This window comes from Triturus cristatus, chromosome 3_2 (assembly GCF_964204655.1).
Source record: "Triturus cristatus chromosome 3_2, aTriCri1.1, whole genome shotgun sequence".
Classification (NCBI taxonomy): Eukaryota; Metazoa; Chordata; class Amphibia; order Caudata; family Salamandridae; genus Triturus; species Triturus cristatus.
In genome coordinates, this window is record NC_140584.1 from 240,636,064 (window position 1) to 240,924,421 (window position 288,358).

Genomic DNA, 288,358 nt, shown 5'->3' on the forward strand with positions numbered 1-288,358 from the left:
CCACCAGCATGTCTCAACCTCCAGCATTTTTATCAGACAAGGGGGAACCGCTTCTTCCTTGGAAAAGATGGAGAAATCTATTTGACTCTTATTTAGTAGCCATTGGGGGAGAGAAATTTTCTGCTGTACGGAAGCAAGCAATACTATTACATAATTTGGGTGTTGAAGGCAGAAACACTTATGACAGCATGGATCCTCTAACTATTGGTAGTGGGGATGGAGAACCATGGGATGTTTATGAAATGTCTATGACAATGTTAGAACAATATTTTGGACCACGTATTAATGTAGTTTTGGAACGTCATAGGTTCTTCACAAGGGTTCAGGGTCCTAATGAAAAAGTTGGAACGTATGTTGCTTCTTTAAAGACATTAGCACGCACATGTGACTTTGGGGAGTTGTCGGATTCCTTGGTAAGGGATCAACTCGTCAGATGCACCAATAGTTCAAGGGTACAAGGGAAGTTGTTGTCCAAAAATCCCTCACTAGCGGAAGCAATCGCAATTGTGGAAAGGGTTGAAAATACGTCCTCATGGGTAAAGGAGATCAGGAAAGACAAGGAGGATATTGACCAAACGCATAGTGAGAATGCGAAGAGAGCTCAAGGAAGTGTACACTCCATGTCGGGGTGTGATGATGAGAGTGATTTTTCGGAAAGCATTGCCAAAGTGTCATTGGGATCAAAGAATAAAGGTGCCTTCAGGAACACTCATACACATGCCGCAAGTAATAAGGAAAAGGATACTCAAGTGAGGAATGAACGTGATCCTCGTCAACAGCGTGTCTTTGATAGGGAGGCAAAAAATAGCACTGATGTTAAGAGAGTACGCTGTTACAGATGTGGAAGTTTCTCCCATTCTTCAAATTTTCCTAACTGTTATGCCAGAGACTCTGTTTGTTTAAATTGTGGGGTTAAGGGACATTATGCTAGGGTTTGTAAATCCTCAAGGAAAAGTCACAATGTTGAAAATTCTTCAGATGTGATTCGTACCCTAGTCATATCTAATATTTCAGTGGGGGAAGACAAAGTGGATTCTGGGAAGGTAGCTATGCCTTTTTGTGACATTTTGGTTGATGATAACAATTTCACTGTCATGGCTGACTCTGGCTCTCCATTCACACTGATTGGAAACAAAATTTGGGATGAGGTAGTTGGGTTGGAAAGTGTAATGTTACAGCCTCCGGATATTGCTCCTTTTAGTTATGGAGGTTCAAGAGTGGACATTGTAGGATATACAACTGCCAAGATCACTTTTAAACAGAGAGAAATAACAGGAAAAGTGTATGTTGCTGTGAGGGGAGATAATTTACTTGGGTGGAGGCATCAACATGATCTGGGAATAATTTTAAATCCCAATGCTGCCAATCCAAGGGACCAAGTCATGCTGATGGATGAGATGTGTGGGTGTTCATGTGGGAAAATTTCATCGATTGATGGTGGGGATGTCAGTAAGGAGTTGATCAAGGATTTTCCGGATGTGTTTTCGGATGCCTTAGGTTGTTTGAGTGGTTTTGAACACCGCATTATTTTGAAGAATGAGGCTAAACCTTGTGTGCATAAGGTGCGCAGAGTACCGAACCTGATGATGGAACCATTAAAGTTGGAACTGAAGGGATTACTGGATTTGGGAGTGATTGAAGAGATTGAGGCATCGGAGTGGTTGTCTCCGGTAGTTTTGGCACCCAAGGATGGTGGATCTGCTGTGAGGATGTATGTGGACTTGCGTGGGTTAAATGAATGGATCTGGGTGGATAGGCAACCATTGCCAAACATTTCTGAGTGCATTAGTTTGTTGAAGGGGGCAAAGATTTTTAGTGTGTTGGACTTGTCGTCTGCGTACCATCAAGTCAAACTTCACGAAGGTTCAAGACACCTAACCTCTTTTGTTACCCCTTTGGGGGCTTATCGGTTTCTGCAGATGCCTTTTGGGCTAGCTTCAGCAGCGGCCTGTTTTCAGAGGATTATGAAGATGGTTTTAGGAGATCTTCCCAATGTCTTGTTCTGTCAAGACGATATTTTGGTCTATGGGAAATGTGAAAGTGAGCATGAGAAAGTGTTGAGGTTGGTGTTGTGTAAGCTGAGAGAAAGAGGTCTTACCCTCAAAAAGGATAAATGTAGGGTAGGATTGAAATCTGTGACATATTTAGGCCATGTTATTTCTGGTGATGGGATACAACCGAAGTTGAAGTTGGCTGAGAGTATTATGAAAGCTCCTGCTCCAGAGAACAAGGAGCAGGTCAGATCTTTTCTTGGTATGGCGGAGTTTTACTCTAAGTTTGTGAAGGGGTTTGCCTCTGTAGTGGAGCCGATCAGAGTTTTGTTAAAGAAGGGAGCGCATTTTGTTTGGTCGCCAGAGTGTGACAAGTCTTTTGAGTTGGTTAAGTCAGAGATTGGAGCCATGCCGACTTTAGGGCATTTTGATGCAAGATTAAAAACCATTCTTACGACTGATGCCAGTCTTAAGGGTTTGGGAGCGGTGCTTTCGCAGGTGGAAAATGGGGAGGAGAAGGTTGTGGCATTTGCTTCCAGGGCCCTTAGGGATGTGGAGGCTAACTATTCGTGTATTGAAAGGGAGGCGTTGAGTGTATATTGGGCAATACACCATTTCAAGTTTTATTTGTGGGGGATTCCGTTTGAGGTGAAGTGTGATCATCGTCCTCTTGTTCAGATATACTCTAGTCATCACAGTGATCATTTGACTCCTAGACTTAAGAGGTGGAGTGAAGGGTTACAGGAATTCAATTTTCGTGTTCATTATATTCCGGGTTTGAACAACAAGTCAGCTGATTGTTTGTCTAGGTTACCGGTAGGTGAGGAAGAGATTTGGGAGGAGCCAGTATGTGTGAATTGGGTGGTGGAGGAGACGATTTCGGAGGAAGAGTGGTTGTCAGGTGCTGCCCAAGATGAAGTATTTGTGCTTTTGAGAGGGATTGTAGCTAAGGGTTGGCCTAATTTTCAAGATCTTGATGCTGAATTGAAACCGTTTTGGTGTGTAAGGGATGATTTGACTTTTTGTGGAGGCAAGTTATTGAGGGGTGATAGGTTGGTTCCGCCTGTTACACTCAGAGATAAAGTAATCAATTTGGCTCATGAAGGGCATCTTGGTAGGAGTCTCACGAAAGCAAGGGTCAGAGAAAGGTACTGGTGGCCAGGGATGAATAGGATGGTGGAGTCAGTGGTGAAGGATTGTCACTTATGTGCTATCAATGACAAGTCTCATGTGACCAATCAAGTTCCCCTGTCGCCAGTGGAAGTTCCAGATGCAGTTTGGACTAAGTTGGGGTTAGATATTATGGGCCCTTTGGAGTTGATGCCATTCCAGGAAAGGTTTGTGGTATTGTTGGTGGACTATACCTCTAAGTGGGTGGTCACTAGGTGCATGGGTACAGTAAACTCTAAGACGGTGATCGAGTTTTTGAAGGATGTTTTTGTTTCAGAAGGAGTACCCAAGTTCCTGGTGACTGATAATGGGGTACAATTTGTCTCCCAGGAGATGCAAGATTTTCTTGAGGGTTTAGGTACAGTACATCAGAAGACTGCGTTGTATTCTCCGCAAGCCAATGGTCTCACGGAGAGGATGAATAGGGTCGTCAAAAGTTGTGTTCAGAGAGCTTTGGATACTAAGGTTTCTTTGGGAGAGGTGTTAAGGGAGACCTGGTGGGCACATCGTACGGCTCCCAATGTGATTTCTCAAAAGTCTCCTTTTGAGGCGTTGAGAGGAAGATTGGCGAGTTCTAAATTAAACCCTGTTTGGCTTCCAAGGTGGGTGAGCAAAGGTGTGAGTGCGGAAGAAAAGAAGACTAAGCTTGTTGAGTATCAAAGAAGATACAAAGTACGTTATGATGAAAAAAGGTCTGTGAAGGAAAAGGTGTGGAATGTGGGTGATAGGGTTTGGGTGAAGAAAGTGAAACATTGCCATAAGGGGTTGACCAATTTTTCTGGTCCTTTTGTCATCACAAAGATAAGGAAAAATGTTGTAACTTTGGATAATGGTTGTACTTGGAGCATGTCTAGGTTGGTTAAGTTCGATGGTGTGAAACCGGGTGCAGCCAATGTTCCTAATTATGTTCCAGAGGGAAGGGGTGGTGTTGCAAAGTCATGTAGACAGAGGTTCATACCTTCAAAGTTTGAGGATTATGTCTTGTATTGACATTAATTACCTTTGGTTTCTAAAGTGTTAGGAATGTGTGGGAAAATGGGTATGTTGTTTTTTTTTTTATAGTTGTAACATTTGCGCTAGGTATGCTGCAAGTTTTTGTTTTGTTGTAAAGGGGATGTGTTGTAATTTGCTTGTTGTTTAATATGCTTTGTCTTAGAACTTTGTAGTTGTCCTGGTGACAGAATGTGGATCTCATGGTTCTGTATGAGATCGGCATTCTGGCTAAGGAGACTCTGGAGAGATGACCTGTTAAGGAGCCTGTCGGTGGTTATATACATTAAAGCTTCCTGAGAAATATCACCTCTACTTGGATTTATTACCGACCCACACAAGTGAGGTACCATTTTTCTCGGAAAACTTTGGGGAACGCGGGGTGGGTGGAAATTTGTGGATCCACGCAGATTCCAGAACTTTCCACCACAGAAATGTGGGGAAAATGTGTATTTTTTGGCAATTTTTTCGGTTTGCAAGGGATTCTGGGTAACAGAACCTGGTGGGAGGCAGTCAAGTCACCCCATCTTAGATTCCCCTGGGTGTCTAGTTTTCAAAAATGTATAGGCTTGCTAGGTTTCCCTAGGGGCCGGCAGAGCTATGGTTAAAAAACTACAGCTAGGCACTTTGCCAAAAAAGGGTCATTTTTCGCTACAAATTTGAGGTGTGTCCACATTACGTTTTGCGCCGTTTCCTGTCGCGGGCACTAGGCTGACCCACACAAGTGAGGTACCATTTTTCTTGGAAGACTTTGGGGAACGCGGGGTGGGTGGAAATTTGTGGATCCACGCAAATTCCAGAACTTTCCACCAGAGAAATGTAGGGAAAATGCGTTTTTTTTGGCAATTTTTTAGGTTTGCAAGGGATTCTGGGTAACAGAACCTGGTGGGAGGCAGTCAAGTCACCCCATCCTGGATTCCCCTGGGTGTCTAGTTTTCAAAAATGTATATGTTTGCTAGGTTTCCCTAGGTGCCTTCAGAGCTATGGTTCAAAAACTACAGCTAGGCACTTTGCCAAAAAAGGGTCATTTTTCGCAGCGAAATTGAGGTGTGTCCATGTTGCGTTTTGCGCCGTTTCCTGTCGCGGGCACTAGGCCGACCCACACAAGTGAGGTACCATTTTTCTCGGAAGACTTTGGGGAACGCGGGGTGGGTGGAAATTTGTGGATCCACGTAGATTCCAGAACTTTCCACTAGATAATTGTGGGGGAAAAGTGTTTTTTTGGCAATTTTTTAGGTTTGCAAGGGATTCTGGGTAACAGAACCTGGTGGGAGGCAGTCAAATCACCCCATCCTGGGTTCCTCTGGGTGTCTAGTTTTCAGAAATGTATAGGTTTGTTAGGTTTCCCTAGGTGCTGGCAGAGCTAGGGTTAAAAAACTACAGCTAGGCACTTCGCTAAAAAAGGGTAATTTTGCATTGTGAAAATGTGGTGTGTTCACGTTCGGTTTTGAGCCATTTCCTGTCATGGGCACTATGCCTACCCCTACTAGTGAGGTACAGTTTTTATCGGGAGACTTAGGGTGATTCAGATTTGTAAAGGAACTGTTATTACCTATTGACTTTCGATGCATTTCTGCCTTCCAAATGAAAGACAAAAAGAAGTCATTCTAAAAAAATGACTGATAATTCTCATGCTAGTATGAGTATTCCCAATTTCGGAAATGTGCAAATATCTACTGTTTCTAAACTCTATATTTTGTTCCCATTTCAGAAATACATAGGTGTCTTTCATACCGATTTTTCCATGTGCACATTTTTACAGAATAATTACTATATACCCGGTACATAACAAAAAACCATTGCAAGTTGCTGCTCAGTTTTTGGCTCTGGGTTCGTTGGGTTCTTGGTGAACCTACAAGTCCTATATATCCCCACAACCAGTAATGTCCAGCGGATGTAACGGTATATTGCTTTCAAAGAGCTGTCATAATTAGAAGAAGTTACAGGTGAAAACGCTGACACAAAAGGCTTTTTTATTCAACAAATTTTCAATTTATCCTATATTTAACTGTTAGTTTCTATAAAAAAACCTTGATGGATCTACACAAATGACCCCTTGCTGAATTCAGAATTTTGTCTACTTCTCTAAAATGTATAGCTTTCCAGGATCCATTATTGCTTTTGTACCCATTTCTACCATTAACTGGAAGGAGGTCGAAAGCACAAAAAATAGCAAAAATAGGCTATGTCCCAGAAAAATGCCAAAACTGTGTAAAAAATGTTGGGTTTCTGACAAACGTCTGGTATCCCCTAAAAGCTGGGAAAATGGTGATTTCAGCCCCACAAACCCTTTTTTGATAACACTTGCAGGAAAAAACCCAGAAGCTTTCATTTGCAGCCCGTTTTTCCCATTTTCCCCCAAAAAACCTACATTTTGCTGTATTTTGGCTCATTTCTGTGACCCATCCAGGGGAATCCACAAACCCTGAGTACCTTCAGAAGCCCCATGATGTTGGAAGAAAAGGACGCAAATTTGGCATGGATACCTTATGTGGTCAAAAAGGTACAGGGGCCTCAGCGCGCACTACCCCACATAGCCAAAAAAGGGCGTGGCACAGGAGGGGGAAAAGGCCTGGCAGCGAAGGGGTTAAGGAAATACACTACCACATGGTCTGTAGAAGCCTGGAGAGGAAACAGCAAATAAGCTCTGGAGTAAACCACCTCAGTCAACTAGAATGTACATAAATAATGCCAAGCCAGTGAGGGGTAAGGGAAACAGAGAACACATTTCAGTGAGAGATATATTAAAACCCTTGCTGGGGTATGTGTCACTCATACTAATAAATATTTTGGCAACACATCAATGATTGTGCCACAATCACAGAAGGCAAATATCTGACTCAGCATTGAGTAAAGGATTAACACAGTTGGAGTGACACATTCCGTACTAGCAAAACTCCCCAAAACATAACATAATCCCTTTACATCTCATAGTACTGCTCATTGATTCAGTGATGGATCAAAAGGAAGGGGCCTTGACACATCTCAGGAAGGGAGATGGGGCTCACAAGAGAATCATAAAGAGTAGGACTGGTGGTCTGGGATTAACACCTTGATGCACATACTACTGTGGCTGACATCCAAGTCTAAGTTCTGTTCATCCCAAAACTAGAATTTCCACTTCAAAAAAAGTAGAACAGTAATATAAAACTTCAAAGACCAAGACCCTAAATTACATTTGGTGTTTGTAAAATGACTGTAAGAAGGTGAGGTTGAGTTCCCAAAGATTTGTCACTTGCCAAGCAGCCAGATGGGCTGTGTGGGAAGGTGAAGCTTTGCAAGACTTCCACCTGGGGGCCAAGGCCTGCTTGTCTCGCTGCTCGGTGAGGGGACATCGCCCAGCAAACCAAGACCACCGGCCCTAGAGCCTAGAGCCCCAGCACCTGTCGTACACTGGGGCATGTGTTAAGTGCTGCGTGGGTCTTTCTACACCAGTGTCTGCACTCTGTGATCACCCCGTATGCCAGAGGGGGCCACCGCTAAAGTAACATTTCCAAGAGTGCTAAGACGTATGACTGTCTAGGTCAGGGTGCTGAGGGAGGAAGAGCCAGAGCCTGTATCGTCACATACCATGGCAGCCTCATATGCCAAGAGCAGCTGCCGGTGGTACCAACATTGTCAAAGGATTTGCGCCAACTCCCAAAGGAGAGACTGAGGCTACGACATTTGGGTTGGACCCGTGCTGTAAGACAATGGCCTGAAACTCACTCTGCCAGGACTCCCAGAGATTAAGGGTGGGTGGCAAACTACACTCCGCCAGCAGAGTTTGTGGAGTTTTGCCAACTCCGCACTCCGCTGGCAATGTGGAGTTCGGGTCAGAACTTCGATTCCACGGTGTGACGGAGTTTGACCCTGCCGACCACCCTGTGGAGAGAGTTAAGGGGCGAGGAAGACCAGCACTTACCTGCTTCTGGCCTTCCCTGCTGTGCCCGGGCTGCCCTACTCCTGTCCTGGTCTCCTCGCTGTCCTCCTCAGTGCAAAAGTAACCCCCCTATGCTGTATCTCTTAGGAGGACTGCACATGTGTCCGGGGGAAAGACTGCCACCTGTGACAATATCCAAGATCCCATCGGGGCAGCGGTCGGAATCCTATCCCTACAATGGAGGCAGTGGCTGCGTAGGCACCGCCATAGGGATTAGTATGTCCCGTTCTGACTGCCTTTTAATGGTGGTCCGAACGCCATGAAAAGGCAGATGGAAACGGACTTTGGGGGCCCCAAGCTGGGCCCCGGTGGGCCACTGCTAAGTGGCCTGGGGGGCACATGCAGTGCCCCCCCACACATCCATACACCGTGTGCCAGGCATCCCTCATGGTGCCGGCACACAGTGGAGGGATGTGCACATAGTGGTTTTTTCCACTGCAGCTTGTACCGCGGCCCTTTTCCTGGGCTGCAGGACATACTACAGTAGTAAAAAGCACTTTCTGACTGCCGTGCTGGAGGTCTCATCATAATTGGGCAGGTGGGACCGCTGACTCATTGTCAGACGTGCTCCTGCCCGATACAATGGCAGTCGGCGGTCTGACCGACCACCATCATAGTAAGGCCCTAAGTTCCTAAAACGTCAGAAAGGAGAACTCTTGAGTACGGCCTAATACACTGCATTCCCTGATGTAGCCACCAGTGAATGGGGAATAACCCTGAGCATGTTACATGAAGGAGGGTGTGTCAGTGATTTGTTTGACAACTACTAGAGCCCCGACCTCAAGTGGATTGTGCTGTTAAATTTGAATGTCTCATTTCTTTGCATGTACAGAGTTAGATATAAAATACAACTTTTTCTTATAAAAGCAAGTGTTTGGCTGGAGATTGAATTATTGTTCATACTGTTTGCGCTTTGAGTTATGAGTCATGCTCACTGATCTGTATCTACATCTCCCCCGAGGGATCCTTGATTGCTCAACCACAGCTAATAGAAAGTCAAGTGCAGTAGGGGTACTTGGCCCAGATGAGCAGGATCCATATTATTTAACAAATCTTTTTTATTAGCATGTAAAATAGGCACAGCAACAAGTGTATAACACATTTACTCAGGTTGGACAATATGGGCAGGAATGAGGCATCCAATATGATTATACTCAACGATTTAAGTATCGACCTTGTTCACAGTTCCTGTTCATTGTCTAATGGGACAAAAACTCAGGACAGGGCCATTGGAGGTGCACATATATTACCCCTGAAGAGGTTCCATTTACCCCAAATCTGTGTCCATTTCTTAGGACAGCCTCTGCTTTCATAGATTGTCTTCTCGGCGGTCATACTCCAGTCCATGTTCTGTTCCCAGGCTTGAAGTGTTGGCACGTCCGAGGCCCCCCATGACCTCACAATGTTACGCTTGGCTATCATCCAGCCAAAAGTAGCCCAGGCTCTCTCTTTGTTATTCAGGTCTGTTGCACGCCATATATTTAAAAGACATTGTTTCTGCTCCGGTTCTATTGTGTTCTCTAGTATCTCCCCCATAGTGAGTGTCACCTGGTCCCAGTATATCTTAATGTGTGGGCAACCCCAAATAATGTGGTAGAAGGTACTCTCTTGTCCACAGTGTCTTCTACATGTAGAGTCTACCCCGGAAGTAAACTTGGCCAATATATGTCCCAAGTTGTACAGTCAGTGTAGTATCTTAAGCTGAACCAATCTGAGTTGTGCAGGTATTGCTACTTCAGGGGCAAGGACGTGGCCTCCTGACATTCCTTATCAGCCAAAAATCCCCAAAATGGATAGACCTACACAAAGCAGAGTAAACCTGTGAATGAATCAGTGTTGGGAAATTACTAGCAAATGACCTAGGATGTTTAAAAACAAAGCTATAATTCATGCAATTAGGTACCAAAAAAAGGAGATATACTTACCTCAGCCCAAAACATTCTCAAAAACCTCCAAGCTTTTTACCAGTGTTTCTGTAACTCAAATCAGGCCATTACACATACAGATTGTATTCATTATTTAAATAATATCCCTTTACCCACTATAGATCAAGATGAGGGCCCCTATCTGAACAAACCAAATGATATAAAACAAATAACTAGAGCCACTCATAGTGTAAAATTAGAGAAAACCTGAATTCTTGGATAGTTTCTCTGGGTAATTTTATAAAACTTTCACTGATGAGCTTGCAGAACCAATGGAAGCCCTATTCCACCATGTTGCAAAGACAGGAATTATATTGGGTACCACAACCAATGCAACTATAGAGGTCAGCTAAAAAGATGGGACAGCTCTACCATTATGCTCCAACTCATACAATTTGACTAAGTACAATCTATTGTTTGTTGATACATAATGTTGTAACCTTATGTCTTGTTTTAGGCTCTGTATCATTCCTTTTAAAACTAATAAATCTATTTGAAGTAAAAAAAACATGCATGGTCAGTGTAAAACAAAGCTTATCAGTTCCTTTCACCACAAACAGTCCATCACACTGAGGAAAATAGACAGAAGGGAAGGGACATGATGAGATGGAGTACACTACCAGGGCAGCAAATTGTTCTACTCCCATGTACTGTTGCCCAAGCTGATGTACAACCATGAATACAAGAAACAGCACCAGGCAGTAGGGAGGGCAAAGCAGTGTATACAGAGATCCTTCCTTAAGGAGAGTACACACATAAGGCCGGATGCCCCCACTGTAAATACAGGAGAGGGAGAAGTCCCAACATTATCTTGTCGGTCTACCATCTATCTGCAAGTGAAAAACTTGAGAGAGGCATAAGATAGAAAGAGTGCATTGGAGAAACCATAATGAAACAGCCGGTGTAAGGTCAGAGGCTGTTAGTACTCCTTGATGTGTGCTGCAGGAGGCTCCCTTCATTTAAAGCCACAGGCAATAGCATTTCCTTGCATGCTTGTATATAATTGGTAGGTCTGTAAACCAGTTTTCTAATGCAACTGCAATACTTTCCAGGCAAACAGTTAATCTGCGAATCGATATGAGCAACTATAGTGTCGATGTTGCGTGGGCTTGGTGCAGGTATCATGATACAGGAGTAGCTCCAGACCCCATATATGGTAGTAGGGAGTAAGGGCCTACATTTTAGAGGGAGAAGGCATGTAGTATCAGATGCCTGTCAAATCTGGAGGCATAATAAAAGTCCTGGTGGGGAAGGTATTGAGCCTGGGGCTGGTGCAGGAGCATCACGAGAGAAAACTGGTGGAGGTTGAGAGAGAAGGCATTAATAAACACAATATAAAGATTGGTACTGAGGCTGTTAGGAACTCGTATGTGTGTTATATATACATCCTGAATTGTGTAAATCACCAGGTATGTGCAACAACTGACAAATGTAATCAGTTTTGTTGTATCCTTGAAGATGAAAAAGTAAAGTTCATTAGGAGAAAGTTTGTGTTCATATACGGTAAATTATAACCACTGTGCACAGTCCTTAGCTCCGAAATGATTCACTGTTCTGTCTGTCCACCATACCAACCCTTAAGCAGACCTAGCGGAATTCTGTTCTTGAGGTGTTGGAGGTGAGTTCATGGTTTTAGCTTAATTAATTTAATACTTTATGCTTCCAGTCTTCCCTGACTTACAACATTAGAAGAAAGTTAAAAGAGAGTAAGAGAAAATATGCAAGGCACAAAACTTTAATGATACATAATGGGAGGTAGCTGCTCCGGCCTGTGTTGGGATTGCAAACGTCTGGAAAGAGTAAACGTTTCTTTGATAGACTCATCATATGGAGTCTGGGGGCTGTCTAGTTCTTGAAATGCTGTTTTCAGCAGCGATTTGGTTTGTTTTCCCAGAAGTTGGTGGTGATCAGGAAATTGGCCTATTTTGAGGCCTGGTAGGGTCTATTAAGCAGGAGCTTGATGCAAGGGCTTCCCTCCGAGAGCTGTCTAGAAAGTAGTTGGCATGCTCAACTTTCATTTGACATCATATTGAAGTGGTTTGGTTGTAGCTCTTGCGTCAACGGATGCTTAACTTAGGTCTGTTTTCAAAGTGACACCACTTGTTGATTGTGGTGCACTTTTTTTCATACTATTTTCTCCAATCGGCACATGCCAGATAGGTAGATAGAAGTACCCCATAATTCAGTGATGTTGCTTAGGATACCACCTACTTTGATGTGCAATACTGTTACTAGACATTTTGGTTCCATACTGCCATACTTTTTAGGAGAATAAGACAGGACTCCATATTATTTTCGCATACCTAGAGGTATACTTACCCACTTTCTGTTCGACACTAACACCTACATCTTCTTTGTTTGTTGAAGCTTTTGCCTGCTATATCTGATCAGATTTGGGCTGTAGTGGTCATGCACACTTTTGGGATCCAGTCCATTGTATACTGGGTAATTCTGTTGACCACCACCTGTTGACTTTTCCAAAGGCTTAGGTTCCTGACGCCCTTAGAGGAGTTGATTAGCATCATGCCCTTTCTAGGTATGACCATGCATGCTTATAACAGATTTCACCACACATACTCCTTTATCCCGGCTGTGAACTAAGACTCCTGACATTGTGATTTATTTAGAATGATTAGTATTATTCATGGTCATCGACTTCGGGTACGGATGAAGGTGGGTGGTTGATCTGTTGTAACCAACATGCGTCAATGTTTTCATCGTCCATAGTGACTTGCCTTTACGAGAAGTGAATTTCTGTTTGACTGTCTCCTGTCTCAGCCAGGAGGACTGTGTTTTTATTCTCGGGACTATTTCATTGATTTTCTCTTCAAGATCTTTTTTCCGATGGGGCTTCTTGTATTTAATTTCTTGATGAATTTGTTTGAATTATAAAAAAAAAAATTAGATTTTGAACGCTGTATATATGATTTGTTGATATATGATATGTTATCCATGTCATCTGAGTTGACTAGATTTCATTTATATGAGTTTTGATATTTATTGTTTTTATTACTTATAGATCGACGAAACCACTAGAGGCTCTGAAGGTTACTTTGATTGTTTTCAGGTAAAAAGTTTCTGTATTTTGACTTATGTTAGATAGGCAGTCTGTCACTGCATTAGTATTTCCCTGCTGTACGTGGTTTATTTATGTTTTTTTGGAGATGCTCATTATATATTCAACTCTGCCCTTGCTAGGGTGTTGCACAAATGGTTTCCCGATGTAAGTTTGTTGGATATTATCAGGCTAAGGTATTTGAAATTGTTTGTTTCTTTGATGGGTTGATTCCATATAAATAGCAATTTTGCCAAATGGTTTCTTTTTTTGGGCTTCCTTTTTCATGACCTTAGATTTTGAAGGGTTGATTTCCAGTTGCTCTTTGACACAATAAGTTTTCATTATGGGCAGATGGATTTGTAAAGTATACTGAGGGGTATATTTATGAGGAGTATTGCGTCGCGTTTGCACCACGCAACGTCGTACATGCGCAATACAAACCTTGAGTAAAATTTGAGAAACCATGCAAAGCCACTTTGCGTGGCCCTGAGTGGCTTCATGAATCTGTAGTTACGCAACGCAGTGCAAATCCCTGCATTGCATTACTCTGCCCTGGGACAGTGTTCAATGGACGTTGCATGAGTGTTCCCACACAACTCCCATGGTTTTTCACACATTCCCAGATTTACCAGAACTGGTAAACCTGTGAATATGTCAAAAAGTTACTCCTTCCCAGGAGAGGCGTATTCTGCAGCACACATCGAAAGAGGAATATGCATCCCAGGATTGTTTTTGTGCAGGAAGGTGGCCCTTCCTACACAAAAACAATCCTACAATCAACAGAGGCATCCTTGCACCATGGTGCAAGAGTGTCTGGATTGGCGCTTGGTTACCAAAAGGGCTCCAGTGCATGGCAAAAGATAGGAATGAGCCGTATTGCCTTAAATACAGCGGATTCATGTCCTTTCCTTGTCATGCAATGCAGTTCAGCAAGGTGACTTGCTGTGTTGCACTGCATGACTTTCTCATAAATGGGCCCCTGAGTGCATGTAAAAATATTGTAATCGTCACCGTAGATGATCAGTGGGAACTCCATATAGTTAATTCTCGGCACGGCTGTGGAAGCTTCCAGAATTGCTGTGTGCTCATAGGGCCCTATTTACAAGCTGGTTTGCATCACTCTTGCACCGCTCAACATGGTGCAAGAGCAACGAAAACCTTAAGTCACATTTATAAAGCCATGCAAGGCCACTTTGCTTGGCCATGAGTGGCTCCATAAATCTGGAGTAAGGCAACGCAGATCACTGCATTTCCTTACTCTGCCCTGGGAATGCATTCCATGGGCACTGCATGGGTGTTGCCACGCAAGTCCAATGGTTTTTGATGCATTCCCAGATTTACCAGAATTGGTAAACCTGGGTATGCGCCAAAAAGATATACCTTCACAGGAGAGGCATAACAAGGAGAAATATCATTATATCTCCTTGTTACTTCTTTCAGGTAGTGCTACATTCTGCAGCACACATAGAGGAATATGCTTCTCAGGATCAATTTTTGTGCAGGAATGTGTCTCTTCCTGCACAAAAACAATCCTACATGCAAAGCAGTCACCCTTGCACCATAGTGCAAGAGTGCCTGCGTTGGCGCTAGGCTGCCACAAGGGCGCCAGCACAGAGAAAGAGGCAGGAATGTGCTGTATTGCCTTAAATAGTGCACTCCTGCCCTTTCCCTTTCACGCAGTGGAACCTTAGTACAGCAAGGTGATTGGCTGCAGTACACTGCATCACTTTTTCTGAAATAGGCCCACATTTCATAAGGTTGAACAGAAGTGGAGCCAGTCTGCTTCTTGTTCCATTAAATCATACCCTGACTTTGGAGTCTGCCTAAAGGCCTATTAATATTCTTAGCAGGGCCGGAGGAATGTTCATCTTTTCTATTCTAAATCAGATTAGTTGTCTGTCTAGCAGAGCGAAGATCTTTGAAAAATCAAGAAAAGTAGCAAACAGAGAATCTTTTTTTTATTAAGAATTTGTGAATGATGAGCTTGTGTTTGAAGATTTGGTTTATGGTTGAAGCATTGTCCCTGAATCCACCCAGTCTGGCGTTTTCTTCAGCCTTTGCGTTCCAGTGTACAAAGATGATTTAGGTGAATATTGTTTTTTCAATATCTATTAGAAACATTGATCTATATGCGTCATGAGCCATCATATCTCTGCTGGAAGTAAAGCTGTTCAAGGACAATATATACAGGGAAGTTTCTGTTGATGTTCACCTGTGAGAAACTTGTGACATTAACAACCAGGCTTCAGAAGGTTTTTGGCCTTTTTTGTGGTCGCTTCTTTGAGTAGGAACCACTGTCTCTTACTGCGGTCCATTTTATTGAGTTGGATTAGGTTTTGTAACCCTCTCTTAGTGATTTCATGCTTCCTGAGCTGTTATCTCTTAAGGCGAGGAGCAGCTAAGTTATTTTTTTTTTTAGCATTTCTCGTCAAACCAAGAATTCAGCTCTTGTTTGCTGTTTTCACTTGCAAGTACTTGAGGAGGCTTTGAGGACCACCCACAATGCATTGCTCTTCAGGAGTTCCTCAGAGGTTCTGATGAGTTTTCTCAGCCACTGTGAGCACCACCTACCTTATGGAGACATTGGAAGTATCCAGTAAGGAGCCCAAAGTGTAACCCACAACAGAGTATGTTCACTTGTGCGCAATGTGGTATGTCTGTTTACCTGGGAAGGTAGGATTAAGGTACAGAGAGTATCTAGAGAAGGAGGACAAAGGCATTGTCTCCTACAACATTTAAAAATATTAAAATGTACACGTAACACATATACATGAATGCATGCAATGGATTTAAATTGGTAAAACGGTGCAGATAGGGTAGGGGCAATATAAATACTTAGGATCAATTCTACTGCAAGGTAAATTGACACCTAGCTCCAACTTAATCTTGCAGTCATATGAACGATGGGGAGGAAGCTTCTCTGCTTCAACTTTATTGAACACATTCAAAAATTCTTCATACTCCTCTGAAATTTCTTTGGAGTATATTACCCACACTGACGCACTGCAATCATATAACATAGTGGCAAGATGGACCTCCCTGAGTTGAGAACATTTGTGAAAACAATTCTCTTTGCAATAATTTGAGTTCATTACAATGGATCTTCTTCCACAATCCATTGTTGGATTATGTTCAGTCAACCAAAGCAACCCTGAAATAATCTGGAACTGCGGAGCGTCTGTCAGATTCAACAGAATAATCTTTTGATGACCTTCCTGGGACACATGTTAACAAAATGCCCACTTGCTCCCCAATATAAGCATAGATTATTTTGCCTACATTTCTCTTTTTCTTCTTTGGAACATTGACCTTGTACCACACTGTTTTGAATGGGTTCTAACCTTTGACCATTTTCAGGGACCTTGGAATTCTCTGTCCTCATTCAATCAAACCTAGTTACATTTGGAGTAAAATCTCTCTTCTTTTCTCCTCTCCTCTTAGTTGGTCTGTAGCCTGTTTCTAATACCAGATCTATTAGTGCTGATACTTCTGTGGGTCTGTTTGGCATCTGAGACAGGTAGTCTTTCAGTTCATCCTTCAGACCCCGATCAAACAATGATGCTCTCTTATTTTCTGGCCACTCTGTTTCTACGATTAATTTATTGAACTGAGTGAGGTAGGCAACAAGATGTCAATTGCCTTGTTTCAGTTCCAGCGATTAATTATCTGTTGCCTGGGCCACTTCTCTCCTGTCAAATAATGCAAGAAATTCCTTGTTGAAATCTTCAAAATTGTATAAAATTGGGACTTCTCTGGACTCCAATGGCAGGCCAAGAAGCTGCATCTCCACTGCGATAGGACAGGAACAAGGCACCTCAAAATTGTGCATCAGGGAAAAACAAAGGACAGCACATAAAATGAAGAACAAATTGTTAAGAAAATGTAGTCCTTTCGTGGATCATCACTAAAATGCTCAGGGGGAGCCTAAGGAATTACTGGTGACAATGAATGGTCCACCTGAGTGGGTATTCTGGGGTTTGGAATTGATTTTGAACTTGAGGCCTGACTCTCTTGGGATGGTGGAGCAAATTTAACTCCTGATAGGCACCCATCCATTATAGTTGCTAACTTTTACGTCTCCCTTCTAAAAGCTACTATGTCTTGTCTTACTCTTTTGTTTTCTTCTCTAACTGACACTAATTCCTTTTGAACTACCAAATTTTATAAATCAAAACTTTCAGCCATTCTGCTCAGGTGAATAAAATAATGTGGGCACTTCACTCTTTCAGAATACATGCAAATGTAGTTCCCCGTCTTCCGGGGAGCAGAATGATGCCTGAATCCCAATCTCTCATATTGAGGAAGCTGCCGCTCGAGCAGAACATCTTGCTCGAGCAGCAGAAAAAAGATCCGCCCTATTGCACTGTACGTGATGTAGTTTGCACTGATTTTGCAGTGCAGGACAAACTCCCAGTGCTAAAAATCGGCTCGAGCTGCGTTACTTACCGCACTCTGCTGCTTTCTGAATTCCACAGAGCGTGGATGATTTTTTTGGGCACTTCGTGGAATTCCTTGTAGAAGGAATTCACAAACTCTGCCCAGGCCTAATATGGACATGGTGGTGGATGGAAGAACAATTTGGGGTATTTTGTTGAAACCTAAGTCCGATCACCCTCCCAATGCTTACTTAAGCACACTAACTATAGCAATTCTGAAAGTCTAGGATGAGGTTACCTGGCTGCATCACCTGATGACGTTTCCCTCACCGTACACCCTTATACATTATATCCACCTGCTTTAACCGAGGCCCTTCGTGGTTTGGCAAAATGGGGGGTTGCCTAACCATTTCCAACCTCTTCCATGGGTGGGAGAACCTTACTTTTGACAATTGTCGCCATGATTTGAACCTGACAGCCACAAAGCTTTACCACTGTAACTAGCTGAAACACTGGGTGATGTAGCCAGACGTGCTTTAGGCAGCCACTAGGGATCTACTACCCATGGAGAAATGTGTGCGCTCCAGGATGGTCCTGGGCTGTATTTCCTTCCTTTATTAGATCAGGGCCTTCTCTGTCAGCACTCCTACTCCTAGACACATACCTCTCTGGGGCGAGATTTTAGGTACACCAGTTGCCCTTTAACAATCAAAGAAACTCTGGAATGATATCCCCTGATTTAACAGATCAATATGTTTGATCGCTCAATATAAGGTGTTTTGGGATTGGTACCTACTTCCAGCAAAACTTCATAAAATATTCACAGGGACATCGATAGATGTTGGAGGGTATGTGGGCTCTTGGGAGACTTTCAAGACATTTGGTAGGATTGCCTAGTGATATGCCCTTATTGGATGGAGATCTTATCACAGATGAGGGAGATTTTAGGCTACCCTCTGCCTCACACACCAGAGTTTGTTCTTTCGGGGTTGCGTGTCTCGCTCCTTAAACATCAAACGGCAGCAGACAACTCTATTTCATGACTGTGCTTGGGTGCGGCTAAGATGGCACTGGCGGCTGCTTGGAAGAAACCTGAAGCACACTCACTCTCTCAGTGACATGCCCGCCTCTGGCAGGGCCTCACAATGGAGCAGATGACTGACATTCTCACAGATTTTCAAAAAAGCTTTGAGTATATATGGGCCCCTTGGTGAAATTTCTTTCCATCTGCCTCCCTCTCTTTTCTCATCCCAGGTGTATGAGAGCACTCCATCTCTTTCAGCTATAAGCATCCACACTTTCTGAGGGGGCCCTGACCTTGAACGCTGCTATGCCTCCAGTGCTCCTTCTAATACTCTCACTTCCACTTACCACACACAAGCTTTACTTATAGCTATCCCACATATGCATTAATTTTGCTAATTGTTCCCATCATTGTGGGAGGTTGAGGGTAGGGGTTATATTGGGCATTGTTCTGATTGATTAAGACATGCTAAATGACGATGGTGTAAACATGTATCTTCTCAAATTATTCGCACACCAGTGGACCTGTATGTATGACACTGTTCTGAACTTTGGCATTTATTTTGCAATTGTGATCTCATATCCTGACATCCTCTAATCTATACTTTCTATGCCTGGAAAAAGTTTGAGAAAAAAAATAAAAGGGTGGCATTTGTGAGCCCTAAAATGTTCTATGCCTCACAAAATGAGAGCACTTCAGCAGAATGCAAAATGGGCACACAGCACAGTAGAAATAGCAATAGATCTTCAGATTCACCTTTAGCATCTGGTGGTTACACCAACCGATAAATACTGTAATGAAACAACTTTATTCTGTTTATTGTATTACTCGTCAGCACTTGATACCAAAAGGAAGTTCAGCCACCCTTCATGAACATGAAACATGAACATTTAACCAGCACTGTTGGGTTGTGCAAATTTGTGCTCCCCATCCTGACTGGAATTGCTCTCCTTTGCCCATTTATTCTTAATGCACGACAAGTCTCTAGCTCAAAAAATGCAGTTTTCCATCTTCTCTCTGTGCAACAAATAGAAGGTGCTCATAAGTCACTGGTTAATGAGCCTGGTATTATGGAGCATTATTTTAATGCACGGTCTTTTTGATGAAGCTTGGCCTTGCCTGCCAGAGATTGGAATGTTCTATAACAATAGGGTAAACCTGTGATCACTAGGACCTGTGTTTCAATCAAGTACAAAAAACAGTGGCCCCTAAGAATTTTTTTTTTATCATGTACTCCAAATAATGGTTCTTCACATTTAATCAAATATCATAACATTCAATACATTTCAAACAATAAAGAAGAGCAGTGAAGTGAACAAGTGTGTTTGGTGCGCAAGCAGGATGTGATACAGACATGAAATGTACAGAAATATATGTGTATCATAATTTCCAAAATGTTGCTGCCAAAATAGTACAAATTGATGATATTAAAGCGGGACCGCCTTAATTGTCGGCAGCATTTAGATCCTTTGAAATAATAGGATCTTCATCAGGACTCTAACGAAGCAAGAGCCCAAGGTATATACTACATAGGAGTGCGGGAATGGGGGGTGGGTGAACAAAAACTAAAAGGGGAATCATAAGTATGAACTGCATTATGCACATATTCATTATATGCAGTATGTTACAATACCATTCTGTCACTTCCTTCAGAGGATGGCAATTGGGCTACTGTACGAGGAGACACCAATATGAGGTCCGTTGACTCTCTGAAATCAAAGTATAGCTCGTGTGAATATGCATGTCCCAAAATCATTTAACTCCACTGTTTAGAGAATAGATTTTTTGACTGTATTCCTGGTCTAATCACTCAGACGTCCAATCTGCTCTGCAGCCGCGAGCATCAAACCATGTATAATTCAGTCCTCTGAAGCTGTATCTTTGCCTGTTCATTCTTTCAGATTGGGCTTGCACCTTCTTGATCATGGCCTTCGACTGTGTGTATGACACAAGGCCTAAACTGAAGCATCTTCTATGGAGTCAGTTTACAGAAATGTACACACGTCTAGCACAAGCATTCAAAAAATATTGGGGCATATCATCAAGACAGGCGATAAAATTATCGCCGCTTTTGCAGCAGAAAACTGCCGCTAAAACGGCGATAATCGGCTTGATAATATGCTCTATGGAATTCCAATTGAAGCCCATGTTAGATGTCCTTCACATCTAACATGGGCTTCAATTGGAATTGTCTTACATCGATCAGGTAAAAAAGGAGATTTTATGGGCGCGAAAATGCTTTTGTGAAGGATCAACAGAAATTTGCAGCTTGACACTCCAAATAAAATGTATATATTTTAAAAAGGAAGCACTGGGATATGGGGCAACTGAGTAGCAGAAAGGGAGAAACAATGGAGAGTGGCCGGGGAGAATTTTAAATTAAAAATTAAGCCAGGAGCAGGGGAAATGCATCACATGAGAAAGATAGCAACACAAGGGGCAGGGGAAAAGCAAAGGTAAGACAGAGCAACATAGAGCATGGCAAGAAGCTGTTTTGGCAGGAGAAAAGCACATGACTAAGGGCAGCAGCAACGAGTACAAGGTAGGGACAGAGTTTAGTGAGGGGAAAAAGGCAGGAGGCACAGATCTAAAAAACACATGCACCCCAAACAAAAATTTAAAAAATGAATTTCCTAAAGGTGAACAGTGGACAAATACAAGTTAGTCTAGCAAAAGTATGGTAAAGAGGCTATGCTCCAGGGGGGGTAAAAACACAAGATGGTCAAGGAAAGCCATTGGATAAGATGCAAGCAGATGAGAGAAACAAGAAAGCCAACCAACTGTAAACAATGCTTAGGCTAAAAGCCCACTGTATGTTTTTTTCATTACGCTCACAGTAATTATTTTCCAACTAGGCAGTTTGTACTGTCTGGCCGACAAAACCTAAAAAAAAGCATGAACCGTGATAAGCAAAAAATTATGTCGTATGGCCGTTCTTATCCTGGGATGTGAAATTCACATGTACACATGAGCAAGAAAAAATGGCAAAAGATCATTATCATATCACAATTCACACTGTAAAGTTCCCCAATATATGTTGTAGTACAAGCATAAATAGATGTGTCATATATGCTTCATTTACGAGATTTAATTTCACGCAATGTTAGATTTCCAAGACTAAAGACGCACTGGTCATGTCAGGCTGTTCTTGTTAAGATCTATTTAAAATGCCCTAAAATCTCTGATGGATTGCTGGTGTTTACACAACTAGCAAGACAAATAAACCGATTCCCTAAACAACATCAACATTCAGTTTATTTTGTGTGTACTCTTCTTGTGTAAAGAGCATTGCCATGTCAACATCCCTTCACTATTCAGCCAATCCCTCCTCTTACTCAGTAAGGTCAAATTCAGTTCCACAACATTGCAGGCCTTCGAATGAGCCCAGCAGAGACCTAACACACTCAAAAGCTATTGTATACAACATGAAAATCGTCAGGTTTTGTTTACTCGACTACCATGCTTAATCCACAGCAACCCGTGGTAAACATCACAGCCAGCGGCTTCACAACCATGCATGCGCTGCCAAAATCACGCTCTGCAACAAGCGTCAGTCATGCCCTGTTATAGCTGTTCTGATCCCACCGAAAGGGATTTATTTTCAGTTGTCTTCATGTTTTTTGTCTGAAAAATCTTTAACTTTATCATATGCCCCAACGACAACATAGATTGGGATCTGCTTTACACGCTCACCTCTGTGTTAAACATAATTGCTTCTGGCTTGTATGACTGCATTGGCACCATGCCTGCATGTATTCGCATTTAAATAATAGGGGACATGTGTGTGTCTCAGAGGATGTCCAAACCATCTCCACAGAATCTGGAGCTTCGCTCTTTATTTCTCGTTCTGTGGATTCATGCCAAGGAGAGCTAAGGCATGGCTTGGATTTTGAATGATTAGCAGTACCCTTGTGTATGGAATGCACTTTTTAAAATGTACACTGCGACAAGACTTCTTTTAATAAGGTTCAAATAAAAATTCACATGTAATATATGGCTTGTGAAGTGAGTTCCATCTGTATTGGAAATGAGGTATGGACAGAACCTTGCAAAGTTCTGAATTGGATGCATACAGATAATTTCGGATAGGAATGCAAATGTTGTGAGATATTAAACTAGTGAAATCAACAATTCCTATAGTGTGCACATAAAAAAAGACTAATGCATGTCTACTGTATATGATTTTCGAGGCGAATTCTTTGTTGCCATGCTATTTCCGATGTGAATTTCAGTGGCGTTCAATGGCCTGATTGACTCAGTCATCTAAACATTCAAACATATCAAGACACTATTTCATCCCGTCCTGACGTCATCATATTATCAATTCCTTTATCAGTTTATATTGTAGGCCATAAGTGGTGCACGGATTATTGGGAGCTCTCTATATTTATTTATGTATGAATGGCGCAGATAGTCCAAAACTGAAATGAGCAGATTTACAAGCCTTTTGCCCCACTTTTGCGTCACTTTTCCCATGTTAAAAATGACTCAAAAGTGGCGCAAGGGCCTTGTAAATCTGCCCCAGAATGTGTAAACCTAATACTCAGGTGAGACTTCCCTGATAAGACACTGGGGGATATTCTCAAGACCGTGTGATAACCATTGCAAAAGTAACTTAACGCAACCTTCAACATCGCAGTCTATCGCGGGAAATTTACGCCGTGTTAACCAAGTTTTCACAACATGGCGGTACCATGCGATAGTCTCCAGATAACACGTCAACTGACCGCGTTAAAATCAATGCCATGCCACAAAAATGCCAAACACGAACGCAAAAACAGCTGCGATGAGGCCAATTGCGATACAAAAATCAGCGAAAACCGGCTAAAGGCCTGCAATTCACACGCGTCAGGCAGGAACAATCACCATAAAAGTAGAAAAAACCGACAAACAAATGCCAAACAACAGTGAAGCACAATGGACGTTGCCGTAGCAAATATGGAGGAGAAACAGAACCCCACAAGCCCCCCGGAGGACCAGCCTGGGACCTCGAGGTCAGGGAAGGGCAAGGAGAAGAAGAGTAGGAAGAAAAGGTTTAGTCCGCAGGAAAACAGGATCCTGATAACGAAGGTGAAATAACACCATGAACAACTGTTCATCAACTCCACTGTGTCATTGGCAACAAAAAATGGACTCTGGCAGTCCATTGTGGACAAGGTGAATGCAGTCGAAGTGCTGAAGAGGACAATGGAAGAGGTCAAGAGGCGCTGGAATGATGTCAAACGCAAAACCAAGCTGAAACACGCCAACAAGCGGAAGGCAGCAATGCAGAATGGAGGTGGGAGCCCAGCGCCACAGGAGGAGCTGTACGAGATGGAGGAAATGGTGGCCCCAGTCATCAGTGGGGAGACGGTGGCAGGAGTTGGGGGCCCGGACACTGCTCAACAGGACTGGACACAACAGCAACAGGGTGAGTAAGGACCAGGGCCAGGGGAGACGGGGAAGATGGGCACAATGGCACGCGTGCACAATTAAGTAGAGCACATCTGTGGGCAAAGCATGCCCCAGACCACCAACTCCCACCAAGAGACCAATGTACCCAAGTACTCAAAATGTCAGCACTGTACAAGCACAGAAGTCAAAGGCACACCACATGAAAGGGATAAGGGGCAGCAAAATGAGAGCTGCAGGGGCGACGCCCCCGAAATGCAGCACACACACATCACATGCAGAGCACATCAACATTGACAACGATATGGCCCAATCCGCAAAACACCTACAACAGAACACATGACACAACTGGTGCAGCTTGGGTGCATACACTGGCCAATCACATTTGGCATTGCAGGGAAATGTGAGTTGAAAATGTACAAGTACAAACACACACATGTCTGTTGTCGAAATGTCCACTGTCCCCCATCAAATAGGCAGCTCCTCCCAAACAGCCACAATGTACCCAGTCATGCTGTCTGTATGAAAACATGTACAATGCGACAACATACATGTGGACACATTGTTAAACTGCATCTCCCCTTCACATTCCAGAGGGAGAATCAACACCTCCTGCAGAGCAGCCCAACCCTCTCTTCTCTGATGACAAAGAGGACCACCACATCTTCGACTCCGACACCCTCCAACTGCTCATGGAGAGCCTACGCAGCCTGTTAGACCTGGTACCTTGGCGTGGGTCTCCCTTCCATTTTTTTGCTGTTGCCTCATGTGTTTTTGCTGGTGTTAGATGCTTTGGGCACTGTGCCACTGCTGTCCATTGCCACAGTGCAAGTGCTCCCTGTTGTAAATTGATGTGTGAATTAGTGATTTCATGATTGGTTGGTTTGGTTTACCTGTCAGACCCTAGTACAGTGCACTGAGAGTGCCCAGGGATTGTAAAGCAAATACTGCTGGTGGGCTTGCAGCACTGGTTGTGCCACCCACAGAAGCAGCCTGTAAAAAAGTGTGTCTAAGGTCTGCCATTGCAGAGCCTGCATGCAGGTTGGTACTGTCTTGCTGACTGGGCAAGTGCACCCACTTGCCAGTCCCTAAACCTTCCCTTTTATTCATATCAGACACCCCTATGGTAGGCCCAAGGGCAGGGTGCATTGTAAGTATAAGGTAGGACATGCCCTGGTGTGTGTGGCATGTTCTAATAGTGAAGTACAGCCATTTTCGTTTTTCACTATTGCAAGGCTGCTGTTCTCCATAGGCCAGAATGGGCAGTTTGATTATTACATGTTATAATCATAACTGACTCAGGGAACATGGTAGAAATTCGAATTTAGTATGCCTGAACTCAGGATGATAAAATACATCTTTTAGTGAAGTTGGTTTTAACATTCTGTGTTTGAAAATACCACTTTTAGAAAGTAGGTATTTTCTTGTCTAACCATTCAAACCTGCCTCTGCTAGGCTGTGTATTCCTTGTCTGGAGTTTGAGTGACAGGGCTGGGGAATTCCAGGAGACAAGGTGAGGCAGCCCAGTGGTGAATAGAGAGATCTGCATCTAGATGGGAGGGAGCAGTTGCACCTGGGACCTGAATAGGGCTGTGTATTCCCTCCACAATGCTGGCTCCACCTCCTGTGGTGCATCTGATGTCTCTGCCCTGCACTCTGAAAGGAAAGAAGGAGTCATGTAAACAAAGTGCTCCAGGACTGACCAGAACTGGTTTGGACTAGGCAAAGGCCTCTCTGCCTTCAGAGAACAAAGGAGAACTTTAGATCACTTTGGGAACAAGAAGAAACCTTTGCTGAGGAGTGGAACCAGAAGAAACTGAGGAGAGACTATCCCTAAGCTGAAGTGCTGCTTGGGGGATTGGCCTGCAGTGGTTGCCTGACTGCCAAAGAAAGGAGAAAGGACTTTGTGTGCATTTTCATTCAACTTGTGTAAGGATCTCCAAGGGCTTGGAAAAGAGCTTGCCTCCTGCTGAAGTCTCAGGGACAACAGACTTCAAACCCCAGCTCCCCAGAGTTCTTTGGAAGTGCCTGCTGCTGTTTTGGGCCTTCTGAGTAACTGCGTGTCGCAAGGAGCTGGAAGTGCGACTACCGGAGAAGAAGCGTGTCGCCGTCGCAGCTGCTGCCGTCGCATCACTGAACAAGGGTGTCGCCGCTGTAGCTGTCGCATTGCACCGCATCACAAGTAGCGACCCCCGCAACACCGAAGAAGCATGTCGCCGTCGCAGCCGCTGCCGTCACACCTCTGAACAAGGGTATCGCCGCTGGACCTGTCGCATTGCACCGCATCACGAAAAGAGTCTCGCAACGAAGAAGAAGCATGTCGCCGTCGCAGCCGCTGCCGTCACACCTCTGAACAAGGATGTCACCGCTGTAGCTGTCGCATTGCACCGCATCAAGAAAAGCGCCTCGCATCCACGGAGAAGCGTGCCGCAGTCGGAGCTGCTGCCGTCGCATCACTGAACAAGGGTGTCGCCGCTGCAGCTGTCACATCGAGCGGAAGCGTCTCGCATTGTCGGAGAAGAGTGTCGCCGCCAAAGGCCCTGTCGTCGCATCACTGGACAAGGGTGCCGCCGCTGCAGCTGACGCATCGAGTCGAGTCTTCTCGCAACATCGGAGAAGCGTGCCACCTCAGGAAGATCTTGACGTCTTTATTTCTTTGCACCAACATCTTCAACACATCACCGTCCTTGCAACACTTTTGATGCCCTGCGTGTCGCATCTAAAGGTACATTGAACTAAGAGTGTCGCATTTTAAGAACTAAAGAGAACTAAGCTAAAACTACCATTGTTAAGTAACAGTATTGTGGATTTTTGTTGTTTATGGTCTTGTGTTAAATCTATATAAAGAATACTTATTTTTGATATAAGACCTGTGTGGTGTCCATCTGTAGTGTTGTCACTTGATTACTGTATGTGTTCACAAATGCTTTACACACTGCCTCTGAGATAAGCCTGTCTGCTCGTGCCAAGCTACCAAGGGGGTGAGCAGGGGTTATTTTAGGAGTGTACCCCCTTACCCTGACTAGAGGCAAGGGTCCCTCTTTGTCACAAGTGCATACCTGTGCCATCTAGAGACCCCCAAATCTAACACAGCCCAATTCCATGAGCTGGGCAGCCCAGCTGCTACGAGGAGACCCCACCATCTGCACAGACCACACAGCAGGCAGCACCCACCACCACGGCTGCCTCCCAGGAACCCCATGAAGAACACATGACCTTCCAACTCCTTGTGTTGGGGTGCCAGGAGAATCTGGCCGAACAAGTGCAGGTGGGCTTCAACCGCATGGCAGACACACTAGATGCCATATGTGGGTTTCTAAGTCCCATCAGGGACCACTCACGGTCCCTAACGGACACCCACAGTCCACTCCATGCTCTCCAATGGACCATGGCTGACATTGCTGGAGCCCTAACTCAGAGGATAGAACAACTGTCCAGTCAGAGTGGATGTCACACAGGAGTTGGGAAACATGCGGAGGTTAATGGAGCAGGCGAATGTGGAAAGAGCTGATGCATGCTGCTGCTACCACTCCATCCACATCTCCGCCCCCTGAAGTGTCAGTGCCACACAGTGCAGCAGACCTTCCACCTCCTGCCACTGATGTGTCACTGCCACTCAGTGCTGGAAACAGAACACCACCACTCACACATGAGGCACATGAAACAGCAGAGGACGAAGATGCGGATGATTCTGCCCTCGTGGTAAGAAGGATGCAGTAGCATGCATCTCCGCCATAGGTCCAGATTCAGCTTGGTTCTGCCCTCTGCATCAACACCTTCCACTGTCCCCCGATGCACTCTGCGACACTCACTTTGGACCTCGACATGGACTGCCATATGCTGTTTGATCGCCAATGACACAGCAATCAGACTGTGGACTGAACTCTTCCTCTTCCTTTGGACTTGTCATTCCCTGAAGGACTCTGGCTGCCCCTCCATGGGCCTACATCTTGTGGGGTTTGCATGGCCCTCTACTGCTCCAAATGCAACACTCCACTGAATGTGCATTAAACATTCATATTCACACAGATGTGTCATGTCTATGGTCTTTCAAGTTTGGAAGTATGAATGAATGTAGGCTCACTGGACTCCTCTTACGTCCATGTGGCTCATGTCATAGAACAGGGGTCACAGGGTGGCACATTGCCGAATGCGGACCGGGTGGCGCTGACACAACAATAGGGACACACGCATGAGTTACTTCCTTCCCCAGCCCAATACGGAACCATGCCCAGGGCACTAGGGTCATTTTCAAACCCTTACGCTGGACTGGCATAAAACAGGCCAGCCCACTCAGCTTCGCTCACAGGGGGGGACGGAAACGAATCATGTCCCAGGTCTTCCCTGTAGTGATCTGTTGCTCACAGGTCTAGTTGTCAGCATGCCACAGCCACTACCTCATGGCTGGTTTACACCCACAACACACCCATCCAGCACACGGGTCACAGGACATGTGACCCTGGCAATAAAAAGGGCCGGGCGCACGTGCTCGATGCCATTTCCACTCTCTATCTGGGTGCATCCGTGTGGTGTTAATGTAGGCATGAGGGCCTCAGACCCTGCAACATCACAGTCCCCAGGACCAGAGGTGACATGATGGCGTCTGCAACACGATACCCAATCATACAGGGTCCATGACTTTGGGGCACAGACTTGGTGGCACCGGATACATTGCGGCCGGCACAGGCACACTGCCACGGGACGGTGACTTTGAGTGCACTGAGGTAGGGGCACCTTAAGTGCTGAGTGGGTGTGCAGCTGCGATGATGACCCGTCCCGGCGGTCTGGACTGCTCAGGATTTGTGTGCCCTGCTGGACCTCAGTGTAGGCCAGAGCCAGCAGGCAGCGCGGGCCTACCACCACGTGGCTTCGTTTCCCGGACACAGAGTTAGTGGCACCTCAAGGGCTGAGCGGATGTGCAGCCTGCGATGATGCCGGGTGCACTGGTATGTCCTCTGCCATGGCGAAATCAAGACCCAGAATCAAATGTGAGACCTGGTGGCCTGCGGAGAGGGACTGCATGATGTGGAGGGTGCCATGTCCATGGGCCCCGGGCATGTGGCTTGCAGCTGCATGCACAGCTGGGTGGTGGGAGGGGCTGGTGTGCATCCGCCTGGATGTGCAGGGGTGGGCATGCACGGCTGGGTAGCAGGAGGAGCTGGGGTGCATTTGCTTGGGTGCGCAGGGGCAGGCATGCACTGCTGGGTGGTAGGAGGGGCTGGGGGCATCTGCCTGGGTGCGCAAAGTCGGGCATGCACCGCTGGGTGGCGGGTGCGGCTGGGGTCTATGTGCCTGGGTGCGCAGGGGCGGTCAGGCGATGATGCCTTGTGCAATTGTATGTATTTTGCCATTCATGTATCTGGACTCTGTTTCAGATGAGGGATCTGTTTCAGATGTGTGAGCTGGTGAACTGCACTACATACCGGCACGTGGTTGGAGACACACCAGTGGCAGCAGGTGAGCAGTGTGGCCTGGGTGCGCATTGTCGGCGCTCTCTCTCCCTGTCCATCTCTTCTGTTATCTGTGTCTCTCTCCACCTCTCTGTCCGTCTTTCTCTTGCTCCCCCTCTCTGTCCATCTTTCTCTCGCTCCCCCTCTCTGTCTGTCTTTCTCTTGCTCCCCCTCTCTGTCCGTGTTTTTCTCGCTCCCTTTCTTTCTCTCTCTCTCTCCTTTGCTCTCTCTCTGTCCTTTGATGTGCACAAGACACACCTTCTCATCATGATTTTTGTCTTGCAGGCTGTGACCTACGGATTGTCCCGAGGGGAGCCGCCATGTGTCTTCATTTCTGTTCTGCGTTTCTTTGAATACATTTTCATTTGTTACATCTAAGGTGAATGTGTGATGCTCATTTTTGTGACGACTTATGCATGTCCCCAAATGTGATTGTGCGACATCAGGCAGATTATTTGATACATTATTCCGTGTAGTTGATGTGGCATGTCTTTGGCCGGGGTGGGTGCCCGGGGAGGGGGGGTCCTGGGGGTGGTGGCAGTGGGTATTGTGGCCCTGTTGGGGCTGTGAGCTGCATGATCAGTGGCTCCATGGCATCTGTTCCCTTCAGATGTGGCTCTAGACTGGGCTCCCTTTTCTGGTGCAGGCCGTGGTCTGACTTTGCACCAGGTCAGAGCAGGTGTTAATTTCCTGCAGCTAACGCGGCTTATCGCCTGTTTTGTGATCTTATCACCGATTTGGCTGGTCAATGAGAATGTTGCGGAGTGGTGTTTTTGCTGCTTTTTGCACGGGAATGCCTACTCTGCATCTCATTAGCGATAGTTGCGGGGGTCATCAGTGGCGATGTTTTTTGCGGCTGCTATTGCAGGTAAACTGGTGCTATGGGCTGTTACCACCAGCTTGTGAATGGGGTGATACATTTATCGCGACTTTAGCTGCGATAAAGTGCCGATAACTCAGAGATGACTCCTTGAGAATATGCCCCATTGTCTTAAATAAGCAAATAATGAGATGAGATGACCTCGTGCATCAGCACCCAGATAATTTCGCAGAAACGTGTTGGTTTATAGAGTATTGGTTTAGAGAGTATTTGAACTTAAACTAGTCATTCAGCAGCCAAAAGAAGGGAGCTCGTTTCAGTTACCAGTGGTAGTTTGTCCAGATCTGGTTAGATTGTGCTAATGATTCATGCAAGCATTATCAGTTCTGGTTTGTTCAGAAAAGGTCTCTCAGAATATCATGTCTCTTTGTTTAGTTTTGTCAGAAAAGGAAGAAATTAATATATTGTATGAAGTGACATTTACTAGTCAACTTACTTCTTAGAAACATAAAATTCATGGCACTGCCAAATTTTACTTTTGCATTCTGGGCTGCTTTCCTGTCCATATCTGCACTTCAGCAGAGATGTTGAATCACTTTTGCCCCATGCCTGTTGCCTAAAGATACTGCCAGCATACCATCAGCCTCAGGGGAGAGTCACCGCGGTATTTCACTGCCGCCTCTGGGGTCTACCAAGACAATAATCATCCTGGGCTACAAACCTGAATCTGATCCCTGACATCATAAAAGGGGATTTGCCGTCCTGTTAGACGGGAGCTGCTTTTCTGTCCATATCTGCACTTCAGCAGAGGAGCTGAATCTCTTTAGCCCCATGCCCATTGCCCAAGGATACTGTCAGAGTACCATCAGCCTCAGGGGAGAGCCACCGCAGTGTTTCACTACCCTTGGTGGGGACTACCAAGACCATAATCTCCCTCGGCTACACACCTGCATCTGATCCCTGACATTATAAAAGGGGCATTGGAGTGTTGCTGCATGGGACGTGCGTGGGTTGCACCCAGGCCGTGCCCGGGCCATGCCCAGGACAAGGGCAGGCCCGCCAGCAACCTAAGGAGGCCAGGCTGAGCAATCTCTTATAGTCTTGGCATAGATTTTAACTTGGGCAGCTGAGAGGGCTTAAAGCAATGGGCAAAAGGAAGATTGGAAAAAACTCAGCAGTGGGTGATTCAATTGCTACTGTTAACTCCTTCCTAGTTAAGGCGACAGGAGTCCTTACAAAGGAAATTGAACTTACTGAAAGGAGACTGTCCATGGAAGCGGTAAGGGGGTTTTGTCACTCATTAGCACAAGTGGAGATCATGGGGGGTTTAACAACAGCACAGAGCGTCATAGCTGTCCTATTTGCACTGAGGACACAGACTCTGTTAATGAGGGTGAAAATGACTATGCTGATAAATCTTTACCAATTGAGCCCCAAGGGAAGAAAAAGAGGGGAGACGCGGCAAAGAAAAAGATTTTTCGCCCGGTGGAGAAAGGGGCTAATGCTGATGCTATCATTACCCACGATAAACTCTTACCCGATTAAATTTGCAGTTGGGTTGAAACTATGTTAAAAATACTCTTAAACCCATTGTACACCTTCATGGAGGCAATTAAGGCCAGTTTGGCTAGGCTGTCTAAATGCTATAAGGCAGCCCGCCCCTAGAAGCACCTCTGGGAGCATGGTTTTGGCGCCGATCAACGATGGCAGGACTGCGCTGACCTCTGATGGACCGGGGAGCCTTTCCGCTGCTGGAGGTCAATCTAGTGCTCGCCGAGGGAAGAGACTTCATGGCATATCTCCCTCATCCTTTCTGGACATAACAGCCCAGGGGATTTCTCCTCATGAATAAGGTCACACCCACCATTTTGAATGGTGAGTGTGTTCCTTTTCTTTATGAGGCGGCTTAATTATACCGAGCTCATGTTTTTACAGGCAGTTTAAAAAGTACTATGCATCAAGCCTCATGTCTACATATTTTTAAACTTCTTTTTTGTACTTTTTGACATGACCCAGCGCAAAAGAAGCATTATTCTTTGTGTTTTGGTAACATTTCCTTCTCAATAACTGTATCTGTGGAGTATTTTTCTTCAGCGTATGACTGATATGTCAATGGCATCCAATATATAGATTCCAGACACCATTTGTGAACCCTCATTTTTACTCTTTCAGAGGTGTGGTTATTACTCCTCATTGCGTGACTGAAACTGCCTTGCATCATTGAAGTTTCTATTTTTGCTTTGAAACGTATGTAGCACTCTACATAACCTCCTTTTCTCTTGTATGGGAAGATTAAAGAATCTTACGCTTTCAGTTTCCTCCAAACAAACTACACACTCAGACTCTATTCAAAACGACATGGAGGACAACTGCCCTCACAAATCTGAATCTTTACCAGGTACCATTCCAAAAGTGCAGCTCTCAAGCAAGATGCTTGTGGGATCCACTAAACGGTCAAAAAAAGATCCCCGTCTCCCGTGCACTCTTCTTCAGCTTCCATGGATATGATTCTTGAGGAAAATCGTGCAGTAAACCCTTCATGGAGTAAACTGATAAGACATTGCAATACCTTGATGACAAATGGTCTTCATATGGAATCACCCTATCTCATTGAGGAACAAAAAACGCAATCTCTTCAGTCAGTCTGCATGCTCTCTTATTTTTTTTTCTGGAATCAGAAATAACTCTTCTCAAGAAGCACACTAAAGACTTGGAAAATCAAAAATGCAAGAATAACCTCCGCATTTACAGACTTCCTGAAAACACTGAGGTTTCTAACCAGACAGTTTATGTTCAAACTTTTTTGCCTAAGCTTCTGGATATGTCTGCTACTGCCCCAGTTAACATACAACAGACTCACAGACTTGTTCCCAGAGTTTCAACAAAACCAAGTGGTGTCATCTTGTTTTTCTTTGCAATATACTGACCTACTGCAAGTCATATCGGCTGTCAAATCCAAATACCAAATCTATTGGGAGGGTCATTGATTGTTCTTTTCTCAGGATGTAGTTAAGGCCACTGCAGATCTCCGGAAACAATTCCTTGATCTCCGTCCTCAACTAAGATCTATAAATGCCAGATGCGGCCTAATTCACCCTTGCCTTTTTAAGGTTACTTACAAAGAGTTAACAATCACATATGAGGAGCCAGCTGCATTATAGGATTTTCTTCAACAACATGGAGGAGATGTCATGGATACTTCGAAGTCTACTTGATTATTGTTTTGTTATTGTCTGGCTGCTTTCCTTTCTGTATAATTCACTGAATGTTTGTTTCACTCTTGTTTAATTTTTAAGTTGCTTTTTCTCTTGTCTTTTTTTTCTTTTAAAGTCATTTATATTGTCTCTCTTTTTCTAATGCAGGTGTATTTCTCGCTTCCCATTTCCCATATAATCTCCTCTGTATGTTGATGTCCTTATTCAATTCAAGGCTGCCCTGAAGTTCGGTGGAGCTCGAGTACTGTCGTTGTCATTGTCGTCTTCTGGTATCGCCACCCCCCTTTCGTCTTTGTGTTTTGTAGGTATGTTCTTCAGTCATCATTTGTATGACTTGTATTGTCTTTTTTACTTCCCTCTTTTTTTGCCGTTTCCTTATATGGTTCTTTTCTACCATTTTTTCCTTCCTATTATCTATTTTACCACTCCTTTTTTCCTTCTTCCTCTTGTTAAAGAAAAGCTTTGTTATTTTCATGTTACATTCCGGGTTACTACTAGGAATACTAAAGTTTTAGGTAAAAACTGATATTGCATTGCTTTAGGAATCACATCTTTCTGTGCCTGAGGCTTCTCACCTGAAGAAATGTTGGGTAGGAAATGTGTTTACTTCTTCTGCTTTAGGAGAGAAAAACAAGGCCCTTATTGACGGCCATAAAAAATTGCATGTTTCAGTTGTTCATCAGGAATCTGACTCTAAAGTTTGTTAGGTCATTGTTAAACTCCTTATTGATAATATACCTACCGTTGTTTTTAAATGTGTATGGTTCTGTCTCTGCTAATAAGGTCTTCTGGACAAAAATCTCTGATAAACTGCTTTTATATGATGATGATTACATTATATTTGGTGGTGACTGCAATCAAATTCATGATCCCATATTAGACAGACACTCAACAGTTAAGTTTGTTTATACTAAAATGTACTTACAATTTGCTTCCATAATACGGCATAAATTGTTAATTGATATTTGGTGTCTCTGACACCCAGACCTCTGGGAGTATAGTTTTTAATCAGCTCCTCAACACTCACAATCCCGTATCGACTACCTTTTTCTGAGTAAATCCTCAGCTCAACACGTTCTTCAGTCTGAAATAGGATCAATTTTAATATCAGATCACTTTCCAGTCCATGTTGATCTTGACCTTATACCCTTCTCACGACACGCAGGTAGAAGGCACTTTAATAATTACTTACTCTTAGACCCTACATTTACCAACCAATTAAGTTCCTTTGCATCTACATTTTTTGCTATCAACTCAACCCCGAACTCCTCTTTTGCAATGATTTGGGACTCCTCTAAGGAAGCCACTGGGGGTTTTATAATAAATTTTGTTTTGCAAAAGAAAAAATCTATAGATGCCCAATCTACTCAACTAGTTAATAAAATTAAACAGCTAGAATATACTTACTATCACTCCAATAATGAGTCTTCCTTGAAAACTCTTATTGACGGAAACTCACTTTTAACAGATTATCTACGGATGCTGCTTCCTCTTATTCTCTGAAATGTAGTACTCGCTATCATGGGGGTCAAAATAAAATAGGGAAATTGTTAGCTAATTATTTAAAAGTAGGAAGGTGCAGAACTATGATAAACTCCTTACAAGGTCACGCAGGGATTCCTCCTTTTAAAGACAATGATATTTTAAATGAGTTTGTTTCTTTTTATAAAATTTATATTCTCCAGAAATACAGCTAGTGCAGTTAGATTTATCCACTTATTTCCAATCCATGGTTTCTCCCCCCTCCCAACATATTGATTTTGACTCATTGGGAACCGATATTTCCTTAGTGGAAATCACTCATGCAGTTTCGGTGTTACGGCCAAGTAAGGCTCCTGATGGTTTTACTGTCGAATTTTATGACCATTTTGCAAACCTTCACTTTCCCAATCTTTTACTTTTATTTAATTATTTTACTATTAAAGGTGCATCTCAGGGCACTTTCCAAGAAGCCATGATATGCTTAATTCCAAAAGATAATAAGGATCTTTACCTGTGTAAGAATTACCATTCCATCTCCTTAGTCAATACTGACTACAAGATCTTTGCCAAGATTTTGGCGTTACGCATTGACCCCCGTCTTGCCTGATCTTATAGGCCCTGAACAATCCACCTTTGTTAAGGGACGAATAGCCTCTAACTACTCTCGAGTCTTTTTTAATGTCCTCAGCAAGGCCTCATCTTTAGATCATCCTGCTATTGCTTTGGATGCAGAAAATGTTTTTGATAGGATTGGATGGGATTTTATGTTTCATGCATTAAGATGGGTTGGTTTTCCACCTAAATTGATTGCTTTAATTTCCCTATCATATTCAGGTCCCAAAGCCTCAATTTTTGTTAATGGTAAAATCCCAAATAATTTTCCTTGGCTTAGAGGGGTGCGGCAAGGGTATCCTTTATCGCCTCTATTGTTTGTCATTGCATTGGAACCCTTTTTTAACTAAAAATCAGACAGGATGCTCGTATTTCAAGTTTCCAATTTGGTCCTCATCAGGTTAAAATGTTCGTATACACTGATGACATTCTCTTATATTGTTCTAACCCTGTAACCTCTCTCCCTCCTTTCCTTCAACAAGTTGCTACATTTTCTCAGTTATCAGGATATCAGCTTAATACCGATAAATGTGAAGTTTTGACATTAAGGTGCCAATTACGATCCGGTAAAAAAATTCCCCGTGCGACTCGTATCCGGTCTTTTTACCGTACGAATCGTACAAGTGCCGTACGAACTGGCAATCACGATTCGCATGGTAAAAAGTCCATACGAACCGCATCGGGAATGATTCCCCACACGTCCTCGGGTCGGAAAATATGTCCGACACGTCCTCGGACGATTTACCGTACAAATGTGAAAGGTGAAGTCTGACCGAGGAATCACTATCCATCCCGTGCGTCCGATCTTACAACCGTATGGAAAAAACACCGTCCGCACCGAACTCCCATAGCAACCATGGAGACATGTGCCCGCATATGCGCCCAACACTCCCCCAGCCCCCGTACGTCCGAGACGTACCCCCGTGTATGTACACCCCCACCCATGTATGTACACCCCAGTACGTTCGAGTCGAACCCCCACCCCTGTACGTGTCGTACCACCGTCTATGTACACCCCAGTACGTTCGAGTCGAACCCCCATCCCTGTACGTGTCGTACCACCGTCTATGTACACCCCAGTACGTTTGAGTTGAACCCCCACCCCTGTACGTGTCGTACCACCGTCTATGTACACCCCAGTACGTTCGAGTCATACCCCCACCCCTGTACGTGTCGTACCACCGTCTATGTACACCCAGTACGTTCGAGTCGAACCCCCACCCCTGTACGTGTCGTACCACCGTCAATGTACACCCCAGTACGTTCCAGTCGTACCCCCACCCCTGTACGTGTCCGACCCCCATGTATGTACACCCCAGTACGTTCGATTCGTACCCCCACCCCTGTACGTGTCCTACCACCGTCCATGTACACCCCAGTACGTTCGAGTCGAACCCCCACCCCTGTACGTGTCGTACCACCGTCTATGTACACCCCAGTACGTTCGAGTCAAACCCCCACCCATGTACGTGTTGTACCACCGTCCATGTACACCCCAGTACGTTCGAGTCGTACCCCCACCCCTGTACGTGTCGTACCACCGTCAATGTACACCCCAATACGTTCCAGTCGTACCCCCACCCCTGTACGTGTCCGACCCCCATGTATGTACACCCCAGTACGTTCGATTCGTACCCCCACCCCTGTACGTGTCCTACCACCGTCCATGTACACCCCAGTACGTTCGAGTCGAACCCCCACCCCTGTACGTGTCGTACCACCGTCTATGTACACCCCAGTACGTTCGAGTCAAACCCCCACCCCTGTACGTGTTGTACCACCGTCCATGTACACCCCAGTACGTTCGAGTCGTACCCCCACCCCTGTACGTGTCGTACCACCGTCAATGTACACCCCAATACGCTCCAGTCGTACCCCCACCCCTGTACGTGTCGTACCACCGTCAATGTACACCCCAGTACGTTCCAGTCGTACCCCCACCCCTGTACGTGTCCGACCCCCATGTATGTATACCCCAGTACGTTCGATTCGTACCCCCACCCCTGTACGTGTCCTACCACCATCTATGTACACCCCAGTACGTTCGAGTCGAACCCCCACCCCTGTACGTGTTGTACCACCGTCTATGTACACCCCAGTACGTTCGAGTCGTACCCCCACCCCTGTACGTGTCGTACCACCGTCTATGTACACCCCAGTACGTTCGAGTCGAACCCCCACCCCTGTACGTGTCGTACCACCGTCTATGTACACCCCAGTACGTTCGAGTCGTACCCCCACCCCTGTACGTGTCGTACCACCGTCTATGTACACCCCAGTACGTTCGAGTCGAACCCCCACCCCTGTACGTGTCGTACCACCGTCCATGTACACCCCAGTACGTTCGATTCGTACCCCCACCCCTGGACGTGTCCTACCACCGTCTATGTACACCCCAGTACGTTCGAGTCGAACCCCCACCCCTGTACGTGTCGTACCACCGTCTATGTACACCCCAGTACGTTCGAGTCGAACCCCCACCCCTGTACGTGTCGTACCACCGTCTATGTACACCCCAGTACATTTGAGTCGTACCCCCACCCCTGTACGTGTCGTACCACCGTCAATGTACACCCCAGTACGTTCCAGTCGTACCCCCACCCTGTACGTGTCCGACCCCCATGTATGTACACCACAGTACGTTCCTGTCGCATCCCCAACACAACCTCCTAAGTACGGAGCGCACCCCAGGCCCCAACATCACAACCGCATGTACGAGTCGTACCAAGCCACACACAAGGACAGCACCGTACAACCAAATGGCCCATGTACACACCGTACACACGCTCAAAACGCACGTACACAACCAGGACAAAACAAAACAACACAAGAATACACCATTCGAATGGCACAAAGCCACTAAACATGGCCAACAAACACCAAAAAACACACATTCACTGACCTGCAACTGCCAAAAACAAACAGAGGCCCAAAACACCACCACTCCTTATAACACACCCACCCAAACTTCAAACACAGCCACACCCACCCATGGACCAATAAAAAGGGCCCACACACACAAACCATGAGCCTTTGCAACAGACTCACTGCTGCCAGACACCACAGAACCATACTACAAGCCTCACCACACCTTACACTTGCACACCTTCAATCAACCACCTCCACAAACACCCCCTCATCACATTCACACACACACACCTGCACAACCACACACACACACCTACAACCATCCACACACCCCCCCCCACCATCCACACCCACACCCCTCACCATGCACACTAACAAGAATCCAAAGTTCAGTAACCGAGAGTTGGAGGTCCTTGTTGATGAAATCCTCAGAGTCGAGCCACAGCTCTTTGGAACATTGGTCAGACAGACCAGCATTGCAGCAAAAACAGCCATGTGGCAGACCATCGTCGATGCTGTGAATGCTGTTGCGGACACCAGAAGGACCAGGCAGGAATGCCAAGCCAGGTGGTACGATCTGCGGAGGAGGGTCAGAGCCAAGATGCTGGAGGAACACAACCAGGCCAACGCCACTGGAGGAGGGCCCTCCCGCAGACCCGTACACTACCAGCCCTGGGAGGAGAGGGTGATGGCAATACAGCCGGTGGAGGCAGTCGAAGGATTAGGAGGACTCCGAGACCCGGGTGAGTACACAAACAACGCACCTCACATGGGGGGGACCTCATCCACAACCAAAATCACTAACAGGCACGCAACCACCCCAACCTATCGCATGACTCAACCACACTCCATGAACACGCACATGCCACTGCCGCCACCATGCCCCATGCACCCAGCTGGACAATGTCAAGTCACAGGCCACAGAAGACACCAACACATGACACGGTAACCCGGATGGCGGGAGGGTGGGCCCCAAAAATCACATAGTGCAACTCAGAAGCAGACAACAATGCCCTCTGCCCATATGGCCCAGGTCACAGCCAGACAAACAGTGTGTCCCCACACAGGAAAGACTCGCCAGCAAATGGCGGACGCCTTGCATCAACACATGGGGGTGAAGGCACTTTTTGCACATGACAGCAGCTAATGAACAGCCAACACTGTGAAAGAGTGGCAGCACACACAACCACAGCAGCAGCGCACACACAGACACTACACCCAATGGGTGCCTGGAGATCAGAAACAAACTCACAGCAACAAGCCAAGGGCCATTCAAAGGACTGGAAAAAGTGTGTGTCTAGGAAGCTGGGCTGAGGTGATAGAGGGTGACACACAGAGGGAGGGAGAGGGGGACAGAGAGGGAGGGAGAGGGGGACAGAGAGGGAGGGAGAGGGGGACAGAGAGGGAGGGAGAGGGGGACAGAGAGGGAGGGAGACACAGGGACACGGACAGAGGGAGGAGGCTGACACACGGAGGGAGGGAGAGGGGGACAGAGAGGGTGGGACACACAGGGAGAGCAAATCAGCCGTGTGGTGTGTGGGAATGTCTGCTCGTCAGCAGGTAGACTGTGTGCATGTAGCCAAGTGTGGCCAGTGCCAGAACCCCCCCTCTCCTCCATGGCAAAACACAGGGCCATGTCACAACCTGTTCACGAGCACAACGACAGCCTCCTGCATCATATAAGTGTGTGGATCCACTCCATGTGCACATGTACAGTGCTACACGGAAGGCGCCAATGCATGGCTCGCCACACCTGCCCACTCCACTGCTGACTGCAGTCACACTTGATGCAGCACGTAAGACTGTGCCACACATAGTTAAAGGGGCCAAAGTGGTGCCCAAGGGACACACCCATGCACAGGTGCACTGTGAGTGGAATGCAAGACAGATCCTAATTCCAAGAGGAAAAGTGCCAACTTTGAAACTGATGAAACATGGATGTTGCATGGACCTAAATTAACATTGTCTCTCTCACACACAGGTCAACGTCGTGGTTCACCCCCCAACACTGGGGGGGAAGACTCACAGGACCCGGATCTGCGGGAGCCCGATCCCACCGGCAGCGACGACTCTCACCACTCTGTGGACGACCCCGACCCACCTGGCCCCTCTGGTGTCCAACCACCTGCAGCACCTGCGTCAGGTACAACTGTGCCAACCACCACCCCCACTCCTGCCACATCCCAGGAGACACCCAGGATCCCTGCCCCACCACCACAATGCAGCCAGGCTGGCCAGGAGGGACACGGTGTCCCGGGCACCCAGGAGGAGGCAGGCGACAACGCCAATGCCACCCCTCAGGGGTCCCGGAGACCCGATGTACCCACAAGGGCAGGCCAGGTGCAAGTGGGCAGGGGTGGTGGGAGTGGAGGACGGCGGAGGCGCGAGCCTGACCAGTTGGCTGGGGAACCAGTATTTGCCCATGTCCGTAACATCATGGACACATACCGGCAGGACACCACGGGCATGGCCCAGGTTGTGTCCATCCTCGAGGGGATCAAGACCCAGCAGGCCCAGCAACATGCGGAGCAACATGCCTGTCTACTACAACACCAACGGAGGATGGAGGACAGACAGGCTGAGCAACTGACAGTGTTCCAGGGGATTCACGATACACTCCGTCGGATGGCCGACAACATGGGCAACCCTCCCTGTGCCAGACGGCGTAGAACATCACCACCCACAGGGAGGGATCAGGAGGAGGAGGAGACATCCGACGGAGCATCCCAAACATCGTCACGGCCTGCTGCTGAGGGTCCCCGCAGGAGGCCGGGTCGTCCACGGAAAGGACCGTGAGGGTCGGCGCTACATCACCATCTCCCAGGACACCTGGCCTGGCACCTGGCCCACTGGAGCAACAGCATCACAGCATCAAGAGACATTCTCTGCCACATGGCCCTGCTGGTCACTGTCTGACCAATGTTGACAAAGACTGTGGCATGGACTATGAGGATTTCCAATGGCAAGGACACCAACTCCCCTACTGAACTTTGGATTCCAAACTCCCGGAAAGCCCCTCACTTCATCCCCCCCCCCCCAATAAAAATTCACACCATGAAGAGAAGATGCCTGCTGGTTGCATTATTACCTTACATGTGTGTTGTAAAGTCTAAACATGCCTGAGCTCTCTTTTGACTCCAACCATCCACACCCTGGGGCCTGATTCTGGCACAGGACACACGGGTCACAGTGTATTAGGCAAGACAGACATGGAGCACCATACACACCCGTGATGGGCCCAACCAGCTGAGGGGGTGGCCGCACAACCGTGCTGACAGACACATTGAGTACAGCAACAGTCATGCGCAGAGGTCAGGGATCATGTCCAGTGTCCTGGGGGGCACCCAGGTATGTGTAGACAGGTGGCAGAACCATGTCCTGCAAGCTTGAGTCCGGTGGATGCAGAGAATGGGGGCCTGGCCAACGTTGGATGCATGGGGATGGCACATGTCACAATACCCACACAGTCATGGACATCATGCCCAATACACAGTCTCAGCCCACACACACAGCTTGCATCTTGCTACTCGACACATCGACACATAGCCACTATCAGGGAAAACCATGCGAGACATGCTGGATGCACCGTGGCAACACACCAGCATTGACTGAGAAGAGGCACCTTGGAGGCATAGGGACACCTTTATTAGTCATGTTTTCGGGATTGCAGAGGCAACTTGAAGTACACATGGACACATCTTGTGGAGTAACATGTGGGTCCAACACTGGCACCCCCCTTCTGCAGCACAAATGCGTGTTTGCCATGGAACTGGCACACAATTGTCGGCTAACAGCTAAACACCCACAGCTGCTCACGGAGAGACTGCCATACACCATTGATCCGCTGATGTGGAAGTCCCACACCATGTCAAGCCAATGCTAACCGTATGTGTCCGAGGGCAGTGTCACACACATTGATGCCATCATCACAATCCACTATCCCATCACTGATGACTGTCAACCAGGCAGACCATCTATTCAGGTGTACACAGCTGCATGTCGTGTCCCATGGTGATGCTACATGACTGCAGAGGAACCAAACATCGACAGGGGCAGTGTGCATACATCGTGAACAACTGCCACACCCAATACACCCCTGATGCATCCCTTACCCTATGGAGACTTCCAAACGTGTCCGTGCCTGTAACGCTGAGTCAGCCCACGATGACGTGTCCATGAGGAATAGCAGTGCCACAACAATGCAACCAGCAGACGGCATGCGCAAGTACCTGGGGAAGAGAGACACACAAGAAGTCAGCCACAAAAAGCACAGCCACTTGCATGTGCATTTACTCGACACATGTATGGATGACAACATGCTAGGTCACAATTATGACTGAGGAAATGCAACCATCACTGCCACCATCACTCCAGTGACACACCCACACACACCTCTGACTCACGTGCCATACAAGCAGGTGGAGACACACATCACAACACATGCCACACGGGGACCAATGCGTGCACACTCAGACACTGGTACTCACCGCTAAGCAAAGAAGTCGCGTATGAGCCGAGTCCGGATGTCCTCTTGCGGCTCCACATCCTCCACATCACTAGCCCCATTGCCAAGCCCTTCGTCCTCCACGGGTGGATGGTCCTTGTCATCTTGATCCAGGATGAGTGGCACAGCTTTCTCAACTGCCATGTTGTGCAGCATGCAGCAGACCATGAAGATTTTGCAGACCTTCGCAGGGGCATATGGGAGCGCGCCGCCGGTCTTGTGGAGGCACCGAAATCGGCTCTTCAGCAGGCCAAACGTCCTCTCTATCACTCGCCTTGTCCGGCCATGGGCGGTGTTGTAGCGGAGCTGGGCCGGCGTGATGGGGTTGCGGAGAGGTGTGAGCAGCCATGGCATGTTGGGATAGCCTGCGTCCTCTACATGGGAAGCACATGGACATCGTTAGAAGTGGTGAAGCGGTCGTGCTACTAGGCTATGCAAAATACAGGACAGACAGACTGTACCCACCAACAACACATGCTCTTTCGTTGCGCAGCTGCATCATCATTTCAGGCATCCTGCTACGCCTCATGATGTAGGCATCATGTGCTGATCCTGGAAAACGAGCACATACATGTGAAATCACCATGTTGGACTGACACACCACAAGGGCATTGATGGAGTGGTAGTGCTTCCGATTGCGGTACGCCACCTCCCGTGCGTGTGGTGGTACCAAAGCTACATGTGTCCCATCTATGGACCCAATGACATGGGGCATCCCTCCCAGGGCATAGAATCCACGCTTGACCGCAGTCAACTGTTCAGGGCTTGGGAACTTGATGAAGTCATCCAGGTGAATCAACATGGCCTCTAAGAAATCATGCAGCACACGGCAGAACATGCTCTGGGACATGCCACCAACATGAGCTATGGTATATTGAAAGGTACCCGTGGCAAGAAAATGTAGGGCAGCCATTACCTTCAGCTGGGGTGTCAGTGCCGTAGGATACCTGTGCTGCGGTTGCAGGTGTGGTGCCAGTCTCGCCGTCAACTCCAGAATCAACGGTTGGGGGAAGCGGTAGCACCTGATGCTGTCATTCTCCCCCATGGCAGCCAAGTCCGGAATTGTTCGGGCAAGAGGCGGCGCTCTGCAGTAATTTGGAAGTGACAAGGAAGAGTGAGTGCACTACGACAACAAGTCATATGTACTGAGCACATGTTAATCTGTCAATACACATATGCTACATAGGGAGTCAGGTATGTGCTACATGCCCAGGACACGTATGGATGCAAGGTGACACTTCTACCAAGACCCAGCTACACACGGAGATTGAGAACCTCCCCATGCCATGCCATGGGAATAGCTGTGTCCCAGTGCAAGTGAACAGCCAGACGCAAGACAGGAGTGACATACGCCCACACATCAGCAGAAGTAGGATGCCGATTGCAGAGACTGGTAGCGGAACACTAGAGCCACAGGTCACATGACATTACACTAGGACAGCCCACACACCTTGCCATGAAGGTGCACATGTCATGACTCACCACACATTCATTGTGAGGATGCAGACATGTCCTTGTCATGCTACTCCATGTCCCATGCATACATGTGCACCTCACATCCGATACCACATGTGGCATGGTGTGCGGAACAGTGTGCGATGTCAATCTACACACAGACACATGTTGGTTGCTGCAACAGCTGCAGCTTTTGAGGGTGCTCCAACATCAACCTGATGGGAAGCCCCCACACATACATGACATAGTCACATTGTGCACCGTGGGCAGTGACAAGTCAGGTGTGGTAACCCCTGTACCGGGCATCAGGGGACACTTCCGTGTGTTGGTGTCCGTGCCATGCCAGTGACGCTCACCCCAAGTGTGCAGTACGACATGCACACATGTCAAAGGAGTCAAGGGCATGCCTGGCACACATTGCACCGTCACACAGTACATCTGTACACATCTCATCATACATCTGGTGCCTTCTCGGCCCAGGAGTAATGTTCCACATCACAGCCCGTCACACCTGTGCCCCACACATGTAGTAATGCACAGACGATGCCTTGATGTCCATTCATGGACAAGTATGTCCATTCATGGACAAGTATGTCCATCCATGGACAAGTATGTCCATCCATAGACAAGTTTGTCCATCCATGGACAAGTATGTCCACCCTATCCCTACCTGTGTGCCGCCTGTCACCACTGTGATGTGTGAAAACCGCCGTACTGCTGCTAAGAGGGCCTGTGTACGTTCACATATCACTATGGTACTGCTGCCGTATGTGTACCCATCGTGATGGCGAGCGTACAGGCATGTGTACGGCCCGTACCACTACGAGTACGCATACGCGAGGACACCCATAGTGATAGGGAGCGTACAGGCATGTGTACGGCCCGTACCACTACGAGTACGCATACGCGAGGACACCCATAGTGATAGTGAGCGTACAGGCATGTGTACGGCCCGTACCACTACGAGTACGCATACGCAAGAACACCCATAGTGGTAGGGCCGTACACACGCCTGTACGCTCCCTATCACTATGGGTGTCCTCGCGTATGCGTACTCGTAGTGGTACGGCCCGTACACACGCCTGTACGCTCACTATCACTACGTGTAGGCATACGCAAGAACACCCATAGTGGTAGGGCCGTACACACGCCTGTACGCTCCCTATCACTATGGGTGTCCTCTCGTATGTGTACTCGTAGTGGTACGGGCCGTACACACGCCTGTACGCTCACTATCACTACGTGTACGCATACGCGAGGACACCCATAGTGATAGTGAACTTAGGCACGCGTGTACGGGCCGTTGCAATGCATTTGGGGTGCCCTAGGGCCCCGGAACGCACCGTACCTGTGTGTGAAGCTCCAAATTACATAGGGGACACATGAGGGACAAGTATTACGGCCTACATGCATGCTGGTTGTCATGGAGACCAAGTTCAAATTTTGCATTTGTTCTGGAAGGTGCACAGCAGAAGTCAGTTGGAATGAATCTACTTTGTTGCAATGTGTTTGGGGGGCTGACATCATGCAGGAGAATGAAACCGATAGAGAACCCACAGACTGCTAGGTTTGAAGGGATTGGAGGAAACATAGGATGCAAATGTGAGTGACTAATCACTCTGTACTCCTGTGCATGAGATGGGCCAGCAAGGCAGATATAAGGCAGCCAGGTCCCATGAGGGAGCACTTGCCAGCACATCTCTGTATTCCACGACCCAGCTGCTGCTACTGATTCCCTGGAACCATGTCAAGGGCTGTGGAGAGGTCACAGCCATTCACCCTGGAGGAGAACATGGCTTTGGTGGATGTGATCCTCCCACGGTACCCCATGCTGTATGGGCGACCAGGTTATCAGGTGAGTGCAGTGTCCACTGGCACAGACTGTGTCCCTTTTTTGTGACTGTGACTTCTGCCATTGTGTCCAGGTGTGACACACATGCTATGTACTGTAGGGTGGGTCCCAGGGGGGGGAATGCCTGATGTCTCCCAGCAGTGCCCTGAGACAGTAGGGGTGGGTGCCTATCACTCCCAGCAGTGCCCTGAGACAGGAGGGGTGGGGGCCTATCACTCCCAGCAGTGCCCTGAGACAGGAGGGGTGGGGGCCTATCACTCCCAGCAGTGCCCTGAGACAGGAGGGGTGGGGGCCTATCACTCCCAGCAGTGCCCTGAGACAGGAGGGGTGGGTGCAGAGTCCTCCCAGCAGTGCCCTGAGACAGGCGGGGTGGGTGCAGAGTCCTCCCGGCAGTGCCCTGAGACAGGAGGGGTGGGGGCCTATCACTCCCAGCAGTGCCCTGAGACAGGAGGGGTGGGCGCAGAGTCCTCCCAGCAGTGCCCTGAGACAGGAGGGGTGGGTGTGATGCACAGTGTGAGCCTGGCTCATTGATTGTGTAGTTGCCCTCATTCCACCTGTGTCCTTTCAATGGCACGTACTGCTTTTGGCCTTCCCCCAGAGGATCATGTCCCTATGACAAAGTTGCAATGCGTTGGATGCACACTATGCCTTGTTGTAAACAGCAAATGTGTTCTAATCTGTGTCCCCGTGACATGTGCCAGGTGTATTGATGTAGTGTCACTTGTTCATCCTCACAGGTAGACGCCTCTGCCAAGGAGCAGATATGGCTGGACGCCGTCAGCGCCGTGAGGAGTGCGGATGTTCGGAGGCGGCACCTGTCCCAGGTGAGGAAACGCTGGCAGGATATCCGGTGCTGGACGCGGAGGATCGCACGGCTCCTGCTGGGGGACTCACCTGAGAGCCACAAGAACCGCGGGCGCCGCCGTCTCTCCCACATCCAGAAACGTGTGCTGGCGGTGGTCTTTCCTGACTTGGACAGGCATCTACAGGACATGCAGCAGCCGGAAGGGGGTAGGTACATGTGTGTGTTTGTTGTGTTTCACCAGCATTTGTAAGTGCACTGTTCCATGGATACACTTCCAGGGTTTATGGTGCTGTGCAGATCCTGTTCCCCACAATATTGCAGTGCTCTCCTGCCTCACTTCCCCTCATTGCAATGTGTTTCCTGGTCTGTGTGTAGTCACTCCATCACAAGGTTATGTAGCCTGACACCTTCTCCAAGTGTACAATGCCTGCAGCATCATGTGTGGGGGTGGTGTGTAACAGGTTTTGTGACCTTGCCTGTGCCCTGTCCAGTTCTGGACTTGTGGGTTCCATGTCAGTTGGCACTAATGCTGAGTCCAGACATGGGAGTTAATCTCTCGAGTGCCAGGCCTTCCAGCAGGCATGTCCCATGTGGTGGCCTGTGACATGATGTGCATGAGTGTGCGTTAGGCATAGTGCAGGGATGTTAGCGTGTGTTGCAGTCATTCCCATTCAGGAGCATGGAGTTGTGTGGCCACTACTGTCCCCAGGGGCATATTTTCCTAGGTATTATGTGTGTAATCCGAGTATGTAGACAATCTCTGTGTCTACAGCATAGGTTGTGCTCTGTGCCATTGTCCCCTGGCACCATGTTCCTTGACGTGAGATGTATTACAAGTGTCCACTGTCCAGCCTGACCTGATTTTCAAAGTACATACTTACGGTGGCCATTTCCTGTGTGTCTTGTTGCAATCATCTGATGATGCCCATTTGTAGATTATTATTAGGACAGGCGCACCTTGGGTATTTGGTGTGCAATCTTGAACTGTTGCTGCCCATGTGTATTTCACCCAGACTAAGAGATGTAAGTGCTTCCTGTGTCTCCGCAGATTTGTCTCATGTAGGGGGTGGGTGGGGCGGGCATGGCCTACATGTCAAGAACTGTCATCACCTTGCTCGGACTGTCCAGTGTGTGATGTTTGTCTGGACATACACTCAAGGTGCAGCGTGCCAGTCAGGGTGGGCATGTTCTCAGTATTACCTATGCTGCATGTGCCTCTAGTTCCTGGCTTTGGTCCCTGCTCATCCCAATTTCCTGCCACGCTGTGTGGTGCAGATGCAGTGCTGTATTGTCCCCAGGGCCTTGCTCCTCAGTCAGAATACCATGTCATCTCATTTGCTATTGTGTCATGCTCTCCATAGTTTTTCCATGGCATGGTGGGTCACACAACTGTGTCTTGCAGGGCCTACGTATGTACCTTGTTTTGTAGTTGTAACTCATCCTTTGTTTCAGGCTATGCACTGTAACCTACGTAGATTTGACTCATGTGACATATGTATACAGGTGTATGATTAATTTCTGTCTCTTCACCCTGCCCACAGCATCGTCGGGGGACACGGAGGGAGACATGGACACAGACGGCGCGGAGGGACCGAGCACCAGTGCCAGCGGTGACATCGGGGCTGGCACTTCGAGTGGGACTGAGGCGGAGGAGAGTGACCCCGGGGACCTGTCGACTGGCACAACAGAGTATGAAGCTGACGGGTCCGAGGATGATCTCTCCGAGTGGGCGGTGGCTGCACCACCATCTGACAGCAGCCCTACATCTGGCACCGCCCCCTCCATTGGCATCAGCCACCTCCCACGTGCTCGTGTCCCTTCCCAACGTGCCCGGTCACCACATGTCTCCTTCCTGCCAGGCACCGCACCCCCTGCCCCTGTCTCCACTGCTGCCGCCAATGCTGAGTCTGTGGACATCCAGCGGCAGTTGCAGATTGGTCAGACTGCGAACCTTAATGTCCTCCATGGCCACAGCCAGGTCCTCAACAACATGGAGGCATACTTGGAGGGCATTCATTCATCGCAGGCTGACCAACGCAACTTGCTGAGGTCCATAGACTCCACACTGACTGCAGCAGTGGGTCTCCTGCAGCGCTACATCCCACCCCCTACCCCTGCTCCTTCCACAATTCCCACTCCCATGCCTGTCCCACATACACCCAGACGTAAGCATGCACCCACCACAACAGACACAGGCACCACACCAGCAGGGAAGGTCCGCCACACACCTCCTGACACGCACACACAGGGTGCAGTAGGCACACCCACTGGGTCGGGGGGCAAACGTGTGACACGCAGCCAGAGTGGGAGTCCGCATTCCACCCAATCCACTCCCTCCAAATCCCCTCCCCTCAGCTCTCCTGGCCACATCTCCCCCAAAGACTCCTTCATGGCCGCTCTGTCCCTGAGCCCCACAGTGACGCCACCACGCAAGCGGTCAAGGAAGTCCTCGGTCAGGGTGGTTGAGTCCCCCCCCTTACCACACCCTCCCCCAGTGGCGCTGCGACCCATCCCTCTGACCCCCCCCCTCCTTGGGGCCTGTGGTTCCTTCGGGTGCAGGGGAGTCCCTGGAGGACCTTGCTAAGGTGTGCAGCGAGATCCTGGCCTCCGCCTTTGGCCCTGCCCCACCCCCTGTGGTGGAGTCCTCCATCCCTGCACCCAAAACGCCTACCCTTCACCCTCCTGTCCCTGCGGTGCCTGTTTCTTCCCCCCCACATGATGCCCTCACCCCTGTGGAAGACAACGGATTGTAACTGTGCAGGCAAGCTAGGGGACACGCATCCCACTGTGTCCCCCATCCAGCTGGGACTCCTGGACTGCCCTATGGCCTTTGTTAATCTTGGACTTACGTCATACTAGTTTTTTGGTCATGCTGAATAAAGCTATTTATTTTTTGCCCATGGAACACTCCTGCATTGCTGGCATTGCTGTTGGTGGGGCTGCTACATGGTTGTGGGTGTTGGTCATGTGTTGGGTGTGTGGGAAATGTAGTAGTGTGCTGCTCATAGGGGGGACCCTGGGATCTGTGTGCCATCACACGGTGTTAGCTAGCTTTCTCCATTCATGTAAGCAGTTGCTGCATGTTGCAATTGTCCCAAGGTGTATTCCTTCCTCTGTGTACCCTGACTTCTTCCCTGCAGGGTGTCCCCTGACTTTGGCACAGAGCTGTGTGTCCATTAGCTGGGTGTGTGACGTAGTCCTTCACCTTTGCACATGCATGCTGAGCGATGTCTCCACCTGCATCATTCGTGGCATCCTCGGTAGTCATTGTACTTGTGTATGTGGCCTATTGACATGACTTCATGTGTACATGTTTTCTTTTCTGCGCTATGCATGCGTATACTCCCAGCCTCGCACACATGTGGTACATGTACTGCAGGGTCTTTGCGCACCTGACTGACATTTGTGGGCATGGTATCTGTGACTACTCCACCCTTTGCGTTCCATGGGCACTGCTGGGAGTGATGGGCACCCACCCCTCCTGTCTCAGGGCACTGCTGGGAGGACTCTGCACCCACCCCTCCTGCCTCTGGGCACTGCTGGGAGGACTCTGCACCCACCCCTCCTGCGTCTGGGCACTGCTGGGAGGACTCTGCGCCCACCCCTCCTGTCTCAGGGCACTGCTGGGAGGACTCTGCACCCACCCCTCCTGCGTCTGGGCACTGCTGGGAGGACTCTGCACCCACCCCTCCTGTCTCAGGGCGCTGCTGGGAGGACTCTGCGCCCACCCCTCCTGTCTCAGGGCACTGCTGGGAGTGATAGGCCCCCACCCCTCCTGTCTCAGGGCACTGCTGGAAGGACTCTGCACCCACCCCTCCTGTCTCAGGGCACTGCTGGGAGTGTTAGGCACCCACCCCTCCTGTCTCAGGGCACTGCTGGGAGGACTCTGCGCCCACCCCTCCTGTCTCAGGGCACTGCTTGGAGGACTCTGCACCCACCCCTCCTGCGTCTGGGCACTGCTGGGAGGACTCTGCACCCACCCCTCCTGTCTCAGGGCACTGCTGGGAGGACTCTGCGCCCACCCCTCCTGTCTCAGGGCACTGCTGGGAGGACTCTGCGCCCACCCCTCCTGTCTCAGGGCACTGCTGGGAGTGTTAGGCACCCACCCCTCCTGTCTCAGGGCACTGCTGGGAGGACTCTGCGCCCACCCCTCCTGTCTCAGGGCACTGCTGGGAGTGATAGGCCCCCACCCCTACTGTCTCAGGGCACTGCTGGGAGTGATAGGCCCCCACCCCTCCTGTCTCTGGGCACTGCTGGGAGGACTCTGCGCCCACCCCTCCTGTCTCAGGGCACTGCTGGGAGTGATAGGCCCCCACCCCTCCTGTCTCAGGGCACTGCTGGGAGTGATAGGCACCCACCCCTCCTGTGTCTGGGCACTGCTGGGAGGACTCTGCACACACCCCTCCTGCCTCTGGGCACTGCTGGTAGGACTCTGCACCCACCCCTCCTGCGTCTGGGCACTGCTGGGAGGACTCTGCACCCACCCCTCCTGTCTTAGGGCACTGCTGGGAGGACTCAGCACCCACCTCTCCAATTTCACAATATGTACGCTCATGACATACACGGATGTGGGTACGCTCCATGCATTCGAGGTGGGGGTACGTGTCGTACTTACACTGTTGGGGTGGGGCTACGCTCCATGCATTCGAGGTGAGGGTACGTGTCTTACTTACACTGTTGGGGTGGGAGTACGCTCCATACGTACGCGGGTGTGGGTACGGCTCGTACTTACACTGTTGGGGTGGGGGTACGCTCCATACGTACGCGGGTGGGGGTACGGCTCGTACTTACACTGTTGGGGTGGGGGTACGCTCCATACGTACGCGGGTGGGGGTACGGCTCGTACTTACACTGTTGGGGTGGGGGTACGCTCCATACGTACGCGGGTGGGGGTACGGCTCGTACTTACACTGTTGGGGTGGGGGTACGCTCCATACGTACTCGGGTGGGGGTACGGGTCGTACTTACACTGTTGGGGTGGGGGTACGCTCCATACGTACGCAGGTGTGGGTACGGGTCGTACTTACACGGTTGGGGTGGGGGTACGCTCCATACGTACGTGGGTGGGGGTACGGGTCGTACTTACACTGTTGGGGTGGGGGTACGCTCCATGCATAAGTGGTGGGGGTAGGGTCCGTACATATCCGTCCCCACGCTATGTGATGCTTGTGCTGCCGTACCCAGGCCTTTGCCACGTGGGTACGAGCCGTCCCGCCATTGTTGGGGTGACGTGGGTGTGGGCGTGGTACGACTCGTACCCACGCTCTTCAGGCGTGGGTACGGGACGTACCTGTCTGGTTGTGTTGCCGGTTCGCGTCGTGACGGACTTCCGTTGTGGCGGTGGCTGGCTTAGCTGGACACGCCCCCACCCCCTCGTAGTGACCAGGGCATGGGAGTCAGGTATGTCCAGGGCATGTGTGCTGTGTGACTTTGGTGGGGGGTTTGTGGCCTGCCCTGGTCCTGCCACCCCCACCCCACCCCCCTTTCCCCCCTCCCTTAGTTGTTCTGACCTTCTGCGGCGTCTGCGTCGGAACCTGTAGAGGAGGTCGACTGCTATGAGGGCCGGGATGACACGTAGGTTCGGGTCCATGTCTGTCCGTCGCGTACGGGTCCTCCTTGTTCACGTCGTCCTGTCTGTCCGTCGCGTACTGGTCCTCCTTGATCGCGTCGTCCTGTCTGTCCGTCGCGTACTGGTCCTCCTTGTTCGCGTCGTCCTGTCTGTCTGTCGCATACAGGTCCTCCTTGTTTGCGTCGTCCTGTCTGTCCGTCGCGTACTGGTGGTCCTTGTTCGCGTCGTCCTGCTTTCCCGGCAGTTTTTGGCAGCCGGAAAATATTCACCGTGCGGGATGACGTCGGTGCGAATCGTAATTCCTGGTTCGTGAATGGCAGGCTGCGTGCGTCCCGACGTCAGGTCGGCGCTTTCCCGGATCGCATTTGTAGGTTTATTTTGTTCGGTCGGGGTTTTTTACGATTCATATGGAAATGGTGTTCCCGTGCGAATCGTAATTCCATGTTTGTAAATTTTGACGACCGGGTACGCGTCGGACGGAGAATATGCTCCGTCCGACGGTTCGTACCCGGTTTTTACCGGATCGTAATTGGCACCTAAATGTTTTGGGTCATAACCATCTTTTTGTTCACACAGGTTTTTCATGGCAACCCTCTAAACTAAAATATCTGGGTTTGTGGTTTTCTCCGACAATCCCTGAGACATTAAAATTAAATTTTGTCCACATTATCAAAACATTAAATAATACTATTGCACGCTGGCATCCACTTTTCCTCTCTTGGTGGGGCTAAATTGATCCGATTAAAATGATGCTCACCACCCATGATATTATATATTATTTTCATGATTCCTGTTCACATTCCTGGGTATTATTTTAAGAAAATGTATTCTCTCTTAACAAAGTTTCTCTGGAAAGACAGACCCCCTAGCATAACTTTGTCCTCTTTAAAAAAAGAATAAACCTAACAGAGGCCTTAGGTTTCCAGATTTCAAAATTTACCGCTCTGCCTTTTCCCCAAAACAGGCCGACCGTTGGCTCTCCGTTGAACTCCCATTATATCCACCATTGTGGATAAAAATTGAGAAATGTCCTATTTCCCCCTTTGAAATTCTTGTTTTTCACTAATACTATCTCATTACATATCGCACTCACGTAAACTTTTGGCTCCTCTCAGTTACTTCCTATTACCAGAAACCCATTTGGCATAATAAATCGCTCCGAATTAGATATTGTACCATATATTGGAAGACTTGGCGATCTAAGGGCTTGCTTTGGATATCACAACTTCTAGCTGATGATCAACCCCTATCATTTATTGATCTCCTAACAAAATGTTCATTACCAGCTACCTTAAGTTCACAATATGATCTTTTACGTCCCTCCCTCAACCAATATCTTCTTGCATTACCAAGCATTTCCAATCCACCTGCAAAGTGCACTACACTTTCTCCATCATTAGACACTTCCCCTTCTGCATCCACTATATAAAAATCCTTACAATTGCCCTCAGACAACCTCAAATCGAAGACTGAATTGGCCTGGGGAAAAGACTTATTACAATGTTGGCCAACTAGTACATTGGATAAGTCATACCTCAAGCTTCACAAAACCTCACGAGCTGCAAACACCACACAGACCCTTTATTTTGTTTATCACCGTTTGTTATTTTCTCCAGCGATTTTAGCATCTTTTTCATCAAATATGTCTTCTACATGTTGGTCCTGTTCCTGCTCTACTGCTGATTTAAAACACATGTTATTTGTGTGCACCCCTATTCACCGGTTTTGGCAGTTGGTTTGGACCCAAATCAAGAAGATTTTCGGAGTTAGTGTTCCTTTTTCTTTAATCAATATACTCTTAGGCACTCTGTCAGCCCAATGGCCTCAGTCACCATCGAATTTTAAGTTGTTAGATCTATTGTTAGCTGTTGCTTTTCACTTAAAAACCTCAAACTGGAAACAAGCAGATAAAGTTACTTTTAGATCTTGGTGGAGTGTTTTGTGTTTTCATCATTGATTAGACACCAATTATGTTTCTCCTATATCTCTGGCATTTAAGAGGGATCCCTTACGGCTCCTATTATCAATGTATTTATCTTTGTTTGCCTCCTCTGCCGCTAAAGTTATCACTGTATCAGACGATGTACGGAGGCCACCTTAATTTCACCCTGTTGTCTTTTTTTTAGATTATTAGAAGATAGTTATGCTTTTATATCTATACTATGCTATTTAACTTTTCTTACTATTATGCTTACAGTGTTTAATCATTTACCATCTTTTCTACTCTTAATATTATAAAGTAATTGCATCCCTTCCCCCTGCCCCTTCCTTTTATTATGTATATTCTGTATATTTTACTTTGCACACAGCATGATAGTTATAACCTTCATATATTCTTGTTTTCCCTATGATCATTATGTTAAATAGGATGAATTATATTCATTTTATTGCTGTTCTTTTTCTTCTTGTTCTTAATAAACTCAAACTTAAAAAAAGAAGCACCTCTGATTTTACATTCAAGTTCTGCCAATACAGAGGAGGGTAAAAACACATGGTCTGCTAGCTCAGTAGGAATAGTAGTAGGTTTAAGAATCAAAGGAGGGGGCACAAGACCTTATGCCTGCCCAACAGGATGTACCAGCCCTCCTGTCCCTATCACAACAGTAGTGGGAGCAGTGTGTTGATGTCTCTGCTGCTGCAAATAGGACTAGTGCGGCGCCCTTAGTGGCCATTTTAGTGGGCATACCACCCTTTAAAGAGGGATTGTCGGAGTACACTTTAGAATTAATGCATAAAGTTAATTTTTGGACTGACAATACCCTGGAAATTGGTCCTTTCTTTTTCCCCCATATACTAATGGCGAGAAGAGTTGGGTGGTCTGGGAACATGGAGAAAACCATTAGGGAGATTGTGTAGTAACTAACCTTCGATATCCCGGGGTCACACAAGATTTAGTTCAAAGTAGAATACCTACCTACAAATCTATTGTGGAAATTAACATTGTCCCCTTTCCTTGTTTTTGAGCAGCCCACAATTATTAGTGCATAGAGGTCTGAACATGGCTCTGCAGAGGGTGTGTCCAGTTGTTCAGGCAGAGGAACATCCAAGGTCGATCCCCCTCAGGAATATATTCGAGCCCCTGAGTAGGTTACACAGCAATGACTGACTGCACCCACCCCTATAACTCCATGGATAATTGGTATAAGTGGAGACTACGGTCATGAGGCCCTCATGGCACAGGTTTACGCAGGAGCAGAGTCCATCTTAAAATTACTCAGCTGGAATATTGCCGGCTAAATAACAAATAAGATGATGAAAGGTGGCTGAATCAAATATCTGGCCACCAAATCATGGCAATGCAAGAAACCTGGGCTACTGATGACTCTTTCCATTTAAATGAGTTCACCCCGTTTACTAGTGTAACCTCACCCTCAAATGCAGGAAGAGCTAAAGGAGGACTGCGTCACTCATTTCCGTGAAGAGTCCATGTAGCCCTCAGGTAGTAGTAACAGGATCCAGCATTCTATTGGCAGTACAATTGGATTTTAAAAATGCCCCAGAATAACTCCTATTTTGTCATTATTCTGGGAGATTTTAATGTCTACCTGTGTCCTTGAGGCTGTTTTCATAATGATGAGGAGAACTGTGAAACAGGAAATAGTACTCATTTTGAACACTCAGCTCAAGGTGAGGTTTTGGAGAATGTTTTAGCTGCAAGGAACTTGTGTCGACTTGAACAGGTTAGTGAGGGGAAAGATATTCGCCATGTACAGGAAGAGGCTATCATTTGATCATCAACCTAATTTCTGTATTCGTCCCCTTGGTTCATCAAGTGTCACAGATGAGGAGCAATCGGAGAAACTTTAGTGACCATAATCCTCTTATGTTGTTACTAGGATGGGTGATGGAGGAGGGGGTTATGCAGGGGATAAAACCTGAGAATTAGGAAATTATTGTCAAAGATTAGGCCAGAAGGCTTAAATGATGCAGAGTGGTTCCGGATTCCTTTACCAAAAAGCTTGTTACTAATAATTATCTTGATACTAAGATATGTTTAGATGAGGATACATGTGAGAAGGAAATCTTGAATGCATTTCAGAGGCTGTGTGAGCAGGTGGCAAAAACATTTTATAATCCCGACTAGAGTAAACAATATGGGGAGAGAAATGGATTAATAGGAAATGTTCAAGGGTCCACAAAAACATGTTATTAGCACTAAAACCAAACTCAAAGGATAGTGGTAAGAGCACTGCATGCAGGAAAGTATATAAAGTGGCGATGGTGTCATGTAAAAAAGAAATTTGCAAATAGGAATGGAGGGATCTTTTATAGAGAAGTGTGTTAAATAATAGTGCGAAGTTCTGGGAAACAGTGAATAGGCTAATGTTTAAGGGGGATAGGTTGAAAGCCATGGATTGCACTATTTCTTCAGAAGTTTGGACGAGGCACTTCCAGAGCATATATGGTTTGGAAACGTCAGATGATCCCAACCCCGATCAGGTCACCCCAAGAGACCACTTTACTTTAATTTTTGGGGAGGAGAAGGTTTAAGATGGTATTGTATCCATGTCTAGTGATAAAGCGGCAGGTCCAGACGGGGCGTCGGCAGACTTGTTTAAGGCAGATTCTCTATTTTGGGCAAAAATACTTGTGAGGGTGTTTAATGCTGCTTGTAACACAGGCCTACAATCATTTTTGAAGAGATCCATCATCGTCCCGATATTTAGAAGGGGTCGGGAGTAGAGCCCCAATGTTATTGGCCAGTATCATTAATTGATTTTATTGTGAAAATTTTGGGAAGGGCAGTCTTAAAAACATTGAATAATGTCCTGTCCAACCTCCAATATGGATTTAGACCAGATAAAGGGACTGCTGATCAATGTAGTAATCTCCAGCTGATTATTAGAAAGTATACAGTGTCCAAAAGAAACAAACTCTACTTAGCGTTTATGGATTTGATGGCAGCTTATCATAGAGGTAATAGATCCAAACTCTGGAGAGCCCTTATCAAACTGGTTATAGCTAAGTATATAGGGGTTATTTACAAGCCCCTAGCACCACCGGTATGTCACTTTTTCCTGTTTTAAAAGTGACGTACCAGTGGCGCAGAGGGGCTTGTAAATAATCCCCATAGTACATTTCTTACTTGAGCTTCACTTGGACTTACGTGCTTCAATTAGATCTAACACTATGGAAGTCTCCCTGCTCCAGCGCAGGTGCAAAGAGGGGTGAGACAAGGATTCATTTTAGCTCCACTGCTATTTAGTCTTCACATTAACAACTTGTGGCCAATTTTAAGTGCAGTTTGTGAGGACATCCCCAAGGCAGGTTCCCTTCTTATTCCAGGACTAATATATTATTATATGTGGATGATGCTCCGTTGATAGCTTGGACTCCAATAGGGCTCCAGCATTTGCTGGACACATTTATTAACTTCATGAGGGATTTCGATCTCAGTATAAATTACTCAAAGTCACGTACAATGGTAGTCGGCTAAAAAAATAAAGCCCAGAACACTTTTTTTGAGAGCAACAATGAACTGACCAGGGTAGCGACCTTTCCGTATTTGGGGGTCCTTTTTAGGTCTTGCCTGAGCCAGCGCACATGCGCAGCTCTGCGAGGCTTCGAGTAAGGACTTTCAACTCGGAGCACACGCTCGTGCGTGTGCTTTATTTTGTTGCTCACACATCATTGGCCTTTGCGTGCGTCTTTCTAAGAAAGACGATACCAAAGGGGATGATGGACGGAGCGTTTGAGCAAAGATTTGCATATGGCCATATCTGAACTGGGGTGGTGGAGTGAGTTAAAGAATGATGATGGATTAAACCCAGATCAGTTGACTGGGGGTGAGTGTTTGATTTGCTCAAACGCTCCATCCATTATCCCCTATGGTATCGCTTTGTTCACCCTAAGTTGGCAGGATATGCCTTGACGTGGGTCCCTTGCTCACTTTACCACTGGATTCAAGATAGCCTGGCTGATGAGGGTTATGAACCCGAAACCGGTCCCAGGATGCTTGTTTCCGGTCCAGGGAAGACATGGCTTGGCAGTTCGGGCTGGACTGTTCCCATGAGGCACAGGGTCAGACTGATTTGCATATGGCCATGTCTGAACTGGGGTGGTGGAGTGAGCTAAAGAATGATGATGTATTAAACCCAGATCAGTTGACTGGGGGTGAGTGTTTGATTTGTTCAAACGCTCCGTCCATCATCCCCTTTGGTATCGCTTTCTAAGAAAGACAGCACGCAATTGGCTAAAGGCGGGTATTTCTCCCTCCTTCTCTCTCCCCTGGCCTAGGGAGCTTGAGAGAGAGCAGCAGCGCGGCCCGGTGCCAGCTGCATACCTCGCTTTCCTTGCAGTGCGCGCGCACCACGCTTGTTCCTGTCTGCCCTGCCAAGCCCCTAACACACTTTGGCTGGCCTCTTGACCTTCCTTTTTCTGGCCTCCCCCAAGCCCTCCCTTGACATTCGTGGCACTTGTTTCCCCACTGCGGCACATCCGTGAATCTTCTGGCACCAGGTGCCCTAAGTAGGTTAATTCTCCGGCCCCTTGTGACGCCGGCGCGGGCTGGCCTTCCTTCGTGATAAAATGAGGCGCTTAGTCATGGCCAGCAGCGTTGCCGGGTAGTGTTGACAGCTACGGCCTGTTTATTAGTCATTATTCCTTCCAACTCCTCTGTACGTGGAAATTCACATCTAGAGAAAATCAGCAAGGAGTTTGCAAAATGTGAATGGAACTAGAAAATATGTTCTTCAAAGTAATGCTAGGGACATATTTGACAGCTCTTATTGCTTGCGACTGAACCCCAGCCCTCATCACCACCTCTAGCGCTTTATCAAATTTCTCATTTCCTTCGTCGTTCTGTATCGCCTGCCCCGTTTCTCCAATCCTCTGCTCCCCTCCTTGTGCTCACTCATCCTGCTCTTAGTTCACTATGTTTCCGTCACTCCCCATTGTTCTATAGTACCCACTCCCCGCTTCTGCCCCCAACACAACTCAACCCACGTAACGCCTTACTCCGTCCCCCCTCTCATCACCACCACCTTTCATTCATCAGATCACACCCCGACTTTCCTCCAATCACACCCCGACTTTTCTCCAGTCACACCCTCCTTTGATGCGCTCGTGACCCACCCGCCGCCACCCCACCCCATCACTATTACAAGATCAGCACATCTGGCCTCCGCCCGGGGAGGGGAAGTGCATTCAGTCCAAGGCTAGAGTGACTGGCGGGAAATCCGGCCTCCTTCCGGACAGAATTCCTCACCGAGGCTGCCCCATCTGAACACCATTTGTCCACCATTCGCTGAACAATTTACAAAAATCATTTGCAATGCAATAGGTCTCGCATTTACATGAGTTTAAGCTATTGGCATTGTAAATGATAATGCCTTTTATTTATGTTTTAAAAACAAAAACAAAAATAAAAGGCATTTTCATTTGCAATGTCAATAGCTCAAACTCGCGTAAATGCGAGACCTATTGCATTGCAAATACTTGCTGAGGAAAAGGGGTCTTGGGTCCCCTAAAAGAAAGCTAAGAAAATATATTGTCCAGAGATGTTGGGGCAACTTTAGATTTCACAAAAAGGCAGGAGGCCAAGCCAGTGCAGGAGTTGCATGAGGTATATCAAACCAAATGCAGCCCAATGGCGAGGTATGGCTGTGATGTGTGGGGTTACAGGGACATAAGTGAGCTTCAAATAGTAAAAAACAATTTCCTTAGAAAATTGTTAGCTGTCCTACAGGAAGTCTCTAAATATATGTTACATGAAGAGACAGGTATGGGCTATAATTCTGCCCTTGTAGCTCTGGCACCTGTATTGTGATTGGTCAGGATATTGGTGCACCCATAGAAAGAGAAAAAAGCCTCTTGTGATTGTTAATGTGCAGGAAGGTTTTCCTTCCTGCACAAAAATAATCCTCCCCGCAACGCAGGCACCCTTGCACCATGGTACAATGGTGCCTGCGTTGGTGCAGAACAGCCCATTGTGCGCCGGCGCAGGGAAAAAGGACAGGAATGCTCCGTATCTACTAGATACAGCACATTACTGCTCTTTTCTTTTGCCATTGGGCTAGCGCAGCAGCAAGGCCTGCTGCGCTGCCCTACAATAAAAAACCCATAAATGAGGCCCCATGTTTTACGCCTTTATTAAGACAGTGTGCTCCAAAATGCAGCACTGGCACATACTGTTACCGTACCACTGTCCTGCTGAATGGGCAATGATCATTTTCTTGTTCTTTGTGTAACACTTAGATTTATCACTATAGCTTTGACTTTAATGAGTAACGATGGTGACAGGACCCCCACTTTCAAACTTGTTCCAGCAGCATTCTCTGATTTGACAGGATTCAAACGCATGGCTTCCAGAATATGGCATCAGCGAGTGAGTGTTCAGCTCACTGAGACATCCTTCCAGGTACTTATGGACTGTTGGAGCAATAAACATACTAAAGCTATATAAGCATTGTTTTCACTTCTATTTCTTGCTCTTCGCCACGGTACCTTGCTTTTTTCCCTTCTTCCCCAAGAAAACTCCTTGCATCATAGAAATGGCCTCTAAAAATGGCTTCCCTTCATCCTCCTCTGATGCCCAGGTTAAGCGGCTTAAAAGATCTGCTTTTCACATGTGCTAAGTGAACATCTGTAAGGTTCATGTTATTTATAAAAGCGCACTATCTAAAATATAAACCCTTTAGTTCTCTGGCTAAGTCTTGCTTTACCCAATTTCATGCCTGATATGGAAATTATAAAGGCCTATCTATTAAGAACAAAAAAATTGCACGGCTATCGGAAAGGTGGCAAGAGGCGGGAAAGTAATTAGCGCAGTCAACGAGTTCAGCAGAAAAGTTTGAAAAAAAAGAGTAATACGTTACTTTTTATGTGAGGAATTCACAAGAAAAATCTTGCCCGTGTTTTAATTGCATGTGACCCTGGTAGTCCCGCTCTGCAATGAAGTGCTGTAAAACGAAAGATGACAGACGCTCAAAACAAGTCTTGTGATCTTGATTAAACTACAAAGCTCGCGCTTCCTCTCTGCTCCCATGAAGATACGAAGGCCTGCTCTAGTTGGGGAATTGTTTCATTACAGCTGACTGTGACTGAACATGTTTGTTTTGAAATATACCGAACGGCATGCTATTTTTCACAGCTAAACCGAGACGTAACTAACAAACGAGGCACCACAGTGTGACCCAGTGGCCTTCCATAACACCTTCCTAATGCATATTGTGGTCTTAAAAATGTAAGGTTGATTTATTTGATGCATATTACCTCCTTTCGGATTACCAGGGCCTCCCTTCACAATTATATTAATGTAACATATGCCAATTTTTTCCCTCAGCTGAATGTAGAGCAAAGGTCAATTAAATATTGCTCTTCTGTCCAATATTATTGCAAATAAATTGCCCTCCCGGCAATAAAATAGCATGTTCCTCCAGCAACGTAATGGCTAAGTAGCTGGTGATTAACATGCGACCCTGACGCATTTAAAATAGATACCTTATCATTTGGATTCATTTTGCGAACCAGTTTTATACATATACTTTGAAATCATCTAAAAAGTGGAGCGTAATATTTCATAATTGCGTATCTCTTAAAACTACAAGTTCCATATTCTGCACCCTAGAGGGTAATTAATAAATATAGTATTTCTTTGGAAATCCATACTGCTGAACTGCTGAAAACAAGCAGATAAGGGTTGAGGGACAGGAGTGAGCCAATGAGAGTTACTTAATGAAATGTATAAGTAGCTTGAAAAGGACAGTTTCTCCCTCTGATAAAGACGAAACTTAACAAAACACATCACCGAACATAAACATTTGTGAGAGTCAAAGTAATACTTGCAATATGGCTGCCATGGGACAGTCTTGGAATGTTGGGCCATCTCAGCGTATTGACGACGGACAATGCCAAGACCAAGTAAGTGGCCCGTTTGATCTTCAGCAATGCTCAGTCTTTCTAAGAGCAATAATCAGGCGAAAGGATGAAAAGGCTGATTTTCAGGGAATTAGCATGATAAGCAAGAACACAAAATCAATCCCAATCCTTGTGAGGCCGCCTCTGATTGCTTTGAACTGTCAAACGATGGCAGAATCAAATCGAAAGTGCTTGAGGTTACGGGAGTGATTTGTTCAAGAAGAGATCGCTAGAGCAATTGACACAGCTCTTGAGACAATAATTGGGTTATCAAAGAGAAAACAGTTCAAGTACCACAGGGGTGAAGACTTATTTGCATTGGATTTTCATATAGGCAGGCACACCTCGAACGGCAAGGCTCCCTTTTCTATGCACTTCAAGATAAAAAGGACTCAAAATTGCATCTTTCTCATTTGGAAGTTCAGTTCTTAGTAAATTACTTTTCATTAAACCAGTCAAACTTTCTTTGCCTTTTTTAATATGTGAAAAGTGTGCTTTTCATAGTCATTTGGATTCAGGTTCGTCACAGTATTTTGTATAATTTCATTCTTCTCTCCATGTGCTTAGGAAAAGAGCAATGTCATTGCAAGTACATGCAGCAACAGAAGTGTAACATAGAATTAACTATTTAATTTTAAGCAGGTGTACACGTTTGGGTGGCACTTAAAAAAATCATGTTGCAGCATTTTCTTTTGCTTACTTAATTTATTTATTTGTTTGTTTGTTAAGAAGGGATCACATTGCTAAATGCTTAGTTGTTCTGTGCAGGTAGAGTGAGTTTTCGTAAACTCATAATTATGCAGTACATATGCAGATGGCCATGACTCATGACAGGTAAAGCCTTGAGTAGGTCATGATGATAATTTCCTCCTTGAGCAATGGTGAGAAATAACATATTGCATCCTCCGAAAAGGGGAGTCAAAAAAGATGTGTTTCCCATGTTAATTCCCATAGGACTTCTCAACTCGCCTATAGCCCGAACTGCTGGAAGAAATTACACCAAATTTGGCAGAACAGTAGATTTAGTTATGCAAATTCCGCATTTACTTATTTGGTGTAAATCCATCTAGTAGATGTTAAGAAATGTCAGAAAATACAGTTTGTGAATTAGTGACATCTTTGGCCTGACAACTTCACAAAAAATGATGAGCTCATGCAGGGAAAGGCAGAGCTCTGATTGGCTGCCTAGGCTTGAACCAGGAAGTGTTGGCAGCCATCTTTGGGACTCGGCTTCAGCAAGTCCCCCCCAAAAATATTTTTTAAGAAAGAAAAGGTGGCAGAGTTAGAATACCCTGACCCCCTAAAGTTGGTCGTTGGCCAATCTTGGCCTTGGGACTGGCAGCTCCCCGGGGTAGACTCATGAAAGTGAAAGGAGGGGGGCCATGTGGCACCCCTCCTGGAGCCATAGATGGCCCTGAGGACCGTCACCCCCCAGGGCCAGCTCCTGCTCGGTGCCCACCGCTGGGATACAGCTGTTTGCTGTGGCTTGGCGGCTTCCCACCAAGCCTCACCAAACGCTCCTCTTCCAGCAAGCAAAAGTCCTTAAAATGCTCTTGCTTTCTGGAAGTGGAGCAGAATTGCTTTTAGACAGCTTTTAGCAGCTCCCTATGTCTGAAAACAATGCCGGCTCCCACAGAAGGCTGGTTGCAGGCACGGACCATGGGGACATTCAGGCTCCTCCTGTGGTACCAGGAGACACTGGGTGTCATGGGGGCACCATGCGGTCATGGAGTCAGGGATGGGGTCCCTGTGGCCAAAATCATTAGGCTCAGTTGTTTTAGTAAATTAATATATATACCTATATAGCCACTCTGTAGTTATAGGTAGGATAATTCTGGTCACTAATAACTTTGTGCCCATTTGACAAATCTCCACAGACCATTGCAGACCAATTCCTCTTTTTACATTGGCATAGTATGCAAAGTTTTGCAAAGATTCATCAATGGAGTGCAAAAAAGAAAGGAGGGTCCCAAAACGCATTTGGTCACCGATGCATTTTCTTGTGGACTTTGTACTCTCTCATAGCGTGAAAACGCCTGGACAGATTTGATTTAAATTAGGCAGTATTACACAATATGGTGCGCTTCTGATTGCTTTGGGTACTGCAGGTAAGATTGGTATTTTTTATGTAATGAGCCATTATAACCCGTTAAGTGTACCCGTCGGCCAACGGCCGTCGCGAGCAATGCCTTGCTAGTGCTGCGCAGGTCCGTTGGCTGACGGCGCCCCGCCCACTCAATAGAACTCCCGCACCGTGGCGAAATTTGCGCTGCGGTTAAGGAGTTACCTTCATGATGTCAGTTGTTGCGGTACTTTAGTGAAATTTCATGGTATTTCACTGAAGTACTGTGGTACATAGTGGTTACATTGGCAAATGACTGCCTTCACAAAAGTAAAAGGCAGCCATATTGTTCTTAGGTACAATTTGGTTGTGGTCTGCATTACGCATTTAGATATAGGTAAATAATAGGCTTGATATTTTTCCCTACCTATTACCACTTTCTGAAAGTGGTAATAGGTAAGAAAAATATTTATAAGTTTCTCTATATTTTTAAAAATATTTATTGATCTCCAAGGTACTGCCTCAGGAGTACTGTGGTACTTAAAATAGATCACAAATAGGTAATAAAATAGGTAATAGGTCATGAACAACAATAAAAACCTACTGCTGATCTACTACCGTACCCCAGAATGTAGTAAAAAGCAAAATGCAGCCAAACTATGCTAAAACCTATGTGGCTGTGTTTTACCTTTAGTAAACACAGGCATCAGCCAAACACATACTGACTTCTTATCCGAGTGGTATAACATGAAGTTACCATTCTATATAGTGGCACAATATATTACTACATTTTTTTAAACTTATAACTTTAACAGTACTTACACTATTCACTAATACTATAAAAAATTAACATTTACACTTCGTACTGGATATTCCTGACACATTATATCTACATCCGTTAACACACTTGCATGCTACGTTTGTTTCAATAACTACACTCCAGTCTATATCATTACGTTCTACACCACTCCACTCTATGCTATTGCACTCTATGCCATTCCACCCTACATCACTCCACTATATATCACTCCACTCTACTCCCCTCCACTCTATGCCACCTCACTCCACACCACTCTACTGCATATTATTACTCTGCATCATTCCGTTCTATGACACTCCAGTCTACGCCACTTCACTGTACACCCCTTCAGTCTATGCTACTCTACTGTACGCTACTCCAGTATATGCAACACTACAACACAACGCTCTATGCTATTCTACTGTATGCCACTGCACTATACACCACTTCAGTGTACACCACCGCACTGGATGCTATTCCAGTGTACCCAATTCCACTATATGGCACACCACTGTAAGCCACTCCGTTATACATTGCTCTGCTCTACGACAATACACTATACGCTATCACACTGTACACAACTCTATTCTGCACCACTCCACTCTACATCATTCCATCCAACATCACTACACTCTGTGCTACTACACTTTATACTGTTCCACTGTATGACACTCCACTCTATGCCACACTACTGTTCGCTACTGCACTCTATGTCATTCCACTCTACATCACTACACTATACACCAGTAAACTCAACATTATTCCACTGTACACTACTCCCCTGTCCGTTACTTTACTGTTTGCCACTCCACTCTACGGCACTCCTCTATACGCCATTACACTCTATGCTATTCCACTGTACGCCACTCCACTCTACAATACTCCTCTCTATGCCACTCCCCAGTACGCTATTACACTGTACCCACTAAAGTATACATAAATAAGTTCACGAAAAAAAACAAAGGTTACAGGGACGTTATTTTGGCGTTATTTTCGCTGACATTTCACTTGTACATAACCAGAGGAATTCAGCCATTATAGTTAGGTGAGCTAACTACAACTTGCGCCACTTCAATGCACTGCTTATGACCTCACATATTACATCACTCATGACCTGGTCAGTGACATCACTCATGAATTCGCTGATGACATCTCAAATGACATCATTGATGACATCACAGTGACTGTGAGTGTTTTTTAAAAGTTCATGAGTGTATTAACAGGCATTTAGTAGTAGTAAAGTTAGGACTCCTACCTTTACTACTACTATACTGAGATAAAATCCTAAACTTACTACTTTTGTTATTCACAGAAGGCATTTACTAGTAGTAAAGTTAGAACTCCTAACTTTACTACTACTAAATGCAGTGTATCCCCTTCACAACCTCCAGGAATGTTAGCAAGCCACATCTCCTGTCTTGGTCTGCAGTCCACACATCCATCTTAGCTCTCCTAGGCCCTGGACTTCCCAAAATGAAATCCACAGGCCTTCATGTTATGTATCGCACTCAGGCACACACACATCAAGCACAGCATGCACACACAGTGGAAGGTGCTACATACATTTACCATGTAGGCCAAGGCAAGTGCACCACTGCTGAACTTCACAAGTGTGCATGTAGGCACCAATCAATCACACAGGTAAAATGGCCTGTTCACACTACTGATTACATAAATCACAAAACGGGTAAGTTGCCACCACCAGGCTTGTGCCCTTTAACTCCTGGTAAGGGCAGTAGCCATTTACCACCATGAGTTTAGCACTTGATGAACCTTTCCCGGTCTAACCAGAATACAAATCCATGTGGCTGGCCTCGGACATGGCACACAGGCATGATCCGTGTTCGCCTATGACCAAAAATAAGTACCAAGGTTACAGATATCAATGTAGATGGGGCACTCAGGGCAGGGGAACAATTCCAACTCCATGAGTGCAATTTTTCCATCCCAACACAGAACAACACAAATTCCACAAAACATCGCCACTGAGCTTGTATTTTGAGACCACTTGAAGAAAACAGTAAGTAAGGTCTGTAAGCAATTTTAGGCATCACACCGCTATCCAAAAGGTGTGAGGATGTTTGTCCTCATAAAGCCCAAAACAGACCCACCTCCTCCATTATGTACCCTCTGGGAATCTCTACAGCTGTTAATAGATAAAGAACGAATCTGCATAATTCAACTGGGAACAGATCATGCCCAACAACCATGTCTTTAAGTAGAGCAAATGCAACAAGCACTGATAATCCGATGAGTGATAACTACTTTGGCATCCAATGCCATGGCATTTCCTGCATTTTTGATATTGCTGCTTTGTGTCTGAAAAGGGGTGAGATGCCTCATATCAGGGATGTGTGGAAAGAGGCAAAGGCCTTTGTCTTTGCAAGAGGCTCCCAGCAAACTGCAGAGAACAGACATCTATGCCAATGTGAAAGACAAACAGGGATTAGGTTACTGCATCCTCAGAGCTTCTGTCTGGCCTGCACGTCTCAGCCTCTAAGTAAACTTTAACATTCAATCGTCCTTCAAAAAGTACTGACATGCTATTCTCTATTCCAAATCTCAAATGAACAAAGTCCCATAAGACAAATGAAGATGAAGGCTTATTGCAGTAAATATGTATTATGATTTAAAGGAAATTAATCCTTGTTTTAATTGGTGAAATTAAGAATGCAAGGACGGAAGGAGGAAAAACTTTCACTTATAATAATTTTGCAAAGGTGCTATTTATTATTCCTATTTATTACATGCCTCCTACTACAAGGAACAAAAGTTGAAGGTTATACATATGTAGAGTATATAACTCAAGTGTCAATGATAGCTATGGTGTACTAGGGGAGTAATTAAAGTTGCCTATTAGGAGTATATATCCTACTACACATTTCAAAATCTTTTACTGGCATACAAAAGTGCTAACAATAGCTGAATTAAAGGTTATGTACCACCTAACTGCTGGCTTTCCACAAATTATTCCAACAGAAAAAAGCATCATGCAAATCTGAAGGAAAGCAGCAGATCAAGCAGGCATAAACTTCGGTTTGAACTTCTTTGCCAGAAGCTGGTGCTTCAAAGGGAAATGCAAACTTAACCCAGTCGGTATATTTTCACATATTATTTTCGGTATTAATAATGATTAACTTTTTTTTTTTAGCTTACCTTGTATAATGTTTTTTTTCTACATCACCTGAGACGGATTCTTTAAAAAGCTGAAGTACACGTTTTTACCATGATCATACTGTGAAGCACCCTCCTGTTATGTTATATTGAATGTGTATTGTGTTAGCATTGTACTAAGATGACTGGAGTGTGCTGTACCCTCCTGTTATGTTATATTGAATTTGCATTGTGCTAGCGTGGTACTGAGATTATTCTTGTAAACTGTATTCTCGTACAGAGAGGCCTCGAGTGTGCTGTACCCTCCTGTTATGTTATATTGAATGTGTATTGTGTTAGCATTGTACTAAGATGCCTCGAGTGTGCTGTACCCTCCTGTTATGTTATATTGAATTTGCATTGTGCTAGCATTGTACTAAGATGCCTCAAGTGTGCTGTACCCTCCTGTTATGTTATATTGAATTTGCATTGTGCTAGCGTGGTACTGAGATTATTCTTGTAAACTGTATTCTCGTACAGAGAGGCCTCGAGTGTGCTGTACCCTCCTGTTATGTTATTTGAATGTGTATTGTGTTAGCATTGTACTAAGATGCCTCGAGTGTGCTGTACCCTCCTGTTATGTTATATTGAATTTGCATTGTGCTAGCGTGGTACTGAGATTATTCTTGTAAGCTGTATTCTCGTACAGAGAGGCCTCGAGTGTGCTGCACCCTCCTGTTATGTTATATTGAATGTGTATTGTGTTAGCATTGTACTAAGATGCCTCGAGTGTGCTGTACCCTCCTGTTATGTTATATTGAATGTGTATTGTGTTAGCATTGTACTAAGATGCCTCGAGTGTGCTGTACCCTCCTGTTATGTTATATTGAATTTGCATTGTGCTAGCGTGGTACTGAGATTATTCTTGTAAACTGTATTCTCGTACAGAGAGGCCTCGAGTGTGCTGTACCCTCCTGTTATGTTATATTGAATGTGTATTGTGTTAGCATTGTACTAAGATGACTGGAGTGTGCTGTACCCTCCTGTTATGTTATATTGAATTTGCATTGTGCTAGCGTGGTACTGAGATTATTCTTGTAAACTGTATTCTCGTACAGAGAGGCCTCGAGTGTGCTGTACCCTCCTGTTATGTTATATTGAATGTGTATTGTGTTAGCATTGTACTAAGATGCCTCGAGGGTGCTGTACCCTCCTGTTATGTTATATTGAATTTGCATTGTGCTAGCATTGTACTAAGATGCCTCAAGTGTGCTGTACCCTCCTGTTATGTTATATTGAATTTGCATTGTGCTAGCGTGGTACTGAGATTATTCTTGTAAACTGTATTCTCGTACAGAGAGGCCTCGAGTGTGCTGTACCCTCCTGTTATGTTATTTGAATGTGTATTGTGTTAGCATTGTACTAAGATGCCTCGAGTGTGCTGTACCCTCCTGTTATGTTATATTGAATTTGCATTGTGCTAGCGTGGTACTGAGATTATTCTTGTAAGCTGTATTCTCGTACAGAGAGGCCTCGAGTGTGCTGCACCCTCCTGTTATGTTATATTGAATGTGTATTGTGTTAGCATTGTACTAAGATGCCTCGAGTGTGCTGTACCCTCCTGTTATGTTATATTGAATGTGTATTGTGTTAGCATTGTACTAAGATGCCTCGAGTGTGCTGTACCCTCCTGTTATGTTATATTGAATTTGCATTGTGCTAGCGTGGTACTGAGATTATTCTTGTAAGCTGTATTCTCGTACAGAGAGGCCTCGAGTGTGCTGTACCGTCCTGTTATGTTATATTGAATGTGTATTGTGTTAGCATTGTACTAAGATGCCTCGAGTGTGCTGTACCCTCCTGTTATGTTATATTGAATTTGCATTGTGCTAGCGTGGTACTGAGATTATTCTTGTAAGCTGTATTCTCGTACAGAGAGGCCTCGAGTGTGCTGTACCCTCCTGTTATGTTATATTGAATGTGTATTGTGTTAGCATTGTACTAAGATGCCTCGAGTGTGCTGTACCCTCCTGTTATGTTATATTGAATTTGCATTGTGCTAGCGTGGTACTGAGATTATTCTTGTAAGCTGTATTCTCGTACAGAGAGGCCTCGAGTGTGCTGTACCCTCCTGTTATGTTATATTGAATGTGTATTGTGTTAGCATTGTACTAAGATGCCTCGAGTGTGCTGTACCCTCCTGTTATGTTATATTAAATTTGCATTGTGCTAGCATTGTACTAAGATGCCTCGAGTGTGCTGTACCCTCCTGTTATGTTATATTGAATTTGCATTGTGGTAGCGTGGTACTGAGATTGTTCTTGTAAGCTGTATTCTCGTACAGAGAGGCCTTGAGTGTGCTGTACCCTCCTGTTATGTTATATTGAATGTGTATTGTGTTAGCATTGTACTAAGATGCCTCGAGTGTGCTGTACCCTCCTGTTATGTTATATTGAATTTGCATTGTGCTAGCGTGGTACTGAGATTATTCTTGTAAACTGTATTCTCGTACAGAGAGGCCTTGAGTGTGCTGCACCCTCCTGTTATGTTATATTGAATGTGTATTGTGTTAGCATTGTACTAAGATGCCTCGAGTGTGCTGTACCCTCCTGTTATGTTATATTGAATTTGCATTGTGCTAGCATTGTACTAAGATGCCTTGAGTGTGCTGTACCCTCCTGTTATGTTATATTGAATTTGCATTGTGCTAGCGTGGTACTGAGATTATTCTTGTAAGCTGTATTCTCGTACAGAGAGGCCTCGAGTGTGCTGTACCCTCCTGTTATGTTATATTGAATGTGTATTGTGTTAGCATTGTACTAAGATGCCTCGAGTGTGCTGTACCCTCCTGTTATGTTATATTGAATTTGCATTGTGCTAGCGTGGTACTGAGATTATTCTTGTAAACTGTATTCTCGTACAGAGAGGCCTCGAGTGTGCTGCACCCTCCTGTTATGTTATATTGAATGTGTATTGTGTTAGCATTGTACTAAGATGCCTCGAGTGTGCTGTACCCTCCTGTTATGTTATATTGAATTTGCATTGTGCTAGCATTGTACTAAGATGCCTCGAGTGTGCTGTACCCTCCTGTTATGTTATATTGAATTTGCTTTGTGCTAGCGTGGTACTGAGAATATTCTTGTAAGCTGTATTCTCGTACAGAGAGGCCTTGAGTGTGCTGTACCCTCCTGTTATGTTATATTGAATGTGTATTGTGTTAGCATTGTACTAAGATGCCTCGAGTGTGCTGTACCCTCCTGTTATGTTTTATTGAATTTGCATTGTGCTAGCGTGGTACTGAGATTATTCTTGTAAGCTGTATTCTCGTACAGAGAGGCCTCGAGTGTGCTGCACCCTCCTGTTATGTTATATTGAATGTGTATTGTGTTAGCATTGTACTAAGATGCCTCGAGTGTGCTGTACCCTCCTGTTATGTTATATTGAATGTGTTTTGTGTTAGCATTGTACTAAGATGCCTCGAGTGTGCTGTACCCTCCTGTTATGTTATATTGAATTTGCATTGTGCTAGCGTGGTACTGAGATTATTCTTGTAAGCTGTATTCTCGTACAGAGAGGCCTCAAGTGTGCTGTACCCTCCTAGCGACTTGTCTGCGGGCCGAGTGGTGGGGTGGGGGTTGGGGGTTGAAGAAGGATGATGGGGAGGTGGTGGGGGGGAATGAATAAAGCATTAAAAAAATAGAGTAAAACAGAACTTACCTGCGCCCGATGCTCTTCTGCTCAGTGTCCTCACTGCAACACACAGGTTCCCAGTGTCCCCTGAGGCCAATCCTTAAGCTGCTTTGATGCTTGAAAGCTTCTCCAGGATAGGCCTGAGCGCCATGAATTTTCACTCCAAAGGACACTGAGAGCATGTGCTTGCTGTCTCCAACCCAGCAAAGCAGTTGGGGTTGAAGACTGCTCAGTGCGCATGTAGGTTTGGCCAGCCTTAGACGACAAGTCCATCCCGCATGCGCACTGAGTGCAGTGCCTACCGCTCCCTCTCGTGACTGCACTGCATCCGTGATAGCCCCACCTCCAAGGCACTGGCTTGTCCTGGTACTGCTTTCAAAACAGTCATAGGGGAGGTTGTTGAACAGAGTACCCTTCTTGAAGGTATGTGATTTGTAGAGAGGCCTTCAGCAGGCAGGGCTATATGAGTGGTAATGACCACTCAGAGATGCTAAAATAGCATCATGTCATCAAATAAAAACCATCAACTGAATACAAAGACACAAAAGGCAGAGAGGAAGCACCCTGGATGTCAGTGGACAAAAATATATCCCATAATAAACATTATAAACTGAACAGAATTAATGTAACTTCTAAATCACTACCCCCCCCCCATAAAAATAGCTGCAGAGTGTAATAAGATGGAAACCAGCCAAATGTCACAGTTGTAAGCTTGAAATAGGGGCACACTGCAGGGAGTTGGTATACATTGAACATGGCATGGATACATCAACGGTCTCTAGATTCCACTAGTTCTGGAGCTACTGGGATGCAAGTATGTCTGCGTTTTCTATATGAAGGCAATAAATTACTCAGGAATCCACAGACATGGGACCGGGGGTGAAATGAGACCAGTCACATGGTAAGTGGACACACTACAATGTAAGATCCACAGCTCCCAAGGGTTGAGTTTTCCACCCAACTATGCCAATGTGCAGAAAACTGAGCCGCCATGGACAAAGGTTAAGAGGACCGTGAAAAAACTTTGAGATCTTCTGATGAATTCCATGAGGTGTATTTGTTTGCAAAGTTGCTCATTGCTGCACAGGAGCAAGGATCAACAAACAACATAAGAAACCTGTTTGACAATTTTAAATCATCTCTACCCATTCCTACACTCACTGCTTATTATCGGATTTAGTTTTGAAATAATGTGTTGCCAAATAAAGAATGGCCTGTGTTTGTGTAGACCCTTGAATATTGTTGGCCTCTGGGTATTATACAAAGATTGGTTACAGCCTGCACGTGCAGGCCAGATCTGGGATTTCCACATACTTATCCACCTCTTACCTTCTCTTACTCGATGTCCTTCTGAAACATCCGTACTTTATTCCATGCACACAAAGCCATACACAGCGTAAAAGCAACGTAGAAGTTTGTTTCACAGAACTTCCAAAAATGTACATGTTCTGCATAATGCTTATATGTTTCGCAGGTTCATGCCCTGCACTTCCATGACCATTGTTTGCTGCTGTAATCAAGCAATATGCTCCACTTATGCTTGCAAAGTTGTCCCGTGTCTTCCTGTATAAATAAGGATGGTACCATTTGCATTCCTTGGCAGCTGTTGTCTCTGGTAAAGTGTTGTTGTGAAGCATGTATCCCAGAACAGGCGTAGTATTTATAAAGTGGGGCTAAATGGCGGTCCTATGTCTAGCAAGAAGAGCAATTATTGCTAGACTCAGTGGACCTCTCATTAAACTTACTTGCATTCTTGCACGTTTTCTTTGGTGCATGCCCCTAATGCATTCGTTCCACCTGTGCTCTGGGTGTCTACTAAGGCATTTGTGGTCCCGGGGCAATGAGAGTCAATTATGGCCATGAGGGCTGAAATGGTTGATTAGCGATTACACTGGAGAATGTGTACAGTGTGCCACAGATGCATGTCAAGTGACATCCGCATGACCTGTGTTACTTTTGTTAGTCGTTTTTTTCTCAAGAACCACCACTTAAGTGGCATCTTGTACTGTATTGGGATCCTGACATAAAGGGCAATTATGGTGCGATAAAGAAAGTCAAACTAAATCTAACAGTGTACATTTGCCTTTCCTATAGAGAAGTCTCACATGTTTAAGCCTCTTGCCCCACCAGTTGATCCACTGCTCCCTACAGCTTGAAACTCATTTTCACCAGTTTTACATAGCACAGCTCAGAGCCCCTTTCCAATATTTAAACAACTGGTAAAGTAGAGTATGGGTGCATACAGAAATGCCAATAGCAGATTCACTCAGATAGTTTGCCTTGTCTATCAGTGTTGATTTTTTATGATTAATTAACGTAGGTCTTCTTTTTATCCACACATGATTGCTGTGCTTTCTGCAAGGCTCCCTCAAAGAAGCCATATGTAGCAGAGGCACTTAAGTAAATGGTTGCAACCACACACACCAACTCTCTTCTTTCACAGGTACGTGCACACTCGTACATTTCTAAATTCGTAACAATTTATTCATGAATACAGAGAAAAAACTGAAAATTTAGCATTCAAGAGCAGTTAGGAATATCCAATTCCAATATTTGATGATTGGCCGCACCGCTTAATGTAGCTCGATATAAATTTGAATAATTAATGTTTCCAAATTCTGACCCCATAGTTACTTGAAGAAATACATACATTAACCCATTCTTGTAGGTACTACCTCTTACATTATGGGCCAGATTTATCATCCTTTCACGCAACACAGCAAGACGACTTGCTTTGCTGTACTGTGTGAAAGGACGAGGGCAGGAATGCGTCATATCTATCAAGATATGGCCCAATCCTGCTCTCTGCCTGTGCTGGTTCACAATCTGCTGCCTAGCACCAATGCAGGCACCCTTGCACCAGGGTACAAGGGTTCCTGTGCTGCAGGGGGGATTGTTTTTGTGCAAGAATGGTTACCTTCCTGCACAAAAACAATCTACTGAGGCTTTTTCCTCTTTCTAAGTGTACTCCAGAATGCAGCATTCTTAAAAAGAGGAAACAACAGTCCTCCTTTTTTGGCCTATATCGGGAATGCATACAATTTTCAAGCATTCCCAGGTTTTCGAATCTGGGAATGTGCCAAAATACATGGGTGGATGCGTGGAACTCCCACTCTTCACCCGTGTAACGCCTTCCCGATGTAGAGTAAGGCAAGACAATGACTTGTACAGGCAAGAGTAAGTTATTCCAAATAAAATAACCAAAGGTGTGTCCTATATATGTGTAAGACTATGTAGAATAGGACGTACAGTAAGCAATCTTTGAATTAAAATTACAAAATAAAGGGACATCATAACAGAAAATGATATAGAAGTTGACCATTTAGAAGACAGACATTGGGAGACTTTACTGGGAGCAGCTCACTTGTCAGGTTCTGGCAGAAAGGTGTGAGTATTCTTTCAATCAGTGATCCTGATAATACAATCTTTTGCTACTGTGGACTGGGTGAGTGATTGTTTTGTCTAAGGATCAACTCTTTAGAGGTGTCGACACAGCACCTATCGAGGGTCTAGGGCTATTTCTGCTGTAACCAAGAAATCAAGCTTCCCTTGCCTTTGTTAAGGACAAGAAGACTGAACACCTTCAGCAGTGCTGATAGCCCATCAAGAGCCAACAATTGCTTCAGACCAGTTTTGCTGTGTCACAAAGTGACCAAACCGCATACCACTAATTTACATTAGCAAAATTGGCAATATAATAGTATTGAAATTGTGTAATCAAAGGGCCTATTCAGATTTACAAAACTAGATTAACAGAGATCTTCATGTATATTAGAACATTGGAACGTTGGAAGCTCCATTGAAAACAATGGAGTAGCTCTGGGCTTATAATGGCTGGTATATAAGCCCAGAGCTCCAACATTCCAATGCTTCTTTGTGGCTGTGAACAAAGGCTTCAGGGAGCCTGAGGGGATTTCAGTCCTCTCATGCTCTCTGAAGCCTTTGTTTAATTTGTTAGAATATTCCACCCTCTAGTGGCAGAATGTTCTAATAGCCTTATAGCCCTTCGTAGCAGGGCTATACCGGCTATTAAAGTCCCTCTGCCTTGTTAAAGTCCCTTGCCTTCGGCTCGGGCCTTTAACGCTGCAGTTGGCCTTTAATAGCCAGTATAGCTATAAGGCTATATTAGAGCACTAATGTTGAGCACTCCATTGAAGACAATGAAGTGCTCCAAGCTTCTATTGACTGGTAGAGGCCCGTAGAGCAACATTCCAATTAGTTTTTTCATTTCACAGCTGTTGCTGTGAACAAAGGCCTCTCGGCTTGGGCCTTTAATGCTGGAGTGGAACTTTGATAGCCGGTAGATTCAGCTACGTCGGGCTCCAAGGCTATATTAAACTGTTTGACAAAGAAATGGGTGAAGCTTAAGTGGATGTTGAAAGAATCGGGTTGTCAATCGGGGAGGTGCCTCTTAATTGAGGATTCATCATGTGCATCTATATTGTAAATAAATTGATCGATTACTGATGGGAGGCCTTCTGGCTCTTTTTTCAGCGACACCAATTTCAATATGCTCGGTATTATACCACTGAAAATGCCTGGGACTAGAAGTGCTGAGGAGCTTCGATTGAGATCGTATCGACACGCCATTTTGTGCTCCGCCGCCATCTTGTGTTGCCCTCACTCAGGCAGCACGACGGTCGAAGTCTTTTTCTGTTTTTTCTGCAAGCTTCGTGTTAAAATTAACCTTCTGCCTCTATTTGAAAAGCTGGTGTTAGGTTTGGCCGAGTACACTAATCCCTGTCTGGTTTTCTAATCCACGTCTCAACTATCTGTTGGCTCACACTATTCTTTTCTGACTTTATCTTATCGTTTGGCCTTCACTGTCCTCTGCTAGCATTCTCTCGTTTCACAACTGTCCTCCCCCACACACAAACGTATCTCGCCACCTGCAAGTTAGTTGTAGATCCGTTAATGAATTAGTTTGAAGGAGGGGTGACAAACACAGTTGAAGTAAAGGTTTCTTCGAGTCATCTGACACTTGTTTTTAAACTTTTCCTATTGGTTCTGTCCTATTTTCCAACTTTATTATGTACTCTGGGTGTGTATTTGGTTATTGTATATTTTTCATACATTCTATAAAAGATTGTACGCAACAGAGTGAAGTGGCAGTCTCCTAAGAACCTACCTCGTGTACTTCTGGGACAACTGTACTAGCTGCAGCTAATAAATCTGATCTTTTACGCCGACAGAGTGTCCCCGTGTCTCTGTGTAGCTAAGCAGGAGAACCCAGGAGATTACGGCGTACCCTGCGCCGCCAGGTCCAAAAGGTTCTGGTTCTTCAGTGCTTAGAAGAGTGTGCTTGCTGGTGAATGCTCACTGTTGAGCCAGCAATTGCTTAAGCATATGAGATTTCTAAGGCATCTCTGGACTTGGAAATAGAAGACGATCAAGTAGAAAGCGGTCAAGAACCTAACACAAATCATTTTCGATCTCATCAATTGCAGTGCTTAATCCAATTAGTCCAATTAATAAATCAGCAAATATTTGTGGGGAAAGTAATTCCATAAAACATAAATAATCAACAAAAATATTACTTGACAAATTCGAACATAATTAAGAAGGCAATTTTCTTGAAAAAAGGAACTCTCAATATAATAAATAGAATGTGACCGTATCTTCTCCTATGTTAAAAAAAAACATCTTGCCTGCAGATCTAGAAAACGGTTGATAAATGCATCCTTTGTTTTTAGCATGTAGTGTAAAATTGTGAAGAAGTAGAAGCACAGAGTCTAAAGGAACTGTTGGGTGCCACAGAAAACACAGAAATTGGGTTTTCACTGATGTCTGTGGCTGGAAAACAACTGACTGCAATTTGAAGAAAGAGTACGCGCTTTTCACCTTTTAGGAAGCGGTACACTCCTAAAGTCACCAGTTAAATTATGATTGGCAAAAACACTACTAATAATCACTGGAGGTGGAAGTGATTCTTTACCGTCTAAAATAATCTTTGTTTTATCGAGTACAAATCCTAGATCCTGTCTGTAGATTCATCAGTCTGTATCATGTAGTTACATCACATGTTCTAGTGTTCTAGGGGTGGGCAATGCTTTCATTCTGTTAGCTGAAGCAGTTTGCTGCCATTGGAATACTGGCATTTTTCAATGTTTACTAGGTTCATGAAATATCGGTTGTTTAGGATTATGAAGGAATTAAGACTCTTGGTTTAGATCAGAAAGTCAACAAAGGCCGGTCGTCATCTGTAACAGAAATATGCATATGCCTCTATTTAATTAGTCAAGCTAAAAAATATTCATGCTGTGATAAGTGTTGAATTGTCAGTTTTAGGCTCTAACAAACCATCTATTATAGCAAACATCAAATTAAAGGTGATTAATCTTAGGTGTTACATTCTAGTCTGATCAGTACAACAAAAAGGGAAATGATGGAAGTATACATAATTATTAAACGCTCTGATTGGACATTTTAGTACATCACTAATTACTGGAAAATAGTTCAAATCCGCCCAATAAATTACCTTCTGCTAACTCTTGTCTGCTTTATTTGATAATAAATTTAATTTTTTCTCCAGTGTCACGATACAGTTGTCTTTGAGACACGGCAGTGATATTTATTTGAAATAGTCCAGAGCATAAAATAATAAGTTAGAAGCAGTTTATTAAAATCATAGAAATGTTAATATGGCTTTAGTATGAAAATCTAGAGGTTGCCACATATCTCAGTGCACAACAATAGCAGAGGCACATTGCCCTAAATCCATACATTGTAACATGCTATACAATTAGTAATGATAGAAAGAGTCTTGCAAGCTTCAGAACACAGGACACATTGAAATGTTATTCAGTTTGGCATCAGGAGACGCGCTTCAAATGTCATGGTCAAGAAGTTCTAAAACCAAAATGTCTGCCTGTCTTGTTTGTGGGAGTTAACCTGGCTTATTAAAAATGCATAGCTGCTGCAGTATGGTGCACCCTGGTGGATGTTCATTAGAAGATCTGAGACAGCTGTAAGGTAATTGGTAAGTCATTTTCTGCCTCATTGTGATCGCAATGCATTGATGAGAGTCTAAGCTGCCAAAATTGGGCAGCAAGAAGGAATTTGTGTACTAGATACCCATTTCTCATCACTGCTTCAGGCCATTCTTATCAGAGAGCCTAAACCCAGAGCACCAGTGAAAGTGGGAAGAAGAAGGGGCAATAGTCTGTCCCCTGTGACAGAAAGAGTCCTCAGCCATGTTCTGGTGGACATAGGAAAATTGTATTGGAATCCATCAGCAATACAACACAATTCACACCGTGGGCATATTGGTGGACATCCTTTATCAACATTATGACTTCAGTGGACTTATTTTGTTTCGGCCGATTCGCTGACCTTAGCAAAAGGTTGTTTTTTAACAAGATCACAAGAATGGGGATTTGTTGTGCTTTGAACAAGTGTTGAAGAATATTCAACAGCATTCATGTTACATATGTTTCCAAATTAGTGAAACCGGATACTACCCAGTGCATAACTTGTAGCTCATCAGGGTTATCAGGTTCATTAGCTTCTTAAAAATAGGACCATCAACAACAACAACAAAAATAATAATAATAATAGTTATTATTATTAAGCTTATTACTTTTTGGTTGTATAGAGCACCGCCACTGCTTATTTGTTTACAAATAGCAAATGTTACTATCCAAATCAATGGCACTCAACCGCAGAAGGATGGAAACCTAAGTCAGCATTGCTAAAATTCAAAGCTGTGACCTGATGATCACAACAAATATCAGAAATGAGCAGGTGTTCACTCATTAAATATTAAATCTCGAATTTGTAACTGCTATAATTGTGAGGGGACTGGTATTTCATATTCCTTGTACAGTGATCTGCTACCAAAAAGGTGTAAAAACAAGCGGTGGCAAATGTAATAGGCATGGCTTTAACGTGCTAATCTACTGCATAACCTGTTACTAGATGCACAGTTCAGTCAACAGCACATGAGTGTGTGCCTACAGGCTGGGACTAGATGTCTCTGCTGAGGAAACTGCAGTCATGTGAAGCAGTATACACTGCTTCTAGATGCCTCTGTGGAGTCAACAGCATTAAGTTGTAGTCTTACTGGCTGGTAGAAGATGTCCCTATATGGTCAGGACTATAAGTTTGCATTAGCATAAGCAAATAAAAGACAGCGGCACAGAACTTGAAGATCCCAAACACTTATTTTTCATAATCACGGGTAAATGGTATTCCTTAATAGTAATATGTGTTTGCAAAGGTTTTCGGATTTTGCTGCCTTTTTTGTTTTTGTAAAAGTGTGTGGTACCTAAAGACTCCCCTAATACTGAAGGAGTCTTACTTTTCCCTGTTAGGGGATTATCATACTTTTCAGCAAATGTGACAATCTATAGATAGATTCGTTTGCACCACTGAAGAGTACTTTTCCCACCAAGTCAAAGCAAAGTTTCAAAAGGAAGCATGTGCTCTTTATATTGTTAGTGTTTCAACAGTAACTGGAATTAACAAATGAATGAGCAGACTTTCGGAGGTAGGAGTCAAACCGGGAGTCTGAGTTTGTTGCCTAATGATTTCATAGAGGTAAGCTCCCCTTTTTAACCTGACTTTAACTTCTTTATAATTTACTTGACTTACCTTTCTCTGTATTGAAGCCGCTTCATAATAACTATGTGTGCTACAAGAGAGAGAAGATGGGTTTCTTCACCTCATGATTATGAGCCAAATTGGACAAATATTTCCCTGTAAACTTGCAGACCTTTGGCGAGAGAGCACAACAGCAACAGACTTTTCGCACTTTGGGGGATATTCTCAAGAACGTGTGTTAATTATCGCAAAATTAGCTTAACGCAACTTTGCATATCGCAGTCTATCGTGGGAAAATAACACCGTGATAACATTGTATTTTCAACACGGCGGCACCATGCGATAGTCTCACGATAATGCATCAAATGACTGTGTTAAAACATACGCGATGCCGAAGAACGCGAAACACGAACGCAAAAAAGTTGCGATGTGGCCAATCACGATACAAAAATCAGCAAGTCCCATGCGTCATGCGGGAAAATGCACTATAAAAGCAGAACAAAAAAAATAATAAAAAAAATAAACTGCGTAGCACCATGGATGCACCCGGACCGAGTGCAGAGGACAACGCGAATCCCACAAGCCCCACAGACAACCAGCAAGGAACCCCGTGCTCGGGGAAGGCCAATGAGAAGAGGAAGAGGAAGACGGGGGGTTCAATCCACAGGAAAACCAGATCATCATCACGGAGGTGATAGAACACTACCAACAACTGTCCGTCACCTCCACTGTGTCATTGGCAACACTAACAGAAATATGGCAGTCCATCATGAACAATGTGAAAGCAGTTGGAGTGTCGAGGAGGTCAATGGAGGAGGTCAAGAAGCGCTGGCATGATGTGAAAAGCCAAACCAAGCATAAACCCGCTGCCAACAGGAAGGCAGCAACGGCGACTGGAGGTGGGAGTCCTGCGCCACAGGAGGAGCTGGAGGAAATGGTGGCCACAGTCATCAGTGTGGAGACGGTTCAAGGAGTTGGGAGTCCGAACACAGCTCGTTATGACCTGACCCAACATCAACAGGATGTGTAAAGACCAGGGACTTGGGGGACGGGGAGATGGTCATAATGGCGCACATGCACAATGATGTGTAGCACACTGCACACCCACAATGACTCTGGATCATGTCCCTGATCCCCGTGGCACACTGCAGCACACATACAAACATGAAGTAGGCTCCTGTCCACCATTTGCCCAAAGGGGTCCCACCCCACACATCACCAATTCCACAACCAACACATGCACACGTGCGAAACCCAGCAAAGATGCATATTCGTGAGCCACACTGACAATGCAAGTGACACAACATGATGATTACCATGGCTGCAGTCCAATCATCATGACATTGTGCATGCCACGACACTGAGGTGGCTGAGTGTGGACCACATCCGGAAAGGAGCAAGTCACACTCTGACATATCCACGTGCACAAATAATACCTGATGTCAACAATGCATCTGCAGACAAACAATGCCCAAGAGTACAAAAAACGTCCAAGAGCAAAAATGACCCAAGTCGCCAACATCTCAGCATAGTAAAAGCACATAAGTCAAAGGCTCACCACCTCAAAGGGAGAAGGGGCAGCAAAATCACAGCTTCAGTGGCGATTCTCCCACAATGCAAAACACACATAGCAATAACAGCACATCACCATTGATGACCATGTGGTTCAAAGTTCAACACTTTTACCACAGAACAGAGGACACAACTGGTTCGGTCTGTGCATAGAAACTGGCCAGTCACATCTGGCATAGCAGGAAACTGTGAGATGAAAATGAAGTGTACAACCTCATATCCGTAAGGTAGTTCAAATGTCCACTGTCTCCCATCAAATAGTCAGCTCCTCCCAAACAGTCACAATGTACATTGTCATGCAGTTTGTATGTAAACTTAAACAATGCATCAACAGACATGTCAACACAATGTTAAAATGCATCTCCCCTTCACATTGCAGAGGGAAAATGAACACCTCCTGCAGAGCAGACCAGAAAACTCATCAGTAATGATGAAGAGGACCACCACACCTTCAACACCTACACCCTACAACAGCTCATGGACATCTTAGGCAACCCACCCCCAGGAGCAGGGCAGCCCAGCTGCATCGAGGATGCCCCACCCCCGCACAGACCACACAGCAGGAAGCACCCACCACCACGGCTGGTCCCCAGCACCTCACCAAAGAACACATCGTATTCCAAGGCCAGGTGTTAGATTGCCAGAAGGAGGTGGCTGAACAGGTGCATGTGAGGCCCGACCTCATGGCAGCCGAACTAGATCACATTCGTGGGCGTCTAAGTCCCATCAGGGACCACTCACACACCCCAACAGAGACCCACACTGCGACAAAGACACACGCATTTGCACATTTCCAGTACTGAACCACGCCCAGAGTCACGGGATAATCATTCACACCCCCACACTGGACTTGCGTACGCTGGCTTAGTCCACTCCTCTTACGTATTGTGTGGGGATGACAAAGCTACATGTCCAAGGTCTTACCCACATGTAATGTGGTACGGCCCGGGGCCCTCATGCATACATTATGACCACACAGGCACACTGAGATAGTTTGTGGAACTGGCTAGGGGCACATGCACCCGAGCCCTTTTATTGCCAGGGTCACATGTCCAGTGACGACTGTGCTGGATGGGTGTGGGGTGAGTGTAAGCCAGCCCTCATGGAGTGGCTGGTGCTGGCAACAACTTGAACAGTGATCACTATTAAAGCAGAAACAGAAAACACCAACATAACACAAACAACTGTGAAGCATCATGGTAGCCGGAGCAAGTACAGAGGTCAACCAATATGCAATCAGAAGGGTCCGTGAGTTGCAGTGCACTGAGGTTGGGGCACCAGAGCCCAGCGTGCACATGTGAAGAAATTGTCGATGATTGTGTCCCTTCAGGATATTCCTGCAGCAGCTGCAGTGGGGTGTGTTACACCTGCATCATCTTCCTCATCATCGTCCCAGGTCTTCCCCACTGCCTGAGGTGACATTGCTGTGTGAGCTGTCTACAGCACAAAACTCAATCAGAAAGGGTCCAAGAGTTGTGGTGCACTGAGTTAGTGGCACCTGAAGAGCTGAGTAGGGTATCAAGCTGATGATGGCATCCATGATAGGTGTGAGCAACTCTAATAGTCTCGCTGTAAGACTCTTCGACTCTGACAGTTGTTGGTTGGAGGTGGTCCTGGCGGTAGTGGCGTGTGCATCCTGCGGTGATGCGTCATCCGGGCAGGTCAGGACTCGATTTGATGTGTGAACCCTGGTGGACCGCAGTTGAGGCCAGAGCCAGTGGTCAGCACAGGGCCACAGACACATGGTGTTGATGACCCCCAGGCCATCGACCCAGAGGACATCCAATAATCATTTAGAAAGGGTTCATGAATTGAGTTGCACAGAGTTAGTGGCACCGGATGCACTGTGGCCGGCACAGGCACACCGCCACGGGACGGTGACTTGCGGTGCACTGGGGTAGAGCCACAAGAGCTGAGCGGGTCCTCGTCGATGTCCAAGGTGAATGTCGAGGAGTGTTCCGGGGGACAGTGGAATGTGTTCTTCAGGGCATGATGCAGGGGGCAGAAGCAGGCAATATGGAGGAGATGAATGCTACAGACTCGTCATTAACACTAAGTCAGTATCAGCTACATGATGATGAAAAGAACCCCCAGGCCATATACGCAGATGCCACCAAAGTTCAACCAGAGAGTGTCCATGAATTTTAGGGAACACAGTTAGTGGCACCAGGGCTGGAGGGGGATGCAGTCTGCGATGAGGCCTGTACAATCATATAAGCTCTGCCATAAATAAATCACAGCTCCGTTCCAAATGTGTGACCCACTCCACCGCAGTGTAGGCCGAAGGCAGCGGTCAGCAGGGGCCCAAAGTCACGTGTTGTTGGCTTGCGATGCACGGAGTTAGTGGCACCAGAGCAGTTGTTGGTAGTGTTCGATTGCCTCCGTAATGATGATCCTTTTTTCCTCCGGACTGAACCGCATTTTCCTCTTACTCCTCTCCTTGCGGACAATGATATGAACTCTGCCATAAAGAAATCAAGACTCAGTTCCAAATGTGTGACCTCCTCAACGGCAGTGTAGGCCGAAGGCAGTAGTCAGCAAGGGACCACAGACAGGTGTCGTTCGAATGCTATGCACAGAGTTGGTGGCACCACATCGAAGTGAGAACAGTGGTATAAATGCTGCCATTGACATATGAACTAAGTCATTGGAAAATCAAGCCTCAGTTCCAAATGTTTGACCTACTAGAACACAGTGTAGGCTGGAGACGGCGGTGGAGTATGTCAATGAGGAAGGAGTGCTACGGGCCTGTCTCGCGGAGGACAGCGATGGTCTGAGGAGGCTGCCAAGGTCGCGTGGTGCTCCCTCTTTGGCACACGCCGGTATCAGCAGGTGAGTAGTGAGGCCTAGGTGCGCAGGGGTGGCCAAGATGCAACGAATTTCGTTGCGCGCGCTGCATCGCATTTTGCGTTTCAGCGCGCGCAAAGGAATTCGTTTTATTTATTTAAATGTGTACTTACCTCTGTTCATCCATATTCCGGTGTTTACATTCCCCCGCCCCGCCTCACCGCCCCATGGAACTCCCTCCACGGACCGCTACTGGAAGGTGAAGCCTGAGATTGACATGTTTCATCTAGTATAATACTCTGATGGTCTGTTACCACCCTTCCTGCCTGACACTCCATACAACTCGTGGAACTCCCTGCCAGATGGCTGCGAATGTAGAAGCGCCAGTGCAGTCTGTGTGGTGGGAACAGCCAAGTACATGCAGTGAATGCAGCAGTTTTCAACACTGTCTTAAAAAATTATATGATTTTAAACAAAGTACTTTGTCTCAAAGTGCTTAAAATTGTTAATAGTAAATGCATTTTACAAACTCTAAAAAACATTGTATGAGTGTGCAAACATCATCTACAACAAAGACACCATAACATACAGGAGTGAAACAATTAACTTCATTACACCCAGCTAAAATGTTCCAGGACACATCACCAAGTATGTTCTTTGGAAAAGGACTCTATTAGTACTGGAGCAGCTGATCATCGAACGTGTTATAGGGCAATCATCAATGCTTTTGTGTAGGGTGCTGGTATCACATTGTGAGTGTTGATACTTTCTGATCTGGTCCAGTAATGTGAGATCTTGTTTTGCTAGGGGATGACAAATGTGACTTTGGAAGCAACTGCATTGCAAACTCAATCCAATGCAGGATTATGGATCTTTTTTGTGCTCATTGTGTTGATTTTTGGAAGCGTTGTTGAGTATTACCACTGGCTTGGGTGTAGTCTGTGGTCTATAGGCGCTCACTGCAGCAGATAGTGCTGTCATTGGGAAGGTCCTGTAGAAGTCAACAGACTTCAACACACCAGTCCCAGAATGCCAAGATCTCCTCACCCCTTGCAATATCAGCTAGCGTGCGCATGGCACAGTGTAGTTTTGCTGTGTGGTGGCACAGCATATCGTGGGTTGATGGTGGCCTTTAATGGACTGCTGAGGATGCCTTTGATTAGATCTGGGTAGGGCACAAACCATTATTTGAAATCAAAAGGCAACTATTTATGTACCTAGGAATCTGATCAGTGGTCTGTAGTTGCAGGTTATGCTTTCCCTATGCATGGAAATGACCTGCATATGCATATACCCCAACAACATTTTAAAAGGTCGAAATATGATTTTTTCCCCATGCTCTGAACGGAGCAAGCTTTGAGGAACTTGATAAAGATTTTCAGATAGCCCGAAATGTCACCCTAATTCAATAAATTAGCCAATTGAAAACTTCTTGGAAGTTAAGGATCACACATATCATCACACTGTCACGAGCCGATTCTTAATGTGGTATTTCAGAAGGTCCCGATGTGTGATTTTCCGCCCCCAAGGAATGAACTAGATATTCACTGTATTCATGCATCACCGTGATAGAAATGAGGCAAATCAGCCACTGGAAACAATTGTAAACCTCTGCAGCAACACATCTACTGTAATAAATGGCCATACAGCAGTCAATAATGTGCCACAGCGTTTGTACACATTCTGTTCTTTCACCGTGTTGAAAAATGGTTGGCCCCTGTAGTTAAGCCAATGTTCTATGCAGCGCTGAGAAATCAGAGAGGAGGGGGCATTTTGCGCCGAACCTTTATGTATGCTATAAATAAATTAATTAGGAGTGTTCATGTAAATCATTTTGAGTGCAGTGCAGATAACATCAGTAATGTGTGGATAGCAAATTGTCCACTAGAAGCAACTATATGTTTTTTAATTAGCGGCATTCACTTTTTAATGCATGGTGACTCCTGTCTCATCACTGCACACCATTTCCAATCATGTCACAATGGTTTATGACATATTCAAAGCCAAATGTGTACATTAGCTTGAATTTTACAGTACCTAACATTTGAAAATGCTACATTTTTCCCTGTGCACTGGCTTGTATTCATTTTACCTTATTTCACGCTTTTGCAAGAGATGAGAAAGGCTCAGCTAAAGCTTTTTCCTCTTCAGCAGCACAAATGGAAGTGACAGATTTGTATGAAAAAAATGCTTTAATCTGGCAGGGAAAATGCAATTCAGTAATTAAGCTGAGGCAAGATCAAGGAAATTAAGTCAAAATGTCCAGATGAAAAAGTTAGGATGCTACTGATAAAAACTTGTATGTAATATATATTTTATATTCAAACTAAATATGCTTTGGAAGACTTCTAAGACTATTATTAATTTGAAGCAAATATGCGGGTGAGTCAAAGTCAGTGAACTAAATAATATACCATATGAATTTACATCCCTATTATGGTATCATTTCGTATGCACGCGCCCAACTAATTAAATTGACCACTTAAAAATATGGCTTACAGTATTGTTTTACAAGTCCTGCTCTTCAGAATTAATTTCTTATATTGATTTGTCATACTGATTTCAAAATTCAATTGAAAAATACGTTAAAAAATATACCCATTTCATGTGGATTAGGAATGCTACTAGGAATAGAAATTTTGAAAAGCTCATTTGAACTTGACCCACTTTGATGTGGGAAGGAGCTATTTATTTCGATTTGTTTCTTAAAATGCTCTTCTGTGGAAACGTGCCACAGTGAAACTTTGTCTTCAATATGAAATTAGTTTTATCATGTGGATTGATTACATGTGTGTGGTGGCAAAATTGTGTTACAAAATGAATAAACATTGGAGTTATTTACTTGAGGGTAGATTTACGAGATAGTCACGCAGCGTAACAAGTCACCTTGCTGCACTGTGTGACAGGGAAAGGGCATTAATGCACCATATTTAATAGAAAACAGCACATTCCTGCCTTTTTCCCTGTTCTCACACCCTTTTAGCAGCCTAGCGCCAACACAGGCACCCGTGCACCATGGTGCAAGGGTGCCTCCTTTGCATGCAGGATTGTTTATGTGCTATGTGTGCTGCAGAATGCCGCACACATAGAAAGAGGAAGTAACAAGGAGAGATAAAGATATTTCTTTGTTACCTGTCTTCTGGGAAGGCATATACCAGCTCTGTCAAATCTTGGAATGCATCAAAAACCATGGGAGTTGCGTGTGAACACCCATACAATGCCCATGGAATGTCTCCGTAGCTCTGACTAAGGCAACACAGTGATTTGCGCTGCATTGCTTTACTCCAGATTTATGGAGCCACTCAAGGCAACACAAAGTGACCTTGAGTGACGTCATAAATTGCATTTAAGGTCGCATGCGTCGTGCATGTACCACTTTGCGTGGCGCAAACACAATGCAAACGGGCTCATAAATATGTCCCTAGGTGTTTCGGTAGGTGTCTGCTTGTGGTAAAGTGATTCAAACCATTGCACAATTTCGCACTGCAAAATTGCCCAGCACACTACGAGTGCCTGCTCAACCCTTAGTAAACCTAAGCCATTGTGTTTTGCTTCCATAATTTCATACCTAAGCAGCAATATTGATGATACATTAATGGTATGAATTCAGAAGCATTCTTCGCTAGCCAAACAATAGGGGACATGTATATGCCCCCAGGCTCCTTATTCAGTATGAATCAGAGGAAAAAGTATAACATTTGAAATCGTATGCTTCCTCTTGTGAGTTGCATCAATCAGCCCCTCATAGATGATTCCCAAAAATTCCCAGGAGTTTACAAAGACATCAATGTAAAACACATTTTTCCACAAGCACTTCGACTACCATGCACTTACAGTACTCCTGAAAATTGTCCATAGGCAGAGATTCTGTTAGCATATTCGGGGCAAAATGTGTATTTGCATATTGGGCTGCTAGCGATAGTTTTTCACTCCAGTTGCATGCTTCAACCAACTTTTGAGAAATACATTTAAAAGTGAAAAACAGTCAAAAACATTTTGGAATAGTTATGAACAACAGCAAAATTACACATTTATGGACGATCACCACCTTCCAAATGGCAATCACTGCACCTCACTTGGGAATACTCCTGATGTCGACTTTAACCCTACTCACATCACAGTATAAAATCTGCCATAATGATACCGGCCCCCAGATACACATCCGTAAAAAAATTGTTGTCCAGATATTTTTATTTTTTATTTGTGTTTTTAGATCATTGGAATTTTTTTAGCTTGGGTAGACATTGCTGATACAGGCCATATGTTTCGGGATGACATTTTTAAAAATGGTGGATGTGTTGCAGTGATTATGTAATATTTCAGAAACCATGAGACCTATATACTTCATTTGGTGTAAAAACATAGGTTTAGGGGGTCAAGTATTTTTAAGGAGAGAGAATATAACTCATCAGAGCAACCCTTCTGCCATTTTCCAAAATGGTGGCTATAACAGAGGAAGAAGAGACATATATAAAAAAATGAAACAAATAATAATGGTTTTAATCCTTTTATGCTTACACCAAACAATGATCTGAATATGAAAAAAAACAATTCTGGCTCCTGTGTTAGACAAAGGTTCATAGTTCACTTTCTTTCTTTATTTCAGCAATCGCTTGGTAAATTTGCAGAATGTTGAACATTTGAGAAGAGCATATTGACTGGGAGATTTTTCTGAAGCACAGCTTTTGCAACTAGATGTACATGTACGTTCTGTGGGTAGAGGCTTTAGAAATTTTGTATGCTTGAGTACCACATCAACATCTTCCCAACCAAATTCACATGCATCTTTCTCTACATATGCATTATCCAAAATATTTAAACTAAGCCCGGGCGGATCTGGCGTAGCGCCGCTATGTGGAGTACCACAGATTTGTAAAAAAACTCAGTGGAACTCTGTTCCGCTGCCCTCCACCCTACCTAATTTAATTATGAAAAAAGCACTTACCTGCTCCACGTTGTATGTCTTGAGCGCGCGCATCTGCCTAATGTATCTGCCTAACGCTTTTCCATGGATGAGGAGGAGAGAGAGATCATGGCGAGGAGGAGGCAGCCCAGCGATCCCCAGCAGGTAAGTGCCTTTTTATTATATATAACTAAAGTAGGGAGGGTGGAGGGGCCGCCTGAACTCCGCGTTCTCAATGGAGTGCGGAGTAGGCAAAACTCCGTAAACTCCGCTGGCGGAGCAGAGTTCTCCACCCGGGGTTAATTTACACATCTTCTGATCAAGTAGAATGCTCTTTTAATGTGTTCATGCACAGAATATGGCGTCGGTGGAAGGTTACTTAGCAGGACTGATCTCTTGAACTCACTGTACAGAAGATCAACAAATGTGTGACAGTCAGAACTTGTTTTTCACACACGCAGAAGGTATTTTGTTTACGTCTTTAAAATCAAATTTTTCTTCTGTCTCAGCAAATCCTTTTAGAAACTTCACAATTTTATCAGTTAGAGCCTCAAGCTTTGTTCCGATTTTGCTCATAGTGTCACCACCCATAAGAATATGTGCCTTGATAAGAACACTGGCCATCTCTGGGTCAAGTTTCTTGAATAGAATACAAAGTGGGATTAAGTGTCTTTTCTAACTTGTTCCATAACGTATCTATAACTCGGACAATCCTTGACTTCTGAACATTGCAATAAAACAACAAAACTAAGTAGCACAATAACAATTGTGTCATTTGACAGTGCAATGACTCGATTGAAACTATTCTGAACAGCCCACTCAACATGTTGCACAACCCAGCTTGTTTGGAGAAATCTTTTGTGAGGGCATTGAAGAGAGGAGAGAACATACAGTCCTCTAACATTAATTGACAAAAGTTTTTTAATTGAAATGCACACATGTACAAATAAAGATCAGGGCTTGCAATTCCTCCGTATTCCTTTTTTTTCCTGAGCTTATTTTGTGCAATCCTCGGACATTTATTCGCCCATATAAACCTTGAGAGGAGCCCCTGTACTTTCCCAAACCACATTTTTGGGAACTCTAGAGGGATAGCGTTAAACAGAAAAGTGAATTTTGGAATAATGGACATTTTCACAATGTTAGATTTACCCAAAAAAGAGAGAGAAAGCACTTCCCATGATTGTAACTGGGAGGCTATTTCTTTAGTTGTTTTGTCAAAATTAACTTGCGCTATTTTGTTGATATCTTGCACAATCTGGATTCCTAAGTATCTTATCTCCTTCTTTTCATAGGGGCTCTCAAAGTCCATATGCCACTTCATAAATTCTGTTTTTTGTTGATTGAGAAGATAGCCCGAGACCTTTCCAAAGTTCTCTATTTCTTGCCATATCCCCACATATGATTTGTCCAGGTTTCCAGTGAATATAACTAAGTCGTCCACATAAAGGCCTATTCTTTTTTCCCACCTATTGCAATTAAAGGGGATTATATTCTGGGATGATCTTAGATTGTGTGCTAACGGTTCAATGTACATATTAAAGAGTATCGGCGACAGGGGACAACCCTGTCTCGTTCCTCTCCCAATATGTATTGCTCTAGTTAAATTCCCATTAATCAATATTTTAGCTGAAGGGTTCTTGTATAGTGCCTTTATTGCTGATATGCATCTATCCCCGAGATTGAAGCATTGTAGAGTTATAAATAGAAATGACCAATCGACCCGGTCGAAAGCCTTGGCGGCATCGAATGTCATAACCACCAAGGGAGTCTTATATGTCTGCGCCAGGTCGATTGCCCCAATAAGGTCGTAAGTTAATTCACTCAACTGCCTCCCTTTCATGAAACCCTTTTGGTCCTGATGGATAAGTGGATCTATCACTTTATTTAATCTTTTTGTGATAATCTGTGAATAGATTTTATGATCACAGTTTAAAAGTGAAATTGGGCGGTATGATTCGCACTCACGTGGGATTTTATTCGGTTTTAAAAGGACTATGATTGTTGCTTCATCCCATGAAGAGGGAGTGTTATCACCATTTAAAAAAGATGCATTAAATAACTGAAGGAGGACCGGAGCTAATTCATCTCTAAGTGTATTATAGATCTTATTGGGGATAGAGTCAGGGCCAGCAGCCTTTCCTTTTTTTAGGGAATTTATTACTTGGTTTATCTCATCTAATTATACTGGAGCATTGAGAAAACCTTTATCTTCTTGTTGAAGCAGTGGGAGGTTTAAACCCCTCAGATATTCCTCCATTCCTCCCATGTCCAGGTTTTCCTCTCCCGAATATAGACTTTCAAAAAAATGGACAAAGGAATCCTCAATTTCCAATTCTTCTGTGACTATGAGCCCGTTTTTGTGGGAACGTATATCTTTTATCATATTTCTCGTCTGGTCTGTTTTTGTTTTCCAAGCGAGAAGCTTGCCACATCCTTCCCCATATTCGTGATGAGCCAGTTTATTGGCCTCCCATTTCTTTTTTAATATAGCTTCTAAATGGTTATTCATTTTACACTTAACTCCAAACAAGCTGGGAAGTTTCTTTTTAAATTTGGGAATCCCAAATTTTTCAAAAAAGTAAAACTCAAGACACTGAGTGCGGCAATAAAAATTTGGACACAAGTAAGACGATTGCTAAAAATCCCATACTACAACAAATCTGCGCCAATTTGGGACTCCCCTGGCACTCCGGAATGCTTGATGGACAGCTTAGCAGCCCCGTTAAGAAGATCTGGGATCAACACCTGGGGGCAAATTTTACATGAAGCTGAATTAATTTCCTGGCCTCACCTATTATCTTTAACTGGGGGTTCGATTTCTAAGTTTAAATTTTATCAGCTGACAAGTTGGATTAGATCTGCCGAGAAGGATGTGAAAGGGAACTCTAATTTGGCGAATAAGATATGCACTCGTAGTGGCAAAGAAAAAGAAGTGGGGGCCTGGTACTGGCTACTTGCCCAAGGTGGAGAGGAGGACCAGGCTGCATTTATGCAAATTTGGAAAAAAGACCTTCCGGATGAAGACCTTGAAAACATCGGGCAAGTATCTATGTTCTATCTTTGGTCCTATGTAAATGCTGCTTCTTTAAAAAAGAATCACATCTTTACAGCGCACAAGGCATATTGGACTCCCCAGAAAATTTCAAAGATGGGAAGTCGAGACATTAAGAAGTGCCCCAAATGTGGAGATGAAATGGCTAACGAGGTACATATGTTTTGGAGTTGCCCGGTCTTAACTCCCTTCTGGGATAAAATTGGTAAGACTCTTTCTTATATTATGGGTTTAGAAATAAAGCTAACAATAGTTTTGGTCCTTTTTGGGCTACTTCCTAGTGAAATTGAAGATCGAAGTCTAACTAGAAACCATAAAGCGCTATTTTTTGTATTGATCCTTTTAGCCCGGAGGGAAATATGTATCAAGTGGATATTGCCATCACCCCCTACCGAAGCAGAATGGGTTCATTCCATCCAAAGGATAGCTATGCTAGATCAAGTAGGGATCCATAAGAAAAAAGCTAGATATTGGGAAATACGGGAAATTTGGGCTGAGTCAGGGAGTAGTTATACATAAAGGGTAAAGGAAGGGGGAGAGGCCATATGACAGGTAAAAGAAATCAAAATGTTTAGAAATTAAAATATCTTGTTGTTTTTCCCCTTTTTTTTGCTCTCCTTCGGGTCCTATGATTATCTAACATGTCCAAGGTAAAGCCCAGGCGTATGGGCTGAGAAGGCCTTTCCCGATGGGCAAAGTGTTATCGGGGGCCAATGTAGACTCAAGACAAAGGCATAAACCCATATAAGGAACTGAAGGTTCGGTTTTTGGAAGTTACATTGTATCCCCCTCGCCTTGAGGGGTGTCCTCAAATCGATAATTACAGGAGTATCCCTTCAGAATTCAATTTGGGTTAGAGACTCTTTTCGCTTGTTTCTTTTTCTTGGAGCATGTTATCTTCATATGAGGACTAAAAAAAAAAAAACATGTTGCACAACATGAAGATCAGCTTCCTCCAATTTGCAGTTAAGTTCTAGAACAATCTGGCCTGTACCTTTTGAATATACGTCTGAAGGCACCAACACCTCATTAACAATCAGTCCACATGCAATAATTGGAAATCCAGTGTTGGATTAAAGATGCCTGAGGTGTATTCAACTCTGCGCAGCCTTGGTATTTGGCGTGCCAACATTTAATAGGACTAGTCGAAGGCTTGTAAGCAGAGCTTTGGGCACCAGCACTCATTCGTTTTACCTACTAAGCACTGGATACTGATATCATCTCATCATAATTAGCACTGGTGTGGTGTCTAAAAATCAATAAAGTGGTTCCTGTCTAAATCCCTGCCCATGAGCCTAAAACCTAGCTTGGCTGTGGTCTTCTCCATGACTGTCTAGTTGCTCTGTTTTCAGATTGCAATAAAACTCCCCCACATGGAATCAGTCCCTCTGTATGCAACATTTGATCTTCTTTTACCATCCAAATCAAACCACCTGGCCAATTGTAACCAAATTCAATAAATGACCCTTGTTGCAACAATGGTTCAAATATACCCTATGGTACCAGCAAAACTTAAGCAAAATACTGTCCAGCATGACAACTGTACCATAAACATTGTTCAGTGAGAAAGAAGAAAAAATCCTTTGGACAAAGCTATGTTGTCTGAGATTTTGTGAATAAATCTATTTTTGTATAATTTTGTTTATAATTTTATTGCCTTTTTGCTCATTTGTTGATTATATATGGTCCAACCTTCTCTAGTACGAGTGAGTGAGTGACAAGGGTGATGGTGTTGGCTGGATTCAAGTATAGCATTGTGTCATGTGCTAAGACAACGTAGATTTGTCCAAAGGATTTTTTCTTCTTTCTCACTGAACAGTGCCCTACTCCTTTGGTTTTGAAGGGACCCCTCTTCTTTCTTGATAATACCCTAAACATTGTTCACATAAATATCAGCCAATAGGAGCTAATAATATAAAAGCTACACCCAATAGAATGATATCTTTTAAACAATATTTTTGACACAATATTTCTGTCAGACGATATTGTGGCTAATGATATTCTGATATGCAACTGCTGAATTTGACAAACATCTAATTGCATTTAATAAATGTAACCCAGGGTCCTCCCTGTAAAGTACCATTGCAGGCACACTTGCACTCAGTGTACATTCACAGCACACAAGCTGTACAGGTCTGTTACCTCCATTCATTGTGCCACTAGAGACACACATATATTTAGCACACATATTCAATCTACACGCACTGTTCAGTACCCTTTCTGTATTGTACCAAGGTGTGCTATTTTTGAAAACACACACAGCCAGCACACACACTCGCCATGTGTGCACTGCACAACAGTCAACCTTTCATAAAATGTACTTTTCTCACTCACACATACACCCAGCACATGCATTTCATTGCATTCACAACGTGCAGCACTATATCTCTCAGGTAATATATTCCTTACAGGCATGCATACACTCAGTACTTGGACTAACCATTCATGTACTACACAGTACTGCTCTACTTCAGTACTATATCCTTCCCAGGCACACATACATCCAGCGCAGAGTCACTACTCCTATGCTGCGAAGCTCTCTACATCTTCCTGATGTAGGCCGTGGTGAGTTAGGCACACAGCAGCGGAACCTTAAAAAGGTGAGTGAGCTTGTAGGCCCCACTCTAGTGGCACAAGGTAAAAAGGAACATTTCACTTATACGGATCATTACATGGTATGCTGCCACCACTGCGCTCATTCTGCTTAACTCTTTGTGTAGGTGGTAGCCTTCCACCACTATGAGGGTAGCACTTTGAGTGCCCCACCATTTCCAACAAGACTACAATCGGTGCAACAGGCCTATGTCATGGTGCACATGCATGATCCATGTTTGCCTTTGACAACAGAAATCCAAATTAGGGAGCCACACAACAAAACAGTTGGGCACTCAGTGCAGGGTTCACGTGTTTCACCAAACCAAGGACTTTTCTATCTCTATACATACAATGTTAACATTGAGTAGACAGTGCATGCTATAGCACATGTCACTTGAACTCCTTGCCAGACATTTTCTCTGGGATAATGGGTATAGGCTAGTTTTCAAGTCCCAGTATTGCTCACTCACTCCCATTCCTGATGTGTTATCCCTCCAAAAAAGAATATTGCCCTTGTTTTTCGGCTTAGCTCCTTGTGCTAAAACTTGAATATTTATTCTTAGGTCTTTATGAACTCATACCTCTGCACATGAAAGCATTTTATTGAGGTCACACATTCCCTGTGATACTGTCTGCTGGAGAGACTGTTTCTTTATCCAATCTTCCTGAATTAATATAGCCATGTTATATTAAATATATTTGAAAATGTGTCCTAGCAAGTATGCCATTGTAGATTTAGCACTGCAAATTTCTGAGTTTCAGGACAGCCTTAATAACCTTGTTTTCAAATGTGGACAAATACTGGGCACAACAACACAATATTTTTAGGTTCCAATTAGATCTGAGTAAAACTTATTTGCATTATTTTAGGAATTTCATTTTACGCTTGTTACACATAATTTCTGAAATTATGCCATTACAACACGTCACATAATAACACATAATAACGCTACAATTTATGGTAAAATTATAGCGTGAGAGTGCAGGAACAATGGGCTCGATACACAGAACTAATCTGAGACAAAATCCTAAACTTACTACTTTTGGTATTCACAGAAGGCCCTTACTACTTTTGGTTACACTTACTACTTTTGGTATTCACAGAAGGCATTTAGTAGTAGTAAAGTTAGTTTACTACTACTGAATGCCTTCTGAGAATATCAAAAGTATTAAGTTTAACCAAAAGTAGTAAGTTTAACCAAAAGTGGTAAATTTAACCAAAAGTAGTAAGTGAATTCTGTGAATACCAAAAGTAGTAAGTTTAGGATTTTGTCTCACATTGGATCTGTGAATCAGGCCCAATGTGAGCAACCAGAATGCAAGTTTTCATGTTTTTGAAAACAAAATGCGTGCTCACGTCAAAAACTGGTACAAAGACAGATTTGGCACTAAAGTGTTAAATCTGCATTTTGTGTAATTTTGCATAATTTCCGTGAAAGTTTGCATAATTACACAAATGCAAACTATGCACATTTCACACAGGCAAGTTATAATAGAGTGTGCTATCACGCCTCCGTTATGGCCAGGTTCCTTTAACATTGAATAAGATCTGACATGAGATTTTCACACCTTGCTGATGCAAACAGCCTTCATTGACCCATGTATGATAAGGTTGCATTATGAGGGAGTATTTGAAGATGCCTGACAAGGGTATCTTCCTTTGCAATCCACTGCGAATTACCACGCCATCTAAAAGTAATGCCCTTATAAGGCATTGCTTAATTAGGCTGACATCCGTGAAAGGAACATGGGAACAATGTGAACACCCAGAACATGAGTGGTGGCTGTTCATACAATTGTTATTCCGTACCGTTGCTTTGCGCAAAATGTGTCCTTGCTTTAAAAATTGACGCATGGATTTATTTTGCACTAAACTATAGCACTAAATGATGGATTTGCATTTTACATAATTACATGTATTTATGAGTAATTTCCCCCCAAATTTTGCATATTTATGTAAAAGTAAATTAAACAAATTTTGAACACCCATAGATCTAATAGAGTTGCTATCACAGAGACATGCCTAAGTTTTGGCCAGGTTCCTTTAAAATTGAACAAGGTCCAACGTGAAATTATCAAATCATGCTAATGTAAATAGCCTTATGTAGGAAATTAAGCTACTGATGAGGGGGATGATACCCTACTCAATCAGCAACCACAGTTCCTGTCAGAGTGAAGTCAAAAACAACCACAAATTAACATGGGCATAACCCTCTGGTAGCGTAGCACAAAAGTATTTAGGATTAACTTAGAGGCAATGTATAAAGAATGTATAAAGCACTTCTACTAGTAATAAAGAGAAAACACAAAACAAGAACAATCCCACACCAATTTAGAAAAATAGTGATTTTAAAGATTTGAAAGTAAATAGTGGCTAAAAGCACAAAATGGTAAGTGTGGTCATCTGGTCACGTGGGACTGGGACAAAGTCACAAATTCAGATGGACTGTCATGCAGTGTGGGCCAGATGCAGGGACTAAGTTAGGCCTGCTTAACAAAGTACCTTAAATCTGGGTTGCGCGGCATTGCAAGATTCTGTGTGAAGGATGTGTCACACATAACATGACATGTATTATAAAGAATGGTTTAGGCCTCACAAAAGATTTATTTTGCCAGGTCGAAATGACAGTTTAACAGTGCACACACAGGCTGCACTTGTAGGCCTAAGGCATGTTTAAAGGAAACTTAAATGGGTGACACAAACAGTGCTGCTGACCCACTAGTAGCATTTAATTTAAAGACCCTAGGCACATGTAGTACCACTTGACTAGGGCTTACAAGTAAATTAAATGTGCCAATTGGGTGGAAGCCAATGTTACCATGCTTCAGGAAGTGAGCACATGCACTTTAGTACTGATTAGCAGTGGTCAAGTGCCCAGAGTATTAAAACGAGCAAAAAGTAGATCAGCAAAAAATGGAGAAGTAAGGCAAAAGGTTTAGGGGAAAATCAGACTAAGGCTGGCAGGTCTAACACCTTAGGTGACCCTTGTGAGATATGATTGCATAGTTAGGAACTATTTAAAGGTGCCAACCAGTGGCATCTTTCATATGCAGTCTAGTTTGGGTTAGCACATCACTATATTTGTCTGGGAGGGGATATTTTAAAATAATAGCTAGGTACAAATTGTTAGTTAAATTCTTTAAGACTCCTGTTGGCAGAAGGATGACTTAACCAATATTTCAAGCTGAGCATGAATGATTTGATTCCTTCACAGAGGGAAAAGTGTGGAAGTTAGCGCAGGACAATAATGCCTTAGTGGTGTGTAGTAGCATAAAATGATGTGTCCAATGTGCTGTGTTTGACTCCTCACTGTGTATATCATTTTTTGGGGTGGTAATTGTAAGTGTTGGTGTGGGCCATTTATTAGGAATATGGTTTTCAAGTCATGGTGAACTGGTGTGTCTTACAATTTGATGCACTGGTTATAGTGTGTGCTAAGGCAAGATATAGATATACATAACTTATTTCCTATTGTGTAGGTAGAGCATCAGGTTATGGTTAGTGGTTTGGGAAGACGTCTTGTTCCAAAATGTTGAGCATTATGTTCTATGTTGATTTGTGTGATAGTGAGGTGATAATAATTCAAGAATGTTCTGGTGTGAAGCTGTTTTTGCTGATGCAAAGTGTAGATCTGTTTAAGCATCCTCTTGTGCATCACCTGCCTTTATATTTAATACTGTTAGAGAGTCTCATATTGCCAATAATATTGACATTAATGCATATCCAGTGTATACACTATTTCTGGGGATTGTGAATGTTGAAATGTTGAAGTGCATTAAAGTTACTAATCAACACAATAGAAAGGTGGCATGTTGCCTTGTATTCAAATGTGTGAAAGCACTGAAGGTAAAACAAATTATACAGTGCCAATACTCTCATGGGAGGATTTAGGAAATGGATGAATTTTTGGGTTTGCCATCTAATCAAATGTCACAGTTGTTGCATTACTGGACCTTCATACAGCATGCATCGTGTGGCAGGTGAGAAGGGCTCAGAGACACAACTGCATTCATGAGTTGCATTAGAGAGGGTATAACCCTTGTAGCTTCAGAGATGGCTGTGGAGTGTCTCATCTTCACTGTTGGCTTAAATATTTATTTATTTAAACTTTTTCGGTAGCTCGATAGCACCGAGGGGTATTTGGGCACTTTACAAATAACAATAACTGTTACAGATCATAAAAAAACAACTGGACTGAGAGTTAACAGTAAACAGAGATTAGTTACTAGTTTTAATTTTTATATTGTAATATTCGGCAAGGAGTAGAGCAGGAGGAGGCGAAAGAAAGAAGATGCAATATCAAGAATCCCAAGAATAGTGGTCCTTGAAAATGAGTGGTTTTGAGCAACTGATGTTCTGAGATTAGGCGCCTCTATTCTAAAGACTTTATGGCTGCATAGGTACCTTACTCCCCCCAGAGACAGGTAGAGAGCAGCAAGATAAGGTGGATTATTCAGATGACTAGCTCTAAAGGCAATGTATTGCAGTTTGAAGGTACTTCTGCTTTTCAATGGTTGCGTTTTTGAGATTGAGGAAAACGTGTATGAATTTGCTTGAAGAGATCGCCATCCTACCCGTAGAATGGAAAATGGCTGTGAGTAAGGTGAGAAACTATTGAACGGGCCCAGCCAGGATGGAGTTTCCCAAATTGGGTCTGATGATCACTACTTTACTACACTTTTTTTATTGTTCTTTAGGTGCTTGACCTTTTTGAGTGGATGGTATGAACAATTGAGAACTTTTGATATATTATTGACGTGAAGGATCTAAGAAAATGAAGAATCCATGGTGAAACAAAGGAATTTCATGGATTTTATCTGAGTCGGTGTGTAGCCATCAAGTTTCTAGGCTTCTCACTCTTTGTTAGGGTGGAGAAGTAGGACATTTTCTTTCACTCAGATAGATTTGAAGCATATTTGAGCCTTTAACGCAATATAGATATCTTAGCAATTGATGCTGTCTGAAGGTAAATTTGTGTTCCATTGGCATATTAGCGAAGGACACTCTCTTTGTCTCAAGAACTAGAACCAATAAATCCAGACACTGGATGAACAGAGTTGTTGCTAGAAATGAATCATAGGAACTACACAATGTAAATTAGTTCTACTGTAGATTTAATCATCTAGAGACATATTTTCAAGAACTGACCCATAAGCATCGATGTGCCAGATTTCTTGTGCCTGCCGCAAATGCCCTAACGATGCGCTCTATTTACAATACAGTGAGCCATGGTGCAAGATTCACGGATGCATCAGAAATTCCAACTCATCTTTTTGTGCTAAGTGGTGTATTACTGGAGCTGGTCAAAAGACTGATGTAACTCCAGCAATGTGTCAGAACACGAAGGTAGGTCCCATGTTAAAAGCCCCGCCTCAATCCTTATTCCTGGTTTGAGAAGGCGTAGGGATTGTGATGCAGTCAAGTCATAAAGTGGCGCAGTGAAAAGTTGTTGTACATGGCCTTTAAAGTGGGAACACCTTCCCTGCATACATTATACCTGCTGCAGGAATAATGTGATGAGGGCCTCTACAAACTGATGTATTGGGCCCAATGCATCAGTTTGTAAATGGAGCAGTGTAGAGCACTGATTGCGCCACCGCTGCAATAAAAAAATGATGCTGCAGCAGCACTAGTTTCTCCTTGTAAATATGCCTTCTAGTTTCCTGATATGATGAAGGGTGTTGAGTATGAACACCATCTCAGCATACAATCTTCACTCAATCAATCAAAAAGTCTTGTAGAGCGCTGCTCGTCACCCCTGAGGGTATCTGTGTACTGAGGCATAGGTGGCCTCATTCGAAAAGCCAGGTCTTGAGTTCACTTCTTAATTCTGAATTCCACCAGGAAGAGAAATACTCGTAGGTGGATGGGCAGGTCCTTCCAGTCTTTTGCGGTGAGGTAGGAGAAGGGGCGGCCTCCACTGTGGCAGATGCAGGGGTGCACGTGAGGTGGTGGGGCACAGGTGTCTGGTGGGTTGGTGAAAGTTCATGCGGTGGTTAATGTAGGCTTGTCCCTGGTCATGTGGAGCTCGGTAGGCATGTGTTTGGAGCTTGCACTGGCATCTCTTCTTGATAGGGAGCCAGTGGAGGTTCCTGAGGTGGGGGTGATGTGGGTGCATTTGGGAGGTTGAGCATTAGTCTAGCTACTGCATTCTGTATGGTCTGGAGTCTCTTGAGGTGTTGGGTGGTGATTTCAGCATAGAGAGAGTTCCCGTAGTCAAGACGGCTGGTGATGAGGGCTTGGGGGATGTTTTTTTTGGTGTTGATGGGTATCTAATTGAAGATTTTCAAGAGCATGCGAAGGGTGCAGAAACAGGAGGCAAATTTGTTGATTTGGCGCTTCATGTTGAGTTTGATGTTGAGTATTATGCAGAGGTTGGAGGTGTGGTCTGTGGGGGGTTAGAGTGGGCCCAGCTTGGAGGGCCACCAGCTGCTGTCCTACAGGGAGGTGAACTTCCACCTTGTCCGTGTTGAGCTTCAATCAGTTGGCCCTCATCCAGTCGGTTACTCTAGTCATGATGTTGCAGAAGTTAATTCTGGTGGTGGAGGGGTCGTCGGTGAGAAAGGGGATGAGTTGTGTGTCAAGTCAAGTCAAGTCAAAGATCTTTATTCGGAAAGAAAAACATCCATAGAAGTACGTGTAAATCACAGCAATCATCCAATAAAAACAATAAGATAAACTTTTTAAAAGCTAATAAAAAATGGCTTAGTTAGTCTTATAATGTAAACATTTTATAGAATATGGATATCATGACAGTAAATAATTCTACAATAAGTGTGCAATATGATTTAGGCTAGAATAGGCAGCAGTTAAAACAATGCACAACTAGTTTAGCTATGGCATGTGCAAAAAAAAAGCATCCACTAGTGCAAATATGCAATGTGCAAACTATGCAATAATGGGACAAACTTATCAGACCGTGTTCATTGTTGCTCGGGATCGAACAGTGGATTGAAGGAAGCAACTAACTCTGAGGATTACATCATCGGTGCTTAGCATCAATAAATCTCTAAATGCTAGATTAAAATCCATCAGAGCATTTGTTCTAAGGTACGGAATTAGGTAGTATTTGGTATATTTTATATAAAAACCACAAAAGAACATAAAATGCAACAGGCTCTGTTTGCCACCTAGGTTACAGGGACAGTTTAAGTTTTCCAAATTTTTATTAAAGCCTAAAGGGAAGCAAAGTAGATTTTTAATGCTCCCATCCCTGAACCGAAACAACAAGCTCCTATTCCATTTGCCCAATTTTTTTTGCAGGTAGCCCTGGGGCGTGTTGTAGGGCCTACCGCATGGCCCCAGAAGGGGAAAGTACCTTATAATAGCCGGCTTTACAAGCTCGGTCTTTTCCCTATCTTTGCGGTACAGGTCATACAACGCCCTTTTCACTGAATTCTTATGCGTGCAATCAATAATTTGAGGTGATAAAAATAGATGCCCCTTCTCCACGCTTACTAAGCTTTTCTCGACTGCCCTGAGCCAGGGTATGTGATTAGCCCACTCACATTTTAGGCAGTCCGAGATAATATCACGGGTCAAAGAGGCGGCAGGGTTCCGCCATATTTTCAGCCAAAACAGGGCGGGCCTGCATCTTATAAAATCCTCTATATAGGGGAGATTCAATTCCCTATGGCACACGTAAGATGGGGCTGAAATGACCCCCCCCCCAGAGCCTTCCTACAAAATCTGTTCTCTTCGGTCTGTATGTTAGTACAGTTCGAATATCCCCACACCTCTGCACCATAGGTTCCTGTCGGTGAACATTGAGTTCTGTAAATTTGTAACAAAGGTGTAATAACCTCAGCATGTTTGGGTTGGCGGAGGGTGATTATAGAATTAGTTGCTTTACCCAGTTTGTTCCTCCTCCAGGCAACGTGAGGCTGCCAGGATCCAGAATCGGAGAACATCAGGCCTAAATAGGGAAAAGTGCAAGTGCTTTTGAAAACATTATTCTCTGACATGATGTGACGAATTCTATGTTTCTTTGGGCCACAGGATATTATATAAGATTTATTAAAATTAGTGCATAAGCCAAGGTCGGCCATATATGAGACGAAACCTGATATTAAAGTGCGCAGTGCATTGGGTGTGCGGCCCATAAACCGCATCATCCGCATAGAGGAGTGCAGGAAGTGGTTTGCCATTAATGTGCGGAACGTCACTAGTTAATTTACACAAAGTATTGCTCAATTCATTTATATACAAAATAAAAAGCAGGGGGGCCAAGACGCAGCCCTGTCTGACCCCCCTGCCAATTAAAATGTTACCAGAAACTTCACCATCATTATTTATTCGAACGCGGGCTTTCAAGTCACTGTGTAGATGGGCCAAAAAATAAACCAGAGATTCATCTAAACCATAATTCAACAGAACTGACCATAAACGGGAACGATTAACAAAATCAAAAGCAGAACTTAAATCCATAAACCCTAAATACAATGGGGATTTTTTGGCGATGGTGTATTTGGCCAATATTAAGTTTAGATTTAGGCATTGCTCCACAGTCCCTACGTTACTTCTAAAGCCTAACTGGCACGGGTGTAAGATCATATTTTCCTCCGCCCAGGTACTGATCTTGTTAAAGATAACCCTACCTAGAATCTTCAGGGTGTTATCTATTAAAGATATTGGATGATAACAACCAGGGTCGAGTCTGTTGCCTTTTTTAAAAATTGGCACGATAATGCTATTAGACCAGGATCTTGGGAGTGGGGTATGCGATAAATTATTAAAAATGTTACACAATAAAGGTGACCAAAAGTCCGGCTCTGATTTTATTTGGTCGATGGATAATCCATCGGGTCCAGGTGCTTTATTCCCCGCACTTTGTGAAATAGCATCTTCCACCTCCATTATAGAGATGTTCAGTGACGTGAAGGGCTGAGAGATTTCCGTGGAAGGGTGCGGTGTAGCATAAATGTTTGAGAAATGGTCCACCCACGCATCCCCTGGTATATTACAGTTTATGGGGGAGATATTAGATCCAATTGATCTCAAGTTCTTAACCTCGCTCCAGAACCCGGCGGCATCTCTCAGTGCCGCTGTGCACACAAGGGATTCCCAATGATCTTTTAATAGCTCTTCAGATCTTATTTTTACAGTGCGCTTATAATTTGACCTCAGTCTCCTCGTCAGAGACTGGTCCCATGGTTCAACTACAAGGGCTGCCCTTAGTTCCCGATTTGCTTTGGAACATGATGTGTCAAACCACCTTGGGTTTTTATTACTATTGGCTGGGGCAGGTTTAGAAGTCTCCTTTTTAATGGCCTTACACAGCCCGATAAAGGCCTCGACAATGTCATGTGAAGAGCTATCAGTGGATAGACAGACAGACACTAATAAAGGGTGCATCTTAATGGTGCGAGCTAGAACCCCCTTATTGTCAATCCCCTTCCAGACCACCCTAAGTTTGTCTGTTGACGCTACCAAGTTTTTAGCCCCAATTTCTCTGTTATTCCCCTGTTTTTTGATAGATTTAAAACTGGTTAAGATTGGGTAGTGGTCACTGTATATGGCACTAACAACCACGGCCTCTAATAAAAGGTCCACGAGTAGGGAGGATATAAATACATAATCTATTGTTGTTGAGCTCCCACGCCCGACATAGGTAGCCACAGGTCCTTTATTCACGGCGGTGTTTGCCTTCTCCATAACGTTGACTAGATCCCGTGTGGCTAAGTGGTTGAACAATTCTTCCCCTCTTTTACAAGGAGGGGTTCTGAGGTGAATATGTGCATTAAAATCGCCTCCTAAACAAATACCATCAAGTTTACCATACTTTTGACCATCTACAATTTCATCAATAAAATCAAACAATCTTATAAAATTTGTATTGGGATGAGATGTGAAGTCATTGTTATAAAAATTAATTAAACATAACTTTATCCTACTAGTATAAATCAGAGCCTGGAAATTCATGTCGTTAGTTTGCAAGGATTTGATTTTATCTCCTGCCCTAATCTTAACCCAGATAGAAAGTCCCCCACTAGGTCGACCCATATCCGGGATGGGTACAATTTGATTGTAACAACTATAACCCTCAAAGAGCAAGGAACTAGTACACCAACATTAAAATGTCAAAATAAATAACCCAGTCTGAGCAGTCCCTGATTTTCATTTTCGCATTGAGACCGGCAATGTTCCAGCTCAGGATTGTTAGATAATCGGACAGTATAGGGGTGACGGTGGCATGGGCGATTATTTTGAAATGGGATGGCGACGCTGGCGCTCTAATGCCATTAGACATCATTGTAGTGGAGCAAATTAACGATTCACCCACGGGACCAGTTGTATTCAAGTGATCGCTAGTTGCTATGTCTGAGAGGATAGCTGATGGTCAGTCCAAGGTCCCCGACTCAGATAGTACACTGAATCTATTATACAGTGGATAGGGTGGTAGAGCTGGGCTAAATGGTCTCTGAGGTTGCCTATAGAAGTAACCCAAAGGCAATGGGGTTACAGCAGTTGAGGGGCTAGGATAGATGTTATTGCTGCTAAGAATGAATTTAGCTATAGTTGGGTGTCTGAAATTGATTACAATACAATCTCCATTGATATTCTTAAATAAAGGACCAATCCAGCTCACCCGGCGGACTGACAAAATTTCACTCGAGATGTTAGGATCTATCCCTTTATGTTTAGTCAACCAGTCAATACACTTGTTATTCAGCTGGACCCAGGACTCACCTTGTCCCTCCTTAAGCGGTGTTACACCCACCAAGATGAGAACATATGGGCAAGCATCAGGGGGCAAATGAAGGGCCGGCCCCTGATGTTTTATGGGCCTAGTAGCAACAGCTTGGCCCTTATCGGAGCCAATATTAGTTGGTGCCCCCGGCTTCGTGATGGCCAAGGTGGATCCGCCCTTTGATGTACCAGCAACCACACTAGTGGGACAAGGCGGTCCAGCTACTACAGCCGGGGTGTGCTGCGATGTCATGGCAGATTGTGTTTTCCGTACAATATCACCCCTGGGTGCAATATTGGATGTAGGTGTACTACTGGTGGTATTAGGCCTGCCACCCAAAAAGCCCTTGCTGGCAACTTCCAAATCTTTCAGTAGGCGATCTCCCCTCATTAGATCAAGGCTAATCAACCCTTTCCTTTTTGCGTCTTCCTTTTTTACTAGGTTCTCCAATCTATCTAATCTTTTAAAAATAGTATTAAACTGTTTGATCATTTGACTTTCCATTTGTTTAAAAATAGTATCAACTATAGTCTCAATAAAATTCCCATTTGGGTTTTTGTGAATAACACTTTCATTTATAGGCTCAGTCTGTGTACAGGCAGAGTTATGTCCTTCTTTAAGGAGAGTTGTGACTGGGAGCCCCTCAGCGAGTTGTGGAGACTCAATAATATCGCTGCCACCCCCAGGCGGTTGTTGCTTCCCTCTAGTCCACATACTCTGGGGGGTCGGTTGGCTCTTGTTACGAGGGGGTTGTTTTCTCTTGTTTACTGTTAGTTTCGAAGGGCCTCTTTTCCTTTTCTCACCAACAATCTTGTTGCTCGGGGTCAAGGGAGAGATAGCAACATGTACAGCAGGGTCAGGCTGTGAGTCAGTAATAATAATGGGACTGCTACCCCCAGGTAGCATTGCCAACGGATTGACCAATGGGTTAGATTTCATAACTGTGACCACAGGGGAAAGCGACAAAACATTATTTGAGCTCATTTGCTGGGGCTCTGAGTGTAGACTTATAAGGTCCATCGACATTCTCCTCTCAGTATTGGCAATTTCGTTTGTAACCATATTGAAGGCGTTTTCCAGTATACTTTCAAATGTAAGCGGGAGCACAGAAGGTCCCTCAGATGCCTGTTTGGTAAACTAGTATTTCGTTTACCCATATTAAATATTTCGGTGCTCACCTTGCTGGCAACTTAGAGGGGTTGCCCGCCCGACCAATGTTGACCACTGAGGGCCTCAGAGGGCCCGCCCTTTGCCCGGGCTTAGCCCGGCGCAGTCCCGCGTGCGGACCCGTGAGGTGGTGGCTCTGCTGGAATTTGAGCGACTCCAGGGGCGAGATTGCGTGAGTCGGCTTCCGGTTCCGCCGCTAAGGGTGCTGGGAAACGTAGTCCGCCTCCACACAGCGGCCGCGTTTGAGTAGCAGCGGCGGGAGGGAGACAAGCAGCGACCGTAGAACTGTGCCCAGGAGAAGGTGATGCAGGTAAGGATTGGCCTCAAGACAGTGTGTGCCTTCTGGGAAAGAACTCGCCCGCTCTGCCAGTGGCTCTGCTGGAATTTGAGCGCCTCCAGGCGCGAGATTGAGAGAGTCGGCTTCCGGTTCCGCCGCTAAGGGTGCTGGGAAACGTAGTCCGCCTCCACACAGCGGCCGCATTTGAGTAGCGGCGGTGGGAGGGAGACAAGCAGCGACCGTAGAACTGTGCCCAGGAGAAGGTGATGCAGGTAAGGATTGGCCTCAATACAGTGTGTGCCTTCTGGGAAAGAACTCGCCCGCTCTGCCAGTGCCTCTTCTGGAATTTGAGCGCCTCCAGGCGCGAGATTGCGTGAGTCGGCTTCCGGTTCAGCTGCTAAGGGTGCTGGGAAACGTAGTCCGCCTCCACACAGCGGCCGCGTTTGAGTAGCGGCTGCGGGAGGGAGACAAGCAGCGACCGTAGAACTGTGCCCAGGAGAAGGTGATGCAGGTAAGGATTGGCCTCAAGACAGTGTGTGCCTTCTGGGAAAGAACTCGCCGAGTTGTGTGTCATCTGCGTAGGGTATTATGTTGAGCCTGTGGGATCTGACGATGTCTGTGAGGGGTGTCATGTAGGTGTTGAACACGGTGGAGCTGAGGGACGATCCTACGGAGATGCGCAGGTGATGGTCTTAGGTTTGGATGTGAAGGGAGGCAGGCAGATTCTGAGTTTGTCCCATGAGGAAGGATGAGATCATTTGAAGGCTTTTCCTTAGCATGTTTCCATCTGTTGGAGAAGGTCACTGTGGTGATGGAGGCATTGAGGATGCTGGTGAGTTCCATGCTGTTTTCTTGGGTTCCAATTCAGTGCTTCAGGATATGATTTAGCTTCTCATGACCAACTGTATCAAATGCCGCTGATGGATGTAGTATGAGACCTAAACAGGAGTGTACACCATTGATAATTGATGAACATGCTCAATATTTTCAGAGTTATGGTTTTAGTGCATTGGCCAAATAGATAGGAAAAATGATGGGTTGTGACTAAGTATTCCTTACCAATGTATTCAGTTAGTTGGTTAACATCATATTGTTCAATTGCTTTATTCAACGTACAGCAAGATGGACACTGCAATTTAGTTTTACAGACGTTCTGGGTCATGGGAAGTTTTTAGGCTAGATTTTATTTGTCCAGTAGATTATCTTGGATCCAATGACCTCAAAGATGTGAAAGTTCTCTTTGATAGTGGAAGCAGGTATGTGGCCATCATTGTAATTTGTTGGTTTAAATGATTTAATACTGCAAGAGAGGTCTTCTGGTAGAATTGGATTTGAATGCACCCAAGACTGCTACTTTTTATGGTGGTGAGTGTGATTTTGAGGTATTTACTTTCTCATGGTGATTATTTTGTTGGTAAAAATTGAAAAAAGTCTGACATCTTCCTTGGGATGTTATGGATACCGAGTCCACTCTTTTAGCAGATTTGAGTTTGTTTTGACAGAATAGAGGTATCAAACAAAAAGGGCAACCCAATGTGCTAATAGGAACATCATATATATGTAAAAACAGTTCACTAGGGTATCATTTAACATAAAAGTATCAAGCTCAAGAGATTTGACTTTAAACAATGAATGTGGTTTCGGAGATGTATACAAAACACTACTCATAATGCACAGAAGCCAACCAACAGATCAACTGTTTTATTTGACACAGTAGCCAAGTGAAATGACAAAAAGGTGATCAGTGTGCCAAGTAATCACCCATTAGACAGCAGATAGATAAAAAATGCAAGTGTGTTTATTCAAGAACAAACAACAATAATCTTTATATTCGAACAGCATATGTCAATATCAATCATACTGCTAGAACCCTAAATCACTGAGCCTAGTACAGTCTGCTTGTTGTACTCCGACAACATTTCAATCTTGCTGGTTTGGTTTAATTTAGGAGTGAGAATCTGCTGTAATGTTGCCATTTTCAGATTTCTTTTTGGCTGAATTCTTCGGCTGGTCTTCATGATTTATTATGTGTGATGGGGTCGAAATGAGTATGAGATGGGATGGAGGAGTGATAAGGGCAATCTGAAGCAAGGGAGTGGCAAATAGTTGTGGTAATTATTGTCTGCTAAAATGAGACCCAGAAGTTTAGGTGATTGAGAGGGAGGGATTTGAGTAAAGAGAAAATTTAAAGATGATAACTAGTCAACTTCTTTTTGTTTGTCCGCTGAGACCAAACAATATTATACCTTTTGCGAACAAGGGAATCAAGAATGCTTTAGGAATTAGTACTTAGCCAGTATTCAGTAATGCATAAAATGTAAAGATTATGATCATGTACGAGGTTATGAATATCTGAATGGTGGATATTCATGTACCTAGCATTCAGAAGAATGCAGTTCCGATGGAGTGATAGATGGCTTGGTATGTAGTCGGCGGGGAGGTGTTACCATCTGATCTTTGTGAGATTGGGTCTGTTAGCATTTTAACACAGGATGGTTTACAATGAGTGCTGACTGGAATTGTGCACATGGATCAGGCACATGTGAGTTGCTGGTAGTAATGCAGTAGGATGGAAGTGATGAAGGATATGAGGAATCTAGTTTGAAAAAGACCAAGGAAGGATATTTATTCATCAGATTGGTGTAAAACATCAATCCAGCTAAGTTTCTCCATCCTGAATTGTGAGAGTGAGGGTCACTGTTGGATGGTTTACAGTAAGACAAACAGAAACTACTGAAAATGTGGATAGGCTTACCCCCAGGACCTTTTACCCAATTGGTTAGGAGTAAGCCTAGGAGGAACTTACAGAGTTTCACTCCACGGATTTACAACGTAATTATGCCAACAGGCAGTACATAGTTGTCCTGCCATTCGTGCTGCTTTTTCCCCATCAGTAGTGCATTCCCTGATGAAAAATCAGCACAAATGGCACAATGCAGTCTTTAAAGTCGGGTCAATTTTGTTTTGCCTGCTCTGTTTCTCTCTGCCATATGCTTGCTCCACTCTAAATCCTATCCAAACACAATCCACCCTCATCTGATCTTCCAGTTCCCAATCCCAACTAGTGTTTACTTGTTTGTGTTACTGTTTCACTTTCCCCAATTTTTTTTACATCCCAGTCTGCATTTTTGTGACTTTGTTGTACTTTGTTTTTCCTTTTCCTTTTCTGACCTGTCCTCCTGTTTCCTTCCCATCCTAGTCAGACTTCCTCCTGACCGACTACTGTCCCAAATAAAATCCTCTCCAATCCTCCCTCCCCATCAGAAATACTCTCCAATCCTCCCTCTGCAGCAGAAGCGGGCAGTGCTACCCGCACCCCCGGTGGGAGACGCAGGCAGGCAGTGGTGAAGCCCCGCCCAATCTTCAGTGAGGCAGAGGTGGCTGCACTGATTTTCTGGGTGCAGCACCACTTCCCCCGCATGCTGCCAGCAGGCGATAGGCACAGAAAAAGGTATGCACTGCAGGAGTAGTAGGGTGCTCTTGTGTGGTGATATATGCACTGCAGCACTGGCATCTCAAATACCCAGCAGCAGCTGACGCACCACTAGGCAGATATACTGTAAAGTAAGACAGGCCTGCTCGACGTGCTGGGTGTCGAGGTTGCGGGGCTCATTGACTAAAAAAAAAGGATTGTTCTCTAAAAAATTGAATATTTTGTTTTTCAAGCAGCAGGGTAAGTTTATGTGATGGATATACATATGTATTCTCCAAATACCTATCCCACAGATAAGAACATGCTCAGGCACGCTCGGTATTACAGTACATTGCTTTATTGCCAAACTCATAGGTAACTTGCTTCGACCACGAACGGCCATTCTCCAACAGCGAGCAAACGCCATCTTGTTCTATTTATAGTATTTTTTTCAGAAGTTTTGAAGTGACATGTGCATCAGTAATCTTTTAAATTGACAAGCAAATCACCCCACTATGACAGCCCACAGTGATCATATATGCATTTCTATTAAACCACTGTTGCATAGTATTACGATCCAATAGTACTCTCAGAAAGATTATCTCCTATGCAAGTTCAGTATTCTTTGAAAAGAGTACCATACTCATAGATTGAGGGCAGCTTTGACACAATACATTAGGACACCAGTAATGTATGGTAATTCTGATGCGCATCAATTGTCCAGATCTTGCACACCTCTCTCTTTAGGCATATGTTATTTATGTTATGTTATTTGATATTTATAACACAATGCTCTACAATGAAAATCCTTTGACATTAAAACATTGACATAATTATGTATAGAAATACATTTCATTCAACCCTACTTTGGAATTATGCCCAGTGGGCTATTAGTGTGCTTTGGTTAAAAAGAACAAAACACAAATCTGGACTTTCAATTCATCTAATGGTGTCCTGAATCCTAAATTACTCATCACAATAATGAAGGCCTTAGCATAGGACATAATTAGATACTGAGTGAACATCCAGAGAACCCCAAAAATGTGTAACTAAATTCATATGTGTTAGACTTGGCACCATTGGCGTGGGTCTCCCTTCCATTTTTTTGCCTTTGCCTCCTGTGTTTTTGCTGTGTGTTGGGCTTCATTTTGTCGGTCTAGATGCTTTGGGTACTTTACCACTGCTGTTCAGTGCCAAGTTACAAGTGCTCCCTTTGTAAATTATTGTTATGGATTAGTGATTCCATGATTGGCATATTTGATTTACTTGTCAGACCCTAGTATAGTGAACTATGTGTGCCGAGGGCCTGTAAATCACATGCTGCTAGTGGGCTGCAGCACCAATTATGCCACCCACAATAGCAGCCTGTAAAATGTACCTCTGGCCTGCCATTGTAGAGCTTGTGTGCAGTCTGGGACTGCCATGTCGACTTGGCAAGTGCACACTGTTGCCAGTCCCTAAACCTTCCCTTTTATACATATTAGTCATCTCTAAGGTAGGCCCAAGGTACCCCTGTGGGCAGGGTGCATTGTATGTGAAAGCTGGGACATGCCCTGATGTGTGTGGCATGTCCTGATAGTGAATTACAACCAATTTCGTTTTTCACTATTGCAAGGCTACCTGTTCCCATAGGACAGAATAGGGAGTTTGCTTATAACATCTTATAAACATAACTGGCCTTGGGAACAAGGTAGAGAAATACAGTTTAGTATGCCTGAACTCAGAATGTTAAAGTGAATCTTTTAGTATGAGTGATTTTTACATTCTGTGTTTGAAAATACCACTTTCAGAAAGTAGGTATTTTCTTGCCTACCCATCAGTATGTCTCTGCTGGGTTGTGTATTGCATCTCTGGATTTTGGATGACAGGGGCTGGAGAGGGGCAGTGGCTCCAGAGGTCTGATGAGTCAGGGCTGGGATGAATAGACCTGGGCTGCATTTAGAGTAGGGGGGTGATATTTCCTTTCACCTGAATGGGCCTGGTCTGCCTTCAACAATGCTGTCTCCACCTCCTGCCAGGAAGCTGCACCAGTGAGGACAAAGCTGGTTTTGGCTGGGTACAGACACTCCCTGCCTTCAGAGAACAAAGGATTTCTGTGTATAAAAAGAGGGGCCCAGACCTTTAGATCACTTCTGGTAATCAAGAGAAACCTTTTGCCAAGGAGAAGAGCCGGAGAAGCTGAGGAAGAATACTGCCCCTGTGCTGCTTGCTGTCTGGGGTTGGCCTGCAGTGGCTACTTGCTGCCAAGGAAAGGAGAAAAAGGACTTTGCTGTTTGCTTTGTCATCTGCTTGAGGAAGAAGATCTCCTAGGGCTTGAAACTGAGCGTGCCTCCTGCTCTGAAGTCTCAGGGGCACAAAGATGTCATTCCTTCTGTCTCTCTACATCTGGAACTGCTGTTTCAGCTGCCACAGAAGGAAATTGCAATACCGACGCCGGCGAGTGACGCCGTAACCTGCATCGAATCCGTGCGCACCTCTCGTGAAGAGCACGACGCACCGCACTGACTTGCACCATAGGCCAGTCGCCTGCTGATGCCGTGCCACATCGACTCCGACGCCAGTGCTTCATCAACGCGGATCCGATACTCGATGTGGGTGACTCCCGAATCCATACATTGCACCATCGCAAGGAACAGATGACTCGCCACCGCTGTGACGTTACCACCCCGACACAATAAGGAAACGACGTCTCGCCTCCCCTGTACCACAGTAAGGAACTGAGGCTTCACCTCCCCTGGGGTTGTAAGGAACCAATGCTGCTCAACACCGACGAAGCATCCCCTGCCCGACACCGTGCAATGTCTTTGGTTTAATCGTTTCCAATGTTCTGTTCTTTATTGGTCTGTTTGACACCACGCCCGACACCGTGCACATCGCGGTCAGCGCTGTACTTTAGGATTTCTTTCTGTCACAAAGTCGTGATAACTCCAGGTGGAGGTATTTGTTGCTAGAGACTTAAATTAAGAGAATAACCTATTTTGTGGATATTTTGATAACTGTATTGTGGATTTTTGTTGTTTGGTCTTGTGTTGGTTTAGATAAAGATTACTATTTTTCTAAACTGGTGTGGTGTCCATTTGTAGTGTTTTCACTGTTTTACTGAATGTGTTCACAAATGCTTTACACACTGCCTCTGTGATAAGCCTGTCTGCTTGTGACAAGCTACCAAGGGGGAGAGCAGGGGTTATTTTAGAAGTGTATCCCCCTCAACCCTGACTTGAAGCAAGGGCCCCTACTTGTACAAAGGTACCTACCTCTGCCAACTAGAGACCAACATTTCTAACAATATGATACACTAAAATACTATCTCCATTCTAAAACATGGCATGACAAGACAAGATATCTACATGCACTAAATCTAGGTCTAGGCTACAGGTTATATTTCTCTATTCAAATGATACTCGATGTGGGCCAGGTCCTCGGGAAGATAATAAATATAGGAGGGGGGTTCACGGGCCCCCCACCACAGGCTATTCAAAGCCCCGGTGATCGCCACATCCACGGAGCAGTTTTCATTATGAAGGTGGGGGGACCACTGGCCCAGGGCAATTTCCGATCATTTCGTCAGGGCCTCACAAACTCCCCCTGCCCCGGGGACTGCCACCCCATGGAGATAATTAAAATAGGGGGGCCTCATGGAACCCCCCTTCCCTCAGGACTGCCACCTCACCTGGTTTGATTTCAATTATATGGGGGGGCCTCAAAGACCCCCCCTGCCCAGGGGAATGCCAATCACACCAATGGAGTGGCCACATGCACCCCTGCAGCTCTGGGGACCACTACCTCCCCAGGCTAAATTTGAATACAGGAGGGGGGTGTGCAGCCTCCCTCCAGTAGCCTTACATGGCCCTGTGGATCACCACCCTCAGGGACGGCTCCAGCAATGTCCTGGGGTGCCCCCCTCTAGGACAATGCAGATTGCTATGGCTTAGTGGGAGCACTGCCACGCACTCCTTTAAAAAAAAATATATATAAACGTCTAGCCGCGGGGGATGGGATCCCTGGGACCAAAAATGGCCTGGAAGAGGAGCATCTCGGCCCCCTCCCTTTGAAATATGAAAACATTTATTTAGTTATGTATTTATAAAAAAACATAAATAAAGGCTGGGCACCAGGGAAAGGAGTTGCCGGGGCTAAAATGGGCCGGGGATGGGTGCCCACGGCCCCACTCCTGTTTTTTGGATAAAGAATTAAAATCGGATCAGGCCCCGGGGGATGGTGTCCCCGGGGTTCAAAATCGTTCATGGAAGGGGGGCGACACAGCCCCCTTCCTAAAAAAGAAAAATAACACAAAAAAATCCTGCCAACTTATGGGAAGCCCCACCCCCGATCTCCACTACTGTGCAAATGTGCCTCCTGGTGCGCTCCTAGTGCGCTCCTGGTGCACTCCTGATTAGGGAATGAAGTCACCTTGCTGCTGAGGGTAGTTAGGGGCCAACAAGACCTACTGTTATCTCCAGGATGACCCACACAGTGGGATTTACTGGAGATAACAGGAGGGATTGTTGGCCCCCATGGACTTTCTGGAGCCAAGAGGTCTTCATACCCCCAACTAGTAGTGATACAGGAGGCACATTTGCAGAGTGGTGGAGAAAGGTGGAATGGCCTCGGACAACATCTCAGTAATCCTGCTCTGTAGGACTTACTGGAGGTAACAGGAGGGGTAGTTGTCCCCCAAGGTCGTCCTTGGGGGCCAACTACCCTTCCTGTTACCTCCAGTAAGTCCCACACATCGATATAGTTAAGAAGTGTTCGGAGGCCACACTCCCCTTCTCCACCACACTGCAAACATGGCCCTGGCACACTACTGGTTGGGGGATGAAGTCCACTTTATTCCTGAGGGACCTTGGGGGCCAAGAAGCCCTTCTGGTACCTACTGCAAGTCCTACACAGCAGAATTCCTGAGAGCTGGTCAGAGGCCCCAACCCCTTTCCCCACCACTCTGCAAAAGTGACTCCTATTTTAAAAACCATAGAAATTCACTGAAAAAAACAAAGGTTACAGAGATTTTATAGTTAGGCCTACATTTCAATGATCAAAAACAGAGAACTTCAGCAGTTATAGTTAGCTGAGCTAAATATAACTTGACCCCCCGCAATGCACTGCTTATGACCACATATTACATCACTCATGACATGGTCAGTGACATCACTCATGACATCACTGATGACATCTCAAATGACATCACAGATGACATCACTGATCGCATCATCCACAGAATCTCTGAGCACCTACTCACACCCCCATATAACCTTTCATACACCCAGTCCAAATTCCACACTACCATTCTCAAACCCATACTAGTACTTACACGCCCACTCACTGATTCATATGTCTACACACACATCCACTCAGTCACCCCTACAGCCATTCATACACTACCGCACTCACTAATACAGCCACTGGTAGGTAGGTAGGTATACTTTATTTAGATATAAAATATCTTTAAAAGATCACCTCAAAATTACACAGCAAAACATTTTAAAAACAGAATCTTGACATAAAAACAGTAGTTAATGGAAACTTCAACGTACAATAAAAAAAAGCTTCACCAATCTATCAATGGAAAAAAAACTTAGTGTGCAAAGTGCAATGACCAGTTTAACATTTAAAGTGCATTTAGATTCCGGTCTTTGACAAGGACCATAAATACAGACCATGGACTGTAAAGTAACAGCCAATTGTGCAAAGCAACAGTTCAATAAAAAGATATAAGCAGCAGTTGAGAAATCACAAGATAAAATGGAGTAGCTCTTAAAAAAGCATAAAAGCGAACCAGCCACTGATATATCCTCTCATACAGCCACTCACATATTGTCAGTCACTCATAGAGCTACTCATACACCTACTCACTCACCTAGAGTCAATCACACAGCCATTTACTCACCTATACAGTTATACACATACCCACTCACTTATTAATACAGATACTAACTCATACTTACTCACATATACAGTCACTGACAAAAGCGCACACTCACACATGTCACTATCACAATCCCTCACTCACACATACAGTCACTTATATAATTCAACAATCACCTATGCTGCATTTCACATATCCATTTACTCACCCATATACCATTGACACATCCATTCACTCACTGACACAGCCATATACTCACTCAGTCACCTATGCAGCCCCTCACCTGTGCACTCACTAACCCATGCAGCCATTGACTCACCCACTCACTTATCCATACAGGCAGTCTCACACCCTCTCACCCAACCACACAGACACTCATACACCCATACAGGTACTCAGACACCCAATCAATCACCCATACATCTACTCACATACCCACTCACCAACCCATACAGCCACTTAGAAACCATCTGACAGACTGATATAGACATTCTCAAAACTGAGTCAATCACCCATACCGTTACTGGGACACCTAATCTCTCACTTATACAGTCAGTCATACACTCACTGAATCATCAATACAAGCACTCATACACCCACTGATTCATCAATACACCTTGGTATATATATTTAACACTCATAAATGTTTTAAAAACACTCTCAGTCACTGGATCATGTCATGAGTGATGTCATTTGAGATATCATCAGTGATGTTAACAGTGATGCACTGAGCATGTCATGAGTGATGTAATATGTGAGGTCATAAGCAGTGCATTGCAGGGGCATACGTTATAGTTTGCTCAGGTCACTAGAACTGCAAAAAATGTACAGTTCTGTGTGTAAACTCTGAACCTAACTATAATGTCGTTCCATTTTGGGGCAGATAGCCAAAACAAATTGTAAAAATCCTACCCCTTCCACAAAATAAAAAGGGTGGAGCTCCAGCACAAACATTTTAGCCAGCTTCCCTTTGTACAATGTGTCAATGTGTGATTGCATTTGTATGGTCCCTCCTGACTAAGAAGACCTTAATAATAGCTTGTATTTTTTTCTTTTGTGGTGCCACTGACACATGTGCATTCTGGAGAGAACCAGGGACTGGCAGACTCAATGTGCGTCTTGAGGGAATCACTATAGGTGATGCTGGCGCACTGCAGTGGACAGTGCTGCTTTGTGTAAAGCTTTTTTTTCCTGCTGTCACAATTCACTTCACTTCACATGCTGTCTCCAATCAGCTGGTCCCACGCACTAAAAAACCCAGAACGGGAGGCCGCTCCTTCTCCTTCCTCACAGAATGGTTCACCACAAAGCTTCTTTTCCAAAAGTCAATAAGGAAATGTGTACAGACAAATGTTCCTTTTAAGTTTCTCCTTTATTTTGACAAATCAAAGTCTCTGCATCAACGAACAACACCCAGGCAACGCATTTTGTTCAAATTTCACTTCAACTTCATCAGGGCTCTTTTGATAATGAACTAATCCAAAGTCTGGATCAGGTCCTAAGAGATTATACTATAGCAAGTGTAACATGAGTTTGTTCTCGATGTAATAATTTTTCACACCCAGAACCGGCCTACTTCAAAGAAAACCGGCCCCACGTTTGGGCCTCTGGTTTGATAGCCCATCAAGAATACCACGAAATCGCAGCGACACGTCAAGTCTTCCATATTATTCAATTGTTCTGATGACACCAGCCTGTTCTATCCTCCAGACCATCTCTGATGGTCTTCCACAGGCATTTAAATATCAGGCATAATTGCTTATGTCCTGATGATGATCCCTACATCCTCTTAGGGGATCAAAACATTGTCGACCTTAGTACCATGACTCGAATTGTTGGTATATAATTGTTCATGTGAGCATAGGTACTTAACAATATAAGTGACGTAACCGTTATGTTTTCATTGTAGTCACATGGAAAAATGTCTGAGCCTAGAAGTGTTTTAACTTCTTTCTTGTATGTTCTCCCACACTATTGATGTGTTCTTTTAAACTCACAAAATGTATTGATTCTTCATTTGACACCTAACATAGACCTTTCTATATTTCTGTGTATCAATGTTTGTGTTACATCGCAAGTAAGGGACCAATTTTCTGTTAAAAATCCATTTACCCCAGGTCCCTTAATTCCCTTGGATTTATCCAGTCTTAGAAAATATGCTTTGTGTAAAGCAGTCATCCTCTTTTTCCTCATTACCTCCTTCTATCACTGTGATCAGAGCTACTTCCTCTCTCTCATCACCACCAGAAGCTACCTTTTTAAGGTGCTCCTCCGACCAGATTGCATGATGTTTTTTCATATGGGATATTTGGCCTCCAGTACCATAGTGTGAGCTTGGATTACCTCAACGAACACTTGCATGCTAAATTGAGCATATTCCAATGTTATCCTCCTGCTTGTTAATCATAAACACTTTTTAGTGTGCCAATGCCTGAAGAAATGGCGGTAGGTGGGTGTCATGTTTGTCTCTCTGCAGTGCTTACTTCGACAGAGATAGTAGTGGATTTTGGTCTTAGTAGGGGCCTTACAAACATGGAAGTTGGTAGTGGTGGTGATGATGATGGAACAGTGCTACATCTTTCTGAGCTGATTGAATAGCAGAGGTCATCTCAGTGTCCTCCGAGCTGCCTACTATACTGACAATCACTGGCTTGTCATCATCACTGTCACTTTCCATAATTTTATAGCTTTCAGGAGCTTTCCTTTTCCCTCCTCTCTTGCGGTGGGTCTCAGACTTGGCTAGGGTCCAGTCCATGTCCAGATTATCAGAATGCGGGCTTGGGAAAGACGGTGAAGTAACCTTTCTTTTTCTTGCTGGATTTCATGAAGCCAATGATTCAAAAGCTGTGTCTTGCTCAGCAGGAAATGCAACCTTCTGTTCTATGCCTACTAAAGGAGGAACTGTTGCTGGCCGCGGCTTCCGTTGTCCACTTTGCTAATTTTCCTGCGACAATTGGGTACTTTGTTGCTGAAACAAATCCAATTCAATCTCACTGCTCATTGCCATGGCTGCAGTGGCTGCCTCATTAAGAGATATGGACTTGGCCTTAGGTTGGTGTAGTGGCATTGTTGATGCGGGAGGGCTGCTCCCAGCTTGCTACTCAGGGGACAGTGTGGCAGGAACAACTCTTTCCTGAAAAAGGTGGAAGGTGGCATGCCATTGGTAGCAAACTGCTTCTTTTCCTCCCCACTTGCTACTTTCTTGGCATGAACACCTTTCCTTGGGGCCATCTTTAAGCACTTTCAGTTGGCAGTTAGCTGCACAGGCAGAAGCAGAGGAGGACTTAGGTGGTGTGGTGTGGTGGCACTTTGTGCTGGCCTTATGTCTGGCAGTACTGTGAATGATGTCTCTTGTGCATATAAAAGTATAAAAACAAGAAAAACATTCAGTGGAACCTGCCATTTTTGCAGTTTGAATGTTTTATACATAATATAATTTAGTGAGGTTATGCCACATAATTAGCATTGTGTATCCATTCCAATCCAAACGATAGCATAATATTTCAATTTAGAACATACATATTTTCAAGTTTTCTTTACGTGCCTCTAAGGCCTATGAGACACCCATGGCAGGCAGGGGATGCAGGGCAAACTGGAATAATCCTTAAAAAAATAATGGTGGTGTGTGCCTATGGCAGGCAGAGGGTGCATGGGAAAATGGAATAATCCTTAAAAAGAAATTATGCTGATGTGCGACTATCGCAGGCAGGGTAAAATGGAATTTTCCCTAAAAAAGTGGATGCTGGTGTGCGCCTGTGACAGGCATGGGTTTCCAGGGGCAAATGACAAAATCACACATCCGCCCAAGGCAGCTAAATAGAACCCCACCAAAATACACTTTTTGCAGAAAAAAAGTGAAATACAAAAAACACATTTTGTATTTAATCCAATGCCATCCCTAAATCATAGATGTTTTAAAATCACATGAACAATTCATTTGAATCGACCATTCACTCAAAAAGGTATTTTCAAGTTGATTTAGCTTCTTCTCCAGTAGAATATCTACTCAAGAAGCAGCCCTGCATTACAAAATGGCAGCAGAAGGCTCAGTGGTGACCGGAAATCGTGCCAGGGGCCAACAAATCTTGCTTACACTTGCAGTTATGTGTTGATGACACTCTATGTTGTTCCCATGAACATATCAAGGCTCAAATGGCAGACTAATTCTGCCACACGCTGATTGATGGAATTTTCCAGGAACTCTGTGTTACAAGCGTAACATGGAGTTACCAAATTCCACCAATACCATGAGGGGAATTATAATTCCGCCTAGTCAAAATTGGCCAGGACTCACCCCACCAACAAGCTAGTGCCAGGAATAAATGTTCTGTCCCCATGATCCCTCCTCATAACATTCACTGGACCTGAAGCAGATCAGAAGAGGACTGGACCTGCTTTCTGTGATGTGAGAAAGGCCTTGAAGGACTTGTATTTTCCCCCAGGACAAAGGAGTGGACTCCAATGTTTACTTTGCTGATCTGCTGTGTGGCTACAGGGACACAACAAGCTGCAAGAGGCCTTATCACTCAAGTGCTGACCAATGAAATCTGAACATGGACTGGTCCCTGCTGCTGGCCTCTGCCTGACACCATTACTGAGACCCGAAGAAAGGTTGGACATTTTTTAAAACTCTTACCCTATAGCTCCGGGGCTTCAACTGGACCTCCTAGAAAAAGTACCTGACTAACAATTTCACAGCATCAGAGTAAATCTCTGCTCTGTCCTGCTGTAGAATCACTGCACCTCAAAAAAAAGCAACTAAATCCCATTCTGCTTTAGGACTTACACTGTTTTCAGTGAGAAATCTTCAAAACTTCAGAGCTGCAGTGGGACCAACATGCTTCAGGTATTCAGACTTTGCTTCTACGGAGGAAGCTGCAAATTCAAAAGCAACCTTCATGGGATGGCTTTTTCTTTTTAAAAAGTGACAAAAAGGACAAAGTGCCATTTTGCATTGGGACATAGAAGAAGTTTGAAAGCTTTTCTTCAGAAAAGTGGCAAAATCCCTTTCTGAAGTGGGACTTAGATATCAAATCATGCCTACCCCTTTGTCCACTGCTTCCATACACTATCTTTAATACTTTGTGGGTTTTGATGCTATTTTTAGCTAAAAATCTAAAAATACATATCTTCAGTGACCCTTCTTTGCTCTTTTGTCATTTTGGTCTCATTTTGTTTCTTACATTTTACTCTATGTTTCTAATTCAGCTTGGGATTTTTATTGCTATGTGTTTTGACTTTATCACTGTTTTGATGCTGCATAAATACGTTACATATTGCCGTAGGTTAAGCCTATCTGACGATGGCATAGTTACCAGAGGGGGGGGGGGTTCTGTTCAAGGCACTTACCTGCAGTCCGGATTCAGACCTTTTACCGCCCAAGTTAAAGGTGACTGTTTCCTGAAGTCATGATGTCACCAAACACTGGAATACATGGTTGGCAAGTGTAACTGAGAAGCTGCCTTCTTCTCAGGAGGAAAAGGCAAAAGGTGTAAAAAAAATCATTGCTGGATGAAAACTTCTAAGGAATGAGGAAAACTAAGAATCAAAAACTCAACAATGGAATTCTTCTGGAGTGAAGAGTCAGGATCAGTAGGTGACAGGAGCGAGGAAACAACTAAAGGAACACAGCCCAGTTGTTACGCACCTTGCAACAAGACTGAACCTGTTATTCAGCAAAAGAACAGGAAAAGGATATGACATCAAACATCACATGACAGGAGCCATTATGGATTGGTAAAATCAGGAAGAAACAAAGGAAAAGGCAACCTTGATGGAAAAAAGAAAAGAGAACAAAACTCCTGGAGTAGCTTTAAAAGGCAGCTGCAACCTGTCAGACAGGTGATCACCATTTTGAAGCTGGAGTGACAGGGGGAAACAACCAGAAGAGTAGGAGCATAAGAGAAAGTAGCTCCAGGTGAGTGGGACTCACAGCCTGCAACTGTGGGCTTATAGCAGTGTTTTATAACATCTGAGAACCACAAAACAATGCAAAATCACGTGGACTTTACATGCTCTGATGGTGACCACAATACAGGGTGGAGGTCGCGTGAATTTAATGACTCTGAGGGTACACCCTGACAAGTAGTATTATTGTTCTTTGAAGTGGGCAGGCGCTCACCATAAAAGATAATCCACTTTCTTACAACTTAGAAATTATTTACAGATCTGTTTGGAGGAGTTAGATGGAAGAGCTGTTGTTAGGCAGTCATCTTCATATGTCTCAGTGGACATGTCAGCGCCACACTTGATTTCCCAAAAGGGACCTCTTTGGCTGTTTATTTGCAAATTTGCAAACAAACGGTTTTGTAGAATTAGTTCATGGGTCAGTTCTATTTTGTACCAAAGTCATGTGAATTCCCTGGATCATATTCAATGAGTCTGATGTATTACTACACAAGTCCATCTATTCTTTGAATGTAAACCTATTGGACTTAACCAGTGCAAAAGACTGAAATATTTTGTAACATAAGTACAATTATAGTTTCAGAATTGAGGGTGGGTGTGAAGCAAACACTGTTGTCAGAAGCAGAGTGTAACAGACAGTATGAACATCCTGTGATTGTGGGCAAATCACCAAATCTCCCTGTGCTTAACAAAAAAATGAATATGTCCTCATGTAATGCAACTGGTGCTATGTAAAGCGCTCTGATACCCAATTCGGGTCAAGTTTGCGCTATATAAAACTCTGTAAAATAAAAAAATAAAGAAAAAATAAGTATAGCGGCCAGCTAAAAGCAGTAAGTTCACAATAACATCTCATGACCCTGACTAAATACAATTTATGTAGTCTGATCTTAGATAACTTCTTTAACAAACTGAAATTATTTAACTAAACAGTTCACTCCAATGGGATTCTTTGTTTTCATTTTGACCTTCAGGCTAATGTCCATGGGTCATCATTTTAACTAAATGGGATGCTTTGTCAGTCCTGCATCCTCTTCATCATGGGTACTGGCATGTAGCTCATGATAGAAATCTAATGCATTGTACAGCTGTACAAGCCTTCAGCAACTGTGTTTCTTCTTAGAATAACTCTCTGGTACTATTGTTTTGAATACATACACATTCTGTTTGGTTCATTCTCTTTTAATTAGTGTAGTCCCAAGTAATGTTAAATTAAAACCACATGCATCAGTCAGTGAAAAGAGCAGGGTGACCTGTCCCAGTCAAGAAAAGTAGAAGCTTTCTTCCAGGTGGGGACCATGACTAGTTTCCTTGCTTTTTTCCCCCTTCCTGCCTCTGCAAACGCACAACTTTTCTCTGTGTGTTCACTTGGTGTACTAGATTAAACAAATAGCTGTGAAATTGGATAAACAGCACAGTCTAGTCTTTTCAGACCTGCTTGAGTAGATCTGGTTCCTAGAATAAAATAACTATTTTAATATTATTACAGAATTATTTTCCGGAGTTAGTAAACAGATATTTCAAATTGCTACTCCGACACCGGAACATCACATTGTTCAGGTGAAAACTCCTTCATTACTGTGAAATTCTATGCAAAATATTGGTCCAGAATTTTAGAGTCAATGAGCCCCTCAAAAGTATGAACCAAGCGTTTGTGTCTGACTACGTTCATAGTCAGACGCAAACGCTTGGTTCATACTTTTCTCGTTTGCGAAAGAGAGATTCGGCGAAAGACAACTTTACATTTTTGATGCCTTTGCACCGACTGACTTGCCAATTGTACCAAAGATGAGCACCAGTGCGACTCAATTTAAGAAAATATTGAAATTCCTTCGGCTCACTGTAGTCTAACAATGCTTTTAAGCATGAATTGTTTATACTATAATTTTTCTTAACCTTATTGTTAACAGTGCTGAGGTTTCCCTGGTTTCCGGCGGGTGAACATTAAATATGGTCTTCGCTTATGTTCTTTAATGCTGCGCATTAAAACAAACAATCAAATCAAATTTAAATCAACATTTTAAAATTTAGCATTTTTATTTCTTGGAATGCAGGTTTTACCCACTCCTGTGTTTGTGTTTTGCAACTTGTCCCACGTGCCTTTGTCTTGTGTTTCATGTATTTATAGTTTCTCGCCTCTAAGATATGTTTTTCTTAGTGTTAATCGTTTTAAATGAGTCTTTGGCATGATTTAGTTTTCAATAATCTTACAGCATGTCTGCTAGTGTAATTCAAACTGTTATTTAGGGTGTTGATTCTTTTATTCACTAACACAGCAAATAATTTTCAGGGGAGTGGTCATCAGTGGTGGTTGGCAGGGAACAGGGGTGGGGGGTGAAAAAACAAAACAAAAAACACTTACCTCTTTGGCCGAGACAGCCGGCCAATCAGTCATGCACACTTAGAGTGTGTCCACCACTCTTACCCCTTTGACGCCAGACCCACAGGTACCAAAAAACAATAATTTCTTTTTTCATTGCTTTGAAAGCAGTGAGGCAACGCTCCGCCGCCTTGGAGAAGGAGCTGCCCCTGGTGGTCATTCCAGCATACCAACAATAATCTAATGTCACCTCAAGTTTCAATTGGTGCTTAGCATGCAATCTCTTTTGCCTTTCATTTTTTGCATGATGTGATTTTCACCAACAATTACTTATTTCTTTGTGTTTTAAGTCCTGTTGTTTTTTTGCCAATTAAAACAGATGATATCTTTTTCCCAAGGAATAAACTATTCCATGCCTTGTCTATCTTTGATATTTAATCTCTAGCCCTGCTTTCAAATAATTTCTACTACAAGATTGTCCAGTGTAATTCCTCCAAAAAACAGATTATCAGCTACCACCTAAATCTAAACACAGCTTTAACTAATTGCCTCCCTCCCACTTTCATTGAACATCAGAGAGTGGCAAATGAGAACCTGCCCTCTAATTTTAAACTTAAGCCTTTGTGCTGTTGTACTGTCCTCTTTCTCCAAATACCTTTGCATTAGACCAGAGATGCTTCAATGCATTGCTAGAAGTGGCCTGATTTTAGAAACATACTCTAGTCCTATCATTTGGAGAGACTAAGGATTGGATGAGCATGTATTATGAACCCCTTTATGACCCACTGACAGGCACTGTGAGAAACTCGCATTGCCTTTGGCCTGAACTGTAGAGCGCTCAATAGTGGCTCGTTGTAAACACCCACCTACAACCTGAACTCCCACAGTCACCTAGAGGCGGCAAAGTACAAAATAACCACTATATAAGAGGAATATGGTGCAGAAAATACCAACATGAAAACAAACACTCTTTGAGATGCAGGATTAAAAGTAAACATGCAAAATGTAAACAAGAACTACATAACTTACCTTAATGTCTTTACAGTCATGGTTCTAAAGTCAATCTGAATTGCAAAGTTAAGGACATAAATATAAAGCCTGATAAGGACCCATTTCAATGTCAGTTTTTAATTACTGCTGGGTCGGAAGGACCCAGCCCATTTATTGCGTTAGTGCAAGTCCTACTCAATAGCACAGACATGCATTGAAACAGAGACAGGAGGGCACTGGCCGCAGTGCAGAGCAACATGAACACAGGGGTGCAGACACAAGGTCACAAGAACCTAGCCAAAAGGGAAAAAGACATGGGTAATTAATGGGAGTCAAACAACAGTCCTGTGAAACAATCATATTGGGCAGGTATACCCAGGACCACTGGAATTATGCAATTGTGCAGTCACTGTGATTTTTGCTTAATTGTACATTTGCTGTATTTGCCACACAATCCTTCATCTGCTGCATAATCTGCAGATTTTAAGAAAAAAAGTTGTTTCTAGTTCAAACGGTTCAATAGTTAGTAAAAATGCAGCGACACGTGTTGCCGCACAGTGGAAGGCCCTTTCAAAAGTTTGACGGGTCACCTCTCTGTAGCTTATTGCTATATTTGGGTGTTAAACTGGTACTGAGGTACAACTAATGTTTAGACAATGTTAGCCAGCTTAGAAATGACAAAATAATGAAATAATACTACCATCAAATGTGCAACATAATGCCACAATTTGCCTTTTCTTGCAACATAATTTGACCCTTCCATGCCACATAATTTGACCCCAGCCTGCAGCATAATTCCAGTGTCCGTGGGTATACCGAAACATGCAGGCCGAAAGCTACAGTTAGTAAGTGTGAGTACTACATCTCTGAGAAGCGCAGGTAGCAACTAACACCACCGGAAGAAGCGGACATAGACATACCAGGACAAGAGAGCCTGAAATGGGTATTGAAACAAGGAAACGTTAACAAATGAATAAAGAGTCACACTATGTTAAAGAGATTGCAACCTGGATTAACCCAGATCTTCCTCAGTTGCAAGAAGTGAAGGAATTGAATATTTTACACTCTGCAGCTCCATATAACAGAACATGCAATATTTATTATCCAATGTTAGTGAAAATCTACTTTATCAAATTCAGACAAATAAAAAGCAGTCATTCTTACCTGGAGTGGAACCTATGATCTTCAAAGGCAATGCTTAACTGCTTGAAATAGCTTACTGCCCTTTCGTGATTTAACCAAACATAAATCAGGGCTATCAAGCAGCATGTGGCTTTAGCTCAGAGTGAGAATTGTGGGGCATATTATCAAGGACGGTGTTAAAATTATCGCCGGTTTAGCGGCAGAAAACTGCCGCTAAAGTGGCGATAATGGGCTTGATAATATGCCCTTCGAGAATTTCAATTGTAGCCCATGTTCACACCAGAACATGGACTTCTATTGGAATTCTCAAGGGCATATCAACTCAAGCCCATTATCGTCGCTTTAGCAGCAGTTTTCTGCTGCTAAACCGGCGATAATTTTTAACGCCGTCCTTGATAATATGCCCCTGTATTTCTTCCTTCTAGATGCTTCACTGGGTTGCATCAAAAGTATAATATGTATTCCTTAACGCAAAAACGGAGGTCTGCCTCTTTTTCTAAGATTTGCTAAGCAGTGGAGGGATTGGAGAATACATTATATTTCCAAAGCATTATTACTGTATTAAAATGTTCAAGTCAGATTCTACCTTCTTTTTGATAATGACCGTGCAGGAAAAGTTTTTCTGAGCCCTGCTTCACACTCAAAGGAAAGGAAAGTTTGCAGTTCTCCGAATATTAGTTTTCCACTGCAGAACAAGTCTTATTGAGAAGCTTTCATGTTGGACTTCTTTCACAGTGGATATAGTTTATTTAAAAACACACTGTTGGCCTAGCACACTTGTCTACGGTCAGTACAGTCTGAGTGATCCACAATCAGTATGGGCTGTTTAGGTCCCTAGCAGTACTCCCTTCTCACACCAACACTATAGTCTTGTATCTCAGCAGCCCAACAAATGTAAATGGCTACAGTATTTTTGAGGAATAATCAACCAATATATTTTTCTCTACCACAGGGATAGCATGGTGGAAAAAATGCAAACAGTGGATTCTCCTCTGGATTTGGTGCTTTCTCTATTTTAGTTACAGTGTTATGGGTTTTACTAGGTGAAATAATGGGTAGATTTTTGCAATGAAACTATTTTAAATATATTTGATAATATACATTTTAATCAAATTGATATATTCAAATAGATTTTATTTAAATTATCCAAATGATTACATCAATGATTCATAAATAATCTCTTAAATATTACATATATTCGGAATGTTAATATTAGTAGTCTTTTGTTGTATTCATTTCATTTTATTTAATTTATAAATACTTTAAAATATTCAAAAAATGTAAATGTTTATGAAATAAATTTTTATTATATTTCTATACACTTTAAGTTTGTAGGTTATGTTTTAAATTACTTGGAAATTAACAATGGTTTGGATGTTGAGCTTTTAAAGTACATTTTTGTTAAATATATTTTTTAATAAGTACTGGTTTCGGAAACATATTATTTATTAAATGTAACAATCCCAATTGCATGTACTTTTACCAATGTTAGACTGGAGGTAGAGCAGTAAATGTGCCCACCTGCCAATGATATCCTCTTAAACAAATCTTTGGAGTTAGAATATGAAATATGTCCATCCCCACTCATATGCACATACCCCATTTTAGCCGGGGCTGGAGTTAGAATTGTAAGTCTGCCTCCATTAGTTATAGGCATTTACCCCAAAGTAAGTTGGACTTGAGATAGAATAGTAAGTCTGACCCACCAAATAGGCTTACCAACGTTATGTGGAATTAAGTTAGAATAGACACTGTAATTGTAGTTTATTTTGTATGTTTTTTGAATAACTCTAGCGAATGATTTTGTATTACACATGGATTCATGCTTACGTTGGCTTTTTTTGTTCTTCCTTATTTAGTCATTTCTATAATTAATTGATACATGTATTAATTCATCAATTATTTAAAAAAAAATATTTATTGAACATTTGTTACTTTAGGATATGTGTTTATGTCTATATGTTCATTTATTATAAATGTATTTATTGAGATATTACATTGTATTTTTTTGCTTCGATGGTCAGATATTTACACAAATTAATTAAAAAAGTTTTAAATTGTTTTATATTTGTAAATTCAATATTTTCCACTGCAAACACGTTATATTACTTCTTGATTATCTGTAATCAATATAAACGCATTTAATTGAAGAAATACAGAATATACTATTTCACTTATGAAAAGTATGTTTTTGAAAGGTATTGTGATTTTTAATATGCAAACATACATTTATTTAAAGATATTTCATGTTTTAAATACATTTGCACTATGTTTTCTTTCTCAATAACTTTGTTATTTAGTGTAGAACAATATTTCGGAATCATTATTAAGTACAGGGTTCAAAATATTTTGGTCGTTTATATTTTGACATACATATTTTGGTAGGTCGATATTCTTGTAGTCTATATTCAGGACTGCAAAGACAAAGATCTGCACCTGAAATTCAGAAATGTACTCTACTAGGAGTATGCCTATGTTTTGTGAAGAGGTGTGTGAAAGCATTTTTCAAACGGCAAAAAAGGAGAAATGCCCCATTTTTTTTAAAATTGCAAAACTGGGCTTTCAATGGCACCCAAACTTAGCGGGATATTCTCTTTTTTTTATTTTATTTTTTTATTGAAGTCTAAAAGCAGATTACCTTTACACATCTGATACATGAAAAAATAAAAGATATCAACCCGAAATTCAAAACACATTGCATATACAAGAAGTAAAATACATCCAGATTTAGAAAAGGATTGCTAAAACCAGGGCTCAACTGCCGATAACATCCCCCAAGGATATATGTCCATGTACATAAAACTAGACCCAATCCTGCCTCCAAACTCACTGGTTCTTGCGACACCAATTTATATCAGGATGATAATAATGATAGATCCCAGAACTTTTTAATCAAAATAGGAAGACCGTATTTTCGTGAATTTTTTTAGACCCCCTATTCTCATAGCGTATATGCGTTGGCTTCGCTTAACCGCCCGCATCTTATTGACCCATTCCATTAGTAAGGGGACTAAATCTGTTCGCCATTTCTGTAATAAAAGAGATCTAGCTACTGCCATTGCGATTTATACAAGTTTGACCATCTGGTCTGGAAGTAGAAGATCTGGGTCATAACCAAGAAGGATCAGTTTATCATATCTTAAACATTGTAAATCACATTCAATTGCAAGAAAACTAAAAACATCTTCCCAAAATATCTGAATTTTTGAGCACTGTAACATAGTATGAGTCCAATTAGCTGCCGGGTGACTGATACATCTGAAACAATGAGCTGAAGAATTAGGGTACATATTCTGCAAAACAGTAGGTGTGCGATATACTAGCCATTTACTGAAAAAAAGCATCCTACGCCAATTTGCACCTCTAAGTGTGTTAAAATTGAATCTATTAATCGTCATCCAAACATTCATAGAAATTTCAACATCCTCCTGATCAGACCATTTTTTTATTGCTTTCTGTGCAAGATCCAAACTCTTAACCGAGGTTAAGCATTGTTTCCATTCACCAGGGTTCCTGTCAGATGCTACTAATAGTAGATCATTGACTAACTGGCTTGACCTATTCAATTGGGAAATATCTAAATCTGAGAAGAATTTGTATAACATGTTATAAGATCCCAATAGAATAAAATCATTCGGAGCTCGCTGTAAAATTTCATGGTCTGATAACCATTGACCATTTTGCAGAAAATTAGCGGGATATTCTCAAGAACGTGTGATAATTATCGCAAAATTAGCTTAACGTAACTCTGCACATCGCAGTCTATCGTAGGAAAATAACGCAGTGTTAATGTTGTATTCTCAACACTGCGGTATCATGCGATAGTCTCACGCTAACGCGTCACATGATCGCAATAAAATTACCGTGACGCAAAAAAACGTGAAACACGAACGCAAAAAAAGTTACGATGTGGCCAACCACGATAAAAAAATCAGTGCTAACCAGCGACAGGCCTGCAATACCCACGCGTCATGTAGGAAAATGCACTATAAAAGCACCGAAAAACACAAACAAAAAAATTTAAACTGCATAGCACCATGGAGGAAACGGGAGCAAGTACAGAGGACAACCAGAGCCCCACAAGCCCCCAGGAGGACCAGCCTGGGACCTCGGGGTCATGGAAGGGCAAGGAGAAGAAGACTAGGAAGACGAGGTTCAGTCCGCAGGAAAACAGGATTATCATCATGGAGGTAATAGAAGAACACCACCAACAACTGTTCATCACCTCCAACGTGTCACTGGCAAATAAAGATGCAATATGGCAGTCTATCCTGGACAAGGTGAATGCAGTCGGAGTGAGGAGGAGGACAATTGGAGAGGCGCTGGAATGATGCGAAGTGCAAAACCAAGAAACAACTCGCTGACAATCATCAGGCAGCAATGCAGACTGGAGGTGGCAGTCCAGTGGAACACCAGGAGCTGGATGAGATGGAGGAAATGGTGTCCACAGTCATCAGTGGAGAGACGGTGGCAGGAGTTGGGGGTCCAGCCACTGCTTGACATGACCTGACACAACAGCACCAGGGTGAGTACCGAACAGGGACCGGGGGGACGGAGGGAGATGGGCACAATGGCACACATGCACAATTAAGTAGAGCACACTGCACACCCACAATGACTCTGGATCATGTCCCTGATCCCCTTGGCACACTGCAGCACACATACAAACAGCAAGTAGGCCCCTGTCCACTATGGGCACAAAGGGGTCCCTCCCCAGACAGCACCAATCTCACAACCAGCCCATGCACATGTGTTAAAACCAGCAAAGCTGCGTGTCTGTGAGCCACACTGACAATGCAAGTGACACTGCATGACGAATAGCATGGCTGCAGTCCAATTATCACAACATGGTGCACACCACAACACTGAGGTGGCTGAGTGTGGAACACATCCAGAAAGGAGCAGGAAACACTCTGACACATCCACGTGCGCAAACAACCCATGATGTCAACAACACATCTGCGGATAATCCATGCCCAAGAGTCCAAAATCCGAACAAGAGCCAAAAGTAGCCAAGTGTGCAACATCTCAGCACTGTAGAAGCACAGAAGTCAAAGGCACACCGCCTCAAAGGGATAAGGGGCAGCAAAATCACAGCTGCAGGGGCGACTCTCCCACAATGCAGCACATACACATAGCAATAACAGCACATCAACATTGACGACAATGTGGTACAAAGTGCAACACTTTCACCACAGAACAGAGTACATAACTGGTTCCGCTTGTGCGTTGAAACTGGCCAATCACATCTGGCATCGCAGGACACTGTGAGATGATGATGTACGTGTACAACCTCACATCCGTGATGTAGTCCAAATGTTCACTGTCCTGCATCAAATAGTCAGCTCCTCCTAAACAGTCACAATATACATTGCCATGCAGTCTGTATGTAAACTTGAACAATGCGTCAACATACATGTCAACACAATGTTAAAATGTATCTCCCCTTCACATTGCAGAGGGATAAATCAACAACTACTGCAGAGACCTCCACACCTTCGACACCGATGCCCTACAACAGCTCATGGACAGCTACGGCAACCCACCTCCAGGAGCAGGGCAGCCCAGCTGCATCGAGGAGACCCCACCCCTTGCACAGACCACACAGCAGGAAGTACCCATCACCATGGCTTGCTCACAGCACCTCACCGAAGAACACATCACATTCCAAGGTCAGGTGTTAGACTGCCAGATGGAGGTGGGTGAACAGGTGTAGGTGGGGTTCGACCTTATGGCAGCCAAACTAGATGACATACGTGGGTGTCTAAGTCATTTCAGGGACCACTTACTCTCCCTAACTGACACCCACAGTTTGCTCCATGATGTTCAAAAATTCATGCCCGACATCGCTGGAGTCATGACCCTGAGAGGAGAAAAACTGTCTAGTCAGAGTGGCCTCAGCGATGTCAGCCGAGAGTTGGCACAGAATCTGAGGAGAATGGAGAACATAGAGCAGATGCATTTGGAAAGATTCGCTGCAATAGATGCACACCAGCGAAAAGTTGTTGGTATCTTTCATGCCCTGCATATCCTCATCATCGCATTGCTGCCACTAAGGCAGTCTCTGATGAATGCTGCTGGTACTTCTACACACACATCTCCAGCCCCTGATGTGTCAGTGGCACACAGTGCTGCAGACCAAACATCAGCACCCACATGTCAGACAGATGACATAGAGGACAAAGATGCGGGTGATTCCACCTTTGTATTAAGAAGGAGCCAGTAGCAATCTTCTCCGCCATATGCCCTGTTTCAGCTCGGTTCTGCCCTCTGCATCATGCCATTTAACAAAACCTCCCACTGTCCCCCGAAACACTCTGCGACACTCACCTTGGACCTCGACATGGACTGCCATATTTTGTTTGCTTACCAATGACACAGCAATTAGACTACGGACTGTACTCGTCCTCTTCTGATTTACTTGTCAATCCCTAAATGACTCTGGCTGGCCCTCCACTGGGCTACAATGTAATGTGGGGTTTGCATTGCCATGTACTGCTCCAGCTCCGACACTCCACCGAATGTGAATAAATCATTAAAATTCACACAGATGTGTCATGTCCATAATCAACCAAGTATGAAAGTATGGATCAATGTAAGGACATCGATTGCACAAAAAGGTACATCCAGGGAAATGCGCATGTTTGACCGTGACACGCATAGGCAGTGAGATGACTGGGAATGTGTGCACTAGCTGTGGCCTCATTGCTCTGAAACAACAATCACACAATTTCACAACTTTGCCCCACGCAATGTTAGAAATAGGGCTGTGTATGAAATGTCAAAGTCGTTGGCAGGCCTAAAGTAGTGTCCCCATCACATTTGACAACAGAACATCTCTTTGCATACCTACTCACACTCAACTGAGTGGACACAGCATGTAGTGATGAATTACATTGAGCCACATGGCAAGAAATTGGACACCATCCTCACATTGGTGAAGAAATGTAAGAGCACAGGTCTATCAGCAACTATCCCAACCACAATGTCTGGCTCACAGAGGTGGAGCTGGCAATAGGGACTCACCCCTAAGTGAGATGCGTCAGTCAGTCCCTCACTGTGTATGGACAATGTGTGTGTCAGTACAGGCAAGACAAGGGCCACAACATGCAGATCAATGCATCAGACACTAACAGGCAGCATTCGGTCACGGTACAGTTCCACATGACAGGCGTTGTGCATGTGCCCGAGATGTTCTGCCATTGCATTGGTGGCTCTTGTAGAACCGGCACTCTTCTGACCAGCGGCAGTTATGTGAATGATATGCACAGTTCGGAGCAAAGAGTCGTATGTGTGTGCATCTATTGGACGTATGGGTTGTTGTGTACGTAAGTGTCAAGGTCATTCCATGCAAGAGCACCTCGAGCAAGGACTTCTGTGTGCGGGGTGTGGATACGTTGGTCTTTCATTAGTGCTGTGCGTAGTGTGGGAGTCATCATCATCTGCTATGGTATCTCTCTCAGGGTGTGCCTGCCACATGCAAGACCCAGTTCGGAGGTGCAGATGTCCTCCCGCCTTATGTTTTGAGACAAAGGAGCTTTCATCCCTAATATTAGTCTGACTACTGCTTGCATTCTGGAAATGTGTTATGGCTTTCGAGCTGCAATTGCGGCTAGGCCTTAGACTTATGGTGCACCAATAGCGATACACAAACAACAGTTGGCATGTATGAGCGAAGAGCCCGAGCGGCCTTGCGCTCCTTGTACAATCCTTAGTGCGCGGCCGCCCTCCGGGTGCATTCAACATTGCAACATTGTCGATTGCGGGCCGTGTTGCACCGACACTGCAACAGAGACACACGCATCAGTTGGTTTCCTGTCCAGCCCAGAAATGAACCACGCCCAGAACCCAGGGATAACTATTCACACCCCTACGCTGGCCTGGTGTATGGCGAGCCAGCCCACTTGGCTTACGTATAAAGGGGACGACGACGACGCTACGTGTCCCAGTTCTTCCCAACTGCCGGAGGTGACATGGGTGCGTCCGCCTGGCATATCACGAGACTCAATCATAAAGGGTCCATGACTCATGCTGCACAGAGTTGGTGGCACTGGATACACTGCGGCCGGCACAGGCCTACCGCCATGGGACGGTGACTTTCGGTGCTCTGAGGTAGGGGCACCTTAAGTGCTAAGTGGGTGTGCAGACTGCAATGATGCGCCGTCCTGGCGGTCTGGACTGGTAAGGATTTGTGTGAGCCCTGCTGGACCGCAAAGTAGGCCTGAACCAGCGGGCAGCGCAGGCCTACTGCCATGTGGCGTTGCCTCGCGGTTCACAGGGTTAGTGACACCTAAAGAGCTGAGCGGGTGTGCGATGATGTGATCTCTGCCATTGCGAAATCAAGATCCAGAATCACGTGTGTGACCTAGTGGCCTGCGGTGTGGGGCTGCATGATGTGGAGGCTGCCAAGGTCGTGGGCCCCGGGGTTGGAGCTTGCACCGGCATGTGGTGGGCCCTCTTGGAGACACGCCGGTGGCGGAAGGTGAGCAGTGAGGCCTGTGTGCGGGCAATCACCACTGGGTGGCGGGAGGGTCTGGGGTGCAGCAGCCTATGTGCACAGGGCCAGGCAAGCGATTATGGCATGTGCAATGATATAAACTCTGCCATTCATAAATCTGGACTCTGTTTTAGATAAGGGACCTGGTGGACTGCAGTGTATACCTGCACGTGGTTGGAGACACACCGGTGGCAGCAGGTGAGCAGTGAGGCCTGCAGTGTTGGCACTCTCTCTCCCTTTCCCTCTCTTCCTTTCACTGTCTCTCTCTCTCTCTCTCACTCTTTCTCTCTCTTTCTCTCTCTTTCTCCCTCTCTCTCCCTCTCTTCCTTTCACTGTCTTTCTCCCTCCCTCTCTTTCTCTCTCTTTCTCTCTCTCTCTTTCTCTCTCTTTCTCTCTCTCTTTCTCTCTCTTTCTCTCTCTCTCCCTCTCTTTCTTTCACTCTCTCTCTCTCTCTCTCTCTCTCTCTTTCTTTCTCACTCTCTTTCTCTCTCTCTCTCTCTCTCTCTCTCTCTCTCTGTCCTTTGATGAGCACATGACACACCTTCTTATCTTGAATTTTGTCTTGCAGGCTGTGACTTACAGATTGTCCAGAGAAGACCCACCATGACTCTTCCAAATAGTTGTTTTGTGTTTAATTGGAATAAAATAATTTGTTTGGAAATTCAAAGATGAACGAATGATTCTCCTTTTTTTGACCACACATGAATGTTAATTGTTGTAATTGTGCAACATCAGGCAAATTGTTTTTTTCATGATTTTGTAAAGTTGATGTAAAATATCTTTGTCTGGGGGGAGATGCCCGGGGTAGGGCCCAGGAGGGATCCTGGGGGGTGGCAGTGGGTGTTGTGGCCCTCTTGGGTGTCCGAGCTGCATGATCAGTAGCTCCATGGCATCTGTTGTTCTTCTGTTGTGGCTGTGGGCTGGGCTCCCATTTCTGGTGCAGGTTATCATCCGACTTAATACCAGGAAAGAGCAGGTGTTAATTTCCTGCTGCTAACGCGCCTTATCACAAGTTTTGTGATCTTATCGCCGATCTGGCTGGTCGTTGAGAATGTTGCGAAGTGGTGTTGTCGTGGTTTTTTGCATAAGGAACGCCTACTCTGCATCTCATTAGCGTTAGTTGCCAGTGTCATCCCTGGCGATGTTTTTTGCGGCTGCTATCGTACCAGCTTGTGAATAGGGCGATAAATCTATCGCCACTTTGGCCACGATAAAGTACTGCTAACTCCTTGAGAATATACCCCATAGTGTGGTTCTCCCTTGCAAAAGGATGTGGAAGGAGAACCACACAAAAACTAGACAGATTGTGTGGTTCGAATGGTTATTCCTCGACCTCTGTTTACTAAGGAGAACCACACAAACTGCTCAAATCAGACAGTTTTTAGTCCGTGCACTGATGTCCCGTGATTATTCACTTTTTGCTTCCTTGCCGGATATTTTAAAAAAAATGTTTTTACCAAGCACAAGTTTGAGTACATTTTCAACTTAATTCATGACGGATTTCTGGAAGCTACTACTGCCGCAGACTCCTATGAGTACTGACACGCTAATCCATTCAGGCATATTTAAAAGTATTTGCGTACATCCTACATGTTGTAATCTCATGACAAAATATATGATAACAAGTCCCTGACACACCCATCAATTTCAAGAGTGTTTTTTACCCTAGGTCAACCCTGAAAATATCTACTCTTATGGTTAACATGAGTAAATCTTTCATGGTGGGAAATATCTGCAAAGGTTTGCTGAATGGAAACAAACTCATGATTTTGGGAATGTTTACCAACTTATGCAGCTGGGCCTACCTGGGAACACCCACAAACTCCCCCCTCAGTGCAGACCTGCTCAGAGAGTATTTTACAATGCCGGCTCGCATAGGGCGCGCTGCGGGGCGGTGTGGCGAGTCGGGGGAGAGGCAGTGTGGGGGGAAGTAAACTCGGACATACAACGGAACAGATGAAAGTAATTATTACGTTCCTCTGTTCCATCGTATGTCCAAGTTTACTACCCCCCCACCCTGTCCCTCCCTCGACCTGTCCACCGCCCCGCAGCACGCCCTATGCGAGCCGCCACTAGTATTTTACACCATACTGGTCCATGCAGAAAATCGTATTTACAAGTAAAAATTCACAATATTCTTGAATCTCTGAATTTGGTCTTGTAAAAGTGTTTGTATACAAAAGTCTCAAACCTAGCAACTTAAATACTGTAGTAAATGGGAACCTCAGTTCCCATTTAATCAGAGACCTCGCTGCAGCAACTGATAAAAATAACCCCAAGGACCACATAATGAAAAAAATACTCTATATGCCAAATGATGAACAAGTTCCAAACAGAGTTGTGCACGCGTTTTTCACAAAATTCCACTACTTAGTGCATGTGCTAACAGTTAGAACATGCACCTCACGGCATTATTTTGTAGGCCTGCTTTATGCAGCTCATGCTCTAAATAGCCATGTGACAGAGGCAGACCCCCTCACTCCAAGCCTCAAGGAAAATGTGAAATTTGATGTAAACTGTCTTGATTTAATACATAGGTGCTCATTCAGAGTCTCGAGGCATTTATCAAATCAGTCAAAAATAGCCAGACACGCATTTTTTCTGTTCATATTTCACCAGGTCATGCCTGCTGAAATTTGTCGGGATTCAGACAATTCAAATTCTGGGCTTTGTAGGGTAAAATGGTCAGTTTTTCTCTGTGGTAAAATCGAAACAGAATTGAAAGCTAAAAACACCTAGGATCAAAAACACACAATAATTATGTTTCCCAAAGGTAGTTTTATCTCTCAAAAAATCAGACCAAGTTGAAATGAGTGTCTCCGAGTCTGAGACATTCCTAGCAGATCAAAATGAGTGCATAAGTATATGACCTTTAAGTGGCACAATTTCATGAAAACAGGGTATAGTTTCAGATCTTTACTACAATTTGTGCCCATCACAGCATTAGTCACATTAGTTTAGTTTCCTAGTAAACGTAGCTGTTATACGTTTTTAGTTGATCACACAACAAGATCCACTGTACTGTTTTGAAATGCTAAAATGCCTATAGCCCCCTACAATTTCTTAACTACCAATGTGTAATTGTGGCCACTAAATTTGTATCTTAATCATGCACGGTAGAGAAGCGAGTTAGATAATTTGCGCCGCCTCCGTAACAGGCCAAACTTTCTTTTAAGTTACAAATACTCACAAAAGGTTTACATTATAAGGAGTTGCTTTAGAGATGTGCAGATTTAGTTTGTAAGTACAAAGAGAACATGCAAATTGCCTTATCTTGTGGGATTCACAAACAACCATCACTCAGATTGAATTAATACACAGCCCTTTATCCGTAAAAGTGTTAATTAGAAAATAGGGACAGTTCTCTGAACACTTAAGAGTAATAAATAGATCAAAACCCATCTATGCTTCTGTGATGGGACTTCTGAAGGCTTTATAAAGGGATTAATACAATTGTCAAAAGGACCACAGTATACATATTAAATAGGGCTCCCAAGCTTCAATTACAAGTTTGAGATTTATTTTTCCTCAGCTCTGCAGAATGTATTATGCTCCCCAAAATCAGGGATGATGCTTTTGACAGGGAAAAGCATGTGGTTTATGTGGACACAAGTTCCCGAAACATTAAGTTAGATGTATCAGAATTGCCAGGGTCATGCATTAAAAAAATATTATTAGGAAATGGCACCAATTAAGGAGACTAAGTCAAAAATAAAGGGAACTTGAAACAGTTCCTCAACTACTGCAATATAATTACACGAAATATTTTAGGGATTCTATTCTTATATCAAGCTCTCTGACTCTCTTTGGGTCTAGTGCCCTGTATATAAAACCTAATATAATAAAACAAATACATTTAGTAAGTATTTATTTGGAAGGAAATGTGTCAATTTGCAGTTTTTTGCCCTATGGAAAGGCTCTTTGGAATGTGATGCAGTCATATCACCTTGGCAAACAGTATCTCTTTCAACAGCAAATGTGAACACTCTGCAAACTTATCAGTATAAGGACTGGAAAAAAAGTCCACAACACCCAATCACAAACATGCACGGCTATTACCTGGAGATGCAGCGGTAGTACTAGGTGGCGACGTGGTTAGACCTTTCATCCCACAGTAAACAAAAGAAATCTCTCGGACAAGACCTTTGCTGTTGGGATGGACGAGATAATGACCAATGGATACAATCCTTCCATCGGTTATTCCCCACATTACTGCCTGGAAGGTTATTATGGTGGTAAGATTTGTAAGTAATTCGAGGCTCAGTGCTCTCTGTTGCATTTACCGTACAGATTGCAGCTGGAGCCTAAAACTTGATAATGATGGTGGCCACTAAATGCAATGCTAAGGGGGAGCTAGAAATAGCGTTCTCTGCAGAGCTTTTTGCTATGTTTTAGATGGTGGACCGGTGATTCAGGAAGTAACCAGTGGACTAATTGGGGCCGACTAGTAAACCTTTTACGACCAGTAGGGGAGACTTGCCGAGTAAGCCAGACATACTGCTAGTTTATTCCTGACCTCCTCTTGGAATTCAAGAGTAAACCACGACTACTAAAAAAATAAATCACAGAATAAAGTTTGAAAATCAGGCCCATTTTTTCAACTTTTCATTACTTCATTTTTTACAGTAGCAAAATGCTGCAAGAGTCATCTTTAATAATTACTGGAGATGCACAGAGAATATTAGTAGGACAGCCCAGGGCACCACAGGAGCTTCTCTGGGGAAGTTTCAGAAATGTTTCTATGTGCAAGACAGAAAATATTTTTGTCAGCCCATTACAGACAACATAAAAGGTAGGAGAGAGTGAAAAGTGCACACAGAAGGTTTACAATGCGAATAGATACCAATGGAAGATAAAACACATCCATTTCAATTGACGTGGGGGGACATATTGGAGCGGACCAAAGACCGTGTGCAGTAGGGGTTGACTGACCGAAGAGGATGACATGGCATATAACACAGCTAGATTCTTTATAGAGGTTCATGATTGTGGCTGGCAAGCTTTAAGGTTCTTCAGAATTGATCATGTGGTAAAAGGCCAGAGGGGTGGTAACAGTGTAACTAATTTTAAATGTATAAAACGGAATACATAATTTATTTGGAATGTTTACGCACCCAAGAGGTTTAAATCTTGATAAATAGGTTTTTTGTACTGTTCTGTTGTAAATTGGCTGCTGCTGCTGAACTTTGCAAGCCATTAGATTATGCATTTTTGTAGGGTTATCTCTGCCGAAGATATCAATCTCATTTAACACTTAACTTTATGCTTTCTAATTTTCTTCAGTCAACCTTTAATGGGAAGATTTTTAATACAATTGTTGACAAGAACTACAGTAAATAATATGGCCACATGGGCTTGGTCATTCAGAGCCAGATTCATGAAGGGCTTGCATTGCCCTTGCGTCACTCACAGTGCTGCAAGGCAAGCAAACCCTTCAGTCAGATCTACTATACCACACAGATTCACCATGCAAGTTCCTGCATGGCACAGTAAAGCAGGACCACCGCAAGGCAGCGCAGGTTTCTGCCTTGCATTACTCTGGCCTGGGGAGGCATTCCATGGGTGGAGTGTGGATATTCCCATGCATCCACCCATGGTTTCAGGAGCATTCACCGATTTACCAACACTAGTAAATCTAGTAATGATTCAAAATGCTACGACATCCCAGGTGAGGAATAACAAGGAGAAATATGTTTATTTTTCCTTGTTTATGCCTTTTTCTAGGAGTGTTGCATTTTGCAGGACACGTAGAAAGAGAAAAACACCTCTGTGGACTGTTTTTGTGCAGGAAGGTGTCCCTTTCTGCAGAAAAACAATTCTGGCTGTAAAGCAGCCACCCTGGGTGTTGGAGCTAGGCCAGCGCAGAGAGAGGGTTGGAATGCTCCAAATCTTACTAGATGCAGAGCAGCAGGTTGTCTTGCTGCACTGTGTTACATGACTTATTAGTAAAACTGCCCCTTAATGTAATGGTGCAATTCAAATTTGCACCTTGCAGCCAATAATCATTCTTGTAAGACTCCACTAAGGCTCGAGTAACTTTGTCTATTAAACTAATTTTCAAATGGCTAATTATTTATTATTAATATATTTTCTAAAATTGATGTATTTATTTGAAACCTCAACATACATATCTTTTTAGAATCTGGTACCACCATGGTCTTTTTTCCTCTCTCTATGGTATAATGCATATATGTGATACTGACTAGAGGTGCTTTGTTTGATGGTTCTGTTGATACTGGATTGAGTTAATCCATTTTATAGGAGTTAGATGAAATAGTATTGACCATTATAAAGAAAAAATCAGAGCAACCCTCAGCCAAAATGAACCTTTGGTTAAATTGCCAACAACCATTATCACAGTTCACTGTATTTGCAGCTGTTACGTGAAAGTTAGGTGAAAATGATAGTTAAAGCATGCTGCTTTAAACAAACAAACCACTGAAATTCACTAGTTATAGTTATCTTAAGTAACCATCACTCGCCCCCCGCCATGCACAGTGTTGCCATTAATTATGTCATTTTAGATGTTGCAGTCATGTTATCAATGATGTCATAAAACATGCCATGAGTAATGTAATATGTGAGGTAACTAACAGTACATGGCTAATGCATGTGTTATTGTTACTTAGGGCATGAGCTATAGTTACATTAGATAAGGGTCAGGCGGTGCTTCTGGTGCTGCATTTGACACCATATCCCACCAAATTTTACTCAGAAGACTGGGTGACATAGGCATCACAGGAAAAGCTCTGAAATGGTTAACCAACTTCCTATCCGACAGAACACAGACCGTTAACCTAGGCCCTTACCAACCACTCTAAGACCACCAAGGTTACCAAGGGAGTACCACAGGGCTCATGCTTGAGCCCTACCTTGTTTAACGTTTACGTTGCTCCCCTGGCGAGACTGTTGAGAAAACTGGGCTTCATCCCTATATCATACGCAGATGACACTCCTCTCACTTGACAAATCCAACCCTAATATTCAAGCCACCTTTGGTGAAGGAATGAAATCTATAGCGGAATGGAGGAAAATGAATTTTCTCCAACTGAACGCCACCAAGTCCGAGATAATGCTATTTGGTGATGCCACTGTGAAATGGTCGCCTAGTTGGTGGCCAGAGGAACTAGGTCCCATCCCATGCCCTAAACTAGTGGTGAAAAACCTTGGAGTCCGACTGGACCAAAAACTCACCCTGGGAGACCATGTCTCTTCTACCAATCAGAGTCTGCTTCCATAGCCTTAGCATGCTCAGAAGAGTTTTCCCTTTCCTACCACTGTCTTCGAGGAAAACCTTGATTCAGGCACTGATTTTAAGCCACTTAGACTACTGTAACGTGCTGTTGATCTCAGCCAACGAAAGGGCCATAAATAGATTACAGGTTGTCCAAAACACCACGGCTAGTCTGTTGACCAATGCCCCCCCAAGAACAGCCTCCCTCCCTTTGCTGCAGAAACTACATTGGCTAACCATACGGAAAAGGATTCATTTCAAAATATGCTGTATGGCTTATAAAGCCGTATACAGATTAAGCCCTAGTTATCTCAATGACAAATTTGTTAAATATATGCCTCTCAGATCCCTCCGCTCAGGAGACAAAGCCCTGATTTCAGTCCCGCACATTAGAAAGTCTCAACAAGGTGGTAAGGCCCTCTACCATCTTGCCCCACGCCTCTGGAACGATCTCCCCATTCGCCTGCGACAATGTACAGCCTACCTGGCCTTTGGGAAACAGCTGAAAACATCGCTCTTCTAAACAGGTCTCTTCCGTTCGCTTATGTGGCCCCAGCGCTGAGATACCCTTATGGGGTGATTCGTGCGCTCTATAAGTGAAATAAATAAATAAAAATAAATAACTATAAATTGTGAATTTCAGTGGTTTTGGTAGTGTAAAACGGTACACTTTAGCTGACATTTTCACCTATCTATAATGTACCTCTAACATTTGATTTCATCAGTGAATTTCTGAGCTTTTTTAATGTGAAGTCAGATATTTTTCAATTCCTAATTTTAACTATAACAACTATGTCATGCAACAATATAAAGAGATTCATTTTAAGAGTCAGAACACAAAAATATGAAAAGCAGCAGGCCTATTGACTTTATCATGGGGTCATCACTTCAGCATATATAAACCCAAACTATTGGCTTTGTCAAACAGTCACCAATAACTATAATCAAATGTAGAATTTATATATTTATACGCTGCAATGTATTTTTAAACAAAAAACAATAAACATGTTTTAAAAACATTTTTCAGGCCACAAACTGCAGCTGTAGAGCCCACCACAAAGGGTCCCTGTACTCCACCATCAGCATTAAACAAGACAACAATAAAGCCCTTAAAGGGCTCGTTGCCAGGACCAGTGAATAATAAATGGGGGAATCCTGATGCTCATTTGTTTTTCTTTTTTTTCTATATTTTGGGTTGTTCTGGCCTATCCAGGACACCCATACTTTTTCAAAGTTGGGGGTCTCAGGGGTGCACAAAGCTTTGCAGCTCTTGTCAGTCCACCTGCCAGCATCTATTTTCAGTGCTGATGGGAGCCGGACATTGTACTACAACCATGGGTGTACCAGTGCCCACCCAGGACACATACACTTTTTTTTTTAAATTGGGGTCTCAAAATGTGGAAATCATTGGTGACTGTTGCGGGAGCCTCAAAAGTCCCAATGGCCCCTGCCAGCTCCCAAACTAGCAGCCATTATGGGTTTTGGTGGGAGCCAGCTCCATTTCTTTGTTCTGTCCCAGAGGGAGCAGCTTTTTCTCTGTGCCTGCTGGGCAGCAGCAAAGTTGTGTGCCCCACTTGGGAGATGGAGGGCACAACATAGGGTTTCTATTCCAACCCCACACTCTCCCAGGTATGGAACAGCAGTGTCCCAGGGAATGGGTCACCGGTACACTGCTGCCATCAGGTCCCAGGGGATGGAGCCCTGGGGCCTTAGGATGGCTCATGGACGGAGGCTCCACGCCCCCTTCCCAAATTCAAAACATTGTCTGTGCCCGGGTATGAGGTCCTTGGGGCTTTTCAATTGCATGAGATGGGGGGCTTCATCCCTTTCCCCATTTAAAAAAATGTTTTAACCCCAGAAAAGGGGTCCCTGGGGCCTAATAATGGCTTGGGGGGGCTGTGAGCCCCTAATACCATTGAACATAAAGAAGCACCGAGGCATGGCTCTCTGGGCCTAAAAGAGGCTTGGCGAGGGGGCTGCTCTCCATAAATTTTTAGGGGCATATTATCAAGGACGGCGTTAAAATTATAGCCAGTTTAGCGGCAGAAAACTGCCGCTAAAGCGGCGATAATGAGCTTGATAATATGCCCTGGAGAATTCCAATAGAAGCCCATGTTCACACTAGAACATGGGAGACTAAATGATGACAGATGCTCTCTCAGATTATTGGAACGTCGGTGGAGAGCTGACCCCTCTACTCATCACTTCAAGCTTCTTAGATTCTCCAGAAACGCTTACTTTAGGAAGATCAGAAAAGCGAAAACCTTCTTCTTCAGATCACAACTAGACCGGGCCAGGAACCGCCCCAAAAAGCTTTTCGATCTTATCAAAGCTCAGACCAATAACCCTCCCAATCTCCCTAACATGATCCCACCCTCTCTTCCCAACTGTGACGAATTTGCCACCTTCTTTGCAACTAAGACGGAATCCATTAAATCAGACCTAAGAAAAGACCTCTTAGACGTTGCAGACCAGAAAAAGAACCCAGCTCTGCCCATGGCAGAGGCTCAAGAAAATGACCTCCCAAAATTTAAACTAAAAAACAACGCAATTTGGTCCCACTTTAACATTTACAGTGAAGATCACATATTAAAGACGCTAACTTCTCTGAAACTCTCCAACCATTTCATAGACCCGTTACCGGCTAATTACCTAAAAGATTTCATTCCCCTAGTTCTACCCCTCTGGACTAAGATCATCAACTCGTCCCTTCTTCAAGGATCCATCCCGGACAGCCTGAAAACAGGTCAGGTATCACCGATCCTTAAGAAACCTACAGCTGACCCTTCGGACCCAAACAACTATGGCCCGATCTCCAACATCCCTATGCTGGCTAAACTCCTGGAAAAATGCGTTAACTCACAGCTGAACAACCACATTGTTCAATTCAGCCTACTTAACCAGTTTCAATCAGGCTTCCGAGAAGCAGATCATAGCACTGAATCTGCTATGACACATATTCTAGACGACGCGCTAAAAATCCTAGACCAAAACGAAGCCTGTTTACTAATTCTACTCGATCTATCCTCAGCTTTTGACACCGTCAAACACAACAACCTGCTCATTCTCCTGAAAAACAGAATGGGAATTTCTGGTTCTGTTCTTAACTGGTTCACCTCTTTCCTGCAAAATAGATCTCAAAGCTTCAAGATCAACCAAACTCTGTCCAACCCCATGCCAGTCACGTTAGGAGTTCCTTAAGGCTCTTCTCTCTCTCCCACCCTTTTCAACCTTTTTATGGAACCACTCACCGATCTTCTCAGCCACGCCAAAATTCACTTTCACATGTACGCTGACGATACCCAAATATACATCAAGATTCACTCTCTCGAAGATATCAAATCACTCAACTCCACGCTACTATAAACCCAAATCTGGCTGGCCGAAAACCACTTGAAACTAAACTCCCTCAAAACTGAATTCCTCTTAATCGCTCCCCCCAACAAATCTCCAATTATACTGGAATGGATGAAACACCTAACAGCTCTTAATGGTCATCCGCTAGTCGTGGACTCAGCGAAATCTCTGGGGGTCACGCTTGACAGTAACCTAAAGATGCAGAAACATATCAGCGCCGCCACAAAAGGAGCTAACTTCCATCTGAAGACTCTTTGAAAACTTAAACCCTTTCTACCGGCCCAAGATTTCAAACTAGCGGTCCAAGCACTAGTAATCCCTCGTGTGGAATATGGGGCGGTTACCCTTTGCGGCCTTCCGAGGGCATCGACAGCCCCACTAAGAGCCATGATCAACTCTGCTGCGAGACTCATCACTGGCTCAAAGAGAAACTCCCACATTTCTCCAGACTTGAGAACACTCAACTGGCTTCCGTTTGAAGCCAGAATTCATCTGAAAATCGCTTGTATGACTCACAAGGCTCTCCACCACAATGCCCCCAACTACCTAGCTCAGAAATTGGTGCTATCTTCGGGCAACAGAGCCTCCAGGAGTGCCAAGACTCTTCTTCTGAAACCACAAAGATTTGCCAAAAACAAAACCTATAACCGATCCTTTTCTGGTATGGCTCCTAGGATCTGGAATGCCTTACCCAGTGAAACAAGAATGAACCCTTCTTCTGCCGCATTCAAAAAAGAAGTTAAAGCGATCCTCATGGCTAAATTCACATGAACTCTGTAGCGTTTTTTATGTATTTTGTGTTTGACGTATGATGTTTTCATATCTTCAGTTTGTCCCTCGGTTTAGCTTAATCTTTATGACTTTCAGAACTGCACCTTTGACCTGTAAAGCGCTCTGTTACTCGCAAGAGTCTTGTTCGCGCTATATAAAACGTAAAAACATTTTTTTTAAAAAATAGAACATGGACTTCTATTGGAATTCTCAAGAGCATATTATCAAGCCCATTATTGCCGCTTTAGCAGCAGTTTTCTGCCGCTAAACCGGCGATCATTTTTAACGCCGTCCTTGATAATATGCCCCTTAGTGTGTCAAACCCCTGGCCATAGTTTTAAGTTATACAGCAAATACATGGATCCTCCATGGATCCAAGCTAACGGTAAAAAGAAAATGTACTACCCTATATGTTTTTTATAACCTTTTTTTATGACAGGGAACTGAGTCCACAAGTCCTAAATTGCTGCTGCCACATCTTTGTTGATGTGGTGGCAACAAAAATCAGATCATATCTTTATTTCAGTTTGATCCTCCACAGTGTGATATACACATACATTTTGAACCACAATTTCTCAAAAACTAGTGAACACATTTACACCAAATCACAAAAAGCAGACTTTCTGGTCTAAGATCTAGCTTTCTGCCAATTGTGTTGTAATTTCATTTAACTATTTTTACAGTATAATTGTTAAATTTTCCAATGGAAAATTGCTTTGGGAAAATGTGTTTTGGGACACCCCTCCCCTTTTCACTGCACCTTCTGAGACATCACCCCGAAATATTTCAAGAAGAAACTGGGATGGATGAAACTTTTTTGAAAGTTTTGTGAAGATTTTTCAAATGGCGTTAAAGTTATCAGGAAAACAAAAAATCAAATTCCTAACAAAACTTAGTCCTAGCTACCCAGTGGTGACATATCTGTATATTTTGGTCATGTGAAATAAAAGCACTAGTGCTCAGAAAGTGTGCTGATAGTTACTTATCTATCTATCTATCTATCTATCTATCTATCTATCTATCTATCTATCTATCTATCTATCTATCTATCTATCTATCTATCTATCTATCTATCTATCTATCTATCTATCTATCTATCTATCTATCTATCTATCTATCTATCTATCTATCTATCTATCTATCTATGTATATCTATATTTATATATATATTTATATATATATATATATATATGCACAAATATAGATAGATAGATAGATAGATAGATAGATAGATAGATAGATAGATAGATAGATAGATAGATAGATAGATAGATAGATAGATAGATAGATAGATAGATAGATAGATAGATAGATAGATAGATAGATAGATAGATAGATAGATAGATAGATAGATAGATAGATAGATAGATAGATAGATAGATAGATAGATTTATAGATATAGATAGATATAGATAAATATGTAACCATCAGCACATTTTCTGAGCACTAGTGCTTTTATTTCACATGACCAAAATATATAGATATGTCGCCACTGGGGAGCTAGGACTACGTTTCCTTAGGAATTAGTTGTTTTGTTTTCCAAGTAACTTTAACGCCATTTGAAAAATCTTCACAAAACTTTATATATATATATAGGTCGCCAGTTTGTAGTTATAGTTAAGTCTGCTTTTCCATAGACATAGCGTTTTTTTGTTTGCTAACAACTTTGGCCCTGTTTGATGGATCTTCAAGAAATCTCCCAAGAGGAAAGTTCATCAACCTCAGCTCCTTCCTAGAAGTTTCAGGGTGATCCATCATGCAGGGCCCGAGAAATAAGGAGGGTCCAAACATAAAATCCACGTGCATTTTCCATAGACTTCTTTAGACACACTTACAACAAAAACTGCTGAACGGAATTACACCAAATTTGGAAGGAAGCTAGATCTTGGTCCATAGATTGTGCTTTTTGTGAGCTGATTTGAAGCTGTCTAGTAGTTTTTTTAGAAATTCTGGGTAAATAATAATTGTAATTTTTTTATACTTGGGATCGCAAGAGTCCCGCAGGCGTCCTGCGACAGTGCAAAATCAAAAATGGTGCCCTGTGATTGGTGGAGAGGTCTGTTTTTCCAGTGAGCTTTCACACTCTAGCGACAAGCTTTCCAGAGTCTCGCGAGTGCTCTGATTGGCTGGCTGTTGGAATAGTAGAGATGAAATGTCTGCCATTTCTGTTTACTGTGAAAAATTGGAGGTGCTGTGGAAATTATGTAAAAATGCTATATTAAGGGACAGAAGAAAAGTATGCTATCTCCCTAGATTAGGAGAGGTGGTGTCTATGGGATAGCTACTATGAAGACAATAAATGTATATTGTTCTTAACTAATTTTGGGATCTTGTGGGACTCTCATGGGAGCATGAATAGTAAAAAAGAGTAGATGAGTTCTCAATACGCTCCATTAGTAGGAATACATATTGTTGTCCTTGTTTATGAGAGGAATTGTATAAAATATAAGTATTGTGATGACTAGAAGGTTAAATCTTTTTATTTTTATTTTATGATCTCGGTAGACTCTCGGGGGCTCGTGAAAAGTAGGAAGGAGTAGGTGATGTTTGAATACACTCTGCTATGACACTTGTTACTGTATGAATGAGTCTTACTGTAGACGGTGCTTATCAGACTCTACTAGTTATGCTAATTGGTTTGAGAAGAGTTGTGAGTAGAGTTAAGGCTCATCCAAACACCCTACTATGCACACCCATCATCTGAGATAGAGGTCTGAAAAGAGAGGCCAGTCCTTCCTCACACACTACTACACACATCTATTATTAATTCGAGAGAAGTCTCAGCAGAAAAGACAGTCCCTCCACACACCCTACAATGCACACATGTCACCTGAGAGAGAAGTCCGAAAGGAGAGGGCAGCCCCTCCCCACACCCTACTACACACACCCATCATCTAAGAGAGATCCGAAAGGTGAGATCAGTAACTCTACACACACTACTACACACAACCATAAATGCCAGAGTATTCACAGCTCAAAAAAAATGAATGGTGGAGACATGTCTTGATATCAGAGTTACAATAACTGAGCAAATAAACAATATCTGTTGAATGTTAAATGCTCACACATATTTTACAAAAAATTTGCAAACTGTGAACCATATTCTGTTTTGTTACAATTACATTATTTTACTAAAATATTGTAAAGTTATTCTACCATACATACACTTGCAAAAATAATCAATTTACTTAAAAAAACTAGAACATTGACTAAAAAAACAAAGTTCAAAGTTAAATTATAGTTAGATGTAATAAAAATATGTTTTTGTTTAGAAAAAATCTTAGAAATTCACTGAAAAAAAGGTTAAAATGGCATTATAATTAATTGAATTTGTCAGAGTAAACAAAACAGATACAGATATTCACCAGTTATCTTTAGCAGCGCTAACTACAACTTGTGCCCCCACCATGCACTGCTTATGACCTCACATATGACATCACCCATGACAATTTCAAGTAACATCATTGATGACATCAATGAAAACATCACTGATGATCCCCACAAGCTTTGTTTTCCCGCATTTTGCTGTAAAAATTTACATTTATTTAGTTCACATTAACAATCAAATAGAGATATGTGGGAAACCATCATTCAATATGGTGTTACATCTGTGTGCAACTGTTCATAGAAAGCCAAAATAGTAAATGCTTGTTCCAAAACAATAGCCCTACTAAGGACAGCTATTATCTGAATCAAACCCCTGGCACACACTGAACCTATATTAAAAAAATTAAGTTGATATCAGTGGAGAACCGAGTACTGTAAACAGTGCTTAGTTTACATAAAGAATTTACTTTGTACCACACTGTTTGCAAACTCTGAAACATTCAAAAGAAATACATCACAGACTATTAAAACATATCTACTATCTAATAAGAACAGTGCCAACTCTATGCAACAGTTTTCAAAAAAGAAACTATCCATTAAAAATAACCACGATCTGAAGGTGCTGAACATTCTACAACCTGTACCATTCATACTATGACAAAAATCTCATCTTCTGAAGCAAAACAAGCATGTATACATAGGTTAGTGCCTGGTGCATACAGTCTTCTATGTTGAGTGGAAATTGTCATGCTGAGACAATTCTCTACTATAACTCAAGGCTGCTTCCAAAACTTAATATAAGTGGAATCTTTGCCCTCTTGGAAACTTTGTCTGCAGTACCAACATATTTTTGTGGAAGACAATGAACACAAGTCTACTGTCACCTGTACGCAGACTTACTCCAGAATACAAAGATTTATAAGGCATTCAATACATCTAAATAGTTATGGTGCATTAGGAGTTCATGCATTTTCTAAATACTTACACCCATTAGCTGGACCTAAACTGTACAAGATGAAGTGGAAAAGTAATATGGTAGTTTTCCTCCACAATCTAAACTATAAAACAAATGAGCACACTCATTACATGATGTCATCAGTGATGTCATCAGTGATGCCATTTGAGATGTCATGAGTGATGTCATAAATTATGTCATAGAACATGTCATGAGTGATGGCATATGTGACGTCGTAAGAAGTGCACTGCAAGGGCGTAAAATATAGTTAGCGCTCCTCATTATAAGTGGTGAATTTCTGTGTTGTTTTTTATCCAAATGGTAATGTTCACACTGACAAATTTACCTATTTCTAATGTTCCTTTAGCCTTTGTTTTTTTCAGTGAATTTCTAAGGTTTTTTTAGAAGTGAAAACAGATATTTTATCACAACTAAGTATAACATCACTGTAACTATATATATATATATATATAAATAAATATATATATATGTATATATATATATATATATCTTCCTCGTTAGATTCCTGCACCCGTCGCTGTGCACCAGACCAAAGGGTGCGTTCTCACCGGATTTTGCAGGGAAATCCAATTCAATTACACCAATCCTTTACACAAGGAAGACAACGCCATGTGCGATCAAACAGTGTTTATTTCGTCAAACCGCCATCGGACGCTTTTCGGCTGATCCCAGCCTTGCTCACCAATGCCGAGGTACCATTTCCGGCAATCTTTTAATCATCGTCATTTTCAAAATTTGAACTACAAGTGCATGAAAATAAACAACAGACCCGTAGTTTTTTCACAATCTCGGAAAATATCTAATCTTGTAACCCGCAAATGACTGTTTTGCTTATATGGTGCCACTAAAATTGTGACTTAATTATACATATACTCCATTATTGAATAAAATGGCTAAAATAAAACCACTTTACAACAATTTCCATAAAAAATCGTCATAAGTGATAAAAATTGCATTTGTCATATACCTTGTTCAACCACTTTTCAATACTGTGTAGGACATAATTTTCTAAACAGTGCTAAATATCAAGCAAATATCGTGATAAAGTTGTGCCACTTCCCCAGTGGGTTTAAACACTATTCATATTTAATAATGGAATACCCATTAGAGGGATTCTAAACAAATACTGGCACTTGATACTAACTATAACGTCCCTATCACCTTTATTTTTTTCAATGAATTTCTATGTTTTTTTAAATGCTAATTCCTTACTATAAGATACCTGAAACCTTTGGGTTTTTTCAGCGAATTTCCATGGCTTTTTAAGTAGAGAAGGGGGTGGGGCCCCCAACCAGCACTCAGGGATTGTGCTGTGTAGGACCTAAAGGAGGTACAAGTGGGGCTTCTTGGCCCCAGGATCCCTCAGGAGTAAAGTGGAGTTCATCCCCCAACCAGTAGTGCACCGGGAGCTGTGGTGGACATAGAGGGCATGGCCTCCAATCACCTCTTAGCAATCTCATTGTGTGGGACTTACTGGAGGTAACTGGAGGGTTAGTTGGCCCCCAAGGACATCCTTGGGGGGCAACTACCCCTCCTGCTAACTCCAGTAAATGCCACATAGTAGGATTTCTGACAAGTTGTCAGAGGCCATGCCCCCTTTCTACCACCACTCTGCAAATGCGCCTCCCGGCGCACTTCTAGTTGAGGGATGAAGTCACCTTGGGTCCACAGGGTCCTTGGGGGTCAACAAGCCCTCGTGTTACCTCCCGTAAGTCCCACACAGTCTGTTTGCTGAGAGGTTTTCTGTGGCCACACCCCCTTTCTCCACCACTCGGCAAATGCACCTCCTGGTGTACTACTAGTTTGGGGATGGAGTGCCCTTGGCTCCAGAGAGTCCTTGGGGGCCAACACGCCCTCTTGTTACCTCCAGTAAGACCCACACAGCTGGATTGCTGAGAGGTCCTCAGAGGCCATGCCTACCTTCTCCACCACTCTGCAACCCTGCCTCCTCGCACACTACTGTTTGGGGAAGAAGTCCTCTTTAGTCCTGAGTTCCTCAGGAGTAAAGTGGAATACATTCCCCAACCAGCAGCGCCCCAGAAGGTGAGTTTACAGAGTGGTGGAGAAAGAGGGTGTGGCCTCCAAGTCCTCTCAGAAATCTCACTGTCTGGGAGATAATGATAGTAACAGGAGGGGTTCTTAGACCCTGAGGACCCTCAGCATGCAAAGGGTTTTCATCCCCCAACCACCAATGTGCCAGGAGGTGCGTTTGCAGAGTGGTGGTGAATGTGTTACCTGTTGTTTTTTTTCTATTTGGTAAAAAGATTTTAAGGGAGGGGCTGTGTGCCTCCCCTTCCCTGGGCCATTTACGGCCCTTGGGACCCCATTTTACGGCAGCAAGCCTTTTGTTCAATGGATGAGTGAGACTGCGGGCCCCCCTCCTCAGGCCAATTTTGGTCCCGGGGAACCCATCCCTGGGGGCCCACCTTTTCTTTTTTTATATATAATTATGTATATGTAATTGGCCTGTGCTTGCTCCCAATCCCCCTGCATTTTCTTTTTTTAATATAAAATTAAAGGGGGGCCTGAGCCCCCCCCCCCTCGGGCCATTTTCAGCACTGGGGGGCTCAGCCCCTGGGTCCTGCACTTTTTTAATTCTTTTTTTTAAAAGGAGGGGTGGCCACGAGCCCCCCCCACCAAGGCTGATTTCGGCCCAGTGACCACATCCCCCAGGGCCCAGCCTTTCTTTTCATCGTTTTTTAAAAAAATAAATGAAGGGGAGCTGAGTGGCCCCCTCCCTGGGCCTATTTTGGCCCTGGCTCACCCATCCCCCAGGGCCTGCCCTTTTTTTTACTTATTTTTTTAAATATGGAATATGGGAGGGGGCTACGCAGGGTCTGGCCACAATACTGGGTGACCTGGTCCCACCCAGGGCTCCCAGTTTCCCTGTTGAGGACCACAAGAGGAGCTCTATATCAGTCACTCCTTCACAGAATTCTTTGGTCAGAGTCCTCTTAACCAAACCAACATTAGGCTGTGCATATTTACAGGGCAACACCATCCCAAGAGCGACATCGTCGGTACCATTATGAACATTAGAATAAGTACTGTTAGATAAAAAATTAAAACCCTGGGTGTGCATAAATCGGTCCTTCGTAATCTACTGTGGCATATCTGGTGTTCATTCCAAAGGTACTTGAATCTTTGTCATTCACCAGGGGCATTGTATTTTTGTACAGCACTATTCCTGAACAATTGATATACAGAGAAGTGTCCGTAATATTTACGATGGGGCAACAAGCAGGATAATACCCAGCCTCCCAGGTAACTATCAATTCCTTATAGTGCCAACCCACCAATGTGATATTCTGCTCTTCCATGTAAAAGTTGTCACAATATGTGTTATTCTCACACCCTGGATAACCCATTCCCAGTGTCTTTCTATAATATAGATAAGGACCTGGATAGCCAAAACCAAAAACTCCTTTCACTTCAGTAAATTGCTCTGGACGAGTGTAGGTATAGTTCACAAGAGATAATGGGTACGCAGTCCATAAACTAGTGACAGACTCAGTGGGAGAACAAGCTGTCCCTTCTCCAAAAAATCTCTTGTGCATATCTAGAAACACATTGCTCGGGCTGTCCTTTTCTTTCGTGGTGGGGAAATAATTTTAACCTTGGTACGCAATGACACATCCTGACCATTTTCCAAAACCTATGACACCCCACACAATATGATCAACAATAAAACTACAAGAGCAACACATGCCATTTTCTTCTTACGGGCCCCCACCACATTATGCAGGGCAACAAGAATTACTAGCTGCTCTTCCTCAGCAACCATCCTACCAAAGGGATGCATAACAAATGATAAAAATGGGGGCAAAATGCAAAGGAAGTATGCAAGTTCCCATTGTCCATCAGAGCCTAACTGGTACAGGCTCCTATTGTCCATCAATATGTTGGCACTCTTGAGCACCGGCGGTGGAGCTTACTCTGTCCTAAGCTTGTATCCCACATTGATCACGATGGTATACCTCCAAGGTATACTTTGGTCTTCCCTATCTAATGTTCAGGCAACTAAACTAAAGTAAGCGGAATTCTTCACCAAGCTCATTAAATCCCTAATCTTTCTTCTCCTTAGATGCACTTTCCCTCAGCCGAGGGCGCAAATTGTACCTGGCAGCCCCAGGCACTGTAGGCTCAATGAACAACGGCTCCTGGATAGCTCGTATTTCTTTAGGAACAGCCGCATTCAACACGGCATCATTCTCCTTATCCGCCTGAGTCTAAATTAGTTGGGCATCGCTGAATGGGACAAACCGAGGCACTTGCTCACACTCAGAGTCCCCGATGCTGTCCTTGACCCACTGGTCATAGGGTAGAGGTAAAGGAACTCTCTGACAATGCGTAGCATGCACCCAGTTCTAACAGCCTGCAACCTTTACAGCAGTACGCATCACCAATAGGACCTGTTCAGGCCCCTTCCAACGCAGCTCCAAACTTTTCTTTCCCTGAAAATTCGGGAGAAGAACAAAATCTCCAGGCTGAATGTTGTGGCTGGGTCCCTCTGGTGTAGAAGGCAGGGACTACTGAACCTGTTGGTGAATAGAACTAAACTTTCTTTTAACTGGCTAAGATAATCAAGTAACATTGGCTACTCAATTTCAGACAACCGACGAGGGCGCGGGACGCCCCAGACATTTGCCGGGCGTCCAAACATAACATCGTACGGTGACAATCCTGTTCTAGAATGTGCTGTTGTTCTCGTTGACAAAAGAGCCAGTGGCAAAGCATCTGGCCACTTCAATCCTGTTGTCTCCTGTATCTTTGCCAGTTTTAGTTTGAGAGTACCATTGTACTTCTCAAACAAACCTGCTGACAGAGGATGAATGGCAGCATTTAATTTTTGCTTAACATGAAGGCCCTCACAAATCAATTGAATCATTTTTGCATTAAAATGACTTCCGTTGTCACTCCAGATCACTCGGGGCAAGCCTAAATGAGGAAAGAACTCCTTCAAGAGCACCTTTTGCAGTTGTAACGGCTGTATTGTCATAAGTGGGGTAAGCCTCAACCCATTTGCTGAATACACATGCAACCACCAGAACATACTTAAAATTATTACATCTCTCTAACTCAATGTAGTCCATTTGAAGGACTTCAAAAGGGAAGGTGGGTGGTACAAAATTACGAGGCGATATAGGCGGACCCTTCCCAGGATTATGCATCATGCATACCATGCAGTACTTCACTAAATGTGCAGCGGTCCTAGGGATATTGTCATTCTGCCATATGGGATGTAACAATTTACAGATGCCTTTAGCACTAATATGAGCTGGACCGTGGGCCATAGTAACCACAGGAAAAACATATGTATCTAGCAACATGCATCTCTGCTCCCCTGATTTATCAATCCAACATCCTTCGTCATTCATCTGTGCTGTACTTTCCTGCCACACCACTAATTCTTCTATCATAGCTTCACTCTGCATTTCCTTTTGCACTTTCAAGGGTATCTTCGAACATGACAACCTCAGAGACCCACCTAGCTGGACCTTCTACAAACATTATTTTAATCTGTGTCTGTGCCCTTTCCTTAGCTGTCTGATCTGCAAACCCATTTCCTCCACCTATATCATCAGTGACCTTCCGGTGTGCGCTACACTTCACTACTGACAATTTCTTGGGGAGTGTCAAAGTAGACAAAAGCCTCAATATGAGGTGCCCATGTTGGATTTTGGTGCCATTTGAGGTAAGGAACCCTCTCTCGGCCCAGAACCGCCCAAAATCATGCGCAACCGCAAAGGCATACTGGCTGTCAGTATAACTATTGACAACCAGTCCCTCCCTTAATTCGCAAGCTCAAATAAGGGCAGCTAATTCAGCAGCTTGAGCTGACTGATAAGAGATCCGCGATGTCTCTACCACCGTGCACAGTGTGGTAATAGCGTAGGCTGCAGCGATGGTGCCATCTAGTAATTTAAAATAAGAGCCATCAACATATAGTTCCCCTTGTGGGTCAGATAAGGGAACATCAGTCAAGTCTACCCATCCTTTCATCTCTTCCTCCGTTCGAAAGATACAATCATGTTTGTCAGCTTTATCACTCTCGGAAGGGAGGGGTAGTAACGTGGCTGGGTTCAGAGTAGCACATCTTTTAATCGTGATATGTTTAGCAAACAATGTCAGTTCATTGACGGTAAGACGTGCACTGGTGAGGTGCTGTGTCTTTGTCTTATTCAAGAGCGGGTCCACAGCATGGGGTACCATGACTGTGAGGTCGGTAGCAAGTACGAGTTCAGCCGATTGCCTGATCGAAGTGGCCACCGCTCTTAGACAACTCTGGTGAGCTCTCGCAACAGGATGAAGCACAGCGGAGGAAAAAGCACACGGCCATTGCTTATCCCTAAATTTTTGTGTTAAGACAGAAAGCGCACAACCAGCCATCTCATGGACGTATAACACAAATAGCTTATCATAGTTAGGTGTGCCAGGCACGGGAGCCGAACAAAGCGCAGCTTTCAATTGCTCAAAAGACTGCTGACATTCAAGCGTCCAAGGCAAAGGCTCATGCACTTCTTTAGTTGTTAATGCACACCAGGGTTTGATTAGTAAGGAGTAGTTAGGTATCCACTGCCGACAGTAGGAAGCAATACCTATAAAAGCACGCACATCTTTCTGAGTTTGTAGAACGGGCATTTTAACAATGGCAATGATGCGCTCTGGGGTCAACCTCCTACCCTCCTTTGACAGTAGGTGACATAAATAGGTGACCTCCTGTCGACAATACTGAAATTTAGAAAGAGAAACGTTATGTCCAATGATGAGCTAAATGCAGTAACAATGTAACCGTACTATCTCTACAACCCTGTTCCATGTCAGAAGCAATGAGGAGGTCATCGACATATTGCACCACCACATTCCCTGAGGGAAGCGAAAGGGAATCCAACTGACTCTTCAAAGCTTGACTATAAATACTCAGACTTTCTGTGTAGCCCTGAGGAGCTTGACAAAATCTAAAACTTCTACCAGCTAGTGTGAACCCAAATAAATATCTGCTATCAGGATGAATAGGAATACTAAAGAATGCATTTTTCAAATCAATAACAGAAAAGAATTTAGCAGTAGAAGGAATCATTGTCAAAAGTGTGGTAATATCAGGAACCACCGGAAACTGGGGAACCACAATTTTATTAACCTCACACAAATCAATCACAAAATGGTAAACATCCCCATGATCATCAGGGGAACCTGAGGGCGTCCGTTTAAGAATCGGAAGAATAGGACTATTACAAATATTAGCAGATGTCTCCTCAACTACTCCTGTTTGTATCAAATCCTGAATAATCTGTAGCAGGGCTCGTTCTCCCACCTAAACTGAGGAATGCAAGGCAAAATAGCATTGTCTTTGACCTGTATCAAAACTAGTGATATATGCAACAGTCCTAAATCTATATCACCTGTCATCCATAAAGTGGATGGTACATTAACAAATTCAACCGGAAGAGGGTGAGACAGACACTGTTTAGTACTCACATTTGGGCACATCATCATATAAACACCTTCGGGGAACAATAAATAGTAGCATGCAGTTTCTTCAATAAATCCAAACCCATCAAATTTTCACCACAATTGGACGTCAACAAAAACGGGGAATCCACAGTAAAAGGACCAACAGTCAATGCTAGGGGTCATGAAATGGGGCTTACTACAGGTACACCTGAAAAACCTACCAAAACATTATTATGGCCTGACAGAGCCGCCCCAGGGTCCATATGACGAGAAACAGAACACTTTGTTGCACCTGTGCCCACCAAAAATTCCTTAGTTGAACCTTGCAACTCTGCAGTGACATAAGGACTCTGTTGCTGCATCCATATCATAATCATCATGCTAATACTGTCCATCGCGAGGGTCATCAAAATAATTGGTATCAGAACAACCCTGTGAGACCGCAGCACTTTGAGCTCTGTCAGTCCCATGACCACATCCATGAGGACCCCATCCTCGATGAACAGCAACCTTCTGTAGAAGGGCAGGGCACTCGCTGCGCCAACGGCCCTCCTCCTTACATTACACACACTGATTCGGCCCCAAAGGTGTCATGGCCGGCTGCCTACTAGTACGTGGAAGCTGTCTGGCAGGACCACCACGTCCTCTACCATTCCCTCCAAACGCTTGCTGCACCAGCACCTTTGTCTTTAAATCCTTATGCTTTTTATCTGCCTTCACTTTCTCCTCTTGATCACGGTGTTCATAATATTGAGCCATATTCAAAATAAAAGAGGGAGAAGAGGTTGACTAAGTACTCTCAGACGCCTGCAAATGAGAAGCAATTTCAGGAAGCAGATTACAAACAGACTTATCAAGAAACAACCGAACTACTCCCACTTGTCTACATATCCTGCTCACTATAACCCAAAAAAGTATCTTCAAACCGGGTAAAGAAATCAGACAGACTTTCATCCTTCTTCTGTCTACAAGCCGTCAACTTGTCCCAAATTACTTTCTTCGGCGGAATAAGAGAATGCCAGTCAGTCAGTCAGTCAATCTTTATTTCGATCAATTAAGATCATAAAAGACAATGTACAGTAAACAAAAAACAATTAACCTTCCATAAAATGCTACAATCTAAATACAATGTGCGCTTATAAAAAAGATATCAATCATTTAAAAAAAAATCCATACATTAAAATCCATACATTAAAAATTGTGATTAATAAAACGAATTGATCTAAAGTTCATAATTATGATAAAAGGATATAAATAAGTCTATAATACAATTGGCGTTTTGAAGCAAGGGAAGTACTTTTTTTGTTTGGGGGGCCCATAACTTTGTGAAGTACTAGTGGTAGATACACTAAAGAAAGGCTATAATGTTTATCGCAACAAGGAAGATGTTGCTGCAGTATAACCGGGAATGCCATCTAGTATCATGGTAACGACCACTTTTCTGGTGCAATACCCACATAACCATTGATACCTCATTTTTTTCCTTTTGGTTTATTTATTTTTTTTCTTTACAAACTCTGATTTAGGTAAACTGGGGTGTTCAAACCGGTTTTTGCAATTTTTCTTTCCTGTATTGACCATGCCCAACTTAAAAATTTTGCAACAGCTACTACACACTGGGCATCACTGTCAGTCTGCAATATTCTCATCGCAATGGCACTGTTCCTCACGTCCAAGTTTTTGCATAGTGGATGAAACCATTTATTGCGAGGAGCCTGATATACCGGACAGACAAATAGAATGTGTGAATAATTTTGGTCATGTTCCAGGTACATCTTACACAGACTATCATTATCACTGTGCCACTTACATGTGAATACATTTAGGAGTAGTGTGCCTACCCGGAATTGAAAATATAAACGTCTATCCCTGGGTTTGGTGATGACATCCCAATACTGCTCATATTGTGGGTGGGGATTAAACTCTAAATATTTGCCCGTCAATGATGTGGACTCTGAGGTAGTGATATCATTATTTATCACCATAGACCAGTATAGTCTTTTCATCTCTCTTTTGGGAGGAAATTGATGAGTCTCTGGCTCATCCCACAGGTGTCGCATACCCATACTGACCAGTGTAGTTTTCAAGGTTTGCAGCCACTTGATCTTACAGGAGGTATCTAGGGCCCATATAATTTGAAAGCAGCTGCATATTGAGACAGCTCAGGGGTTATCCATAGTCTCCGCCAGTACGCTATTGGACGAAACTTAGCAACCTCTTCCAGTCTACACCAACCCAGGTTGTGGAAGACTGGTTTTAAAGGTGTGCTCCGTGGCAGTCCAATTACACTTCTCACAAATTTGTTCTGTGCTAAGACTAGTGGCTTTATATCACTAAAACACCATAATTACGCACCATAGGTGATAGTGGCTAATACCTTGGTGTTATATATCTTAATTAGGGGATGCATGGGTTGAGTAGGTGAGGTCTTAAATTCCTTCAACAAAGCACCAGCTAATTGACTATGCTTTAAGGCCAGGGTGTTTGTAGTTCCAATTAAGTCTATTCCCCAACGTGATCCCCAGATAATTAAAAACATCAGTCTGCTCCAGCAGTTCTCCATTAAGAAGCACCCTGCCCTTAATTCCTCTATGCTTATACAGGACCATAATCTTAGTTTTATCTGCATTGATCACCAACCCTCGATCTTTACAGAACTCTTCGTAGCTTAGTAAGGTCCTCTTCAGACCACTCTGGGTTTTAAAAATAATCAGGGTGTTGTCTGCAAACATAAGTATAGGGATTTTGACACCTGCAAGGGATGGTGCATCAGTTGAAAATGCAGAAAAATAACCTACAACACCATTGATAAACAATGAAAATAGGGTCGGCATAAGAGAATGCATATATGTAATAATATGACTGGGTAAAGCAAGTATCTTGGCCCTGGGCTTATCACCTGGCTTCCGTTCCTGATCCCATCCCTTAATCGCCTCCCAAGTGCCACCCAACTCCGCTACATGATCTTGAGTATGAACCTGTCTTCAAATGTCAATTGGAACTAGAAGGCCAAAGAACATTTCAATATCAGCAAGGGTCATTACAGTAGAAGAGGCAGCCTCTGTCAGTTCTTTATAATAAGCAGCAGGATTTTTCCTAGGATCAGGCAAATGAGTCTTAAGGGATAAACCTACAGTTTTTTCCATGGAGTATAAACCCACTGTTCTTGAAAACGGGATGCTACACCCGGTCTGGTGACAGTACTGTGCTGATCCATTAACTCTGGTATTTCTGGGTGGTATATTGGATGAAACTCTCACATCGGAAACTGAGACACCGGTAGGAATCTTCTCATGCAGCCTACCTCTATAAGCAATTAACGTCGTAACATTCCCGAAAACTTGGCCGGGCTCCAAACCGCTAGCATACACACGATCTCTAATATCAAACAGAATTTGCGGTGCATCATCCCCAAAGTGATGCTGCCAAAGACTAATCAACGTAGCAGACATATGCTTAAGAGCATGCTGCTGTACAAAGGGCTCAAAATCTCGCATAACTGCCCAAACATCCTCTACACTATAAATGTGATTATGATCCCACTGCACAGCCTCATCGGCTACTACCTTCTCCTCATCTCCCATCCCAGATCGCACTAATGGGCCCATTTGTTCCATAATTTTGTCCAGTTCTCATCCTCAAATACTTGTACTGGCGTGTCAACTCTCAAAGATTTCGGGGGATGAAGAACCATTGAAGGAGAAGCAACAGAAGTAACAGGTACAATCGTCGCTGGTGGTTGCCCCGAAGGAGAGAGAGCAGGAGGTATAGGATTCGAGACAGTAGGTGTGCTAACAGTCACAGTTGCCATAGTTGACGAAGACAAGGAGCAGGGAGTGCCGTAGCCAAAGCAATCGAAACAACAGCAGTAGACACAGGAACAGTTGGAGTGGTTGTAACAGGCTGCTGTAATAACGAAGAAACAACGGGATATATCATCTGCAGGGCATATGGGGGCGGAATCGATGTTTAACAATTCCTCCACAAAAGTATAATTTTCCTCTTGGGCCATATAAGATTTATCAATCTGTAATTGAAACCTCCTATCCTCACATTCAACTCCTGCCTCCTACTTTTCTCTATCACATGGAACAGCTTTCTGGGTCAGTGATTACTTCTTCCCTTTCCGTGCATCTTTTTTCCATCTTGAATTGTCTCTGCTTTCTGCCACGTTCTGAAAGAATCAAACATGGACTGTCTACTTTGTTTTTTGAATAACTGTTCCTGTAAAAACCCAATCTTTTGCTCATCAAAACTGCCCGTCAACGGCCACTGTAACTTGGCATTGTCCCTCATATATCTGTGCCATAATGTACTAAACATAATAGGGCCAAGACCATGCATCACATATATTTCAAAATTAGGAGTGCCTTCTGGAGGTGCCGGCTGGGCTTCTTCTAATCGAGCATCTGCAGAACAATAACGACAACACAAAGAGAAAAACTTACTAATTCCAGGCATTTTTCAAAATGAAAACAAGTTTGTTATTTATGCCTGGCAAAGCAATTGCAAATGCTTTTATCAAAAACAGACCTCAGACCATACCAAACGCCAACCACAATGGTACCCTATCCACAAAGAACCACAACAAATTCACCTGATATGAGTAGCACAAATAAACCAATTCTCCACTGCCGACTCTTCAGACCAAACAGTCAGATCCAAAGGTTTTGCCGTTCAGGACTCCGGTCGGGATGACCACTGGGCGAGGCACCGTCCGGCAAGATTGAAGGGGCAGCTGTGAGCAATCAGTACTCCTTGTGTAGGTATCCCTGAACCGTAAGTCCGACCCGACAATAGCACCCGACAATAGCCTCGACCTCCCCTCCTTCTGCGGAAAGGGGATGGGTCACTCACCCCAAGGAGTCCCTGGTCGTGTGCCAACTGAAGAAAGTGGACGATTCAAGTCACCCGGGTCACTAATGACCACCTCTCAGCCTTTCATATAAAATGAAGAGTCGGTCAGACAGTGGAGAATACAAACCAATATCTGTTTATTCAGGTACACTCAGAGTTGAGCCCAGTCTGCACAGTCCCTAGATGTGCTGCAGAGGGACTGAAATCGACAAGCATAAAGATACATTATGTACATTTCGTAACTGGACTAGGACACACCTTTAATGGAATTTTCCAGGCAGGTGCTGCAAAGCAATGGAATACAATAATAATAATAAAAAAAATCATCTTTATTCGGTTATGAATAAACAATTATAACCATAAAAGAACATACAAGAATCATATCATTCACAGAATATAAATACATACAAATGTTTAGAGAAGCAGGGAGTATTTCAGCCAAGATTTGTTCTATGGTTATAAATACATTTTAAAAACGTGGCCACAGTTTTTGTGATCAATATAGTGTTAAGAAATTGTAGGTGCAGCATAGCAGGACGACATCTTCTAAAGCCAAGGGTTCTTAACAATGGAGTCAACCATAAAGTGCGATGGTCAGCATAAAACTTACAAAACAAGACAGTATGCATTGTTGTTTGTTCTGAAATTTCGTCACAAGGGCATACCACTGAGGCCTCTTTCCAAGAGTTACGTTTGGGAAAGGCCACGAGTTTATGAAAAATATTCAGTCTAAAGCGTGTCAACAGGAGACGCTCGAATCGGGACTCAACATAGATCAGGTATGGCTCAATGTTCAGAGTGGTCGCAACAATCAAGGAGTGTTGAACAGAAGGCTTTCTTATCTCCTTGGTTAGCCGCAGTTCTTCCAAATGCGAGAGAGCTCTGATTTTTAACTCTTTTTTAGAGATCTCAGACATAGATTCAGGGTTATCATAATATTTGGCACAGCCCAAATCAATAAAAAATGGAATACAAGAGAAAAACAATCTCAGTTCCCATATCTTACAAAGTTACAAAGTCCAAGGTTACTCCAGTCGGGCCTGTCACCAGACAAGTCGGAGAAGGCCTGTATCTTGTGAAAAAGGTATGCGCTAATAGGAACAGTCTATTCATTAGTGAAGCAAAACCCAACCTTGGAGAAATGAAACCTAGCAGAAGCCTTTTCTCAGAAATAGCAAAGGATTAGTTTTGATTATTATTCAAAATGGTGTCTTAACAGAAAATGGTGCCACAAAATGCGTAAGCAGAAATATTTCTATTCTAACATGCCCGCCAAGTTATAGCAAACTGCAATGTCCCTGGGACATTGCCGGAGCCTGCCTTGGAGTTGATGATCCACAAGGCTATCCAGGGCTCCAGGAGGGGTCCGCTCGGCCCCCCATCCTTTGTTTATATCGGCTCCAGGGAGGTGGTGGTCCCTGGGGTTGCGGGGAGCCAGACACCCCCCACAATAATTATATTTTAAGCCCAGTGGAGATGGTGGTCCCCGGGGCTAAGGGAAGATGCACAGTCCCTGCAACATTTGTGATTAAAGCCCCGGGGAGTTGGCAGTCTCTGGGGCTGCAGGGGGGGCCGTGTGCCACCCCAAATTATGTTCAAATTAAGCCCCGGGGAGTTGGCAGTCCTCAGGGCAGAGGGGGTCTGTGAGGCCCCCATTGCACTAGCCCCAGGAAGACAGCAGTCCCCAGAGCTGCGGGGAGGCTACATGGGCCTCCCCCACACTTATTCAATAATTAGCCCTGGATAGGTGCAGATCCCCAGACCTGTGTTGGGCCATGTGGGCTCCGCGCCACTTCAAATATGTTTGCCCCATGGAGGTGGCGATCCCCGGAGTGAAGGGGATGCTGCATGTGCACCCCCTGCATTACTATAAAAACTGCCCCCGGGACCTGGACCAGCCAGGGGCCTATATTTGACAAAGCATGGGAGACCATGCTCCATTTAAAAAAATATTTTGGCAGTGTCTCTGGCATGACTGTCAGCAAAATAAAAATGTTATGCTTTTTTGGCCTGGAGACCTAAGGGGTCAGGGTGTTTTTATTCTGCCCCCCTTTTTTAATGTTTGTTCATGTGACTTGGTTCAACCAAGTCACAAGATGACTGCCAACACTTCCTGGTTTGAAGTGTTGGCAGCAAAACAGATCTCAGGCACAAGATCTGGAGTGATCGTGAATCAACTCTTCCACAGATATACCACTGGAAATGTCTTTAAACAAGTCCAAATCTACTGAATGGATTTATACCATTTAACAAAAAGGGTGCTTTCTGGACCAACAGCTACCTTTCTGCCAATTTGTAGTAATTTCGTTCAGCAGTTCGGGCTGTAGCTGTGTCTAAAGTTTACTATGGAAACTAACATGGAGAAAAAGCGTTTTGGGACCCCCCCCTTTTTCTCAGCCCCCATTTGACAGATCACCAACGATTTTCCACAAAGCAGTTGAAGTGACTTGCAAATTAGTTTTGAAAATTTCTCGAAAATTCATCAAACAATGCCAACGCTGTTGGCAAATGAAAAATAAATCTCCCTACGGAAACTACATCCAAACTACAACTTCCCCTGGTTGCCGATCAGTAGGTATTATATATATAAATATATATAATATATATATATATATATATATATATATATATATATATATATATATATATATATATATATATATATATATATATATATATATATTCACTGAAAAAACCATGGGTTTCACACACGTTATAGTTAGGAATTAGCATTTAAAAAACCTTAGAAATTCAATGAAAAAACCAAAGGTTTCACACATGTTATAGTTAGCTGGACATTTCACTCGTAAAAAACCAATGAAATTCCCCCGTTATAGTTAGTTCAGCTAACTATAACTTGCGCGCCCGCAATGCACTACTGATGACGTCACATATTACATCACTCATGACATGGTCAGTGACATCACTCATGACATCACTGATGACATCTCAAATGACATCACTGATGACATCATCCAGTGAATGTGTGTTTTTCTGAAAATTAAATATGTTTTATATATGTATATCTCAAGGTCGATGGAAGAATAAATGAGTATATAAGTGTCTAAATTGATGATTTGTTTTTGAAAAATTAATTGTATTACTGACTGATTAAGTGTATGTTTTTGAATACATGGCTAAGTGAGTAATGTTTAAATGTGTAAATACCTGTATCAGTCTCTCACTTTGTATATAAGTGGCTGCATGGGTTGGTGAGTAGCTACATGAGTGTCTATATAGGTTAATAGTTGGTTTTTTGAGTATCAGTATGAGTGTCTGAGTGTCTTCATGGTGCGGTGGGGGGTATTACATAGTGCATAGATGCATGAATGAGTGACTCACTGTTTGTATGTGTTGAAGACAGCATGTGTGCAGGACTGTATGGGTGGATGAGTGTGTGCATGGGTGTGTTAGTGAGTGAATGACTGTCTCAATAGTGTCTTCATAAGTAACTACATATGTTTTAAACTAGTATATGTGACTATTGGTGTTTATAAGTGAGTATATGTGAGAGTGAGAGATTGGTAGACTTCCTGTATGAATAAGTATGTGTTTCTATAAGTGATTGTTTAAAAGACTAAGTATGTGTAAGTTTCTGTAAAAGTAAGTGTGGTGGTGTGTGTATAACTGTATATGCAAGTAAATGGATGTTTGATTCTTTATTAGCATGAGTGACTATGTGTGAGTAACTCTATGGATGAGTGGCATTGTGTTACAGGATGTTTAGGTGTATGAGTACATATGATGTGTGAGTACATGTATGAGTGACTGTATAGGATTGTTGGTGGATGAGTGGATGTGTATGTGGATCTTAGAATTACTGAATAGGTTGTTGTAACTGTTATTGGTATGTCCATTTTTTTGAAAATTTTAGTCTCTATTTTTGAATGTTTGTATCAAAGGTTATATTAGGGTGAGAGGAGGTGTACCACTATGTCACAAGGATAATGTCATCAGTGATGTCATTTGAGATGTCATCAGTGATGTCATGAGTGATGTCACTGACCATGTCATGAGTGATGTAATATGTGACGTCATCAGTAGTGCATTGCGGGCGCGCGAGTTATAGTTAGCTGAACTAACTATTACGGGGGAATTTCATTGGTTTTTTACGAGTGAAATGTCCAGCTAACTATAACATGTGTGAAACCTTTGGTTTTTTCATTGAATTTCTAAGGTCTTTTAAATGCTAATTCCTAACTATAACGTGTGTGAAACCCATGGTTTTTTCAGTGAATTTCAAAGGTTTTTTAAATGCTAATTCCTAACTATAACGTGTGTGAAACCCATGGTTTTTTCAGTGAATTTGCAAGGTTTTTTAAATGCTAATTTTTTTTTTTTCTTCTTTTTTTTTTTACATATTTTTATTTTAATTTTCTATCCTTTTTTAAAGACTATGGTTAAATTTTTAAAATTCTACAATATGTTTTTTTTTTACATTTTTTATAAAATAAACAGGTAAAATGTATTAGCAATACATTTTTTCCTTTTTTTTTATTTTTTTTTAGTGCACGTACGGTAAGCTTACGGTAAGCGTATGGTTTACGCAATGTCCGTAATTTATCTACGCTGTTTGCGTATAGTTACGCAATTTGCGTAGCCGCGCGTACTCCGCGTGGGGCGCGTACGCGTGTACGCTACACGCGCACGTTACGCGGAAGTGTCGGGGAGTGACTGTTATGCGCATGCGCGCGAGCGCGTGTCTTTTTTACGCGCATGCGTACTTTTGCCGTAAGCGTACCGTAAGCGTACGGTGGGTCATGTGATCATGAAACACAACTTTTGATTGGTTGAAACTACTTTCAGTTCTAGAACTCTCCTACACCACACCCATTCCCCTCATTTCTGCTTGTGATCCCTTAGGAGAAGGAGCTGGGTTGTCTTTGTGATACGATGGCAGAACAGCAGAGCTCTTCTGAGAGTGAGGCTAGCAGCACTACCTTGAGGCAGAGAGCGAGGAAACAAAAGACCTCTTACGTATGGGAGTATTTTACTTTTCCAGAAGGCCAGCAAAAGGTAAATGCACCCTTAGTGACTTGCAAGCTGTGTAAGCGTGTACTTTCAAGAGGGAATCCTGACAGGAAGTATTCCTTTGGGAATCACACCATGATGAGACACCTTAAGGATGTACACAGAAGGACACATGCTCGACTTACTGAAGGTAACCCTTCAGTAAATCAACCAAGCACATCCACAGCAGCTCAGCCTGGACCATCATCTGCAGGGCCGAGTCCTTCTTCTGCAGGTCAGGTGAGCCCTTCATCTGTGGGGGGAGCATCTCCTTTTTCTGGTCCTCTGGAAATTAACCCTCGGTTTGCGAGGGTTGAAGTACGGTGCGCCACTTGTCATGATCTAATTACTTATAGGGAGACCAGTATTTCCCTAGTGAACAGTAAAATAGATCAGCACACTTGTCGTACCGTCTAATATTCCCAATCTTTCTTTCCTCTGTCCCTGCATGAACACAACGGCTATTTTTGCCTTTTTTTTGCTGTTTTCAGAAAATATTGCATTTCACTATAAATTGTGAAAGCAATTGCATTCATCATTTAACAGCAGGCAAAAAAAAATTAACAATCTCAAAGATTGTTTTTAAAAAAGCCCACAATCTCTTTTTGCATAAACATAACTTTATAGAAATGCATAATATTCTTAAAAAATATCATCTAATATCAATACTTATTTCTTTAAAATACCGTCTGATATTTTTGTTTCAGAAGTATAATCACAATAATATATCTCAAATAACTCCACAATACATCTGGTTCCATTTCCTTTAGGCCAAATAGTAATTTTAAAATTCTTTTTTTGTTTAATTTCCAATGGTAATCCAATAAAAATCTAAAGTTTAAATTGTACAGATGTCACCGATTCTCTGTAACATTTTGGTTTCAGAAAGATTAATTAATAATTAAATAAGTCCACAATAGAATTTTTTACTTTTCCGCATGGCCAAATAGTAATTTTAAAAATCTTTTTTGAAAAAATTTCCAATGGCAATCCAATAACATTCCAAAATTTAAATTGTGCAGATGTTACCGATTTTTTCTAAATTTTTGGTTTTCCAAAGTTTCCTTAAAAAATGGAAAAATTCCACATTACAATTGGTTACCTTTCCATTAGGCCAAATGATAATTTGTTAAATCTTTTTATTTGTAAATTCCAAATGGTAATCCAATAAAATGGTAAAATTGTTTTGTCCAGATGTTGCCAAATCTCTCTAAAATTTAGGTTTCAGGAAGATTAGATAGGAATTTGCTAAATCAAAAGGCAAACGTTGCTTAAAAATCAATTGGGAATCATTACACAGTGTCCAGCCTTTTTCACATTTAAGATAAACTGTGTAATGACTAGAAGTTACAGTAGGTCCATCATGGAAAATTATTGCAACTGTTACAAAAGTTTTTCCTGAAATTGATAATTGCTGTCCTGTAAACTTCTTTATTAAAGTGTCCAATTTTGAACCATCAGCTCTACATCGTTGCATCATTAAAATTATATACTGTCTGTATTCCTTTAAAATTAATGTTGAAAACATGTCAGATTTACACTCACCGCATTGCATGCTATGATTAGCATCTTTAACTAATTTAGCAAAAGTGACTGTTTTACTCTCTGGCAATGTTAAATAAATAAACCTTTCAGAATCAACATTAGAGCCACATATATTATAACAGTTTTCACAACTATGTTCCCATTTATAAGAGAGACCAAATAAATTTTCAATGGGAACCCCTTCTTCTTCCAGTACCTGAAGAAAATAAATCAAGAATTCCTGTGCGTCTTGCTGTACATTTTGAGAAAACTGTGTTCGTCCTGAACATACATCTAAAACTTTTCTAATTTCAGTAGCACTTTCTATTTGAGTTTTATCATTACTCAGCTTTTCAAAAAGGAGACTCAGCACAGAACAGAATCTTTTTCCCTGATTTACTATTATCTGCTCTTGCAAACTTTCCAGATAAAATGCAACATTCAGCACTACATTAGCATAGCAGTTGACACCAGAGCTATTTTCAAAATAACATCCTACAACCTGTTCTTCATTTTCCTTATTCTTTTTGCTTGCAATTACATCACTCCTCTTTTTTTTCCTCCTCTCTACATCTTCATTACAGATATTCTAATTTCTCCTTTTACGAGAAACTACACGTTTCTCCAACACAGGATACTGACCTAAATGAGGAGCATAGCTTCTTCTTAATCTATTATACTCCTTTACACAATTTGTATCAGCACTAACTTTTGAATCATCAAAGTCTATCATGAATAAACCTGATAATGTTTTCACTCGTGACAAAGCAACATATGCCATACCTTCTTTGAACACAGTTGAACCAATGTTCACAAATGCACAATCTACAGTCAATCCTTGAGACTTGTGAATAGTTACAGCATATGCTAGCGAAAACGGAAACTGCTTCCTACGTACATATAAGTCTTTCACAAGCATGAAACGAACTGAACAACGACAAATGTCTTTAACTTCTTCTATCTGATCAAATTTTATTTTTAAACATTCAATTCCATCTTTTTTCTGATAATTAATAAAACCCACAACTCTTCCCATAGCTCCATTAACTAAACCTTTTTCAACATCCAAATTTCTCCTTAAAAATACTCTACAGTTCATGCAAACATATAGATTTTTTTCTAATCCAGCTGTTTTGGAAATGTTCTTCTCTAGTGAATCCAATTTATTTTTCAGTGTGCCTGTTAATGTGACAGTAATTCTTCCATCCTCAATTTTGTCCACTGCTTCCAATTTCCTGATATCTTCCTTTTCCAATTTCAAAAGCTCCTCATTGAATATTGAGCATTCACGTAGAGTTGGCATTAAGCAGATGACACTTTTGTTTTCTGCAATGTTCTTGTATATCTTCTCTGCAACTATTTCTTCCTTTGGAAATAAATTATGTAGCAGCCGACTCTGTAATGCTTTTTTGCCAGCTTCTGTGAGTAGTCCAATCCTGATATATTTCAGAATACTTCCATATTCTTCATCGTTTGCTTGCCTCATATTAGTTGTAAGTTCCTTGTACTCAAAGAAGGACCAAATATTTGTATTACCGATGCTTCCCAATGACTTCTTCGTGTCTTCATGTGTCACAGTATTAAACACTGGTTGTCCTTTAACTGGAGTAAGTTGCAAAAGATCTCCAAAAACTATGACGTGTTTTCCTCCAAATAACACGTCATAGTCTGTCTTCAGAATTTGCTGCATTCTTAAATGCACAAAGGCAAGCATTAAGTTCGATACCATGCTCACCTCATCAATAATGAGAACTTGCATCTTCTTCAATACTCTTGAAACTTCCAAGCATGCTTCTCCAGTTAGCTTGTTGTATTGTATTTTGTTCTCATGCTCCACTGGTAACATTAGCAAACGATGTAAAGTGATTCCTTTTATGTTATATGCTGCTAACCCAGTTGGAGCAGTAACCACACAAGACAAAGTAGAATCCGTTTTTTGCTGTAGGTAGCTTCTGATGACTTTTATTAGGAAACTTTTTCCAGTTCCAGCTTGTCCGCTTACATACATCCTGATTGGATGAAATGATGTGCATGAGCACTCTTTTTTTTCATGTAGAAATCCGTGATAAAATTTTTTTCTGATCTCTTCATAAATTTGTTGCTGCTCTTCGTTCAGTTGTCTTTCCAAATTTTGTAAGTCTATAAATTCTCCTTGAGCTTGATTCATAGCCGTTTCCACTTCATTCATGGCTATTGATGCTTCATTTTCAACAATTGGTTGTCCTAGGGGATCTTGACTGAGTGTTCCTGAACTTTGGCTGTCCTGAGAACTGTCTCTAGCTATTTCTGCTGCAATTGTAGTTTCCTGTTCAATTTCTTCATTTAACATTTGCAGATAAGTTGTGAATGTATTGCATTGTATGCTGTCTTTGCAAGCATTAAAAGAATCTTCATAGCTTTGAAATTCTCCCAGTAGTTCATCCTCTGTACGCCATGGTTTAAACAGCTGTAAAACAGCCAAGTAGTAAAATTCCTTTTTGTCAGTAGTGTCGCAACTCAGCTTCCGGTGATTTATCAAACTTCCTTTTGTTTGCTTCACCAAACATCCTTCCTCACCAATGACTTTATATTTTCCATTGTTGATGTCTTCTGCGGCTTTCCGTGAATAAATGTAGTTCTGCAGCACTTCATAGAGACACATGTTCTCCAGATGATGACTTCTCTTGGGATAATATGTGTCCAACATGTTTGATTTCAAAATATCTGTACTTTCTGGGTCATTCTCGGCCAAATATTCAATTTCTCCAACAGATTTCAGTACTCGATTTCTCATTGCTGCAAGGCCTAAACTTGCCCAAATTATTCTTCTTGATTTCGAGTAGAGACGTGCAGAAGATAACCTATCTGAACATTCGTAGGATCCAATTTCTCGATGCGATAACATCTTCAAACTGAAACTGTACAGCTTCTTACTGACAGTTTTCTCGTGAGAAATCTCTTCCCACATTTCCTTCAATTCTGTTTTTTCTGATTTCGTAATGTAAGACGTTACATATCGAGCAACAGCAATGGAATTGTCAGCTACATACTGTATATCCATGTTAGCGTTCCACATGGATAAAATCACTGGGTTGTAGTCATTTATATTTTTTGATTCTTCTTTTCTTTTAAGGTTGTAGGTATTCTTAGGTGATTTTCTTGTGATAGTATGTCTCACAGATGACATAAAACTGTTAACTCTTCCATTTGAAAGAACAGGTCTAGGAAATCCAAATCGACATTTAGTGTAGTATTTATCTTTGCTCTTGTATTTCCGTCGACAGTATTTTCCACTCCGATGACTTTGGAAACGTAAAACTTGCTCCTTTAACTTTTTCTCTTCTGTGCTTTTTGGTATAGCACATGTTGCATATTCTTCAATGTAAGATAACACTGCTTCATCAGTATCTGTTCCAAACTTTGGGGCATCCTTGATCCACAACAGCATATGAATATGAGGAGCACCTCTTGCCTGGTACTCTTTTCTCCAAAAGAAATCCACTACTTCTCCTAGAGGTGGATTTTTTTTATTGCAGATGAAGGACATCATAGCCTCAAATCTATGATTGAAATATCTGCAAACATTAACCGGATCCAATGAGCACAGTTCTCCTGCTGTCTTGTATTCGATGTTTTTAATGTTTGAATTTGCCTCTCGTAGAAAATCCAGTAAATCATCCCAAGCGTACTCCGCACAGCTTAGGGTAACGAACCATGTTGGTGTTCCTAAATTCCGTAACATGCATTTTAATTCACCATGGCGTCGGTACCAATATTCATTTGTCTCACGCTGACAAGCCATCAGATTGATCAGTTGTGTTTCCAAATGATCATCTTGGTGCTGCACTTTCTCCATAAAATCCTTAGCAGACACATTTTGCAAATGTACTCCACTTTTTAAAATGTGATTTACTGCATAAGACAATGCAGACAAGTCGCTTTCAAATAAAAGATGGAACAAATAAGAAATACTTTGTCGAAATCTGGGATCTTCAGCATATAGTCTTGTAGTCCGATACTCAGAAGCTGGAATCTGTTCCGGACGTTCATCGTATCGTCCTCCTTTTCCTTTAGGAAACAGCTGGGGAAAACATCGAGCTTCCAAGCTCTCCTCCCATACACTCACGGGAGTTCCTTTTGCTTTCTTCTTCTGAAATAGATCAATATTGTCTCCCATAACTTCTTTTGAATGAAGAGGATGTATGCTAAAATGTTCATAAATTTCTTCTTCCTTTGACTTGTCCACTTTTTCAATTTGTCCAGTTGGTGTTTCTGTGTCTTCTTGTAAATCTTCTTCTTCTTCTTCTTCTATATAAATTGATTCATACCATTTGTTATTCCTTTTCAAATACAAATTTGCTCTTTGTACTTTCCGTACATCTACCAGCTCCTGCCAAATCTTCTTATTCTTTGTAGGTACACCATTAACCAGAATAATTAATGGTTCAGTTTCCAAAGTATCCGCATCAATAGTTTCCATATTTTTTTTCAAATCCAAGGGCAAATACACCACTCTACCTTTTAAACCTCTCAGTAAATCTGAAGGAGGTAATTTACCAGTTTTGGGCTCCATACGTACTATGGTCTGGAACGGATGAACACATTGAATGAGTATAGACTCATATGTATTTAATTCAGAAAGTTCAGCAGGAATAGCATCCAATTCTAAATTATTATGTACAGCTCTGGTCGGCATTCTATTTTCCTCTAACTTGTTGTAACAGTATTTACAAATACGCTGAACTTCACCCAATTCAAAACAATTTTCAAGAAATATATATGTGGCAAAATCCTTCCACTTATAATTATCTTCATTTTCACTCTTTCTGTAGAGATCAACATACCTGGTTTGTTTTCTATAATGAGTTCTGCGGCAACAAATACAAGTAATATTTGGTCTTTCATTAGAGAATATTGCAAATTTTGTTATGTGATCATTAAATGTCTTACTTAGAGAGGGTTCTACATTCTCTACCACTTCTTCCTCATTTACTGTGTCCTTCTCTGCACTGTTTTGTTCAGGACCAAAGTAACAAAACTGAATTTCATCAACAACCTTCTCTACATCTGATACCGTTCCACGGAACAGAGCCCTATTCAATTCATCTAACTTTATTGCTGGACTTTTAGCAAAATACAACCGTCTCACAAACTTTCTCATTTCAGTATGATGAACAGCCAGCATCCTAAAATGATGGTACACACTATTACACACTTTCCTAGATAGACAAGCCAGAGAATGACCCTGCAAACCAGTATTCTCTCTCACTCTGCATGGATCCAAACTTTGAAGCACCTTAATCTTCTGTTTTACACTTTTTTTGCTATATTCTCTTAGAAACTCACAAAATTTATCAATAGATTCCTGACGCACAGTGCAAATACTACTACAATTCCAAGTGTACACTGGGGCTTTAGGACGTCTCCCCATAGCCTCATCCGCCATCACTTGTACCTCATCTCTTGGAACCATTATCTCCTTCTCCATTATGCAACCATTTTTCACTTCATAAGCACGACCTCTGGTGTCAACTGCATGCAGCAAACTATTACTTTGAAAATAACTCTCTTCATTAAAAAAAGGTTCACTAATTGAACTATGCATCCATTTTCCTAAAAACACTTTAGAAAAGTTTGTTCTGTTCACTACTCTTTTCCTTTTGCTATGCGATTTCAGTACATTAACCATTTTGTCTAATGTACGCATCCTATTCAAAATTAAAATGAATAGTTTCCTTTTTAATTCTAATGCCTTTGCTGCAATGGCTTCAATTTCTTTTTTCTCTTATAAAACTTAGCCTTTTGCTTATATTTCTTCACATCCTTTATCAAATTGGACATAACTCTTCTCTGAAACATTTTTCTACGTATCTCTTTAAACGCTGTTTTTCTGTTTAAGTTAATCTTTTTAGTTGCAGAAGGTATATTTGCATTAACTAAATTCTCAATTTTTTCCTGTGCTTTTCGATTGAAATCATTCTTTCCAGTACAGACATTTTGTACATTTTTCCTTTTTTTGAATATGTTTTTTAGAAAAAATTTTGTCTGCTTACCAGAAGATTTTTTCTTTTTCCCAACATGAGCATCTTCAACTAACTTAGGTCCTCCAGTTGTCTTCAAATATAGGTTTCTTTTGTCGTCTTTTTTTACTCTGGATTTTGTAGGCATCTTAAATTTTGTTCACTGCTCTTCAGCAATACCTGAAAAAAACTAAAAAAAAATTCCTTTATTTTATTTAAATATATTACTACATTTGTTTTCACATTAGTCACAAAACGACATTTCTTTGCCAATTTGAAAGCACACTTACTGCTCTTTTTTTTGGCAAGTGATAATCACTTTTACAGACTGACACATTATGAATCCACTTTTCAGATTTTTTAAAAAGCACATGTCCAAACTGCTTTTTCAGACCATCACCATTTGTAACCTGGGTGACTGCCTACACTCCAGCAAGGGCAACCAGCCTTAGTGATGCTGAAAGTATTTGCATTACTGACTGAAACCTCAAACCCCACTCGCTTGTGAATACTGTGCATGATTCCACATGGTAAGCAGCTGGGTGTGTGCTAAGAGTCTGCTTCTGCACCAAAAAATGGCTCCCCCTTTCCTTCTAATGCAACTGTGAAATCACCAGAGCAATACGCAATAAATCTCTGCCTGTAATTCCTATTTGCACACAGAGTCATGTTTTCACATTAGTCACAAAACGAAATTTCTTTGCCAATTTGAAAGCACACTTACTGCTCTTTTTTTTGGCAAGTGATAATCACTTTTACAGACTGACACATTATGAATCCACTTTTCAGATTTTTTAAAAAGCACATGTCCAAACTGCTTTTTCAGACCAGCACCATTTGTAACCTGGGTGACTGCCTACACTCCAGCAAGGGCAACCAGCCTTAGTGATGCTGAATGTATTTGCATTACTGACTGAAACCTCAAACCCCACTCGCTTGTGAATACTGTGCATGATTCCACATGGTAAGCAGCTGGGTGTGTGCTAAGAGTCTGCTTCTGCACCAAAAAATGGCTCCCCCTTTCCATCTAATGCAACTGTGAAATCACCAGAGCAATACGCAATAAATCTCTGCCTGTAATTCCTATTTGCACACAGAGTCATGTTTTCACATTAGTCACAAAACAAAATTTCTTTGCCAATTTGAAAAAACACTTACTGCTCTTTTTTTTGGCAAGTGATAAACACTTTTACAGACTGACACATTATGAATCCACTTTTCAGATTTTTTAAAAAGCACATGTCCAAACTGCTTTTTCAGACCAGCACCATTTGTAACCTGGGTGACTGCCTACACTCCAGCAAGGGCAACCAGCCTTAGTGATGCTGAATGTATTTGCATTACTGACTGAAACCTCAAACCCCACTCGCTTGTGAATACTGTGCATGATTCCACATAGTAAGCAGCTGGGTGTGTGCTAAGAGTCTGCTTCTGCACCAAAAAATGGCTCCCCCTTTCCATCTAATGCAACTGTGAAATCACCAGAGCAATACGCAATAAATCTCTGCCTATAATTCCTCTTTGCACAAGGAGTCATGTTTTCACATTAGGCCCTTAAACGAAATTTCTTTGCCAATTTAAAAGCACACTTACTGCTCTTTTTTTGTCAAGTGATAAACACTTTTACAGACTGACACATTATGAATCCACTTTTCAGATTTTTTAAAAAGCACATGTCCAAACTGCTTTTTCAGACCAGCACCATTTGTAACCTGGGTGACTGCCTACACTCCAGCAAGGGCAAACAGCCTTAGTGATGCTGAATGTATTTGCATTACTGACTGAAACCTCAAACCCCACTCGCTTGTGAATACTGTCCATGATTCCACATGGTAAGCAGCTGGGTGTGTGCTAAGAGTCTGCTTCTGCACCAAAAAATGGCTCCCCCTTTCCATCTAATGCAACTGTGAAATCACCAGAGCAATACGCAATAAATCTCTGTCTGTAATTCCTATTTGCACACAGAGTCATGTTTTCCCATTAGGCCCTTAAACGAAATTTCTTTGCCAATTTGAAAGCACACTTACTGCTCTTTTTTTTGGCAAGTGATAAACACTTTTACAGACTGACACATTATGAATCCACTTTTCAGATTTTTTAAAAAGCACATGTCCAAACTGCTTTTTCAGACCAGCACCATTTGTAACCTGGGTGACTGCCTACACTCCAGCAAGGGCAAACAGCCTTAGTGATGCTGAATGTGTTTGCATTACTGACTGAAACCTCAAACCCCACTCGCTTGTGAATACTGTGCATGATTCCACATGGTAAGCAGCTGGCTGTGTGTTAAGAGTCTGCTTCTGCACCAAAAAATGGCTCCCCCTTTCCATCTAATGCAACTGTGAAATCACCAGAGCAATACGCAATAAATCTCTGCCTGTAATTCCTATTTGCACACAGAGTCATGTTTTCACATTAGTCACAAAACGAAATTTCTTTGCCAATTTGAAAGCACACTTACTGCTCTTTTTTTTGGCAAGTGATAAACACTTTTACAGACTGACACATTATGAATCCGCTTTTCAGATTTTTTAAAAAGCACATGTCCAAACTGCTTTTTCAGACCAGCACCATTTGTAACCTGGGTGACTGCCTACACTCCAGCAAGGGCAACCAGCCTTAGTGATGCTGAATGTATTTGCATTACTGACTGAAACCTCAAACCCCACTCGCTTGTGAATACTGTGCATGATTCCACATGGTAAGCAGCTGGCTGTGTGCTAAGAGTCTGCTTCTGCACCAAAAAATGGCTCCCCCTTTCCATCTAATGCAACTGTGAAATCACCAGAGCAATACGCAATAAATCTCTGCCTGTAATTCCTATTTGCACACAGAGTCATGTTTTCACATTAGTCACAAAACGAAATTTCTTTGCCAATTTGAAAGCACACTTACTGCTCTTTTTTTGGGCAAGTGATAAACACTTTTACAGACTGACACATTATGAATCCACTTTTCAGATTTTTTAAAAAGCACATGTCCAAACTGCTTTTTCAGACCAGCACCATTTGTAACCTGGGTGACTGCCTACACTCCAGCAAGGGCAACCAGCCTTAGTGATGCTGAATGTATTTGCATTACTGACTGAAACCTCAAACCCCACTCGCTTGTGAATACTGTGCATGATTCCACATGGTAAGCAGCTGGGTGTGTGCTAAGAGTCTGCTTCTGCACCAAAAAATGGCTCCCCCTTTCCATCTAATGCAACTGTGAAATCACCAGAGCAATACGCAATAAATCTCTGCCTGTAATTCCTATTTGCACACAGAGTCATGTTTTCACATTAGTCACAAAACGAAATTTCTTTGCCAATTTGAAAGCACACTTACTGCTCTTTTTTTTGGCAAGTGATAAACACTTTTACAGACTGACACATTATGAATCCACTTTTCAGATTTTTTAAAAAGCACATGTCCAAACTGCTTTTTCAGACCAGCACCATTTGTAACCTGGGTGACTGCCTACACTCCAGCAAGGGCAACCAGCCTTAGTGATGCTGAATGTATTTGCATTACTGACTGAAACCTCAAACCCCACTCGCTTGTGAATACTGTGCATGATTCCACATGGTAAGTAGCTGGCTGTGTGCTAAGAGTCTGCTTCTGCACCAAAAAATGGCTCCCCCTTTCCATCTAATGCAACTGTGAAATCACCAGAGCAATACGCAATAAATCTCTGCCTGTAATTCCTATTTGCACACAGAGTCATGTTTTCACATTAGTCACAAAACGAAATTTCTTTGCCAATTTGAAAGCACACTTACTGCTCTTTTTTTTGGCAAGTGATAAACACTTTTACAGACTGACACATTATGAATCCACTTTTCAGATTTTTTAAAAAGCACATGTCCAAACTGCTTTTTCAGACCAGCACCATTTGTAACCTGGGTGACTGCCTACACTCCAGCAAGGGCAACCAGCCTTAGTGATGCTGAATGTATTTGCATTACTGACTGAAACCTCAAACCCCACTCGCTTGTGAATACTGTGCATGATTCCACATAGTAAGCAGCTGGGTGTGTGCTAAGAGTCTGCTTCTGCACCAAAAAATGGCTCCCCCTTTCCATCTAATGCAAGTGTGAAATCACCAGAGCAATACGCAATAAATCTCTGCCTGTAATTCCTATTTGCACACAGAGTCATGTTTTCACATTAGTCACAAAACGAAATTTCTTTGCCAATTTGAAAGCACACTTACTGCTCTTTTTTTTGGCAAGTGATAAACACTTTTACAGACTGACACATTATGAATCCGCTTTTCAGATTTTTTAAAAAGCACATGTCCAAACTGCTTTTTCAGACCAGCACCATTTGTAACCTGGGTGACTGCCTACACTCCAGCAAGGGCAACCAGCCTTAGTGATGCTGAATGTATTTGCATTACTGACTGAAACCTCAAACCCCACTCGCTTGTGAATACTGTGCATGATTCCACATGGTAAGCAGCTGGCTGTGTGCTAAGAGTCTGCTTCTGCACCAAAAAATGGCTCCCCCTTTCCATCTAATGCAACTGTGAAATCACCAGAGCAATACGCAATAAATCTCTGCCTGTAATTCCTATTTGCACACAGAGTCATGTTTTCACATTAGTCACAAAACGAAATTTCTTTGCCAATTTGAAAGCACACTTACTGCTCTTTTTTTGGGCAAGTGATAAACACTTTTACAGACTGACACATTATGAATCCACTTTTCAGATTTTTTAAAAAGCACATGTCCAAACTGCTTTTTCAGACCAGCACCATTTGTAACCTGGGTGACTGCCTACACTCCAGCAAGGGCAACCAGCCTTAGTGATGCTGAATGTATTTGCATTACTGACTGAAACCTCAAACCCCACTCGCTTGTGAATACTGTGCATGATTCCACATGGTAAGCAGCTGGGTGTGTGCTAAGAGTCTGCTTCTGCACCAAAAAATGGCTCCCCCTTTCCATCTAATGCAACTGTGAAATCACCAGAGCAATACGCAATAAATCTCTGCCTGTAATTCCTATTTGCACACAGAGTCATGTTTTCACATTAGTCACAAAACGAAATTTCTTTGCCAATTTGAAAGCACACTTACTGCTCTTTTTTTTGGCAAGTGATAAACACTTTTACAGACTGACACATTATGAATCCACTTTTCAGATTTTTTAAAAAGCACATGTCCAAACTGCTTTTTCAGACCAGCACCATTTGTAACCTGGGTGACTGCCTACACTCCAGCAAGGGCAACCAGCCTTAGTGATGCTGAATGTATTTGCATTACTGACTGAAACCTCAAACCCCACTCGCTTGTGAATACTGTGCATGATTCCACATGGTAAGTAGCTGGCTGTGTGCTAAGAGTCTGCTTCTGCACCAAAAAATGGCTCCCCCTTTCCATCTAATGCAACTGTGAAATCACCAGAGCAATACGCAATAAATCTCTGCCTGTAATTCCTATTTGCACACAGAGTCATGTTTTCACATTAGTCACAAAACGAAATTTCTTTGCCAATTTGAAAGCACACTTACTGCTCTTTTTTTTGGCAAGTGATAAACACTTTTACAGACTGACACATTATGAATCCACTTTTCAGATTTTTTAAAAAGCACATGTCCAAACTGCTTTTTCAGACCAGCACCATTTGTAACCTGGGTGACTGCCTACACTCCAGCAAGGGCAACCAGCCTTAGTGATGCTGAATGTATTTGCATTACTGACTGAAACCTCAAACCCCACTCGCTTGTGAATACTGTGCATGATTCCACATAGTAAGCAGCTGGGTGTGTGCTAAGAGTCTGCTTCTGCACCAAAAAATGGCTCCCCCTTTCCATCTAATGCAAGTGTGAAATCACCAGAGCAATACGCAATAAATCTCTGCCTATAATTCCTCTTTGCACACAGAGTCATGTTTTCACATTAGTCAGAAAACGAAATTTCTTTGCCAATTTGAAAGCACACTTACTGCTCTTTTTTTTGGCAAGTGATAAACACTTTTACAGACTGACACATTATGAATCCACTTTTCAGATTTTTTAAAAAGCACATGTCCAAACTGCTTTTTCAGACCAGCACTATTTGTAACCTGGGTGACTGCCTACACTCCAGCAAGGGCAAACAGCCTTACTGATGCTGAATGTATTTGCATTACTGAGTCCAACCTCAAACCCTTAAACTATTCTTTTATTATACCAGTACACCTTAATTTATTGTGAAAACATAGTCCATATTATTTTACTTGTTCCTCACATTTAAATTTCTCCCAAAACAGAAAATAATAAACACAACTTCAACAAAAAGAATTGCATTTCTATTATTCATTTCTTAATTTACCATATACATCCCCTCTCAAACTCTAAACTCACCTTTAAAATTAGTTAGTTGTGAAAGAAATGTGGCACTCAAACAGCAGATTATCAGAGCCAGGATCTCTGTTCTTTACACCTCTCTCCTCTCAGCAGAACCAGATAATGGCAAACTTTCCCTCTCTTTTTCCACACATATACATGTTAGTTTCAAATCTCAGTGCTTGCCCCTTTTTTCAAATGTAATCACACATTTCTATTGGTTGAAAACCAACCCTTTTCCAAAAGTACCCTTCCCCCAACTTGACTTCTGCCTAGTACCCTTCCCCCAACTTGACTTCTGCCTGCTACCATAGAAACAGCTCATGGAACACTGCTGTGTGGAGTTAGGTCAGAAGTTCGCCAAACAATGTTTCAATTCCACAGAGCAAGAGTGCTTGACTTTTCAAACCTAACAGCAAATCCATAGTACTGTTCTTTGGTAACACATTTTTCTGTACCAATACAAAACATGCTTCTATTAATTTACACATATAGCCTAGTTTTTATTCTAGAATGGTATGAAACAGCCAATCAGTTCTTTTTTTAATGAAAAAAATATGTATGCCTCCATTTCCAAACTGTCTTTCTTTTCATATTGCCATTCTACTGAAAGACACCTCCTGAGTGCATCCAGTTCTCCTTTGAAGATGTTCACAGTGTGGATTGTAGGGCACAGCTATGTCTTCTGGAGTGAAAAGTATGCAGAGAAAACAGATATGGTGAGAGACCTTGCTTTGCCAAATGTAGACATTAAATGGATTGGTCAGAGAGGGTTAAAGTGGCACCAATTGATGCCATTGGTGAAATCCTTCATGCACATCCAACACCCTGACCTCATAATAGTGCACTGTGGTGGCAATGACCTAGGCACTTTGACTGGGGTAGGTCTGGAAATGCTTATGAAGGACACCTTTGCACAACTGTTTTCACTTTTCCCTAAAACTGCCTTTGTGTTTTCTAACATATGCCAAAGGCAAAAATGGAACTGGTCCAATCATTTCTGTCCGCAGATTGACAAAGCAAGAAAGCACGTCAACAAATCTGTTTCTGCTTTCCTCCTTGACTATGGTATGGGTTCCATTTACCACAACAACTTGCGTTACGACATGCAAGACATTTATAGAGGAGATGGTGTGCACTTCAATGATGAAGGGAACATAGTCTTCCTCTTGAACCTTAGACTCTGCATCGGTACTTACTTGTAGGTACCATTAAAAAATCACTTCATAAACACAACGGCTCTTTTTAGAGCCCCCTAATATCTAAACACTTAAATCTGATTTTCATTTCTTTTTTTTTTTTTTTTTTTACCGTACGCTTACCGTACGCATACCCCGTGATTTTTTTTAAAATCAATAAATGTTTTCTTTGTACTTTTCTGTCCTTCTTTGACCCCCTTACAAATGTTAGGGGGTCTGTAACTCTCCTCCTTGCCCCCTTTTCTTGTTATCACTCTTTTTTTTCGGAGTGAAACACACGAAATGGCGGCCGCCGCTTCCTGGTTTCGACCGATTCGAATGTTTACTAAGATCTAAGAGCCAATCAGAATCGCGCTCGCGCACGCCACCGTACGCGTACGGTAAGCGTACCGTAAGCACACCGTAAGCTGGCTCAGATATATATATTGATTTAAAGGCTATTTTCTCAGAATCTACTCAACAGATTTACACCAAACCTACAAAAGGCACTTCCTTGACCTGAGGACTACCTCTCTGCCAAATTTCTAGTAATTCTGTTCAGCCGTTCGGGCTGTAGCCCTGTCTAAAGGTCCTATGGAAAAATGCATGGGAAAAACGCGTTTTGGGACCCCCTTTCATCTCAGCCCCCCCTTGACGAATCCCCCCGAGACTTTCAGGGAAGGAGCGGAGCGTAGCGCCCCACCTATTTTGAAAAATTCGCGAGTATCCGTCGACCGGCGCCAAAGTTATTCAAAATAGAATGTTGCGGATTTCCTATGGAAACGTGGTCCTAACTATAACTACCTACTGGCGACCGCCAGTAGGTAATATATTTACTGAAAAAACCACATAGGTTTCAGGGGCGTTATAGTTAGTTGGACATTTCACTCGTACAAAACCAGAGAAATTCCCCCGTTATAGTTAGTTCAGCTAACTATAACTCGCGCCCCACAATGCACTGATGATGATGTCACATATTACATCACTCATTACATGGTCAGTGGCATCACTGAGGACATCACTGATGACATCTCAAATGAGATCACTGATGACATCACTGATGACATCATCCAGTGACTGTGTGTTTCTGTAAAGTTTAAATATGTTTAATATATATAGGGAAAGGCGTATTGAAGAATGAGTGGGTGTATAAGTGTCTGAATGGATGAATTAGTAGGTGCGTGACTGACTCTATAAGTGAGTGATTAAATGTATCTTACTGAATGCATGGGTTAGTGACTAAACTGTGTGAATGTCTGTATCCATCTGTCTGTTGGTGTGTAAGCGGCTGCATGGATTTGCGAATAGCTGCATGAGTGTCTATATGGGTTATTGATTGGCTGTCTGAGTATCTGTATGGGTGCCTGAATGTTTGTGTGGGTGGGGTGTGTGTGACTCTGTGCATAGATGTGTGAGTGGGTGAATCACTGGGTGCATGGTTTCAAGAGTACATCTGTGATGGACTGTATGGGTGGGTGAGTGTTTGTATGGGTGTGTTAGTGAGTGAATGTATATCTCAGTGGTACATGTGTGAGTAACTACATATGTAAAAAGCAGTATATATGTGTGTTGGAGTACATAAATGGCTATAAGTGAGAGTGGCTGATTGTGAGAGTGGCTGTATGGATGAGAGTGTGCTTGTATCAGTGATTGTATGAGAGCATAAGAATGTGCTAGTATTTGCATGAGTAATTGAGCTGGTGTGCGTATAACTGTATAGGTGAGTAAATGGCAGTGTGATTAATTATTTGCATGACTGACTAGGTGTGTGAGTACCTCTGTGGATGAGTGGTGGTGTGTGAGTGTCTATATAGGTGTATAAGTTCATATGATAGTCCTGTACTGAGTGCCATAAGTATGAGTAACTGTACGGGTGAGTGAGTGGATGTGTGTGTAAACCTAAGAATCAGTGAGTGTGTATGTAGTTATTGGTGTTGGAGTGTTTTTGGTTTTCAGAATGGTCTGTAATTTAGAGTGGGTGTATCAAAGGTTATATTAGGGTGTGAGAAGATGCATCAAATTATCACATGGATGATGTCATCAGTGATGTCATCAGTGATGTCATTTGAGATGTCATCAATGATGTCATCAGTGATGTCACTGACCATGTCATGAGTGATGTAATATGTGACGTCATCAGCAGTGCATTGCGGGGGCGCGAGTTATAGTTAGCTGAACTAACTATAACAGCGGAATTTCTCTGGTTTTGTACGAGTGAAATGTCCATCTAACTATAACGCCCCTGAAACCTATGATTGTTTCAGTGAATTTCTAAGGTTTTTTAAATGCTAATTTCTAACTATAACGTGCCTGAAACCTATGTTTTTTTCAGTGAATTTCAAAGGTTTTTTAAATGCTAATTTCTAAATATAACGTGCCTGAAACCTATGGTTTTTTCAGTGAATTTCAAAGGTTTTTCAAATGCTAGTTTCTAACTATGCCTACAGAGGTAGGACATGTGAAGAAAGAAGAAAAAATGCACAGAAAGAAGCAAAAGAAATGCAGAAAGAAGCAACAGAAGTCCACAAAGACGAAGAAAAGTGCAGGAAGAAGCAAGACATGTGCAGAAAGAACCAACAGAGGAGCAGAAAGAGGCCTTGTTGCAAAATCATCCTGTGCCCATAACTTTTTCAGACGGGTACTGGTGGTAACTGACTCTGACTAACCAGGCCTAGAGCCAGTGCTATGCTAAAAGACACTTGGAATACAGTGAAAACACCTACATACACTAGGGAACACTGTGCGTTGGGGTACCCCTGTGATTAGCATGACCTCCTCTGTAAGGCCCTAGTACATAATGGGCAGGGGGATTAAAACTACCTCTTAAAACGCGCTACGGGCGCTTTTGCACAGTGGTAAAGGGAGGGGGTGCCTGAGGTGACATGTGTGCAAACACCCCCTGTGGCCGTTTTAAGTTGGGAGATTAAGTCCCCTTGAATCCTGACGTCATCAATGATGTCATCAGTGATGTCACTGACCATGTCATGAGTGATGTAATATGTGACGTCATCAGCAGTGCATTGCGAGGGCCCGAGTTATAGTTAGCTGAACTAACTATAACAGCAGAATTTCTCTGGTTTGTACGAATGAAATGTCCATCTAACTATAACGCCCCTGAAACCTATGTTTTTTTCAGTGAATTTCTAAGGTTTTTTAATTGCTAATTTCTAATTATAACACCCCTGAAACCTATGGTTTTTTCAGTCAATTTCTAAGGTTTTTTAAATGCTAATTTCTAACTATAACGTGCCTGAAACCTATAGTTTTTTCAGTGAATTTCAAAGGTTTTTTTAAATGCTAATTTCTAACTATAACGTGCCTGAAACCTATGGTTTTTTCAGTGAATTTCAAAGGTTTTTCAAATGCTAGTTTCTAACTATGCCTACAGAGGTAGGACATGTGAAGAAAGAAGAAAAAATGCACAGAAAGAAGCAAAAGAAATGCAGAAAGAAGCAACAGAAGTCCACAAAGACGAAGAAAAGTGCAGGAAGAAGCAAGACATGTGCATAAAGAACCAACAGAGGAGCAGAAAGAGGCCTTGTTGCAAAATCATCCTGTGCCCATAACTTTTTCAGACGGGTACTGGTGGTAACTGACTCTGACTAACCAGACCTAGAGCCAGTGCTATGCTAAAAGACACATAGAATACAGTGAAAACATCTACATACACTAGGGAACACTATGCGTTGGGGTGCCCCTGTGATTAGCATGACCTCCTCTGTAAGGCCCTAGTACATAATGGGCAGGGGGATTAAAACTACCTCTTAAAACGCGCTACGGGCGTGTTTGCACAGTGGTAAAGGGAGGGGGGGCCTGAGGTGACATGTGTGCAAACACGCCCTGTGGCCGTTTTAAGTTGGGAGATTAAGTCCCTTTGAATCCTGATGGTCCCTGGGGTCCAACTAGCCAACCAGGTACCTCCAGTAAGCCCCACAGAGCTGCGGTGCAGAGAGGTGTAAAAAGGGGCATGGCCTGGCCCACCTCTGTGCAACGCAGCACAGTGGCACTTACTGGAGGTACCTGGTGGAGTTGTTGGCCCCCAGGGACCCTCAGGATTGCAGAGGAGTTAATTCCCCAACTTAAAACCCGCCACAGGGCGTGTTTGCACACAGGTCACCTCAGGCCCTGCCCCCTCTCTTCACCACTGTGCAAACGCGCCCGTGGCACGTTTTAAGTCGGGAGATTAAGTCCCCTGGAATCCTGATGGTCCCTGGGGTCCAACTATCCCACGAGGTACCCCCAGTAAGTGCCACAGAGCTGCGTTGCATAGAGGTGTAAAAAGGGCCATGGCCTCCGAACACCTCTCTGCAACGCAGCTCCCTGCCCCGGGGACCCCATCCCCCGGGGCATGGCCAGTGTTTTTTTTTCTAATATATTTGGAGGGGGGCTGTGTGGCTACCCTGCTCAGGCCATTTATGGCCCCGGGGACCCCATCATCCGGGGCCGGCCATTGCGTTTTTTTTTTATTTTGGGAAGGGGGGCCGTGTGGCCCCCCTTCCGGGCCAATCCTTGCCCCGGGGACCCCATCCCCCAGGGCCTGGCCTCTTGTTTGGGACCGTGGGGGGAGCCCCAATGCCCCCACGGTCCCAGCGCCTCCTGCGGGAGCCGGCATTGCTTTTCCACTCGGGGAGCTGCTAAGATGCAGCTCCCCATGGGGAAAATCAATGTGATTTGAATTTTGGAAGAGAGAGCAGGTTTCCTGCTCTCTCTTCTAAAATCTAAACCACAGTTTGCTATGACAGTGTGGCAGCCGCAAGGCTCCCGCCCTTTCATAGCAAACTGCAGTGTCCCGGGGGTGGGCACCCCGGACACTGCAGGAGCCGGTCCTGGGGGTGGCGGTCCCCAGGGCCATCACAGGCTCCAGGAGGGGGGCCGCGCAGCCCCCCTACCAACATCTAAACAGCCCCGGGGAGGTGGTGGTCCCCAGGGCTCGGGGGGGCTCGTGCCCCCCACATAGGTATATATTTTTTTTAAAAGAAGCCCTGGGGTGGCAGTCCCTGGGGCTTGGGGGGGACTTAGAGGCCCCCCAAACTTTAAAAAAACAAGTTTTGGGGGGAGGCGTTCTCCAGGGCTGCAGGGGGGCCGTGTGCCCCCTGCAAATATTTATGCAAAGCCCCAGGGGGGGATTGGGGCCCCCCACACATTTTTTTTACTGCCCCTTGGACCTGGCCCACCCGGGGGCTTCAATTAAACAAAGCATGTTTTTTTTTATTTTCTTGGCCGGATTTGCGCACCCAGCACAAATTCAACCGATTTGTTTTTTTTAAATGCGTTTTTGGGTCCTTGTGGGACCCCCTGAGCAGGCCTAGGGGGTCAGGGTGTTTCTAACCTGCCCCCTTTTCTTATTTTGCGCGTTTCTTTTTCTCTTGTCTGAGGCACAAGATGGCTGCCAACACTTCCTGGTTTGAAGTGTTGACAGCCAATTAGAATGCAGCTCGTGATCAGCAGGTTGCGCAGATCCACCGTGCTCTATAGTTCGATATTTTTATTTTTTGATTTTCTCAGCAACTACTGAACGGATTTACACCATTTTAAAAAAAAGTCTCTTTCTGTACCAAGGGCTACCGTTTTGCCAAATTTGGTGTAATTCCATTCAGCAGTTTCAGCTGTAACCGTGTCTAAAGATTCCTATGGGAAATTGATTTTTTGACCTCAATTTTTTAAATTTCTCAGGAACTACTGAACGGATTTACACCATTAAAAAAAGGTTACTTTCTGAACCTAGGGCTACCTTTTTGCCAAATTTGGTGTAATTCCGTTCAGCAGTTCAGGCTGTAGTCGTGTCTAAAGTTTCCTACGGGAAATAACATGGAGAAAACATGTTTTGGGACCCCCCTTTTTTCTTGGCCCCCGCTTGCTGAATCTCCCTGAATCTTTCAGGATATGAGCTGACCGGAGCGCCCCATGGGTTTTGAAAATTTCGTGAAGATTCGTCAACCGCCGCCAAAGTTATTGCAAAAACAAAAAACGCTTTTCCTATGGGAACTAGGTCCTAACTATGACTATCTACTGGCGACCGCCAGTAGATAATATATGTATATATATGTGTGTGTGTGTGTATATATATATATATATATATATATATATATATATATATATATATATATATATATATATACATATATATATATATATTACCTACTGGCGGTCGCCAGTAGGCAGTTATAGTTAGGACCACGTTTCCATTGGAAAACCTCAACATTCTATTTTGAATAACTTTGGCGCCGGTCGACGAATCCTCGCGAATTTCTCAAAATAGGTGGGGCGCTACGCTCCGCTCCTACCCTGAAAGTCTCGGGGGGATCCGTCAAGCGGGGGCTGAGATAAAAGGGGGGTCCCAAAACGCGTTTTTCCCGTGCATTTTTCCATAGGACCTTTAGAACGAGCTACAGCCCGAACGGCTGAACAGAATTACTCAAAATTTGGCAGAGAGGTAGTCCCTAGGTCAAGGAAGTGCCTTTTGTAGGTTTGGTGTAAATCTGTTCAGTAGATTCTGAGAAAATAGCCTTTAAATCAATATATATATCTGAGCCCGCTTACGGGACGCTTACCGTACGCTTACGGTAAGCGTACGGTGGCGTGCGCGAGTGCGATTCTGATTGGCTCTTAGATCTTAGTAAACATTCGAATCGGCCGAAACCAGGAAGCGGCGGCCGCCATTTTCTGTGTTTCACTCTGAAAAAAAAAGAGTGAAAACAAGAAAAGGGGGCAATGAGGAGAGTTACAGACCCCCTTACATTTGTGAGGGGGTCAAAGAAGGACTGTAAAGTACAAAACAAACATTTATTGATTTTTAAAAAAAATCACGGGGTACGCGTACGGTAAGCTTACGGTAAGCGTACGGAAGAAACATGGCGTGCGCGAAGGAGATTCTGATTGGCCCATAGATCTTAGTAAACATTCGAATCGGCCGAAACCAGGAAGCGGCGGCCGCCATTTTGTGTGTTTCACTCAGAAAAAAAACAGAGAAAACAAGGAAAGGGGGCAATGAGGAGAGTTACAGACCCCCTAACATTTGTAAGGGGGTCAAAGAAGGACAGAAAAGTACAAAAAAAACATTTATTGATTTTAAAAAAAAATCACGGGGTACGCGTACCGTAAGCTTACGGTAAGCGTACGGTAAAAAAAATTAAAAAAAATAAATGAAAAGCAGATTTAAGAGTTTGCTCATCATATGTCCTCCATGTGCGCACGGTGCGCGAAGCGCATCGTGCGTTCATGGCCCATCTAGCGTAATGTGGGCACGCGGTGCGCGAAGCGCACCGCGTGCTCACTGTGCGCGCACGGTGCGCGAAGCGCACCGTGCGCGCATGGAACGAACTGCGTTAAGTGGGCGCGCACGCCACAAATGGCGTAAAGTAACTTAGCATTTAAAAAACCGTACAAATTCACTGAAAAAACCATAGGTTTCACACATGTTATAGTTAGCTGGACATTTTACTGATAAAAAACCAATGAAATTCCCCCGTTATAGTTACTGTAGGCAGCTATAACTCACGCGACCGTAATCCTCTGCTGATGACATATGTGTCTTTATGAAAAAAAAATATTTGTAATATATGTATAGCTAAAATTTAATGGAAGAAGACATGGGCAAATAAGTGTCTAAATACAGTATTAGCATCAGCAGAGGATTACGGTCGCGTGAGTTATAGTTGCCTACAGTAACTATAACGGGGGAATTTCATTGGTTTTTTATCAGTAAAATGTCCAGCTAACTATAACATGTGTGAAACCTATGGTTTTTTCAGTGAATATATATATATATATATATATATATATATATATATATATATATATATATATATATATATATATATATATATATATATATATATATATATATATATGTCCACAAAAGATGTCCTGTGCTTTGAGGACGCGTCTCCTTGGTGATTTGATTATTAAAACCTTTATTCACACACTGCCAGCAGTTTCAACTGAGTAAAAATCAATGTCCCTGATGCGTTTCGAGGCAGCATGCCTCTTATTCAAAGGGGAAGCAGCCAGTGTGTGGTTGGGCATTACATCCTTTTTATCCATTGATTTTGCATGCCGCTCACAGGTGAGTATTTCCAACAGCATGATGGGGGTTTTAGTGCTTTCATACCCTTCAGTGGGTGATTTCCTTGCCTCCAATGGCTTCCGAGCACTGACTTGTTTAAATGTTTTTCCGATATTAATTTATGACCCTCCAGTGGGTTTCATGTAGAAAGGCTGGCATTATTCTGGAAAAATCACCGTGCTGCATGTCAAGCCGGCATAGTTCCAGCTCGCAGTCCCGCCACTCCTTTCCGCGGGCGGTGCATCACTCCACGGCCGGACTGCCGTGTCCTGTGCTTTGAGGACACGACTCCTTGGTGATTTGATTATTAAAACCTTTATTCACACACTGCCAGCAGTTTCAACAGAGTAAAAATCAATGTCCCTGATGCGTTTCGAGGCAGCATGCCTCTTATTTATAGGGGAAGCAGCCAGTGCGCGGTTGTGCATTACAACCTTTTTATCCATTGCTTTTGCAAGCCGCTCACAGGTGTGTAATTCCAACAGCATGCTGGGGGTTGTAGTGCTTTCATACTCTTTAATGGGTGATTTCGTTGCCTCCTATGGCTTCCGAGCACTGACTTGTTTAAATGCTTTTCCGATATTAATTCATGACCCTCCAGTGGGTTTCATGTAGAAAGGCTGGCATTATTCTGGAAAAATCACAGTGCTGCATGTCAAGCCGGCATAGTTCCAGCTGACAGTCCCGCCACTCCTTTCCGCGGGCGGTGCATCACTCCACAGCCGGACTGCCGTGTTGAAAACTGTCCACAAAAGGTGTCCTGTGCTTTGAGGACGCGACTCCTAGGTGATTTAATTATTAAAACCTTTATTCACAGACTGCCAGCAGTTTCAACAGAGTAAAAATCAATGTCCCTGACGCGTTTCGAGGCAGCATTTGTCTTATTCATAGAGGAAGCAGCCAGTGCACGGTTGCGTATTAGAACCTTTTTATCCATTGCTTTTGCATGCCGCTCACAGGTGAGTATTTCCAACAGCATGCTGGGGGCTGTAGTGCTTTCATACCCTTCAGTGGGTGATTTCCTTGCCTCCAATGGCTTCCGAGCACTGACTTGTTTAAATGCTTTTCCGATATTAATTTACGACCCTCCAGTGGGTTTCATGTAGAAAGGCTGGCCTTATTCTGGAAAAATCACTGTGCTGCATGTCACAACAGAATTCTGCAACACTTGCAGGCCATCATTCATTCGGATTCCAATTATCCTGTGGCGTGCCATTTTAAAGCAGTGCATTCTAACAGAATTGATGACTTGAAATATTCAGTACTTGGGGCAGTCCCCATTCCTATTCCTGGTTGCCACAGAGAGAGGAAGTTGCGGCAGCTTGAATCTTTTTTTATCATGACTCTCGACACAAAGATGCCTAACGGGCTTAACACAAGTGAAGACCTACTTAACTTTTTATAACTTTTTAAAGCACTTTTAGCTTTGGTAGGTCTCTCCTGCATCTTATACCATGTGTTATTTCCCGGGCTACTTGGAGATCGAGCTGTCTCTTCCTCTAGTCTGATATTTGCTGTAGATATTTAATTCTCTATTTATACTCATCTATTTTTATCTGGGTTTAACTGCTATCCAGCATTGCTGTTCTACCTACTAGCTTTTTCTAGTTATTTGACTATTAGTTTTGGGCATTTACATTTCTGCTCTGGCTTTTGTATTACCTAGCACTTGCACTTTGAGTACAACCGTTTGGTTGTAGGTGTCCTTATTCAGCCTTTACATTTTGTGTACACTTGCAGGTTTTTGGGTTCGCTTTTTGCACTTGCACATTTTGTACACAGTTTGGATGTACATTGCACATATCAATTGGTTCATCGTTTTTTTTGTACTTATAGAGTGCATAGCTATCATAATTATATGATCATTATTTTCTAACATTTGGCCCACTTTACATTTTGGATACTACATTCCCTTGAGTAGGGGAGTATTTGTGTAAACTGGATACAATCACCTGCTCAAGGTGCACTTGCACTTTACCTGTTCAATGATATTTTGCACAATGTAATCAATTGCCATTTGTTGTATAGGATATTTTATCTTATTCATGCAGGTTTTACTCATCTCCTCCATATTTTATTCTATTTGAGTATTTGGTTTCCAATAGTTTTTATGGGCGAAACTGTTTTAATTAGATATATTGGTGTTTTTTAATATCAGGAATCATATGTATGAATTTTATGTACTGCTGTTTATAATGCACTCTGTTTATGTATATGTGTGGACTAATGGCCATTGTTTGTGAAATTGTCTCTGTAGTCTGTTTTTTATGTCCCCATTGTCACCTGACCAATCATATGTTTTTTTGATTGGTTACACACAGTATATCTAGTATGATTCGTCAACAGTGCGTCATGTGAGCAAGATCACTGTTAGCGATCAAAAAGCGTCCGGGCGGACACTGGTCCGATACACTTTGTGGTGTCATGATGAAATTATGAAGAAATAAAAATCTGCAATTCATCTGGAGTGCTGCCATGGTCTGTACCTGTAATGAGGATACCCCTCTTGATAGTAGGGGTAACATAGATATATATATATATATATATATATGGATCTAAATGTAGAAATGTATATATATGTATATATATATATATGTATTAGACATTATAATAATTTATTATATTTATATATATATTAATATATCAGATAATTAATGTCAATTTTCACTCTAATATGGTGCTATGTTATCTAAATAGAGAGTACTAGACTATGAGAACACACATACATGACTTTTTTTCCTCTCTAAGATGTGCACCGTGTGTAAGGTAAATAACATTTCCTGTGAATGTCCGTTTTCTATCTTGTTGGAAATAAGCAGTGAGTGACGTGTATTTAAACTTTATGCATTACTTGTCGCGTTGACATTGACGAAGGCCGTTACGGCCGAAACGTGTTTGTCAAGCCAGGGATGAAAATCAAGTAAACCTGGATTTATACAAATCGTGTGTGCGCCACACCTTTGTGATAAAGAGTATTTGGAAATATATATATATATATGTGATCAAGGCCTCCAGAAGGCCAAAACGCGTCATGGCGGTGGTGCAGTTTTTGGACTGATTAAATTCAACTTGCACTTACTTGGGTCCGTGTTCGTCTCTTGCGCGTCAATGGTGTGCAGCTTGTGAGACGATTCCTTGTGGCATATATATATATATATATATATATATATATATATATTATCTACTGGCGGTCGCCAGTAGATAGTTATAGTTAGGACCGTGTTTCCATAGGAAATCTTAAAATTCTATTTTGAATAACTTTGGCGCCTGTTGACCAATCCTCGCGAAATTTTCAAAACTAATGGGGCGCTCCACTCAGCTCCTACCTTGAAAGTCTCGGGGGGATTCGTCAAGCGGGGGCTGAGAAAAAAGGGGGGTCCCAAAACGCGTTTTCCCCAGGCATTTTCCCATAGGACCTTTAGTCGAAGGTACAGCCCGAACGGCTGAACAGAATTACTTGAAATTTGGCAGAGAGGTAGTCCTCAGGTCAGGGATGTGCCTTTTGCATATATGGAGTCAATCTGTTCATTAGTTCCTGAGAAAATTGCAGTTAAAAGCACATACATATCTATAGCCGCGCACCGTGCGCGCACCGTGCGCGCACCCTAACGTGCGCAAGCGAAATTCTGATTGGTTGTTACATGTCAGTCAACGTTCTAATCGGTCGAAATCAGGAAGTGTCGGCCGCCATTTTGTTTGTTTTCAGTGCGAGAGTGGAAAAGGAAGGTGGCGAACGTGAAAAGGGGGCAGGGTAGAGAGTTCCTGACCCCCTAGCCTTGGTCAGGGGGTCCCTGAAGGACCCCGAAGGCAGAAAAAAACATTTACATTTTTTTTTTTATAAATCGTGGGGGTACGAGCACCGTGCGCGCACGGTGAAAACCCATTAAAAAAACAACAATTTTTTAGTACGTAGTTTATTGAAAAATAAATATATTAAAAAAATTATAATACGTACATAACTTAGCATTTTAAAAAACGTACAAATTCACTGAAAAAACCATAGGTTTCACACACATTATAGTTAGGAATTAGCATTTAAAAAACCTTGCAAATTCAGTTAAAAAACCATAGGTTTCACACATGTTATAGTTAGGTGGATATTTCACTCGTAAAAAAACAATGAAATTCCCCCGTTATAGTTAGTTGAGATAACTATAACTCGCGTCATCAGTGATGTCACTGACCATGTCATGAATGATGTAATATGTGACATCATCAGCAGTGGATTGCGGGCGCACGAGATGTAGTTAGTACAATTAACTATATCAGAGGAACTTCAATGGTTTTGTTCGAGTGAAATGTCCAGCTAACTATAACACCCCTAAAACCTATTGTTTTTTCAGTGAATTTCTAAGGTTTTTGAAATGCTAATTCCTAACTATATCAGCCCTGAAACCTATGGTTTTTTCAGTGAATTTCAAAGGTTTTTTAAATGCTAATACTGATTGTTTTGATACTGATTTACTACATTGTTTAAACTGTTTATTTTTAGATATTTTATTTTTTTATTTACATTAAACATTAAAATACAAAATATACTTTCTCAGAATGAATTACATTAGTTTAAATACTTTGCAAATAGGCAATAGACTTTTAAGTACAGTAGTTACAGTTGTTGCAATGGGCAACACAATTTCAAACACAAAGCAACATTGAGCTCAATGTGAATTTCTAGTCAAATGCAATTAGTTACTTTATGGAATACTTTTCTAACCACAGGACGGGATGCTAGATTCAGTCCTTGGACATCTTCTGTAAACAGTTGAGTAAAAGTGTTTTGGTTACAGTAGTGATTTTTAAGGATTAATATTGTATTTTAAAAGTTGACACTTAGAATTTTTTTCACATAGAATCACCAATGTTATCCTATGGCAGAAAATTCACTTAGCAGGTAAGTAGTGTCCTCGTTACTTTTTCTTACTCAGTGGTGGATCCTGGATCCAGCACAGGTGAATCTCCTGTAAACAGTTGAAAGAATGTGTTTAAGTCATACAGACGATTTTTTAGGAATATTTTTAGTTTGCAAAAATAGACACTTAGAAACTTTCCTGCTGTAAACCACACAATGGATTCCTATGGAAAGAAATACAAGTTACTGGTAAGTACGCTTAGAATTACTTTTCAGGGTCAGTGCTGGTCTTAAAGATGCAGCACTGGGTTCTCTCCTGAAAACAGATGAGTAAATCGGAATTCATAGTTCGTCTGATTTTAGAGGAATATTTGTACGTTTCAAAAATGGCCACTTAGAAACTTTTCTGCTGAAAACCACACAATGTATTCCTATGGAAGGAAATACAAGTTACTGGTAAGTACGCTTAGAATTATTTTTCAGGGTCAGTGCTGGGCTAAAAGATGCAGCCCTGGATTCTCTCCTGATAACAGTTGAGTAAATCGGAATTCGTAGTTCGGCTGATTTTAGAGGAATATTTGTACGTTTCAAAAATGGACACTTTGAAACTTTTCTGCTGAAAACCACACAATGGATTCCTATGGAAAGAAATACAAGTTACTGGTAAGTACACTTAGAATTACTTTTCAGGGTCAGTGCTGGTCTAAAAGAGGCAGCACTGGGTTCTCTCCTGAGAAGAGTTGAATAAATCGGAATTCGTAGTTCGGCTGATTTTAGAGGAATATTTGTATGTTTCAAAAATGGACACTTAGAAACTTCTGCTGAAAACCACACAATTGATTCCTACGGAAGGAAATACAAGTTACTGGTAAGTACGCTTAGAATTATTTTTCAGGGTCAGTGCTGGGCTAAAAGATGCAGCCCTGGGTTCTCTCCTGATAACAGGTGAGTAAATTGGAATTCGTAGATCGGCTGATTTTAGAGGAATATTTGTACAATGGTAAAGGAAGGGGGCGGGGCCTGAGGTGACGTGTGCAAACACGCCCTGTGGCACGTTTTAAGTTGGGGAATTAATTCCTCTTCAATCCTGCGGTCCCCTGGGAGCCAACTAACCCACCAGGTGCCTCCAGTATGTGTCAGGGAGCTGCGTTGCAGAGCGGGGTTCAGAGGCAACGCCCCTTTTTACAACACTCTGCAACGCAGCTCTGTGGCGCTTCCTGGAGGTACCTGGTGGGCTAGTTGGCCCCTAGGGGACCTCTGGATTGAAGAGGAATTAATTCCCCAACTTAAAACGCGCCACAGGGTGTGTTTGCACACCTATCACCTCAGGACCTGCCCCCTACCTTCACCACTGTGCAAACGCACCCCGTGGCGTGTTTTAAGTTGGGGGATTAAGTCCCCTTGAATCCTGAGGTCCCCTGGCGGCCATCTTGCCCACCAGGTACCTCCAGTATGCGCCAGGGAGCTGCGTTGCAGAGAGGTGTTCAGAGGCCACTCCCCTTTTTACAACACTCTGCACTCTTTTTAAAGTGGTGTAAGGAGGGGGCGTGGCCTCTGGCCCAATCCGGTCTTTTTTTTTACAGAAGGTGGGCTGTGTAGCCCCCCTTCTTTTTCCATTTTTTTGGCCCCCAATTTTTGTTTAATAATAAAAAAATCAGGAAGGGGCCGTGTAGCCCCCCTCCCGAGGCCATAATTAGCCCCGGGGACCCCATCCCCCGGGGCATGGCCTGTTTTTTAATTTTATTTTTTAATGGAGGGGGGCTGCGTAGCCTCCCTCCTCTGGCCACTTTAAGGCCCCGGGGACCCCATCCACTGGGGCCGGCCATTATTTTTTAAAATTTATTTATTTTTTAATTGAGGAGGGGGGCTGCGTGGCCCCCCTCCCAGGCCACTTGTGGCCCCACGGACCCCATCGCCCGGGGCCCGGCCTCTGTTGGGGGCTGTTGGGGGGTCCCCAATCCCCCCACTGTTCCACGGCCCCAGCCGGCTCCCCGCATCCTGCGGGAGCCGGCATTGCTTTTCCACATGGGGAGCAGCTAACATGCTGCTCCCTATGTGGAAAAGCAATCAGCTTTGCTTCATTGAAGCGAGTTCAGATAACTATAACTCACGCGCCCACAATCCACTGCTCATGACGTCACATATTACATCACTCATGACATGGTCAGTGGCATCACTCATGACATCACTGATGACATCATCCTTGTGATAGAGTGGCGGTCGCGTGAGTTATAGTTATCTCAACTAACAATAACGGGGAATTTCATTGGTTTTTTACGAGTGAAATGTCCACCTAACTATAACATGTGTGAAACCTATGGTTTTTTAAGTGAATTTGCAAGGTTTTTTAAGAAGGGTGGGCGTAGTTCGCGAAGTAGCACTTCGCGAAGCTACGCAAAGTGCAGTTCGCACTACGCGAGCTTCGCGTAGCACTTCGCGAACTGCGTAGTAACATGTTCGCACTGTGCAAGATGTTGTTTTCAATGATTGCACAGTGCGGACAAGCAACCGGCACTGTGCAATCATTGAAAATGGCATCTTGCACAGTGCGAGCTGTAGTTTTCTGCTGCTCGAGGAGATTTTTACTCGAGCGGCAGTTTTCTCAACGCGAACTGGTAGTTTCTCATCGCGAGCGGTCGCGAGCATACGCGACCCCTCGCAATGAGAAACCTGACCTCCTCGCGTTGGGAATCTTGCCGGGAGGTTTATTTTCCTTGTTCGCGATCGCCAACTTGATGTTGCTGATCGCGAACAAGGAAAAAGTCTCGCCGGGATGTAATTTTGCTTGCTCGCGGTCGCCAACTTGACGTTGAGGACCGCGAGCAAGCAAAACATGACCGCAGCACTACGCAAGACTACGCTACGCGTGTTCGCACTGTGCTACGTGCAATTCGCGTAGTGCGAAGTAGCGCGAACTTCGCAAACTTCGCGAGCGTAGCGTAGTGCTTTGCCCAGGCCTATTTTTTAACCTCTCTGCCAAATTTCAAGTAATTCTGTTCAGCCGTTCGGGCTGTACCTTCGACTAAAGGTCCTATGGAAAGTAACATGGGGAAAACGCGTTTTGGGACCCCTTTTTTCTCGGCCCCCGCTTGACGAATCACCCCGAGACTTTCAGGGTAGGAGCGGAGCGCCCCATTAGTTTTGAAAATTTCGCGAGGATTCATCAACCGGCGCCAAAGTTATTCAAAATAGAATTTTCAGATTTCCTTTGGAAACACGGTCCTAACTATAACTATAACTATCTATATATATATATTATCTACTGGTGGTCGCAAAGTAGATAGTTATAGTTAGGACCGTGTTTCCATAGGAAATCTCAAAATTCTATTTTGAATAACTTTGGCGCCGGTTGACGAATCCTCGCGAAATTTTCAAAACTAATGGGGCGCTCCGCTCAGCTCCTACCCTGAAAGTCTCGGGGGGATTCATCAAGCGGGGGCTGAGAAAAAAGGGGGGTCATAAAAACGCGTTTTCCCCATGCATTTTCCCATAGGACCTTTAGTCGAAGGTACAGCCCGAACGACTGAACAGAATTACTTGAAATTTGGCAAAGAGGTAGTCCTTAGGTCAGGGATGTGCCTTTTGCATATATGGAGTCAATCTGTTCAGTAGTTCCTGAGAAAATTGCAGTTAAAAGCACATACAAATCTATAGCCGCGCACCGTGCACGCACCGTGCGCGCACCCTAACGTGCGCGAGCGTAATTCTGATTGGTTGTTACATGTGAGTCAACGTTCTAATCGGTCGAAATCAGGAAGTGTCGGCCGCCATTTTGTTTGTTTCCAGTGCGAGAGTGGAAAAGGAAGGTGGCGAACGTGAAACGGGGGCAGGGTAGAGAGTTCCTGACCCCCTAGCCTTTGTCAGGGGGTCCCTGAAGGACCCCGAAGGCAGAAAAAAACATTTAAATGTATTTATTTATTTTTAAATCGCGGGGGTGCGCGTTATACCTAACGTTACATTTAGGAATTAGCATTTAAAAAACCTTGCAAATTCACTTAAAAAACCATAGGTTTCACACATGGTATAGTTAGGTGGATATTTCACTCGTAAAAAAACCAATGAAATTCCCCCGTTATAGTTACTTCAGATAACTATAACTCGCGCGACTGCCACTCTATCACAAGGATGATGTCATCAGTGATGTCAAGAGTGATGCCACTGACCATGTCATGATTGATGTTATATGTGACGTCATGAGCAGAGGATATCACTTGCTATCGCAAATCTTCACGCCAAGAGTTGCGACTTGTTCAAGAAACTATCACCAAACATTTATCACAATGGAAAAGACAAGGTTTATTAACCAAGGATGAATTTACTTACTTAAAAGTAGACTTCCCAGTGATTCCTGTCTTATATTTTCTGCCTAAAGTTCACAAAAACATTGATCCTGTGCCCGGGAGACCTATAATATCAGCGCAGAAAAGTCTACTTGAAAAGATGTCCAAGTATGTGGATTATTTTCTTCAGCCCTTTGTTTTTGCCCTTCCTTCTTTTATCAAAGACACTCCTGACTTTCTTAACAAAATCAAGAATATTTCATGGGAGCCAGATTACTTGCTAGTTGTGATGGATATTGAATCCTTATATACTAGTATCAACCACGCAGATGGTTTAGCAGCAGTGCAGCATTTTCTTGCGCAAAGGGATATTATTATGTGTGACCATAACAAAATGTTGCTAAAGATGATCGAACTATGCCTCTGCAATAATTTCTTTTTGTTTGGTACTGAGGTGTACCAGCAGCTGCGAGGTGTGGCTATGGGGGCTTGCTTCTCCCCCAGCTACTCATGTTTACATGGTGGCTGGTGGGAGGAGCATGTCCTCAGATTGCACATTCAAGCCACATGGTCTGCTAATGTGATGTACTTCTGGCGTTACATAGATGATATTTGTATGATTTGGAAGGGTGACAGAACTAGTGCACTAGAATTTGTTGATTCCATCAATGTCAATAACTTAAATCTTAAATTCACTGCTACCATTGATAATGCTAAAGTGGAATTTCTGGATATGATTCTTTACGTTAGCAATGGCCAACTTCACACTAAACTGCATCGGAAAACCACCGCAGGGAATTCCATTCTTCATGCGGATAGTGCACATCCCCACCACACTATTCGTAGTATTCCCTATAGCGAATTCCTCAGGATTCGCCGAATCTGTAGTGAGGAATCAGAATGCCAAACTTGCCAATCAGAAGCCTATGCTCGTTTCCTCACTCGTGGTTATTCCAAAACAATTTGGATTCTGCGCTCACTAAGTCCAATCTCTTACCTAGGGTAGATCTCCTTACTGTTAAAAAAGCACAAGTGACACCTTCTCCACAATCTAACGGTGAGGCTGATTTAACCAACATCAGATTTGTTACCACTTATAGTCAGCAAGACAAACAAATTCGCAAAATGATCTATACACAGTGGCCTATTGTGCTCACTGACATGACACTTAAACCTATTTTGCCAGAGTTGCCCGCGATCACTTTTAGACGGGCCCCCTCTATGAGGGATGCCCTTGTCAAATCCAGTCCTGAAGTCTCCCTCAAAAAAACTTGGTTGACTAAAAAAGGTTTTTATAAATGCAACTCCTGTCGTGCATGCACCTTTGCCACTAACAGCATTGAATATACTACTGCATTTGACAACAAGAAAGTACCAATTCGCGACTATCTCACATGTCGTACAGAGTTTGCGGTCTACAAACTACGTTGTACTTGTGGCCTTGAGTACATTGGAAGCACGAAGCTCCCTGTACATAAACGGATTCTACAGCATGTCAGGGCTATTGTCAACTCAGACCCAAACTATCCTGTGGCGAGACATTTTAAAATGGTCCACGACAACAAACTTAAGGATCTAGAATACACTGTGTTAGGGGCTGTCCCTAATTCGGTGAGAGGAGGCAACCGTGAGAAAACACTCCGCCAATTAGAGACCCACTTTATCATGTCCCTCGACACTAAGATGCCTTATGGCCTTAATAATAGTGAGGACTTACACAATTTTCTGTAATATGCCTCACCTTAGTCTACCCTGTCTGTACTCTTGCCCTGTCCTGGTGTAATCATGCTGTAGGTTTTTTAAACTAGGTACAATAGCTCACTTGTGCTAACTGTGTCATTCATTTTAACATTTTTATCTACCCTTTGTAACTTACTGAGAATTTTGCCTATGTACTGTGTGTTAGGTTCTCAATATCTACCTCCATATATTTGTTCAGGCCTGAACAAATTTTGCTTATTGCCTCATTCTAATTACGTTAGCTATTAGCTTTTTATATTTTGCACATTGCACTTTTGTTGACTCCTTGATGGCCTTTTTTGCCAGTTTGATAGACTTGACAGTTTCTTTTGTGAGAATAATTTCCCTGTATTGCTGCTTCTATACCTATCTCTGTACATCAGATTCAGATTGGCAATATTTATCTTTAGTACTGTATATGATATGTTCATAGGTATACCATTATGATATTCTCTCATGTTATATGAGTTTTTATCTGTCATCTTTTTAACAATATGCTCATTTGCACTGTGTTTTAGAATTACTATTGTTAATTTTATTGCTATATGTCAATTGTTATTGTCCATTGTGTTCATATTTATGTCCCTTTGGCACTAGGCACTTGCCTTTGACTTAGCGGTATTTGCACATTTATTCTGATTTTTGGCTCTGGCCATGGATTCAGCGATATTTGCACTATATTTTTGATTCTTTGCACTTGCATCTTTTGCACTCAAAACAGTAACTTTGCTGATTTGACTACATTTTTGATGAAACTTGCCTATGAGTTTTAATGGTATTTTCAAAATGCTATCTATCATGTTTGTAAATAATATTTGCCATTATCATCTGTATCAATTCAGCAGCTTCATAGTATTGGATTTTATTTAGTTGCTACTAACTACCAATATGGTGTCTTAGGACTGTCGGTAGTTTCAAGGCTTGACATCATTTGTATCAGGAGTCTGTTGTTTAGTTTTATGCACACTAAGGTTTATTTTTAAAGGAATTTGTGCTTGTGTGTTAATTTATGCACGATTGTTCCCGAGCGCGTCATGTGATCAAGCTTGCGGATGCGAGCGAAACGCGTCATGGTGGACACTATGTCCGACGATTGCAATGGACTCACACTTGCCTTTGCTTAAATAAATAAAGTCTTGCACCGATTCTGGATTCCTGCCTATGTTTATCAACGTGAGCACATCGTAGAGGTCCCAGCCAGCGTTCTTCCCGCCTGTTGGCTGTCAGTCAGGCGGTGCTGGATTGGTTTTGTGATATATATATATATATATATATAGTTGTAGTGGTGATTAAATGGTTATATGGTATTGTGAGTGAGCGTGTTGATGGTTGTGTGGGTCTGTGAGTGGGTGAATGAGTTGTTCTGTGGAGGATGTCATCAGTAATGTCATTTGAGATGTCACCAGTGATGTCATTAGTGATGTCACTGACCTTGTACTGAATGATACAATATGCAAGGTCATAAGCAGTGCATTGCAGGGGCGTAAGTTATAGTTAGTTAATTTTGAAGGCTTTGTGATTGTAAAATCTGAGCCTAACTATAACGTCCCTGTAACCTTTGGTTTTTTCAGCAAATTTCACATGTTTTTAAATTCTATTACCTAACTGTATTGTCCCTGTAACCTTTATTTTTCTACATTTTGTAATGTTATTTTCTAACTATATCATCCCTTTAACCTTTAGGGTTGTTTTTAGTGAATTTCAAAGTTTTTTTACATTTTATTTCCTAACTGTAACATGTAACCTTTCAGATTGGTTATGTCAGTTTCTGTTTAGGTCAGTGAGTGGGTGTGTGAGTGGTTATGTGGGTGTGTGATTAGCTGTATGGGTCTGTGAATGAGTGTGTGAGTGGTCTGTGGGTGTGAGTTGGTGTGTGACTGTATGAGTGTATGAGTGAGTGAGTGAGTGAGTGAGTGAGTGAGTGAGTGAGTGAGTGAGTGAGTGAGTGAGTGTGTGAGTGGCTGTGTGGGTTTGTGAGCATATGTGAGAGAAGCTGAATTGGTATGTGAGTGGGTATCTGAGTGTATGTGTGGGTATGTCAGGAGCTGTGTGAGTAAGTGGGCCAGAATGGAACCTCACCTGCCCCACTATCCAACAAGAGTCCACAGCTTTGTACAACATTTCTACCCAACTGGAGTACTTTCTACTGCTTAATTGCGAAGTGCTACCTCATTGGGTAAATGTCTAGTGCATATTCTACACTGCAGCTGCATAATGGATCATGAGAACATTTCTCCACTGACCTTGTTTGTCTTTCAGGAATGTGATTGTTCCTCTAGCGTCTTCATCCAGAAATCTGAAATAACATGAATCGTCCTATAGAGAAGACACCAAGACTGCAAAGAGGTAAATCTCCTGTTTGGTTGAGATGTCCTCATATTATTCAGCATCAAGAATGTGTCATTAAAATTGGTGGGAAAGGCACTGGGGGCCTTTTGGAAAGCTGCCCATCATCCTGACAAAAGGCGGGAAGACCTTTGCCTACTTCTAAGGTGGACAGAGCAGGGCTAAATGGGGATGCCTCCGGGAAATCTGCACATTTGCATACTCTTAGAAATTTAAAGGGAGAATCATGGACTCTGCTCTCAGAAGAACAGGACAAGAAATAACTCACTCATCTCAGTAACTACAGATAGATCAACAATGCATTCATCTCCTCCAAGGATTTAAGATAAGGGAAAGAGAGGGCGGGCATGTAGTCCCCCTCCATGGGTTGATTTTCCCAGCTACTTGATTCTGGATGCCCTTGAGCTCATCCAGGGCCACAGTGGGCACTTTTTGGGACTCTGAGGGTGCCCCAATGCCCCAAGAGACCCTGCCAACTCCCCGCCTCCTGTGGTAGAAGGTATTGCTCCTACCCGCAGGGAGCAGCCAAAAATGCTGCAAGTGGGAGACATTTTTCTTCTGTTTTTCTGCCCGTTTGACAGCATGCAGGAAAACTTATGAAAAGTCTATTCCCAGCGGTGGGAGCAGTTTTACTGCTCCCGCTTGCTGGGAGTAGACTTACCATTTGCTCTCAATTGGCAGGAGCTGTTTAAGCTACTGCCAAGTGAGAGCAAACAACTATGTCCCAGGGTTGGGCACACAGGACATAGGGAGCCTGACCTGTGGGGTAGCGCTCCCCAGTGCCATTAATGGCTCCTTTGTTGTTCTAGGGCCTGCCATGGGGAGGTGATGGTTTCCAGGGCCTCGTGGCACACCTTCCCTTTAAAATATTTCCAAAGCCCCGGGGAGGTGTTGTGCCCTGGTGCCGTAAATGGTCCTGGAGGGGGACTGCGCAGTCCCTACCCCTTTTTATTAAATCGGGCTAGCTTCAGGGAGGTGGGGTCCCTGTAAAGGGTCCTTAAGAGGAGTTTGCATGGCCCCCCTCCATTTCTAAGCTTGCCCCGTGGAGGTGGTGGTCCCTGATTAGCGAGCTGAGAAGAGTGTGTAGCAAGGTACTATAACTTTACAATTTTTTAAGTTTGTGTTGTTTAAACTTTGTTTTTTTCATTAAATTACAATAGTTTAAATTATTTTTTAATAAAAATGTGTTTTAAATTGTGGAGTCCCTTGTCAAAAGTGGCTAGCTGTCACTTGTAGTGCTTTATGGTACAGTGGAGGAGAGTGTTATAAAGTCTATTGTGATAGAGTGGAGCATTGTAGATTGAAATAGAGTTAAGTAGAGTAGAGGATAGTAGTATATCACACAGTGTAGTAAAGTGTTACATAGTGTAATGGCATGGTGTCTCATATAGTGGAGTCAAGTATTGCAGACTGGAAAGCGAGTTGTACTGTGGAATGGTGTGTCAAACAGTATAGTAGGGTGTCATAGACTGTCATAGAGTGGAGTTCATTGTTTTGGAGGGATTAGGGTGAAGTAGCATGTCATAGGGTGAAGCAGAATGTCATAGAGTGAAGCAGAATGTCATAGAGTGGAGTATCATCAAGTGGAGTGTGGTAAAGTACAGTGGGGAGAGTTTCGTAAAGTGGAGTGTCATGTCATCTAGTAGAGTGGCGCATCATAGAGAGAAGTTGAGTGGCGTGCTGTCGAGGGTCATAAAGTGCAGTACAGTGGAATAGATTGGACAGGCATTGAGTGGAATATAGTGGCATAGAGTGGCATAGAATGTAGTACATTACTGTAAAGTGAAGTTGTATCCAGTGGAGTACAGTGTCGGACAGTAGAGTGGCATAGAGCAGAGTATAGTATAGTAGGGTAGAGTGGGATAAAGTGGAGTAGAGTGGAGTATAGTTGAGTGTAGTACACTGGAGTGGGGTATTGTAGAGTGGAATAAAGTGTCATAGAGTGAAGTTGTGTGTCGTAGACTACAGTGGTGTGTAGTAGAGTAGAGCGGCGTAACATACAGTTGTGTAAAGTGTCATAAATTGGAGTGCTGTGTGGTACACTAGAGTGTAGTGGGGTGTCGTACAGTATTGGAAAGTGATGTAGGCTATAGTACAGTAGAGTGACATACAGCCTAGTTGATTTTTGTAGACTAGATTGGTGTACAGTACAGTGTTGTAGAGTGTGGTAGCTTGAATTACCATACAGAGTTATAGAGTGCAATGGCATAGAAAGATGTAGAGTGGAGTGACGAACAGTGGAGTAGTGGAATAGAATGGAGTAGAATGGAGTACTGCATCAGAGTAGAGTGAAGTAAAGTAGGGAGCAGTGGCATAGAAAGAGATGCATACAGTGTTGTGTAGTGGACTAGAGTATCATAGAGTATAGTGGACTAGAGTGTTGTACAGTGGCATGCAGTATAGTACATTGTTGTAGCGGGAAGTGAAGGCACATAGACAAGACTGAAGTGTCAGAGAGCATCATATAGTGTAGTTGAGTGGAGTTGCATAGAGTGCAGTAGTGTGTTAAACAGTGCAGCTGCATTCAGAGGATTGTTGTATTGCAGTGTAGAGAGAGGTAAAGTCTCACACAGTGGATTAGAGTCCAATGGAGTGCTGTAACATTATGTGGAGTAAAGTACAATAGAGTCTATTGCTGTGTCGTAGAATATAGTGGCATGGAGTGGAGGGTACTGGTGTAGCTTAGGCAGTAAATAGTTATTAATTGGAGGGGGGGTCTCGTACAGTAGAGTGGACTACTGTGTCTAGCAAAAAGTGTTTATAGTAGAATATACCTTGGAGTGTACGAGCATAGATTGGAGTATGGAGTTGGACAGTGGAATGGTAGGGGATAGAGTAGACTAGAATGTCACAGAGTGCCAAGAAGTGTGGTAGACTTTTCTGGAGTGGCAATGTATAGAGTGGAGGAAAGTGTAATACAATGTAGCAGCGTAGAGTGGAGTTGCGTACACTGTAGTGGCTTGGAGTGGATTACCGTAAAGTGGAGAAGCATACAATGGAATGGAGTACAGTGGAATACTGTACAGTGGAGCGGCATAGAGTGGAATAACGTAGAGTTGAGTAGTGTAAAGTGGAGTGGCATAGAGTAGAATAGGGTACAGTGGAAAAACATTGAGTGGGGTGGTGTACTTTAAAGTGGCATAGCGTAGAGTCGAGGAAGCTGTTGTAAATTGGAGTGACATCTCATAGATTAGAGTGGAGTGCTGTGTCCTACAGTGTTGAAAACTGTCATAGAGTGGAGTGGAGTGTGTACAATATAGTGTACAGGCATAGAGTTGAGTGCAAATTTGGACACTGGGTTGTATTGGGATAATGTGGAGTAGAGTCTAGCAGTATGGCATAGATTGTAATCGAGTTTTGTAGAGTGTAATTATATAGAGTGGGGGAGAGTACACTGGTGTAGTGTAGAGAGGAGTAGCGTACAGTGGAGCGGCATAAAGTAAAATAGCATAGAGAGGAGTAGCATACAGTGGAATGGTGTAAAGTGTAATAGCGTATAATGTCTTAGCATACAGTGGAATGGCGTATAGTGAAGTGGTGCTTGAGTGGTTTATTGTGGAGTGGGGGTACAGTGTAATAGCATACAGTGGAGTGGCATACAGGCAAGTGGGGTAGAGTAGAATACCAAACAGTAGAAGGGAAAGATTGAAGTTGGGTATAGTGTAATAGCGTTGAGTGGAGTGTCATCCCGTGGAATAGCATAGCGTGGAGTACAGTGGAGTGAAATAGAGTAGAAAAGCATAGAGTGGATTAGTGTAGAGTTGAATAGTAGAAAAAGGAGTGGTGTAGACTGGAGTAGGGTAGAGTAAAATAGCATATAGTGGAGTGGCATAGAGTGGTGTGGTGTTCAATGGACTAGCATAGAATGGGGTGGCATAGATTGGAGTGCTATAGACTACAGTAGAGTAGAATGGAGTGGTGTATAGGATAGTGTCATACAGTGGAATAGCATAGAGTGGAGTGGTGTACAGTAGGCTAGCATAGACTGGAATATCGTATAGTGGAGTAGCGTACAGTGCAGTGGTGTACAGTAAAGTGGTGTAGAATGAAGTGGCGTACACTGGAATGGGGTAGAGTGTAATAGCATACTGTGGAGTGGCACAAAGGGGAGGGCGTCTAATGGAATGTGTGAAATGGAGTGGGGTATAGTGGAGTGGCATACACTGGAATGGCACAGAGTGGAGTAGCATATAGTGGAGTGACATATAGTGGAATAGCATAGAGTGGAGTGGGTGTGTAGAGTGGAGTATTGTATAGCAGAGTGGCATACAGTGGAGTGGGGTACACTGAAGAGGCAGTGGAGTTGCATATAGTGTAATAACGTAGAGTGGAATGGAGTGGAGTTGTGTACAGTGTAATAGCCTAGAATGGAGTGGCGTAGAGCTGAGTGTTGTATAGTGGAGTGACGGAGTGTAATAGTGTATAGTAGAGTAATATACAGTGTAGTGGTGTATAATGGAGTGGTATATAATGGAGGAAGAGTGTAATAGTATTTAGTGAAGCGGTGTACATTGGAGTGGCGTCCAATAGAATAGTGTAGAATGAAGTGGAGTAGAGTGGAGTGCTATACACTGGAGTGCTGTAGAGTGGAGAAGCATACAGTAGAAGGGCATACAGTGGAATAGCATACAGTGGAGTGTTGTAGAGTGGAGTGGCATACAGTGGAATAGAGTAGTGTGAAGTGGCGTACAATAGAAAGGCATAGAGTGAAATAGAATACGGTGGAGTAGCCTCTAGTGGAGTGGTATATACTGGAGTGATGTAGACTGTAGTGGCGTAGAGTGGAGGTGCATACAGTGTAAGAGTATAGAGTGTTATAGCGTATAGTGGCAGTGCATACAGTATGTAGCATAGAGTAGAGTCTTGTGCATCAGAGAGGTATAGACTGGAGTGACACCAAGTAGAATAGCATATAGTGGAGTGGCTACAGTGGTGTGGCATATGGATGTAGGTGATATTTAGCAGCAATGTAGATTATGGTGTGCAGAGTAACACAAAACAGGTAATGATGCTACACTGCATTTCTATAGCTTTACCAATCAATGCAGGGACACACATGGTGGCTTTGACTTGCTTCATAAATCTGACTTAAGTATTGCATTGCCCATGTGACACCATATGTGATGCAAGGGTACTGCAATCCAATACCACAGCTTAGGTCTTAGTTATATTTTGGGCCAAGGTATACCTTGATAATATTGCAGTATACCATGGTACATGGTACAAGCCAGTATATAATTGGGAAATGGCTGGTTTTAGAGAATGGAAAAGCAGTCATGTTGTTTTTAGTGCACTTTGGCCTTGTTCAGTGTTAGGGTCTTAGTTATATATAAACATTAGGTCCAGCCCAGTGCCTCTTTACTAAAGTGATAATATGTAGGGAAATGCACTTATATATTTTTTAATAGGTTTACAGTCATGTACCATGGTAGTTTCATAATATTTTGTGAAATTCCATGAAAGTTCTGTGGTGACAGATAGTACAAAGTTTAAATGCCTTGTAACTTGAAAAATACTTCTCCTACCTAACTGCAGTACCCAAAAAGTATCATCTCTGCACCATAATGTGTAATCCTGCCAAAATGTCATGTAAATCCATTTTCAAGCTACGTCAATACACTGGTCTAAACAAAATTAATTGGCGGTAAAAAACACCTTTTGGTCCCCCACAAAAATTCATATCACCTCAAAAGGGAGAAAATGCTATAAGTCCAGACATTTTGTGGTGATTCATCAAATGGATGGAGATGTATTAGGGAGCTAATGTCCGAGGGAGGAACTCCTATCTTTGGAAATACTAACTATAACTGCAGAGAGGCAATCAGATTTAATGTGATTTCTTTCTTTTTATCTATTGTATTTGTTATGCATTTGTTTATTGGTTTACACCAACATGTGATCATAAACGTGTCTTTTAATTGTTCATATAGTAATTCTGAATCTGTACATTTGCAGTCTAGTTTATTGTTTGAGCTTCCTTGCTACTTTTTGGTGGGTTTGTGCTACATATGAAGCCAGCCCAAAGTGAACAAAAGCCAATCATTGTTGTCATAAAAATTAAGATTTTGTTTCCTAATTGCCAATTATCATGTCCTCCATATAGTATTTTGTGTAGCTCCCTGCTAGTTCACTTCTCCATTTTGTTCCACAGAAGTACATGATGAAGATGATTTTTGTTTGGCTTGTTGGGTTTTATTTTGTGAGCACATGCAAACAAAACTTATGTAGATTAAGATGTATTCTATTAGTTATGTATTTGTTTATAGGTGTGCATTAGCATGTAACCATAAATGGGTCTTTCAGTTGTTCATGTAGTCAATCTGAAACTTTACATATGCATTCTAGTATATTCTGTGGGCTTTTTTGTGACTTTTATTAGGACTGTGGTACATATGAAGGCTAAAGTAAATGAAAGGCAATCATTGGTATTGTTTTAAAAATGTAGATTATTTTTTTTTCCTATTAGCCAGTTATCATAGCCTCCAAAAATTAGTTGTGTGGCTCACTGCTAAAAACATAAATACATTAGCAAAGGAGGGGGTGACGTGGACGTCCACTCAAGGCCCCTTTATACAGCCCCAGTGCTCACCATCTCTCCGGCCTCAGCCCAATTTGATAAAAGGGGGAGAGGGGCAGTGCAGCTCCCCTCCTGGGGTATTTACACCTCCCTGGGGCTTCAACTATATTTTAAAAGGGAGGGGGGTACACAGCACCCCTCCTGGGCCATTTTCAGCCTGAAGGGCCCACCACCTCCCTGGGTCAGGCCCTAGAATAACAAAGGTTGGGGGCCATGCAGCATCCTTCCTGGAGTCATTAATGGCCCTGGGGACTAACACCCCTTAGTGCCGTCTCCCTACTTCCCGGGGTGTCAACCCCCGGGACAAAGCTGTTCGCTCTCACTTGGCAGGAAACTTGGCAGCTCCCGCAAAATGAGAGCAAACAATAAGTCAACATCCAGCGGGCAGGAAAACTGCCCTTGCCAGCTGGGAGCTGACTTTTCATCTCTCTGACGAAAGAATTGCTCTCACATGTAGGGAGCAGCATTTTTGGCTGCTCTCTGCATGTGGGAGAAATGCTGGCTCTCGCTGGAGGTGGGCAGCTAGCAAGGACTGCGGGGGAATTGAGGCTCCCCGTGGTTCCCCAAAGTGCACACTGCGTGCCCTGTGTAGCCTCCAGTGCACCTGGCATCAAGTGGTTGGGCCTTATGGGATGGGGTCCCCAGGAACAATATCAGCCTCTGGAGGGAGCTGTGCGGCCCCCTCCACTTCTCTTATGTTAAATCCTCAGAGGAGGTGAATGCTTTGTTGATCTATCAGTAGTTACTGTGGCTAGTTAGTTCTTTCTTTCCTTGAACTGCTGAGAGCAAAGTCCATGGTTCTCCCTTTAAATTATTATGAGTATGCAAATGTGCAAATCATCTGGAGGGATCTCCATTTGGCCTCACCCCATCCATCTTAGTAGTATGTAAAGGTCTTCCAGCCTTTTTCCAGTATGATGGACAACTTACCAAAAGCCCCCAGCACATTTCCCGATGATTTTAGTGCTGCGTTCTTGATGCTGAATATTACAATGACTCTTCACCAAAGAAGAACTTGCTTCATATAGTTAAGAGGAAGGTACTTTGTAATGTGGAGTATACCTCTTTGCAATATCGTCTTCTCTAAAGGAAGATTCATGTTGTCTCAGATTTCTGGACGAAGATGCTTGAGGAACAATCAGATTCTTGAAACACCCACAATGTCACTGGAGGCACTTCCTTTTTGTCCAATACGCAGCTGTAGTATAGAATATACATTAGATATCTACCCAACAAGGTAACACTTAGTAATTAACCACCAGAAAGTACTCCAGTTGAAGAGATATTTTGTGCAAAACTGTGGACTCTTGTTTGATAAAACCACAGGTGATGTTCTATTCTGGCACATTCACTCACACAGCTACTGACACACCCACACAGATACTCAGACATCAACTCACATACCAATTCTGCCATTCTCACATAAACTCACAGACCCACACACCCACTCACACACCCAAAAACAACTAATACACTTATTCACAGACCCATACAGCCACTCATACTCCCACTCACAAAAACACATAGCCACTCACACACCCACTCTCACACCCATACAGCCACTCATACACCCACTTACAGATCCATTAAGCCACTCACACACCTACTCAGAGACCCATACAGCCAGTCACACACCCAATCACAGACCCATTCAGCCACACACAAACCTACTCACATACCCACTCACACACACACTCACAGACCCATACAGACACTCACACCCCCACTCACAAATCCACTCACACACCCACTCAAACACACTCAAGACTACTCACACACCCACCTATACACCCATGCAGCCATTTGCACACTCACTCACAGACCCATACAGCCACTCACACACCCAGTCAGTGATCCATGCAGCTATTCACAGAGCCACTCACACACCCACTCTCAAATGTTATAGTTGGGAAATAAAATTAAAAAAATCTTTATATATATATTTACTGAGAAAGTCTTCCACATTTAGTGAAGTGAAAGGACGTCTTGGAGGTTTATACCCCCTGAGGTTTCAGGGTTCCTCTTCCTCCCTGCCCTGGCCCCAACATGTCTGGAGACACAAATGACTAGTGACAAACCCTTTGTGAGTATGTACAGGCAGAACCTTTGTGATGTCCAAGTGTGGTGGGTAACAGCCTCTCCCCCTCGTTAAGTCAGAGTGGCCCATCCTGCCAACCCTTAGCCTCATTTTTTACTGTCTGGGAGTAATACACAAAGACCAACTTCCAGCTACACCAAGTCATGTGACAAAGGGACACGCTGCAGTCACCAATTGGTTGAGACAAAAAAATGCCCAACATCAAACCATGAAAATGGTGAAATGGGATGTTTGATAAATATTAAGAAAAAGTAACTTTTGAAAGTTACCTTTTTCCTGCTGAAAACCTCTGCAGGCTAATTTGCATTATCTCCAGATCCAGCCCTCTGAGTTGATGGCACTGAATGAGGTGTGAAATCTGCTTCCAGTTGAGAGACCAAGCCCTGGGTGTAGAGAGGTATTTTTGCCCCTCTGGCAAGATGACCATTTGGGCTATACTCAGGAACTCAATTAACATCAATGGTGCCTCATCTGCCACAGGCAGATGCCAAATTGCACCTCGATAGGACCCTTCTTTTGTTCCAGACTTAGGCAGGCACCAATCCCAGTGGGAGGGAAGTTGTGCTCAGAGCAGGTTTCAATTAACCACAGGATAGAGGATGTTTATTACCCTGGCCACGCCTTTGGATGGGCACACAGGCTCTGCACAAGGGGAGAAGGTTTTACCATCTTGAATTTAGTATGGCAGGGGCAAAGTGTTTTTTTTTACAGTCGGGCAAACATGAACTACTGCACAAGTGGAAAGGGTTACTCATGGGAACTTTTAATCAAATGATTAGGGATGGGTCAGCTGTCACCCCCACCCTCAAGCTAGTGCCAAGCATGAATATAGCATCCCCTGGCACCCTTCGCAGAACACTTTGTGGACCTATATGAAAGAACATGCATACTCAAGTGTTTCAATGCTATTGACTGTATTTGTTGCCATGCTTATAAAGCCTAATAAAAATGATTTTAAAAAGGAAGAACAGAAGAAGACAAGACCTGAGAGGAGCCTTGAAGGACTAGACATGCTCCATTTTGTATCCCTTTCTGTAGTTGTCCAGATGATCAGTTCCAACTGGACCTGCTCTATTCCCTGCTGTTGTCCGCGTTTGGAGTGAGGTCTGACCCTTAAGTGCTGTTCCTGAGTTCCTATAACCTTTGGCTGTGTCTAGCTGGACTTCTGCCACCCCTGAAAACCTGAAATTGTTCTATGTCAAACCTCTGGAGAACTGGGACAAACCTGCCAAGCCAATCTGACCGAGGTGCATTGCTGGAGGATGAAGATGCAGATTTCTCCCCTATCTGAGCTTCTCTACAGCAGCAAATCTGATTCGGCAGGCCCTTACGAAGAAGGTATAAGGCTTCTTGGAGTCCTTGGTTCTTGTATCTGACCCATGCTCTATTGCAGTCAGTCTCAAATCACATGAGACATGACAAGCTGACCACAGGTGGCACTTAACGCTTTCTGGAGCTAGTTTTATTTAAAACTCTACAAATGTATATCTCTGGTTCTCTTTATTGTTTTTTTCTTGTTTTGGTGTATATTTATGTATTAGAATGTGCTCTATTTAAAAAAATCTGTTTGGGATTTTTATTGTGTTGTGCTGCGACATTACTTCTGGTTTGGTACTACATACATACTTTACATATTACTCTAAGGTAATTACAGGAAGGAATGGTGGTATAGTTGATAGGGAATGGGCGTCTAAAAGGATAATTCGACTAGCTATTTATTTGTGTAGTTACAATTCTTACGGTGCTGTAAGGTAGACAGAACCACCTGCCTCTCCAGAACCTGTGGCTTGGGCTACACTTAACATAATTAGTAATCCCCAGCACAGCTAATGTATAAATGACAGCAGTAGCATCAGTTAGTCACAAAAATTTCAAACATCAATCCAAGTTATTTCTTTAATTTTTATTCCTTTTACGTGATTTTTTTCGTGAACAGATTTCAAGCCAACACGTATTTCGTCGCCTCAGTATAATTGTACATGCAACTTTTTCATAGCTAGGTGGAAATATAGGATACAATCAGAAATATAGTTACACTAGAAGCTGTATATCGAAAAATGTTATTCCTGTGGAAAAACACTCAACCGTGACATGTCCACATGTTGTTTATTTACTGTCTTTTCCCTTGATTGAGCATGCATGATCGGCCAAACTATGGTTTCAACACCACCATACAGTGAATTGACACAATATAGTCTGAGGACAATGCATTCCTGGACCTCTTACAATAATACCCATGTGACATGTTATGTGCTAGATTATAAAATATAGGATACAATCAGAAATATAGTTACACTAGAAGCTGTATATCGAAAAATGTTATTCCTGTGGAAAAACACTCAACCGTGACATGTCCACATGTTGTTTATTTACTGTCTTTTCCCTTGATTGAGCATGCATGATCGGCCAAACTATGGTTTCAACACCACCATACAGGGAATTGACACAATATAGTCTGAGGACAACGCATTCCTGGACCTCTTACAATAATACCCATGTGACATGTTATGTGCTAGATTGTAGCCTTATTTGTGTCTATCGTACCATCAAATTTGCACCCATGTGTCACACAACGGAAGTCAAAGAAACCGCAACCCACTTGTGAGTGCAAGACACACGCAAGTGAAACGTAAAGAAACAAACCTACCTTCAGTATTCACTGTTTAAATGTCTGTTAGACCAATAACAAGATGATAAAGGCCAAACATAAGTATAAGCAGAAAGGCCTCCATCTTTTAGATAAATCACTCGCCAATACCGTTACAAAAGTAAAGTATCCATAATGAACCTACTTGAAGTGTGGTGATAATTCCATCCCACACTGTCCTGTGGCATGGAGTTTATAGTATAACTGATTGGCACAAAAAGTGGTCTTGCTCTCCAATATTTAAGTTTGGTCACTGTAAGAACAAATCAGACACAAGAAGTCTGAAAAACTAGCCTATATTATAAATAAACTACACGCCTATGTACTGTTCTCAAGTCTGTTTCGCTCTATCTAAACATAGTAGAGGCTAGACAAATTAATGTCATGCTCTCACTCTGTTTAAACACCGTATTTCACAAACTCCAAATAACCGTAACTACGGATGGTGTAGATACTCCCATCTTCAGGCCCCCCACTGCACTAGGCAGCGCCAAAGAAAACATCCTGCCATTGATATTTCAAATATCACTGCCGTGCAAGGCTTGCCACAGTCATATTAGCATCTCTGAAAAGTCCCAGTATCCCTCCCCTTCTTACCGTATTGATAGTTGCTGAAAATGTCCTGTCCTGTCACACCGGCTTTCTCGAGTACGAGAACGGATGCCCCGTGACCGGTGCTCTTATGCTGCCGTAATTAATCACGTGAATATCCTTAGTACCCTCAAAAGATGCCTTTAAAAATGCACACCATCTTAGAATGTGCAAAAATAATTGCAGCGAAACTCCAAAGACTATTCTAGGTTTCAAACTCCTTTAACAATATCTCGTCGTATTCCAACATTTAACCCATATATGTTAATTATGTCAACTGCTTATATTCGTATCCAAGTATTAGAAGGACATTATATCTTTGCATTATCCCTCTTGAGTAAAACCAAAATTGCCACGTTATTGTAGTCACTAGGTAATGGGCTTGCACTTAATATCGCCTGAATGAACGAGAATATTTCAAACAATGCATTATTCATCTCTACCAAGTGAGCCTCCAAGTTAATACAGTAACCTCGCTTGCGGTTATTGCCGCCATCTTGAAATGTGTACATTGTGTGTTAGCACCAGACCTTACTACTAGCCACTCATACAGTCTGTTCCCATTTTCTCTTCTGTTAGGGTAATTATATCAGACAGGCCAGCCCAATAATCAATATCTATTTTAGTACTGGAATGGCCATCAAAATCGAGATACCATGCATATAATCTGCACAAGCCGTATCAATTAATCCGATTCTGATCGTAATAGATACCCGAATAGTTCAGACGGTGGTCGCACCTATGGTTCCCAAACCTCCCATTATGAGGGCATGGCTAAAGGTTAATGGTGAACAATGCAATTAATTATTTCCTTATTTATGTGATGTAATGAATTCTAAAAACCATCCATTTGTAATGGCCCTACTTCTTCTATATGGGTATAATCTATTCAGCATCAGTGACTACATTTTGCATCCTATCAAATATTATAGTAGTACTATTGTTTTAATGCAGTGTGAGAATATAATGATGACACATTTAAAATATAATGCAGCAGAAAGTTCAAACAGCAATTTGTACATTAGGTACTGAATCACAGCAAGGTTCATGTGCTCATTCTAAAATGTTATTTTCCTAAAAAGTAGCGCAGTTCTTGATCCACATTCAGAGCCAGGTCAGTTGTACGTAATTTGAGAATCTAAGAAGCCTCATTTCTACACAGCATCAATTCTCTGTTGCCTCCCCGTGGATGTCTTTAATGTCTGTTCAATCCCATAGAATGTGAAATATTTGTTCTTGCCTTGGGAATTACATTCTGTAATAAGTGTTACAATAGGGTATCTGAGGTCCCCCTGTTTCACAGCCCTCATGTGTTCCCCAATCCTTTGCCGCAATTTTCTGATTGTGCTCCCCACATATTTCTTCTTACATCTACATTCAATTATGTAGACCACATATTTTGTATTACAATTGATATCGGTCATAATCTTGTAGAGTCTATCTTCTGGACATCTAAAGTCCATTTTCTTATTGCTGGCCCATTTGCAGGCTGTACAATGCCAACAACCATAAAACCCCACAGTATGTGGTGTTAGCCAATTCATGTCAGTTCTGGGTGTAGGGTAACGGGGACTCATCAAATTTCTGAGACACATGCCTCTCCTATATGTAATTTCAGGTCACGTATTTATAGATCCACTCAAAGATGCGTCCTCTCTAAGGATGTGCCAGTGTCTGTTAAGACTTTTAACCAGCACTCTAGACAGACTGTTGTAGTTAGTGACCATCCTTATCTTGTCATCAGTTGTCTTTTGGTTCATTCGTTCTTTCAAAGTTTCTTGTTTCTTGACTTTCCTGATCCTGCACCTGGCTCTCTCTATGGTAAGTCTGTCATATCCCCTCTTTTTGAAGCGTGCCATCATGGTATCGGCACATTCTTCAAATTCAGGGTCGTAACTGCAGTTTCATCTTGCTCTAATTAACTCTCCGTACGGGATTACATTAATCTGATGTGAGGGGTGCCAGTTGCACGCTGTGGTCTTACGGAATAACCGACTATGTATCTGATTGTCCCTTATGTAAAGTTCTGTATCAAAAATGCAATTTTCTCCTTGCTGAATTCATAAGTGAATCTGATATTAAAATCATTACTATTTAGATGCTCAACAAACTCAACCAGTTTACCAGTGTCTCCTCAAGCCAACCCATGAAGAGGTTGACATATGAGGGAGAAAATCTGGAGCCCATGGCCACTCCCTGTTTCTGAAGGTACCATTTGTCTTTAAAAATAAAGACGTTGTTGTCTAGAATTAGTTCTGTCATGTTGACTAGCATCTCAGTATGTTTCCAAGTGCTCGCTGACCTTGTGCTCAGAATCTTTCTAATGGCTCAGTCCACAGTCTCCCTCAATGCTTGTATATAAAGCTGTTACGTCCAAGGTTACTAAAATCATGTTATCGTTCCATGTGAGATCGGACAAAATTCCTAGAACATGCTTTGTGTCACGTATAACCGATGGTAGATTACTCAGCATTGGTTTTAGAAAAATGTCCACGTATTCGGACAGTATTTCAGTGGGACCCTCATTGCCCGATATTATGGCCTCCCTGGTGGAAAAGGGAGATTTTTGTGGATCTTCGGGAGCGTATAAATGCAGGGGTACCTAGGTCTGTCTTTAAGTAACATAACTCTTCCTCATCTAATATGCCCATCCCATGCCACTGTTTCAGATGTCGATTAATGTGATCAGTTAATGTCCAAATAGGATTTGCAGCAATGGGTTCGTAACATTCGGTGTCATTTAATTGTAACAGTATTTCCCTCTCATAATCTGTACGGGTCATAACTACAATGTTACCCCCCTTATCTGCCTCTTTGATTGTGATGCCGTCATCTCTTCTCAAGTTTTTCAAAGCTTGCCTCTCCCCATATGTCAAGTTGTCAGTAACATAGAGAGGCCGCTGTTTCTTATCGTTATATTTATCTAGATCTGAGAGTACCAACTTGTGGAAGATGTCAATGTTATTCCCTGTGCGTAAAGTGGGTGTCCAGTTAGATTTTTCCTTCAGGCCAATTGAAATCGGTATGTCACTCATCACATTCAGATCCCTCATGATAATATCTGCAGTAACAACTTCATCTGCCCAATCAGTCAGTGACATCAACGCTGTAGGACAGTGTGGCATGGAATTATCACCACACTTCAAGTAGGTTAATTATGGATACTTTACTTTTGTAACGGTATTGGCAAGTGATTTATCTAAAGGAGGCCTTTCTGCTTATACTTATGTTTGGCTTTTGTCCTCTTGATTTTGGCCTAAAAAGCATTTAAACAGTGAATACCCAAGGTCGGTTTGTTTCTTTACATTTCACTTGCGCGTGTCTTGCACTCACAAGTGGGCTGCGGTTTCTTTGACTTCCGTTGTGTGACACATGGGTGCAAATTTGATGGTTAGATAGACATATATAAGGCTACAATCTAGCACATAACACGTCACATGGGTATTATTGTAAGAGGTCCAGGAATGCGTTACCCTCAGACTATAGCGTGTAAATTCACTGTATGGTGCTGTTGAAACAATAGTTTGGCCGATCATGCATGCTCAATCAAGGGAAGAGACGGTTAATAAACAACATGTGGACATGTCACGGTTGAGTGTTTTTCCACAGGAATAAAATTGTAGATATACAGCTTCTAGTGTAACTATATTTCTGACTGTATCCTATATTTCCACCTAGCCCTGAAAAAATCGCATGTATAATTATACTGAGACGACGAAACACGTGTGAGCTTGGAATCTATTCACAAAGAAAATCACGAAAAAGGAATAAAGATCAAAGAAATAACTTGGATTGATGTTTGAAATTATTGTGACTAACTGATGCTACTGCTGTCATTTATATATTACGTGTGCTGGGGATTACTAATTACTCTAAGTTAAGCTGTTCTGCTATGCAGCATAACTACCAGAGAATTAAGCTCAGGTACGTTAGTGACTTTGAGGGTTTACCTTTACAAGAATTATCATTATTATGTCTGGTTTTTAGTCACCCCCCTTAATTAATCACCCAATTTCTTACAGTATATGAGTGCCTTAATTGTTATAAATTAACACCAAACAGACTATTTAAATTGGAAAATATTTTTTAGGACCATAGACCAAAACTCGCACAACAGCAATGCCAGCCATATCTCACTTACCAAATTGAGGGGCCGATTCCGATCCTGGAAAAATTTCCCCCGTCCGAATTGAATCCGGATTTTTTTCCGTACGAATCGTTCAAGTAGGGTACAAACTGCTAAGTACGATTTGCATGGGAAAAACTCCATACGAATCACATCGGGAAAATTTCCCCACACGTCCTCGGGTCGGAAATTGTGTCCAACACATCCCCGGACGATTTACCGTACGAATTGGAAAAATGAAGTCCGACCGCGCAAGTACGATCACTCCCGTCCTTTCGATTTCACAACTGTATGGAAAAAACACCGTACGGACCGAACTCCCATAGCAACCATGGAGACATGTGCCCGCATACGCGCCGAACACCCCACCACAGACCCCGCATGTACGTGCAAAACGCCCCCCGGCCACGGATGTATGCGCCGAACCCCCACCAGTGTATGCATGGAGCGTACCCCCACCCATGTATGCATGGAGCGTACCAACTCCCCACCCGTGTATGTACGGACCGTACCCACACCCCACCCGTGTATGTACGGACCGTACCCCCACCTGTGTATGTACGGACCGTACCCCCACCCCACCCATGTATGTACGGACCGTACCCCCACCCCACCTGTGTATGTACGGACCGTACCCCCACCCGTGTATGTATGGACCGTACCCCCACCCCACCCGTGTATGTACGGACCATACCCACACCCCACCAGTGTATGTACAGACCGTACCCACACCCCACCTGTGTATGTACGGACCGTACCCCCACCCCACCCGTGTATGTACGAACCGTACCCCCACCCGTGTATGCATGGAGCGTACCAACTCCCCACCCGTGTATGTACGGACCGTACCCCCACCCCACCAGTGTATGTATGGACCGTATCCCCACCCCACTCGTGTATGTACGAACCGTACCCCCACCCGTGTATGCATGGAGCGTACCAACTCCCCACCAGTGTATGTACAGACTGTACCCACACCCCACCCGTGTATGTATGGACCATACCCCCACCCCACTCGTGTATGTACGGACCATACCCCCACCCGTGTATGCATGGAGCGTACCAACTCCCCACCCGTGTATGTACGGACCGTACCCCCACCCCACCAGTGTATGTACGGACCGTACCCACACCCCACCCATGTATGTACGGACCGTACACCCACCCCACCCGTGTATGTACGGACCGTACCCCCACCCATGTATGTACGGACTGTACCCCCACCCCACCAGTGTATGTACGGACCGTACCCCCACCCGTGTATGTACGGACCATACCCACACCCCACCCGCGTATGTACGGACCGTACCCCCACCCCACCCATGTATGTACAGACCGTACCCCCACCAATGTATGCATGGAGCGTACCAACTCCCCACCCGTGTATGTACGGACACTACACCCAGCCCCCCCTGTATGTACGGTGCGAAACACCACCACCGATGGACGGTGTGGACCAACACCCTGCCCGTGTTCGTACGCACCCTACCCCAGGCCCACACACCAGCACCCTCACACAACATCGCGCATGTACGAGTCGTACTAAGCCATAGCAAAGGACAGCACTGTACAACAACATGGCCCATGTACGCACCGTACAGATGCAAAAAACAATCGTACTGAACCAGGACAAACCAAAAAAACACAAGGAGAGTCAATTCGAGGCCCACAACACCACAAAACATATCCAACAAGGCCAAATACATCCTATACACTGACCTGCAACTGACAAGCAGCTAAACAGAGGCCCAAACCACTACCACTCCTTATAACACACCCACCCAAAGTTCAAACACAGCCACATCCACAAATGGACCAATAAAAAGGCCCAGCACACACAAACCATGATCCTTTGCAACAGATCCCCTACTGCCAGACCACAGAGACAACGCACTGCACCATACTACATACATCAATACACCTTACACTTGCACTTCTTCACACAACCACCATCACAAACACACCCTCATCACATTCACACACACACACCTGCACAACCACACTCACACACCCACAACCATCCACACCCACACCCCCACAACCATCCACACCCACACCCCACACCATGCCCACTAACAAGAATCCAAAGTTCACAAAGGAGGAGCTGGAGGTCCTTGTCGACAAAATCGTCAGAGTCGAGCCACAGCTCTTTGGAACATTGGTCAGACGGACCAGCATATCCGAAAAATCTGCCATGTGGGAGAGGATAGTCAATTCCGTGAATGCTGTTGGGGCCACCAGAAGGACCAGGCATGAGTGCCAAGCCAGGTGGTACGATCTGCGGAGGACGGTCCGCCACAAAATGACGGACGACCACAACCAGGCCAACATCACTGGAGGAGGTCCGTCCCGCAGACCGGTACACTACCATCCCTGGGAGGAGAAGGTGATGGCCACGCTGCCGCCGTTGGGATTAGACGGACTAGAAGGAGTCCGAGAGCCTGGTGAGTACACAAACAACTCACCTCACATGGCGGGAACGCCATATACAACCCAAATACCAATCATGCACGCAACCCCCCCAAAGCCAGCACCGTACACAACCACACTCCAAAAACACACACATGCCACTAGCGCCTCCATGCCCCATGCCCCAAGCAAGGCCATGCCAAGTCACAGACCACACAAAACACCAACACAAGACAGGATGTCCCCGATGCCGGGAGGGTGGGCCTCAAAACTAACATAGAGCAACTCTGAAGCACACAACAATGCCCTCAGCCCATATGGCTTAGGGCACAGCCATACAAACAGTGTGTCCCCACACAGTACTGTTTTGCCTGCTAATGGTGGCCGCGTTGCAGGACGACATGGGTATGAAGGCACAATTTGCACATAACAGCAGCTAATGAAGACGCATCACACTGAAAGAGTGTCAGCACACACCGCCACAGCAGCAGCGCAGACTCAGACACTCCGCCCAATGGGTGCCGGCAGAGAAGAAACAAACCCACATGAACAAGCCAATGGCCTTTGAAAGACCTGCAAAGTGTGTGTCCCCAGGAAGCTGGGCTGAGGTGACAGAGGGTGACACACAGAGGGAGGGAGAGGGGCAGAGAGAGGGACAGAGACAGAGGTGGACACAGGGAGACAGACAGAGGGAGGGAGGAGGCTGACAGAGGGAAGGAGAAGGGGAGACGGACAGAGGGAGGAGGCTGACAGAGGGAGGGAGAAAGGGAGACAGACAGAGGGAGGAGGCTGACAGAGGGAGGGAGAAAGGGAGACGGACAGAGGGAGGAGGCTGACAGAGGGAGGGAGAAAGGGAGACAGAGGGAGACCAAATCACCCTTGGGTGGTGTGGCCATGTCCGCTCGTCATCAGGTGGACTGTGTGCATGTAGACAAGGTTTGGCACTGCGTGAACCCCCCCTTCAACCTTTGATAAACACTGGGCCATGTGTCAATCTGTGCACGAGTACATCCATGCTGCAGGCACAAACAGAACCTTACAGCCAGTATACCCACCCACTGTGTTTGTCAGAACCCTGTCACAAATTGTTAAGTTACCTACCTGCATTCTCGAATAGCATGGAAAAAACACCATTTGGCCACGTACAGTGCAACACGTAAGGCGGCTCTGCATGGCTTGCTACGCCCGCTCACTACACTGCTGACTGCGTTCACAAAAGAAGCATCAAGTAAGATTGTTTCACACATAGGTAAAGTGTCGAAAGCTGTGGCCAAGGGACAAACCCATGCACAAGTGCACTGTGAGAGGAATGCTCGCCAAATCCAACCACCCAGAGGAACTGTGCCTAATCAAAAATGAATGAACATGGATGTCGCATGTAACACAATTAACACTGTCTCTCTCACACACAGGTCAACGTCGTCGATCTCCCCCCAACACTGGGGGGGAAGACTCACAGGACCAGGCTCTGCGTGAAGAGGACCCCACCGGCAGCGACGACTCTCACCACTCCGTGGATGACCCAGACCAACCTGGCCCCTCTGGTGTCCAACCACCTGCAGCACCTGCGTCAGGTACAACTGTGCCAACCACCACCCCCATTCCTGCCATATCGCAGGAGACACCCAGGAGCCCTGCCCGCACACAACAACACAGCCAGTCTGTTCAGGAGGGACAAGGTGCTCCAGGCACCCAGGAGGAGGCAGGCGACACTGCAAATGCCATCCCTCAGGGGTCCCGGAGACCCGATGTGCCCACAACGGCAGGCCAGGCGCAAGTGGGCAGGGGTGGTGGGAGTGGAGGACGGCGGAGGCGCAAACCTAACCAGTTGGCTCAGGAACCGGTAATGTCACATGTCCACAACATCCTGGACGCATACCGGCGTGACTCCAGAGGCATCGACCAGGTAGTGGAGACCCTCAATGAGATGAAGACCCTGCAGGTCGAGCATCATGCCAGTCATCTACAACACCATGGACGGATGGAGGCAAGACTGGCTGAGCTCCTGGCGGTGCACAGGGACGTGAGCCAATCACTCCGTCAGATCGCCCAAAGCCTGGCAAACCCTCCCTGTGCCACCAGGCGTAGACCAGCACCAGAAACAGGGAGGGAGGAGGAGGAGGATTCGTCTGACGGAGCGTCCCTAGCATCGTCAAGGCCTGCTTCTGAGGGTCCCCGCAGGAAGGTGGGTCGTCCACGCAAAAGACCGTGAGAGTCAGCGGAACATCACCATCTCCCAGGTCACCTGGCCCTCTGGCCCAACAGCAGCACAGCAGCAACTGACATTCTCTGCCACATGGCCTTGCTGGTCACTGTCTGACCAATGTTGACGAAGACTGTGGCACAGACTCTGATGACTTTCAATGGCAGGATACCAACTCCCCCTGTGAACTTTGGATTCTACACTCCCGCCAAGCATCTCTTGTCACCCCACCAAACACGTACCCCAGCACCAATTAAAATCATCACAATCACAAGATGATGCCGTCAGTTTGCATTATTCCACTACATGTGTGTGTTGTAAAGTCAAGCCATGCCTGATTTCAGAAGTAACTCCAAACATCCATACCCTGGGGTCTGAGTCTGGCACAGGACGCACATGGGTCACAATGTACCATCCAAGACAGACATGGAGCACCATACTCACCCGTGATGGGCCCAACCAGCTGAGGGGGTGCCCGCACAACTGTGCCTACAGACCTAATTAGAAGAGCAACAGTCATGCGCAGAGGTCAGGATCATGTGGAGTGTCCTGGGGTGGGAGCCCCAGGTATGTGTAGACACGTGGCAGAACCATGTCCTGCATGCTTGAGTCAGGTGGATGTGGAGAATGGTGGGCCAGCCAAGGTTGGATGCATGGAGATGGCACAATTGGGTGTTGGATCACAGTGCCACAAGGTTGTGTTGTGGTTGTGGGCTGCATCCTGAGTGTGTGCGTGGATTGAGAAGTTCATTCTGCAGCTGGCAGTGATCCACTCCCCCCATCTCTGTTGGACGTTGATGTGGCCTGGTCGCCGGATGTAGTAGTGGATGTGGACAAGTATCATGGGATTTCTAACGCACATGTCCGTAGAGTGCAGGGTAGGATTAGACACGGATGTCGTAGTTGACCTGGGGGATGGTCTCCCTCTTGCCTTGAGGTTGATGGAACTGGGGATCTTGTGCATAATGCAGAGTGTGCTGCCGCATGAGGCACAGATGCTGCTGATCAGCATAGCACATGTCAGCAAGCAATCCATGATGAACACCAGCTTGTTTGCGTGCACACTGGGTGCCCTTGCTGCAGGGCCTGCAGCAGCATGCGCCATGTCAAGAAAACAATGCCACAAGTAGCACACAAAGACAAGGATCTCAGGAAGGAACTATGCAAAAGGTGTATGTCAAGGAAGGAATGTCTGGTTCAACATGGCACACACACACACAATGGATTCACATGCAGCACAGTGGCCGTCGTGGAGACTGACATGCCACAATACCTACACAGCCATGGACATCATGCACAATACAGAATCTAATCCCTGACAAACAGCTTGCATCTTGCTACTCTACACATAGACTCATATGCACCATCTCTGAGAACAATGCCAGACATGCCGCATGCACAGTGGCAACAGACCACCATTGACAGAGATGAGGCACCTTGGAGGCAGAGGGACACCTTTATTACTCATGTGTGTCGTAATGCTAATGCAACTCTGTCAACACATACACAGGTCATGTGGATGAACACGTGGGACCAACACTGGCACCCCCTTACCACCACAGATGCTGGAAATCCATGGCACTGGCACACAAGTGACGGGTTACAGCTAAACACCCCCTGCTGCTCACGGAGAGGCTGCTATACACCATTGCGCCCCTAATGGGGAATTCACACACCATGTCAACCCGGTGCAACCCGTATGTTTCCGAGGGCAGTGTTACACACATTGATGGCTCCATCACAATCCAAAATCCCATTACAGATGAGTGTCACCAAGTCTGACCATCAATTCAGGTGAATTCAGCTCCATGTCATGTGCCCCATGGTGATTCTACATGTATGTAAAGTATCCAAACATGAACAGGAGCAGTGCACACACATTCAAAACAAATACCACTGCCAAAAAGACGTGCTGCATCCCTTACCCGAAGGAGATTTTCGAACTTGTCCGTGCATGTAACGCTGATTCAGCACATGTTGCTGTGTTCATGAGGAATAGCAGGAGCACAACAATGCCACCAGCAGACAGCATGCGCAAGTACCTGTGAATGGGAGACACACCAGAAGTCAGCCAAAAGAAGCACATCCGCATGCATGTGCATGTACTCGACACGTATAAGGTTGTCAACATGCTAGGTGACAATGATGACTCTGGAAAAACATTTTTCTATTGCACCATCACTCGAGTGACACATCCAAACACACCTCTGACTCACTTGGCAGACATGCAGATGGACACACACATTGCAACACTTGCCACACACGGCCCAATGCGTGCACACTCAGACACTAGAACTCACCACTAAGCAAAGAAGTTGCGTATGAGCCGACTCCGCATGTCCTCTACCGCCTCCTCCTCCTCCACATCACTTGCCTCGTGACCAAGCCCTTCATCCTCCACGGGTGGATGGTCCTGCTCATCTGGATCCAGGATGAGTGGCACAGCTTTCTCCACTGCCATGTTGTGCAGCATGCAGCACACGAGGAATATCTTGCAGACCTTCACCGGTGCATATGGGAGTGCGCCACCGGTCTTGTGGAGGCAACGGAATCGGCTCTTCAGGAGGCCAAACGTCCTCTCTATCACTCGCCTGATCCGCCCATGGGCGTTGTTGTAGCGGTGATCGGCAGCCGTGCTGGGGTTGCGGAGAGGCGTGATCAGCCATGGCATGTTGGGATAGCCAGCGTCCCCTACATGGAAACATCATGGACAAGAGTGGGTCAGGAGAAGCAGTAAGACAGGAAGATGACGTTAAATACAGGACTGCCAGAGTATACCCACCAACAATACATGCTCGTTCATTGCGCAGCTGCAGCATCATTTCAGGCACCCTGCTACGCCTCATGATGTAGGCATCGTGTGCTGATCCTGGAAAACGAGCACAGACATGTGAAATCACCATGTTGGCAAGACACACCACAAGGGCATTAATGGAGTGGTAATGCTTGCGATTCCTATACGCTACCTCCTGTGCCTGTGGTGGTACCAAAGCCACATGTGTTCCATCTATGGACCCAATGACATGGGGCATCCCTCCCAGGGCATAGAACTCAAGCTTGACACCTGTCAACTGCTCAGGAGTTGGGAATTTAATGAACTCATCCAGGTGCTCCAACATGGCCTCAAAAAAATCATATTGTAGAGATACCAAGGTCCAGGGATCCCAATTCTGGAGAAAATTGCTTAATTTTTATTTAACGTATTCCTTGTGGAGGATGACTCAAGACACTGGACCTCTATGGTCTCAGAAAAGTACATGCATTCAGTAGTAAGTCAGTTCCCTCCTTCTCAAGTGGATTTGAAGGACAAGAGAATCAAAATGAGTTGTAAATCCAAATTATTATTTTATTTGTTCAAGTAAAGGGCTTCTGTTTCAGCTGGTCCAATCATTCATGACCCGGACCAGGTGGTGCCCCCGGACCACCTGGTCCGGGGGAACCAGGTGGGAAGAATAAGCGCTTGGATTTATCCTGTGACTTTCATTTTGCGGACCTTAAAGGTCTGACCTCACGCTTTGTGCAGTGACCCTGAATTTGACATGTGAAGCAATTGTACCATGTGTCATCACTGAACATCAAGCCTTGAGAAAGCCCCGGGCCGATATAGAGCCATAAGGGTGAAACACGTGTCGGCTGTTCACTTTCACTTCAAATGTGTTGTTTTGCTTCATTTTGAAAAGTATAATCATGAATGATTGGACCAGCTGAAACAGAAGCCCTTTACTTGAACAAATAAAATAATAATTAGGATTTACAACTCATTTTGATTCTCTTGTCCTTCAAATCCACTTGAGAAGGAGGGAACTGACTTACTACTTAATGCCTCTAAAAAATCAGGCAGAACACGGCTGAACATGGTTTGGGACATGCCACCGACATGGGCAATGGTATGTTGAAAGTTACCCGTGGCCAAGAAATGTAGGGCTGCCATCACCTTCATCTTGGGTGTCAGTGCAGTAGGATACCTGTGTAGCGGTTGGAGGTGTGGTGCCAGCCGTGTCGTCAAGTCCTCAATCAAACGTTGGGGGAAGCGGTAGCGGCGTATACAGTCATGTTCCCTCAGGTCAGCCAAGTCCGGAATTGCTCGAGGGAGAGGCGGAGCCCTGCAGTGAATTAGAAGGGTCAACGAAGAGTGAGTACAGTACACCACCAATGTCAATGTACTGAGCACATGCTCAACAGGCAATACACATATGCTACATACAGAGTCAGGTCTGTGCAATATGCCCTGGACACGTATGCCAGGCATGTGACACTCCTACCAAGAGCCAGCTACAAACGTTGATTCTCAACCTCAATATGCCATGCCATGAAACTAGCTGTGGGCCAGTGTAAGTGAGCAGGCAGATGCATTACAGGAGTTACAGACATCCAAATATGTGCAGAAGAAGGATGTTTATTGTACAGACAGGTTGCGGAACACTAGAGGCACAGGTCACATGTCATAGAATAAGGACAGACCACACACCTTGCCATGAAGGATTACATGTCACGACTGATCACACATACATAGAGAGTATGCAGATATGTCCTTGTTTTGGAACTCCGTGTCGATGAATACATACACACCTTACGTCGGATTACACATGTGTGCTGGTGTGCGTAACAGTGTGCCATGCCCATCTACACACAGACACATGTTGGTTGCAGCAACTGCAGATGCATTTGACCAAACACCTACAGCAAACCTATGGGAACATATGACACACACATGACATAGCTACAGCGTGCAACGCGGGCATTCACTTGTCAGGGGTAACATTCCGTGTACCTGGCATCAGGGGACATTTGCGAATGTCGGTGACTGTGCCATGCCAGTGACGCATGGCCCACCAAGTCTGTACTACGTGCACACATGTCAAAGGAGTGAAGGGGATGTGTGGCACATAGGGCACCATCACACGTGACATGTGTACACAGCTCATCATACTTTAATTAGCTTCACACCTCAGGAGTATGGTGCCACATCACAGCCTGACCCACCTGTGCCCGACACATGTAGTACTGCACAGACAATGCCTTGATGTCCAGCCTTGGCCGAGTATGACAGCTCAATTCCTTCCTGTGTGCCGCCTGTTACCACTGTCAGGTATGAAACGCACTGTACATACGCTCTGAGGGCGTGTGTAGGGTCCCTATCACTATGGGAGTGCTGGCATATGCGTACGCCATTGTGATATGGACCATACACGCGTGTGTAGGGTCACTATCACTATGGGGGTGCTCGCATACTTGTACGCCATAGTAGTTCGGACCGTACACACCCGTATCACTATGGCGTACGCATACGCCAGCACTCCCATAGTGATAGGGACCCTACACACGCGTGTACGGTCCGTATCACTGTGGCGTACGCATACGCGATCACTCCCATAGTGATGGGGACCGTACACACGCGTGTACGGTCCATTGCAATGCATTTGGGGTGCCCTAGGGCTGTGGAACGCACCGTACCTGTGTTTTAACATAGGATTGACATAGGGGACACATGAGGGACAAGTATAGGGGCCTAAATGCATGCTGGTTGTCATGGAGACCGAGTTTCATGTTTGAATTTTGCATCATGTGGCCAGCAGAAGTCGGTTGTAGACAATATACTTTGTTGCAATGTGGTTGTTGACATTACATCATGCTCAATTTTTAAACCATGCAACGCCTGTCACTGGGGTAGTTTTAAAGTGATTGGAGGACATGTAGGATGCAAATGTGACTGAGCCAATCACTCTGTACTCCTGTAAATGAAACAGGCCAGCAAGGAAGATATAAGGCAGCCAGGTCCCTTGAGAGAGCACTTGCCTGCACATCCTTTCATTCCACAACACTGCTGCTGCTTGTGATTCCTCTGGCACCATGTCCAGGTCTGTGGAGAGGGCCCAGCCATTCCCCATGGAGGAGAATATGGCGTTGGTGGATGTGATCCTCCCACAGTACACCATGCTGTATGGTCGACCAGGGGAGCAGGTGAGTGCAGACTCCACTAGCTTAAACTGTGCCCCTTTTTGTGACTGTGACTTCTGGCATTGTGTCCAGGTGTGACAGACATGCAGGGTTCTTCATAGTGGGTCCCGGGGGGGAAGGGCTCTTGTCTCCCATGCAGAGCATGCTGTAGTTCCTGTGTGCACAACGCACTTGCATAGTGCTTACTGTGACGATCACTGCATGGTGCATGCCGCTTTCGGACTGCCTAATCCTCCTGGAAATTTTGTTTCTACAGTCCTGATGTGAGTCTGTGCTCCCCCCAGGGTGACAGGTGCCAGTACCCACAGATGTGTGTCTGTTCAGTGTACCTGTGGTGAGAGTGTCCAAATGATGTGGTCGTCCCCTGGACATTGGTGTGTGTGTGTGAGTCCCCTGTCATGTGGGTGTGTGCATATGTGGAGGGTTGCACCCCAGCTGCATGTGGGATGGATATACCCTGCCCATCTGATGTGAGCAGGGAGCTGTGCTGGATGTCTGCCGTGCTGAGACAGCCCCACATCTGTGACACCCCCAGTCTAGTGGCACATGTGCAGAGTGAGGTTTGTAGCGGCAGTTGCCAATGCCAGGTGATTGTTCAGTGCCTGTGTGTGTCTGTGTACTCTGCTGAGGTAGCGTAAGTGGGCTGGGGCATGTGACTGTTTAGGGGTACTGTTCAGATTCCTGGTGTAGCTTGGGATGCACAGTGTGAGCCTGCATCATTGATTGTGTTGCACCTCTCATGCCACCTGTGTACTTTCAATGGCACCTACTGCATTTGCCCATTCCCAGGAGGATGATGTCACTATGACAAAGGTGCAATGAGTTGGCTGCATACTATGGCCAGTTCAAACATGCATAATTTGTAATATGTGTGTCTCTGTATCATTGATAAGGTGGATTGATGTATTGTCACTTTTGCATCCTCACAGGTAGGCATCTGTGCCAAGGGGGAGATCTGGAAGCAAGCCGTCAGTGCCATGAGGAGGACGGAGGGTCGGAAGCGGCGCCTAGCCCAGGTGAGGAAACGCTGGCAGGATATCCGGTGCTGGACGCAGAGGATCGCACGGGTCCTGCTGGGGGACTCACATGAGAGCCGGAAGAACCGTGGGCGCCGGCGTCTGACCCACATCCAGAAGAGTGTGCTGGCGGTGGTCTTCCCCGACTTGGACAGGCGCTTACTGGAGAAGCAGCAGCAGGAAGGGGGTAGGTACATGTGTGTTTGTTGTGTGTGACCAGCTTTTGGAAGTACGCAGTTGCATGGATACACTGCCAGGGTTTAAATGTGCAGTGCATATCCTGTTCCCCGAAGTAAAGTGGTGCTGTTCTTCCTCCCTTCCCCTCCTTGCCATGTGTTCCCTGGTCTGTGTGTAGTCACTCTTGCACAAGGTTATCTAGGCTGGCAGTTAATCCAAGTGCCCAATGCTTGCAGCATCATGTGTGGGGGTGGTGTGTAACAGGTTTTTGGACGTTGCCTGTGCCCTGGCCAGTTCTGTCATTGTGGGGTCCATGTTAGTTGGCACTGATGCTGAGTCCCGACATGGGAGTGTGTGTTTCATGTGTACTGCCTTACTGCCTGCATGTCGAATGTTGTGCCCTCTGACATGATGTGCTTGAGTGTGAGATATGCATAGTGCAGGGATGGTGGCTTGTGTTCCAGTCATATCCATCCAGGGCCATGGAGTAGTGTGGCCACTACAGTCCCCTGGGGCACCTTTTCCTAGGTATCATGTGTGTCATCAGACAATGTGGACATTCTCTGTGTCTTCAGCATAGTTTGGGCCCTGTGGCATAGTACCCTGGCCTCATTTGTATTCACGTATACTGTGCTACATGTGTCCACTGTTCAGGGTGACCTAATTTAGCTGGTGCATACTCACAGGGGCCAGTGCCTGTGTGTCTTGGTACAACTATCTGATGATGGTTGTTTGTCAGTGATATATGTGGACAGGCGCACCAGGGGTAGTTTGTGTACGATCAGGATTTATTGCAGGCCATGTGTTTTCATCCCAGACTAAGAGGTGTAAGTACTTCCTCTGTCTCAATCACATTGTCTCAGGTAGGGGGGGGGTTGGTGCGGGCAAGGCCTACATGTCCAAACCTGAAGTCTCCTTGCTCGGTCTGGCCAGTGTGTGATGTTTGTGTGGACAAACACTCAAGGTGCAGTGACCCAGTCATGTTGGCCATGGTTTTCAGTATTACGTTTGCAGCATGTCCCAAGAGTTGATAGACATGGTTCCTGCTCATCCCTTTCTTGGCTACGCTGTGTGTCGCAGATGCTGTGCTAGATTGTCCCCAGAGCCTGGCTCCTCTGTACAATTTGATATCAAGTTATTTGCTATTGTGTCATGCTCTCCATATTTTAACAGTGGCATGGTGGGTCAACAAACTGTGTGTTGCAGGGAATACATATGTACCTTGTATTGTAGATGTTACTCTTGTTGCTTTTCAGGCTATGCACTGTGACCTATGTAGAGTTGACTCATGTGACATATGTATACAGGTGTCTGATTTCTCCTGTCTCTTCACCTTGCCCACAGCATCGTCGGGGGACTACGAGGGAGACACTGGCACGGACCGTGAGGAGGGAGCGAGCACCAGTGCTAGCAGTGCTGAGTTGGCTGGCACATCGAGTGGCACGGAGGCCGACGTGAGTGCAGCGGAGGACCTGTCCAGTCAAACCACCACCGACTATGACGCTGACGGGTCCGAGGCTGAGCTCTCCGAGGGGGCGGAGGCTGCTCCCACAGCTGACAGCAGCACTCCATCACTACCTGCCCCCTCTATTCCGATCACCGGCCTCCCACTTGCTCGTGTCCCTTCCCGCCGTGCTAGGTCACCACGTGTCTCCTTCTTGCCAGGCACCGCACCCCCTGCTCCTGTCTCCACTGTGGCCACCAATACCGAGCCTGTGGACATCCTGCGGCAGTTGCAGGTTGGTCAGACTGCGATGCTTAATGTCCTCCATGGCCACAGCCGAGTGCTCAACCAGATGGAGGCATACATGGAGGGCATTTCAGCTGCGCAGTCTGACCAACACAACTTGCTGAGGTCCATAGACTCGACACTGACTGCAGCAGTGGGTCTCCTGCAGCGCTACATCCCCCCCTACCCCTGAACCATCCACACTTCCCACTCCCATGCCTGTCCAAAGCATACCCAGACGTCCCCATGCACGCACCCCACCAGACACAGGCACCACACCACCAGGGAAGGCAAAGCGCACACCTCCTGGCACGCACACACAGGGTGAAGTAGGCACACCCACTGGGTTGGGGGAAACGGAAGACACGCCGCCAGAGTGGGAGTCCACATTCCTCACGACCATCACCCTCCAAATCCACTCCCCTCAGCTCTCCTGGCCAAGAGTCGGACACAGGGTCAGTCCTGCCCAGTGTGTCCATCAGCCCCAGTGTGGCACCACCCAGCAAGCGGTGGAGGCAGGACACCGGCAGGGGAGTTTAGTCCCCCCCCCGTCCACAACCTCCACCAGTAGCGCTGCGACCCATCCCTCCGACCCCCCCCCCCTCCTTGGAGCCTGTGGTTCCTTCGGGTGCAGGGGAGACGCTGGGCGACCTGGCAGTAGTGTGCAGCGCCGTGCTCGAATCCACCTTTGGCGCTGCCCCACCCCCTGTGTTGGAGTCGTCTGTCCCTGCACCCACAACACCTACCCTTGCCCCTCCTGTCCCTGCGGTGCCTGGTCCTTCCCCCCCACATGATGCCCCCCCCCTGTGGAGGACAAGGTAGTCTGAACTGTGCAGGCAAGCTAGGGGACACGCATCCCAATGTGTCCCCCACCTGGATTGGAACTATGGACTGCCCTATGGGCCTTGTGCATATGGAAATTTTCATACAATACATTTTAGAACATTGCTGAATAAAGCTATTTTATTTTCCTTGGCACACTACTGCTTTTCTGGCATTGCTGTTGGTGGTGCTGCTCCATGATTTGGGGTGGCGATAATGTGTTAGGTGTCTAGGATATGTTGTAGTGTGCTGGTCGTGGGGTGGACCCTGTTATCTGTGTGCCATCACACGGTATTTGCTATCAAACTTTGCTCATGTAAGCTGTTACTGCATGGTGACATTGTCCCAAGGTGTGTACCTTCCTCTGTGGACCCTGACATCTTCCCTGCAGGGTGTTGTGAAGACATTTGTGCAGTGATGTGTCTACATTTGCTGGGTGTGTGACGGACCCCTTCAACTTTGGCCATGCATGCTGGGCAAGGTCTCCACCTGCATCATTTGTGGCATCCTTGGAGGTCACTGTACTTGTGACTGGAGTAAATTGACATGACTTCATGTGTACATGTTACCTTTTCCGCACTATGCATGTGTGTACTCCCAGCCTCGCACACATGTGTTTCGTGTTCTGCTGGGTCTTTGAGCACCTGACTGACAATTGTGGGCATTGTATCTGTGGGTACTCCACCCTTTTCTTTCCATGGGCACAGCTGGGAGGACTCTGCACCCACCCCTCCTATGTCTGGGCACTGCTGGGAGTGATAGGCACCCACCCCTCCTATGTCTGGGCACTGCTGGGAGGACTCTGCACCCACCCCTCCTATGTCTGGGCACTGCTGGGGGGACTCTGCACCCACCCCTCCTATGTCTGGGCACTGCTGGGAGTGATAGGCACCCACCCCTCCTATGTCTGGGCACTGCTGGGAGTGATAGGCACCCACCCACCCTATGTCTGGGCACTGCTGGGAGGACTCTGCACCCACCCCTCCTGTGTCTGGGCACTGCTGGGAGGACTCTCACCCACCCCTCCTATGTCTGGGCACTGCTGGGAGTGATAGGCACCCACCCCTCCTATGTCTGGGCACTGCTGGGGGGACTCTGCACCCACCCCTCCTATGTCTGGGCACTGCTGGGGGGACTCTCACCCACCCCTCCTATGTCTGGGCACTGCTGGGAGGACTCTGCACCCTCCCCTCCTGTGTCTGGGCACTGCTGGGAGGACTCTGCACCCACCCCTCCTATGTCTGGGCACTGCTGGGAGTGATAGGCACCCACCCACCCTATGTCTGGGCACTGCTGAGAGGACTCTGCACCCACCCCTCCTGTGTCTGGGCACTGCTGGGGGGACTCTGCACCCACCCCTCCTGTGTCTGGGCACTGCTGGGAGGACTCTGCACCCACCCCTCCTATGTCTGGGCACTGCTGGGAGGACTCTCACCCACCCTTCCTATGTCTGGGCACTGCTGGGAGTGATAGGCACCCACCCCTCCTATGTCTGGGCACTGCTGGGGGGACTCTGCACCCACCCCTCCTGTGTCTGGGCACTGCTGGGGGGACTCTGCACCCACCCCTCCTATGTCTGGGCACTGCTGGGAGGACTCTCACCCATCCCTCCTATGTCTGGGCACTGCTGGGAGTGATAGGCACCCACCCCTCCTATGTCTGGGCACTGCTGGGGGGACTCTGCACCCACCCCTCCTGTGTCTGGGCACTGCTGGGGGGACTCTGCACCCACCCCTCCTATGTCTGGGCACTGCGGGGAGGACTCTGCACCCACCCCTCCTATGTCTGGGCACTGCTGGGAGTGACAGGCACCCACCCTTCCTATGTCTGGGCACTGCTGGGAGGACTCTGCACCCACCCCTCCTATGTCTGCGACTGCTGGGAGGACTCTCCTATGTCTGGGCACTGCTGGGAGAACTCTCACCCACCCCTCCTGTGTCTGGGCACTGCTGGGAGTTATAGGCACCCACCCCTCCCGTGTCTGGGCACTTCTGGGAGTGATAGGCAACCATCCCTCCTATGTCTGGCCATGTACGCTCCATGCATACACGGGTGGGGGTACGCTCCGGACATACACTGGTGGGGTGGCAGTACGCTCCATTCATACACATGTGGGGGTACGCTTCGTACATACCTGTACCCACGCTCTGCGGGCCTGGGTACGGGCCGTACCCATGCCTTTGGAACATGGGTACGGTGCGGACCCCCAATGTTGGCGTGCCGTAGGGGTCCGCGCCATACCCAGCACTTCAGAGTGTGGGTACGGGCCGTACCACGCACACACCTACGTCACCCCAACAATGGCGGTACGACCCGTACCCACGTTCGGAAGGCCTGGGTACGGGCCGTACCAGCATTGTTGGGGTGATGTAGGGGTACGCGTGGTCCGACCCGTGCCCACGCTCTGAAGGCCTGGGTACGGCGCGGACCCCTACGGCACCCCAACATTGGGGGTCCGCACCGTACCCACGCTCTTAATGCATGGGTACGGTGCGGACCCCCAATGGGGTGCCGTAGGGGTGCGCACCGTACCCAGGCCTTCTGGGCATGGGTACGGGTCGGACCACGCGTACCCCTACATCACCCCAACAATGCTGGTACGGCCCGTACCCAGGCCTTTCGAACGTGGGTACGGGTCGTACCGCCATTGTTGGGGTAACGTATGTGTGTGCGTGGTACGGCACGTACCCACGCTCTTAAGGCGTGTGTACGGTACGTACCGGATTTGTTGTGTTGGCGGTTCGCGTCATCACCCACTTCCGTTGTGGCGGACGCTGGCATTGCTGGACACGCCCCCACCCCCTCGAGGTGACCAGGCCCTGGAGGTCAGGTATGTGCAGGGCATGTATGACTTGTGACATGGGTGGGGGTTTGGTTTCCTGCCCCTGCCCCCCCACCTTTGCCCCTGGGTGTGGTTCTTACCTTCTGCGGCGTCTGCGTCGGTACCTGTAGAGCAGGTGGACTGCTATGAGGGCTGGGATGACACGTAGGTTCGGGTCCATGGCTGTCCGTTGCGTACAGGTGCTCCTTGTGCACGTCGTCCTGATTTCCCGGCAGTTTTTGGCAGCCGGAAAATATAATCCGTGCGGGGTGACGTCGGTGCGGATCGTACTTCCTGGTTCGTGGACCGCAGGCTGAATGCGTCCCGACGTCACGTCGGCGCTGTCTCGGATCACATTGGTATGTATTTTTTCGTCGGTCGGTGTTTTTTACGATTCGTACGGGAATGGTGTTTCCGTGCGAATCGTACTTGCATGTTTGTAATGTTTTTTAACCGGGTACGAGTCGGACGGAGAAAATGCTCCGTCCGACGGTTCGTACCCGGTTTCTCCAGGATCGGAATCGGCCCCTGAATGTTTATGACCTAACAATATTTATGCCAGTAAACAACAACATCTAAAAATATTCATAGTCGTTGCTGTAAAAGTAGTAGAGAGAAACGTGATATGTGATCTCCACTGTAGGATGAATGAAATCATTTGTAACCACATCTGTTAAGATTTGCACGGCTGTTGTGCAAGTTATGGATTGTGGCCCTAAGTATAATTTGTGAATTTTAGTGGTTTTTCCATTTGAATTTGCAACCGTAACTGCACTTTAATTAGTAATTGCTGTTGAGATAGATAGATAGATAGATAGATAGATAGATAGATAGATAGATAGATAGATAGATAGATAGATAGATAGATAGATAGATAGATAGATAGATAGATAGATAGATAGATAGATAGATAGATAGATAGATAGATAGATAGATAGATAGATAGATAGATAGATAGATAGATAGATAGATAGATAGATAGATAGATCACATAGAGGCACATGTCCGCAGGCCATAATACCATTATATGGTTGAAGAACTCTTTAGTGAACAGTGGAAGATATTTTGTTCCTCAAAATGGAAGCCCTCCTTCAAACGCTAAGCCTTCCAAGTTGACCGGCATGTTCTTTCATATTTTGTCTATTAACGGTCTTACCTTAACTCTCTTTTTCAGGTCTCTCTTACTCTCATGTGAACTCATATGCATTTTCGATTTTCTTTAATCTATTTCTCTATTTTTCTTTTTTCTGAAGTTTGTCAATTACATTCCATCATATTGCCCCTTTCTTCCTTTTCTCGCATCATAATTTCTATAGATACTAGCTCTGATTCGGAATTATATGGCAATCCTTTTCTGGAGATATTTCTTTCTCTGTTTCCATTTTATTTTATTTTTTCTACCCTCTTGCCTGCTTATAAAGATGACATCGTCGCTTATAAAAACACACAGTAATCTGTTTGAAGGCCATGTCAACGATTAATCAGGAAGAAACTGAGTGCATTGGCTCTGTGTTGAGGTTGTGTAAGAATGCTCTAGCTGCCAAACTCGAGTGTCACAAATTGTTATGATTAACCTCAGTTGTCATTTGTTATTCAATGTCACTTTCAAAGTCATAAATAGTTTGTAAATGTAATTCAATCGATTTTTCAGAGATAACCATGTATTATAACTGCTTGGCATATCTAAGCTAAAAGAGCGTGTTCCTAAACATAATGGGTACCCAGAAACAATACTTAGGGCCATATTATCAAGGATCAGCGATAACATTATCGCCGCTTTAACTGCCGCTAAAGCGGCGATAATGAGCTTGATAATATGCCCTTGTGAATTCCCATAGAAGCCCAGGTTCACACCAGAACCTGGGCTTCTATTGGAATTCACAAGGGCATATTATCAAGCCCATTATCGCCGCTGTAGTGGCAGTTTCCTGCCGCTAAAGCGGCGATAATGTTATCGCCGTTCCTTGATAAAATGGCCCTAAGTTATTTCAAATATACTGCATACTTTTTACAGTGGAATGATGATTCTTTGAGACATTTTCACAGAAGTCTCGTGTGCACAACCCGTGCAAACCAAAGAGGAAGAGGCCTTTCTCCCAGTCTGTAAACCCACCATATGACCCACAAATACATGTTATATCTCTCTTAGGGGCAACAGTAAAATTGTCACTTATGGTTGATGAAGTCTTCATATGCATAATATTACCCTCTGTACAAACGCAAAATATGTGTTGATATTCACACTTAACTGACAAGTAACAGTAATGCCCTCCCTCTCAATCGTTTTATTGTTTAGACAGACATTTGAGGCCAGGTAGGCAGATGAGTCTCAGAAAAAGCTTATCTGCATTTCTTAATCTTAGTGAGATTCTACTCATAGTCCTAATTTTAAATGGAGCACATAATTCTCATTATTTGTATGTAATTTTTAAAATACACACATACAGCTCTGATCAGATTGAGAAAGTTCATTTCTGATTGCAGAATAGTTGCTTTGGAGAGCAGAATGTTCTAATTTGTAAAACAAAGGCCTCACGACGCCCAAGGGGATTTCAACCCCCTCGAGCTTTGTGTGGCCTTTGTTCACAGCTGTTGCTGTGAAGAAACATTGGAATGTTGATGTTCCAGGCTTTTACCGTAGCTCTCCATTGTATTCAATGGAGCACTCAACATTCCAATTTTCTAACATCTGATACCTCATAAGCTGAACTAGCAAACTGGTAGGCCAGACGTATATTAATAGGCATTGACATAGGAGGAAGGAAACATCATATCAACAAATATATAATGCTTGGGGTAGATCAGGAGGCCTTCCTCAGTAGCACAGAGCAAACATCCTGAAATTGCAGAAACAAAATATCTGGAGGAACTTCTCGGGCAGATAAGGGTTTTACAAAGATATTTACATACTCTTCATAGGATTCACAAATCTAAATGATTCCCTTCACTTTGACACCGAATACCATTACTGTACACAATTTTGTCAAAATACCCTCCAGGCGCCCAGAAAATCCCATGGTTGCACCATACCTATGTCAGAATATCTCATATTATTTTACTAAATCTGATTACTGAACGAGTAGATGTTGGTTTTAACTTCAGCATCTACACTTAGCCAAAATTATGTAATTCTACTGATAGATGAGGCTGCTGGAATCTCAGCTCCCATATGCGTCAAAATGAGAATAAATAGCAGCAATCCAATTATAAGGTACCGTGGGCTTTGATGACTATGGTGTGTAGCTAGTGGGAAAATAATTGCAAAACTGAGCAATGGCTACATTTTGAAAATGTTTTGAAAATGACAAGACAGTACAATTACATTTACATAACATCTATTAGACTACAATCCATCCCCCCAAACATCTCTGTCAATACCTCCAAGTGTAACCCATCCCGTAGGAATCAGTGTCCCATAAAGACAACTTTCCACATTTGCAGATGCACTATTTGGTCATCTCTAATAGGCATAATAGAATGATCTTGTATCCATACACTCAGAAGACCAGTACTAAAGTACACTAGACATCTAGTGTTGCATCTCCCTTCATGCAAATACTTGAGTAACGAATGTCTCTATGGTTCAGCATAGTGGAAGGTGTGGGAGATCAGACTGTGTATTGTGTTTATTCAGAAATAATTTGATATTAGAGCTAATATCAAGACGATGCCAAAGAAAGAAGGGACTGGCCTTTCTTATCCAAGTCTTGTAAAATGGAATTGAAGTGCACCAGTCGATCTTAAAGACAGGAAGCTCACACATTCTAGTTTTTTCTCATTCAGATGTCTGGTTTCATGTAGAGAAATGGGTTGGCTCATAATCAATTGCTTTCACCAAATATCTATGAATAACCATTTCTGTGGGAAAGTTTGGTTAATTGGCTTAGTGACTCTCTGAAATGATGCCAGTCTCAGCCTTTTTGTTCTCTGAGTGCTAAAACCAAGTCTGGGGTCATGGCTTAGTGGTCTGGTGGGTCACTTGACTAATGCAGATACAGAATTAATCTGTGATTGACCTCATGTTTACAGGTTCAAATCCAACTGTGCCCACTTAGCCTTTTGCCTTTTTGAGATAAACAAAACGATTACCACTGAGTTTTGGCACAATAAATATGCGTTATTAAGTGGTTAGGAGAATGACAGAAGGAGCAAGGAAGCCAAAAACAACTGTAAGTCCATCATGTCAAGATGCGACTGAATCATTCGCCTAACACAGGCCTAGTCACCATCTCTTTACTAGGAAGAAGTTCCCCTCTTCATTTAAAGAACGATAACAGAGTGAACTCAGGGCCCAAATAGGCTTTCAGTCAATTAATAGATAAACAGGTTAATCCAATGACACTTTAGTGAGCCTGGAGGATCCAAGATTGCTGATGAGAAAGCGAGTTTGTGAGTGAGCGAGTGAACGAGTGTGTGGGTGAGTGAGTGAGAGTATGTGGAAGACTGAGTTAGAGTGTGAGAGATAAGTGAGAGTCTGGTGTTTGTAGAGTGCTTTACAGAGTGGTACAACACCACGCTAGTGCTTAGTATGGAAAGGAAAAGAAACCAACAGCATTGTGGGTAACAACCTCTGGGTCATTGAGCTTCAGGGACACCGTGGGATGTTGTGTCATGTATAGCAGCTGGCAGCAGGGGAGGGGCGATGGATTTCTGCTGCCAGACGATTGTGAGCCGCCATTAAAAAAAAATATGGGCACCCAAAAGAGCCACCAGCAGCAGGAATTGCTAACTTAAGACATAGTAACCACCACCACCCTAAATCCGAACTCGTCAAACACTTCGAGATCATTTAAAGGTTTGAATACAGTGCAGCACAGTAGAAGATATTCTCCCTGCGCATCATTAAATAGCTTGAGACTAGAACTTTATGTTTCAATACCTCACGGGTCAACCAAGCCTGTACACTGGAGTTCCAAGTAAGAGGGCGACAAGCAGCAGCAGTGCTGACGAAATAAGATATATTTTAAAGATAAACAATGCATTCATAACTTGTTTGCTGTTTTTCCTCTTCTAGGTAAAAGGATGCATTTCCACAAACAGCTAATCATTTCTCCGTGTGTGCAGTAAAATGTCACTAAAACATTAAACAAAACCAGACAGGATCCAAAAACTATCGCGAATGCTAAAAACATGTTAGTGGTTGCTTCCATTAGTGTTTTTTTTTTTAAATAAAACCTTGGGAGGCCGTAAGTTAATTTAAGCAAACAGAACAAAAATAAGCTAAATAATGTGGCTACTTTCTTGCAAACAAAACTGATCTTTTCTGTCTTGCCATTTGTTAGAATTCTTCCTGCGGGCAAGCTGGACAGCTGCACTGCTAGGTTTCTTAGTCATGGGCTGTAAGCCCCACCTGGCTACATTTGTTTTGCAGACAGCTGGCAGAATTAAATAAAAAGAACAAACTGCTGCAAAGGAAGCTTGAAGAATATTGGTTCGATCGTTGTTGCCTGTAGTTAATGTGACATTCTTTCTAAAGCATTTGCACTGCATTTTTAAAACAAGGACTGTGCAGTTTGAAATGCAGTAAGGGCTATGAAATGAGCAACAAAGTGCGCCTTTCCTCAGGCAGGACGGTAAAAGCAGGGACGTACCTGAACGAATTGATTCCTCTTTCATTATGTCGACTCTATAATTGTGGGAACTGCATTCTTTTGCCTCTGTTCCCCTCACAAAACTATCGAATGTCTCGGTTTTGACGTTATTGCTGGCTCTACCGGGGAGATGACATAAACCAGCTTTGTGGTTACATGTTTCAGTTTAATCTCCTGGAAAAGGAAATCAACGCTGAAATGACCCTTTTCATCAGACAACATGCGGAATTCTTCCCAAAAGCAGGACTCGGGCGTCCACCTATGTGAACTTAATAAAAGCCATATGCTTGAAGGACTTCTTGCGTGAGGATTTTGCACAAACCGGCGATGTGCTATTTGCACCTTTGGTGGCCCATGTGCACATCGTGTATTGATAATCAGAAGGGAGATTTCCAGCGACTGACGCCTATGTGTAGGAACAGAAGCAAGGCCACTTGATTAGCTCCCAAGGCCTTGATTAGGAGATGCCTGATTAATTGTGATGCAGGGAAGCAACCAGGCCCAAACGTCGGGTGGGGCTAGTAATAAACAATGTTGGTGGGACTAACATACCAAACACTGGGGCCAAAACAAAATCAAAACACACGTTTGGAAGGCCAATAGGTCTGGCTTCAATGTGCTAATGCATGGAAAAGGTGCATGCCCATATCTGTTCTTTCATGCTTTAGCACATGAAAGCCAGAGCTTTTGTCTTCACCAATGCATTCCCCTGAGACACCGAGCACTGCTGGAGCTCAAAGAGTGTCCCCCAGACCTGCAAGCACTGTCTGCGAGACAGTTCGTATCAAGCGAGTCTTGTGCATGTCAGAAATTAAAGCACTGAGGGGCAGACTAACTAGTCCCTTGTGTCATTTTTCGCCACTATTGTGTCACTATTTGTGACGCAGCAGCAGCGTAAAAATGTGACCCATTTACAACGTGACGCATCTAGGGAGATGCGTCACGTTGTAAAGCCCTGCATCACATTATACCTGCGTCAGGTATAATCTATGCAGGGTGGGCGTTCCAACACAAAAAAGCCTCAGAAGTGACGCAGTGAAATCTATGAGATTTCACTGCGCCACTTCTAGGACGGCACTGCGTCAAATTCTTCCGCCTGCTTGAAGCAGGTGTGAAGAGTGACGCAGCACAACGAGGATAGGCCTCCCCCTGCATTGCTGGAGTTGCATCGTGTTTGCGACACAACTCCAGCAATGCGTGACTTTTGCGTCAACTGATGCGTCAGAATTTCTGACACATCTGTCAATCCTTATGCTATGGTGTGCCGTATTGTAAATATGGCGCATCAATAATGGCGCAAGGGTTTCTCAGGGTGGCGCAGGGAAATTGACGCATCTGTACAGATGAGTCGCTTTCTTGTAAATCTACCCCTGAAAGCTTACTGGAAAAGTGTGTTTTCTAATTAAAAGTAGCATGAACTGCATAATGATAACATGCTTTCAGGGAACAAGAAGATGTGTGTGGGGGAATCTCCCAAAGTGGCCAATAATGTGCTCCCACAGACATTGAAGAAGTAGACTTGAACTGTTAAGAATAAACCAAGAGTGTTGCCCATTAGGGGAGGTGATGGTAAATGATGCAATATTGTATTCATCAAGTGGTGGCTTATATCTTTTTGTTATTTACATTAGTATCTCACACATTTAAATTTTGATACATTGTGATTTCGTTTTTCGCCCTGCAGTACTTTATTACAATGGCTAAACTCTGCTGTGAGCGAAATTATGCTATAATGTAAATTACAAATACACAGCCAGTTAGCTCTAGATTGGTTTTCTTATAAAAAAGACACACCTACACCAAAGAAAAACGTGCACTCAGTCACCGTTTTTTTATCTCCAAGTGAAAGAAGATTGAACAAAGATTCACAGATTAAAATGTGTGCATGCTGTAACAGAAGTTCATCATAGGAAGTACTGTAGGCAGCCATATTATTGAAGGAGGTAAAGCGATGTAAACATTACATTTATTCTTGTTATGGTGAGTATAGACAGCATAAGACACTTCTGCAGGATTAGACTGAGATAGCCGGAAGGAGATCTGAGAGTAAACCCATACATCTGGCAAAGTGTGTACATGCCTATAATCCTGCGGTAATGCTCTCAAATGACTCCTGTATCTCCATCCAGTTCACAATGGATGCACCCTCAGCCAGTGCAGAACTTATGTTCCTTCACCTGAACAAATGCCTGGTGCTGTCTCGCAGGAAGATGAAAGGTGCAGCTAGCAGTGTAGGGAAGCATGCAGAGCTTTTGTCAACTGAGGGGACCATGATTCGAGGGCACCGTGATTGGAGCCCTTTCCTTTATTTGTGGTGCCACCAAGCCGTGCTTTAATGATTAGAACACATGCACTAACAGAAGCTCCTGCAAGAAATTCCTCCTGTTGCACCCTTAAAGTGGACCTGCCCTCACAAGTTATATGCTTTACTCCTCCATCTACTCACTTTGGGGTTTGCCTAATTCAACCATGCCAGGGATATGATATCAGGGAAGTGAATATATAAAACACCAACGTCCTCCATGTTAAGGGGTTTACATTTGATGTGCCACGTGAAAAACAATTTCAAAATAGTCTAGACCAACTTTTACAATTCTAAAACATAGCTGCCAAGTAAATCTGTCACATTTGTAGCACCTTCACTCCAACCCACTGCTTAATTTGCTAAAAAACATATATGCTGGTGGCCAAAATGCTTCTTTGGAGATTGGTATCAGCACCATCCACAAACAGCACTGCCTAGTGACACAGTGAAAGGCAGACTTCGTATGAAGATATCAAAAGCAAAAGGGTGAATTATGCTGTAAATGTTTCTCTCTCAACAAAGTCAACCCCTCATGCTACCACACCCTCAAAATGCTCAACAAAATCTTCGAATGGCTCCCACTCAGCACATGTAGAATGGTCACCCAGACCCTCATCATCAGCAAACTGGACTATAGCAACACACTCTGTCATAATCACTGTCTTACTTCTGGAAGACTTCAGACCAGGAGTAGTCCGTGCAGGTAAGAGGGTGGGGTGGGATAGGGGAGGGACTCGACAGATGACGACGAGGAAAAATGTATTATTTATTTTGTTTTCCCTCGTCCTCTGTCGAATCCCCCCACCCCGCCCCACTGCTCTTACCTGTATGGGCCACTCCTGCTTCAGACCATATAAAACCCAGTGGCCAGACTCACACTTAGGCTTTCCCCTGTGTTCACATCAGCCCGCCCGACAAAGACCTCAACTGTGTCACCATTCACTAACTCACACACAGCACACCCACCAGACACCTCTGCTCAGTCAGAATTGTGCTCAAACACATTCCCCACATACAGAGGACCAGAGTCAGTTGTGTTTTCCCCTACCTCATGTCTAAAGCCTGGAATGACCTACCCTTACACATTAGAACTGCCTCCTCAGTAGTTGAGCTCACAAGAAACTGAAAACTTGGCTGTTTACCTGGACATGGCCCAGTCGCAGCCGACATAGCCTATGCTTTCTCAGCACCAGGATAATTGCCAGGGTGAGCTGTGCACTTCACAAATACCGTTAACAAAATATAAAGATTGCCTTAGCATTATTGTTGTGGTGTTGTTCATACATCTCTCACTCTAGTGTCTCCGATTTCGCACTCACCATCTCAGTTATCTTCTCCACATTTCTTTCTCCTCTCTTCCTCACCTTTCTGTCCATATTCTCAAACATGCTTAATTCTATTTCAATACTTTCTATCTTGCTTTTCTCTCTCTCTCTCTTGATCTCTATCGCGCTCTCTCTCTCGTCAATCGCTTCCCTCAGTCACTTTTATTTCACTGTCATCCTCCCTTCTACCTTACCCACCTCACTCTACATCAGGAAGATTAACCTGGGTGAAAGATGAGTCATACTCCCACAGAATATTAGCTAGTCCTGGTTTAATGGTTCCCACAGAACCTCGGGTTTTAAATTATGAAAATGAATGCTGTAAGAGCTCAACTCTGGCTGTGAACTGACTCACCTCCATCTATGTCTGCACAGGAGATCACCTCTGCAAGCAATGGAGCTCAGCTGCATAGTTGGAAGTGCTCAGCTCTGTCTGCCCAGGGCTGCAGTGCCATATATGCAGGAACTCAGCTCCAGCTCAATGAAATACATTACTTAAGTGTAAACAGTCTCTGCTCTATCTGTGCATGGGTTCAGAACTATGTATGCAGGGACTTGGCTGCATCTGTGCTGGAGCTCAGCTCTATCTGCAGAGAAGTGAGTTCAGCTCTACAAGATGCAGTTTATGTCTTCTAAGCGTTCAGCCTCTCTCCAGAAGAATAACCAACTTCTTACTTGATACTGAGCAGACGTTACCCTTTGAGTGGTGATTTTTTAATTTACTTTGCACTGCAAGAGTTTAAACACATGGTGCTGAGCTTTTGGTCTACATTTGAAGTGAGGAAATTTAGAAAGAGTGGGAAGATCAGGCTGAGAGATGGAAGCAATGTTAAAAGTCAAATAATACAAAGGTGAAATGTATGGGGTGGATGGGGCAGGTTGAGAAAACGAAAATGGAGGAGGACAGGGAACAGGAGAGAAGGCAGTAAAAAGTGGAGCGAGTGACAAGAGGGACAAAGAGCAGGATGAACAATGCTTAGGTCCAGGTGACAACCTATAGGCAATGTAATAGAAGTTTATCTGCACATGGGAAGGAAAGAGTGGGCCTGAGCGGAGACGCAAAGTTAAAAAAAAGGCATAACATTTCAACTATTGTCTGTGAGCACCAAGTTTGAGCTTTAAAACAGGTGGACTCTGAAAAGGGGCAAGTGAGGTAGACCAATTCTCTGAGGTACGTGTGTTAACCCACGGGTCAACACTTACCGGTTTGGATCCATTGAAATGTGACTATGTCTTGGATTTGGAGCAGGAACCATTCTCCCTTAGGCTCAAGGTTTTCCAACCACCAACTGCCACTTGCAGAGATGGTAAGGATGATCAAGATGTGGCACACATGAGGTCAGATCAGTCTGGTGGAAAACACCATGCTGCTGTGGCAGAAAGCTTTAGTGAGAGAATTGCCAGGTGCTGTCTTTCTACAGTATAGTTCTGATCTGCCTCTTTAGTCTGTTATATGTCTGTATACCAAACAAAAAAGGACAAGAGGCACACAAGGACATTCCAGGAGGTGGACTATGAGATGTCTTAGGTATGTTGTTCAACTATGATCCTCTAAAACAGGCATAATCCATTGTATTTAGCAGGCATACTAATGTGCCTCACACAGCACAGTATATCTGCTAAAAGGGGGCTCTCAGGACGCACAACAGTGATTCCCTGAATCCAATGAAAGCCACAAAGTCCAGCAGAGGCAGGATCCCGAGGACTATCCCAGCTTCTTATACTCCTGTGCTTCCAGTCCTATCAACAGGGCCACTAGAAGTATGTGATTGTGTGGCCGCAGCATTTTCCACATAATTATGGTTTTGCTTTATTTGCCACATAATCCATCATCTACTGCATAATCTCTAGATTTTGACCACAAAAAAATTCTGTCTAGCTCAAATGGTTAAACATGTTACTAAAACACAGTGACATGTGTTGCTATATAGCAGAAGTCCCTTTGCAAAGGTCAACTGGTCAACGCTTTGTTGTTTATTGCTATATTTAGGTGTTAAATTGGTCCATTTTAGGTGCAGCCTACACACAGAAAGTGTTAATAAGTGTAAAAATAACAAAATAATGAAATGATGCTTTCACAAAATGTGCTGCATTACGCCACTTAATTTACCTTTTCTTGCCTCATAGTTACGTCAACTCTGTCGCATAATTTGGCCCTTCCCTAATGCATAATTTCAGTGGCCCTGCCTATCAATGATTTGGGAGAGGTATTGAAGCGGGTCTTACCCTTTTCACTCCTGCCCTTACTGCTTCATCCGGCTCCTCGTTGGGAATCATGGCTTGTTGGTTGCTCTGCCCAGCACCAGATTCCTTATCTGCTGCTGCAATGGAGCCTCCGAGTTGCTTACTAAGTAAGCCAGGTAAGTTGTAATGTAAAATTGTATTTCTCTTTGCATTTGTGTATGTGTTTGTGAGTGATTGAGAATGAATGGGATTGAGTGAAAGTTTGTGTTTGATAGTGTCAATGAGAGTGAAAGTGAGGATGAGGGAGTGAGTGAAGAATGCCCCCTTGACAGGGCCGGACTCACTACCGGGCGTTTTGGAATTCCGCCGAGCAGGGGGCTGATTTCACTGCGGTGGGGGCTGATTTCATTAATGGAGACCTGCGTGTGCTTCGAAATAATTAAAGCAAAACAAATTTCGTTCAGTACACGCAAGTCCACATCAACAAAATCAGCCCCCAGCTTAGCAGCATTCCAAAACGCCCTGCCCCTTGACCCAGAGTATCACAAAGCAGCGCTTTGCACTACTTTGCAATGCTTTGACATAACTCTCCAGTGCAAAACTTGCTTCGCACTGGAAAGTAAATAAAAAAAAACATTTTGCTCAGATTTGTGTCACTTTTGTGACGTAAATTCAGCTCAAAATGGTTCTTAATCGTTGTCTAAATGTGAGCAGGAATGAGTAGGAGTGAGGCAAATTTTGAAATAAATGGGGTAAACTCCATGTCGGTATTACGCCCCACCACTTTCAAAGATCTCCAGCAGCCAGTGACGCCAATAATAAGGGGCTTCTTACGATGCCCGCCATCGTTGCGGTGTTTGGGACCGCCCGCCATACATGCGGCTGTCCCATCACTGCAATTAGGATGCGCCTGCCATACTGGCGGGCGCATCCAGGGCATTCAACATTGCGGACGGTGCTGCTGGCTGCAGCACCGTACGCAATGTTAAAATGTGATGCTGTCCATTTCCCTGCACTACGTGACAGGCACCAAGTGGTGCAGGGAAATGCCCAGTGCAGCAACATCTCCCCCAAAACAAGGCAACCCCAATCCACGCCAGGCCGTTTCTCAACAACATCCTAATTTGATGGACGGTGCCTGCTAGGCACTGCCACCATTTTCGGCACCCTGCACCGTCCGCAAGGCAATCGGTACGATTCCCTTTGGCAGTGAAGTGGCGGACGGACTTTTGCATCCGCCGCGGTACCCACCGCCATCCTAACTGGGCGGTGGATAATTCGCTGTGTGATAGCGGAAGGACTGCCACCACCGGGCCGGCGGTGGTGGGCCTTCCGCCATCCTAATCGGCCCCAAAGAGACAACATATGGCCTAACCGCCTGAGCTACCGACTTTGGAACTGGGGAACGAGGTCTGAAACCCAGCGTCAGCTCAACATCCTGTGATCCTGAGCAAATCCCAGTGCCTATAATTTTTGTAAATTTTTTATTTTGTGTAATGTAATCTGGTGTTCATATAAAGCATCCGAATGCCTTTTGTCTGGGTTTGCTCTATATAAAACTGCACAAATAAAAAACGACAGGCAGCCAGGAATCCGGAGGATTGGAACTACTACCCACTGGAGACACGCGAGTGCACGATTTAAAATGGCCGCCTCCCGGTGAGCTCTAGCGCATTTTCCTCCCGTTTTTACTTTTTAACGACAAATTATTGTCAGAAAACTCACTAAAAGGAGGTCGCTGCATGTATAAGGACCATACCTGCGTTGTGGTGTAGATTCCTTCGATTTTGTGCGACAGAAGTGGTGTTTTTCAGCTCCTGGTTCCTGCTCCCAGCTCTGCCTTCAGGTACAGCCAGGCTTTTCCGTCAAGGAGGCGGAGTGATCATTCAAGAAAGGGCCTGGATTGGGCCTAGCCACTCCCACAGCCCGCTTTAGCTGCTGCACCAGTCTTTCTTAGGATATCTCCACAACTTTCATTCTATTTTCTTATAAACTGCTTATTTATTTATAAATTTAATTCTTTTTTCAAGAAAATGGATAATAAAAATTCTCTTCACACTAAAAGGAGACAGCAGGTTTCTCCTCCACCAATAAAATCTAAAGTGGTAAAGTCATCTGAACCTTCCTTATCTTTAATACTGGAGGAATTTCAGGCTCTTTGTGCTAATACAGATACAATTGCGTCTGAGGTTAAAAACGTACGCAAAGAAATGGCTAGTTTGTCAATGAACATATCAGACAATTCAATTAAAATACAAGATAATAAGGTTAAAGTCAACGCTTTCACTCCACTTGTGGCGAAAATTTCACCTGTGTGCTCGCAACTGTTGGACATGGAAAATCGCAATAGACAATATAATCTACACATATTTAATTTACCAGAAGATGTTGAGGGAGCTAACTGTAGTTTATATTCGGAGAATCTATTTCCTGGCCTCTTACAAATCAAATTTCCAGAAAAATTTGAAATTGATAAGGCTCACAGGATTCCCTTCCATCGAAACCCTCAGCACACAAAACACGACAAATGATCTTTAAAGTTCTTCGGCACCACCATTTTGTTTTAATCAGAAAAGCAGCACAAGAAATCCCTTCACTGATGGTTAATGGGAATAAAATATTTATTCATCAAGATTTTGCCACAGAAACTGTTTCAATTCGCAAGGAATTCACTGCTCTTTGTCCTCAGCTAAGAAGTCTTGGCTTCAAATATGGTCTTTTTGATCCATCGACGGTGCACATTTGGAAAGATAATTTCTCGAAATCCTTTCATCGTCCTGAAGAACAACAGTCACAGCATTCAATGGATACTCATGACTGTGCTACTTGATTACTGCCAGTTAAGCTTTTTCTGACAAACCTCTGATATTTTCTTACATTGGGCTCCAACGGTTTCGGTGATGCTTGTAAAGCGTGTGTACGTTTCACGTTTCACATTTATGTCTTCTGTTTGTCAGTTTTTCCATGTTTTTCTTTTCTCCTTCCCTTCTGATTGTTCTGGAGCTACTTTTTTCTCATTCTCTTTACCTTTTCTTACTTTCCTCTTCTTGATCTCTTTTCTCTTTCCCTCCTATTATGGCTAATGTTGATAATCTTAAAGTAGTTTCATTAAATGTTAAAGGTTTGCGCCATCCAGTTAAATGTACAAAAATGTTAGAATACTTATGTAGTTGCAAAGCGGATATTTGTTTTATACAAGATACTCAAATAGATGACAAAATCTTAGATTATATGAAGAAAAAGTGGGTTGATATTATTGTCTCTTCTCCTGCTAATGGGAAAAAATGGTGTAGCTATTCTTTTTGCAAAAAAATTACATTGTCAAATTTTGAGTAAAAAGTCAGATGCTGATGGTAGATATATAATCGTTAAAATTGAAGTTCATGATTCATTCTTATTTTTATTAAATGTTTATGGTCCTACTGCGGATGACCCTGTTTTCTTGGCTAATCTTACAACGGAGGTTCTAAAGTTTGTTAATGTTACTTTAATTGTTGGAAGTGATTTTAATGAAATATTTGATCCTCTATTAGATAGATTATCTCTTATTAAATTTCACCCTTCTAAAGTTTATTATGCTTTCAATTCATTTATTCAAACCACTAAGTTAGTTGATATTTGGCGATTATATATCCCTACAGAAAAAAGTTTTACATTTTTTTCAAATCCTCATAATTCCCATTCTAGAAATGATTATTTATTAGTTTCCAGGCAACTAATTAACTCTGTAATTACTCCTAAGATTGGTAACATTGATGTCTCGGATCATGCTTTGATTTCTTTTGTTTTGAATTTAGATTCAACTTTTTTTTTTTTTACTAAGCAATCTAAATGCCGAATGAATACAGGCATAGCTTTAAATGAATATAACGAACCAAAACTTTTATCCGCCATTCAAGATTATTTTGTACTCAACCCTGAAGGTTCTACTTCTATGATTAATAGATGGGATGCTTTTAAAGCTTATATTAGGGGTGTAACGATCTCTATTATGGCCCACGAAAATAAAACCTTTAACGCAAATGTGAAAAACCTACAAAAACAAATTGCGAAATTTGAACAACTTTTTATTACATCTAATGATCCTCAATATAGATTTAAACTACAAAAACTTCGATATGAGTTTAATTAAATTCTCAGTAAAAGAGCTGACATTCAAATTTCTAATGCTAAAGCCAGATTTAGCTTTAATGCCAACAGATCTGGAAAACTTATAGCTAATTATTTACGCATAAAACAAGATAAAACTCAAATCAATTCAATTCATGGTCCTAATAGTAAAATTGCTTTATCTCATAAAGAAATCGTTAATGAATTTTTGAATTTCTATTCTAATTTATATAATATGCCGACTTTCAGGATGTTTCTTTAATTGATTATTTTTTAACTACATGTGGATTGCCCAAGATTTCACAATCAGATAAAATTGGGCTTGATGCACCCATTACTAAATTTGAAATCTTATTAGCCATAAAATCTCTTTAAAAAAATAAATCTCCTGGTCCCGATGGGATTCCGGCGGAATTCTGCAAAGAATTTCAATCACAACTTTTACCTTTTTTATTTCAACTTTTTACGTTTTTTGGTTCTACAGGAAGTACCTCTGGTTCTTTTACAGAAGCTTTAATTATTGTACCTCCCAAGCCGGATAAAGAACCCACTCTTGTGTCTAATTATCGTCCTGTATCTTTAATTAATCAAGATTGTAAATTATATGCTAAAATACTTGCTACTAGATTAGGCCCTATATTAGATTCTATTATACACCCTGACCAATCTGGTTTTATAAAGAATAGATATTCTGCAAATAATACAAAAACTCTGTTACATATTATTGAACAAAGTTCTACTTTGACTTTACCCTCAGGAATTTTTGCCTTAGATGCTGAAAAAGCTTTTGATAAAATCCATTGGAAATTTTTATTTCATACATTATTATCATTCAATTTTGGTGATTCTTTTATCCGCATGATTTCAGCTCTACATTTTTCCCCCACTGCTCGTTTATTTATCAATGGCCAAGTTTCAAATCAGTTTTCCCTTTTTAGAGGTACAAGACAAGGTTGTCGCATTTCTCCACTTTTGTTTTTTATTGGCATTTAACCTTTCCTTACTTCTATAAGAAAATGTGATAATATTAAAGGAATCAATATTAAGGATGTTATTGTTAAAACCTTAGCTTATGCTGATGATGTCCTTTTATTTATTAGTGATCCTATATCCTCATTCCCCTCCTTATTGGAAATTATAGCAAAATATTCTGAGGTTTCTGGATACAAATTAAATACTAACAAAACTGAATTTTTCCCTTAAATATTTAGTACACTCCTGATATGATTCCCATGAATGAAATTATTTGGCAAAAGAGTACATTAAAATATCTTGGTATTTTATTTTCTTCATCCATAAAATCAAGAATTACTTTAAACTGTGACTTCATGTTAAATTATATTAAAGACAAAACGTCCAAATGGTCACCATTAAATCTTTCATGGTGGGGTATAATGGATTCTATCAAAATGACTATAGCTCCTAAAATCTTCTACACCCTTGCCATGATTCCTACTCAATTTCCATTAAAGTTTTACAAAGATGTTGATAAACTTCTCTCCAAGTTTCTTTGGAACAACAAGTCATCTCGTATTAGTTATAAAAAATTAAAAGTGCCTAAATATAATGCTGGGTTTGGTATCCCTGACTTTTTTCTTTATCATAAAACCTTTATTTTAAAACAACGTTCCATATGTTTTAATCACTCCTTTTTAATTAATTCACCTGCTTGGCTATATATTGAGAAATCAATAATAAATCAATTTCCATTACCCACTTTGTTAACCATGTCTAACAATGCATAATTTTTTCATAAATCGGTTATTCTTAAATCCACTAAAATTATTTTTAATGACCTAGATTCCATTTTTTTATTTCCCATGAATAATACTGAAGACTTGTCACTATGGTATAGCAATGTCATTAAATTGAATAGAAATATTATTTTCTGGTGTTCATGGATTAAGGCTTGTATTTTTTATCTTAAAGATGTTTATTCCAACAACACTTACATTTCATTTGAAGCATTACAAACAAGGTTTGGTTTATCTCAGTCCGACCTTATTAAATATCAATATTTGTGCAATTCGATCTTAGATTCTTTCCCTCATGCTATTCCTTCTAATGTTATAGCTGCTTTATCAATTTATATTCAAACTGTTTCCAAATCATCTCATGGTGTTTCTATTCTATATAAAAAATTATCAAATACTTTAGGTAACAACATAGATATGATTTCAACTTTTTGGAATAATGAACTTTCACTTTCCTTGCCTACTGACACATGGAAAAATATTTGGCTTAGTAGTATATCTGGATGGTTACCTGTTTCACTCTACCAAACCAATTCTTATATTTTATTCAATTGTTTATGGAGTACATTACGTTTGTTCCAAGCTAAACTTCTTCCATCTCCAAATTGTTGGCATTGTAAATTGCAACCAGGTATGTTACAACATATCCTTTTTGATTGCCCTTTAGTTTTAAAATTTTGGACTGAAGTTTGGGATATTATAAAAAAGATTTTAAAGATTCATGTTGATGTCTCCTACCAAATGTTAATATGCAAATCTGCTATTTTGTTACAGAACTTAAATGATTTAGAAGGTAAGCTTTTCAATTTTCTAATTTCAGCTGCGTTGAAATCCATTACTTTCTGTTGGAAAGATGTTTCTATATTATCTGTTAATGCTTGGTTGTTCTGGTTTATTTTTACGAGAGGAGGTGCTCAGTTGTACATGAATGGAATTATTCATAATTCTAACTCTTATCACTCTTTTTGAATACCTGTTGATTTTTATTTATCCTCTTAATGGTATATTTATAGCTTGGCTTTCTTTTTATTGCAATTATTTCACACTAAGTTATAAGATATAGTAGTTCTATTTATAGTAAGTTCATTCATTTTTGTAACTGTTCCCGCCCTTCCTTCCCCCTTTTATGTTTCATATGAATATATACCATTTTCTTACCGATTGTAATTATTTTGCTGGTTTTGTAATTTATAAATTGTGAATAGATATTTTCGCTCTATAATATTTTTTCTGTATTGTCTATGTTTATTATCTATAAACAAAACTCAATAAAATATTTTGAACGAAAAAAAACAGACCTTCGCTGGGACTGCTACCCACTAGCCCTCTTTGCTATCCATCCACCCCACCCCTATTTTGCCCACATAATTTTACATGTTCTTATGTTTTAGTCACTATTTGGCACCCCATTGATAGAAAAGTCTGGACTGCTAGATGGTCACTGCATTTAAAAAAAAAAATCTCTTTCTTCCCTTTTTAGCATTTATTTAGCGCTTATTACCCCTCACATGAGAAGTAAGAACTATATAAATTCAATTGCAAAAAAAACAATTTGAGATTTCTGTCTTGTTTGCATAGAAGCACAGGACGATATCAGAGATTGCCTTTAAAATGCAGATGTGGGGTCTCCACTGCCTTGTACAACTGGATCCCCCACTGTTGTTTTTCTGTCCTCGAAGCTGTGAAGCACCTGCGACTCCCCATCATCTCCTTTGAGAAACCAGCAGACAAGAAGCTAAGCTGAAGGCCTGTGTTAGAGAAAAGAAAAGTTTTCATTCAGATGACCTCTTGACCAGCCGTCCTTTGCCTAGGCCTTCCCTGGGACAGACAGACATACAGCTTCAGCCCGGCCACAGAACACAATGGGGGGGGGGAGCTAAAGCCATTTTGGTCCCTGGGCGTTGCACGCCTGTCATGATATGTGTGGCAACTGCGGCCATCTCAATTATAGGTTTTGTCATTACTAGATCAAACCAGGTGATATTTATTTGCGGTAAATTGCCCAGCATATACCAAAACATGAGAATTTTGGTGCAGTAAGTACCAAAAGTTCATATGTTAATCCCGAAAAAGTCGTAATTGACTGTTATTTATTGAAACTGATAAATTCTGCCTCGGTGGAGTTGGATTTTTTTAGGTGTAATTAATATCATCCCATTTCTCAGGCTCTTCGTATTTAGGTTCTTATGATGCAAAACTGACTGATCATCAACCTACAGAAGTTTGCAAACTGTTAAGCTCTGAAGTACTGAACAAAATGCTTTCTGAGCAATTTCACTTTGTTTCTACTCCACAGAACAAAACAAAACTTGCCACACCAAAGCCTGCCCATGACAGACAGTTATAAATTGTACATGATATTATGCTTCCATAGTGGAGTGACATCTCGGTGCAGATAAATCTCTTCTGCAGCACTCATACCACATTTCATTTTAGATTTCTAAGCATATATTCTGTTTTCTCCCATTCCGCACTCAGCGCAAACGATGCATGTATCTAGCATGCTCGATAGGACTCGCTGAATGTAATAAGCATTGGCAAACTCAATAGGTTTGGATTTAATATGCAACACATGCAGCATAAGTACATTAAGCCATACAAGAAACTAAAATGAGATTGTAATGAAGGTCTTCTTGCCTTCAATGTGGTCTTGTTTTTGTTTGTATTTCAGATAAAGAGGGCTATATTTGTAAAGAAGTTTCCCAGACAGTTAAATGCAAGCACTTTGATGAAAGATGAAGTGTGCACCCATACAGCCAATGTTTGGTGATAGCTCAGGAACTTCAGGGCTTTAAGTTTGGGAGGTCTTGCCAGGTCTAAGCCCCACATTAATTAAACTCTGACTTTGAAATTACTCGGTATTCGGGCCTATATCCATGTCCATTACTTTAAAGGCAAATACGCACAAAAAATTCACAACAGTTTCTGTAAAAACCCTTAACGTAATCCACATAAGCGATGCAGTACCTGTTACATATCATGTTTTACTTCATCTTACATTCCTTAGGACTACTTGCTTTTTCCAGATGTTGTGTTTCCATAGTTGTTTTAGTCCTGCAACAAATGACTGTTTTATAGTGCATGCTGTGAACCCAGTCACCTCTAGGTGTCTTGGTTAGTTCAGGTTGTGGGTCAGTGATCATGACGTTGCACAATTCAGAGCTCTGGAGGGCTGAAGAGAGTGCAAGTTTCCCACAGTACCTACGAGTGAGTTGTAAGGTTTGTCAGACTACATGCTCATGTAATCCTTTGCACACCGAGCAACAGTCATATGTATGCCAATTGCAATTACAATTTAATGTGAAACTGTGTCAAGGAGGTATACATAGCTGTTAAAGGATTAATAGGATCAAAGGAAAAAAATACTGCATTTACAGGTGGAGAGAGACAGAGCATGAGTGTGTGTGAGAGAAAGCAAGAAAGTACATTCAAGAAGGACAGAGAAAAATATGGTCACAAGGAGCAAGGCGATGAAATATGATGTATACAGATGAAGATGTCAGAAAGATGTGGGGAGAAAGGGTGTATGTGTTTAAGAGAGAGGGAGATTTCAGAGGCAAATGGTGGAGTGTTTGAGATATGCTGAAGACCATTCCCTCCCCCAGAGACCTTAGTAATGTATAATTTACCGGCTCATATTTACAGAGTTGAAAAATGTAAAATGTTATTATTCACAACAAAGATATTACTATTTTTTTTATGTATGTCATGCTGCTATCAAGCCTTGACAAAGACAATATATTTGGCATGTTTTAGGTGTATGTTCATTGTGTGTTAAGTGTTTGAATGCAATGACAGAAAACTTGCAGAAAGGTACCTAAATAACACCCAGCTGGCATGCTGTGCGAACCATAAGGTTTTAGCTGATGTATTTTAAGTTACCCCCTTCATTTAATATGCTGCTCCTTTTGGAAAGGATTCTTAGTTACATTTCTTTGGCAATGCCCCTTTTAGAGACCACCCCCCCCAGACATTTTCATCCCACTTAAAGCTCTGTGAATAAACCAGTGGATAGAGCCAGTAAGTGATCGACATATTCTAAAGCCAGTGACTAAAAGAGGCTGGTTGAAGAAATCAATGGTTTCAATGGGCGGGCCCAAAGTCTAACATGTGAATATTGTTAATAATAGGTATGTTTGACAACTGCTCTGTCATAACCCAGACATAAAACAGGGCATGGACCCCCTGAATATATCTGAGACACACTTCAATGGTAGATATACACTATACACATACAAATACATTAATATAGCTTAACATTAAAACAAAACATTTAAACATCAAAATAAATAAATCCTGCAAATAAACCATTAATTACTAGCACCGTGTGAACACCTGGGGTGAAGAGCAGAGGTTAGCATTACTCCCAGGCTGCCTTTAGCTGAAGTTACAGGCTCCAAGCTCTTTCCATCATTTGGAAGCCCCCCCCCCCCCCCCCCAGGTGGCTGGGGCCCCTTTCAGTCAAATGCCCAGAACCCACCACAGCTGCTCTGCAATTTCCAGTCCAATTCCTGCAGATGACACAGTAGTTTCCTGGACTTGCTGAGGAAAGGCAGTTTTAACAAAAAGTTCAGGTCATGTGAAGGGGCATGAAAGTGATAAAGAGCAAGATGGGGCCAGCTCTTTGAAAGTATGTAAAGTGTAGGAACAGGGTCATAGACATTTAAGGGAAAAGGGCTTGGACAGCACAAAAAGACAGGTGAGCGGTTCGACAGTAGTAGGCAGGACAAGGAAAGAGGACATCAGAGAAAAGTTGGAATCATGGGTCTGGCTTGTTAGAGGGTTCAAATTACAGCACCTGGTGCTTAGAAAATATAGAAAGGGGCATAGTAAGAGCAAAGGGATAAGGGCGCATATTAGCAACATATTCTGGCAGGTGCACAGCGTGTTGGTATGGCTGTCCCCATGTTACAAACAACATGAGAAGCAATTAATTGTTCTGTCTTTATAGCAACTTGTGATGTTGGGGGTAGATAGCATTAAACTGTTTATGTCATACTCACCTTGAACACACCTCCACATGAGGGTCTGTAGAACCATTATTCTGAAGGTCAGCTTAACTTGCACTGCCCCAGTAAATGTGTGTTAAATGGAAGCCAACACAAAACAACATTCAGCATCAGCAACTGAAAGTGTGGGCTGGCCCAATTAAGTCCTATACTGTCTATGAAAACGCATGTGGCATAAATTTCACAAAAGGTTGCATTAATTTGCTCTGTTTTATATCCTAAAGTATCTTACAGATTTACCTAGGGGAAAGACAAGTTACCATGGTTTTGATTACATTTTATGGATGCTCACAATTGGGCTTATTATACAGGTTGAATGGATACATTCCACTCACTCTTCAACAGAAGGTAACACATATAGGGGGATATTCTCATGAACGTGTGATAACTACTGCAAAATTAGCTTAACACAGTCTATTGCGGGAAAATAACTCAGTGTTAACGTGGTATTCCCAAGCTGGCGGCACCATGCGATAGTTCCACGACAACACGTCACATGGATACGTTAAAATCAACACGGCGCCGCAAAAATGCGAAACACGAATGCGAAAAACCAGCCACAGGCCTGCAATCCCCATGCGACATGCGGGAAAATGCACTATAAAAGTTGAAAACAACAGCGAAGCACAATGGAGTCAGCCGGAGCAAGTGCAGAAGACAACCAGAACTCCACAAGCCCCCCGGAGGACCAGCCTGGGACTTCGAGATCAGGGAAGGGCAAGGACAAGAAGAGTAGAAAGAAGCGGTTCAGTCCACAGGAAAACAGGATCCTGATAATGGAGGTGATGCAACATCATCAACTACTGTTCGTTACCTCCACTGTGTCACTGGGAACTAAAAATGGAATATGGCAGACCATCGTGGACAAGGTGAATGCAGTCGGAGTTCTGAAGAGGACAAAGGAAGAGGTCCAGAGACGCTGGAATGATGTCAAGCGCAAAACCAAGCAGAAACTCGCAAACAACCGGAAGCCAGCAATGCAGACTGGAGGAGGGAGCCCAGCGCCACAGGAGGAGCTGGATGAGATGGAGGAAATGGTGTCCACAGTCATCAGAGGGGAGACGGTGGCAGGAGTTGGGGGACCAGACACTGCTCAACATGACCGGACAAAACAGCAACAGGGTGAGTAACAACCAGAGACTGGGGGGACGGGGGAGATGGGCACAATGGCACACATGCACAATTAAGCATAGCACATCTGCAGACAAACCATGCCACCCAAGAATGCAACATCCCAGCACTGTATAAGCACAGAAGTCAGAGGCACACCGCATGTAAGGGATAAGGGGCAGCCAAATCAGAGCTGCAGGGCCGACTCCCCCAAAATGCGGGACACACACATCACATGCAGAGCACATCAACATTGACAATGATGTGGCACAATCCGCAACACGTCCACAACAGAACAGAGGACATAACTTGTGCCGCTTGTGTGCAGAAACTGGCCAATCACATATGGCATCGCAGGGAAATGTGAGTTGACAATGTACAAGTACAAACACACATCCGTGATGTTGTTGAAACATCCACTGTCCCGCATCATATAAGCAGCTACCCACAAACAGTGACAATGTACAATGTCATTCAGTATGAATGTAAACATGTACAATGCGTCAACATACATGTGAACACAGTGTTAAACTGCATCTCCCCTTCACATTGCAGAGGGAAATTCAACAATTCCTGCAGAGCAGTCCCAACCTCTCTTCTATGATGATGAAGAGGACCACCACACCTTCGACTCTGACACCCTCCAACAGCTCGTGGAGAGCCTCTGCACCCCACCTCCAGGAGCAGGTCAGCCCAGCTGCTACGAGGAGAACCCACCCCCTGCACAGTGCACACATCAGGCAGCACGCACCACCATGGCTGCCTCCCAGGACCCCCATTATGAACTCATGGCCTTCCAACTCCATGTGTTGGGGTGCCAGGAGAAGCTGGCTGAACAGGTGCAGGTGGGGTTCGACCGCATGGCAGACAAACTAGACGCCATACGTGGGTGTCTGAGTCCCATCAGGGACCACTCACAGTCTCTAACGGACACCCACAGTCTGCTCCATGCCCTCCAATGAACCATGGCTGACATCGTCAGAGTCCTCACTCAGAGACAAGAATGACTGTCCAGTCAGAGTGGCTCCAGCGAACTCGACCGGGAGTTGGGACTCATGCGGAGGCTCATGGAAGACATGGAGCGGACGAGGGGGGAAAGAGCGGCTGCCATGGCTTCACACCAGCGAGAGGTTGCTGGGTCCCTCAATGCCATAAAGACCCTGCTCATGGCATTGCTGCCACAAGGCCTGGCACTGATGCATGCTGCTGCTACCACTCCATCCACATCTCCGGTCACTGATGTGTCAGTGCCACACAGTGTGGCAGACATTCCACCTCTGGCCTCTAAGGTGTCACTGCTACACAGTGCTGGAGACAGAACACCACCATCCACATGTGAGGCACATGCAACGGCAGAGAATGAAGATGCAGATGAATCTACCTCCGTGGCCAGGAGGACTCAGTAGCATGCATCTCCACCATATGGCCTGCTTCTGCTTGGTTCTGCCCTCTATATCATCACCTTCCACTGCCCCCCGATGCACTCTGCGACACTCACCTCGGACCGCGACATGGACTGTCATATTCTGTTTGGTCACCAATGACACTGCTATCTGACTGCGGACTGAACTCCTCCTCTTCTGATGTCCTTGTCATTCCCTGAAGGACTCTGGCTGGCCATCCACGGGCCAACGCTGCAAAGGTGGGGTTTGCATGGCCCTGTGCTGCTCCAGCTACTACACTCCATTGATTGTGCATTAAACATTCATTGTCACACCGATGTGTCATGTCTATGATCTTGCATGTGTGGAGGTATGGATGAATGTAGGGTCAATGATTCCCCCTTACATCCATGTTTCTCATGTTGTGGGACTTGGGTCACAGGGTGGCACATTACCTATTGCGTTCCCGGTGGCGCCGACACTAGAATGGAGACACAAGCATTAGTTACTTTCTTGTCCAGCCCAGAACGGAAGCACACCCAGGGCCCCGGCGTCATTGTTCACACCCTTACGCTGGACTGGCATCCGTCAGGCCAGCCCACTCCACTTACACTCACAGGGCAGGACGACAACGCTACATGTCCCAGGTCTTCTTTGTAGGGATCTGCTGTTCACAGGTCTAGTTGTCAGCATGCCACAACCACTCCCTCAGAGCTGGTTCACACCCACACCACACCCACTCGGCACCGGCGTCACCGGAAATGTGACCCTGCCAATAAAAAGTGCCTGGCGCAGGTTCTGAATGCCATTTCCACTCTCCGGCTGGGTGTCTCCGTGTGGGTATCATTTATGCATGAGGGCCTAGGGCCCTGCCACATCACATTGCCCAGTGCCAGGCGTGACATGATGGCGTCCACACCACGGGACTCAATCATAAAGGGTCCATGGCTTGCAGTGCACAGACTTGGTGGCACTGGATACACAGCGGCAGGCACAGGCACACCGCCACGGGACGGTGTCTTTCGATGCACTGAGGTAGGGGCACCTTAAGTGCTGAGTGGGTGTGCAGCCTGCAATGATGCGCCGTCCAGTCGGTCCGGAATGGTGGCATTAGTGTGAGCCCTGCTGGACCGCAGTGTAGGCCTGAGCCAACGGGCAGTGCAGGCCTACCGACACATGGCGTCGCCTCGCGGTTCACAGAGTTAGTGGCACCTCTAGGGCTGAGCGGGTGTGCAGCCTGCGATGAGGCATGTGCACTGAAATGTTCTCTGCCATGGCGAAATCAAGACCCAGAATCAAGTGTGTGACCTGGTGGGCCGCGGTGCGGAGCTGCATGATGTGGAGGGTGCCATGGTCACGGGCCCCAGGTTTGGAGCTCCCACCGGCACGTGGTGGGTCCTCTTGGAGGCATGCCGGTGGCGGAAGGTGAGCAGTGAGGCCTGGTTGCGCAGGGGCGGGCAATCTCGTCTGGGCGGCAGGAGGGGCTGGGATGCAGCAGCCTGTGTGCACAGTGTCTGGCAAGCGATGATGGCGTGTGCTACTGTATGGACTCTGCCATTCATGTCTCTGGCAACTGTTTCAGATGAGGGACCTGGGGGACAGCAGTGTGTACCGGCACGTGGTTGGAGACAAACCAGTGGCAGCAGGTGAGCAGTGAGGCCTGGGTCCACAGTGTCGGCACTCTCCCTCTTTTTCTCTCTCTCCCTCTTTCTCTCACGCTCTATCCCTCTCTCTCTCCCTCTTTCCCTCTCCCTCTTTCTCTCTCCTCTCTCTCCCTCTCCCTCTTTCTCTCTCCCTCTCCCTCTTTCTCAATCCCCCTCTCTCTCTCCCTCTCTCTCTTTCTCTCTCCCTCTCTCTCTCCCTCTCTTTCTCTCTCCCTCTCTCTCCCTCTCTTTATCTCTCTCTCTTTCGCTCTCTCTCTGTACTTTGATGAGCGCATGACACACCTTCTTATCTAGGTTTTTGTCTTGCAGGCTGTGACTTACAGAATGTCCTGAGAAGACCAGCCAAGACTCTTCGGAATTGTTGTTTTGGGTTTATTCTATAATAAACTGGTTATTTGGATATTCTGAGATGAATGTATGATTCTCCTTTTTCTGACCACACATGTATGTTAGGTGTTGTGATTGTGCGACTACTGGCGAATTGTGTGGTTCATGAATTCGTGGAGTTGATGTGCAATATCTTTGTCCAAAGGGAGGGGTGGGATAGGGCCCTGGGGGAAGGGGAGGGGGGGGCCTGGAGGTGGTGGTGGTGGGTGTTGTTGCCCTATTGGGGCTCCGGGCTGCATGATGAGTAGCTCCTTGGCATCTGTTGTTCTTCATGTGTGGCTCTGGGCTGTGCTTCCTTTTCTGGTGCCAGTTGACGTCCGACTTAACACCAGGTCAGAGCAGGTGTTAATTTCCTGCAGCTAACGCGCCTTATTGCATGTTTTGTGATCTTATCGCCGATCTGGCTGGTCGTTAAGGATGTTGCAGAGTGGTGTTGTAGCAGCTTTTTGCACGGGAATGCCTACTCTGCATCTCATTAGTGATAGCTGCCGGGGTCATCTGTGGCGATGTTTTTTGCGGCTGCTATCGCGGGAAAACTGGTAATTTGGGCTGTTAGCACCAGCTTGTGAATGGTGCGATAAATTTATCGCGACTTTGGCTGCGCTAAAGTGCTGATAACTCTGCGATAGATCCTTGAGAATATGCCCCATAGAAGGGTAACCACTGGTGTTAGTAATCATATAATTAATAGGTGAACCTACTGATGTGCATCTTATCCACTAGCAATTCCCAAACTGAGTCAGAATCCATTAGGCTGAAACGTTCGGGGCTCTGTCTGTGGTGAATTTCACAAGTTTTAACAGAAATGCACAAAAAACTACATTTCCATGGGTTATTTAATATATTTTAAAAGGTAACAATATAGGAGGCTGAAAAGCATCATGGTTTGGATATTGTCCCGGGTGGAGGAGGAACTCCACGAAGGAGACTGCAAATGCTTAAGCACGAGGAAACCTGGCACTGCCTGCCATTTCAAAAGGAGACAGGGTGAGCACAGGAGCCTCCATGTGGATAACATAACCAGTACCTATCAGCCCTAAGCCTTTGTGGTTAGCCCATGTCTCTGCCACTGCACAGAAATGTAAACTTAATTTAACATCAAGTGGAAAAACACAAAATATTCAAATAAAGCACGCGGAAAGCAGTGAATTCATTACATAACACTTACTTTCCAACCAGGGAGACTCTGTTGGCTCCCCTCCACTCCTGCCTCCATCTCATCAGAATGTAGACTTTGTGGAGCCATGTGTGATGTGTTCATTTGGGAGGCCATTTTTGTTGCGCCAAAAGCAGTGCTATCAATATCACACGCCTCGCGCAGTGAAAAAAGACTAGGCTTGCTTAATCCCCTGAGAACCAGCAAACCAAAGAACTTCTCGCGGGACAAGGATGGCAAATGGCAGACGGCCTGCGATGGATATCCAATACTTAGGAAAATGTGTCACCCTCCAGCGAAGATCAAGCGAGCATGAGAGGCGAGCACGGGTTTACATGTGTTCTCTAGCTGGACCTCGAAGGATATCGGATCTGGGCTTCGGATTATTTCTCTTCTTCGGTGGAATAGATAATACCCACCTAACTCGGTAATTACAGAGCTGTGCATGTCTGTGGCTAGCTAGATATTTTTTTTAAAAAGCATAATGTACCTGTACGTATTGCTTAGAAAAATAAAAAGACCTCTAACCCGTCTGATATCGTTTTGGATAATGCTTTACAAGAGTCTAAAAGTCTGTTAGCCGCAGCCAACTTTTTTTTTATTAAAGAAAATTGATTCTTGTCTGTTTCTTTCGGTTAAAAAAATGACACTGAATTTTAATAGGACAACCCCCACTGTTAGAAAAGCTCCTTCCTTTGACTCTGCAAGCTTTGAAATACCTAAGTAAGTATTAAGCAAGGATTTATGAAACATGTATCAATGAATTTACAGCTCAACATGGATATCTGCATTGGCATCCCTGTGTCTTACTTTTCCCTTTTGTTCTGGTGTCTGTGTATGTAATTTATCTTTTTCTCCAGCGGCAAATGAAAGGTTGGTTGTGAAATCCCTGCTTTAACTTTTGATTGTGAATCATGTGGCCTGTAAAATCAGTTTGTACAATTTACTTTTCTTACAAATGTTCATAGCCTGTTGCAGTTGCGATAAGAAAATTAAATGTTATAAAATTAAGGGCCCTGTTTACGAGAAACTAACGCAGCGCGGTGCCGCAAGTCATTTTGCTGCACCGCGCTGCGTTAGTTTTGTTGCACAGGGATGTGAAATATTTACAACAATATGTCGCATCTCTGTGCTCTCTCCTGCGCTGGCAGACAAACTGCTGCCATGGGCCAGCAGATGCACCCTTGCACCATGGTGCAAAGATGCCTGCGTCGTGGGGAGATTGTTTTCGTGCAGTAAGGGCTACCTTCCTGCACAAAACAATAAATTGCGGTGATTTCCCCTTCTGCAGCACACAGTGAAAGAGGAAAAAAACGAGGAGAAATTACAAATTTCTCCTCGTTGCACCTCGCTACGCCACCCCTGGGGTGCTGCGGCATTCTGACGCATTTCCAGGTTTACGATTGCTCGTAATTCAGGAATGCATCAGTGGGCATAGGCTTTGTGTGGGAACACCCACAGCAACACCCATGTCACAGGCCCTAACACGCAAAGTGTTGTATGGAAAGGGGTGATATTTACAAGCCCACGTAAAGCCACGCAGGGTGGCTTTACGTGTGCTTGTAAATATCACGCAGCAGGTTGAGCTGCTGGCGCTTCATGCAACGTGATGTACCATCAGCGCAAGGGGCTTGTAAATAAGCCCCTACGTTTATAAAAAAAGAGATGCTTATCAGCTGCACTCGTCAGTGCGTCGTTTTCTAGGTAAGTAGACGGCCACAAAACCCCATTCACCCAGCACAAGCCTCTAATGAACTTGCTTCTGCCATGTATTGGTGCAGTCTGCAAACAGAGACATCATTGCATGTTTTATATTGATTTGTTTTATTACAGATAGTCCTATACACTTATTAGTGACCCAGGGGTTAACATTGCGGGTCATGTGACAGATCATCCTGACCCTCACCCAGAGCCAGCCTGACCATCATGTCCCCTTCGGTATGAAGAGCATTACTTTGCTGAATTTGCGCAAGCAAGGTAATGCAATCTCAGCAGTTCATGGGTAAGAAGAATGCCTAAAGCCTCCATTTGTCCTGCTCATAGGTTCATTTAACTTGCCGCTGTAGGCCTGTGTGTGAAGTTATTGATGCAACACCCCTGCAAACAGATCCAAGAATAAAAAATGTTGACTGATAACTTTCTCGTAGGTAGTCTTTATCTTTATCAATGATGCAAGGCCTACGATCTGGCTATAGATGACATGATCTGACCCGACCTACTTAGCCCTTCACTTAGTCCTGCCTGACCCTTGCATGACCTGCCTATGATTGCTGCTAAATTCTCACCTTCATCCTACCTAAATGGATTGTATGACACAACTGTGTATGCCTAACCCATGCATGCCTAAACCATGCGGTCTTTACAATGACCCTGTCTTTACCATGTATGCCTTTGCAATGTATTTCATTGTAAAGGCAAGATTGGTAAAGGTATATGTTTGGTAAAGATCCCACCCCAGCACCCCTGCCCTGAGCCCTAAAATTCGGCTCTCCTGAGTTGTAATCTACCTGGCCCAGCCCTATTAACCACCCTGACCCCTGCACCCCAGCCCTGAACCCTAAAAACTTCCCCAGCCCTGAAAACTGTCTCTTCTCCCTGTCCTGAGCCCTAAAATGTGTCCCACAGCCCTAAAAAGCCCCCAGCCCCCCACCCTTAGCCCTAAAGCCATCCCCCACCCCTAAAAACCTACACCCACCTCTCCCCGGCCCCAGCCCAACGTACCAAGCTGCGTCCCGGTCCTTTTCCCTGCCACGATCCTTCTGGTTCCTTTCCCTGCCCATCTGCTCAGATAGCTAGAACACTGACTGCCTTAACCATGCATATGTGTGGTTAAGGCATACGCGTGGTTAAGGTAAGTGGTGTTCTGCTTGTGAGGATATGGTGCGCGTGCCTAAGCCCGCGTTGTAAAGGCTGTTCCCACCGAAATGAAGTCTGGGCATCAAGAGAACGGGCAACAGAGAGGGTAATGGTAACTTTCACATGCAGCTTCCCTGGTTAGGCCCATTAACTCCTGGAAGAGACTCTCTTTCAGCTCCTGTTTCACTTACTAACTATACCTCACCATACTTTACCATTATTCTACCCTCAACCTTCCATATTATCTTCTCATGTAGTGGACATCATTGCTTTTAACAACATTTATTATTCCAGAAGCAGCTGTCCAACCCATGTGGTTAGCCATCAACAGCTCCTGGCTAGCCCCGTTAACTTCTACACAATTGTTAGTTTTATGAAACTCAGTTTTCTAGTTTGTTGTATTATCAACTTCTATATAGACTTTATAGATATTTAAAATGTAATTCTTTTAAGATACCAGTATTTTCAGGTGGGTTGTACCTCTACAATTTCTGGGTGGACACCATTTCTTTTCATAGGCTGTTGTTTTAGAACACTGCAACTTCTTCTGAGTTGCTACACTTCAGCTGCTTCGGAGAAGACACCTGTACAATTAGTGAGATTTGGAAACTGAGGGGCATATTATCAAGACAGGCGATAAAATTATTGCTGCTTTAGCGGCAGAAAACTGCCGCTAAAACGGAGATAATGGGCTTGATAATATGCTCTATGGAATTGCAATTGAAGCCCATGTTAGATGTGAAGGACATCTAACCTGGGCTTCAATTGGAATTCCATAGAGCATATTATCAGCTTATGAATACTTTGCTTATCATTCCTTTATGACATCCAGCAGTTTGACCTCTGACTTTCTGATGCCTTCGACTATTTAATCACTATCTGGACCTTTCACAGTGACCTCAAGACCAGATGCATCAAACTCATTGAAAGCCTTCAGCAAGAATACTATTCTTCTTCAAGAAAAAAGCCTCTGCTCTGAGTGACAAACAGGTTTCTACCTGTGTAGAGGCTCAGATCCTTGAAGAAACGCAAGGCTCCTTTGACTTCAAATGGGCTTGCTGCCTCCCCTGCTACTAGACCTCCCTTCTTTCTTTTGCATGGTGAATCGCACTACACAGGCCCATTGTTATCACTCTACCTCTTTTGTCTTTATCACTTTCCATCTCTAGCGCTACTATTCCATAAAAGTGCCCCATCCTTCAACCCATGCATTATCCCTCACCTGCTCTTTGTCAAATCCTTAAACCTCAACTGTTATAACTATGCTGGCTAGAAAAATCTTTACATATGGACTCCTGTCTCTTCGTTCAATACTTCCATGCAGTGGACAACTGAATGGTACACACACATCTCAAGTGCAGCTTGATAAAACCTTAAATCCTCACAGTTTGGATTCTAGACAAACTATTACCCACCATTCTCCTCATTGCTGGAACTCCACCCCTATCTATCCATTGATGCAAGTAATAATTAGTAATTATCATTGACTCTAACATCTCCCTTATAGATAGTGAAGGTGAATTAAGTGGCCAAAATGCACAGTTTACATCATGCAACCTCAATGCTACATTTTTCAACATCTAGATTTCCTTCACAGAATGCAGACCAAAAACACCTCTGACTATGCCATCAAACTGTACCTTTTGTTTTTTCTCTGCCTACACTACATACTTAAGTAAGTCCAGAATGTGGCCACCAAGTAACCTCTGGAACTGCAATTGTACAAATACACCACTCTGACACTTCATGCCATACACTGGCTGCCTATAGAATGATGGGCATCATTTAAGCCTCTCTGAGACTCACACTGGGATATCCATGATACAGGACCAACCATCTTTCAACTCATTGTCAAGATATTATGATAAAGATTGAGCCTGGAACTGACCATTCATTTGCTTTGAAATGTTCACATTGGTAGAGGATCACTCTTCATACAAACCGCATAGCTGTGAAAATTCTCCCCATGACAATAAGGAAACTCCACAACTACTGTGAATTCGAGTAGAGAAAAACCTGGTTGCTCACAAAAAAAGATTTATACTGGATTAGTAGATGGTATGTAATTGCAAACTTAAATCTGTATGTCTTACACTTTTCTGAATCACATTACACCTTAGCTGAGCATGAATGTCCCTGTCACATGATATAAACAGTAAATTGAAACTCATATTTGACATTAAATGCTTCACACAGGTGAATCTGTAAACCTACACTTTACCAACCATACACAACTAATGAGCTAGCTACTTATCCGATTACTCCCAAAGAACATCAGGCATTTGACAGAGATAGGAGGCAATATACAGATGCTACAATACAACACAATAATATAAAATGAGAAGTAATGTTGAATGAAAGGTTACATTACCTTTTGAACGAAAATGAAAATAGTTAGTCTACAAGTCATTGTTAATTTAACTATAAATTAGTAATCATTCCTCATTCAGGATTTTTAAATGAGACAATTTTAAAGAAGTATGTGGTTTTATGAATAGGAGCCAGAATGTTAATTTTCTGTTGTATGTGGTGATCCAAAAAGTAATTACGGAAAGAAATTGCATATTGCACAAGGAGATACTTTTATGAAAGGCCAATGATTTCATTGAATATTTTAGAAAGCCTATGGACATAAACTTTACTTTTGTGAAGAAAAAAGCTTCAAATCTAACAACATACTATTATGACAGCAAGGATGATTAGTGAATAATAGAATCGAATTTGACCTGTTGAGCTATGACTATGGAACTTTGTGGCACTGTTTTTTACCTGCTTTTTAACAATCAATTTCCATGTAATGGATTGCTGTGTGTATATTTGTGATGTATCTTTAGGTGGTTTTATGGCTTCTTTTGGAACTGAAGTAAAGTGAATTTTTTAATTTAAATTTTTAATAACACAAATATTGTCCCTGGTTAAGGCATTCAAAGATCAATACCTAAAAAAATTCATAAATCTGCATTGATAATGTTGTTTTGTCAGCAAGGTAAGCACATGATAGAACATAAATTGGGTTATTTTTCCAAGCCAAACATGCCAAGTTGAATCTCTAATCTAACAAAAGGAATGTTATGTTCCATCACCAATCTAATGGGAATGCAAATGAACAATGCAACCATCCATGAAATGCCTGGGTCTTGAACCGTAGCTCCCCAAGTAATAGAAAACTATGAAAAGCATTGGCTACAAAGTCAGACCCAAAACTCTCTACCTCTATTTCACTACTTCTTATTGTACTTTTCAAAGAATAGATGAGACAAGGGGGTATGTTCACAAGGATCTATCGCCAAGTTAACGGCACTTTATCGCAGCCAAAGTTGCGATAAACTTATCGCCCCAATCACAAGCTGGTGTTAACAACCCACAGCACCAGTATACCCACGATAGCAGCCGCAAAAAACATCGCCACAGATGACCCCCGCAACTATCGCTAATGAGATGCAGAGTAGGCGTTCCCGTGAGAAAAGCCGCGACAACACCACACCTCAACACTCTGAACGACCAGCCAGATCGGCGATAAGAACACAAAACAGGCGTTAAGGCGTGTTAGCACCCGGAAACTAACACCTGCTCAGACCTGGTGCAAAGTCGGACGACAGCCTGCACCACAAAAGTGTGCCCAGCCCACAGCCACATCGGAAGGGCAACAGATGCCATGAAGCCACTGGCCATGCGGCCCGGACACCCAAGAGGGCCACAACACCCACTGCCACCACCCCAGGACACTAACCCCAACCCGCAACCCCCCGGGACCACCCCAAAGGCAGCGCAGACAAAGACAGTGGACCCCCAGGAAACGCACCAGCCTCACAGACCCAACACCTGACAATGTCATTGCCCACTACAGGCTCAAAAGGACACATCCTGATCATCATCGCCCAACAGGCCGACGGCACCAACACAGCAGACAACCAACATCCCACCCTACACAAAGCTGCTGGCTGTGCTGCACCTGTTGGTCCCTGGTACCCCCAACCAACACCCACCGGAGTCAGAGGAGTCTCACAGCCAGCCACATCCAAGTCCCTCACACCTGTCCTGGACATCACCATCAGCCTCGTTCCCCAGTCCCTATACGTCCAACACAATGCGCAGGATCCGCTGGAGACCAAGCAAGGACCATACGCCATAGCTGGATGCACACACGTGTTGGGGACAATCCACAGCACACATGTCATACCTGTGCCCCCTGGTGACGAAGCACACCATCACTGCAACAGAAAGCACACGTCTCACATCAATGTGCAGGCAAAATCCGAACACCGTCGAACCTCCACCAATGTCGCCTCCAAATACCCAGCCAGTGTTCATGATTCCTTCATCCTCCGACAGTCCATCAGCAACCAGCGTTCCCAAGATGGCACCAAGGGAAATGCACAGCCCATTGGCAAGTTCCAAATGAATACCCCACTCATCTCAACTCCACAACCATGCAACTCACAAATCTGGCAATGCACACGTCACAAAATCACAACCAACATGCAAAGCAACATGCCCACCCACCAGACACGACAGAACAACTCAGTATGGTAACCTGGGCAAGCCATGAACATGAGCCATCATCGGCATGGCACCTCAGCCACATACTAGCCGAATGTGGGGAGAGGTGGCAACCAGGCATGTGTGAAGGGTGCAGGAGAACCATGATTGGGAAAGTACACAATGCCAAGAGTGGCGGAGATGTGCTGGACAGACCGCGGTATGCAGAACACACCCATATCCATGGCAACATACACCTCTGGTGTATGGAGTGAAGTGGACTCAACCATTTCACCCCAGCCAGTGGGGGAGTTCACGGAAATGTTGCCTGTTACGTCCCCCCCATAAGCGTGAGCGGAGTGGGATGGCCGTCGTACGCCAGGCCACCGTAGGGGTGTGAATAAAAATCACATCGCCCTGGGCGTGGTCCTCTTCCGGAAAGCCCAACATCTCTGCTAGGGCGGCGCCTCTCACCACACTACGAGGTCGCCGCCGCCGTCCTCGTGAGCGGAGTTGCCTGCGATCCTGTGCGCCTGCCGTACCCCAGCCCGCTGGACCCCGAAGCCATCAGGCCCGCCTCTGCGCAGCCAGGCCACACTGATCACCTTCCGACACTGGCGTGTGATAAAGAAGGGCCCACCACGTGCCTGCGCAAGCTCCAAGCCCGAGTCCCGCGACCTTTGTAGCCTTCTCAGACCATCACGGCCTCTATGACACAGGCCCGCTTTAGTCTTTTCTCGTTGACGTACTCTACTGCCGCCTCCGGCCTACACCACGGTCAAGTAGGTCACACATTTGGAAATGAGTCTTGATTACACGATGGCAGAGTACATATGTTGATTGCAGATTTTATATCAGTGTACTCCCTTCGACGTGGTGCCATCAACTCTGTGCATGGCATTCTTTTGACGCATGTCTGTTGTCCCCTGCTGACTACTGCTTTCGGCCTACACTACGGACAAGATGGTCACTCATTTGGAACTGAGTCTTGATCATGCATTGTCCGTGTACGCACAATAATGAAGATTCTACTTCGCTGTACTCCCTTCGAAAATGTGACAGCAACCATGTGCATAGCATCCCAACAACACGTGACTGTGGGCCCTTGATGACCGCTGCCCCCGGCCTACACTGCGGTCGAATAGGTCACACACATTTTTTAATTCAGCCTTGATTTATTTATGGCTGACTTGATGTCATTGTACAGGCCTCAAAGCAGACTGCATCCACTTTCAGCCCCGGTGCCACTATGTCTATTCCCCGAGACCCATGGACACTTTCTGGTTGGACTTTGGTGGCAACTGAGTCCATGGACTTGGGGTTGTGGTCGCCATCATGGTGGTGATACTGACTTTGTGGCGAAAACGAGGACGTGGCATTCCAACCCTCCATTTGCTGCTTCCGGACAGCTTCCACCCTCTGCATCATGCCCTGGAGGATACCTTCCACTGTACACCTCGGACATTGATGAGGACCCGCCCAGGTCGCATGGCCCATCTGACTGCAAAGCAAGTCACTGTCCCGTGGCTGGGTCCCTGTGCCAGCCACAGTACATCCGGGGCCACTAACTCTGTGCTGGTCATGTCCAGGACCCCTTCTTCTGAGATATTGGATGGCCTCTGAAGTGATGGCCTTGGGGTCATCAACCCCATGTGTCTGTGGCCCTGCGCTGTCCGCAGCCTCCGGCCTCAACTGCAGCCCACCAGGGCTCACACATCAAATTGAGTCCTGACTGACCTGGATGTCGCATCACCGCAGGAGGCACACACCCCCTCCGCAAGGACCGACTCCAACCGCAAAATGCCTGTGTCGAAATGGTCGTACTGGCAGACTGACAGAGTTGTCTCCACATGTCGTGGATGCCATCTTCTGCCTGATTCCCTGCTCGTGCAAAAACAACAGTTGATGGACAGAATGCAGAACAATGTCATACATTCACCCCAGTACAGAGATCTGGGCCTAAATCCATCGTTTTTTTGCTCACCATGCCATTCCAGTTTGAACCCAGCCATATGAAAATCAGTCTTGACCCTGTGACTCATGTAAATGTAAATGTAAATGTAAGTGTCTTGTAAAGCGCACTGCTGCCCTGAGGCGTCCTGGCGCTGTAGACCACTGGGGAACCCGTCCTGGCTATTCCTGTGAGATGGTCCCTCCTGGGTATCTCCAAGGTGAAACCAGGCATCCCCGGCGAATGTGGGGGGCCGTTGTGGAGATGAGGCAAGCTAATGCCCAGAGTTGCCGAGTGTGATCCCTGGTTAGAGTAGGCACCGAGGCGACAATTATCGAGTCTGCTGGCCCTGGTCCACGACCCTGCCGCGTCGGGAATTGAACCCTGGTCCCAGGCCGTCCTCTGCTTCCGAGTCTGCTGCCTCTAACCAGTGAGCCACACCACTCATGGGAACAGTCCAGCCCAAACTGCCAAGCCAGGTCCTCCCTGGACTGGAACCAAGCATCCTAGGACTGGTTTCGGGGTTTCACCCCTCTTCAGCCAGGATAGCTTGATTTCAGTGGCATGGAGAGCACGGGACTCACGTCTGAGCATACCCGTCCCACTCGGGGTGGCAAATGCAAAAACAACAGTTGATGGACAGAATGCAAAACAATATCATACATTCATCCCAGTACAGAGATCTGAGCCTAAATAGATCGTTTTTTTACTCACCATGCCATTTCAGTTTGAACCCAGCCATATGCAAATCAGTCTTGACCCTGTGCCTCATGGGAACAGTCCAGCCCGAACTGCCAAGCCAGGTCCTCCCTGGTCTGGAACCAAGCATTCTAGGACCGGTTTCGGGGTTTCACCCCTCTTCAGCCAGGATAGCTTGATTCCAGTGGCATGGAGAGCACGGGACTCATGTCTGAGCATACCCGTCCCGCTCAGGGTGAAAAATGCAAAAACAACAGTTGATGGACAGAATGCAGAACAATGTCATACATTCACCCCAGTACAGGGATCTGGGCCTAAATCCATAGTTTTTTGGCTCACCATGCCATTCCAGTTTGAACCCAGCCATATGCAAATCAGTCTTGACCCTGTGCCTCATGGGAACAGTCCAGCCCGAACTGTCAAGCCAGGTCCTCCCTGGATTGGAACCAGGCATCCTAGGACTGGTTTCAGGGTTTCACCCCTCTTCAGCCAGGATAGCTTGATTCCAATAGCATGGAGAGTACGGGACTCACGTCTGATCATACCCGTCCCACTCTGGGTGACAAATGCAAAAACAACAGTTGATGGACAGAATACAGAACAATGTAATACATTCACCCCAGTACAGAGATCTGGGCCTAAATCCATCGTTTTTTGGCTCACCATGCCATTCCAGTTTGAACCCAGCCATATGCAAATCAGTCTTGACCCTGTGCCTCATGGGAACAGTCCAGCCCGAACTGCCAAGCCAGGTCCTCCCTGGACTGGAACCAAGTATCCTAGGACTGGTTTCGGGGTTTCACCCCTCTTCATCCAGGATAGCTTGATTCCAGTGGCATGGAGAGCACGGGACTCACGTCTGAGCATAACCGTCCCACTCGGGGTAACAAATGCAAAAAAACCACTCACTTTGCCACTGGATTCAAGATAGCCTGGCTGATGAGGGTTATGAAACCGAAACTGGTCCCAGGATGCTTGTTTCTGGTCCAGGGAAGAAATGGCTTGGCAGTTCGGGCTGGACTGTTCCCATGAGGCACAGGGTCAGACTGATTTGCATATGGCCATGTCTGAACTGGGGTGGCGGAGTGAGCAAAAGAATGATGATGGATTAAACCCAGATCAGTTGACTGGGGGTGAGTGCTTGCAATGTTCAACACTCCGTCTATCATCCCCTTTGGTTTTGCTTTGTTCGCCCTAAGTTGGCAGGGTATGCCCAGACGTGGGTCCCTTGCTCACTTTGCCACTGGATTCAAGATAACCTGGCTGATGAGGGTTATGAACCCGAAACCGGTCCCAGGATGCTTGTTTCCGGTCCAGGGAAGACATAGCTTGGCAGTTCGGGCTGGACTGTTCCCATGAGGCACAGGGTCAGACTGATTTGCATATGGCCATGTCTGTACTGGGGTGGCGGAGTGAGCTAAAGAATGATGATGGATTAAACCCAGATCAGTTGACTGGGGGTGAGTGCTTGCAATGTTCAACACTCCGTCTATTATCCCCTTTGGTTTTGCTTTGATCCCCTGCTCAGCACTCCAGGTCCCAGTGACTCAGTGCACCACGAATCATCGTTCATTACTGTCTTGGCTATGTACTGTGGTGGTTTCATGCAGCAATGTCACCTCAGATGATCTGGGAGACCTGGGACGACGATGAGAAAAATTATGTAGGTCCCGAAGGGACAGAATCCTAGACATTCTCTTCACATGAGGGTGCTCAGCTCTGGTGCCCCAGACTCAGCACACTGCAACTCACGGACACTTCTGTTTGCTCATTGTGTGCCCTCTGGACTTACTCAGCCTACCTCCATGATGCTCCGCAGTTGTCCCTGTAATGCTGGTGTTGTCTGTTTCCGTATTCATTGTGTTAACTGTTGTATTTGTTGCCAGCACCAACAACTCCCTGAGGGCTGGCTTGCACCCACCCCACACACATCCAGCACAGGCGTCACTGTACATGTGGCCCTACCAATAAAGGGGCCAGGCGCTCGTGCCCGTAGCCAGTTCGACATAATATCTGCGTTGTGTCCCTGTGGTGTTGTTGTATGCATGAGGGCCCTGGTCCCTACGACATTAGATTGTGCTGTGTACAGCAGACGCAGAAATGTCACCGCAGGCAGCGGGTTAGAGCTTGGACATGTAGCTTTGTCGTCACCCACTCAATTCATAAGGGAAGTGGACTGTGCTTTCGTACGCAGAGCCAACGTGGGTGTGTGACTGATATGTGCGTGCCCTTGGGCATGGTTCTGTACTGGGAATGTGCATCTGCATGTGTCTCTATGGCAGTTTGGGTCTCCTGTGTGACGTTCTGGTGGTCCCTGAAGGGTAACGGACACCCACATATGTTTTCTGTTACACCTTCCATGGGTTCGGACCACACCCGCACCTGTTGGGCCACCTCCTTTTGGTGTTCTGACACCTGGCATTGGTGTGCCATATGTGGGTCGGTGAAGTGTTGTGTGTCAGCCGTGCTTGTGGATGCTTCATGCTGTGTGGTCTGTTGCAGGGGCTGGGTTCTCCTCTAAGTGGCTTGTCTGCCCTGGTCCTGATGGTGGGTTGAATGGGATGTCCATGGGCAGTTGTAGGGCATCGGTGTCGAGGTGTGGTGGTCGTCTCCGACATCACTAATGGGTTGTCTGGTGTGACCTGCTGGAGGTGTTGTTTGTCCCTCTGCAATGTGAAGGGGTGATGCATGTTGACATTGTGTTGACATTTATGTTGGTGCATTGTTCTTGTGGACATGCAGACTGTGTGACAATGTGCATCATGACTGTTTGGGTGGTTGTGGCAATTTGAGTTGGGACAGTCGACAATCGGACTACATGACTGATATGAGGTTGTACCCGTACATATGCATCTCTCAGTTCCCTGATCTGTCCAATGTGATTGGCCTGTTTCTGCACATGGGCAGACCCAGTTGTGTCCCCTGTTCTGCAGTGTCGGTGTTGCACTTTGTGCCACATTGTCATGGGATTGCTGTGATTGCTATGTGTGTGTGCTCTAGTGTGCCACAGGGATGGGAGAAATGTCCCTGGGTGTTTGTGGCTGTCCATTGTGCTACACATCGTTGCACATGTGTGCCATTGTGCCCATCTCCACCCTGCCCCCCAGTCCCTTTTAGATCCTCACCCTGTTGTTGTTGTGTCAGGTCCTATTGAGCTGTGCCCCAACTCCTTGCACCGTCCCCACACTGATGACTCGCCTCCATTTCCTCCAGCTCCTCCTGTGGCGCAGGACTCCCACCTCCTGTTACCATTGCTACCTTTCTGTTGGCAGTGGGTTTGTGCCTGGTTTAGGTTTCCACATCATGCCTGTGCCTCTTGGCCTCCTTCATTGGCCTCCTCGACACTCCGTCTGCATTCAAGATAGTCTGATTGTGAGTCAGTTGCTGGTAGTGTTTTGTCACCTCCGTGATGCTGGTCTTGTTTTCCTGCGGTCTGCACCCCGTCTTCCTCTCCTTCTTCTCCTTGGCCTTCCCCGACCCCGTTGTTCCTTGCTGGTGGTCTGTGGGGCTTGTGGATTTTGCGTTGGCCTCTGCGCTGGGTCAGGGTGCATCCATGTTGCTACGCACTTTGGATTCTTTCTAGTGTGTTGTTCTTGTTGCTTTTATAGTGCATTTTCCCGACAGACGTGTGGGATTTGCTGGCCTTCCGCTGGCTTTCGTGGCTTTTTGTATCATGATTGGCCTCATCGCTGGTTTTTTGGCATTCGTGTTTCCCGTTTTTGCGGCGTGGCATTGATTTTTGCGCACCCATTTGATATGTTATCTGGTGACTATCGCATGCTACCACCACGTTGTGAATACTTGGTTGGCATGGTGTCCTTTTCCCGCAATAGGCTGCGATGTTGAGAGTTGCATTAAGCTATTCTTGCGGTAGTTATCACACACTCTTGTGAATATAACCCCAGGTCTTTCAAAGCCTGAGGCACTGTCTGTACTCTGAATTTCGGCCCGCCCTCATTTTTGGGTCCAGATGTTGATAGAGCTGCTGTCAAACAGACCTAGTGCTTACAATGTACATAGTTTGGGTGTTGTGTCCTCCCATTTACATAATTGGTTTTCTACGGCCATTCTCTTTCGTATATTGTCAATTAAGACTTGGCTCAGCCCAGTGGAGTAGTTCCCTCTCATGTAATGCTATTTGCTGTTTGGGTGTATCTTACCTTAAATCGAGTTCTTCCATTGAACTGCAAGTGGAGTTAATTAACAAGTACACCCTTGCCTATTGGGTCGTCAGTGCTTGTCCCGCCCTTCCCTACTGTGGCCATCCCCATTTTTCAACCCCCCTTGCACTTTGTCATGTGTCTCCCTTTCCAGAATCTCACTGCCCACTCCTTCGGCCCATTGGCTCTTCCACCACTACTCTTACCATCCCACTATTAATCCCCTGCCATAATCTCCCATCACTTCCTCGTCATCGTTTCTGCCTACATTGCTCTCCAGCCTTCTCTCTCCTGCCATTATTTCAAACTGCTGCATTCAGGTACTGTGTGACTCAGGGTTTTCACTATGATATAATGGGCTTTAGACCAACTAAAATATCCCCACACAATATGTGCTTCTTAGAGTACAGCCTCTAATGTAGCTGCTCCATTTATTTCCCCGCTACATGGGGGGTCTGTTCTGGAACAGCAGCAGGAAGGACAGGAGCAACTACAGCAACTCAGTTAGTGACTGTTCAACACGTGTTCTATCTCACAGCTGCAAGTCCATCTTCCCTGATGTTGCTTTCCGGCTACAAGTCTCCTGCCAATAAACTTCCTCAACACTGTGTGTACTGCCCCAGCATTCCTCTTCCCTGTATCACTTAATTCTTGCATTTTACACCCATTTTCTCTCCATTCTTCACTCCCTCCCCTGCCATCTCTTCCTCGCTCCTCCTGCCTCCTTCCCACTTGGCTCATTAGTGTCTCTTGCTTGCCTTTCTTCCACCCAGCAGCTCCCTACCTCCCACTCATCATCTCCCCCACTATCGGTTCCCTGTTCCTTGTTCCTCCTTCCCCTTCTGTTTTTGCTCAGGCAGTGCTTAATTTGTAAAAAACATAAAAACCAGGGCCCTCGTCAGTGGACCACTGCAGCTTGAATCACCCATCGTCTCTGCCAGCACTGCCAATGACACACCAGAATACAACTACTAACCACCACACTCCTACAAGTGTGACGATTCAGACTATTCCAGGCCCTCAAAGCTGTAAGAATGGCAGGTGTTAGTCATTTTTAATGTGTATTGATTGAAACAACTGTTGTTTTGTTAGTCTCCAAATAAGATAGGCAACACCACAATATGGAAGACTGTCATAAGTGCCTGTGTTGTCAATTAAGTGCTGGTGCCAAGCACCGAAAACCACTGGCTCAAATTACCAACTGCTTTGCTATCTCTCGCTGCTGGGTCTGGCTCTCCAACATCACTTCCCGTACCCCGCCTCTTGCCAATCCTTTCCCTCACCATCACTTCCCCTGCACCCTACACACATAGCACAGTCAAATACCTCTCTGCACAAAGTCTGCTTGCACATCTGCACACGTACACAGCAAGGAAACCCAGACCTTTTGTTCTTGCCAATGCTTGCTTTATGTGTACGTTTTTTTCTTGCTAATGAATGCTCCCATCTACTTCAATGGAAGCTGCTGGATTATGAGTAGTTCATTAGGCGCCGCCCGGTTGTCGCTGACACAAGACCATGAGGCGTAAGCTGCATATATGATTTAACTGCAAAAAATTCTGAACATTAAAGTAATACACCGGAGAGTTCCAACATTGATTGCTATGGCTGGCATTATCTTGTTGAGCAGGTCTTTATTGGCAACGTACAGTTTGGATGATGAGTGCGTTTTATTGTTCGGTGTGGTTTCCCTTTATTTTAAGTACCCCATCATTATAAATTCATTTAGTATTGATTGTAACATCACTGATCGTAAAGAATTCATTTTGCATTACTGTGGGTGTCATATTCACTTTCATTGAATTATGTAGCAATTCTGAATTAATTAATGCACTATTAAAATTAATTGTTATTGCTTTTCTAATTTGAATGTGCGCAATAAGTACTCTCAAATTAATCGTCATTCTTTTTTACATATCTTATATTCTGTCATATATCACATTTTTAGTAGATAGGGTATTCCACCCACAGCATGTATTATTCAAAGACACTTCCTCCCCCTATTTTCGAATTTATCCAAGGGTGACTAAAAATCCGGTGTGATATTCTCAGCCTTCCTAAAGTGATTTGCAACATTTTTCTGTCTGGAGTTGCTTAGAGACCTTGTAGCTGTTGGAGTTGTCAATGCAGCTGGTTTTAGCAAATCTTCCCAGCTGCTTGACAAGCCCGAGGTGAGCAAAGGTAATTCAAGTGTCATGCAGCTCTGATTTTCACTCACTCCAAAACAGGGAGATTTGTTCACGTAACACTAGAGGCCAATTCTAACGCAGTTCAGGAAAACTATCATTATAACAGCCAGACTGAGACAAGTATGGAATTACTTGTCAATTCAGTCTCCCCGGAGAGCAAACTTGAAACGGGTGCATGCGGGTGGTGCGCGTGAGCTCAAGCACGCGCGCCCGTGTGTGTGTGCGCGCGCACGCTCCGGTTTTATAGGCGCGTGCAAGCTTCCGATGTCTATTTTAAGGACTGGTGCATGAGAATAAATAAAGGTGCAAACTACGGATAGATGAGGTGCAAGTTGTTGCACTCACTTAAATGAAAACATTACAGCAGCAGGATTCATGAAACGACACGCCCACGTCACTCAGTGGAACTCGCCTTCTTCTAGCACACTGCAACTCCAGTTTCTAAGCATAGGGCCCAGTATGCAAATACGCTTAAAATTTGCACAACTAATTTCGCGCGCATAAATGATTATTCTTCAGTTGTGCGATGGGAAGCAATAACCGAGATTTACAGTTCTTCAATACGATAACGAATTTCCCAGAATGCTGACTAACTCAACCACTGTAGTTTATTGATGCACTCCGACACCGCGCAGAAAACACGCGGTTATTAATAAATACTTTCAGAAGGGTAATGCAGGTTAAAGCACAGGAGCCCGCGGCTTGATTTCAAATGTCTTTTTACTACGTATATTTAATACAACCTAGACAGTACGTTCAAAAGATTAACGCCATGGAGCCAGATCATTGAAAAATCCATCCTTCTCTTCATAGCCCTATCTTTCTAACGATTGATAATTCTGTCACCTATTACCATGGCGTTCTGTGGAGCTTCCAAAGGGCTCGCAATATTAAACACTTTTTTTTACTAGGAAATGGCAACAGTTCAAGTAAGTAATGTAAAGGTCAGTGAGAAGAAGGTTGAAAAGAAGATAAGTAAATACAATATTACCTCTTTTTAAGTATTCCTCGCCACATAACTAACTCGGTGATCTTCAGCTCCCATACAGAACCCTCCAACAACCTTAGCGCTCTAGTCCTCCGTTCCCTCCCTTACATGGCCGACCACCTTCACCCCAGAGTTAGTAAACAAGCATTTACAATGCAATGGTCTCGGCATTGTTAAAGTTAGAGCTGTTGGCATTGCTCATGACATTCTTGTTTTTAAAACATTTAAAGAAACGGCATTGTTATTTACAATGTTAATAGCTTAATCACTCTCCAATGCGAGAGCTATTGCATGTGCACTCACACACAGAGCCACACACACACAGCCACCCAAACACAGAGCCACCCACACACACAGAGCAACCCACACACAAATAGAGCCACCCATAGAGCCACCTACACACACAGTTACCCACACACAGACAGAGCCACCACGCATAGAGCCAGACACACAGCCACACACACAGAGCCACATACACAGAGCCACACTCAGAGCCACACATACACACACAGTGGCTTCCACAAACCTTCCAGCACCTGTGACAAGATTAGCAATAAATCATCATTTAACAGTGTTTAAGGCACGAGAAACCTAAAAAGGGTGCCAGGTAGTTGAAGCTCCCCCCACAGCCGAGCATCACAGCGAAGACCTGGTCTCTTGGTAACACCCACTAGGAGATATATGTCCCTTCCACTCTGGAACCATCACGCCCCACACACCCTTTCCCGTCACACGTTCAAGGGTACCCCCTTGCCCACCTGGCAACCGCATCCCATGCCCACCCCTTCCGTGCCCAGCTCATACATTCACAAAGCTTCCCCAGCTAGAGCCCTCCTACTACCCCCCCTTCCCTCCTCTCATTTTCACCTTCAAAAGATGGCGGGCAGGGAAGAAAAAAATTTCCCTCCCGTGAGATAGTAAGGAGAAAAGCAAGACAGAGAGTATTCCAGCAAGCAGAGAAAAGACTTTGTACACACCATGCGTCAGTAGCACATCACTGGCTCAAAATCTACCAACACCATTATAGCCATGCGCACAGAAGACACACTGTTTGTAGATAGTGGACAATCCTAAACTCCCCACCCAACAATGAAAACATACTAGTCTGGGACAACCCACAGTTTGTCAATACTGAGCAGAGGACTCCAGTTCAGTGCGAAAATATACCTCTGGAACAGCACAACTCCGGGCCATAAACACACAAAGCAAAAAACAGAGATGTTAAAGCGTGGAGATCATCGAATTGCATATTCGACAGCAACACATACTGTGACAGTCACAGGTCATGCAAATCACTCATTACATCCACGTGTCCCATGTCCTTTGCGTGTATTTTACCACTGTTCTATTTTGCAAATGAAGGACAGGGCGCTGATTCAAAGTGGAGAGGAGCGACGGAGCGACGGAGATCCTGAAAGGAAAAGAAAGGGATTCTTGTAGGGAAGCTCGAAGGGTCAGTGATCGTGGCTGGTCAGTAATCCAGGGGAGGGGAAAGGGGGCCTGCGGATGAGGTAGGGTCTTCTAAATATGCGGGCGGTGGGGGAACATCGGTGCTCAAATGGTGGTACAGAGGCAACTGCCAGGGAATAGCTTCTAAAACGAAGAGAGATACACAGTATGAAGGAGTATACCAATTATTTATTCCAATAGAGAGGGGCCTCGTGATTGCCAAGGGGGAGCGTTATGGGAGTAAGAATTGCCGAGGGTGATTGCTACATATAGCGCAGTAGTCAAGACACCTCTCCTTGTAAAGTTTCAACCCTCACTTTAATTTAAAAAAAAAAAAAAAAACATCCGTTACAAAATGAGAGCTACTTTATTAGATCATGAAACTAAGTGCTGACCATGAGCGGTGAATCCAAGGGGGTGCCGACTTCCAGTAGGAAGCAGAGTTCAGTGAGTCCGATCCAGGTGTTGACCATGAAAGGGGGAGGGTAGAACCAATCACTGTGAGCAATGATTTTGGCGGGGCGTAAAGTGATTCTTGGTTGAAGGGAAAGAGATTCCAAGAGGTACAGCGACTCCTGTGGGTTGGTGTTCAGTATCCTGCAAGGCCCCTCCCACAAGCCTCCATCAGTAAATTTGCTGAGACAGCAGCTCCGGGTCTCCGTCGGGCAGTCGCTCCGCCTACCCCGCTCTCTGGTTTCGCTGGAACCCATTGTTTACAAACTGTCCTCACACGCACTAGGCTGGGAGTCGCGCGAGAGTCAAGTCCTAGTTTGTTTCCAGTAACCGGCCGCGCTAAATGTACAGGGAGGAGGGAAATGGGGACACCAAAAGGACGCCGAATGGGGCTACGGGAGGCGACGTTAAACGCTGAAAGGACGAACGTGAATCACAGCTGTCGCTCTGCGGAAAAGTCGCTTGGAAGGGGCATTTCTTTGAGTGGAATCGGCAATAAAAACAAATCGAGGTTACATAAAAGGGACCTGCAGAAAGTGTAAAATAACCCGGGCACTACCTTCTAATCTGATTTTCTAGGCTCAAACGTTACGATTTCCGTTTACCCATGTACAAAAGAGCAGTTAGTGTCCACATAAGCGGTCTCGACATTTCGCTAGTACAGCAAGGTGGGTGAGACATTTTTACGAACATAACATGGGTCCCTGCAGCTCTTGCGACGCAGGGGGTCCCGACCATTCTGGGGGCCCTGAATCCTTCAACCCAATGCAAACAAGGCAGAGCAAAAGGCAAGCACACCACTGCCTTTCTCCGAGGCAGAGCAGAAATGCCTCGGAGAAACGCAGTGGCGTTTTCGGATTCGGGGGCGTGTTTTGCTTCTATCTCGTCTTGCCATTGGCTGGAGGAGATAATTAGACTTCTTGAAAAAAACACGCCCCCCGATCCGAAAAGGACGGGGCTTAATCGGAATGACGGACCTCTTCTCCAATGGCTGGCCAGCATTCAAGAGGCCAGCCAATGGAGAACAGGGGAGAAGAGGGGCGGGTTCAAGCCCCTCTTCTCCAAGTCATTAAATCTCGGATTGAGACTGCGCAAGCGCAGCCTTCGAGCCGAGACCTAAAAAGGAGGCATGAACCATCCCACTCCCTTTTCAAGTACCAATCATCAGCACCCAACAACATGAGGCTGATAGCTAAACATGGAAGCGAGGGATGGGAACTAACGTAGCAAGGAAGACTACACTCGGAGTAATGAAGATTAGCAGCAAATAACCTGGGCAGCCCTAACATTGAGTATAAGCAATAAGAAAAAGCCTTGGCTCATAAGATGCATTAAGAGATCAGGCTAATGTAAAGCTGGAGACTGACAGTATTTGAAGGCATGATCATGCCACATAGGGCAGATGGTCTTCTTTCGGGCATGGCTAAATTATTCTTGGTAAATTCTGATTGCACAACTGAGACTTAGCAACAGAGGACCATATGAATGGGCATTGTCTTGTGAGCTTTCTTTCAGACCTTGGCTTGATGACGTCTTCTAATGATTAAGCAAAAAGCTCCAACCTATGTTTGTACCACTAGTCTAAGAGAATGAAGGGTCAGATGTAGAAAACATTTTTGGCTGCAAGAATATATTTAAAAATTAATAGCAGGTTTACAATTCAAGATGCATCAGGAAATGATCCATGATTAAACAGGTAAGAATTACTTTCTAGATTAATTATGTTTACATAGGGTTGCCATTCATGTGGAGGTTTGTCATCCTTTCTTGTACAGTCTTCAGGTTTTGATTTACACATGCCAACTTACCTTTGACAATCAAGGTTCATATTTCCAGCCCAGTTTTCTTTTATATGATGTTACTTAGCAAACCATTACCTTGCAAGTTTTTACTACAATGTTTTTACATCGCAAATACCATTACCACGCAAGATTTAACTGTGCATGCTTTTAGTTCGCAAATACATTTAAAAGTACTAAATATGCATTTACTTCGCAGTACATTACTAACTATACAACTTCTACAAATTTTTGACTGTTTTCCCCTTACCCTCATACACTACATTACCCTACACTATTCAAACACCACTACACTACCATAAAACACTACCCTACACTACACAAATACCACAACACTACCCTAAACCTAAATACACTACTCTACACTACATAAACACAACCCTATAACCTAAAAGACAACCCCCTGCACAACCACTACCCTAAACCCAAATACACTACTCTACACTACATAAACACAACCCTAAAACCTAAAAGACAACCCCCTGCACCACAACACTACCCTAAACCCACATACACTACTCTACACTACATAAACACAACCCTACAACCTAAAAGACAACTCCCTGCACGACCACTACACTAAACCCAAATACACTACTCTACACTACATAAACACAACCCTGAAACCTAAAAGACAACCCCCTGCACGACCACTATCCTAAACCCCAATACACTACTCTACACTACATAAACACAACCCTAAAACCTAAAAGACAACCCCCTGCACGACCACTACCCTAAACCCAAATACACTACTCTACACTACATAAACACAACCCTACAACCTAAAAGACAACTCCTGCACGACCACTACCCTAAACCCAAATACACTACTCTACACTACATAAACACAACCCTAAAACCTAAAAGACAACACCCTGCATGACCCCCAAAACGACACTGCCCCACTTACCTCTCTCTCCTCGTGGTCCCCTGCTTCACCGTGCTTTCTCTCTTCTCCTGCTTCAGGTGTTGTCAGAGCTGCACGTCATTGTTTTGAAAAGGAAACGCCTCCTTTTCCAAACAACGATGTGAATAGTAAGCAAAGTAATTGACTTTGCTAAGTAACGGTATATGCGAAGTAAAAGCATGCAAACCTAAAGCATGCGAAGTAAAAGATTCTGCTAAGTGAAATATGCGTAGTAATGGTAAGTCGTAGTAGTGGCCGCAAAGTAGTGGTAGTTTACCTTATGGAGG